Here is a 288,358-nt window from a genome sequence, read left to right as displayed (position 1 = left end):
TCCTTGGTAATATTTTTATTGTTAGCACATATCCATTGTATAAAATGAGAGCTCTCACCAGGCACTCCCACACACTTCTATCACATACTTCACTCTTCCTCATGCTGCATTCCTTTCTCTCTCTAATCCCCACAAATTCATCACTTCTCTTCTTTTCCTACATAGCCTCATTCTACTTCTGTATCTTGGGTTTTGTTGTTGTCTATTACCAGAGTCTTGCTATATACATATATGCTAGGCTAGTTTGGAACTTGTGATCGTCCTGTCTTTGTCTCCTAGGGGCTGGGGGTATAGGTGTCCATTCCCACACTGTCCCTTGTCTCTTGTAACTTATTTTTTAAATCTGTATTTTTCATATAAGGGGAAACATGGGATGGTTGTCTATTATATTCCCATAGGATACTATGTTTAACTTGACAAAGAGCTAATTCAGTAGTTTTCAAAAGAGAATAGTACATGCTAATAATAAATCATGCACAAGAAAAATACTGCCTGGGCTGTCACAGTACTCACTCATCAAATCTCTGAATGTTGTCTTATCATGTGTCATCAGGTTGTCCATGATTGCTCTCCAGCTGAAAGACACAGGATTATCATATGTCACTGAGGTTTTACTCTTATTAAGGCTGATGTCAGCAAACTATGATGAGTGAGAGTGAGAAGAGGAATACTTACTGACTGACACAGGAAGCGTCCATCTGAAAGAAGCTGGGGTCCATGAAAAGGTCAAAGGCTTCTTTTTTCCAGGCTCTCCGAGTGTACTGATACCCGCTAAGACTGCTGAGCAGTTGGACACAGGCTCGGTAACTAGCGGCATTATGTGCACTAGACAGAAAACACACATTAAAGCACATTATGCTTCATGTTGAATTTGTATGTTCACATTTACCTCAGATACTAAAATGGAAACATGAGACAGAAGGAACCATAAGAAAAATGAGATGCAAATAAAAAAAATTAGCCTTTATAAATGAGTCAAGGTAAGAATAACATCATTTTGTAGTTGAGGCCACAAACAGCAATAAGGGTACAGACTTTGTAGCTAAGTATGACTTAGCTGAAATCTACTGGAATCATATGGTACCTGTGATTTCGGAGGTAGGGTACAACATAATGCATAATGTTTACAAGTAAAGGGATAACACGCTCTTTTTCATCACTGTAGAAAACCATATCCAGAAGATGAGCCAATACCTACAAAACAGAGAGGAAACAAATTCATCTATATGCTGAAACTGGGGTCAGAGGTGGGTATTGATTTTCAACTTGGAAGAAAACCAAAACAACTTAAAATGAAGAAAATTTACAGAGATAGAGAGGTATAAAAACAGTCCAGGGCCCTTCTATGTGACAGTGAGTGAAAACTGAACCTGCAAGTCCAACCTCCGTATTCTCTTCCCCAGACTTAAACAGAAGCTCAAGAAAACCCTAAAGCTAATCAGGCTGGGCTCCTCAAGTCCTACTTGAGTCAATCTACAGCCATACAGTGTCAGCCATGTTTTCTAACCTCTGTTAAGACCAGCATCCACATCTATAAGGGGCCAAAAGTGATCTGTATGGTCATAGAATGGGTTTGTTTGCTGTATATGCTTTATACTTAACCACGGCCACCCATCCACACCATAATCAGATACAAAACATTTTTATTTCTTAAAATATATACTTTAAAAATGGGGGTTGGGAGACTTTATTCTGAGCCAAATCTGAATAACCAAGGACCAGAAATATGGATCCTGGATGTCTTGAATTACATGTTATTATGGGCATTTTCATGAATTTTTATAGTTATATCACAAAAAGTCATAAATCAAAGGCAATTATCACATACTTTAGTGGTGGTGGTGGGGAAATAGGTAGGCAGGTTACACAGTGGAAAACTCTAGAATTCTGAGATGTCATCTGAAGATATTTTGAGCTTTGGGTTTGGTGGATGCTAGAGGGTCTGTTCAGTGTAATACATTCCAAGAAGTTTTATGTGACAGTTACAAGGATGTTAGGACAGACACATAGGTGGGAAATGAGTGGTTACTAAATGGTCTAAAGATAGCCCAAAATAATATGGTTCTGGAGCTGCAACATTTCTACTCTTTACAATAAGAAATTCGAATCATTCCAGCTGCCCTGTAGTGTCCTCAATGTGTGTCCACCATGCTAAAATTCAGTTCACAGTTCATTTTGACTCTGACAACTTTTGAACCTCTACCCCTATTGAATTCCTTTTTCTCTTTTTAAATTTAGTATATACTACATGTAGGAAATAATGGGTTTCATTACGGCACTTCCACACATGCATACAATGTACTTGATTATATTTACCCTGTTACCTTTTTCCTGTTCCTCCCTTTCCTTTTCCACATTCTTTTAATTTATCATTATGTTTTTTAACCCTAAAATCCCATGAGACAAAACATGTGGCATCTGTCTTTCTAAGAATGGCTTAGTAGACTCAACACAATAATCTCTAGTGCCATCAATTTTTTAAAACAAATGACATTATTTCCATTCTTCATTTCTGAAAAAAACTCCTTGTGTATCTATACAACATTTTCTTTATCCATCCTTCCACTGATGGGCACTTAGGCTAATTCTATAGTTTGGCTATTGTGAAAGTGTGGCAATAACTTTCATGAGGGTACTCAGTAGTGACTTTCTGTTGTATATACCTAGATGTGGTACACAGAAATCATATGATATGGAATTTACCTGAAGAACTTCCAGCTAACACAGACACTTGCCCAACTGACAGTAGCAAAGTTATGGAACCAACCTAGGTGTCTAACGCAAAGGAACAAAAAAAGAAAATGTGGCATCTATGTACAACAGACTGTTTTTCAGCCTTTAAAAAGCAAGGAAATTATGGCATTTCCAGGAAAACAGATGCAATTAGATAATCATATTAAGCATTTAAGGCACTATTAGAAAGACAAATTATATTTGTAGCCCTTGACTTTATATAAATGCATAAAATCATGAATGTATGACAAGAAAGTAGAAGCAACCACCCTGCCCCCGCAAAAAGCCAAAAGTGCTATGGAAGGGGAAGGTGGGAACAGGGGAGAGTGGAGGAGATATTCTCACAGCACAACATGTACTCATCTGAAAATGTCCTTATATAACATAGTACCATGTACAATGAGTACACACAATGAAAAATCTAAAAACTGCTTTAAAAACATAAATACCGCAAACTTAGGCATAAACTTAACGAAAGGTAGCAAGGACCTCTACAACAAAACCTCTGAAGCATTAAATGAGACATTAGAAAATGGAAAGACCACCTGTGCTCATGGATTGGCAGAGTTAATACTGTAAAAATGGTCACAATACTCAAAGTAATCTACAGATATGATGCAGTCTCTATCAAACTATCAATGTCATTCTTCACAAAAACAAACAAAAATCATAGATTCAAAGTAAAACAGAAGATCCAGAATCCTGAGCAGAAAGAGCGATACTGAAGGTATCAGAACAGTTGACTTCAAACAGAAGTACAGAGCCATGGTAACAAAACAGTACGATAATGGTACAAGAACAGACAGGCCAACGGAATAGAAAACTGATTAACAAGTCCAGACGTCTAGAGCAGTCTGATTCTTGAAAAAGGTGCCAAAAGTGAGAACAGGGACATGTTTTTTTTTTTTTTTCTGACCTCCAATTCACAGAGATCTGCCTGCCTCTGCCTCCCGAGTGCTGGGATTAAAGGCATTAGCATCACCACTGCCTGGCAAGGGCCATGCTTTTTAACAGGTAGAACTGGGGAAATTCCATACCCAAACATAGGTTTCACAGAAGACTGAAACCAGATCAATTCAAAATGGAAAGGCCTCAGTGTTAAAAGCTGAAATGCGAAATGGCTGGAAGAAAACAGAAGAAACATCAAGATCTAGACATAGTAACTGCTTTCTAAATAGGACTTTAATAGCTTAGCAAATAACTGGGATAATTGACAAATAGGATTCTGTAGCAAATTAAAAAGCACAGCAAAAGAAACAATTACCAGAGCAAAGGGGCAGCATACAGAAAGGTCTCTAAAAACTACTGGTGGGCAAATGAACTGGAGACTTTTCAAATGAATATATACAAGTGACCTATAAACACATGATAAAATGCCCAGCACACCTAGCCATTAGAAGAATGCAAATCGGGCTGGGCATGGTGGTAAATGCATTTCATCTCAGCCCTCCAGAGGTAGTGACAGGTAGATCTCTAAGTTCAAGGCCAACCTTGTCTACCTAGTGAATTAGACCCCTGTCTCAAAAAGCAAAAACAAAAACAAACAAAAAACAAACCAGAAACAAAACCCAAAATTTAAAAAAAAGGGAAAAAGATGTAAATCAAAAGTACCCAGACATTCCACTTTATGCCAGTCAGAATGACTACTATCAAGAAATCAAAGACCAAATGTCTGCAAGGATGCAGGGTGTGATGTGATAGACATTTAATAGAGCACAAACCCTTTTATGAAATGGTCAGAACATAAACTAGTCCGCCATTATGGAAACTGGTATGGAGTCCTCAAAAAATTCAAACTATCTGGGACAGGAGAGCAGTATCTTCAGATCACTATGTAAAATGGTCAAGCTCAAAGCCCTGTGTCTGGAGCTGGACAGAAGGCTCAATGGGTCCGGTGCTTGCTGTACAAGCATGAGGGCCTGAGTTTGGATTGTCAGCACCCTCACACAAGGTTGGAAGGGCAGAATGTATCTAATACCCCACTATTGGCAGGGCAGAGCCAGATGGATCCCCAAAGCTCTCTGGCCAGCCATGCTCCAGTTTCAGTGAAGAGACTGTTTGAAACAAAAGGTGGAGAGTGATAGTGGAGACACCTGACACAAACCTCTGGCTTCAACATGCAAAGGTGTATGTGTATGTATGCATACATATGTGTTGTTGTTTGGTTTTTACTCTTTAGGGGGGCCCTCCAACCAGCTCTCAAATAAGTCACACATGGGGGCTTATTATTACTTATAAATGCCTGGCCTTAGTTTGGCTTCTTTCTTGCCGGCTTTTCTTCACTTAAATTAGCCCATCTACCTTTTGCCTCTGGGCTTTTCCTTTTCTTACTCCTGTAACCTTACTTTCACTCTTACTCTGGGGCTTGCTGTGTAGCTGGTTGGAAGGCCCCTAGAGTCTTCCTCTTCCTCTGGCTACTTCTTTTTTATCTTCCTCTCCTCCCAGATTTCTCCTTCTATATATTCTCTCTGCCTGCCAACCCCACCTACTTCTTTCTCCTGTCTTGCTATTGGCCATTCAGCTCTTTATTAGAGCATCAGGTATTTTAGACAGGCACAGTAACACAGCTTCACAGAGTTAAACAAATGCAACATAAACAAAAGCAACACACCTTAAAATAATATTCTACAACACACAGGTGCACACACATACATGAACATATACACATGCATTACTCCGACACTGTCCTATACTTGGTAATTATATAAACTAGTGATTTCTAGAAGCACGAAATGATTTTTGAAATTAAAAACTTCTCTATGAGAATGTCTTTCTTCGTTCTTTTTCGAAACAGGGTTTTTCTGTGTTACCCTGGTTGTCCTGGAACTCACTCTGTAGATTAGAGAATTTCTTATTGATATGTACTATTCAAATGTTCACTTAAGTGTTCATGTAAAAACACTTGATAATGTTTACCTCAGAAAGCAATGTCAGTGCATGGACACTATATACAGAGGGAGTTATGTTTGAGGGTTCCATTGCAGGTGATAGCATATCTAAATAAGAAAAGAGACAGGTAAAGAAAATGATTAGTATTTTCTGACTAATAAAAGCTAATAACAAAAAAAAAAATGAGCTTATTTTATAGGGCTAAATAAAACACTGCTTAGCAAATATATACCAAGAGAGTAGAGAGTAAAGGAAGCAGTACCTTCAACATCAGATTCCAAATTGGTTCCATCCACCATTATTTTGGGAGAAGGCTTGACTTCAAGGTTTCGTCGGAGCCATGTTGTCTGTTCTAGAGAGGAACCAGCAATTGCACCAATAGCATCCACTACTTTGTGTGTCACATCCTAGAGAAACAAGGAAGAACCATGTTTGTGCACACACACGCAAATGAGTTATGGGCTTTTGAAGTGTTTTATTCTCTGACAATAGATATTATATAATACATATTCTTCACCCATCCCTCACTGTGTCCAGAAATGATCTTGTGTATGTAGTTTAGGCTGGCCTCAATCAAACTCAATGTATGTTGTAGATACTGGCCTTAGACTCCTGATCCTTCCACCTCTATCACATGAGCCAACACCTGATACTATTTTTATATAATCGACAATCTTGACTTTTATAGAATAGTTAGAAGGAACATCATAGATCATCTTATATGACTCCTGATTTTAACTTTTAATTTAGGTAGCAACCTTGAATTCAGAATGCCTTACCTGAAGGTCTCTTTGGTCTTTTTTATTTTCCAAACTAGGATTTTTCATAATAAACTCATTCAGAACCCTATAAGAGCCATTTTTAAAAAGAAAAAAGTTATCAGTCCAAAGCAATGAAAGTGATGCCATGTAATCATGCCTTGTAGTATATATTTTCCAATCCTTAACGTTTATGTAAGAGCAGCATTATTTGTAAGAACCCTCAACTGGAAGGTGTGGTGATATATATTGTGTACCCTACTAAAATCTGCCTGAAGATCGAGAACAGAACAAGCCACTACATTAAACACAGAAGCCAGGCAGTGGGGGCATACACCTTTAATCCCAGCACTTGAGATCTCATGCTTTTGCTTGGGAAGCACACACGCCTTTAATCCCAGCACTAGGAAGAAAATGTTATCACTGGGTGGAGAAAGGTATATAAGGCGTGAGGGGACAGGAACTAAAGCCTATTTGTCTAGAAGTCTTTCGGCTGAGGAAAACTTTTCAGGCTGAGGAGTCTTAGAGGTAAGAGGTGGCTTGTTCCTTTGTCTCTCTGATCTGTCAGCATTCACCGCAATAACAGGCTCCATTTTTCTTTTCTTTCTTTCTTTCCTTTTTTTTTTCCTTTTAATAAAAAGACCATTTATCAATTCGTGTTACGGGAAGGGATCCAGATATCTTGCAACAACAGCAGGACAATCTGTGGCTAAGATACTAAACAGTAATGATGATGAACTGTACTTGCTGTTTCCTGTTCTTTAGCTCCCATCCCAGTATCTCTTGAATCTGGTGCTATAAATGACTCTCCTCATGTCTGGAATGTTTAGTGAATCACTATCGACTTCAATGACAAGTATTAATGGCTAGGCACTGTTCTAAGAATTTAATAAATATTAACTTTTTTAATCTTCTTAACAAGTGTATGAGATAAGCACCATCACTGTTTCCATTTTACCAAGGAAAGGTTAAATGATCTACCCCCCACAAAGGTCACATATTTAAGTAAAGGAGCTAAGAGCTGAGCACAGGTAGGGTACAACTTCTGAGCCTGTTTACTCAACGTCCTTATGCATTTCTTAGCATTAAATGTCATCTTCTAAATACACTTCCTTCTACCTCTTTTTCATTTCTCTTACTTTTCTTGTGATCAAATATCTTTGAAAAAAAAAAATCCCCTTCCTTCTCCACTCCACCTACACTTGCAACTGTTCTATGTTTACTTCTTGCTACTAAATCTCAATGCTCCTCTAATCTCCAACCCCTTCTCTTACCATTGCTCAACACCGCAACTTCTTCCAACAGGTGCTACCTCTCTCTTAACTTTTTCTGTGTGTGCATTTGCATGCCCAGATGTGTTTTCCAGGATGAGCATGTAGAGTTCGTGCGGAGGACAAGCTTAGCTGTAGGTTCTTGTCCTCTACATGCTTGGAGCATTGTTCACTGTGCAGACCACACTAGCTGGCCCCTGAGCTTCAGGAAGTCTCTTCTCTGCCTACCATCTCACTGTAGCAGCACAGGGATTAGAAACACACTCAACTGCACTGGACTTCATGTAGGTTCTGTGGATCCGAACTCAGGTCCTCTTTCTTTCACTGCAAGTGCTCTATTCTCTGAGTCAACTCCTTCCTCAGCATCTTAACCTTCCTTTACAGATGCCACACAAACTACACCTGGCTTTTTATATTTTCTGAGAACTCCCTTTCTAGCTCCTTTTCCTTCTATTTCCTGTTTTCTAAATGCCAACATCAGTTATTCACACCTTCTCACCTCCCACTGAAATAAATTCCTTGTCCTGATCATAAGGAGTACCATCCTCTCCTTACAATCTGCACTTATGCCAATCTCTCACTCATTACCAATATTATCCAATGAAATTCAAGTTTCTTCTCAAGCAGCTCCCATCTCCTGTTACCCACCCTAATTTCTTATTATTTCTCTGCCTGTGACACACCATCACCAAACCAGACAATGTAGCTTGTCTCAGTATATCCTTTTCTTCCCTGTCTTTAATCAAAGCTTTTACTCTTACCATTGTGATTCACTTAACAGGTTTTTATTGTACAACTGTTATGAATTCCCAAACCTGACACTACTCAGGGTGATGCTTACTGTTAGTGAGGCAAGGGTGACTGGCATTTACCAAATAATAAAAAAAAATCTGTATCTATTAGCTTAGATCTAGAAACGCCAAGACACAAAAAGAAATAGACTTTTACAAGACTATTTATGTGCATGATTCAGTGCCTCTCTCTCTTCTGTGAAGTTCCTTTTAGCATGGTGCACACTCACCTGCATTTTCCCCACAGTGCTTCCCTACTGATCCCAAATGATGACTGGTTCTAATATTTGTGTATTAAGTGTTCTACATCTTGTATATGTCTAAACACACTGTATTCCTTCCTATCTCCTCCCACTTACAGACCTTATATGTCTGGATCTGCACCTCAAGATGCTTGTGAACAGATAGACAGATGACATGCCACACAAAACATGTTCTTCAGCCATCAAGATAGTGAGGATTATGCCTTTATTAAAATTATATGTATGCATGTGTATATATGTACACATATGTATAGATATGTATTTGTGTGCATGCTGCTGGAGACTGAACTCAGGTTACTTTGCATAATAAGCATTTGCTCTTCTACTGAGCTACATTTCTTTTTTTTTTTTCTTTTTAAGATTTATTTATTTATTATGTATATAGCATGTATGACTGCACGCCAGAAGAGGGCACCAGATCTCATTATAGATGGTTGTGAGCCACCATGTGGTTGCTGGGAATTGAACTCAGGACCTCTGGAAGAGCAGTCAGTGCTCTTAACCTCTGAGCCATCTCTCCAGCCCCTGAGCTACATTTCTAACCCTTCAAAATCATACACTGTTAAGAGAGATTACTTACCCAAGTATAAGAAACTGCCCCGGGGCTGGAAGACTCAGCTGTATAGAATCTTTCAGAAGGACCAATAGTGATGTCCAACTGTCCACTAAATTGGGCACTGGGATTCTGAAAGATAAACCCATTTGATAGAAACCACAGTAAACTTTAATTTTCTCATGTCTTCTTACAATTCTTAACCCATGTTCTAAATTATCTGAAGCATTTAAACTTTTATAGACTATTAAAGAACAGAATTTCTAAAATCTTTTACTTTCTACTAAGAAAAGGAAGCACATTTAAAATACTTGATGTGATTTCTTAATTTGCAACAGAGATCTCTTATCACATACACTCTCAAAAACAAAATATAACTGCATTAATTCTTTTAAACTATAGTCCATCTGCACTGCACACCAGTGTTCCAATGGATAGAGAAATGAGCATGACCTCTGCTTCAGTCCAATCTTTACCCCACCTGCACCTAAACAGAGACTTTATACAGTTCTTGCTCTCAGTCACCATCCATGTAAATACACCAAAACCCCAACTTATCAATGTTGGGCAAAGATTAACGCAGTTGCTCCATTAGGGAAGATTAAGATTCAGGTTCTTAAGGAAGAATTGTATTAGAATACTGCCTCTGTTCAGGGTCAGCTAACAGCAAAAGTGAACACCAAACATGAAGATATTTTCAACTATTTATTTACTTATTTATTCATAAATTTATTTATTCATTTATTTATAAATAGTCTCTGGCTATCCTGAAACTCAATATGTAGACTAGATTGGCCTCAAGCTCATAGAGTCCTGCCTGCTTCTGCCTCTAAGTGCTGGGATTAAAGTCATGCAATACCATGTCCAGACCCATTTTTTTTTTCTTTTTCAAAAAGACAATCAAAGTGGATTGCTACACATTCACCTCTATCAATCAAAATGGTAATTAGTTTAGAGGCAACAAACATGATTTCAAGAGAAAGTTGTCTATGGTGATATTTTATTTGTGCTGAAATGTGATTTTATTTGTATGTTAATAAATAAAGTTGCCTGGGAGTCAGAGCTAATAGCAAGCCATTTAGAAGAAGTCTGGCAGTGGTAGCACACGCCCTTAATCTGATCACATGGCAGGCAACGTCTCTGTGTGTTCAAGGACACAGCCAGCATGGAGACACACACCTTTAATCCCAGTACCAACCACAGAGACCTGAAGTTCTGTATAGACAGGTAGTGACGAGGAAGTCATGTGGTTGGGTTTAGAACCAATGAGAACAGAAAGGCAATAAAAAGACAGGTCACACAGGAGAAGGTCTCTCTCTCAGGGGAAGGATGGCAGCGACTGGTAAACTAAAGGCTATTCGCTAGTGCTCTGACTTCTTGGGCTTTTAACTCTTTATTTGGCTCCGTGTTTCTTATTTATAAGACTGTTTAGAATTTCATCTACAGGTTGTCAGTTTCCTGCAGTTCACTATTTAATATCCATGTGCTATTCACATCTTTGGAGTGTGGGGTCTGCACTCCTCCCTCAGCAGCCTGCCCATGAGTCCCATTAACAGTCACAACAGTTGGCTGTACAGCTTCTTCCTTCCCCTTCAGAGGAAACAGCAGTAACAAGAGCAAACGCACTACTTTTGGAAAGAACTCCAGTGCTTTTCTTTATAGCTTCCTAAGCTTTACAGGTGGCAACTGAGTATGGAAAGGTTTACATCAGCATCTTACCTTTGTATATAAGCATAGAAAAACTGAAGCATGCAGACTTCCAGAGAAAGATGTTTCTATAAACAAAAGAAATTAGTTTTACAGTGAAGCAAAATGATGACTTTGCTTTTCCGTTGTTGCAACTACTCTGACTTGTCCTATTGGTTTTTAATAAAAAAAAAAAAAATTAAAATACTGGTTTGTCATTTAAAAAAATCATGCAGTTCCCCGTTCTTAGTAAGGAAAATTTATAATACAAGAGCTATTGAAAATACAGAAAATAGACAGACTGACATGGCTATTAAAATGACTCATAGATTATCAATTTTTGAGATGTGGGAAGAAAGTTGAAGAGGTTTATCTTATCAAAATAATTCTTCCAGTCATTTTTAAATGGTCATTCATTCCAAAACCATCACAGCAATATCGGTTTTAATCAGCTTAGATTCGTTGCCATCAGAATCAGGTTGAGAATTTTAGGTTAGATATGTATATAAGCCTATTTTAGTGCACTGTTAAATCAGTATAGTCAGATTAAGATTAATTCCTTTTAAAACTTTCTAAAACAACTAACACCTTTTAAAAAAAGATTTACGTTTTAAATTTTTAGCTTATGTATATGTGTGAGTGCCTAAGGGTATGTATGTTCACCACATGCATGCAGGTGCCTCTGGAGACCAAAAGTGGACTTTGTATCCCCTGAAGTTTGAGTTAGAGGTGGTTGTGAGCTGCCATGTATGTTCTGGGAACCTAACTCAAGGTCCTCTACAAGAGTAACAAGTGTTTTTAACCACTGAGCCACTTCTCCAGTGTAAAAATTAGTTAAGTCTTAATCACCTAAAATATAATCATTAAAGACAGCTTTGTATTTCTGTATGAAATTCTTAATAAAGAAAACTTAATATTAAAAAGATAGTGTTGAATAAATTCTAAAACATACTGTACCTGCCTTTGAAAGTCAGTAAAAGCAAAAAGTAAATAAAAAGGAACTGATGCTCACTGACATTTGCCAATTGTACCTTTTGTTTTGTTCCAACATCTCCTCAAACATTTCCTTTTCACTACACAAAGAAAAGTGCGGCATTAACACATTTAGTAAGGTGTTATGAAATATTATTTTAAGATGTGTTACATTTGTTTATGCTGTGGAACATTTGTTTAATGATGTAAAGATGTGTTGCATTCTTTTATGTTGCAATTATTTTAACTCTGTGATGCTGTGTTACTTTGCCTGTCTAAAAAACGTGATTGGTTTAATAAAGAGCTGAACGGTCAATATCTGGACAGGAGAAAGGATAGGTGGGGCTGTCAGGCAGAGAGAATAAACAGAAGGAGAAATCAGGATGAAGCAAAAGAGAGCAAGAAGCAAGGGAACAAGGAGAGGAGGACTCTAGCGGCCAGCCGCACAACCAGCCATGGAGTAAGAGTGAAAGTAAGATCACAGAAGTAAGAAAAGGAAAAAGGCCAAATACAAAAGGTAGATGGGATAATTTATGCTAAGAAAAGCTGACTAAGGCCGGGTGGTGGTGGCGCACGCCTTTAATCCCAGTATATGGGAGGCAGAGCCAGGCAGATCTCTGTGAGTTTGAGGCCAGCCTGGTCTACAGAGCAAGATCCAGGACAGGCACCAAAACTACACAGAGAAACCTTGTCTCAAAAAACAAAAAGAAAGAAAAAAAAAAAGAAAAAAGAAAAGAAAAGCTGGCTAGAAATATGCCAAGCTAAGGCCAGGCACTCATAAATAAGAATAAGCCTCCATGTATTTATTTGGGAGCTGGGTGGCGGGTCTCCCAAAGAAGTAAAGAGTAAAAACAACAACTACAGTAAAAGGCAGCACTGGTCTGGAGAGGGTTAGTTTCTGTATTCTTGGCCCTCATGTGTACGAAGCCCATTATCTACCTCAAATTACTTCACAGAATCAAGCTTTCACATGCAAACTAAAAATCTCAGGACAAATGCTCCAGAGGTGCTTTCCGAATAGTCAGGTAACTATTGAAATAGTTTATAAGGGGGTGGGGATATAACTCAGTGTCAGAGCATCTGGCTAACTTGCATGAGGCCCTGAGTTTGATCCCTTAGCACCACAACAAAGGTAGTAAAATCACTCACTATTGACAAACACACCATTTCTTTGGGCAATTCAAGAAGAACAAAAGAATCAATTATTTTCAGATATATGTAATAATCCCTAAAGATATGATTATATTTGATTGGCATGGTTCAAAGTCTCACGTTTGTGGTTGGTAAATCTACAAAATTAAGAACGTGTAGCATTGCTTGGATAAATCAAAAACAGCAGAGCCGTTCCTCACTTCCTATACATAGACCTGTTTCCCAGCTAGAGACTAGCAATGTGAGTGGAGAGATGGTCACATCTATTTCCTGTGGTGCTCTCAGAGAACAGAAGGCTGCCATGAGGTTTAGATAACATGGCACTATATGGTATATCAGATAATGACAGCTGACACTGGATGCCAGGGAACCCAGGATAAGCAGTGATGTAAAATTTGTTATAGAAACACTTTTTTGTCAAAATGCCATATTTGTGCTAATTTGTATAAACTACCCTTGTGATTAGAGTGTTCTTACCTGAATGTGCCCACTGGACTGTGTATGCTTACTTGTGTGGCAGCCTATGTGTGGGGGAGCATGTGTCATGTGCCTGCCTATTGGGCTGTACACCAAAAAATAAATGCTGCATTTGTCTACTGCTCATCACATTTTCTTTACCCTCCCAGCATCCTGATGCCTCCCTTCCCTGGTTCTGGAGCCCAGACCTCACAATCACAAAGTACAATTTTATATAGAGTCAAGAAATGATGTCTGGAACAGTGATTATGGCAAAACTTTGGGAGTTTACAGAATTGAAAACTCACTAGAAGAAGCCTCAAGGAAGCTGTGAAACCTAGAAAGAATATTTTAGGCTGAGGCTCCTGTGTTCTTCTAATGGACAGAAAATCCTTACTAGGAATCTAGTCCCACAGTTCCTGATGTACATATGGAGAGAAAAACAGTGAACTGTTCATCACTGGCTGCAGGAATGATTAGACTAGCAAGGAACTCCAAGTTTTTTATGAGTGCTGTGCAATAACCACAATGAAATTACAAAAAAATTCTTACTCATCAGCTCCATTTCTGAAACTGAATTCTAAACAAAAGCAAAGCTTTCTTACCTTGTCCTTGGCTATGGCTGGAGGCTGCTTTAAAACTTCTTTCACAGTCTGGATAACAGTTTCTGCTCTCATGACGCTGATGGAGCGAACCAGTTCTACGAGTAAAAGCTGTTCTTCACTGGCTGCAGGAATCACCTGGAGAACACATCACAGTCAAGTATTTATGCAGGGGTGTGCATATGTAAATCTTTTAAGAGAAGTCACAGAAGGACCATTTTATGGACTTTCTTAATATAAAGATGTCCCTTTACTACTTGTGATTAAATTGAATTTTTAAAATCAATACATGAATCTTACCTCATAAAAATAAAAATCAGGGCTAGTAAGATGACGCAATGCATAAAGGTATTTGCCATCAAGCTGACCATGGAGTTCAATCCCCAGGATTCACAATAGTGGAAAGAGTTAACAACTCCTGTAGCTTGTCCTCTGACCATGCACATGTGTACCATGGCATGTGCACATCCACACACAAATAAATAAATCCAAACCAAATAGAACAAGTTGTTGTTTGTTTTTGCTCTTTACTCTTTTGGGAGGACTCACCACTCAGCTCAAATAAATCACACACAGAGGCTTATTCTTAATTATAAATGTCCATCCTTACTTAGCCTGGCTTGGTGCTAGCCAGCTTTACTTAAATGATTCCATCTAGCTTTTGCCTTTGGGCTTTTACCTTTCTCTATTTCTGTATACCTTTATTATTTCTTACTCCGTGGCTTGCTGTGTAGCTGGGTGACTGGCCCCTGATGTCCTTTTCCTTCTCTTGCTCTTAGATCTCTCCTAGGCTTCTCCTTCTATTAATTCTCTCTGCCTGCAGCCCCTCCTATCCTTTCTCCTGCCTTGCTATTGGCCATTCAGCACTTTATGAGACCATCAGGTGTTCTAGACAGGCACAGCAACACAGCTTCACAGAGTTAAACAAGTGCAACATAAGCAAAAGTAACACGCCTTAAAATAATATTCCCCAACAAGTCTTATAGGAAAACAAAACAAAACTATATCAGGACCTGCTCTATTTACCATGGACCTTAAAGGAGCCAGCTCCATTCTGTTAGTTACTTTCTATTATCCTGGAGTGCTATTTTTTGCTCTTTCATGCTTTTTCTTCTTCCGGATTCAATATTAAAAATGAAACCTCGCTGGGCGGTGGTGGTGCACGCCTTTAATCCCAGCACTCGGGAGGCAGAGGCAGGCGGATCTCTGTGAGTTCGAGGCCAGCCTGGTCTCGAAAGCGAGTTCCGGGAAAGGCGCAAAGCTACACAGAGAAACCCTGTCTCGAAAAACCAAAAAAAAAAAAAAAAAAAAAAAAAAAAAAAAAAAAAAATGAAACCTCAGTCAGAAGACAAAGATTTAATTGTCTTAGAGAGTTTTCCTCATCCTTTAGAGTAATTATCAGATCTCACTTACATCAGTACCCAGGTTCAAATGAATACTCAAGGCTATGACAATGATTATGCTATGGATGCTCCCTTCTTGTACTATATTGATTCCCCCCAGAGGTACTACAAAGCTGTTTTGGTATGGTTCATTTTTTTTTTTTTTTGGTTTTTCGAGACAGGGTTTCTCTGTGTATCTGTGTAGCTTTGTGCCTTTCCTGGATCTTGTTCTGTAGTCCAGTCTGGCCTTGAACTCATGGAGATCCGCCTGCCTCTGCCTCCCAAGTGCTGGGATTAAAGGCATGTGCCACCACCACCCAGTCGGTCGTTCATTTTTTATCAAAAATTCATCCGTGAGGTTGTCTGCTGGCTTCCACATGCACAGACATGTAACATACTTGTGCAAACACAGGTGTGCACACACACACACACACACACACACACACACACACACACACGAAAAAAAAATCATCCCTAAAAGCTCTGACAATGGGTTGGAGAGATGGCTCAGCGGTTAGGAACACTGACAATTCTTCTAGAGGACCCAGGTTCAATTCCCAGCACCCACATGGTGGCTCACAGCTGTCTGTAACGACAGTTCCACATGACTGGACACCCTTACACAGGCAAAACACCAATGCACATAAAAATAAATAAATTAAAAGAAACAAAAAGCTCTGACAATGATGAATTTCCTATAATCACATATAATCCTCTCAGTTTTCCCCCCTGCTTAAGACACTCTTGCTTGGGTGTCTCTTGGCTCTGCCTGGGCCTGAAACTCTAGGGTTGTTATCCAAGGTTGAATGATGTCTCCTCGTCATCTTGAATGAAGAGTGAACTAGTGGCCTTGCACACTAGTGGCCTTGCACACTAGTGGCCTTGCACACTAGTGGCCTTGCACACTAGTGGCACAGCACATGGCTGAAAAAGCCTCCAGTAAGAGTTTGGCTGGCTATGGAACTGTGTGTTCAGACTAATTTGACATAAAAGTTTCCAGTGTTGCTAGGGTGAAGTCTTAACACTATTCCTTTGAATGAGACAGTTTTTTTTTTTTTTAAATTGTTCCCCCGCTTTTAAGATTCTAGCATCTTCTCTTTACCCCCAATGTTTCTGAAAGGACATACTGAATTTTATGTAGGTATCTTTTAAGTGATGAGCATGGCCTGAAAATTTATTTCTTTCACTGTTAAGGAATTTCTTGTACTATCTCTATAATATTTTTCTCCTCCTATGATTTTGTTCTTTATTTCTGCAAGAAGATATTAAGTATCCAGTATCATGCCCTAACTTACTACTCTTTTCCACTATATTCCTTATCTTTAAGCTTACATTCCATTTCAGGTATTTACTTCTTTGTTTTTGTTACAGAACTAAAATACAATGTTTCTTTTTCTTACTTCAGGAATGTCAATACATATGTAATGTGTAATGTGAAAGAAACGACAAGTCAGAGACTTGCAGGTGCACCAATCATGTATTTTGTATGAGAGAAAATGTAGCATTACTAGTCTAATATACTATGATTTATTTCCAATATAAAACACCTTTTCTAGATTTCAAACTCACAAAGTAAACAAAATTTTCACTCACACAATCCAGTCAAAATCAACATAGGAATTACATTTAGAGACAGTAACAACTTAAAAGACATCAGATAATGAAAAACAACAACACAGATGAAAACTCTCTCCAATCTTTGCTTTGTACCCCAAGTCACTAGATTAAAAAGTACACATTATAAACAAAATGAAATAAATAGCATGGCTTTACCAAGTAAAAAGAGTATCACGTTTAATTATGAATATCATACCTTGGTTCGGGAAGGGGTTTTATTCTGTCTTCTTTCATTCCATACAAATGCAATGGCAGCCATGAAATGAACACCGTGATTCATTGAAATGGGTCCCAACAATTCCAGGATTTGTTGTCTTAAGTTCTAAAACAAGTTAAGCATTTCACAAGTAAAATAAAACACATGAACATTAATAACTAGATAAAACATTTAATTCAGCAATAGTAGAGAAACCTTGAAACATGTTAATAGCTGTCACTGGACATGGTAGTGCATACTCAGCATTCTGCAGTCTGAGGCAGAAGGATCAGTTCAAAGCAAGCCTGAGCTATTTATATAATAAGACCCTGACTCAAAACAGGAGTTACAATCATGAATATTTTAATTTTACAAGGAAATAAAATTTAAAAGAAAAAAAAAACAAAACAAATTAGTTGTCCATAAAATTGACAACTTATTACCATGATTAGATACTAGAAAAACACAGTATGAACCTAAGTTTTATCTAGTTTGAAAAATTTATCCCCAACTTTAATTACCATTTAGGAGCTTCCTTGCCATTGATGCTGCAATACACACTGTGCATAACTTTACTTTAGAATTTATTTATAAATTAGTTTATTAAGTCTAAGACTATGAAACTTTGAGAAAGTGCTTTACTATGTAACACAGACTGTCCTCAAACATTTCAGGTAGCTCAAGTGTGCCTCAAACATAGATTCTCTTATTGTGAGTCTAGAATTACTAGCATATGCCACTATACCAGTCTTGACTATAAAATTTTGGATTCTTTGAACACACTGCTGAACTATTTTCTTGGAAGTGGGGGAAAGTGTGTAGTAAAATGTCAGTTTAAAATGTATTAAAAGAGGGAGAAATTATAACATGTAAGAACAAACTTCAAAAACATCAAATGAAAGATGCTAGACACAGAAAACCAAATATGTATTAACTCACTTCTGTGTAAGGACCAGAAAAATCAAACACATGTGGAGAGAAAACGGAGTGACACTGACTATGGTTTGGGGATGGAAAAGTGGGCAAGTGCAGGCACACAAAGACCTGTTCTGCAGTAAAAGACATAACTGAAAACGGAACTGTGAAAGCTTCACAACTTTACAGAGTTGCCTGAAGAACCTACTGGTTTGCATCCCTTAAAATGGTTAACACAACTATTTACTACTCCATGTGCATGGGGTGTCACATACACTACTTAAGTTAGTCACACGTTTTGAAGAAAGTCCTCAAATAGATACATGTGCTCTACTGATGAAGTGTGGATCATCTAACCTTTGTGGCTCCAAGATTGATTGTAGTAACAGATGCAGATGCAGCGACCGTCATCTTTTCTGAAGCATCAGCCTGGTGCAGTATGCTCCAGAGCAGAGTTACAGAGGACATAATCATGTGAAGGATTGAGAGGATTCCACTGCGAGCTTCAAACAAGTGTTTCTGGTCTACGTTGACCAAAAGCTATTAAGCAGAGAAAAACAGTTACTTACTAAGTGTGGCTGGTTTTAAGAAGACTGCAAATGTCTATGAAGTCTTACTTGATGATACTGGGTAGTCGGATCCAACAAGCAATAATGGATAATGGCTGTGATCCCTTCCAAAAGAGTAAGAATCATATCTGGTGGAATAACTGATGCTATCCACAAAGGCCTGAAAACAATATATGAAACAGAGGGTCTGTGAAAGCATACTTTACAATTTGCCACTAGTAAATGCCCAGTATATGCCAGATACACAGTAGGCACTCAACAAACATGAATAATAGTAAAAGAATATAGTAGGGGCTTATTATTTCCTATCTGTAAGTGAGCTGATCTAACTGAACCAGAGTTCTTTTTGGCTAAACAACAATATATAAAGTAAACAAATATAGCCACTGTGAACCTCCCCCACTGGGGAATGCCAGGCACATCAGCTGAGGTTTTCCTAGAGGAAAACCAGATACCAGTCTACTAAACATTTGCCTAACTATTCACAGATCAATTTTGAATATGGCTGAGACACAGTTTACCACCATACCTGGGAAACTTATAACAAAATTAGATGGGGAAAAATACTTTAAAACTTAAATTAACTTCAGTTACAAATTAACTTGTGTTTAGGTAATATACTGGATAAGGACTGATGAAATTTTTTTTTTTTTTTGCCAGTTGAGCAAAAAGAACATCTAATTCAACTTTGATCCTTGAAAGAAAAAAAAAAACTTTCTCTTCATCTCTATTCTAGATCTCTTTTATTGATACTCAGTACTAGAGCTGAACTTTATTTTTAAAAAGGCATACTATTTACAACATACTCACAACCACTATTTCATTTCCTACTAGTTGGTGTTTGGTTTTATCTCTTTGTGGTGGTGCTAGGGATCAAACGGAGGGTCTTGTACAGCTTAATACCCACTCTCCCAGAGCTATACCCTATATTCCACTCAAATTGTGACATCTAAGGAGACATGACATATCTATGAAAACTGTCACTAACGACAAAGCTAAAATCAATCATTACCTACTGTCAGATAATCCTGTTTCGTATTTGTACTGCTGAATTAGATTGTCCAAGTTCCTGCACAGCTGTAGTGTCACAGAAACCACAACTCTCTGCAGAACTTTTCCCATGTAAGGCAGAGTAGATGTGATCAAGCCAATCCACTGTGGATGCATCTTACATGCACAGTGCTGATGCAAAGCTCTGATCACTGCACAGAGGAACATGCCTTGACACGTGATTGGCTGAGCGTGCAAATACTGAAGAGAAGTCATAGGCTGATGGGGACTGATATGTTCCAGATCAGACACAACAAAATCAAAACCTGCTTCATTCTCTTCAGGAATCGTCATCACCCGGTGTTCTAGAACAATTAGCCTCTGAAGTACCCTAAGAAGCTGTGACTGGAGTGTGCTGCCATTGTCTAACTCATCCTCTGAGAAATTGATGAGGCTGTCTTCTGAGAAGCCTTCTTCCACAGCAACCATGTTCTTACCTGCTATTTTTTCACTGTGCCATTTCTGTACACTGAAGATAGACGACAGCAAACAATGAAGAATTACCTTCTGAACTTTGCATTTAGACAGCATATCAGAGATAAAACTAGGGAAACCCTTTGCAGAGCTTTCTATTACTTTTGCTAGCTCTGTAAAGAGGAGAGTCAAGATTTCTATACTCATCATTTGCATGTTTCGATTGCCTATTAGGTCTTGGGTAGTGACCTTGACATGAGTTGGGTAATGGCTACGCATATAGTATAAGCAGAGAGAAATAAGAATTTCAATGTACATGGAACTCCGGAAGTTATGATTTGAATCCACTGGAATGTGACTATAGAAGTCTTTGCCCATCACAGAGATTCGGTGTCTGGCCAATAGATTCTGAAGCAGTGACAGCTGAGGAGTATAAGCATTATTTACACTTGTGGTTGAAATGGCATTTACAAAAGCAATGGGGTTAGTTTTCAAGATGGATTTGATGGCAGAAAAAGCATACAGAGTCCTCGATGAATCATACAACTGCAGATACAGGAGCACATGTTGGTAGAGAGGATGGATGTTGAAATTGGGAGATTTCCGTGATCCTGGAGAACCCATGTCACTCTCAATTTCAGAAATTTCGCCCTCACCACAGCTATACCAGTTCTCTAAGTCCAGGCCATCACTGAAGAAGACATTTGTTTGTTTCATTTTCTCACCTGCAGCTTTTTTTTTGTCCTCATCCTTTTTTCTGGCAAGCTTTACCTTGGGTTTTGCGCCTGGTTGTTTGCCTGATTCTTTAACAATTGTTTCTTTCTCTGAGACTTTTTCTGAGAATTTTTCTTTGAAGCTAAATTGAATACTACTGTGACTCCTTTGTCTAGATTTGGTTTCTGTGGAAACAGAAGAATCATTGAGAGTCTGCGCTGTTCCTGCAATGCAAGGTGAGGAGCTATTTCTGGAGATCCCATTGGCCAAGCACTCACAGCCTTCCTCTACAGACACACAGAGAAACTGAGGGCTGTCGTCACTCAGCAGAGCATGCTGACTGTGTTGAGGGGCCTGATCTTCACTTTTAGTGGCCTCTATACCTGCATCTAAATCACTACTCTTCGGCAGCAGAGATTCTATTTCTAACTCAGATGTAACTGATGCAGATTCTGCTTCCAAGCCACTCACAACTTTACATATCAGGTCAAAGACCACTTGCTGAACGTCATCATCTGGGGAGCTTGCCTTTGCCATGAGAGAATCCTCATGAGCATTCACATTTTCAGGATCAACTTCATAACTAAAGTTGTCTCCGGCAGAAGACTGAGAACACCCGGAGTCAGAGCTCTGAAGTATTTCCATCTGCTGATCTGGGAGGTCAAAGTCAGATACAACCATTGGAATCGTCTCACTGCTGGTGCTGAGGAGGGAAAGTCTGTCACTCAATGGATTAACAGTGAGGCTGAAGTTCTCTATTTCATCCATAGTCAGAGGCTTTTCACCATTTCCTTTTGATGCAATGAGGTGTACTTGGTTTACTGGCAAGTGACATAAATAGTAAAGGAGTAAAAACAGAAAAGGTATTAAGATAACTAAAATACAGAAAGTAGATCAAATTAAAAAACTGTCATCATTATTTTCATCAACTACTTATATCCTCTGATTAAAATTACAGTTTACTATTATCTTAGAACTTTTAAATAAGATGACCATGTAGATGACTATTAGAATTTGTAACTTAATGACAAAAGCACACTTAACAGATAGAACATAATATTTTACTTTTTTCTCTAAAATAAGACATTCTTTAAAATTACAGGTTAAAATTACTTTTTCCTCCTCATATGATACTCCCCTTTACTTTTACTGGTCTAAAAATTTATATATAATATATAGTTTAAAGCATCAATAACTTCCTTGGTTTTAGTGCAAATTCAACAAATATTTATGAACTATCTAGCATGTGTCAGATTGGAAACCAAGAGGAGCTTAAAATGAGTAGGGGACCACAAACACATTTCTTCATTGCATACCATGTAAGGCAGAACTATGTTACATTTCAGAAAAGGTATTTGTAGTTTTGAGTTTTGGTACTGTATGCATAGTAAAGCAAAATGCTACCAAAGTCCTGGTAGCTCAGGTGAAGTCTGAGACTGATCCCAGAGGAGAATTCAGCAATAGAGATTGGCCAGCAGAGTACTAAGACCTGAATGTTTTGGCAATAAGCAGGGTAGTACAAGTTCTTAGAATATCCACAGGAAGCAGTATAAAAGTTAAATAGAGGACCTAGGACTTGGTCTGCCACACTAGAAATGGAATAGAAGCATGATCGTTTGGAGCTTCACCATTTCCCATCTGTGGGACTGAAAGTCACAGCCTTCTGAACATCAACAGAATGACTGGTAAAATAAGTTGACCCCATAAGGTGATTTGTCTATAAAAGATGAGGAAAATGACTTACGACTTATCACACAAAAAGTGTGTGTTACAGGTCTCCCCATGAAATATCTACTGAGCATTTGCAGGATCTGGATTGCTTTATAAATTTCAAAGTATTCCATAAAATATTGAGTGTCTCTGACTACAGCTGTGGCCGATTCCTCTATTGAGAAATCAACTTATTATCGAGATCTAAGAACTCAAAGATAGTTACTGATAAAGCATATTTTGACCATTCTAGATGTGACTCTAAGAAGAAGAAGGGAAAAAATAATGGAAAAAAATCCCACACAATTCTCTTGTCAATCACTGTGTGGTCACATCTTACTTATACTGAATAACTTGTCTAATTAGAGGGATACTTTGTGACCTTTACCATTGTTGCAGGTAAAATTTTGCATGAAATGCTTGTCATTTTCCTCTCCTGGATAATAGGAGGTCTTACTCCAGTAACGTTCTGCTTGCACACGCTGCACTGAAACCCTCTGAGTTTTTGGATGAAGCAGGAGCAGTAACAATGGTTCCAGCACTCTTGCAATGTCATGTCTTTGTAGCACCTGGTTCAGCCAGGCTTGTCCCACAGAGCTAGTAGAACCATCAAGACTATTAAGGCTATCTAACATGATGAACAGTGACCTAAAATAAACACCAGCAATTAAAACAAAGAAAAAAAAAACACTTTTAATTATGAATTTTTCTGAAGTTAACATTTTTAGTATTTTTTCTAGTTAAGAAAACATTTCTTTTTTATATATTTATATTTAAAAATATTACAAGTGTATATTACTTTTACAAGACAAGTTTTACTTAGTCTTGCTTAGTAACATATTTCACTGATATCATCATGCACTAAAGTTTCTGCAATTCAATGCTATTTTCATGATGGTGAGGGCCACTCTGCTCTCAATTCTCTTCAGGAGTCGAAAGAATGCACTTAATTCAAGTAATGACATTCCATAAAAGGTCTGGACCATAGTTTGAAATCAGAAAACCCAAGATCCAAATCCCTTGTAGAATCTTGGGCGAGCAAGTTAACTTTAGTGGACCTTAAGTGCATTCGCCATCAGATTAGGGCTGGTGGTTGTCAAATTAGAAACTTATCTATAAGGTGATTGGCTCAAGGCCTAGTTCATTATATAGGTTGACAAGATGGTTCAATAGAAAATCCTTTAAAAATGGTGCTGCTGGCTGAAAAGTATTGGTTAATCCAAAGTTGGGTTGTAATCACAGTTAGATTTATGGCCACTTCTATAAGACCTGAAGATAAGATTACTATCTTCTGATACCTTATGAATGTACCCTGGAATCAAGGCAAATATAGTATCTGAAGCATGAATAACTCTATTTGCTTTTAGGTCTATATGTGCACCAGCATCTCTGGAGACCAATATTCTCAAATCCATTGGAGGGGTTTGGCAGTGCTTTCAGTTAAGACAGAGGATTGAGAATGACTGACTAGTCTTTCAACAATGTGACTATAGATTCGGGAAGGCTGAGTGCACTCTGTACTCCTGTCATCAGACAATGGTGCTTGGCACATAACAGGATTTTGATGATCAGTGGTCCAATGTAAGAAAGGAAGGGCACTTGGTTCTCTAGAGATTACAAATAAAAATCTGCTGGCTAGGTGACACAACCAAGGATTTTAATATAACTTAGATTTTTTTAAAGAACTAGTAAGTTCCCATCTCCTGTTCTAGCTAAGCTTGAAAGAGAATTCAAGAAGAGACAACAAATAAGACATCCAATTATAAAATATGAATATGAAATGTAACCAACCTGTCAAAGGAACGTGCAAAAGATGACTTATTTATGTGGAGATCCCTTGTTAGATGCCAAAGAACTGCAAACTTTGAATGTGCTTCCATCCTTATTTTCTGAGAAAAGTGGGAAATTCAATTATTTTCTTCTCAACTGAAGATATTAAGTGATTTCAATAAAATCAGTATAACTGCTTACAAGTACCATGTTTAATGGCCACAGTACTCAAGTACACACTGCAATAAACTTTTAGTACATTTCTAACTTGGAAGTAGAATCAAACAAAATATTTGCATATAGACAAAAATATTTAACCTAAAGGGTCATCTTACCTGTGCTGGTTAGTTTTTATTGTAACTTGATACAGCCCTGAGTTATCAGGGAAGAGAGAACCTCAAATAAGGCACTGCCTAGATCAGATTGGCTTAAGGACATGTCTACGAGACACTGTCTTGATAGCTAATTGATCTTGGAGGGTCCAGCCCCATTGTGGAAGCATCCCTAGGCAGGTTGTTGTGGGCTACATAAGAAGACTAGCAGAAGGTGGGTGTGGTGGCACACACCTGTAATCCCAGCACTCTGGAGGCAGAAGCTAGTGGATCTCTGTGAGTGCCAGGCCAGTCAGGGCTATAGCGAGAGAACCTGTCTCAAAAAAAGAGAGAAGAAAGGAAGATGCAAGCATGTAAGCAAGCAAGTCAGCTAGTTAGCTCAGCATGTGCCTGTGCGTAGCCAGAGAGCAAGCTATAGCAGTGTTCGTCCATAGTTTCTTGTTCATGGTCCTGACTTCCCTCAATGATAGTGGGATCTGGAAGTATAAGGCAAATAAATAAACCCTTTCCTCTCCTAAGCTGCTCTTCATCATTATGTTTTATTACAGCAACAGAAATCAAACTAGAACATCACCTTAACTCAAAAATTACTTTAGACTTTCATCAATGTGATTACTGTATAAAGAAACACAGACAGCTAAAAACATGCATACCATTACATCATGCATATGCAAGGCATTTCTCTCTTTTTAAGTATAAACACTTAGTTTAAAAATTATATTTTTCTCCCACAAAAATAATTATATCCATGAATTTCTAAAAAAAAACCATGTATTTTAAATTCAGTGAAAATATGGTGTCAGAGTTTTACACTTGTTCTCTAATATTTATAAAACCCTTCAAGCAAAGTCCCAACAAATAAGACTTTAATTGTTAAAAAAAATCTACATGGGGTAGGTTAGAAGAGTGCTTGCTTTATCTATGGGCTTAATACATGGTTTTCCTATGATGCTTGTATTTATACATCAACCAATAGAAATATATAAAAATCAATCAGTATTGTTTGAACTTTTTCATGGGTGTGTATCTTTACTCAGAACTTATAACAAGTATTTTAAAAAGAAACTGTTATATGATAAAATTAACAGGAATATCATTTATTCTAGATTTATACATAATGTAAAACAGAAAGTAAAACACAAGATTTGATCTAAAATTTGACTTCTGAACAATTTTGAAAGAATATGGTGAGCCACAAATTAGAATTTAAAATTTTTTTAAAAAAAAAAACCACTATTACTTTCATTTACCATTATGTCTTTATTACTGATTATTCAGATGCCAGGTATAATAATTTTCCTAGAGAGGTTCCTTAATTTATCTTTTGGCATTATGAGCTTGAGTGTGTGCATGTGTGTGCATGTATGTGTGCAGGTGTGTGTGTGTGTGAGTGTGCACACATGCAGGATGAGAAGGACTTACCTTATCTTTATGGGTTAACTGCTGACTTATAACGTCCTCACAGATGCTAGAAGAAGGAACCAAATTATGTAACTGATAAAACAGTTCCACACTCTTCTGATGGTGCTGAGGTGTCCCATCTCCCAGCTGGTCCCATAATGTCAAGGCTACATGCTACAGAAAAAGATGTGAAAGTGACTGCATTATACAATCTTTACAAAAGCCAAACTTTTATAAAGTTGCTGCTCACTTGCTGGCTAACTGAACATTTGAATCTTTTAAAATACATTAAAAAAACCTGTTCTTTTAGACTTATTTCACATGGGTGAGTGTTTTGCTTGCATGTATGTAAGTGCACCACATGTGTGCCTGGTGCCCATAAAAGTGAGAAGTGGTTGTTGCATCCCTTGGGACGGGAGTTACAGTTTTGAACACCATTCAGTGCTAAGAATTGAACTTGAATTGAACTTGGGTTCACTGCAAGAGCAACAAGTGCTCTTAACCACTGAGCCAACTCTCCAGGCTGATACTTGTTTAATACTTCTTTTAAAATCAGCAATGTAACAGGCAGTTTCTGCATGGCTTACATAAGAACTCTTGATTACTTTACTGATATTTAGTAAAGTAGCACCAGAATACATTGATACATTCTCACATCAAATTTAATTTTTAGAAATGTGTGTTACAGACTAACGCTCTTCTCTAATGCCTCATGCATGCTAGGCAAGCGTGCTATCACTCATCCCAAGCCCATGGAGTTTTATGAGTCAGATTTGAGCTATATGTGCTATCATATACCAGTCTTTGATCTAGGCCATTGGTAAGAAGGCAAGTCTTCAGGGTTTACCGTGATAGTATAGAACCTACTATACTCTCTCAAGAGGAAGTGTCAGGTGGGGGCAATTACTTGAAATGGAGTCTAAAAACTCCCAAATGTAAAAGAATCCCCCTGTAGGAGACAGTGAGCTCAAAGCTACTCCATGTTCTCTGTGAAGGAATCACCTATACCACTGTGTAAATCAGACTGTGCACTCTTGTTCCTAAAGGACCTCGTACACCAAAGGTAATCAAACAACATGAAGTCAGAACAACCTGTCATGGAGTTTTAGAAAAACAGGGGTCTACTCTATTAAAACAAAAGTCTCACATCCACTTACTACAGAAATATCATCTATTGTGTAAATGGGCTTTCCTCTTGGTTAGTTGAAACCTTTTCCTCCCTTACTTCAGTGCCCCAAGTCAAGCATCATACATACATTCTTAGCCATATATAACCTAGGTTTCTTGGAATTTACCTTGAAAAATTCAGTCTTCTCAGCTATGTACCTCAGATTGCCCTGTGTGAGGGGAGGTCTGATAACTACAGCTACTCTTCCTTGGTTTGGACTTAAGGGTTGAGCAGGCTCCATGCTGTTGATACTTTCCCCAGTGACCATGGCAACAGATTGAGTCAGTCCCACCAGGTCCATGACTAGAGACACAGCAACACTCTGAACACTGAAATCACTTGCTTGGCTACAAGCACTCATCAGAGTCTGGAGCCATTGTGGAGGGTGTGCATGTTCACAGTCTGAAACATAAGAGCAGGAAACAGTTATTTAGCTTTAAGTTAATTTCAAAATGACAAACAATGCCACTTCAGGCCTTCATCTTTAAACCATGGTTTCTCAAATAGTCTTTAGAACTTTGAAAAATAAGGCACTAATAAGAATTTCATAAACTTTTAAAAATATATACTTTCACGTCCCAATTATATAATCTATTTTCCTATCCTTAGAAGCACTTTATCAACAAATATTATCTAATGCCTACTGTCCTACAGAAACACACATGATGTCATAAGAGAAAAAAGTAGTGAAATTAATGTTACTCCAGGACTTTCACTTTTAAAATGTGAAAGACATGCAAATCACATAATCTCTTATCAACAACTTCCCCATAGTGACTGGATTTCATTCAGGCTGGAGAGATGGTTCAGAGAAAAGGCACTTGCCACCAAGCCTGATAACCTGAGTGCAATCCCTAGAACCTACATGGTGGAAGGAAATCCAACTCCCGAGGGGTTGCTCTCTAACACACTCACACACAGGCACGCACAGTGCATAAAATACTGAAAGGTAGATGGCAGAAACCACCTCACCAGTGTCAAGTTTCTCAGAATGTAACTCTGAGGTATGATTTCCCTCTGCAATGTAGACTGGGAAACTTGAGCACTCTAAGAAGAGCTGACAGGCAGCAAGGAAGGCAGAAAGGTATTCTTTTGAAGTTTTTGGTGTATGTATGCTTCTTTCTTTTGCATCCCCTTGGGAATCCCTGTCCCATTTTGAAGTTTCTCTTTGCAGTCGACGGAGATCTCCCTGATGGTCTGCAGCCAAAGGCTGAGAAAGGGAGTCACTGTGAATGATGTAGAGGTTGATGAGTCTGGAGAGGAACTGCTGGACATACTCCACGCAGCACTGCATTGTAGTCTTTTGTGCTGCCTTCCCACTCCGGGCTGCAGGTCCCTGAGTGAAGGTGGAAGGCGGCTGGATGACAGTTTCTTCAGATCCCACTGTGGATGCTGTCTCTGTCTCCGAAGACGTGCTGCCAATGGGGATGGGAGCTGTCCCCTGTCCATTGAGCTCTCTGTCAAGATCATCAGTTCGGTCTGCTTGATACTGTATAAACTCAGTGAAGCCACTTTCTGATGATCGACTACTTGGTGGGTTTTCTCCATCTTCAAATACTTCAGTAGGATTTTCCATAGAAACTGAAGATACCTGATGATTTTAAACAAAGAAAAAGTCTGAGTAGGAACATAGATGCTAGGGACTAGAAAGGGTGGCCTTTTCACAAAAAGTTGTAAACTACTTACAGATATCTTAAGTTTACACTGGAATCAAAGCAGTTCCCCCATTGACTAATATGTTGCTTATTATAATCAACAGTAAACAGTAACAGAGTTCCAATAAATACATGAAGATAAACTCATTCACCAAATACTTATCATTCATTGTGTCATAAAATAAGGCTGGCTTTATTTAATGACTTGATTTTTCAGATAAGGTCTTGTCATGTACCCAGGCTCAATTCTAACTCAAATTCTCCTGCCTCAACCTCTTAAGTGTCAGGAGTAGAGGCATGTGCCACCACACTTGAAGGTTTCTGAGGTAAAAAAAAACATATATGTGCAAATCTTTAGAATCTGTATCCCTGTTTCAAATAACTATTTCACCTTCTTCATGAAACAACCTTTCTTAATGTCTAAACAATGTAAAGAATGAGAAATACAAGATTAAAAATCTTGCATTTTAAGTATTAGAAATAAGATCTAATAGAGGATATGTCTGGGACCACATGAATGCGACTCTCTTGAAGTATGAAAGTACCATCGCATACCCTCACACCTACGTTCCTTCAGTGGAGAGTTACTCAGCTCATATTACCTTCAGATCATGGATTAGGTGGTAGAACCTGAAGGAACAGTTTAGAATCAATGGTAATACAGACAAATGACCATTTCTGGAGTAGGGGTAGAATCAAGTATTGTCTGGTTTTGTTTAAAAAATAAAAAGTTGTGCATTCCATGAATGTGTTCAATGACTGTAACAGAGGATAATCTGAGTAAGATCATAAAAATATTTTCTTATTAATTCATGAACTAAGTACTTCTACTTAAAGCTAGGCTTGACCCAGTGTTTCCTGCTTTAGTGATGACACCACCATCCACTAAAGTTGGAAGATGGAACCTAGAATAGTTTGTACTTTCTCTTAGCCTTCCCTTTCCAACTTGCCTTCTACCCACATCAATATGGTGGCTAAAGGTGTGAGCTCTAAGTCAGCTAGATATGTGCCATGAACTTGATAGTTGCCAAACCTCAGGTTCCTAATTTGTACACAGCAGTGACCCCATATCCACTGTGTGTGTGTGTGTGTGTGTGTGTGTGTGTGTGTGTGTGTGTGTGTAACCCAAGTGGATGCCTGAAACTATGGTTAGTACTAAAAACTTAATAACTGACATTTTCCTGTACATACAGACCAGTGGTTTTCAACATGTGGGTCATGACTCCCACAGGAGTTGCATATCAGATATTTATAATATGATCCATAGCAGTAGCAACATTACTGTTATGAAGTAGCAACAAAATAATTTTATGGTTGGGAGTTACCACAACATAAAGAACTATTTTAAAGGACTGTAGCATTAGGAAAGTTGAGAACCACTGATATAGACCAACAGACCCATGATAAAGCAGCACAGGAAGAGATTAACAACAGTAATCATACAGAGCAAGTCTAGTAGAATAAGACTAACACGAATGTGGACTCTCCCACAATATCTTATTATAGCACAATCATCTTTCTTAAGATGATGTAACAGGAGGATGAGAAGTGAGATGAATGGTGCAGGCACTTTATTGCATTATTAACAGAGCTATTTCATAAGGGTTGCTTGAAGAAGCACACAGACAGAATACATCTGATAACTAAGAAAGGGGGGTGTATAGATATCAGATTACCTATACCAGATAAAGGGATGCTTCACATGCTCAAGAGGACAGTGCATGATTCCATCATGCTACAAACAACAATAGCACACAATTTAGAACTTGTAAATTATTACCAGAATTTTCCATGTAACACATTAGGTCCACCATTGACTACTCACTGGCAACTGAAATTACGGAAATGGGAAAGTTCATAAAAAGGACTACTGTAACAAAAATTTCTTCATTTTACAGTTAGTTTAAGAATTAAATAATAATAGCATATACAGGGAACCTGGCACAGTGCCTAGTGCTCGGCAAGCACACGATGTTAGTGATCACTCACTATCTCTACCTATCTTATCACTAGTGTCTTTTAAATTTTGTTCTAAATAGACTGCTCCATTTTCCCATGTCTTGTTACCCGACTAAACACCACCTCTCACCTGCACTACTGCAGGTCTCCCCACATCCACTTTTGTTTCTCAGATCCATACTCCACACTGAGCCAGAGTAAGTTTCTAAAACATGTATCTTATTTTGGCACTGGCCTTTTCCCCTTCTTTGTCTTCCCATTGCTCCTAAGACAAAGAATAAAAGCCTTAGTATAGCAAACGAGGCTCTGTTAACCTGGCCCCTGCCTCTCTTATAATTGCATCAACAAGTGCATAGAGTTCCTTTCTGCCTTAGGGCCTTTGCTAGTATTTCTTCCTGTCACGTGCTTTCTTTTTTAACACTCCTCCACCCCAACAATTCCTCTAGGGTTACACTTCAAGAAAGCAGTCCCTGACTCCTGGGTAGGCCAAGTCACCCTCTTACCCCCCCCCCCATCCTACACTCCTACCTCCAATTTGATCCTACACTAATCATTCTATATACATTAATTTAACTGTAATTAAATGTGTAATCACTAGTTTAATGCATCTTTTAGCTTGAAGGAAAGAAAGGGTTGAGAAGTGCAGAGACTGTACAGTTAGTTCCTAAAAGTTATTGAATGAATCAAGTAATTTCTCTATTTCAGAGACAGAAAACTGAAGTTCAAGCTGGGCATGGTGGCACACGCCTCAGGCAGATCTCTGTGAGTTCAAGGCCAGCCTGGTCTACAAAGTGAGTTCCAGGACAGCCAAGGCTGTTACACAAAGAAACCCTGTCTTGAAAAACAAAAAACATAAAGAAAACTGAATTTCAGGGAGATTAAAATAAACTTGCCCAAGGTTGCAGTAGAAAAGTTAAGTGGTCAACACAGGAGTTTTGAGAGGGTGATTTTTCAACTCTGTGGGGTTTTTTGTTGTTGTTTTGTTTTTTTTAAACATGACTACAGTATTACTAGGTACAGCACAACTCTTCACATTATGGTGTCAAAGTCTACAGTGGCTACAAGATTGAACTTATTTTTCTCTTTGAAAGGTTATTCACCATCTAAAATGATGTACTTTTTACAAAATAAGCCTTATTTCAATAAAAACCTATCATTAGCTTATTCCTATTTAATTTTTTTTATTAATACAAAGGATGATACTAAGGTAATTGACTTTAATCTATAAATCCAATTAAGCTTAAGCTTGCATACATAATATTTATTGGTTTAGACTATATTATGTAGCTATATAGTTATTTTAGATGCCCAATACAATGATATTATAAAAGATACTAAGTGCCATGAGGTCAAACTAGGCTCACAATTGTTAAAAGATGCTGCCCTTCACATATATATCAAAAATATAGCCTCAGCTTGAAAATATTATCAACTTCCATATATCTAAGATTAAACTATTGTACTTCAGGAAAAAAATAGGACAAACATATGTGGCTAGAAGCATTAAAGGGGAAGGAAGGATGAATGGAAAGATGGATGGATATGGGAGTCATACTCAATGTTAACAAGTCATTATAATTTAGACTGTATTATGCTGGGTTTACTTGAACACAGTCTCATTTACCTTACCAATGATCATCAATAAAGGCCTTCAGATAAACATGTAAATTTTCACATATTAAACATGTTACTGAAAAAATGGTTAAGGTGTGTCTTCTCCAACTCCCATAAGTTTCATTCAGCTGCAATATCAGTTAAATGCTTTTTATTTTTATTTCTAAGACAAATCTCAGAGCACAATGCAAGGACAGTCCAATGAAAGAACTTTCCTACTCATGGCAGAAACAGAATATATTATACATACATGACAAGCAGGTTGGAAAGGACTAAAGAAATGGTTCCAGTTTATGTAGAATAACCCCAAATATATTTAAAAAGAGCTAATTTAATTTCATTATGAAGGATATAGAATGAGAAAAATGTTTCAGGATTAACAGCTGGCAGGAAAGGTTGTACATACCACCCTCAAATTCTATGTTGCAGGGAGGAAAAATAGGTTATCCAAAGAAAAGGGGCAATTATACAACCACAGGATTATAGACAACAAACCTGATTCTCCAGGAACTTTTAAATATTTACATTAACATAGTGCCATTATGACTGTTTAACATAATTAACATGTAATTCAACTGAACATCTTCATTCATACTTCACTAGATTGATTTTTTTTCATTTATTTATTGTGTACATGTGTTTGTGTGGGTGTGTATATGGACATCAGAGCACAATCCTTGGGAGTCAGTTCTTCCCCTTTACCATGTAGGTTCTGAGGACTGAACTCAGGTCATCAGGCTGAAGAGCAAATGCCTTTACTCACTGAGTCATTTCAATGGCCCTTACTAGATATTTTAATGTAAGTCTGAAAGGAATTAAATCACTGATTTTTCTATAAGGATTTCATTGGTATTAAAGTATGTTATTGGTATGACATTAAAATTATATATTACATGTTTAGATATTATAGATATGTGTCTGTATAAAAAAAGAGGTTTTACTTTTACTCAATTTCACAAAGAAAATATTGAGCATATGGGTGCTTGAAAAAAAAAATGATGATAGATTTCAGGAAAATCATGCCAAAACTCTGGTGTAGTAAAAGAATAAATAAAATTTATATATAGGCTTGTTACCCACATAATGGGAAATGCCTTTTGTGTTTACCTGATACTTACAATGTAGCTAATGTGACTGAGGCATTCAATTTTTTAAATTAAAATAAAAAAGGATAACAAAGCTATTATCAAACTAAGCATGTTTGTAACAACTTGGATATGACTGTAAATTTTCATATATAAATTTTACAAACCAATATGTATCAAGAATTCCTGCTAAAAATTAGATAGTTGTATAAAGATGCGCTCTAAAAAGAAAATGTTCAGTATATTTTGAAGACAGTACAAAAAAATAAAGGATCAAATTCATTTTCATGACATCAATTTTGTATATATTACACACTGAAATGATAATGTATTTGTTAGACTTGGCTAAGTAAAACAATGTCATCTGCTTCTTTTTAATGTGACAAACAGAAAATTTTGAATTTCTAAAGTTAGGTGTCTTATGTATTTTACTTCTACCATAAAGTACTGACATAGACAATCAAACTACAAAGTGACCAAAGTTAACAAGATTCTATTGCCAAAGCACTTTGACCTTAGAAAGATTCACTGATAGTTAAATGATTTAACTCAACAAATGTTCTGCACTGAAAACCTTAACTGATCTGGTACCAAGAACCCAGCGAACATTACCTTTTTGTCTTCCCATTCTTTGACTGTGCTCTTCTGCCCACTTGGAAACTGTACTACACCTCCAGTGCTAGCAGATAACAGTGGGGGCTGAACCTTGCTAAGGATCTTTGAGCAGAGCCTTAGAGAATCTGTGAGCTCAGACAAGCGTAACGTCTGGAGATGGCTTGTCAAGGCAGAAATCATCCTTAGCAGTAACTGGGGCAGGTGTTCTGTCTGGATTTCAATATAAGTTTCCTGAAAATAAAAGAAAGTTGAAAAACATTGATGTAAAATATGAAAGTCATAGCTGTTTTAGTTTAATCCACACAAGTAAGGCTCCATTTTTGCTCATGTTTTATAGGTATCATGCTCCTAGCAGTTCATAAGCATTTTAATACTAATGACTTCTAAAATCTGCATGAAACGTCTGTGGTTGGCTCAGTGGGTAAAGTGCTTGCTGCGCAAGCATGGAGACCTGAGTTCGGATCCCTAGCACCCACATTAAAGCCGGGTGAGGTGGTGCACATCTGTAATCCCAGTGCTAGGGGACAGAGAGACAGGCAGGTTCCTGAGGGCCAGTAGTCAACCAGTCTAGTCTAATTGGCAAACTCCAGGGACCCCATCAAGAAGTAAGGTGGAGAATGATTCAGGAAGACACCCAATGTCAACTTCAGGCCTCCACAGGCACAGATATTGTCTACAGGACAAATACATTGTCACAACCCCCCCCCCCCCCCCACCCCCATATTCTCAATTCAAGTACTTTAAACATTATATAACTAGATACCCCAGTTTTACAAGCTTTATTAATGAGATTCTAACGGAAGTGAATAAAATCAGTTAAAATAAAAACAGGCTGAATGCCATACCTGACACAGCACCCTCATACTTCTAGTAGGCTTCAAATGAGAAAGCAAAGAGTTGAGGAGAGAAAACACAAGGGAAAATATTTCCAACAGTCTTCATGTAACAGAAAGCATTGTTAACAAATATAAATGCAGCATCAGAATTCCACCCACTAAACATAAGATTTTACAACATGCAATCAGGAAGTAGATTCCATGTATTCTATATATACATGCCAAGAAGACAAAAATGTTTGGAAAATGTTATGGAAAAAAGCTATGCCAAAGGAAAAACCTTTAGTTTTAAAGATGGAATTTATCAGAAGACGACATTTAAATTACACATGAAATATAGAAACTATGCTCTTAAGATTCCTTGCTTTTCTTTTTATCAAGATAGTCTTACCAAAGAGACAATATCCAACAAAAAATCCACCAGTAAGCAGAAATTGGTCAGCTGTAACTCAGATGAGTCACTACTATCTCCAGGCCCAACCTGAAGTCTGGCATGCAGTGTTCTCCTGAGAGGAAAAAAAAAAGTTAACTTTATCAAAGACACTCACATGATATGAAGACATGTGACTACATCACTGTCTTAACAAATAAGGCCCAAGTCAAGACTGGGACACATAGTGACGGTCATTCCTGTTGCCCCAGAACACTAACTACCACACTGCTTTCATAAAAAGTTCTCCAAGTGAGGTCCCTGGAAGTCCTGCTCTGTGACTCTAAGTGTTCTGGATATAACACACTTGTTGAGATTTGCACTGCTTTTACCATGGCTATGCCTCCTAGTAGAAATGAATGTTTTTTAATGTGATTTCTAAACTAAGACACTTGGTTCACAATGTATTTGCTGTGTTGCTGTTATACCAGCATACGTTCCTCATATCTGGAATGCAACTCTCTGTCAAGGTCTGAGATCAAATATGTTTTAGAGGAAGTCTTTTTTGATCTAAGACAAGACACAAGAAACACTGGTATTACCAATATTAATTCTATTTGACCAAACATTGCCCTATACTCTCAAGATATAATTATATAGTACTTGACCATCAAGAAACATAAACAGGTAGAGAAATAAATAAAACCAATGGAAAATATGGGGATAGCAGATTCTGATGTGGGATTTGAGAGAGTCAAGGCTACTGTAAGTTGAGTAGGTCCTCTATAGGACCATTCCAGAAGAACACAGGAAGTAGGGTATGTTAAGAATAGCACAGAGAAGGCTCAGCAGCACAAAAGGTGGTGAATGTTTAAGAAATAGTTCAGGTTAGTGTAAGAAGCATGGATGTGTGTTGGGAATATAGAATATTTAGCAGACAGGTGAGTATATGTGTAGAAAACAAAGTATAATAAGATGGGGGAAAGATACTCATAATTTCTTTTCATCCATACACCTTAACCTATGAGGTCAGGGACTATGTAATATGCCTAGCACAATGCTTTTCAATTGGGTGCTCAACATCTGCCAACTGGACAAGCAAGTAAACCCTCAAGTCATGAAAGAGAGTCTTCATACACTTTTACGTTTCTAAATGCTTCTAGACTCAAGATTGGATATGCCTCCTTTTTGGTTCTATGTTAATTAGAGTGTGGAGTCCAGATAGAGATGTCCCTCTGCTTCACTAGCACTCTAGGGATTTCAGATGGTGTTTCAGGCTTTCTATCCTAAAGTATGATGTGTTTACTATTGCTCATCAGTTGCCAAATGGGATGCTTCTAAGTCTCTGAAAACAAAGTGGTCTTATTAATAAATGGGATGCAGACTGCTGTCTTCTCTGCAGTCAAGCATAGTGTGGCTGCTGCAGGCCAGACATATGAATACTTGATCTATGTTGGCGAGTGGATACTCACCTCTAAGTTCCTTTCCAATTCTATGATTATATGACCAAAGATTTTTATATGCTGGATTGACAAGGTAAATTTAGATTATGGGTAAATAATGAACAGTTTCAGTAGGAGTAAAAAGTACAAAAGAACATTTTAAAAGCTAAAAGTTCGTTTTGAATGTTATTACACCATAACAAATGAAGCAGTTAACTTACCGACAACATTCTTCAAACCAGCGTGCAATGTAATCCCACATATAATAAGGTTCAAAGGAGTTAAAGAGAAGATTCGCAGTTTTAATCAGCTCAGCTGTTTTCTTGTTTTCCCTTAATTTACTGAAAAAGAAAAGAAATCAAACAACTAAAAATACTGATACTTCTTTCAAAATGGAGTGCAGTGTTACTAAGGTAGTCCACACTGCTCCACTCTGCTAGAATACTGTCTAGAAGGAGGAAGACTGCAATAGTGGCATAATCTATCCCACTCTTGAAGCCAAGTGCCTTTCTTTACCCAGAGTCATCTCATCAGCCCAAGTATTCACCTTGATTTCCCAAACCGATATGATTAGAACCAATCAAGAAATCAAGTGGTGATTGTTGTCTTGTTTCAAGTACCTGCCTGAACAATGAGTGCAATTAATTATGATACTATATACTATGAAAGTGACAATTTTATTTATCATAATATAAACTTTAGAGTAAGATCACTAACCATTACTAACAATCACATTGTAGGAATTTATATACTAGGATCTATTAGGCCATCTTTATGTCATACTTAATTTTTAGTAATTTACCTGCTTAACTGAGCATGGTCCTTACTGAAGGGTGGTTCCATCTGAAGATCCAATTCTGCTTTGCATTGAGAATACAATGTTCTAAATACCTCAATTAGAACATCTTCTAAAATTACAGGTCCTAAAATTAATATACAACAAATTATATGCAGCGATGACTAGGGCTAGCAAATCATGATGACCTGAAGAATGGTCCAATTAAAGCATGCTCTGAAAAAAGCACTTTATGAAGAGATTTTTTTTTTCTCCCCAGAAGCTAAACTTTTGAAACGTGGTCCAATAGTAAGTAATGGGATAAATGTCTATTTCAAGAATAGAGTCACATTAATAGAAGCAACAAAATCAGGAAAACCGGCTTGGTTAAGTCTGTTACCTTGGACAGGCTCTTCAGTTTTTGAGTCTTAGTTTCCTCATCCCAAATGAGGAGAATATCACCAGCCTTACAGGACAGTCTTAAAGATTTAGAGAAACATCTACAAGGTACACCATGCAGCTCTTAGAACAACTGTCCAGTAGATGTAGCCACATCAATACCATTACTAAATAACTCAAACTCAAGAGGGATAAATTTGACTGCTTCACAGTTACCACATTCTTAAAAAAATCCTCTCAGCTTCATCACCATCACAGAATACCTCAAAATGACCCTGTTGAAGTTCTTGACACAACTTGCTACTTTCATATTTACAAATTTCACTTTTGAAAGTTGGCTAATTATAGCATGTGCCAAAATACCTACCTGAATTACAAAATTTACATACTTTATAAGATAATTGCTTTTTTAGTTTGTGTTAAGTACTACAGTTAATTTTCTAGTAGATCTGACATAGAATAAACACACAATGAAAGAAACTACAGAAAGCAACAGCAACAAGAAGACTATGAAGGAAAGCTATAACTCATATTTCTGTTCCATTCCTCAAAGTCTGTTAGTTATGTCAGATCAAAATTGTTTCCATTTCAGTGAATAATGATGAAAAGAAGTTGCGATGACATCTTTCAAAACAAAATGACTTTGCTGCCTAACACAGTGTAAGGCATAAGTCTAATGCTAACATAAAGGTCAGCTACATACACACCTTTAACTTCAGTTAAGAAACTGTTGAGAATGTGTACTTAAAAGCATATAGTGGTATATTAAACCAAAGCTAGCGGAGTACAAAACAAGGACCGTCTACTGCATAGTAAATAAAATAATGTACCACTGCTTTCCTTTGTCTTTCTGTTACACATTGGCGATTTTGATTTATTTATAATATATGTTGTGCCATTTTGATTTTTCTTTTGTTTGGTTAGTTGAATAAATTTACGACACTTAGAACATTTGAGATGATAGTAAAAAAAGTGCCAGTATTTGATCCAGTCCCATCTCAGCTGTGTTATACCTGAACATTCTAGATGTTTATCAAAGGTCTTTTATGGGGAAGAAAGTAAATGTGTAAAACAATAGATGTGTGACATTTATGAGTAATGCTAGCTCTGAACAAACTTTTGAAAACTTAGTTGACAATGTTTTCAGTCAACTGAAAAAGCATGACTTTTGGAATCTCTGAGTGCCTTGGTTCTCAGTATTGTCACTCTATTGAATTTTCTCTTATTAAAGTATGCAGTTTTTAGGACTTTTTTCCTGACAATATTATGTAAGTTTTAGTGTGGGTAGATGGGAATGTCGCTGACATGTATTTTTTGTCTGTTCTTTATTATTTTAGTAGTTTCATGCTATGTATGTACCATAACCAACCTGCCTATGAGAAACATGTAAGATAATGTACAGCCACTGTTACAAGTTTATAAGGTATTTTTCTATCTTGTTTTATATGTATGTTATATAACATTCAAAAGAATTTTTTTCTTGATTGAGAAAAGGATATAAAATGCAAAATCCACAATTTTTTGTTTTGTTTTTCGAGATAGGGTTTTTCCGTGTAGTTTTGGTGCCTGTCCTGGATCTTGCTCTGTAGACCAGGCTGGCCTCGAACTCACAGAGATCCACCTGGCTCTGCCTCCTGAGTGCTGGGATTAAAAGGCATGCGCCACTGCCGCCTGGCTAAAATCCATAATTTTCATAACTGAAAATTGCCAATTGTTTTGCAGTAGTTTATTATATTGGGTGTCTTGTCTTTCTTGAACTTTTAGTTAGCTGATGAATGAATACATTAGATACTTCTGGGTTTCAGTTTGGATTTTACATAGCTTGCGTTTTAAATCTTTGGTTCTTTGCTGTTTCTATTAACCCATAGCATTATTTTAATAAATGTTATAATACAAAACTAAAAAATAAAAAAAAAAGCATACAGCAATTTTCCCAATGTCTTCATCTTACTTTTATCATGAAACAATACAAAAACACATGCCATCTTATGTTTTGGAACAGAAGCATATATTACCTAGCTCAGGTTTGTCCAATAAACTGATTAAAATCCGAAAAGGTTTTAGATCCTGCATGAGTGTGCTTTCTTCTCCAAATCCATTCACTTGTAAGATTCCCACCATGGCCTTTAAAAGAGGAAAGCATACTAATGATTTAGTAGTATCTTCAATAGAAAAAATATTTTTAACTATATCCATGAAATGTAGATTCACATCCCCTGTGCTATTCTGATTGATGTCTTCTTTTTTTGCTAGGAGGAAAGATGCCAGACTCATCTATCTAGAGAAAGCAACAAACTTAAATTATAAGTATTAGTTTGTTGTTTATTTTTGAGACAAGGCCTCACTATAAAGATTGGTTGACAACAAACCCACCGCCCTCCTACTTCAGTTCTTTGAGTGCTGGGGCTATAAGTACATACCATCAATCTAGAACATAAATTTTCATCAAAAAAAAAAAAAAAAAAAAGCAGAGTCAAGAGAAGTATATTGAGAATTTGAGTACTGGCCCTCTAGATGAAGATGTTTGTTTAGGACATGTATTTCATCTATGCCATCTTATTACTGAGGGGTATAGTATGTAATTATCTTCTTAGTTATTTAAAATTCAGTGTATAATTTTCTTCATTTAAAAATGCTTCAAGCTGGGCTTATGGTACACACCTATAATCTTAGCACTTCAGAAGCTGAAGCAGGCAGATCTTGAGTTCAAGACCAACTGAGCTGCACAGCTATATCCCGTCTCAAAATCAAATAAGTAAATAAAGAAAAATGCTTGAGCAATCATTTGTTTTCTTAATACTTTTCTTAGAACATTTTGAGGTATCTTAAATAAATATAATAGGAAATAAATAGATAATTTTAATGTTTCTATGTGCGTGGTAGTCTTACCATATCTAGCCTGCAAAAGCCCAATCCACCCAAGGTTTTATAGGAAACATGAGTCCGGGGCACTTTCTGAAAAGCTCCAGCTTTCACATGGCAGACAGGTGAAAAGCTGACCTCTTGTGGGAGTTCAGCTATGATCACCATTTTGCTGTAGCTACTTGCCTATTACAGTCATTCTTTGGAAGTTTTTGAGTGTTGTCTTGACTTCTTCAATCATGAATTCAATTAAAACAGGACTTAGGTCTTAGGCTTTTTCAACAGGGGGTAAGCAAAGAATAATGAAAACAGCCATTACCTGGACTAGTAATTCTTTTGAAAAGGTTGTAAAATAGTAAGTGGCATGTTCTTCAGGATTACTGTGTCTTGTGCTCCTGGGTCCTATGATAGCACCATTGTTATCAAAACCTCCATGGGAATAAATCACAAAAGTAATTACAATGGAAGCCTTAAAACTGTTGTTCACTAAATGCTAAAATATCTCAAAAAACGGCACTAAACACTTACCCAATTAGTAGCCCATTCAGTGTCAGCAAGAGAGACCATTTTAGATAGTTTAATAAAGGGAAACCAATTCAGTAGATGAGTCTAATAGTATCCTTCCAGAATTATCTTCTTATTTTACCCCAAATCTTATAGTGAAATAATTGAGGATTTACAATATCTAAGGTAAGTTATCAAATGTCCTTCACTCTAGTAAGAGGTTGTGAGGACAGGCAAAACAGTCATACAAAGGTTGAAGAAGACATGTATATAATGCTCTATGGCCTAAATACACAGTGTCTCACACTGATGTCATCTGTGAGACAGTGGTAATTATTACTTATGGTTCCTTGATGACTTGAAAGTTTTTGGAATTTTGTTATTATTTTGCCTATTCACTCATTCTCTTTAATATACTAACATTAAGTATAATCATAGCAATTTATAACAGGAAAGACATCTTGTTAAAGTGAATATGACTTTAAGGATTCAATTAGCCCTTCAATTAAGAGGCTTCTGAAATTGGCTCAAAAATGTCATCATTAATAGCCCTCCAATCTGGGATTGATTGACTGATTTTTAGTGTGTGTATGTGTGTGTGCATGCTATATGAGTGCATGTGCCAGGAAAGGGCACTGGATCCCCTGGAGCTGGAGTTACAGGTGGTTCTGAGCCACGTGATGCAGGTGCTGACAAGTAAGCCCTGGTCCTCTAGAAGAGCAGCAGATGTTCTTAACTACAGAGCCATCTTTCTGGCATGGTTTTTATTTTTTATTGTTCATTTACACATAAATATTTAGTTCTTCATACAATTTGAGAATACTTATGCACGGCAGTCTTATTTCTTTTATCAATTATAAGCATATTCATTAAATACCTACCAAGAAGCCATGCATAAAGTCTTCGGTTCAGGGACATATCCCTCCTTAGTACTACATGAAGGGCTGCTGACAAGATCCTGATCATATCTGGTCGGGTGGCCTGAAAAAGGAATGTAGTTACACTTAACAGAAGTATGCTACTGTTTTTACTCTTTAAAAAAGGGAATGCCATAAAGTTGGCTTAGAATATTAGAGTGTGTCAAGTGTTTTTATATAACATTGCTTCATCTAACCTTTCAAATACAGGAGCTATAATTTCTAATTCACATGTGAGGAAACAGGAAACGGGAAGAAAGGTACCATGACTCAGTTTCTTTTTGGGTAGTCTCACAGAGCTTACAAGTCTGTTCTCAAACTCCCTTAGCAGCAAAGGATGGTCCTGAACTTCCACTCTGACTTTCTGCTCTTCCTTCCTGCCTCTACCTCCCAAGTCAATGTGCGTCACTATGCCCAGCTGCCCAACTACCACTTTAGTTTTATAGCTGGAACTATAACTCACTTACTCTAGTATCACATTTAAAGCTCTCTTTAGCTCTCCATCAAGAGGAAAATCTGACACAAACAAGGATTATAAAGAGAACAAACCAGTAGGAAGTCACAGCTGTTAGTCGTTCAAGAACATCAATGAACTTTAAAGTGTTCGGGAAGCCTTTATCATCAATTCAGTCCTGTTTTTGTTTTTTAATTCTATTTGTAGTATCTCAAACATGGAAAACACCCACAAATAAACAAAATCCAATCCAAAATTGTTCTAACAAATAGCTTTAACGTTTTTCCTTCAGATTTTTCCCCCTCTAGCTTTAATTTGATGTTTAAGAATGACTGACGATCCTATTTCAATCAAAAGAGGTAAAGTTAAAAGATGGGAGATAGCTAATAAATTTGTTGTTAACATTAAGGATACATTGGGGGATTCAGTGGGTTAAAGTTCACATCATGCAAACCTGAAGACCTGAGCTCCAGCCTAGGATTCTGAGGTGGAAGGAAAGAACTGACTCCTAACAGTTGTTCTCTATGTGCAACTGAAATAAAGAATCTTGGAATCTTAAAATCCCATCCTGGAAACTGACCAATTTAAAACCACTCTGTAAAAAAGTACCTGGCAGCTATCAATTGCCAGTAGCTCCGTAACTAGAGCTGGTAGTCTGTGCCCACCTCCCCGTGTCCATGCTGGAGCTGTGAGCTATTCTGTTTCTGGGAAAGAAGAGTCAGTTTTCTTTAAAGGTATGGCTTGGAAAGTCAGCCCTGCTTCAGTCCAAGGGCACACACTCAGGAGTATATGTGTCGCACAAACTAGACTGAGTGTGTTCAGTAAAAAACAAAAGACAAAATGATGGGTGCGTGGCGAGGGAGGGGTAGATCTGGGAGGAGTTGGAGGCATGAATATGGTCAAATACATTTTCTGAAATTCTCAAAGAACTAATAAAAAAATTAAAAACAACAACAAAAAGCACCTGGGCCTCTTAAGGCCTGAAAGCACAATCAAAAATAAAATGTTTGGGTAGTACTGCAGAACTGACCTTTCCTTAATCACAGTGAACCCTCTCTATACAATTTTCCTGATATAGAAAGGGAGTCATCCCCAGAATTAGCAATAGCTGAGATGCTACACAGGTCATCCACAGGTGACAAATTATGCCTATTCTTTACAGATAGTGACAGCAAACTAGAAAACTTGTCAAGTGTGGTCCCTAGGTGCTCTTCCTGAAGTCCTACAGGGGGAAAACCAGCTACATAACATAAATAAAGAAAACACCATAGCAATATCTAAATGTATTTACTCTTTCTTCTGCTGTGTTGTCATTTCCCCCAATATGGAAGAAGCAAGCTAAACAAGGTGGCATATCCCTATGAAAGGCAGTTGAGTCGAGGCATCCACTGTACCTACAATCTTTGCATTTTTGCTGCCATGTTCTTGGAGGAAAATAGAAAGAACAGCAAAAAGGTTAAACAGTTAATGGCATAGCTCAGTGGTAGATGAGTTTGCAGGAGACCCTGGGTTCAATTCCAGTACACAGAAGGAAAGGAAAGAAGGAAGGAAAACTAGCCAGTTCACAGTTCTTTTAAAAGAATGTTATTGAAACCTGAGCTTGTCACTCAAGGTACACTTTTCAGTTTATGACTTTCACTGTTGTGTATTCTGAAAATTGTATATGTAGGATGGTTGTCTTAGTTCCAGTTTAGAACTGAAAAGCTTAAAAAAAAAACCAGAATATCATTTTTGCCAAACTATAGTCTTTCTTTATAACATGTTGGGTTATATCTAATATAAAATACGATCTTTTAGATTTTGACATTTAGTAGTCATTCCTCAAGCAAAGTGATATTGTCACTTAAATGGAAACAATATTCATATAGGCAATAATATTGGCAATTCCAAAAGAAAATTAAATTGTGGAAGACTTTGTGTGCTGAAGTTATACTGCTTCAAGACACTGAGCTAAAAATCTTTTCAATACCTATTTTTTTTAAGCTTCATATATATGAACTGTATTTTACATCATTTCTACCTTTCTCTACTCCCTCCAAGTCCCACCTCAACCTTCTACAACTCATAGCTTCTTTACCTTTAGCTGTTATAAATGAATAAACATATAAATACACTTTCTGAGTTAGTGTTACATGTATGTATGTTTTGAGGGCTGACCACTCAGTACTGGAAAACCAACTGGCGGCTCATTCCTGGGAAAAACTGATTCTCCCTCTCTCAGCAGTCATTAATTGCCTGTAGCTCTTCATCTCGTGGCAGGGTCTTGTGAGATTCCCACCATTTACATAGGCATGTCAACTGGAGTTATTACTGTTCAGGTCTTGTTTAGGCAAGCATGTTGTTGAAGTTTCATGGGTACAGCTTCCCTGCCATATTTAGAAGACACAATCTAGAATCAGGATGTCCAGATTCTCACGCTCTTAAAATCCTTCCATTGCCTCTTTCATGATGTTCCATGAGCCTTAGATGTAGGGGTTATATTATATCTGTATCAGTTAGGGCCAGGCACCCATGATCAGTTTGTTCTTTGTATTTTGACCAGTTGTGAGAGGTGTGAGCTACACTTCAGGCTAGGATGTTAAACAGGCTATACCACTTATCAACATCCTGAAGGCTGAAGATGTTGCAGGCAGATTAGATTCCAGTGACTCACCAGGCTTTACCCATGTCCGGATGTGGGTTCTGGGTTAAGACAGACTGAATCTGGCATAGGATGAACACCTGGGTTAAAGCCCAGAGGTTGGATGTGGCACGGGTGGGTTAAAGTCAGGCAGGCTGACCAGACTGGACTGGTATACAAGATGTGCAGTCTGGATTAAGCCTTGGGGTTGGGAACAGTGCAGGGATGATGGATCAGACTGGGCCTCAACAAAGGATGGGCAACTAGGACTAAGCCTGGAGGGTTCAGTTCCTAAATTTTTTTTACTAACAAAGTGCTATTGTTTAGGGCTGCTGAGATGGCTCAACAGGTAAAGGTGGCCACTGCCAACACTGATAACATGAGCTCAATCCTCAGATTCTACATGAATGTTGACGAAGAAAATTGAATTCTGCAAATTGTCTTCAGACCTTCTCATCAGTGCTATGGTCGGTGTCTCTGTCTCTGTCTCACACACACACACACACACAGACACACAGACACACACACACACAGACACACACACACACATATACACCCCATAATAAGACCAGAAACACCTGCCTCCAGGCTTATGTTCCACTTTGGGGGACTTCAGGAGGTGGAGTCAAGCAGGTGGAGGTGGGAGAGTGGCAGCTGGACTTTGAATGCACAGCTGCTCCAGCAAGCTCCTACTGCCATGGACTCAGCTCCTTTTGCTGCCATCCCTTCCCTGTTACAATGACTGACATCTCTGTGAAAGAGTTAGCTAAAATAATCCTTTCCTCCTTTAAGATGTTTCACGTCAGATAAGAGTGATGAGAAAAAGTTATATATCTAAGTAGTAATAGCAACATATGTGATTGTTTAGTTTAACATGGTGGCAGTGGGTCTGTATATGGAAAATCTGCTCAACTGAGTTCACCAGCATTTTCTAAATAACCAAACTTGATGATGCAAAATCACATGAGTAAAAGCTTCAATAGAAGTACCAGCTGGACTAGCAGACTATAACAGAATAGAATACTAAAGGTTGGCTTATGTTTACATATTGCAATGAACTGTCCAACAGTAGATCTAACTTTGGTATAGTATCAAAGAGTGTGTATTTAGTAACAGAAAATATTAATGATTCCTTGATTTTCCAACTGCATATCAATGTGAGAGGTTTTTTTTTTTTTTAAATACACATCAACTAAAAAGTAGCAGGTATGAGCTTTCAGTTTGTGTTTTTAGGTCAGTTATTAAAGAGATTGAGAAAAAGTATGAAACTCTGCTTCTCACTTTTACAAATGTTATTCATGCTGGTAAGATAACTCAATATTTTCAGATAAATCAGTAGACTTTTTAAAATTATATGACAAATATGGATAGCACTAACTTATATCAAAAAAAATGTTGAGATCCTCAATATTTTTTAAGCATGCAATAGCATCCTGCAACCAAAAGTTTGAGCACGCCTACGCTATCTCCTTACTAGCAGACACGTAGAGCATAGGCACTGTCCCACAATCTTGGGAGCACCAATGTCTCACCATCTTACCTGAGGAGAAAACTCAACTAGGAAAGAACGGAAGAAATGGTAAAGGCTATAAAAACTTCAGTTTCAGGAGGAATGTTTCAGAAATCTACTGTACCACGGTAACCATAGTGTTGTACTGAAAGTTAAGAAAGTATTCTCAGCGCAGAAAATAAGTATGTGAAGTAATACATGAGTTAGCTTAATTCAGCCATGCCAAAATGTTTTTCTCTCCTCTCTATACATACATTTGAAAGCATCATATAAAAATAAAAACCCACAATTTTTTGTCAACTACTAGTAAATAAAAAGTCCACATAGTTTTGATGTTACAGATTGAACTCAGGGCCTGATGCATTTACCACTGAGCTATTCTCCAGATAAGAAGCCATTTTGTATTCTTTTTCTTTTTTTTTTTGTTTTTTGTTTTTCGAGACAGGGTTTCCCTGTGTAGCTTTGCGCCTTTCCTGGAACTCACTTGGTAGCCCAGGCTGGCCTCGAACTCACAGAGATCTGCCTGGCTCTGCCTCCCAAGTGCTGGGATTAAAGGTTGTTTTCTTTTTCTTTTTAGACACCAAGTCTATTGAATTAGCAATCCTGCCTTAGCTTCCTCAATGCTGGAACTACAGACATGTGCCACCAACACCAAATGCATGGCTAAGAAGCCATTCTTAAATATTACTGATATCAACACATATCTTGCAATATGTAAAAGATCACCATAATCCGAACTAACATTTAATAGTGGATACTCAGGTCAGCTTTACCTGAAATAAGTTAAAGAAGTCTACCAGTCCATCCACAGCATAACAGCAATCATATTTTTGAGGTAGATAGTGAAGGCTCTGTTAAGTTACAATTAAAATCAATACTTGCTAAGAACGTATTACGTACTAATCATGAAAAAGGTCAAGTGGGGAGCAAAGCTGACTACAGCAGCCTCGGAGCCTTAAATAACACGGCACAGCAAAGGAGGATTAGAACTGCAACAGCAGCAGAGAGAGGTGGACACCGAAAGACTACTTAACACAACACTGCTTTCCTGAAACAGCATCGGAGGGCAGGTAGAATTTTGACTGGCAGGACTAGAGAGAAAGCAGAGTACGAAAGTATGGGGAAGGTTTAGTTTTATCGCTGATCTAGTGAGATTACAAATTACAAATCAATTTAAGCCCAAAACTTAATTCCTGGACGTTGTGGAGGAACCTCACAGTAGAGGGATTCTTAATACGGAACATTTCAACAGGAAGAAAGGTCAAGATCAAAGGTCATTGATGCTCTTCCTATGTGTACACATTTAGGCTGTTACCCACATTTCTTTGTCTCATTTTTTTGTTTTCTTTTATAAGACTTTTAAAAAGTTCCTATGTTATGGTCCATTTGGCCATCCCTAAGCTACAGCTTTGGCAAGCTCAGTCTACACTCAATTGTCCCAATAGGGAAAAATGTGAAAATCCAGAAGGCAGAAAAAAGGCCCATGGTTAAAAGTGAGAGTCTCAAAATAGAAACTAGAAGTAGTTTATATCTCAACCAGTGATAATGTACTCAATGAACTATAAAAACTTCAATTATTATTTATTCATATTAAATGAAGTAATAGTGAGTAAAGTTATAAAGAAAACAGGTAGTTATAACGAGAAACTGCTGAGCTCTCAGCTAGCAGCCATTATGAAAACACCAAAGTCCTTCCTATTTTAGAAATAAATTTTCTTTTCTTTTTTTGAGACAGGATTTCATTATGTAGCTCTAACTGTCCTGGAATTCACTATGTAAACCAGGCTTTCCTGGAACTCACAGAGATTCACCTGCCTCCCCCTCCTGAGTGCTGAGATTAAAGGCATGTGCTACTATACCTGGTATAAATTTAATTTTCAAAGCAGAAAATCTCTGCATCTTACTACTTATATATTTGGTTCCACCATTCTGAATGCATATGTTCTGGTGTTTCAAGTCTCATTTTTCATTCAAGTTTAGTATTTTAAAAGGCTGACATCATTTTGTTTAAATTAAGGATATTGATTAAATTAAACCTCAGTAATGAAACTCTTTATTTAGGATTTGTCAAGTCATTTGCTTGTATCTGTAGTGAAATTGGTAGCAAATGGCCCAGGCACTAAATATTTGGTTCTCAAACATTGGCTAACTCCCCTAATGTTCTGGCATGTATGGTGGAGTCACCAAAGCAAGATAAGGTAACATCAGACAGATGTTAGCTGTGTTGAAGGTCTTGGCCTCAAGACTACTTATTTAGTGTTAGCAATGAGCACTTCCTGCTTTTTAAAGTTTAGAATTTTTTTGAAACATATAAAATAATCTGCTTCAGTTACTATATTCTTATTAAACAGTTTAGTATTTTTCTTTAAAATACTCACAATTTCTACTTCATTGAGAAGAAATTTGTTTTGTATATACTTATGAAGAATACAGTACCTTTAAAATGACTACACATCACAGATCTATGGTTCTCAAAGAATGTCTTTGTTGACAACAGTAGCATTAAAGTTTTACCTGACTCATATGGAATGGAAAACAGAAGAGGATGAGGTCCAGTGTGCTTCTCTGTACAAGTACACTTGAGTCTTGCACTGAAGTACTTACTGCTTCTACCTGAAATAAGAAAGCTTTTAGCAAGCTTGGAAATGGTTGCCACAGTAACTTTTCATTTATCTAAGAAAGAGAAAATATATCTGTGCTAATCAGAGAGTGCTACAACATACAAATGTTAATGTCAGTTTCAATGACTTTTTACCTTGTGTCCCATTACACGTCTGCATAGCATGATTGTGCAAATGCTGCATAGCAGCTTTATCATGCTTGCCCCAAGTGGCACACAAGTCAAATGTTCACTGACTGATGAAAGAGTAATCATACTGCAGTACTATCAACAAGAGAATATGGAACAATATAAGCCACAAACAAAAAACACACAGAAGATGAACTAATCTCAACTGTGTTACAAATTGTGAATAAATTACACTCACAGGTCATAAGTAGTATGACCCAACTTACATTAACAGTCTGGATGGAGTGAAACTAAAACCAGAAAACAGACCAGCATTTTCAAGGATCTGAAAACAGGAAAGGGGTGGATACAAAGGGTCTAGCGCTTTTGGGGTGATACAATTTTCTTAGTCTTCTTTACAGTAGTGGTTAGGAGACTGTATGTATGAGTAATTTTAGTGAATGCAAGTTATACTTGACTAAATCGAATTATGATAGTTTGAATGTAACTGGTCAGCATAATCTCATAGGGAGTGGTACTATTTGGAGATGTGGCTTTCTTGGAGTGAATATGGCCTTGTTGGAGGAAGCATGTCACTGTGGGGGCAGGCTTTGAGGTTTCTGCTGTGGGATGTTCTGTATGTCAAGTGTGTTGCTGATTGGTCAATAAATAAATCACTGATTGGCCAGTGGCCAGGGAGGAAGTATAGGCGGGACAAGGAGGAGAATAAAGCTGGGAAGTGGAAGGCTGAGTCAGAGACACTGCCAGCCGCCACGATGACAAACAGCATGTGAAGATGCCGGTAAGCCTCGAGCCACGTGGCAAGGTATAGATTTATAGAAATGGATTAATTTAAGCTGTAAGAAAAGTTAGCAAGAAGCATGCCACGGCCATACAGTTTGTAAGCAATATAAGTCTCTGTGTTTACTTGGTCGGGTCTGAGTGGCTGTGGGACTGGCAGGTGAGAGAGATTTGTCCTGACTGTGGGCCAGGCAGGAAAACTCTAGCTACAGGTTTCCTATGCTTAGGATACTGCCCAGTATCTCAGTTGACTTCCTGTTCCCTGCAAGATGTAGGACTCTCAGCTACTCCTCCAGCACCATGTCTGCCTGCATGTCACCATGCTCTATGCCATGATGATAAAGGACTGAACCTCTGAAACTGTAAGTGAGCCCCTAAATTAAATGTCTTCCTTATAAAAGTTGCTGTGTTGTTGGGCTGTGGTAGCCCATGCCTTTAATCCCAGCACTCGGGAGGCAGAGGCAGGTGGCTCTCTGTGAATTCAAGACCAGCCTGGTTTACAGAGTGAGTTTCAGGAAAGTTGGGGCTACACAAAGAAACCCTGTCTTGAAAAAACAAACAAACAAAAAAGGAGTTGCTGTGGTCATAGTGTCTCTTTACAGCAATAGAAACACTAAAGACACTAAACAAAGTTGTACATTGAATATCAGTCATATCATTACATGGAAAATAAGATTAATCAAAAAACATTTAAGAACTTTTAAAAATAAATCCTTCCCCCATTTTAAGACTAAAACATCCTATAAAGATTTCCTTCTGTTACCAATCTTGAAAAGTAAGAATGTCAGCACACAGTCAGTATGCTATTCTCTTTTTCACAGTTTGCTTTGGTTTACATCCTCTTTCTCAAACTTTATGCACAATTCAGCTACATCGTTTTGTCTAAAATTCATCTTTCTTATAAAGAAAAGTAAGACTGAAAGTCTACTTTGGGATATTATAATAAATGTAGCTATGGTAACAATGATCTATTAGTAAGCAAGATGGGAATAATAAAAATCATGAATTTGCTTTAAAAAAAGGTAACAGGATTAAGTAATATCCCTTACATGAAAAATTAATCTTTTAAAATATCAATAAATATTCAGTATTTTGGCTGTTAGTTTTCTTTGATGAAAAATGTTGAGCTCCATGAAAACAAGAATGTTGCCTATGGCATGATCCTCAGAACAGTCTGTAATGCCTGGCTCTAGAGAAACACTTGTGACGTGACAACCTACCATGAGTTCGATGTCACTGCCAATTATATACAGTTGATCCTCCATTGAAAGCTTCCTGTTCAGATGGGCCAGAACATATGTGATTCCGGGTAAGCGCACAGCGGGACTGGTGAGCAGACTGCCCCATAGGGCACTGTAGAATGCCGACTGCTCTACTGCAGCAGCGACCTTTTCTAGCAGTGTGTTTGTTCTGGGGTACACAACAGAAGGGTGTAAGAATGAAACATTCAGTGTCAGATAAAAGAAATCATTATTCTCTTCCAAAACAAATGACAGCATCCATAGCACAGTCATGTGCTCCACTCTGGAAACAAGTGAGCTAGTCTGCAAGAACACACTTTGTAAGTCAGAGGAGGGAGTGCAAGTCATGATTCCACTGTGTATTAGCTGGAAAAATCTAATCATTTCAATTCAGTCTCCATCTGTAAGATGTAGAGAACAGCACTACAGCACCTGTCTACTTCAACAGGTTGTTAAGTTACTATAAGCAATAAAGCCACATATATAAAATTAATCAATCTTGGTATACCTATGCTGACTTCCTATAAAACCTAAAAAGACATTTCCTAATGCCTTTCTTTTTGCAAATACAATATAGTGTTCACAATAATATAAGTGAATTAGACCTATGACAAAAATTAAACTAAGGACATTAGTAATTGACTTGCTTTAAACAAAATAATTCAATATATAGAAGTCTATTACATTATAGTAGAGTCAGATGACTCTGGTTGGTGATTTAATAGTAACATTAATCTCTGGCTTCAATGTATCTCTGCATTAAAATAACACACATTTATAAATCCTTTTATAGTACTGTGGAATACTTAGCAAAACATAAATCATAGGACACTATAATCAGAAAGAGGATTAATTTCTTTTTTAAATTTTAATTTATTAGAGTTAAATGGCACCCATTCTGTACTTCCCTTAAGAGAATAATTTAAAACTTACTTCTAAATGAACTACTTTCATTTTATACTTCTAAAATTATAAGCAAATAACATGGGCCATAGAACTAGATAAGAAATATATAATCTATAGAAAAGAAAAGCAGACTTCCATCCTGGAACCCACATGAAGGTAGGAGAGAGCCAACTGCACAACTGTCCCTAACCTCCATATGCACCAGGTACACAGACATATGATAATAATAATGACAGTAAAGAAAATTCTTAAAAGCAAATGAAGCTCTTAAGTTTTGACCCATTTTCTTTTCTTTTCAATGTAGCCTATAAGTATAATCCAGTATTTTCAAGATTAGATTCTTACGGTATTGTTGAAATACACTAGAGCAGTCAGTGTACTTGATTAAATTATTTAAGTTTCGACCATGACATCTACTCACACTCTCCCGTTAGTGGTTTAAACAAGGCTGGTCAGGGCCCCACTTCATAATCTTCATTATTTGTTAATCTACTTGTTGTATCATTATTTTAAATTATGGGTCATAATTTTTGAGTGACTTACATGTGCAAAGCACTGGACTGGTTTCACTACTACAGTAACAGAGAGACAGGTATTATGCTTCATTTACAGATGAGGAAATGGAACACAATAAGAAAATATTAAAAAGTGTTCGTAAGCTCAAATGAGATATTTTATAACAATTTATTGCTATTGAGATCTTATCTTATATGTATGACTGTTTCACCCGAATGTGTATCTGTGTACCATTATGCCTGCCTAGTGCCTGTGGAAGCTAAAAAATGATGCCAAATCTCCTGAAATGAGTTTCAGATGAATGTGAACCTCCAAGTGAGTGCCGGAACTTGAACCTGGGTCCTCTGGAAGAGCAGCAAGTGCTCTTAAACCCTGAGCCATCTCTCTAGCTCCAATAATTTTTTTTTCTTAATTTTTATTTTTTATGTGTGTATGCTTTGCCTGCATGTATGCACACTATATGAATGCTTGGTACCCAGGGAATCCAGAAGAGAGCATGGAGTCTATAGAACAGGAGTTATAGATAGTTTCCTGCTAGGAATCCAACCTAAGCCCTCTGCAAGAGTAGCCAGTGCTCTCAACTGCTGAGCCATCTCTCCAGGCCCATGCTATTGAAATCTTAATGTGTTATGTTGATGCATCAAGAAAAATTAATTTTGTGATGCTAAAACACAGCTAAGGAGGGTTGCTGACTAATCCATGATTTGTAGTACCAAGGTGGACCAAATATAGTGTTACCTCTCATAATACTCTGATCCTTCTTCTAAGCCAGGAAGAATACCAGTCAGCAATCCCTGGAGGCCAGGTTTCAGAGTTTTCCCCAAAGGCAGGTAATATATCTCATACAAGCTGAGCAGTGCTGGTTTCACAGACATAGCAGCATTGGCAAGTAGAGGAAACAACCCAGAACTGTCAAAAAATGAAAGATGTAAATTAGCACCAACATTAATTCATATGCAATTATATTATATCTCTTATTTTTGATGAAACACGTTACAGCACATAATTAGAATAGTCTATTGATGAATTCTACATCGATTAAACTAAACGAGTTCTCTCACTTGAGTTTCACACACAGAAGCCCTGCAGCTTTCCACCTCTTTCAGTCTTTATCTTCTACACCCCAAACAAGTGTTCTCAGTTTTCCAGAACCTTGCCCTTTCTCCTCCGCAACCAGCATTTTAAAATATGGCATCTTTGTTATTGGCTGGCCAAAAGTCTAGGAGTGATGTTTCCCCCACTATAAAAAATGTCTTCTCCAAGCACCAGTACTTGGTGGTGCACACCTTTAATCCCTGCACTCAGGAAACAGAGGCAGGTGGATCTCTGTGAGTTCAAGGCTAGCCTGGTCTACAGAGTGAGTTCCAGGACAGACAGTGCCATGTAAAGAGATTCTGTCTCTCTCTCTCTCTCTCTCTCTCTCTCTCTCTCTCTATATATATATATATATATATATATATATATATATATATATATATATATAAATCTCCTCTAACCATTAAGCCATGTAAAGAGATTCTGTCTATAAAAAAAAAAAAAATCTCCTCTAACCATTAACTACTACTGGCCATGTTCTCTTCAGGTTTCCCTTTTAGATAATCCCTGAGTAAATTCTTCCTCTATCATCTGTGTAAATACCTAGCAGAGACTGCTGTATCTTCATCACCTTGCCTTTTTTCTTTCCTTTCCCTCTCTTCCCTCCTCTCCCCCCTGCCACCTCACCCCTTATTCCCTTCTCTGAAAAGGTAAGGCCTCCCATGGGGAGTCAGCAAAGCCTGGTACATTCAGTTGAGGCACGTCCAAGCCCCTCCCCCTGCATCAAGGCCCACCATAAGTAATGGGCTCCAAAAAGGCCAGCTCATTCACCAGGGATGGATCCTGATCCTACTGCCAGGGAGCCCCTTAAGCAGACTAAGCTACACAACTGTCGTGCTTATGCAGAGGGCCTAGTCCAGTCCCATGGAGGCTCCACAGCTGTTGGTCTAAAGTTGGTCTAGCTTGGTTTGGCTGTCTCTGTAGGTTTCCCCCCGTCATGATCTTGATGCCCCTTGCTCATAGAATCCTTTTTCCCTCTCTTTGGACTCCTGGAGCTTGGGTTGGTGCTTGGCTGTGGATCTCTGCATCTGCTTCCATCAATTACTGAATGAAGGCTCTATGATGACAGTTAGGGTATTCACCAATCTGATTACCAGCTCAGGCACTCTCTCCACTATTGCTAATAGTCTAAGTTGGGGTCATCCTTATGGATTCTTGGGAACTTCCCTAGCACCAGGTTTCTCCCTATCACTATGATGTCTCCCTCTATCATGTTATCTCTTTCCTTGCTCTCCCACTCTGTTCCTGTTCCAGCTTGACGATCCCATTCCTTTATGCTCTCATCCCCCATCCCCTACCCTTTATTGCCGCCCCCCCACAGTTTACTCATTGAGATCTCATCTATTTCTCTTTCCAGGGCGATCTATGCGTCCCTTGTTAGCTAGCTTCTCCGGAGCTGTGGGTTGTATCTGGATATCCTTTGCTTTACATCTAGTATCTACTTGTGAGTGAGTACATAACATACTTGTCTTTCTGAGTCTGGGTTACCTCATTTAGGATATTTTCTAGTTCTATCCATTTGCCTGCAAATTTCATGATGTCATTGTTTTTTACTGCTGAGTGGTACTCCATTGTGTATATGTACCACATTTTCTTTATCCATTCTTTGGTTGGGGGGCATCTAGGTTGTTTCCAGGTTCTGGCTATTACAAATAATGGTACTATGAACATAGTTGAACATGTGTCCTTGTGGTATGATTGAACATTCCTTGGGTATATGCCCAAGAGTGGTACAGCTGGGTCTTGAGGTAGATTGATTCCCAATTTTCTGAGAAACTGCTATATTGATTTCCAAAGTGGCTGTACAAGTTTGTACTCCCACCAACAGTGGAGGAGAGTTCACCTTGCTACACATTCTCTCCAACATAAGCTGTTATCAGTGTTTTTGATCTTAGCCATTCTGACAGGTGTAAGATGTTATCTCAGAGTTGTTTTGATTTCCATTTCCCTGATAACTAAGGATGTTGAGCAATTCTTTAAATGTCTTTTGGCTATTTGAGATTTTTCTGTTGAGAATTATCTGTTTAGCTCTGTAGCTCATTTTTTAATTGAGTTGTTCAGTATTTTGATGTCTAGTTTCTTGAATTCTTTATATATTTTGGAGATCAATCCTCTGCCAGATGTGGGGTTGGTGAAGATCTGTAGTGGGTAGCTGTTCCAGCTTTGACCTTGAAACACTGCCCCTAGAGTGACAGCAGGTAACTGCCATACCTGCCTATGACCTGTCCCTGGGGGATGGCTGAGTGGGAGCCCCTTAAGACTTGAGGTGCGCACGTGTTTGGTCCTTCTGGATACCTCGTGGTCCTGGAAGCTGGATGGGACACAAAGCCAGAGTTCTCTGCTGGATGGTATCTCTCCCAGATCCTGTAACCAACCTTACTATTGGCTGTAAGTTATCCCAGAAATAAACCTCTTTTGATTACCAGATTAATTACATGAGATTGCCTTGTTAATTACAGTAATAAAGATCTTTTCCCATTCTGTATGCTGTCATTTTGTTTTATTTATTTACTGTGTCCTTTGCCTTATAGAAGCTTCTCAGTTTCAAGAGGTCCCATTTAACTTATTAATTGTTGCTCTCAGTGTCTGTGCTACTGGTGTTATATTTAGGAAGTGGTCTCCTGTGCCAATGCGCTCAAGGTTACTTCATATTTTCTCTTCTGTCAGGTTCAGTGTAACTGGATTTATGTTGAGGTCTTTGATCCACTTGGACTTGAGTTTTGTGCAGGGTGATAGATATCGATCTATTTACATTCTTCTACATGTTGATATCCAGTTATGCCAGCACCATTTGTTGAAGATGCTTTCTTTTGTCCATTGACAGTTTTGGATTCTTTGTAAAAAATCAGGTGTTCATAGGTGTGCAGATCAATTGTTAGGGTCTTCAATTCGATTCCATTGGTCCACATGTTGGTTTTTATGGTAATACCAAGCTGTGTTTATTACTATTGCTCTGTAGTAGAGCTTGAGGTCAGGGATGGTCATCACCTTGTCTTAACAGGTAGAATTAAAAACTGTCCTGAAGCTACTACTTTCAGTCAAAACCACTCATAGATTTCCTGTTGCCAACATAGTTTTGAACAGTTTTTAAGACTTGGCTACTGCATATGCTGTACAATCCATGTGCACTCACCACCTTCATTCTTGCACTGCCAACTCAGCCATTCTGAAGTGCTCCCTGCTGGTCCCTTTGAGAACCTTCCATGCTTCTATAGGGTCCCGGTCTCTGTCTATCACAAAGACACAATCCCTACTCTCTTACTTATATACACTGGAGGATCCTTAAACATTCAGCTCTCAGTTTATGTCAGTTCCTCAATGAAACTTATCTGCTAATTAGACTAGGATAGTACCCTTATTTGATTTTCATAACTTACTAGAGTATTTATTACTAGATCTGAACTATTTGTGAGTATCAGGAATAAGAGATCAGAACTGCCAGTATTTCTGTATTTAAGTCCCTTGCATCATGCTCTGCACTCAGGTAATGATTTGAAGATAAATAAAGACTCTCAATCACTCCTAGTTCTACATGGGAAGTAGAAGTCATGTTCAACTGACCAGTTTTCTGCCTGCAATTTTAGGAACAGTGTGACCTGAAGATACAGTCATACTCTGTCTTTGTGCAACTGCCTTCTATGTGCCTGGGCTTGCATCCTGCCTTTGTTATGGGCTAGCCTCACTGACAACTCTATCTCCTCAATTTCTGTCTTTCTCTGCTGACATCTTTGCTTCTAACCCAAGGTACTCAAATACTCCTCCATGACTCTAAGAAAGATAAACAGATCGCAACAACCAAACCTCAAAATCCCAACTTTAACCAGCTCTTAGCTTGAAGCCATCATTCTGTATCAATGTTTAAGAGTATGGAGTGAACATACTTGATTATCGTGTTATAACCAAATATATGTGTGTACATATTCCTTCCTTCCTTCCTATCTATCTACTTACCTACCTACTATCTCACTATCTCTCTCTCTCTCTCTCTCTCTCTCTCTCTCTCTCTCTCTCTCTCTCTCTCTCTCTACTTATCTACCTACCTACCTACACACATACATATATGACCTCCATTTTATATTTTACCATCTCCCCCCTACTCTCCAACTGTGATCCTTCTACATGTGATATGATGTAAATTTTGTGACATATAAACTATGGCTATCACTTATAGTTTCTAGTTCTCACTTTCACAGTCCTTATTACTTTACTAAGTAACTACAGCAAAAGAGTACCTTTTTTTAAAAAACAGAAAATAAAATAGAAAAAATTTGGTCTTCTTTCTCTAGTGTAAAGCAATGAAGATGAAGGACAGTCTTGTTTTGTTGTGGTATTTTAGGATTCAGAAATCAGTTTCTCTTTTTTATCCCAAAGCTAGTCATAAAAACTAGACTTTCTTTTTTCAAAGGTAGATCACAGAAACGAAGGTGGTCACTCAGACCGTGCTGGCTTCCCTAGTCAGGGTGTCAGCAGCTAGCACTGGAGCACACTATTTCTTGTCTAATTATCTCTCTCTATAGGGTTGTTCATGCTTTAATCTTGCCTGTGTAATCAAGTATCCATACAAACCTCGAAGGATAGAGGGTTCACAGTTTCTGGACAGTGACTATGTAGAGGTATGCAGGAAGATAATCAAACTCATCTACATCCTGGGAGACTGTGGACCTTAGCTCCGAATAAGGAAGGGAAACTCCTGTGCTAAGGACCTTCACTTTGCTGTGTATCTCTGTCCTTTAAAATACCTTTCATGATAGTCAATGAATGTTTCTCTGAAGTCTATGAGTTACTCTAGCAAATTAATTGAACCTAAAGAGGGAGTTTTATAGATGACAACTTGCAGATGGTTGGTTATAAGCTCTGGAGGCCTGGACTTGTTCCTGGTGTTAGAATAGGAAGCAGTCTCACTGGGTCCTCAACCTATGAGATCTAGGAAGACAGTGTAAGAACCAAGCTGGACTAGAGGATGCCCAGTTGAAGACCTCTGAAGAGCTTGTTTGCTTGCCAAAGGAGAAGAATTCTCACAAAATTAAGGATCACACAGATGATCTATGTTGTGAATTAGATAATCTTAGTTGTTTTTTTTTTAACCTGGTACATGAAATCTTAGAAGCCTTATGACATCATTTGTTTAATGTATTTTAAAAGGATCATTCTAATTCTGTGTGAAGAACAGAGCATAAGAAGCTAAGGACAGAGGCTGTGTCAGTATTAGGCCAGTGACAAAGCCCAGAATAAAGATGATGCTCACTTGGACTGGCAACTGCCAGTGAGGTAGACAGATGCATTGAAAACACAGAGTAATATGCACACTGTTCTAAGTACTTTCTGCATATTAATTCTAAATTATACTAACAATCCTATGAGACTAGAGGTATCATTTCCATTTTGTACATGAAAGCATAAAGAGGTTAAAAAAAAAAAAGTGGCCCAAGAGCATAGACTTAGTTTGACACTCTCACTCTTAACCACTCTGAGACAGAACTTCCAGGGAGACTGCACAGAAGGTAGGAGAATATGGGCAGGGTCAACAAGCAGTGCAACTCACATTTTACACTTATGAAAAGGGAATGAGGAGGACGCTCTATACAGACCTCCAGTACAATGCAGGAAGGGCAAGTGAAGGAAGGGTAGATTTATTTTAAACAGGTAATTGTTTAAAAGGCTTTTAAAGACACACACACACATGTGATGACTAAGCCTGGAGTTTAAAGCTAGGGCCAGCACTTGAGACATCAATTTGGGGTCACTACATAACAAACCATGGTTATCAGGCATGGGAGGAAGTAGGAACACAAAGCAGCAGATGAGCAGCAAGAAAGGTCCAGAGGACTGTGTGATGAGAGACATGTGAATCTATTTCATTAGAGTATAAATCTCATGTCATCCCATTACACACCTCAAATACACATGGTAAGATAAAGTCGATAAATGTGGGTGTGGATATGCTTGTTCAACAAGAATATACAAAGTGAGAACATAAGAAGGCCTGTTTGTACCAAGGAAGCCCTAAGAAATGACAGATATTAAATTAGGGTGGAAAAGGAAAGGGTGGTAAACAACAATGAAAAAAATAAAAGAAAATGCCATTTCATAGAAGCCAAAGGAAAAGATGGTCAAAGGATGGTTAATAATGTTAAAGCTACTGAGAAATTAAGGTATTTTATTTTCCCCAGACTAGCTTCCAACCTTTAAAAAAAACAGAATACCTTATTAGTGTCAACAATTTTGAATGACAACTTTTATGAATGATATCTAAGAATAAAAAACAACTTGAAAAATGTTTTATTTTTTCTAAATCACTCAATTCAAATATTTAACCTTTATATAAAAAACAATTTTTCAAAATTTCAATTTTATTGTAGAAAGGTTAAATAGTTTAGCCATGTATACATACATATATTTGGAGATAGGGTCTTACTGTGTAGACTTGGCTGGTCTGGAACTTGCTACGTAGATCAGACTGGCCTTGAACTCAGAGATCTGCCTGGCTCTGCCTCCCAAGTACTGAGACTAAAAGCATGTACCACTACACTTGTCTAGAAATATACTTTTATACTGCACCTAATTAATAAAATTACTCTTACCTATATAAAAAAAGATCTTTGGCAAGCCGCTTAGGTCCAATGATTTTGAAGATGATTTCATATGTTTCAAGTGCTTTCCGATGAACTCCACCTGGCAATGCTGGATGCAGACATTGAGCTAGGCGTTTGCCTATCGTCAGTTTTTTGGGTACTACCTGGTATTTGGCATTATTTTGCAAAACCTTGAATAAAATAATTTTAGAGCAAATGAGAAAAATGTCTCATTTTATTTCTATATTCTTTTAAAAACTATCACAGAAAGTTTTTGAAAGTTTTATTTATCAGTACACATTTGGAGTTAAAATTAGACAAAATTAAAAAGAATTACATTGTTAAAACACACCAACGGTAAGTTAACATTTCTGTTAAGGTATCTTATATGATTTTTAATGAAAGAACATTTTGTACAAAATGTAAAGAATAAAGGCACAGATTTTTTGCAGATCTTCTTTATCTGTCATGAGACAGAAAATCATGGTTGCCTATCCCTGCCTTCCCGCCCCACCCTGGGGGGAGGAGGTATGGAAAGAAAGAAACTGACTGTTAAAGGCAATACAGTAGAAAAGTCAGCACTACAGTTGCCAGTCATTAACTTTATACTGAAATATGTTTTGACCACATAAACAAATCTTTCTCTCTCTGCATGTGTGTCTGTGTGTGTGTGTGTACATAAAGGTGTGCCTATAAAAATCCCTGGGTTGTCTCACCATGTTTTACCTTAGTTGCATCTATAATCTTAGTATCTTACTTTTTTTTATTTAGATACGGTATTTTCACAAATATTGATTAATGAATATAAGCTAATTATGTTCTTAGTCTACATACTCATAATTCAATGAATTGCTTTTAAAAATAGTTTCCAAGCAGTCTTCAAAATGGAACTTGGAACAGTTTCTCAACAAAGAACCTAACTTCCTGTAAGCGAAGTCATAATGTGGAATAATTTCTATGAATGTTATAATGTGCAACACAGAAACTTGTATGTCCCCATTATAATGTAAAGCCTTAGCACAGTGAAAATGAAAACTTTTTTTCTTGTACTATCTGGATGATGATCTGTAAAATAAAACATCTTGCAATCTATTGTCCTTGCTATGCATATTAAGATTTTCCTAATAACTGCACATGAAGCTGTTTGATGTTAAAATAGTTATTGTAAAATTCTTTTCCTATCCAGCCTCTTTCAATATTTAAAAACATCCCCAATCACTAAGAACAATAATCATATAAAATTATGTGTGTGAAGTAAGAAAAGTTTGACTGAAATTACAAAACAAAATGGGTCAAAACAGAAAGCTGAGCATTGATCAGTGGCCCTTCTACTGTGGCTTCCCTAAAACCAGACCTATGGAAGAAGGCTCATTCCAAGTCAAGTTCCAAGGCCTAGGGACTATATTTAAAACTGCATTTGTAAAAAGTACTGACTTGTAACTAGGCTTGGCTAGGCATAAAGTGATTCTTGCTGCACTCATACCATTTGGAAAGGATACTGCAGTTATTACTTTCCATTGACAGCTTTTCATTCTGGTGCCAGAACTCCAGAGTTTTATCTGATGTTCAATTACAGAAACTTACCCTCACAGTAACATACATGCTTCACAGTCTCGTGCTTTTACAGGTACTAATAATGATAATAACTGTATCTTTTAAGTGCTGTTTTTTTTTTTGAACAAGAACTGATCAAGTGTTAGTAATATGTCTGACTACACAAGCATGAACTCATGAAGTAAAATGCCATTCATATAGCTGAAGTTTGGTTACACTTTATGTTCTTTACTTCAAGATTTAGATAAATCTTGTGTAAAGAGGTATAAACAGATTTCTGATTTTTACTCCTTTTACTAAATAGATGAAACAAGCATACCTTGTTGAGTTTTCCAAGTGCTGATATCAAATCTGCCCATTCACTGGAGTATTCAAAATTCTTCAGTGCTTTGTCAATTGCAGCTACATAGTTTCTGTATTTGGAGTCACTCAATAACTCCAGCTCTTCTGTGTTCATCCTCCCACCGGGTCCCGCTAGAGACCAGTTCCAAAGTCACGCAAAATCATTCCCTGTAAGAGATTCCAGGGGAACCAAGGTTACAAAGTAAAGTAGAGAAGTGTGTTCACTGAGTCTCATTATAAAACAAATGACTAATTTTACAGTTTCTTTAACAGAAGCACTCAAAATTCTAGTCAGCTAGTGTACAAGGTGATAAATAATATTCAAAGTGGAAAACTGGGATCATTTAGGAATATAAAAAGAAAACTTCTGATTATTTCATGTTATTTCTGCCACATTTGTTGATGAAATATTTCTGATATACATCCTCTTTTATTTTGATAGCAAAATCTAGTAAAATTGGTTATACTGGGTACATCAAGGACATAGGAGACAAAAAAAAAAAGAAAAAAAAAAGAAAAAGAAAAACCAAAGGATAAAAATCTCTATTTTGAAGATACATTGTATTAACTAATAATGGGCATCTAATATGAGGGACCATCAGCCATTTGCAATCAAACTGACTTAGGGTATAAAGGACAAGAATATATAGTAGTTTAAATGCAGCCACAAATTCCTTGTTATTCCTTTTTAAGAGTAAGTATGTATAGTCCTCTAGTCCCTCAGTTTAGGCTCAATTTTAGTGAAAACAAAAAGGCAGAAGCCAATAGGTCACAAAAGCACTTCAGCTTCTAAAGCCTCTTAGGTAACTTAGATATGGGACAAGGCAGCTGCCATATCATGAGGACACCTCAAGCAGCTATCTGGAGTTGAATCGAGAATGAAGAACTGAGGCTTTGTGTCACAGCAATAATAGTGAGGGTTTTTTTTTAAATAACAAAATAATTAATTGAATAACAAGAATTTAATTGAGGTGAATATGAGTTCTCTTCCATTTCTTATATTTTTCCCTTAACTTCTCTCTACATCTTTCCCTACCAGCTGGATTCCTGCCTCTAGGAAGTTCTAAGAATAGTCTCCAGGGGCTGCCAAAACAGTTTGATGAAGAATAATCTTTTCAATAATCTTCTTTTAAAGATAACACATACACACTCATAAAACTGAATTTTGAAGCAGGCTCTTTTAGACCTCCAGCCCCTAAATCATGACACAGAGACTTATTAATTATGAAAGTTTTCATTAGCTTAGGCTTGTCATACTAGCTCTTAAAACTTAAATTAACCCATTTATTTTAATCTGCATTCTGTCACATGGCTTGTTACTTCATCTTTCTATACTGTTTATGCTGCTTTCTCTGAGTCTGGCTGGCGACCCTGCCTTTCTTCCTCTCTGAGTCCTCTCTGTCCTCAGAAGTCCCGCCTCACCTCTTCCTGCCTAGCTAATGGCCATTCAGCTCTTTATTAATCCAATCACAGTGACACATCTTCATACAGTGCAAAGGAATGACTCCGTCCTCAAACTTGTGCAAAAATTAACTTAAAAAGATCACAGATTTAAATGTGATGTGTAGAATTATAGGAAAACATAGGAGTAAATCTGCATGACAAGAGGTAAGCAATCTTCTAGGAAATAATATGAAAAAGCAACCAAAGGAAAAAGTCCCACTCTATCAGTATTTAAAATTTTTTGTTGCAAGAGATACCATTCAAGAAAGTGATAAGAGAATGAAGAGAGCAGGAGAATGTTTATTTTCAGTTTATCTGAACATGTACTTGAACTGGCATATAAAAAACTCTCCCTCACTAAAAGAACACAAAGTCTTAAAACGGACAAAATATCTGAACAGACATATCCAAAAGAAAATATGCAGATGTTAGCCAGGCGGTGGTGGTGCACGCCTTTAATCCCAGCCCTCGGGAGGCAGAGGCAGGTGGATCTCTGTGAGTTCGAGGCCAGCCTGGTCTCCAAAGCGAATTCCAGGAAAGGCGCAAAGCTACACAGAGAAACCCTGTCTCGAAAAACCAAAAAAAAAAAAAAAAAAAAAAAAAAAAAGAAAAGAAAATATGCAGATGTATAATATAAAACTGTAATAATGAGACTCACTGAATTTCATATCCAAAGTGGTGTGCTAGCTAAAAGTAGAAATAAGTGAAATGTAATGCAAGCTGTTTTATTGTCAATCTATGGTTTGTATACCCTCTCAGTACTGATAGAGCCCTGGCCTCCCTGTAACATTCTAACACTGAGATGCATCTCCAGTCCTTTTTAAGTTTTATACTGAGACAGGGCCTTGCTATGTTGCCCAGAATGGCCTCAAACTTGTGACCCTCTTGCTTCATTCTGCCAAGCAGCTGAGATTACAGGCATGTTCCATTTAACATTTTTAAAAATTTAACGATAGGCATACACAAACTAATATGCTTTAGACAAAAAAAAAAAAAAAAAGAAGCAAGACATATGAAAATAAAGCCATAACTTTGGATAATAAAATCTCTAAAACCTGCCGGGCGGTGGTGGCGCACGCCTTTAATCCCAGCACTCGGGAGGCAGAGCCAGGCGGATCTCTGTGAGTTCGAGGCCAGCCTGGACTACCAAGTGAGTTCCAGGAAAGGCGCAAAGCTACACAGAGAAACCCTGTCTCGAAAAACCAAAAAAAAAAAAAAAAAAAAAAAAAAAAAAAAAAAAAATCTCTAAAACCTGAAGGATATTCATGGAATGAACACAACTAAACATTTCAAGTTTTGTTTCCCATGTATTAGCTTTCCTAAGACACATGTACATAATATAATAAATTCTAATAAGTAAATCTAACAATGTCCTATATTAGCAGGAAAGTGAGTAAATAAAGCACATGAATAAGTTTTGCTGATAGGGACAATTTCTTTCCTTGGCAAGATTCCCAGCTCAAGTTAGAGCACATTCATTTTGAAGATACACAATCAATATTCAGTGTATATAGGAGGTTAACTTGAGAAGCAATTTAGTAGCAACTCCTATTCATAGAAATAGGGATCATTTATCAATAAGCAGAGGGACAATATAATTTTTAAACAATAATACCTCAATAGACATGTTCTTCAGACAAAATTTAATGTGTTGTTAAATAAGCTAATAATTAATAACCAGCTAAATTTGTGAGCTTGTAACTAACACATTTGCCTCACTGTAAGGTTGAGTCAGGTGAAAAAAGCAACCTAGGGTCTGGGGAGATGGCTCAGCTGGTAAAGTGCTTGCCTTGCAAGAATGAGGACCTGAGATTCCCAGAACCCATGCCAAAAAGCCAGGCAATGGGCTATAGCGATGGCTCAGTGAAGAAAGTGCTTGCTCTGTAAGTAACAAAAGAGTTTGGAGCCTCAGGATTTATGTAAAAAGTGGTCATGGTGGAGTGTGCCTATGACCCCAGTACTGGGTAAGGGTGTTCACATGCTAGCCAGCTATTCTAGCTGAAACTTCAAGCACTAGGTTCAAAGAGAGCCCCCTGTCTCAAAAAAAATAAGAGGAGAAGCAATTGAGCAAGACATCTCGCTGTCAACCTGACCTCTACACACCCATACATATCCATATACCACTCACACACCAACACATAATTTTAAAATTTAAAAAGCCTGGTGTGGCATTATGTGTTTATAATTCCAGCACTGAGAAAGTGGAGAGAGATGAATTCTTGGGGCTCAAGGATCAGCTTGTCTTGACTAGTTGGCAGGTTCTAGGCTACTGAAGGTCTCTGTCTCAACAACAACAAAACGAAACAAAAAATAAATACAATTTTTAAAAAGGACAGTGCTGAGAAATAATACCTTACTTGAAACAAAACCAAAACCAAAGCCATTAGTAATCATTTTCAGTCCCAGGCTCTGATTACCTTTTACAATTTTTCAATTTTGGATTTATTTATTTATTGGGGTGTTTGTGGAGACTATCTTTCCATATTAAAATATATGTAAAAATTTTACAGTTTTGCTTATAAAGTGTCAACAAAATATTGTTTTCATAAGAATTTGCTTTTAGAGTTCTCATACGATTGCTTTTAAAATGAGTGAAAAAGTGTATCATGAACCATATGATGTTATGAATTTTTAAATCTTATTTAATATATTCTAAAATTTCTCAAATTCAACCATAAATATACACAAAGCAGCGTGCTTTTGATAAAAATGTGGCATACTAAAACAGAGTCATGACTCTGAATAACTAATAATATATTTATAAACTGATAGAGGAGACGTTCATGGAATAAAGGTTGGAAGAATGAAAGGCTGGAAAGATAGTGGCACAGCAGTTAAGAGAGCACTCTCTGCCCTTGCAGAGGACCTGAGTTCAGTTGCCAACACCTGTATCAGGCTGCTCACAGCTGTCTCTAATTCCAGAAGATCTGACATGATCTGACCTACACTGGTACCTACAGGCACATGCACACACATAAATAAAAAAAGAATCTTAAAGAAAATCCAGATGTGTTTTATTTAGTGGAGTTGGGGGAATACATGTGTGTGTAGATGCTCATATATGTGTGTGCATGTGGAGGCCAGAGAATAACCTTGGGACCCCATTCCGTGTAGGCCAGGATGCTTTCTCACTCACAACTCTCCTGCCTTAGCCTCTTTCATATTGGAATTATAGATGTGAATGAGCCACGCGGTCTAGTTTCCTCAGTAAGCTAACCGCAAAATTAATCACATATCAGAACACAAACAGTATGCTACTTTTCAACTTTTTAACATAAAAAGTAATACAAATTCTAGTTCTCAGTAATTTTTCTCCATATTTTATGGTAAGATAGCTTAAGTCAATATTTCTCATGCTATCTGCAGTTAAGGACTAGGTTCCCCCCCAATTTATCATCTAGGGATACAATCATGTGGTTGGTTGTCGTAACATAGTTAAATTGTCATAAAGATTTTGAAGTGTTTACTTCATCATATTCTATTAAGAGAGTATGTTCCCACAGAGCACAACACCACTGGCTTAAACCATATGCAAATGTAACACTTCCCCTATCGTGTCAAGAAAACCTATGGCATGCCTCTTCCTAAGGAAGGTTGTGGCACACAGAAGCAAAACAAAACGCTACACCAAATATTCAATATAAAGAGTCAGGCATGGTAGACAAGCCATTAATCCTAGTAGGTGGATCTTTGAGTTCAAGGCCAGCCCGATCTATATAATGAGTTCTAGGCCAACCAAGGCTACCCAGGGAGACCCTGTCAAACAAAGAACCAAACAAGTTAAACAACCCCAAAAGTACTTTATAAAAGGACATTTTATAGAAATACAGAGCATAAAAAGGCAATAAAAATAGAGCCTCAGAACATGAGATTAGTCAAGACATCCTGAGTACAAAATTTAGATAAGGTTCTTACCAGATGAATGACTTGAAACAATCACTTTGTTTTCTCAAGTCTGAATTTCTTCATCTATGAAAGAGAGACAAGACCTAGTTCAAAGCTTGTCAAAACTAAATACGTAATATATTTAAGCTATTAGAATATTTGCGACAGAAAATGCTAAAAGTAATCTAGTTTTTGCTTCCACCACTCCCTATTCAATCAACACAAATACTAGGAAATATACTCATGATGGGTGAATACATTAAAATTAAGCATTGGTTGTGACTCTGAATTGTTGGCAACAAAGTATAAAGCGCACTATCCTATCATGAATAGTTTTGTGAACACAAATTAATATACAGCTCTTTTTAAAATGTGCTTGTTTATGACTTTATTAGCTTGAACATATAGTCAAGCTCTATGAGTTTCATATCAATGAATTCAAGCAATGACCCGATGGAAATATTAAGGAAAGCAAATGCATCTGTATTTATTCATTTCCTTCCTTCCTTCCTTCCTTCCTTCCTTCCTTCCTTCCTTCCTTCCTTCCTTCCGTCCTTCCTCCCTTCCTTCCTTCCTTTTTTTAAAATATTCTGGAGAGGGGTGGCGGTCCTGGGATCTGAACACAGAGTCTCTTTCATGCTAACATGCACTCCACCACCAATCCTTTATGGACTGCTTTTCATTTCAATATTAACTTTTTCAATGTCAACATCCACTAATTGATATAGTATAAGGACAATTTTAACAGTATTTATATTATATTAATGATTTTAAGTACCTTGAAATGATTAAAAAGTATATAGGAGGATGTGTTTTGGCTATTTGTAAATATAACATAATCATACAGGAGAAGCTAAGTCAGTGAAGTTTTAGTATGGGTAGGACTGAGGCTCTGGAAACTGTTCCCTTGGGGAGAATGGACAATGGCTGAACTTAACACATCTATTTGATGATCTAAGTGATGGGTACATCCATACTTAGAATCAAGACCACTATCAAGATCCTCACCACAGCTAAGATACAGAAATTTTCATCCATCTTAAATTGACCACCATATGACCACTTCTATCTCTCCCAAAAATAACCCTTAAAAAATCCCAATCTTCCCATGAAACCATTAGGAAACAAATTACTTCACATAACTTGGTACTATGTTCCCATCACAATTCATGTTGAAATTCAATTCCTAATAGGAACTATTAAGAGGTGCAATCATTAGGTCATTAAGTCATTGGGGCTATTTCTTCATTCATGAATTAATGCACAATTAATGAGTAAAATTATCAATAGGTTTCCTGGTTTATTCCAAGACTGAATCTGTTATAAGAACCAGTTTGGCTGACTTTCATGATTTCCTCAACCCATGTGAATACAGCCTCAGGACTGTACCATGAGTTCCCACCAGGATGAAAGACCTCACCAGATATGATGCCTTAACCCTGGGTCTCCAAAGGCCACCAGATTCATGCACTGAACAAAATTTTCCTCCATAAATTATTCAGTATACAGCATTCTGTTATAGCATCAGGCATGAGACCCTTGAAATAACTAAAAAAAAAAAATCTGATTTTTTTTCTTAAAGTGAAACAAGCAAATCATAATGGCATTTGAAATCTTTCAGGAGTCACTGAACAGTTTTCTGATTTGATCATTTGAAAATTTAGCTAGTTCTTTCAGACTGTCAACTCAGACAAATTGGACTGGAATTGCTGTAAATCATGATTAGTGTGGTATTAGTTCTTTCAAAAAAAATTAAAAAGGAAGCAACATAGTTGTCTATAAAAAAATAAATAAATAAAAGCCAAAGATTCTCTGGGTAAATTAGGCCCTGTGAAAACGGGTATTATAGATTTATTTATATTTTATGGTATAAAAAGAAAATTTAATGGATTAAATTCTGCATCAGAGCACCAACCTTTTTTAAAGTTTCATTTAAATGGTCATAAATAGTAAGTAGAACTCCTAACAGTCATCCAAAGATGTTTTGCTCAGTTTAATGTTGGCTGCACTCTTTTTTGCACTCTCCTTTGCAAAGGAAGAAACACGAAGGCTGAAGAGAAATATCCTCTACTTACTTGCTTCTTTTAGAGATTTATTACTGACTAAGTGCATGCTTATCTCTGTGTGTGGCATATACATGTGGTCCTCTGGGAGGCCAGAGATAGTGTCAGATCTCCTAGTGTTGCACATACTAGCAGCTTGTGAGCCACGTGAGAGACTGCTAGAAACCAACTTGGGCCCTCTATCTGTAAGAGCAGCAAATACTCTTGACAACTCAGCTATCTCTCCGGCCCAATTACGCCTTTCTACTAATATACCTGAGGGCTGTTGTATCACAGTGCCAAGTATATAAATGAATTCTGACAAACACCAAGTCCTGGTTGGCCATGAAAGGAAAAACAAAGTAATATATTAATTAGATATTCTTACCAAATGCTTTTGGCTAAATGAAAATTTATCATTCAGTAATTGCTATCATCTGGAAATTTAATGTAATAATTAGTATATTTATTTCACTTTGGTTAAAAGTTCTGAGTTCCAATATTGATGTGACAACAAATAATCTTTAATTATTCAGTTAACAAACTCATAAAACTAGGCACTCCTGAGAATTGGAAGTTGATAGAAGAAAACAATTTTAAAGATTTTTAATAATTTAAGAGAGTGATAGAAAGCCAAGCATACTAGGAATTCACAAATATAGGCTATGCCTTATATCCTTAGTATATGATTCAACCATTCATATGTTTACTGTGATCTCAAACTCCAGACAAATGCATGTCTTCCAGTCTCAATCATCTTACAAAGATAAGACCTTTCCAGATGCAGCAGAAGTAGCAGCATCTGAGACAACCTTACAGTGCATTTACTAACTGCTAGGTACTGTTTGTTTATGTGCTTTGTGTATTTAGTTCATATTATTTCATTTCATCTTGACACAGATACTATTGGCATTCTCATTTACAGATAGGAAACTGAAGCATAAAAATATAGGTCAGGAAATAGCAAAGTCGGATATTTAAACTCAACCAGTTTGGCTAACCCATTATTCACTCTCATGAAACTTTTCCTTCTCCTAAACACCTTCCTCAGAGTTCACAAGAGAAGAGCCTCCCTTACTTCTACCAAGAACTTCAACCCTGCTTCTGCTCGTCTGCTTTTTTAAATGCATGACCCGGAATAATGCTGGAGAAAAATCATCTAGCATAGTTGGCTGGCTGTATCACTATCCTAACCTAGTAATTTTCCTTAGTAAATTTCTCATCTTGGCACAACTATGTTTATATCTTCTCTTTGTCAAAACTCTTAACAATATCTTCTCTCCTTCATTACCAAAGATCTACCTCAAATATAATGAAGAGAGTGGAGTATGGTAGCAGAGGCTTGTGGTGTCAGCTACTCAGGAGGCTGAGGCAGAGGACAGCTTGAATCTAGAAAACTGGGCAGGAAAGCAAGACCACATATCAAAAAAATAAACAAATAAAAAATTAAAACAAGATGTAATTAATTGAAGAAGAAGAAGAAGAAGAAGAAGAAGAAGAAGAAGAAGAAGAAGAAGAAGAAGAAGAAACATGAGAAATGCTTCTAGTTCCCCTCCATCAAGCCTATGCCAGTGTTGTCCTACACCTATATGCTCCGCTTTCCCTGTTTGGAAAAGACTTTTCCGCTAGGGGCTGGAGAGATGGCTCAGAGGTTAAGAGCACTGGCTGTTCTTCCAGAGGTCCTGAGTTCAATTCCCAGCAACCACATGGTGGCTCACAACCATCTGTAATGAGATCTGGTGCCCTCTTCTGGCCTGCAGGCATACACGCAGGCAGAACATTGTATACATAATAAATAAATCTTTAAAAAAAAAAAAAAAAAGACTTTTCCGCTAAAGGTCCACCTCTTTGCTGTGGTCTAGATTTCATTTCCTGTATGCTCAGAGTCCTTATTATTTCACTCCCCTTCAATACCAGCTTCTATACAGAACCATTCTCTATCCATCTCTGAGTATGAAGTCAAAATTCATTACTTTCCCTGGACTTCCAGAGGTCCTCTGGCTGACAATCAGTTTCTCGGTTCTCTCTTCCAGCAAAAGTTTATGAAAGGTTTTCCTACATACAATATTTCATTTCCTTATCCTCAGCTTACAATTTAGCCAGCTCAAATATGTCCTATGACACAGTCCTTCCTGGAAACAAACCATATAAATGTCAGCAGGTCAACAGCCACCTTTCTAGCCATTCATCTTACTCTCAGTAATAAACACTTGGGTTTTGGCTTCCGGAACTCTACTCCTATGTGTTGGCCACCCATTTCTGTGTTACAAGAAAGCATCGACAAAGGTCAGTTTGGAAAAGTTTGGCAAGACAAATGGTGGGGAGAAATTGCTGTAAAGATTTTCTCTTCTAGGGAAGAATGCTCATGGTTCCGAGAGACAGATATTTATCAGACTGTGATTGCTCCAAACCACAGAGGAGGCACAAAAAAGAAAAAAAAAAAGAAAAAAAATCTGCAGGGAACCATGACCTCGCCTAACAGCGACTTTGAAATCTTCAAAAGGATGACAGAATTCCACAATGATGAATCCACATGGACTATGATAAACCATTAAGCTGATTAACACCAAGGAAAGATCGACTTTGGACTACAAACTGGTCAGGACAATTTCGAGATGACTAGCTGAGATGATCCAGTCTGACAGACTACTCGAACAAGGACTTGTGACAAGCTCTAAAATTTCCTATTATACAGAGACTGGATAAATGATACAGGACTTGACAATTAACCCCAAAATTTTCTTTTCAGGATTCCCTAAAGATCTCTTCGCCCCTAGAAAGCAGAAAGTAATTTTAAGAAAACGACGCCCACATTCCCAAGAGGTGGGATAGGAGGTTTTTGGTCATTTGAGTTATGGATATTGTCATTATTTATGATGGTTGGTTACAAGTTGTTAATGGTTAATGGTCAGGAAAAAAGCTGAACAAGGAGATTAGATTCAGAGTTTTTGTTTAAAAAAAAAGATAAAGAAATAATAGGATAAATGGGTAGATCACTGAATCTACACTAAAAAGAAAAAGGGGAGATATAAAAATGACAAAAGGTAGGTTACTGAATCTATTATGAAAAGAAAAATACTTTTAAAAAGGAGCTACTTGTTTTAAATAAGATAAGTACTGAAAATTTTTGTCTGAGTTTATTCAATGTTACTGGACTGAACATTGTTAATATATAATGGAGTTTTTTATCTGAATCTGTCAAATGTTAATGGACTAGACATCGTTAACGTAATCTTGACTGTGTATATATTGTATATACTTATTGGATAGTTTTTCTTGTATTAGTTATAAGCTTTTTTTTTAAATTTTAGACAAAAAAGGGGAAATGTGGTGATATTGTGTTCCCCAAAATACTGTGCACCCTAATAAATTTATCTGGGGTCAGAGAACAGACAGCCACTAGATACAGAGACTAGAAAATGGTGGCGGCACTCACGCCTTTAATCCTAGCATTCCAGAGACAGAAATTCCTCGATCTCTGTGAGTTCAAGGCCACATTGGAAACAGCCAGGCATGGTGACTCACACCTTTAATCCCAGGGAGTGAGGCAGAAAGCAGAAAGATGTGTAACGCGTGAGGACCAGAAACTAGAAGCATTTGGCCTGGTTAATTTAAGCATTTGGCTGGTTAAGCTTTTAGGTTTTGAGCAGCACAGTTCAGCTGAGAGCCATTCGGATATGAGGACACAGATGCTTCCAGTCTGAGGAATCAAGATCAGCTGAGAAGTTGGCCAGGTGAGGTTAGCTGTGGCTTGTTCTGTCTCTCTGATCTTCCAGTGATCACCCCAATAATTGGCTCAGGTTTGATTTTATTAATAAGAATTTTTAAGATTCATGCTACACATTTCTGTCTGGGTTGGCTCCTGTCTTTTATTCATTCTTCACTGTGGAAGTTCTTCAAGACTCACTCTACAATCCTCATTTCTCCAGGATATTTCTTCTAGTCCCATAGCTTTAAACAGATCTTCACTGATACACCCTAAATGTACAGCTATCACTTTCCTCTTCTACTATGGCTAACCAGTTAGAGATGACTACTGAACCCACTTGTATTCCCAAGTCTCTGATTCATCTTCCACAGAGAAGCCAGGGATCACTTAAAAACATGTTGTTTCTTTGCTGAAAATCTGCCAATGGTTTTTCTCTGATGTTAGAATAATATCCTAACTATGTTCATCAAAATACCTTATTTTGTACTGTAGGCATTTTGTCCTTGGTACCCCTCTGAAAAAACTTCTGCTCCTCCAGTCATAGCAAAATATCAGAAAAACCTTTCTGATTAGTATAAGTCACCTGTCCCAAGGCTCATGCTCTTCACTGTACCTAAAACAGCACATTATTCCTTGGCCAATACTTCTTATAATTTGAAATTGTCCTGTTTGCTTTTCCTGTCTATCACATCTTGAAAGAGGTTGGGAACTTTGACTAGTTCATTTCTGCATCAGTTCTGTAAGTGGCCTAGAGCAGGCCCTCAAATATTTAGAATAAATAATCCACTGAAGCCAATACAGTCCACAAAGCATTTTTTTCTCTTGGGTAAAAACTCTGTTAAAAACAACACAACAAAAAGGCAGGAGAACAACCACCATGTTCCACCACTTTACTTAGCTCAGCTAGACCATTCCCTAAATACAGACTACATTTGTGTGGTCACAAGTATTCTAAAAAAAACCTCAAAGACTCCCGTAGGAACATCCATAAAATGTGGTGTACCTAGTTACTTAAAAGCTTATTATAATCAACTTTATTGGGCATAATTGTATAAAAATGGAGTAAGAAAATAATGTTTTATAGTCTCAGAGATCAAATATATTAAAATTAATCAGATACAGATCTAGTTGGAGGAAACATTAAAATCTTACTGTACTTTAGTATATTTCTATTTGTAAATGATGCATGACTGTAAATGCTTTTCTTGACTTCTATGAAATTAATTTTTCACTTCTACATATAAGCAAGTATGTACTACTTTGTCTTTCTGTGCCTGATTTATTCTAGTTGATGTACTATTCTTCAGGTATATATTGGAGCAAATGAAGGAATTTCATTTTCATGGTTAAGTAATATTCAAGTGTGTAAATAGATCTCATTTTTTAAAATCTATTCTTCTGTCGATGTACACCTAGGTTGATTCCATATTTAGCCAGTATGAATAATGCCTCAATAAACATTCGAGTGCAGGGACTTCTTCAACACAGTGATTTCCTTTTCTTTGGATACAGTCCCAGGAGTGGGGTTACTAGATCAGATGATGGATATACTTTCAGTTTCCTCAGGAATCTCAATACTATTTTTATAATGGCTATATCAGTTTACATTTCCAGTGTGATGATTAATCTTTCCAATTTCATTGGATCTAGAATCAACTAAAAGGTAAGTCTCTGTGTTGGTCTGTGAGAATACTTCCAAGAAGGATTAACTGTGGGGAGAAGACCTTCCATCAGAGTGGGTGGCACTTTCTAATGATAGTCCAGATATAGAGGTTCAAGGAAAAAGCAATGTTACTTGCCTGCCCATTCTTCCACTTCTTGCTACTAAGTGTACCTATCCCATTGTCATTATCGATGCTATCAGAACCCATCTTTGGCTTTCCGATGTGGATTGAAGAGAAGTATTTCTCCAGGAATCCTCTAGGCCTTCAGTGTTAGGTTGGCACTGCTCAGGGGCACCAGCATTATGGACTGAGCAGCTACCAGTTTCTCAACCTCTCTTGCATGCCGACAGCCACTGTTGGACTGTGTAAGCAATGTAATAAATCACCTTTGGCAAATCTCTCTCCCAAAATATTTACATTACGATTCATAGCAGTAGGAAAATTACAGTTATGAAGCAACAACAAAAAATGACTTTATGATTAGGGTCACCACAACATGAGGAACTGTATTAAAGGATCACAGCATTAGGAAGGCTGAGAATCACTGTTCTAGAGAACCCTGACCAATACATCTAATACCTACTTCTCTTTTGTGTGTGTGTGTGTGTGTGTGTGTGTGTGTGTGTGTGTGTGTGTGTGTGTGGCGGGGGAGTTGAGACAGGGTTTCTCTGTGTGACAGCCCTGGCTGTCCTGGAACTCACTTTGTAGACCAGGCTGGCCTCGAAATCAGAGATTGGCCCACCTCTGCCTCCCAAGTACTGGGACTAAAGGTGTGTGCCACCACCACCCAGCTCTATTTCTCATATTTTTACATCCTTGCCAGCACCTCTTTTCCATTTCTTAAATAGCTGCTCTGATTTAGGTGAGATGATGTAATCCTGTGGTTTTAATTTGCATCTTCTCGATTATTAGTAATGTTGAATATTTTTCAAATGTTTATTAACCATTTACATATATTGATAAATGTATATTTTTAAGGCTGGAGAGATGGTTCAGTTAATAAAATGTTTGCCTTTCAAGTGCTAGAATCTGATGCTGATCTTCAGAATCCTTATAGTTGGCATGATTATATTCTAACTACTAGAAAGAGATGAAGATGCTGGCCAATCTGACTAGCCTATTTGAAGAGTTTCTGATCAGTGAGAGACTCTGACTCAAAACAAACACAAAACAGAAAAAGGATGTACAATGCCTGAGGAATGACCACTGATGTCCTCTGGCCTCGATATGGACAAGTACACTTGCACGCATAACCAAATACTATAGATCTTTTTTAGATAATGCAACAATTTCTTTTCCTGTATGTTTATCTTTTTTAAAAAAAGGAAAATGAAATTATGTTTTCCTTTTTAATCATTCTTCCTAAACTTTGATTTAAGAATAAGGACCATCAGCACTTGAGAGGCAGAGCCAGGGGGATGAGGCCAGCCTGGTCTACAGAGCGAGATCCAGTACAGGCACCAAAACTATACAGAAAAACCTTGTCTCCAAACAAACAAACAAACAAACAAACAAAAAGGAACAGAAGAACAGGGACCATAAGTCAACTCCAAATAACATAAATAACTCACTGTTTGTCTTGCTTATTATTAGTTTCCACCCTCCCCCCACCCCACTCCCCAGAGCTTGACACAAGGTAGGGTCATTTAGGAAGAAGGATCCTCAAGGAAAAGATGTCTGCCACCAGACTGGCCTGTAAGCAAGCCTGTAGGGCAATTTCTTAATTAATGATTGATACAGGAAGATCAAGTCCATTCTAGGTAGTGACACCTTGGGTAGGTGGTCCTGAATTGTATAAGAAAATCAGGCTGAGCAGGCCATGGGGGGCAAGCCAGTAAGCAGCTTTCTTCCATTTCAGCTCCTTTAGGTTCCTGCCTTGAGTTCCTGCCCTGAATTCTCTCAGTGATGAGAATATGACCAGAGAGCTATAAGATGAAATAAACCCTTTCCTTTCAAAGTTGATTTTGGTCATGGTATTTGATCAAAACAATAGAAACTCAACTAAGTCACTGTTCAATACTGACAGTGCTTCCAGTAAACAAGTTTATTAGGCAAACTGATTATAAATTAGGATAGGGAAGGGGTTTGGTTTGCAGTTTTTATAAAACACTAATTCTAATTCTCTAAGTGGCATGGTGGAAGAGGAACTATGTTCAGTATGCATAAAATGACAATCCACTGCTTGGCCAGGCATGGTGGTGCACGTCTTTAATCCCAGCACTGAGGAGGCAGAGGCAGGTATTCACTTCTGTGAATTCGAGGCCAGTTTGATCTACAGAGATTGTTCCAGGACAGCCAGGACTACAAAGAGACTTTGTCTCAAAAACAAAACAAAATAAACAAAAAGACAATCTAATATCCTGAGAAAATAATCCTGAAGTGAAATTACATTCCCCAGTGGAATGAAATCCTCTAGTGATGCAGCAAGTTGTGCTGTGAATCTAAACCAGAGTGATAGGTATGGCTGTTCCCAAACCTAAGTATGTCCAGGGCACATGTGTGGGCTCCTGTTGGGATGCAGGATGCATACTAATACACATCAAATGGATGGTTTTTAAGACTAAAAGGCTTAAAAAAATGTTGGCAAGAATATATGTAATTCACCAGAGGGTTCATTATGAGATGACAAAATATTTTAGGAAAGAAATATTTTAAGGAAGTTTCCACATTTTGGGGAATTCTGTGAACAACACTGATAGTTTAATTCCATAGTCTAGTTTAGTCATATATCTTGGTATTAATCACACTTGTACAAACTAGTAATGTGTATTACTTACAACTGAAACCCAAACAATTCCAGCTTTGGGGTGGAATTCATCTAGGCAGTGGGGGTGCACACCTTTAATCCCAGCACTCAGAAGCCAGAGGCAGGCAGACTTCTGTAAGTTTGAGGCCTGCCTGGTCTACAGAGCAAATTCCAGGTCAGTCAGAGTTACATAGAGAAACTTTGTCTCAAAACGCCCCCTCATATGTATGTGTATGTGTGTGTGTGTGTGTGTGTGTGTGTGTGTGTGTGTGTGTGTGTATGTATGTATGTATACACATATGTGTATATATATATTCATGCATTTCAGACAGCATCTTCAACAAATGGTGCTGGTCACACTGTATGTAAAAGACTGAAAATAGATCCATATCCATCACCCTGCACAAAACTCAGCGCCAAATAGATCAAGGACTTCAACACAAGACAGATACACTGAATGTGATAGAAAAGGAATTAGGGAATAGGTTTGAACTCAAAAGCACAGGAAAAGTTCTAAACAGAACACCTATAGCACAGGTATTAAGATCAGACTTAATAAATGGGACCTCTGTACAGCAGAGGGCATCATTTGACCTAAAGAGCAGCCTACAGAAAAAAGGGGTGGGGAACGTTAATCAATTATATATGATAGAGGGTTGGTATCTAGGATATATAAAAATAAATAACCCAGCTTTTAAAATGGGGTATAGAACAAACAGAGTTCTCTAAAGATGAAACACAAATGACTGAGAAACATTTAAAGAAATGTTCAACATCCTTAGTCATCAGGGAAATGCAAATCAAAAAACTACTTTGAGATTTTATCTTGCCCCAGTCAGAATGGCCAAGATCAATAAAACAGACTACAGCACATGCTGGGGAGGATGTTGGGAAATGGGAACACTTATTCATTGCTGATGGGAGTACAACTGTGGAAATCAGTATAGCGGTTGCTCAAAAGCTGAAACAATCTACCACAAGATCCAGCTATATCACTCTTGAGCATATATTCAAAGGACACTACATTTTACTACAGAGATACTTGCTCACTCATGTTCATTGCTGTTGTATTCTTAGTAATCAGAAACTGGAAAGAGCTTAGACGCCCATCAACTGATAGATAATGAAAATGTGGTACATTTACACAATAGATTGTGGTACATTTACAAATTTAATGAAATTTGCAGGTAAATGGATAGAGCTAAAAATAAACATTGTAAAGTAAGCTAGATGTTTTCTCTTATATGTATATTGTGGAATATTATTTTAAGATGTGTTACATTTGTTTATGCTGTGGAACATTTGTATAATGATGCAAAGATGTGTGGCATTCTTTTATGTTGCATTTATTTAATTCTGTGAGGCTGTGTTATTTGCTTGTCTATAACACCTGATAGGTATAATAAAGAGCTGAATGGCCAATAGTTACGCAGGAGAGGGATAGGTGAGGCTGCCAGGCAGAGAGAATAAACAGGAGGAGGAATCTGGGAAGAGAAGATTGAGGAGCAAGAAAAGGAGGAGAGGAGGACATCAGGGGCCAGCCACCCAGCTACACCACCAGCAACAGCATAAGAAAGAAAGAAAGCAAAGCATATAAAATAGAAAAAGATTAAAGCCCAGAGGCAAAAGGTAGATGGGATAATTTAAGAAAAGTTGGCTAGAAACAAGCCAAGCTAAGACCAGGCATTCATAAGAAAGAATAAGTCTCCATGTGATTATTTGGGAGCTGGGAGGCAGGCTAGTGTAAGAGCCAAAAGAGTTAAAAATAACCAACAACATATGTGGATGTTAGTTTTTAAGCTTTAGGTATGTGTGTTTCAATCAGAATAATCACAGAGGTTAGGTAGCTGGTAAAGGACCAGAGGGGAGGGGAGCTCTTCTGACAAAGTGGAAATAGAACATAGTGTTGTAAAGAGATAAAGGGGAAACTAGGAGGGCAAATTAACCAGAGAAGGGGATATGAGGGCAGGGTCAAGAAGGGAATATGGGGAGGGGCAACTAACACTAAAGGCTTTTTAAAAAGCCATATAGAATAGAACCTAAATATATACACATGTCAAAGGAATTTAAATGAAATCACCATATAATGGGAGAGACAATGCTGAAACTAGATATCTTATGCCACAAAGTAAAAACCTTACATCTTGTTGAGTCACTGGCCAAAGAGGTCTATAGATCTCTAACCATCACAGGCTACTGCCAAGATTATTGGTTACTCTATAGAACCCGATAGTAAGGCCCTATTGCTGAAGACACATTTATGTCAGCGAACATGTAGAAATCAAGCTGGTGTCCTACTAGAAGATTCACCTTCACTGACCAGCATTCGTGGTGCTGGAAGGTACTTTACATACCACCAGAGGAGACAAAGTAATCATCATTATCACCCAACTACAAACCCTATGATGTACAACAATCTGCCTGCAAGATATACTAGCAATAGTGGCCAAATGGTATGGGAGTAACCAACCACTTTTTGATTGGATTTAAGGCTCACTCCATGAGATAGAACCCATACCAGACACTGTTAAAATGTCCGGAAACCTGAAACTAGATAGGTCATGAGCCCTAGAGGAAAACCTACTACTATTATACTGCTAAAGGAACATAACAATCTAACTCCTAACGACATATTGTTATATATCAGTGCTTTGCTGGGCCTTGATCAGAGAGAGAAGCTTCTTCTTGGAGAAGATGGAAATTAACACAGAGACCCACAACTGGACAATGTGCAGAGTGAGACTTTGGAGCACTCAGTCATAAATGGGACATCTGTCTCATACTGCTCACCTCTTGGCTCAGGGATCTACATGGAAAATGAAGAAGAAAGATTTAAGAGCCAGAGGTAGTGGATGACTCCAAAGAAACAACACTTTCCAGATACAACAAGGCTAATGCACATATGAACTCATAGAGACTGTGACAACATCACAAGACCCACACAAGTTCAAACAAGCAAAAATCCCAGCATGACAAAGGGGAGGTAGACACAAAATCCCAACCCTAACTAAGAACCTATTTGCAATTGATACCTGATAAGAAAAGGAAAATCAGTTTTCTCCAATGGAGTGTCACTGGTTATGTCAACCACACTCTGTGGCAGGCCCCATGCCCAGTAGTTGGCCAACACAAAAAGAATTACTCCCCTTCTTTTTGGGTTTTTTTTTTTTTGGTTGCTTTTTGTTTTTGAGACAGACAGACAGACAGGGAGAGCAAGCTAGCACCTGAGTGAGAATAAGAGCTAGCAAGCACAAGAGTGCATGATGAGCATATGAACATGAAGTTGGGTGGATAAGAAGGTGGGTAGAATTGGCAGAGTTGGGAAGGAGATAGAATCTGATCAAAATATATTGTAGGAAAATAATTTCAATAGAAGAAGAAAAAAATCCCATTTTTCTTACAGTTACCATTTACTTGTATTAAAATGTCTTATTTCCTTGTACGTAGGAAGAAATGACAAGATTTTTAGATGACAAGGAAAGATACTCTGAGAATATTAGAATAGTACATTCATAAAAATCAAATTATCTACATGGACCAAATTCAATCATGCCTGTTCATGTAAATGATTGGATACAATATTACACAGGAATGCACTGGCATATTAGTGGAGTAACTGCACATACAGAGGTAAAATAAAATCCACATTGCACATTGCATATGCCTCTACACATCAGTCCACTCAAAGGAATGGAGAGTATGTGGAGAAAAGTCTTGCACCAGTTCTGTGAAGCAAGCAGAACTGTTAATAGCACCACTGCCTCCTCCCCAGCTGTACAAGCAGATGTTTTGGTGATTGGGAAGATAAACTTTAGGAACAGTTTTAATAATATGCACAAATGTGCCTCTCTTTCAGAATGAATATCTACCCATCATCCTGAATGTTTTACATTTAAATTACAGCAGATTCCTGTGTTTTCATTACATTATGTACTCCAAGAGTCAATTACTTTTACAAGTAAAAAGCAGAGCACATTACTACTCCCTCAGGAAGTTCAGAAAGGTAAGTCTGATAAAGCACTTGAAGCATTATTAGTTTTCTTACCATGTAAGAAATGTTAACTGTGACATTTAATTCCTGGGAAGTGAAACACAAATTCACAGTCTTGACTACAAGCCCTTTTTAGTGATGGAACCCATATATTTAACCCTATGTGCTACCTATGTACTTACCACCCTGCAAGCAAGATCTCAGCTACTGTCCACTGTTTAAGACTTTCTCCCTTTACCTTGTTTCCTTTTCGGGCTATGTCCCCTGCTTCTTTTTGTCACCTGAAGGTTTACTATCAGGATTACTTCAAGCCTCTGAATGATACATTATGAGTCAGTTCCTGACTTGGCTCATTTGTTAATCACTACCCTTTTCAATATTAGAAACATGGTTTAAATTATACTATAGTATTTTGGATGAACATATGCTTTGTTTTCTAAAGACTTGTCATCTTTTAAAATTGTAAAGCAACCTAAAATTTAGCATCTCATTAACTGAGTGTGTATTTCAGTAGTAATTAATAAGCACATGCAAGTTGTAGACTCTTCTATGACTCTCATCTTGCAAGCCTAAACCTCCCTCTGTCTACTAAACAATCTCCACTTCCTCTCCCTGCCCCACCCCTGGCAACCACCATTCTGGTTTCTGTTTATATGAGTCTGACTACTACAACTACTTCCCATTAGCAAAACCATACAGCATCTGTCTTTTCACTACACTAGGCCAAGTTTATTTAGCATAATGTCTTCAACATTTATTCACACTGTAGCATCTGTCAGACTATCCTTTTCAAGGCTGAATAATATTCTCTTATAGGGAATATTGTGTTTGTTTTACCAATTAATTTGTAAATGCACATTTAGGCTATTTCCACCTCTCAGCTACCCTAAATGGTAGTGCTATAAAGATGCAAGCATCTCTTTTAGACTCTACTTTCAATTTATATTTACTACGTATTCAAAAAGCAGGATTCCTAGACTACAGAGTTAATTTTATCTTCATGTGTGTGGTGTGCTTTTGTGTGTGTGTGTGTGTGTGTGTGTGTGTGTGTGTGTGTGTAGGTGCACATATACATGTGTGTATCTATGAAGGTTAGAGGCTGACAGGCTTCCTCTACTGCTCTCCCCCTTATTCATTGAGATACAGTCTCTCAATTGAATCCACCTATGTGGGCTAGTCTAGCTGGCCAGCCTGCTCTGTGGGAGCCCCTCTCTACCTTCCAAGCAGAATCACAGGCAGCCTGCCAGGCCATCCAGCGTTTAGTGGATGCTGGAGAAGCAAACTGCAGTGCTTGTGTTTGTGTGGCAATGCTTTATCTCCCCACCGAGTTTTAACGCTTTGAGGAACTATCATACTTTTTTCCAGTGTGGCCATCTACTGCACACAAGGATTCTAATTTTTCTACAGATGCACCAATCTTACTTTTTGGGTAGTGTTTTGTTTTGGAACTAGCCACCCTAAGGGGTGTGAGCAGTATTTCACTGCAGCTTTCATCTGCATTGTAACATTGAGCTTCTTTTCATGTTTATTGGCCATTGAGATCTTTGGGGAAATGTCTTTTCACATCTTTTAATTGGGATGTGTGTAGTTCAGTTCTTTATGTACTCTGTATTCGTATTTTCTCCTGCCCCATGGGCTGCTTTCTCACTCTGCTCTGTCTTGATTGCCTGTGCTTTTAATGTGTTATCTGAGACTCAATGCCATACAAAATGGAGCTTTTCTCCTATGCTTTTTTCTAGGACAAGTCTTTATAGATTCATGTCTTTTAGGTCTTTAGTTGTTGACATAGTTTTTCCAACACCATTTGTTGAAGAGATTGCCCTTTACATGCTGGGTAATCCTGGCACTTTCATGATATATTTGACTATACATACTGAGATTTATATCATGCCTTTCCACTTTATTCCAAGGTCTCTATGTACGGTCTTTTGATGACTGTGGCCAGTTTTGTATTTCTTCTGTCTGAAATACTAAATCCCAACTCAGCCTTCAGGTCTCAGATGTTATGTAGTTTGAGAAGTCCTGACCATCCCACCCTCTCTCATTTCATTTCCCCAACCCTCAACTTCAGTTATATATTATTCTTCTATCACAGAGCTCACCTTCTTTTCCTGTAATTGACTTGTGACTCCCAGGGTCACAATCTCAATGACAAAAGAGGCTCATCTGTAATTTTAGCTTTCACATCCGCTCCTAGCAAATGCTTTATAACAGTGCATAATCAATAAACATTATCAATACTGGATCACAGTGTGTGTGTGTGCTTTTTTTTTTTTTTTTTTAGCATGCTCAGCTGGTAAAAAGAATGAATAAACTCTATGTACTGATTTAGAAAATGCTTCCAAGATATATAAACTAAAAAAAAAAAAATCAAGATGCAGAAGTGCTTATAAAGTTATAACTTACATAAGGTATATAATATATCAATTTGTGTAAGGCAGGAATATATCAATTTGCGTGTCTATGATACTTCTCAAAAATAAAGTTGATTATCTTCTGGAGATAGATGGAAATCAGGTAAATGAAGGATGGGAAAAAGAATTTTCATTATATACTTCAGAATTATATGAAATTTTCCTTATTATGACAATGATTAAAAAAATTTAAAACAGAATGACTAAATAATGTCCCTAAAGAACAACAAATAGAGGCTGAAGATATAGCTCAGGGCCTAGCACATGCAAGGCCCTGGGTCTGATCACTGTGTTGTGTTCCTAAGACAGACAGATGGGGGAGGTGAATATGAACGAATAAAGTAACAGCAATGTGGGATTTCCTTCCTCTTTCATCTCGTAACAAAAAAAAAAAAATCAAAACTAGTAGGATCTATATCTTAAATGCTTCTTGAGAACTCAGTTACAGCCCTGGCCAGGGCTAGAAAATATGGCAGTTCCTACCATGGTGTTTCTTGGATCACTCATTCTGGAACTACTATCTCTGTCATAAGGATAATCAGGCAACCCTGTAGAGCAGTGGTTCTCAACCTTAGGCGACCCTAAGACCATCAAAAACCATTGATCTTTACATTACAATTCATAACAGGAGCAAAATCACAGTTAGAATTAGCACTGAAGATAATTTTATGGTGGGGGTCAGCACAGCACGAGAAAGTGTATTGAAGAACTGAAGCATTAGGAAGGTTGAGAACCAGTGCTGTAGAGACTCACTTAGAGAGGAACTTTCTCCAACAGTCAGGGAAAAAAAAAATGCTAGTCATATGAGTAAGCCACCTTAAAAGTGGATCCACCACCTAAATTAAACCTTCAGATGTTTGCAGCTGTGGCCAACAAGCAATAGCGATATCACAAGGGGTGGAGGTGAGGGTATACTTCATAGCCAAGCTCCTCTATCCTTTTTGAAAAACAAAAACAAAAAAGCAAAACCAAAACACTGAATTGTGACAGATAGTGTTTTAAGTCAGTACAGCTTGGGATGATTTAGATAACGGTTAAACCTCACTGTCAGCTTGCTGGATTTGGAATCAACTATAAAATACACTTCAAGCCTTGTCTGTGTGGGAATTTACAAAAAGGGTCCACTGAAGGGAGGGAAAGAACCACTATGCCAGTGACATCATCTCATGGAGTGGGGCACTCGACTGAAAAAAGGAAAAGTGGAGGAAAGCAGGTGAGCATGCTAGTCATCTGTGCGTCCCAACTGTGGACACAGTGTGGCAGCCGCCCCACTCTCCTGTGTCTTCCTTCCCATTCCAGTCATCTGTGTGTCCCAACTGTGGACACAGTGTGGCAGCCGCCCCACTCTCCTGTGTCTTCCTTCCCATTCCAGTCATCTGTGTGTCCCAACTGTGGACACGGTGTGGCAGCCGCCTCTCTCTCCTGTGTCTTCCTTCCCCACGATGGGCTGCACCCTTAAGCCCTAAGCCTACTCGGACCTTTCCTCCTTTAACTTGCCTCTGGTCAGGCATTGGTCGCAGCAGCGAGAAAAAAAGAACCAATACATTTTTCATGCAGCAATACCTAACTGGAAGAATTTATTCACAATAGTTTTCTTCTTTTGTACAGGCATAAATTCTACCGAATGTAACCCAGTCCCACCACTGGAAGCCTTGCCTGGCTACAAAAGATAAATCAGTTTAGACTCGGTATCCTCAATTACCAAGAGTCCTCACTGGGTAAGTTCTTACTTTAACACACATTGTTTTTCAGAAAAGATACACGTTTTGGTGTTCCTGGCTTTGCTGCACCCTGTATGCATGATAAAACAGTATGATGAAAGTAAATGATGGTAAGATGTTTTGTTTCCCAGTAAGTTCCCTGAAACAGAGATTGACAAATGTAATATGAATCCCCAGAAATTCAGTGACTTCTAAGCTTCAGTATTCTGTAATACATAAAACAAATGCATGATCAATGAAATGAAAAAAAGGAGTATAAATTCTCTACTTTGAAAGACATAGTTAGTATAAATAGTAGTTATCAGATCACATTAAACTAACTGCAGCAAGTTACAGAATCAGGTAGGCCTGGAGAAGGCACGTGGAGGACTCTGATACACTAAAGTAATTATGATGTTGGAGTCCACATCCAGGCTCAAAGTTGAGTTTCCAATCAATGATGCCATTGTACACAATAAGAAAGTCACTGAAATATGAATGCCCAAATGACAAAGAGTAGCTTTAAAGCTCGTACTATATTTTAATATTTTCTTAGGAGGAAGATACTCTTCAGGAAAAAATATAAGAAGTTCCATATGGTAAGATATGTGTAAGAGTGTATGGATAAGCCACTCTGCCGGTTCTGTCTTTTGAAAAAAGCACAATTAGTGGTCTGGGATGGTATTTGTGGCATAAATGTTCTAGAAAATTTGTCTAGAAATCTAATGAAAGAAGCATATTGAAAAGGTTTTAGACCACTGATATCTTATGGTCCCTTATCCTAATATTACAGAGCACAGCCAAAAGCAACTAAAAATGTAGGCTACTCACCTGCTCAATTCAAAGAACTAAGATTGCTGTGTACTTATGATTGTCAGCTGTCACTCAATGACAGCTCATCTGTGGCACCTATACTGCTGTTTTGTGTTCTAGTAGACAAACAATGTAGAGACAACTTTTCAGGGGTCCAATCTTTCTTATGACACAGATTAAACAGCTTTTTCTAAATTCCAGTCTGAGGCTGCATCCCCAAACCTCAGCCTAACAGCAATCTATCCACTGGTTGAGTAGCAAATCACGGTGTACACAAGGATTTTTGTTTGTTTTGAAAATAGGAAACCCAACCTAACTAACTGGTCTATTTACCTAAGCTCTTTGACCCTGAACACAAAATAAAACTTCAGGCTGAAAATCTAGATACATGCCTATAAATTCTCACAGCCACCTGAAACACAAAACTGTCCACACAAAAGAACAGATAATCTATTTTCATGCCAGTTTCTATGAATATCCTTCCAAAAGACAGGGGTATTTCTCATTACACCAGAGGAAGGAGCTTTCCGTAGCATGGAAATAGGACAAACTGGCTATAAAAACGTGATGTGACAAGACGGTGTGGAGCAGGAATGAGCTGCACTATAGGTGCATTACTTTACTCTCGCAGGCTCCTTCCCTAGGAAATTCCCTCTGAGTGTGCACATAAAAAGTGATTTTAAAAAGGTGCATATTTTATCCTTCTAGACCACTTGGTTAACAGAAGGGCCCTGCTTCTAGGATTTAGATTTTTTTCCCCTTTAGAATAAAAGGTTTACCTTAAAGATAACTTATCTTACTAAAATTGCAGTTCTAGCTTTTTATTACAAATGTGATACAGTATCATTAAGACTATTTTGAAAATACAGGCATTTATCTGGTTCAGTAATGATCATATTAAGTTTTCATCTTTGAACTGTATTTTTTATTTTTATTTTTATTTTTTTTTGGTTTTTGGAGACAGGGTTTCTCTGTGTAGCTTTGCACCTTTCCTGGAACTGTATTTTTAACGTATGTTCACACATTTTGAATTTTCAATGAAGCTATTCCCCAAGTTTTGAACAGATAAGACTGCAAAAGAAAGTCAAAATTCTGCTTATGTAAATATTTATGGAACTTTGAGCCACCAACCACCAAATAGATGACTCCATGGACTTTTCAGACTGGGGAGGGTAACAGTGACTTAAGGTGAGGAAGGTATTCCCTGTTCATTCTCTTCCAATTCCTCTGACTACACTAAGTCTTAGTTTGGTGCCAGGATGGTATCAAGAACAGCACTTAATTCTGGCTACTCTCCCTTCGAAACAAAGAACGTTCACTCTCAAGGCTTAGAGTGGTCAGGAAGCATGGGTTTCTAGCTAGATGCTTCCAACAACGCTGTTTTCTTTATTTTTACCCATGTCTGCCTTCTGTTTATGGCAAGTGTTATCAACTGTTAACTAAAGGGTATTTCAAGTGTCTTTTAAAAAATAATCACATTGATGTACAGAAGTATTATATAGGAAATGTATATATGGTCAAATTTTTGATAAGGAAGACATTTAATAAATACTACATTAAATTATCTCTTTGATCAAGACACGGTTATTTGTGATGTGCATATCATCCTCTATTTAGCCATCATGAAGGATGGAGAATTTTTTTTTTTTTAAGTCCAGGCAAGTTAGAGGAGAAAATAATTGAAAATGAGATCACCAAAAGAGGATTCATAGACAAGGTAGTATTTGAGGATTTGACGAATATAATTCAGAGAAGCATAATGGAAGAGAACTCTAAACAAGGGAAATACTGAGCAATACACGTCTGACTGGTAGCAACTCCAAATCTTGATTTTGATGTTAGATACATGGGTTAAAACACAGTAAAACGTGCCATTAAATAGATGTATATTACCATATAAAATTTTTTCCTCAAGAAATCTGATTCTATCTTTGACTTTAAAGTCATTGAGGTTTAAGGTTTAGTTGGCTTTAAAAAGAGGTAAATAATATCAATAGAAAAGAGAAATCACAGTTTAGAAACATGGGAATCAAAAGTATTTTCCTACAATAAACCATCAATAAAAACTGTGAGCTACTAAACAAAAACATTAGCTTTACTCATCTACTAGTTTTATTTCAGAAGCCAAATGTACCTCATTTAAAGTTTATCTATTAAAATTAAATATTCTAAGCTGGGCATGGTGGTGCACACCTTTAATTCTAGCACTCTGGAGGCAGAGGCAGGTGGATCTCTGAGTTCAAGTCCACCTTGGATTACAGAGGGAGTCCCAGAACAGCCAGGTCTACACAGAAAAACCCTGTCTCGAAAAACAAACAAACAAACAACAAACAAAATTAAATATTCTATACCCCCCCAAACTAAAGTGTGTATTAATAGCATTTGCCCCAAGTAATAAAGAAGACAGAATATCGGCATGGTTGACTATTAGTGACATCTCCCAAAAGGCCGGGTCCCAAGCTACTGTTGCTATTTGCCGGGGGTGAGGAGAGGTGAAGTCAGGAAGTAGGTTGGTGGTGGGGTGGGTTGAATCTTGCCAAGCCCCCTCTTTCTTGTACACCATGAGGTAAATAGGCTCTGCCAGGCCATTCTACCTGACCAGAGGCCCAGAAGCAACAGAGTTAAGGACAGGGAGAGCAACTTAGATCTAAAAGTCTTTTCTCTTGGATTGTCACGTGTTTTCTAACAGTGACAAAATGTTCAACATAATAATACTTCACAGAATTTAGCAAAAGAATGTAATTTTCAACATTTAGATGCTGTTTCCAAACAGCTCAGAAATAATAGTCTCAGAATTTTTTCTTGTTTGCTTTTAGCTCTTTTTGATTACCTGAGTTTTTAAAATCATGTAGTTATTAAGCACTGAATACATTTTAGTGTATTTCCTATTTCATTGTTTCGAGAAAGCCTAACTAGAAGGGGAAATCATAGCGAAAATAAAACCATTATAGACAAGTCTTCACTTGGAACTTTAAAGAGCCATTCTACATACATTCAATAATAACCACAAAAATCAAACCAAAACATGAATTGTGGTTGAAAAAAGAAGCATCAGGAGACTGGAAAAAGATATTCCTCTGTTATAAATGAAAGTATTAGGAACATAGAAATGTATGTATCTGTAATATTGATTTTTTTTTTTACTAAGGAAATTACAGTTTCTTTTGTTATACAAGTGAAGTATAGATCTTCATGCTCCAGATACCTCAGACAGCAACAATGGGCCACTGCATGTGGTAAGCTTGGAAGCAAGCAGACATACCTCAAGTACAGTAATTTTGAAATTAGTAGTGTGTGCTACTTTACTCTAGAAGATTTTTAACACTGCCTGGAATGGAACCCAGGGCTCATGCATGCTTGGTAAGCATTCTACTACAAGCCTGCATTAGAAAATGGGCTCTTTGGTTAGCTAAATCTGGGGATGCTATTTACACCTTCCTTTGAAAATCATATGCATGCAAGCATAGCAGTAACTTTTTTTTGGTTTTTCGAGACAGGGTTTCTCTGTGTAGCTTTGTGCCTTTCCTGGATCTCGCTCTGTAGACCAGGCTGGCCTCGAACTCACAGAGATCGCCTGCCTCTGCCTCCCTAGTGCTGGGATTAAAGGCGTGGGCCACCACCGCCCAGAGCAGTAACATTCTTGAGCTGCTTTAATAAGCAGATCAAAGTCAAATTTGGGGCTGGGGGTGTAGCTCAGCAGTAGAGTGTTGGCCCTGTTTTAGAAATACCCTGAGTTTGATCTCCAACACTGAAAACAAAAGTTAAGCTTGACCGAGTCTAGTGTGTTCCCACATCATGTGAGAACACTGTTTAGGGGAAGTAAGCTATTGCTTTAGTACAGTGCTGAAGGGAAATATCAATTTGGAAAACCATGGTCTTTTCAAATTCCCTTCAACTGAGGCTGAGCATATGCAGGGCCCTAGGTTTGATTCCTTCCCAGCACCCCAAGAAAAAACTTTACAACGGGTTGGGAGTGCAGGCTTGTGGTAGTATCTTACAAAGCATGCATGAGGCCCTGGTTTCCAACCCCAGTACCACTAAAACAAAATGTTAACAAAAACTGACACCAGAACACACACAGTAACTGAGGACTAGAGAGATCACACCTGTTAGCAGCAAAAGGCAGAACCTTGAACTTTAGCTCCCTATCCACAGGCCACAGTTGTTTCTACTGTAAATTATAAAATAGAACTCAAACAGTTAAACAATTAATTTACATTTAACATTTGGGTCACAGTGTCACATTTTCTGATTTGTGTTTATTTCACTGTTTTTAACTCTTTCTTAAAAATTGGGTCCCCCAAAGGAGGTACACCTGGAGATTTGCTCTCCCTTTAGTAATTCTGAGGAATGACCACGTTGAACTAAAAGTAACCATTAGAAGAAGGCATTCAGACTACCTGGGCTATAATTTACCTATAACTTCCGTCAGCTCAATGAAATCAAGAGGTTGACGATGAGGTGAGTCACATAGCACATAATGCCAGCCTATGTTATTCCTAAAAGGTCATATTACCATGAACAAATACAACTAACCTTAAAATGGCAAGAACTTCACACCAACATAAAGAGCTTGTACCACCAAAATGAGTTTTGTCTCCATAGTTCAGAGCCCTTAAATGAGGGAGATCCCTGTATTTTTCTAAAAACCCAAAGAACGTGTGCTTTGACTCCAACCTCTGAACCTGATGCTCCCTCAACCCCACAGAACTCCCGAGATAACGTAGGAACAAACACACATCATTTCCGTGGCCAGGAGAAAGTACAGTAGCGTGCCATTCCCGCCCCCTCAGGGTAAGGAGGGGAGCACCAGGTAAGTCTGGTCATAGTGCAACTTTCAAAGCCTTGGGAATCAAAGGTGAGGGCTGTTAACAACTTCCGTGTGCCAGCCCGACTTCCTCTTGGTGAACTTGGCCGTGCTCTCTCACCCTCTCTGCACGGGCACCCCCTCGGGCCTCGGCGTCGCCCCAATCAGAAAGGGACCCACCGGACTGGCGAGGCAACGCCGTGGCTGGGAGCCTCCAACAAAAGACGCCGCCGCCGGGCGCCCGCGCCCCGGTGGACACCTCCCCTTAGCCCCGCACCGGTTCTGCCCGCCGAGGCCGCGGACGGCTCTCGGGGGTCCCTCCCTCACCGCCCTTCCCCGGGCCGGGCCGGGCCCCGCTTCCCCTACGGCGGCGGGCACAGGTGGGGGCCGCCCGGGGGGGCGACACCCCGACGCCGCCACCAGCGCAGGCCGGCCCCGGAGCCGCCCTCCCGAACCGCGCCGCCCCGCATCTCGCCGCGCGACCGCGCCCGGGGGGGGGGGGGGGGGGGCGGGGACGCTGTTACCTGCCGCGGGCTCTGCCGCTCCCCGCCGGCGCCGCTCGCCTGGCAACCGCGGCAGCCGCACCAAGGCCGCCAGCCGAGGGCCTAGTGACAGCTACCAGCGTGCACCGCGCGCGCCCACGCCGGCGTCGACGTCGGCGGCCTCGAGCCCGCCCCCCGCCCCCCGCCCCCCCGCCCCTCCCGCCGCCGGCCGCTGCCGGGCCGGCCCGCGCTAGCTGGCGCCACAGCGCCCTCAGGCGGCCGATCGTGGAGGCGGCGGCGGCAGCGGCGAGAAAGGCGGGAGCAGGTGTTTTCAACCAGCCGGAAGAGAACCTGGGGCGGAGGGAGAGGGGGGGATTGAAGACAGCTTCGAAGTCTTATTTTAAGTACGATCCAGAGGGTCCATCCATATACTGCATACGAGTTAATTTCAGGCTCAGGGTCCGTGTGGAATTGAGAGACAGTTTAGCACGGTTTGGTGTCTAGTCTTCTTTTCAAATTTACAGTTACTCCAAAGAGTTTTGTCTGGACCGTAGCATTAGGAATATTGAAAGTTTTCACAAATATTTTTTGTGTGTACAAGTGTTAAAACACTTATGATGAGCGTACTGTTCTGAGAATGCTGTGTTATTTCGCTATGTGTCAATATTTAAGCATTTTACATTCCTTAGTGTGAAACGTGGAAGGTGACAGTTGTCCTTCAAATAAATGTGTTCACACCGAATAGTAGTTTTTTTTCTTTTTTAGTAGTTTTCTTGTTTTTCTGAAGATTATTTACTTATATTTTATGTGTAATAATGCCTATAATGTATGTGCATGTCTGGAACCCAAAATGAGTCGGATGCCCTGGAGCTGGAGTTGTAAGAAGTGATGAGCAGAAGGATGTGAGTGCTGGAAACCTAACTTCCCAGTCCTCTGGAAGAGCAGCAAGTGCTCTTAACTGATGAGCCAACTCTCTCGCCCCAGCTTTTATTCTTTAAACTATTATTCCCACCCAAGACTTCACATTGTTGGGATGAAATAGGAATTTGTGCAACAATATGGTAAACGTTAAAGCACCTTAAAGGCTGACGAGAAAACCTCTCTGACGTTACTGTTCTTCACTATACTACAGACTGTTTTGTTTTGAGGCAGGGTCTTGCCACAGAGCCCTGGATGGCCCTGCACTCACTATACAGCCAAAACTGCCCTTGAACTTGCAGCAGTTCTCCTGCCTCAGCCTCCTTAATGCTGGGATTACAGGTAAGCACCAGAATGCGGCTTAAAGAACTTATTTAGAAATGCTTCAGGTTTGTTTGGTGTTGGGTAATTATGATTATGAAATGGAACAACAATAAATAGGATTTCTGTCCTGGCTAGTTTTATGTCAGCTTGACACAAGGTAGAGTCATCAGTAAGAAAGGAACCTCGATTGAGACAATGCCTCCATAAGATCCTGCTATAAGATGTTTTCTTAATTAGTGATTGATGGGGGAGGGCCCAGCTCCTGGTGGGTGGGGCTCTCCCTGGGCTGGTGGTCCTGGGTTCCATAAGAAAGCAGGCTGAGCAAAGCCCTGGGAGCAAGCCAGTAAGCAGCACCCTCCCATGGCTTCTGCATCAGCTCCTGCCTCCAGGATCCTGCCCTGTTTGAGCTTCTGTTCTGAGTTCCTTCAGTGAAAAGTGCTGTGGAAGTGTAAGCTGAATAAACCCTTTCCTCCCCAAGTTTCTTTGGCCATGGTGTTTCATGACAGCAATAGTAACCCTAAGACAACCTCTATACAGCTATCATGACTTTAAAGAAGTCCTCTATACAAGCTATCATGACTTTAAAGAAGTCCTATTGAAATTCTGTGGCCTGATATATTTATTTGTTTATACCACACCATATACTTTACTGTGTCAAACTTTCAAAATGTATCTTGCAGTAGCAATGAAATTATGACTTCCCTGAGTCTTTTATTTCTGCAGCATAGGGGGTGTGTACATCAGCAATTACTCATTTTCTTTTTGCTTCTCAAAAGTTGTATGATTAGACCCTTTAACCCAAGATACAAGACTCCATCCACTGTCTTTTCATGGCTTACATTTTTGCGGCTCCTTCAGTCTTGGAGCTATCATGTCTAAAGCGAATGCAGTGCCCCATCAATCTTTGACATTTTGGTTGCATCGGTCGGAAGCTAATAAACAGTCCTTGTTCCAGAAAAGGGGATTCAGATAAGGTGGGCTTTGGACCTGGGGAAAGCACCCGCCTCTACTGTCTCTGCTCTGTTATCTTCCTCGTCCCTACCCCAGCCATCCAGAGGAGCCCTCCCCCCCCCCCCCCCCCCCCCCCCCAGTCTGAGCTTTCTGTTCATTTCAGGGATGGAACTGCTCCGATCAAGGCCATCCCTCATCTTTACAGTGGAGACCAGCTCTGCTCTTTGTGCCTCCCTGTCCTACACCAAGGAGCGGGTTTGGGGGAAGGTGTACTCCAGGGTCGGGAGCCTCCGCAGTGCGTCCTCTGCCCGGAAGGCGGCGCTGTAGCCGACAGTCGCCGACCTCCCGATCCCGCCCGGCCGCCGCGCTGCCTCCGCCTGGGAGCCGCCTGCGACACGTGCTCCCTCCCACTCCGCCTGGGTCCTGGTAACTGCGGGCTCGGTCTCGCGTGGGGGGCCTGCGTGGGCCATGGCGGTGGCTGCGGCGAAAACGCGCCTGTTCCTGGAAGTGCGGAGACGGCTGCAGAGCGCGCTGCTAATCCTGAGGTGAGGGCGGAGGCGCCGGTGCGCGGGACCCAGGCGCTGGTGCACGTGCGCGCGGAACAGGAGCGCGGACGCGCGGGACCGAGGGGGCGAGCGCGTGGGCCCGTAGGCGCGTGCACGAGACAGTGTGCGCATGCGTGGGACGGGTGGGCTGGTGGACTTAATCTCTTACGTTTGCCTGGCAAGCACTTTAGCCACTGAACCATCTCCCCTGTCCATCTGCAAACTTGTAATTTCATATTTGCTACACAAAACAGAAACTTGGCGGGAAAATGCACTTTTTTTGTTTTTTGTTTTTCAAGCAGGGTTTCTCTGTGTATCTTCGGAGCCTGTCCTGGAGCTCTCTCTGTAGACCAGGCTGGCTTGGAACTCACAGAGATCTGCCTGCCTCTGCCTCCTGAGTGCTGGGATTAAAGGCATGCACCACCACAGCCCAGCTGAAAATTCACTTTTGTTGCTTATGGTCAGTAATTTTAATGGTTTGTGATCTCTTCATAGGTTTTGCCTGTTTACTTTGTGACAAGTGTTTCGAATAGACTTAGATCTGAAAATGTATTATAGAGTATCGCAGCTGTATTATTATTATTATTATTATTATTATTATTATTATTATTATTATATTATTATTATTTTAGCGTTTTCTCTTTTCTGAAATCTGCCAAGTAGCTAGAATGGCATTTTGGATATGGCCTGAGAACTGAGCATGAATCCTAGCTTCCTCACAAGGAAGGAAGGGTAGAATAATGTTACCTGAATTTCCTCAGTTTTAAGATTGAGATTAAGTCTAGGCTCGGTGCAAATCATTTGCCTAGAGTGTACAGGTCCTGAGTTCTCTCCCTAGTATGGCGGTGAAGGGTGAAGAGATAGATAAAGGAGTGGGGTCATAATTTCAAACAAATATCTGCAATTTCTGTCCACCTTGTTTGGAAATTAAGAGAGTAAACATTACCAAATACAGCTCCTTATCCCCCCATACAAACAAAACAAAACTCTGTGTTATGCCCAGATCGTAGGGACCCCCCAAAAGACCACCACAGAGACTGAGTCCCGCATGTAAAAGCAAAGAGCCTTTATTGAAGCTCCGGGGCTTGGTCCCTCTGTCTGTCTGACTCAGTGGTGAGCAGAGAACCCTGAGCTCAGGTGGGGTGGGGTTTTTAATCATAGCAGAGGTGAGGGGGTTTCCAGGGTTCAGGACCCTGACTGGCTGACAATTGTCTAAGGATATCTTGGTAAGAAGGGGAAATAGGTGTGTGCTAGGCTCAAGGACATCTGGCCACCTTATCTAATGGTTCAAATGTTTGGGATGTTAGGTATTTCCTCTTCCCTGGGTAGATCCCAGGGTGGTGTCAGCTTAAGGCTTTTCCTGGATCTGGGTGTTGCCTGCCAGTAATCCTATCACAGAAGCTGTGTCTAGGTCCCTAAGCTTGTCATGGCAGCTGTGTGGTCAAGCTATTTTGGGGCCCCTCCACAGTAAGCAAGTTGATGACCCATTCTACTTTACTAGACAGCTTGTTTGTCTCTCTGGTCTTTTGACTGTTGACCTGTAACACCAATCACTTCCCTTACCCTAGTAATAACCATGGTCTGGTTTCATTCAACCATTCCACACAATGTCACTGTTTCTTGAACTGTGTTGACATGTGTGTTAGTCAGGGTTCTCTAGAGTAACAATTTATTGAGTGAATCTCTGTATATATAGAAAGGGGATTTATTAGAAGGATTTACAGGCTGCAGTCCCGCTAATCCAACAGTGGCTGCCTATGAATGGAAAGTCCAAGAATCTAGTAGTTGCTTAGTCCATGAATGAAGCTGGATGTCTCAGCTGGTCTTCAGTATACTTTGGAATCCCAAAGAAGTAGGCTCTAATTCTAGTGAAGGGATGAACTTGCCAGTGAGAGTGAGGGCAAGCAGGCAAAGAGCGAAGAGCTTCCTTTTTTGTGTCCTAATATAGGCTTCCAGCAGAATGTGTGGCCCAGGTTAGAGGTGGCTTATCCCAGCTCAGAAGATATGGATAATAAAGGCATGTCTTCCTACCTCAAAGGTCTGGATTAGAAGTGAATCTTCCTATTTCAAATTAAGCAAAAGTCACTCACAGGTGTGTACTCCATTTTGGTGTTTTAGTTAATTCCAGATGTGGCCAAGTTGACATAGTTTTCTTTTTTTAAAAAAGATTTTATTATTTATTTATGTATATGAGTGCTTTATCTGCATATACAACTTTATGCCAGAAGAGGGCATCAGATCCCACTGGAGATGGTTGTGAAGCCACCATGTGGTTGCTGGGAGTTGAACTCAGAACCTCTGGAAGAGCAGGCAGTGCTCTTAACCACTGAGCCATCTCTCCAGCCCGTAGTTTTGGTTTCTATCCGCTTTCCCCAACATTTTTTTGGGTGGGTGGGTGGGGTTTTCAGTGGCTGGTATAAATTACTATGTAAACCAGATTGGCCTTGAACTCACAGAGATCTGCCTGCCTCTGTCTCCACAGCACTGGGAACCTTTAACAGGGCTTTGGGATTCATTGTTCCTCTATGTTATTGCTTATATTAGTATTCCTTTCCTGTTTCTTATTGAGCAATTTTCCATTGTCTGAGTATTCCGCAAACCACTTGCTCATTCTTCTATTGCTGGATGTTTTGTTATTTCCAGAAAGCGTTCATTATGAGTCAGCTGCATTAGATTTGCTTTTATAAGATTTATGTGTATGAGGGGCTGGGTATTTGAGCTAGGCAAGGGCTCTTGCCCCTGAGCCCCAGCCCCAGCCTTGTTGAATGTCTTTTTATGACATGTATACCCTTGAATGAATATCTAAGGGTGAAAATACTGACGTGAAGGACAGCTGTGTTCATTGCTTTGTGAGAAACTGTCAAACAGTTCTCAGATGTGGTCAGTCTCTATGGTTTGAGCCATCCTAATGAGATGAGGAGATGTTTCATGGTGGTTTTAATTTCCATGGTGATTTAAAAGGTTGGGCACTTTTTCATCTACTTTTTGATAATGCAAATGTGTTATTTTGTAAAGTATCTTATGGTTTCTAGCTAATAAAAACAAGTAAATCTCTAGTTAATAAAAACAGGTGAGTCTTGTTGCTAAGTTGAAACAATATAGAGCCATTATAAGTACGTGTGGATGGATGTCTTCCTGCATCTGTGGCAGACATTTTCACTTTCCTAATACAGGTTGGGTATGCCTCATTGGAAGAGGTCTGGGTGAGCCTGAGGTGATTTGGGGCTTTTCTAGAGTTTGTAGTGTTTGCATAAACTTGTTAAGCATCCCTAATCTGGAAATCCAAAGTGGTATGTGTTACGGTCCTGTACATGTGCAGCTCGGGGTCTTGCATCTTACATCATCACCGGGCGCTGGCGAATACATCCCCGCTTTAAGAGCTGGACATGGGCCCTCACCCTCTCTCTGTCCTCTGCTCTGTCTCTTCTCTGCTCCCTGCTTCCCTCCCCCACCAGACCTGGCTCTCTTCCCTCCTATCCCCTACTTCTTTCTAATAAAGCTCTTTGTAACTCTGGCCATGGCCGGTGACTTTTCCAAGGGTAGCCAGCGCCACCACCAGTGCCATTTATCATAACCATCAGTATGGATCTGAATCATTTTCATTCCAGGGCATTTTGTCCTTTTGGTTTAGGGATACTCAGTATCTTTTGATGATGTCTTTTGATGAGCTGAAATTTAAATCTTAACAAAATCCAGTTTCTCAAGTTTTTTTAAACAGCCTTTTCTAATGTCTTCAGCCTTTGCCTACTTCAACTTTGTGATTACTTCCCCCTCCTCAGGTTTCTTTTATCCTTGTGTTTATTTAGAAATGAGTCTTGCTGTGCTAGCCAAGGCTGACCCTGGGCTCTACTTTTCTGCATTTGTTTTCTAGGAGTGCTACCCCTTTTGTTTTGCTTCTATCTCTGGCATATTGGATTAATCTTCATGTTCACAGTAAAGTAGGAGTCAAAGTTTATTTATTTTATTTTATTTTTTTTAAATTAGTTGAGTGTAATGCTGCGCACCTTTTAAAAAAATTTATTATTCTTTTATATACATTGGTGTCTTGCATGCATGTATGTCTGTGTGAGGGTGTCAGATCTTGGAGTTACAGGCAGTTGTTAGCTGCCATGTGGGTGCTGGGAATTGAACTAAGGACCTCTGGAAGAGCAGTCAGTGCTCTTAACCACAGAGCCATCTCTCCAGCCCTTATTTTTTACGTATGGATATCCAGTTGTTCCATGACCCTTTATTACCACCGTAATTTTTCTCATTGGATAGCTCATCATCTGTAAGAGAAATCAGTTCACTACACTGTTTGTGTGGACATCCCTTTCTGCCTGTATACTTTAAACCTTTGTCTTCACAAGTGATTTTGTTTTTCAAGTAGCATACGGTTGAGTGTTTTTGTCAAGTAAATTTTCACAACCTCTGTGTATTCACTAGAATTTTTAGTACTTTTATTTCTTCATATGGTTGAGTTTGGCTCCTCATCTTTTATTTTTTTTTTAACTTTTCTATTAGCGTTTTAAAGTTAGTAGTACAAAGTGATGGGTTTTTTTTAAATAAAATCTTTATTGACAAATAATTCACATAGTATACAATTTGCCTGTTTGCACAATTTGATAGACTTTAGTCCCACATCCTCATAGGCCCATGACATCATCACCACTCTCACTTTAGAACATCGCTATCCTCAATTTCATATACATATATAATGTATGGTGATTACATTCTACCTTATTTTTTTAAATGAACATAATATTTGCATTTGTAACCATTTTTAAGTTCACAATTCAGTGGCATGAATTACTTTCAAGATATTAATTACATTCATGATCTTCATTAATTATACTCATGATATTTATTACATTTGTGGTATTCATTGATTACATTCGCGGTATCCATTCAATAGCTATGTTTATGATATTCATTAATTACATTAATTGTATTGATTTTTTTACATCCTTGATATTATGTCCTGATACTCCATTTGTGGGGCTTTTCCAAGGTGATGGGTTTTGTTATGGCTTTTGTACATACGCTGTTTCTGTTGCCCCTTTGCTCCACCCACATCCCCACCAGCGGGCCCCTCCCTTCCCAGTTGTTCTTCTGCTTCATGGCAAAGGTGTTCTGTTACTTTATTTTCCCCTCTCATCTCTCTGCTTCCTTAAACCTCATTTCTCATTCTCACTGTCCCGTTTCTCACTGTATGACCTATATCTACACACACACACACACACACACACACACACACACACACACACACACATATATATGATCCACAGCAGCTGGGTGTGGTGGTTCACACCTTTAATCCCAGCACTCAGGAGAAAGAGGCAGGCAGATCTCTGAGTTTGAGGCCAGCCTGATCTGCAGAGCGAGTTCCAGGACAGCAGGACTACCCAGAGAAACCCTGTCTCGATAAAACCAAAAAAGAAAGAAAAGAAAAAACCTGGAGGGTGGGATCTAGGATCCATATATGAGAGAAAACATAATATTTGACTGAGTTTGAATTAGTACAATAAGCTCCATTTCCATCTATTTTCCTGAAAGTGCCATGATTTCACTTTTCTTTCTGGCAGAATAAAATTTCATTCTGTATATGGAGCACCTTTACGTTGTCCATTCATGCAGGCTGGGTCCATTTCCTTACCATTGTGAATAGTGCAGCAATAGACACGGATGTGCATGTAGCTCTTTGGTAGACTTAAGAGTCCTTCAGATACATATCCATGTAGTTCAATCATGTGGTCATTTTAATTTTAGTTTTGAGAAACTTCCATACTGATTTCTACAGGGGCTATACCAGTTTACATACTGGCTCATAGTGGCTATGGATGAAAGAACAGTGGTCAGGAAATTAAAAACAAAAACAAACACGTTAAAATAAAATACTGAATAGAGGGGAATACCTGGAAAAACACAACAGACAAAGGTGAGGGGTGGAGAATAAGTCTCTTATTCAATGTAGCATTTGCTTAACAAACTGAATGGGACGGGGTCCAGAATAGGAGATGCCAAGTGGAAGAAAGCATGAAGGAGTGGTACCATTGTGGTTTGGATATGAAGTGCCAAGTATTTAATAACCTGATTTCTGGTAACAAAATAAATGAAAGGCAGCATTTGATAATTTCTGTGATGTAAATATTTTCACCATGATGACACTTAGTCTTCAATATTTGCAGATTTTCTGTTACTTGTATATCCCTGAATCTTACACAACATTGTAAGGATGCTAGCTGTTCTTCAGTGAGATATACGGTCCTGGGATAGCTTTAAGGTGGCTGTGACCCTTAATAACAATAGTAAGAATGCCTCAAGAACAATGGCCAATGCCACCGAAGTTTCAGCAGAGGACACTTGACTTCCTTTGTTTCCCTGTTGACTTTGCTGCATAGTGTGGTGTAGGCTCATCTCATTTTTTTTACTTTCTACCCGAGTCCTGATGTAGTTCCCCCTAAGGAACCCTATTGCTTTGCTTTTTAAAACAATTTAAAAATATTTACTGGTTGGGTGGGGCAGTGCATGCCTGTAATCCCAACAGTTTTGAGATTTGGAGGGCAGAGGATCAGGAATTCTGTGTCATCCATTACTTCGTTTGAGGCTGGATTAGGATACATGAGACCTTGCCTTAAAAAGTGTATATGTGTGAATATGTGTGTGTGTGTCTGTATTGTGTGTGTGTGCATGCATGTCTGTAGCTGGAAAGTTTCTCTCTAGGTCCCACCAAGCCCCTGAAGTTCCACAGCCCGCTTATTAAATAATCACTCTGAAGCTTATATTAATTAAAACTGCTCGGCCATAAGCTCAGGCTTACTACTGACTAGCTTTTACACTTAAACTCAGCCCATTTCCATTAATCTATATGTCGCCACATTCTTCTGTGTCTTCACCTGTATGCCATCACATGCTGCTCCCTGGACGGCAGGTTGGCATCTCCTGACTCAGCCTTCCTCTTCCCAGAATTCTCTTCGTCTGCTTATTCCACCTATACTTCCTACCTGGCTGCTGGCCAATTAGCGTTTTATTAAACCAGTGTACAAAAGCATTATCCCACAGCATTTCCATTTTTCTGTTTAATTAAAAAGGAAAATTTTAACTTTAACATAGTAAAATTATATATAACAAAACAGTTATGAAGCAAGAATTACAGTTACAATATCTAGTCTATTTATAATTAGCAAATTAAAAAAAATTTTATTAATCCTATATTTGTGAGTCCAAGGTTTCATATCTACCTTATCTCTTATCATAACAAAGCAAAACCATAATTATAACTATCTACTCTTCAACTACATCAAAGACCTCAGAAGGATATAATATTACTTAAGTAAACAGAAAGAGCATTGTAAGCAACTTTCAAAAATCTAGAATGATAGAGACAACTGGCTGCCTGGACAGTCACCCAAAGTTCTTCTGCAACGTTGGGGCATCCATTTTTAGCCTACAGGCCTAGAGTCTCTCAGTAGCTTTTATGTGTCCTGTAGAATGTCTGGCAGTCTTCTCTGCAAAGCAGAAACCTGAAGGACCATGTCATCTTGTAAAGTTCAGTGGTCACCTTCATATGGGTCCTGCATGTCTAGTTTATATAACATACTATCCATCAGTTGACTCGAGGGCACTTTTTTGCCCAGTGGCTAACTTTTGACATAAAGAAAGCAATATTATTTCCTTCTTTGGTCTCTGAGGGAGATGAAGATTAGATAGTTGTAGTTACAGTTCTCCTTGTTAAGAAATTTCATAAAAGAAACTCACCAAGGAAGTGTAAAGTATATAGATTTCAAAGACATTATAAGATAGTTTTCTCTTGGTAATACAAGGTAGGATAGAAAGTGAATTAGGTACATTTTGGACTCATCAAAATAGGATAGATAATGGAATATTTTCTCTGAATTTGTCAGTGCAAATGGACTAGACATTGTTGATGTATGTATTGCTTGTATATATTATATATAGTTATTGTACTTATTGTATATAGTTTTTCTTATATTAGTTATAACTTTTTTAATGTTTTAAAAATTTTTATTAGTCAAAAAATGAGAAATGGGGTGATATTTTATTCGTGCTGAAATGTAATATTTTATTTGTATGTTAATAAATGAAGTTTGCCTGGAGATCAGAGGAAATAGCAAGCCATTTTAAGTAAACACAAATCAGGCTGTGGTAGCACACAACCCTAATTCGATCACTTGGCAGGCAGAGTCTCTGTGTGTTTAAGGCCATACTAGGAAACAGCCAAGCGTGGTGACACACGTCTTTAATCCCAATACCAACCATAGAGACCTGGAGGTCTGTACAGACAGGCAGTGACAAGGAAGTAAGATAGCTGGGCTAAGAGCCAATGAGAGGGCAGAAGAGCAAGGCAATGAAAGTCTGGGTAGACAGGAAATTGTGGCACTTTGGAAGCTGTGGTGTGGTGAGGTAAGGTTAGTTGGTGGCTATTTCTATTTCTCTGATCTCTAAGGCTTTCACCCCTATATTTGGCTCCATGTTTTTTATTTAATGAGACCACTTAGAAATTTGTCTACACATGTCTGTGTGTCTATGTGTGTGTGTGTGTGTGTGTGTGTGTGTGTGTGTGTGTGTGTGTATGTGTACAAATACATAGTGGGAGTCTAGTCTAGGGCCTTGCACAAGATACCAAATTAAATCCCCAGGACTGGTGCTCCTTACTATTGGAATGTCATTCCTTTGAGAAATAGGATACATAGGTGACATATTGTTGACTTATTTATGCATGTACATACATTCACATCTGTTTATATCGCTGTATCTATTTATGTACATCCCAACCGTGAATTCATAGAGGTATCCCTAGTTCTAGTCCGTTACCACAGGGTGCTTTCTAGCTTTCTCCCTCTTTTTCCCCCGATGTAACTGTGTTCTTGCACAGTACAAATCCTGACTTTCATTAGCTCATGATGTTTATCTCCCTGGTCAGTCTTCTGTGCAACCAGGATACTGCTGGGTCTTTTACTGTTACCTCTTCTCCCCTCTACCTGCTGTAACCCTCTTATAGCCCAAATGCTTGTGTCCTTGTGAAATCTATGGGGTTTAAATTCTAAGCCCGCAGAGAAGTGATGTGAGGAGGCCAGCCTCTGAGAGAGGTCATTGGGTTTCTGTGAGGTCATGAGGATGTAACCACTAGGATGAGGGTAATACAAGAAGAGAGAGAGACCCCCAGAGCTGCCTTCCTACATATTATCTTCTAGAGGCCATGTTGTTTATGGTACTGCCAATCTCCAGATCTGCAACTTCAGCATCCTCAGGATGAACACCAATACAGAAGACTTACATCTGTGTTGAATGTGTAAGCTTTCCTCCCTTGCTGTGATGACCTCCCAACAAGACAGTTCGAGAACTGTTGACATACAGTCCACTCTGTTTTGGGTGTTATCTGCAATGCAGACAGTGTACTTTCTGAACTTTGTTCAGCTCTGTGTAAGTGGTTGAAATTTTCAGAACTGGGAAGAGGAGTAGTCAGCCGAAGCAGTGGCCGGGGGCAGGGGGCTCAAGTGCCCAGTGGTCTCTTTGGGAGCACTTCTCAGTACCAGATGTGGTTTAAAATTACTGAGGTAGCAAAGTAGACACCAAACTACACACCTAATTGTGGCCTCTTTTGGCACAGCCTGTGAGCCAAGAGTTGTGTTTTTCTTTTGTTTGGAGTTTGTTGTTGTTTGAGACAGTCTCACTGTAGATCCCAGGCTGGTGGAGAACTCAGGAAATATTTATTCTCCGACTTTTTGCAGAAAGCTGGCTGGCGGCAGTGTTTCCCTGTGAACATCTTGCATAGCAGTTAACAATACTGTGATTTCCTGACTTTAATGCTGTCTCAGAAACAAGAGTTAAAAACATGTCCCAGGACTTCCACAGGGTGACAGTCTTGCCTTATCTAACCTACAGTCTTGCCTGATCTAACCTGATCTGGCTTGTTTCCCAGGGTTCTATTTTCCAGGGACAGGGATTTTAGGGTCTCTCTGGGAGAGAAGCAGAGAAATTCTAAGCTTTTGCTTCTTTCATGCAGTGTGAAATATGTGAAATTTCTCTCATCAGAGAAAAATTATTAACTTGGGTTTTATTTTGCATTATCAGTGAGCCCGATGAAGGAGGGATGCACCTGGACGTTTCCATAACGCCCACCTCACTCTTGATGCGAACCCCCGATGGCTGCACCGAGACCCAGCTTCCAGCAGAGGTCAGGCTTGTGCCTTCCTCGTGCGGCGGGCTGAAGTATATCCCCGGAGATGGGTTGCACCTGCGTCTGCAGGCCCACACTGAATCCAGCCCACGTGAGTAGGAGCTGCACCCCGATGGATGTTGACATTCGTTAAGTCAGTGACCTGGAAGGGCTAAAGATGAAGAAGTTCCAGGGTCTCGATCCACTCTGCCAGTTACCAGCTTAACTTTTCCGAACCTTCACGTCTTTAAGTATATGCTTAAGAATATGCTTTAATTCTTTGAGCATTTTTAGTCTCATGGCAGATTTGAGAAGAAGGTACAGATATTTCCCCCAAATCGCCCAGTTTATTTCTTTAATCATAAATGTCCGGCTCACAGACATGAGGATAAGATCACAAAGCGGTTGTCCAAAACCTGGCTGGTTTTAATGTAGTCATTCAGCAGACAGGTTAGCTCAAACTAGGTGTGAGCCGTTTGATGTGGGTGCTGGGAACACAGACACCAACAAGCCACAAAGGCCTCTGCAATTGTGGAGGTATATTCTAATGGGTGGGAACGTCGGATGCTGACCACGTAATTAAAGTGCATAGAACAAAATGCTGTGGGGAGTAATGAGTTTAGTGAAGGCTCCCTGAGGGTGAGCTGATTTGACCAGAGAACGGAGCAGTGGAAATTATCCCATCCGTGCAGAGACCATTCTAGATGGAATTATACATGTAGAGGACCCAAAGTTGCATGAATCATATGATGTTGTCACTGGAGGAGTGGTTGTAATTGCAGTGTTTGTGATTGTATACAAACTCAAAAATGTATATTGATACAGCTAGATGTTAAATAACAACAACCAAAAAAACCCTTTTCTTTTTGTAAGATCTCATCTTTTTTTTTTTTTAAATGCTGGCTCATTGTATCTCATTCAATGTAATGAGTGCTGTAGATGAGGAAAATGCTGTGAAAGGGGAAGCCAGCATTGGAGGAAACCGAGCTGATGCTTTGTATCAGAGAAAGACCTTCATTCTTAATTCTTTCTGTTACACCCTAAGGCCGCACTGCTGAGCCCTCTGTAATGAGCCCTTTATCAGAACGTTGTGGAGCCCTGAGGTGGGGACAACAGGATTGTCCTAAGAAGCCTGTAAGAGATGGAAAGCCATCCTCTGATTTTAGAAAGGCAAGAGAAGGTAGAGGGAACGTCACTTATTCTTTTCCCCAAGAGTAATTTTGCTGATGTTCTGAATCAGTGAATGATTGAAATATGTAGAATCAGTTTTTAGAAACAAGGGACAGGGAAAAGAGATGTCCTGCTTAAGTGGCATCCAATAAACACCTAGATAGAGTGACACTGAATCCCAGAAAGCGTGACACTGAATCCCAGAAAGCAGGGTGAGGCCACCAGGAGTGTAACGTAGACCAACTGCCTCCCTGACTGTCCCCACATTCTGGGATGGAGGTGCCAGTGAGGATCTTTGATGACATCACTTCCCTGTTAGCAACAGTAGGCACAGCAGGAAGTTCTTGTAGAGTTTGGAAGCTGGCAGAAGGCAGGCATGGGAGCCGCCATGTTTTCTAGGACTCTGATAGTAAAGACAGAGGAATGGGGACATCCAGGGACATAATGTTTGAGTGTGTTGCCCACTCATATTCTGTAACGGAATTATTTTTAACATTTTCAGTTAATGAGCAACATTTAATACTGACTGCGGACAAAATAAATCCACTACTGTGTGTTGGTTTTTGTATTGTTTATGTTTGTTGGACTGTTTCTTTATGTTTTTGAAACATTTTGCTCCAATACCTGAAAAGGGAAACTTTCAAGGCCTGTTCTATGGTGCATGCAAGGCTCGGGAAAGCGGATTCTTCCATCTTTAATTGCTTTAGCACTTTCTGCATAATAGGTGAGGATTAAGTATTTGCCGCATGAATGATTGTCAGGTAGGTGCACACTGAGGCGCGCTGACATCTAAGTACTGTAGGAAGCGACGTTTGAAATTGTTAGCATTCAGTTGTGTCTCAAGGTTTTAAAGAGCTAGTTGCCTTCTCAGCTTTTAGGGAGCAGTCACGACACACACCACCCTGGCACACTGTTTTGAAGTCGCTGTGGGTGAAGTGGTGACCCTCGGTGCACAGCGTATGGTCTGCCCTTAACCTTTCCCAGTGGCAGTGAGCATCTGGGATTCCATCCTTGACTTAATGGCCAGCAGAGAGCAGTGTTCCACTGAAAATTGATTTGTTCTGAAGAGGCCTGTTGGAGGGTTTACCTAGGTTTTCTTTATAGATGCTCAGCCTTGAAGAATAATACTGTTTATTTAACCTTCATGCAGTAGGGATTTGTAGAGACACTTAGAGATTAAACTGCAGAAATTTTTTAATTGCAAGGACTTAAACTTTCTGGCATCTTATAAAGCATTTTAAAGTACATAAAAGGTAACACCAAGCAGATTCTATTGCTTGCTTATAATAACTATGACCTCATTTCTTCAATTAGCTTTTTTATAGACAAATAATGCAGTGCCTTTTTTTAAAATAAAAATTTCCTTCATTTACAAATGAAACATCAGAATGAGAGGTATAAGCCATCCAGTGCAACTGGATGAGAAATCTAGACTTTCCCCACAGCTCTCAGTATCTCCCCCTCCCTCCCATCCCCATCTCCCACAGTTTCATCCGACACTGGATTTTGCTCTTGGATAAAGAAACTCTTAGGAGCTTTGCATTCCTGGGACCTGCTTCACAAACACCAGTCTGGATGTCCATTTTGCTTGCTCGTACTGTTTAATGTGTAGGGGTGGACCTAAAACTTAACCACAAAAACAAAAACCAGATGGAACTGAAATTTTAGCTCCCCGTCTCCACTCATTGTTAATACAGAATTTATCATATTTATAGAATGAGAGAAGAAATCCACCAGTATGTTGCATGTAATCTAGGGCAATGGCTGACTCAGGAACACTAAGCAAAAGCTGTTGTTTTGGGAAACACTTCACAATGTTTGCCTCTGGTTGAGTCATCGGATAGTGCTAATTAAGCCTATACTTCTGAGTAAATCATAAACAGTGTGTATTGGTGGTAATTTATTGTGCTAGGAAACCCTTTAAACATGATACAATATGTTTGTTCCAAACCTCTAAGACTTGCTGTTTTGTTGATTTCCTTTAGAATTGATTTCAGCGTTTAATCAAAGCTTGCAAGCCCAAGAATGTTGCACGTTTTATTGCCAATCCTGTGGTGAAGTCACGGTAAAGGACAGGTAAGGGATGTCTTGAGCACTGATTAGAACTGTACCTGGTGATGGTTTCTGGAAGCGATTACCAAGGGAACAGTGGGGGCCTTAAAATGAGAACCAGCTAAGTTTCTCTTTGAACAAAGTGAACCCTGACTCTCACCATGATCATGGAAGGGAACATAGTGTGGTCTGAGGGAGGAAGCTGGTCTTGGTGGAAGGGCCTGGAGCAGTCACTGAGCAGAGCACCATGGAGTCATCTCTTATGTGACTCTTTTGTTCTGATGGTGTGTGAGGGTTTCCACAGTAAATGAATTTTCTACCTGCAGGAGCTGTGTAGCAGGATTGATTTGAGCTAGTTCAGTCAGGGCCTTTCTAAAACCCATTTCCTAGTTCCCTGCTTATTAAGATGGAGCATACAGAGCACAAATTAACCTTTTCTCAGTGATTAGGTTAATCTTGTAACCTGCTCTGGTGATGTGCTGTAATTACTCTATGGAGAAGGGAAGGACTTTGCTATTTCCTTAGCATTCCCAAGTTGGCTTCTTCTTCTTCTTCTTTTTTTAAAAACTGTTTTCTCTTTCTCAAGTCAGCTTTCTGGTTTCTTGGGCATAAATGCTTCCTCTGAATTTTCAGCTTCTAGTGACTCATGTCGAAGACGGATGAAACCATTATTACTGTTAGCAGTATTTAAAGGAAGAATTCTTTGCTGGATTCATGGCTGGATTTTCTAAGTTAGGTGCCTGAGACAAGCAAATGATGCTGCCTTTCTGAAACCTGCTCCTCTTTCAACGTCCTTAACTCCATAATGCCAAACCTCTACCTAGCAGATTTCTTCCTGCTCCCCGTACATAGTCACCAGGCACGGTGGCCGTTGTCGCTTCCCTCTGCTCACTGTCTCCTTCCCTAATGACACTGTCTGCAGCCTGCTGCCTGATCAGCCTCCTTCTCATTCTGCCCTGTGCAGATGCACTGCCCCACCACTGAGGGGGGGTTCTAAAGCCCAGGTGTTTGTTCTCGGTGGGGAGCTGCAATCCTTTGCACACCACAGCAGCTCCCCTGTACTCCCTCCAGTTTCAGCTCCTCCTTTAGTCTCCCCCAACCCCCTTGCCAAGCTCACAAGTATCACATGGGTCTGGTTATGAGCTTGTGTTCCATAGCCTTGGTTGCTTCTCTTCACCCTGAGGCCTCCTGAAAGCTACTCCCTATCCTGAAAGCTACTCCCTTTCCTGAATGCACCCCTACCCTCCATCACTCCCTGGTTCACCCCAACCTAAGCTTCAGAACTCAGCTGACCTGACATCCACTTCTTCGCGGCCTTGTCTCCCTCCTGAGTTGCATTAGGTGTTCGCTGAGGTTCATTTACCCGTCTTCCTTCATACACTGTGGGCTTGAGGACTGGGGATAGCCACACTGACTTCCATGCCTTCTATTCCTCTCTCTTGATTGTACAGTATAGAGATGTAGCCAGCAATGCAAGACAGAGTTTCCATCCACCACTCAACTAGCTCAATGATCGTGGATAAATAGTTTAATCACTCACTTCGACAATGTCCTTATTGAGAAAGTGTAGCTAACACTAGGCCTTACCTCATAGTGCTATTGATAGGATTTGATGATTCAAGTGTTTCTAGTAGAGCCTGGTACGGGGTAAGCCTTCCCCATGCATTAGTAGCTGCTGCAGTAACCATTATTCTTACCAGCATCCCTAGTGTCAGGCATGGTGCCTAGAGGAAAAGTTCTTGGTAGGTTTTTGCTGGGTTGAATGTAGTAAAACTTGGTGTGGTTTTTTTGGCTTCCCACCAGCCTTTCTTGCTTGCCTCCTGATCTTGGCAGTGTTCCAAGTAGATGAGCTGGCACAAATGCACACCCTCAGGGTTTGGGAAAGTTACAAACAGAGCTTCTTTTGAGTGATTGGCATGAGTGAAAAATGAAGGGGCCTTACATCTACAGAGACGAAGTTGCTGTGAATCTGCCCTTGGTGACAGACCCACTTCTAAAAGAGCCAAGAGATCTCTGTATTTTGGCCTTCTCTCAGTCTGTTTCGGGCTTTGGTTTAATTCTCAGATGAAGTTTCTGAACCATCTCCTCCCATGCCACATGCAGTGATCCGGAAGTTACAGCAGGGATGGTTACATTCTTGGTGCTCATGACAGAAGGGAAATGCTGTTTCTTTACTTTCTGGTGTTTGTGCTTCATGGGAAAGGATGCTGATGGGAAGGGCCTCACTATAGTGCCTGTCTCTCTATCCAGGACTATAGTCTTCTGTTTTGTGTCAGTCCTGTCTGTGATTCTAAAATTGAGAACTGGAAGTGGGTGGGGCTGATGGCAGAAGACAGTCTTTTTTTTTTTTTTTTTTTTTTTGCTATCAGGAGGCTTGGCATTCCATTCCTCTCCGGAGAATGGAACATGGGTGTGAACTTCTGCTTTCTCACTGAGAGGACAGAGGACCTTCTCTGTATCACCTGAACTTCTTCTAGTAAAGCCTTCTAATAATGCATGCTTTCCAGACTTTCCAAGAGAGCTAAGCACTGTAGCATATGTAACAGAGTAAGTGCTCAGCAAGCTTTATAATTGCTTTTATTGATTTCTTCTCCCCTTTTCAGATTGTTTTTATTAGTAAGCTGGCAAATGACCTACTTTAATGTCTCAAACATTTTGGGCTGAGGACTGTGCCTGACATAGTCTGTAGGTTTCAGAATGAGAAGATGAACACCAGCTGGTCAGTGGTGGCGCACGCCTTTAATCCCAGCTCTCGGGAGGCAGGGGCAAGTGGATCTTTGTGAGTTCGAGGCCAGCCTGGTCTACAGAGCAAGATCCAGGAAAGGCGCAAAGCTACACAGAGAAGATGAACACCGGCCTTCTCCCCGTCCTTTCACAGCACACCTATGTACCAAGCCTGTGTGCATGTCTTGAGCACCACAGGTAGTAACTTGCTCAAGGTTTGCATTCATCTCCATCTTAGACAACATGCCCCACAATTCTGGATGGGCTTCCCCCTAGTGTCTGCTCATGGATCTCACAATTTACTGTTGAAACCAATCCTGGAACTCTGCTGCACTTCCCCTTTGGTGACATGTTCTATGGGGTTGGTAAGGACCACTTTGGTGCTTCTTGAAAAGAAAACAAGGCCAGAGGTGTTTCAAGAGAGCTGATGTGTGTTCTCATCAGTATCAACGAATTATAAGCAGCATTCTCAGGATAATAATCTAGGATTATTGATCCCTTTCTTTTACATTTTTTTCTTTTATTATTTTTATAATGTAAGTCTGTGTGTGGGTGTGCATGCAGTTGCCTATAGAATCCAGAAGAGGCTGTCAGATTCCCTGGATCTGGAGTTACAGGTGGTTGTAAGGCACCCTGTGTGGGTGCTGGGAGCTGAGCCCAGGACCTCTGTGAGAGTGGTATGTTCTTAATCTTTGAACTATCTCTCAAGCCTTTTTATATGGGAATAAGTTACATTAGTTTGGGGGCATTATTTTTCTATCTGTAAAATGAAGAAGTTAGGTTAGCGAAACCCATGAAAGCTTCATCAGAATGAAACTCCTCTGATCCTTGAAACTCAAGAGCTTGTGCTCTGGGCTTCTGTGACTCCTGAGTATCTGGATAGTTCAAGGCTAAAGCATGTTCTGTTCTTTCTTTCTGAATGAGAAAGATTCTTGTCAAGGAAAGTCCAGACATAACATAGAAAGACATCGACTCAGAAAGACTCGTTAATGGCTTTTCCTTCTCAGCACCAGAGCATCTGAGCTCTGCGAATTATTATCGCCTTTCTCTTAATTTAGGGCTGCAAATTCTTAGCCAGTTTGCTTTGGTTGCATATTAATTAACAACAGCTTGTTTCTTTACAAGACAGTTCTCCAATTTATAATTATTTTAGTTCAAGTTTTCCTACAAAATTGGTCTGACTATGTGCAGTTTTTGACTATGTTCTTGTTGAGACCAAACAGGCCATCCTATTGGGTAACAACTGCTACATTTTCCTTTTTTGTAAGTAGTCTAATAAACAGCCAGAAGTCATTGTGTTTAGATTTTGATATGCCCTCTAGAAATCGATTTGTGTCAGACAAGAATGACATTAGTGGCCACACAGATTTTCTGCACACACCTTGGTTTTCAGACTGCCCATGGCATTGTCCTGAGGTGTGTCACCCACACTGGCAATGCTCGGTGTCAGCTCCAAGCTCTTGGGGCACCCTGAAACTCTAGGAGAACAGCAGGATGGACTTTGTGGAAACAGATGTCGCAGTGTCCAACTGCTTGAGGGAGCCACTTGACAGGCCAGCTCTAATTGTAGCTGAAAATAGATACTCTTGTGAATATCAGCCCTTGTTTATAAAAGGAGCAAATAGATTTAAAAAGTACAGAATCGGGCCTTGGGTACATGGTAGACCACATGCTTGCATGTACAAAGCATGTCCAGTCTCTGTCATCCTGTTCCTGTACCCTAAATCAGGATGTTTTGTAAACTGGCCTGTTGGCAACATGGCATAAATTTAGGAATACGATTATATATTACAGATTAATCATGGTATGTACAGACAAATATTAGAATGTAAAACTAGTTTTATAGCACTGGTGGCCTGCCAGTTGGATAATGTTACCTGAATTTACTTAAATTCTGGTTGCTGTACTTTGAGCTTTAAGTATTGGTTATTTTTTCTTAAGATCTTTAATGTTCAGTTGGTTATAATCAAATCTGTAAGAAGTTGTATGGTATTGCCTGAATAATTGTCATTGATTAGAAGCTGACTTCAAAGTTCCACATATGTTTAAGTATCAAAACTTCATCAATAGTTTTTATTAAAGTTATATGTTACATGTCATTATTTTCCAAAAGTTTATGCTTCAAATGCATCAAAAGTAAGTAGCAAACCTGAATTTATTGTAAACATGTACTGTTCCTCGCAGAATCTTTAATCTAGAGGAAAGCTCAAGTTCCTACTTCCCTTTCTCTTTAAACAGCAGATTTTTAGCTAAACTGTCTTGAATTAAAAACTAAAGGTTTCTGTGTTATTTGAACATCTTCTTGGAAAGTAGAGGATATCAAAATATACTTTTCAGGGTTTTTTTCGGAAGATGTGCTTTCACTAGAGCTGTGATTAAAATACATCTTTTGTTTGTAAAGTTTTCATGTCCCCCCCACCAAATAAATCAGAAAATTTTCTTTCTGCTGTAAAAACCCTTTAATTTTTGCTGTGAGTTGTGAATTACGCACTTCTTTCTGCTGCCTTCTGTAGATGGTTCAAGGATCCATTGTAGCCTTTAGTCACTGTGATGTGGGGTCAAGTTAACGTTGAAATCTGCTGTTTCGTGTTAATGTGCATCAATTCTCCCAGGTCTTTGTGCACACTTTCATGTCTTTGATCATGCATCGTTCTCTGCCATTCTGTCTCTTTTCATTGCACTGAGGTTCTGTACTGGTCTTATAGGCACAGTATCAGGAAGCAGAGAATCTTGATAGAGAAGATCCACGAACCTATGGATGCCTAAATCCTTGCTTTCGCTTCCCTCCTTAAAACACTGTGATGCTTCTACCTATTTTTAGTCCTAAAGTCTCCATGCCTGTAACTCCCTACAGAAGGTTTGGTCATTTCCCTGTTCAGCCTTTACTGCTGCCCTGTATTTCCAGGGAGGTGAATGTATACCAAGGGAAAGAGTGCTTTTAGAGCCAGAAAGACCTGGATAAAGACCCTTGCTTCAGTCTTCACCTCTAATTCTGTGGACTTGTGAAGGTTCTTTCACACTCCTAAGCCCCATTTTCCTCTTTTGTGACAGGAGCATTGTTGTTTTTATCTCACAAAGTGTCCTGAGCCTTACATATGGTAAGGTGTATGTGGTGCCACCAGGGGTCTTATTAATTGCTTCTATTCATGCAGTCTCACAAGATTACTATAGGACACATTTGTTGCTGGCCAGGCAGCATCAAGAATGCCTCTCTGACCCAAGTCCAGACATTGGGCCCTGCATGGGGTGAGTCCTGCTGAGGAGAGGAAGGAGGGATTATAGAAAATGGGATCAGAAACATTACGGGAAAACTCACAGAAACCACTAGTCTGGCTCATGGGAACTCACAGAGTCTGAACCAACAACCAGAGAGTCTGCATGGGACCAACCTAGGCCCTCCGAATATATGTGACAGTTGTGTAGCTTGGTCTACTTGTGGGAATCCCAGCAATGGGAGCAGGGGCTGTCGCTGGTGCTTTGAGTGCCTCTTGGGATCCTAGTCCTCATGCTGGATTGCCTTGCCCAGCTCAAATACAGGGGAAGGTGCTTGGTATGCCATGTTTTGCTGATACCTTTGGGAGGCCTGCCCCTTTCTGAGTGATTACAAAGAGGAGGAAGGGTGATAGGGAGGCTGTGGTCAGGATGTAAAAGAAAGAAATTAATTAATAATAATTAAAGAAAGAATTCCTCCCTGCATGGGCTTTGCTGCAGTCCATGCAAGTGATAGTTGATATTCTCACTGGGGGACCCTGGTCTCCCGTGTGAGACAGTTCCAGGTACAGAGCACGAGATCTACATCAGGCAGGTGCAGTTGCTGCTTTAGCTGAGAAGCTTCCCCTGCCCTGAGTGACAGTGTCTCCTCACAGTTCTGTGGTTTTGGCTCTTAGGGTTTTACCGAGGTGACTGCATGCAGGGAAGGTCAAAGCATACTTCCTTACCAAATGTGTGCAGCTCATTCATAGATCTTCCTAGTAAGATGCAATTTACGAATCGTGGATCATTTCTACTGTAAGCCGTGTTGCCTAGCAATACATGTGATGCCTAGGATCTTACCTGGTTTCCAGGGTAACGAAGCTAGGTGGTTATTCCAAAGGTCAGATACTGGAGCAGCAAGGGGAAGGGGTTGTTAATCCTTACACCCCAGTATGCAGCGGATCCAGCCAGGAGCCTCACGTGTGAGACTTCCCGAAATTTACTACTTCATCCCTCCAAGAAATCCTTCAGAAGTGTGTCAGGCAGTAGGGATTCAGTGCAGAGATAAAGAGATGCAGGGCCTGCCGTTACGTTGTTTCTTCCAGTGCCCTCAATTCCTTTCACTGCCAGAGGAACTTCTGTTTTCTTATCTTTCAAAGGCCAGCTCAGAAGTTACCTATTCTCTGGAGCTGATAAACAGAATATGTCCTTAGTACTCGCTGTCCACCCTGTATGCATGGTCTGGTTGGGGAGTACTCTGAACCCCTAAAAAATAAAATGTAGACTCGGTGTTTACGTGGGAATGTATGCTTGAGAAGGGGGCTGATTCCTCCATCACATTTTCATTGGTATCTGTACTGTCACCCTCCACCGAGGGGTTAGAGCCTCAGTACTATTATGAGCTTTTTTTATGCATACCTTTGCTTACTATGTGTAGTCTATACTTCCTACTAGAATACCTTTACAGAGAGAGAGAGAGAGAGAGAGAGAGAGAGAGAGAGAGAGAGAGAGAGAGAGAGATTGTGCACATGGGCTTGGGTGTCATATATTAGGCTAACATATTGCCCCAGCTCATAGCAAGCTCTCAGAAATGGTTGTTGAAAGAATCATCTGTCAGTACCCTCCTCCCTCAGTAGTCAAAATGATGCTAGTGGTGCCCTGTTTGACTCAGCGTTTCTATTCCTAGCTCTGTCCTGTAGAGCTATAAATTAAATGGCTACCCTCTTCCAATCTGTCATTGCCCTTTTATGATACTCATAGTTAATTGGGAGAATCTAAGAAAAATGGCTAACATGGTAGGGGGGAATCATTCAATAATAATTTTAAAAAATCTTTTAATGGAAATGACACAATCGTGTCTTAAGTATTTTAATTTAACTCCAATCTTCTAAATACATATTATTTTATTTGTATTTTACTAGTAAGAGACACAGTAGATATCACCTTAAGCAAAAAATCAATGTTAGCATCACCAGGAGTAAGCTAAGCTGATATAGAGTGCTGTGACATGATGTAATGAGAAGGGTCCCTTTTCTCTGGAATGCTTTCCCCGAGACTGCGGACCAGACAAATCTAGAGACAGCATCAGAGAAGCTCCGAATAAGAGGTGTGTTATAGACTGCTGAGAAATATACACTTAGGAACTGTCACAGACCAGAGGAGACCTAGATTACATGATGACTAAATACAGTATGTGCCATGTATTGTACCCGGGAACTAAAATGACAAAAACAAAAACAAACCAAAAGGACTTTGAAGAAGAAAAAAATGGTGAAATCCAGATAAAGCCCGAGGCTTTGACAAACCAACTGTGGATACCCAAGATGTTAATTGGAGAAAATGGAAGAAGTGCATATGGAAACTATCCATGGATTCTATATGATCTCTGCAATGCTTTTGTAAATCAAAAATTGTTCAAAAATAGTTTATTAAAATAGAGAAGTGGGGGAAATCACAGAAGAAAGTGTTATTTACTTAACATAGGCAAACCAAATTAAAACAGAAAATAACTCTTAAATATTTATAACAATCGCTAGTAAAAGAATATATTTTTGTAAATTAATAAGAATATGTTGTTATCATCTTAAGAAGTAGTTGTTGATCACCAGCCCCAGAAGAAATGTAGTGACCAATAAATGTAAAAATCAGTCCTATCTCATGAGTAATTTAAGAGTTGCTAATTAAAGCAGCATTAAACATGCCTTTAGCCCGTTCCTTGGTTGAATTTAGAAAAAAGACAATGTTTAATTAAGAAGAGGTTAATCCTATGTGGGAAGAATCTCACCTACTTACAAGATGTTTTCCCCCAAGAAATGATCAGATTTCTATATAAATCTTCCAACAGGAATATTCATCTCAGGGTTATTGATTAAGAACTCAAAACTAAATACCCAACAGTGAGGGAGTGAACTAGAAAGTTTCGACATCCCACAGACTGTTGTAGAGTCACTAGGAATCAGGACCTGAGTGAAAAAATGGAAACAAAGTTCTGTCTGTCTTCTCAGGGCGAGGCCTTGCATGCATGTCATGCATGCATGCAGTGTCTGTGTCTTCTCAGGGCATAGGCCTCCCATGCATGCATGCAGTGTCTGTCTGACTTCTCAGGGCACAGGCCTCCTATGCATGCATGCATATGCATGCATGCAGTGTCTTTCTGTGTCTTCTTAGGGCACAGGCCTCCCATGTGTACATTCATGCATGCATGTAGTGTCTATCTGTGTCTTCTCAGGGTGAGGCCTCCCATGTGTGCACACAGTGTGTATCTGTGTCTTCTCAGGGCACAGGCCTCCCATGCATGCATGCATGCATGCAGTGTCTGTGTCTTCTCAGGGCGCAGGCTTCCCATGTGTGTGCACTGTTTCCAGGGAAAGGATGGCAATGAAAACTGTCATGTTAGAGTAGCTGATTTGTGGACAGTGAGCAAAGGGAGACTTCTGCCTTCTTTATGCTGCTTTGCAGTTTATAAAACGTCTATATATTACTTTCATAATACGAGCATATATTACTTTCATAATTAGGGGTAAATTGACACTGCAGGCATGTGGCTAATGAGCTTCTTTCTTCTTTCATGCTGATTTAATTAAAAAAAAAAACACTGCATTTTGTATATTGAAAAAAGTACTGTTTTCCTCTTTCCTCTAGGAAGCTCCTCAGGGTGCTCCCACTGCCTAGTGAGAACTGGAGCGCTCTGGTAGGAGAATGGTGCTGTCACCCTGACCCCTTTGCTAACAAGCCTCTCCATCCACGAGAAAATGACTGTTTTATTGGGGACTCTTTCTTCTTAGTGAATTTGAGAAGTGATTTGGAGCAGGTAAGAGTTGAACTGAAGTCTTAAATTGGTAAAAATATCTTTTCAAAATACATGCTAGCTTAGAGGTTGATTTAGATACCAATTTCTCTGCTCTTAAACTCAAGGTTTGTTGAAGAGATTGTTCTAAAAGCCCAAATTCATTTTTTTTTTTTTAACTGCTTCTGTTCTCCAGCTGTTTGGATAGAGGAAAGGCCTTAAACTCAAGCAGCCACTAGGGTCTGGAAGAACAGGAGACCTACTCATGCATGGATTTGGGAGTGCTACCATTTTGCACACATAATGCCTTGCTTTCAGGGCACATTCTGTAAGCTGTGCATTTTAATCTCAAAAGTGTTAGTGAAAGTGCAGGAGTGTTAGCCCAGGATATCCACTTTGCAATTAGACCCAGGTATCTTACTGAGTTTGCCTACAATCGAGACTTTCACTGATGTTGGAAAAGCGGATGCCATCCAAAAAAAAAAAAAGGAGAAGGAGCCCTGGAGTAGGGTTGAGCTGAGCTATGAGCTTGCATTGGTGCTCAGCAGTATGGAGTCACATGCTCTCCCTGTGTAGCTTGCTTCCAGGAGAAGGCAGCTTCCTCTCACCACAAAAAAAAAAAAATGTAAGTGGTTTATTTCTCTTTGAGAGGAAATCAACAGGCAAGTGTTGGTATGGTCCTTGTAAGGAGTTTCCCCTGAGATGCCCAGTCCACAGAGATACAATTGGAAATGTCCTTTGCTGGACGGCCTTTATTTCAGTAGTGACTGTTACTGGCAGGAAGGGAAGCATTGCATTTTAAATTTCAGTTAGAACTCGTTAATTTTTTGTAATAAAAGCTGAAGTGTGTGGTGGCTGGGCAGCGGGAGGCCACAAGCTAGCTTCGAGAACCATGTGGAAGATGAAGGGGCGGTCTCAGACACCTAGCTAGCACTCAGTTCTAGACACTTGGTGCTTCATCTCCCCGCAGGAAGAATCCCTTTTGTCTGACATGTGAAGTCCTTAAGCATTCTGTGTTTTTATCAGATGAATGACGAGAAGTTAATGTAGGTTAGTGTTCCTAGGGTTAAATTTATATTTTCATCTGAATTTAGATACTTGGTGTCATGTTTTTCATTTTTATAATCATGCCACCTACCTACCAAGTATTGAAGGTGTGAGTAGAGAAACAACGGAGAAAGATTAAATACGAAAAACTGAGTTTCCCCTTTTTATAAACTCTGCCAAAATATCTTCTCCACTTGTAGAGTCGGCACTTACATTAGGCCCCTTTAGAGAGTTCATTGTTCTACTAAACGATAGGCCTGCACTTTGTGTATTAAAGGAAGATTCTTGTATTTAGACATTCCAGTTTCCACCGTTAGGGAGACTCTGGGAAGTGGCTGCCATGAGAAGCCGCTGTTGACACGATTGTTTTCAAGTTGGTCGGGAGAGGAGTTTCACTTTAATTGCATATTGTAGCAGTTGAAAGAGTGTGCCTGTGACCAAAATAGTAACATAAATTTGGAGCGACTGCTTAAACACTGCTCTCAAGGCTCCGGTGGGAACAAGGCTGCTCTGTGCTATTGAAAACCTATTCCTCATATCACCAGGTCTAGCCACCTAGCAGGGTTTGGAAATGTCACACGGTAGCACAGCATCCTAATGGTATCTCTTGGGAAACATTTGTGTGTGTGTGTGTGTGTGTGTGTGTGTGTGTGTGTGTGTGTGTGTGTGTGTGTGAATGTGAGACAATATCAAGGGTCCTTAGAAACTGAAACAACATAGAAAGTGAAATCACGGACAGGAGGCTAACCCAGCTCTCTGAGCAGTGCTGCCATCTCTCAGATATATTGATTTAATTAGTCCCCAACAATGTCTGTCTTTGAGGTTTGCTCCGTAGAGTTCCCACAGTGCTAGGCAGCTTCATTACGCTACTTGTTTTATCATTTTCTTGAAGATTAGCTAGAGAAAAATGCCTTGCAAAGCGGAGCTTCTCTTTAAACAGAAGTAACATGCTAGAGTATTTTAATTAAAAAGATCAGAGTTTGAAAACAGCACAAACATAGAGCTTCACAAGCTTTCATTCCTCCATGCCTTCTTGGATTTATAGTATTGTATTTGGGCCTCATTAATGCAGCCATATGTGCTTTCTATTTTCAAAAGTGCTCTGCTGGAGACAGTGTTATGATTCGCTTGTCATCTCTGATGCAGATTTTTTTTGGGCATCCCAACATACTGAATATTTTACATCTTATAATAGGATAATAAAGATAGACCACAATCTTCCATGAGAGTCATAATATGATTCAAAATTTAGGAAACATAAGCTGGGCATTGGAGTTATTGTGCCCATTGTCCTACCTACATCTGTGGGGATGTAGGTAGTAGCATGTCTGAGTTCAGGAGTTTCAAGTCCAGCCTGAGTGACCTAACAAGACCTCATCTTTTTTTTTTTAATTTTATTTTACAATACAATTCAGTTCTACATATCAGCCACGGATTCCCTTGTTCTCCCCGTTCCTGCCCCCCTCACCTTCCCCCCAGCCCACTCCCCATTCCCGCCTCCTCCAGGGCAAAGCCTTCCCCACAGACTGAGATCAACCTGGTAGACTCAGTCCAGGCAGGTCCAGTCCCCTCCTCCCAGGTCGAGCCAAGCAATCCTGCATAGGCCCCAGGTTTCAAACAGCCAACTCATGCAATGAGCACAGGACCCGGTCCCACTGCCTGGATGCCTCCCAAACAGATCAAGCCAATCAACTGTTTCACCTATTCAGAGGGCCTGATCCAGTGGGGACCCCTCAGCCATTGGTTCATAGTTCATGTGTTTCCATTCGTTTGGCTATTTGTCCCTGTGCTTTATCCAACCTTGGTCTCAACAATTCTTGCTCATATAAACCCTCCTCATTCTCGCTAATTGGACTCCCGGAGCTCCACCCGGGGCCTAGCCGTGGATCTCGGCATCCAGATCCCTCAGTCATTGGATTGGGTTTCTAGCAGGACAGTTGGGGTGTTTGGCCATCCCATCACCAGAGTAGGTCAGTTCGGGCTGTATCTCAGCCATTGCCAGCAGTCTATTGTGGGGGTATCTTTGTGGATTTCTGTGGGCCTCTCTAGCACTTTGCTTCTTCCTATTCTCTTGTGGTCTTCATTTACCGTGGTCTCCTATTCCTTGTTCTCCCTCTCTGTTCTTGATCCAGCTGGGATCTCCCGCTCCCCCAAGCTCTCTTTCCCTCAACCCTTGCCCTTCATTACCCCCCCCTCATGTCCAGGCTGTTCATGTAGATCTCATCCATTTCTCCGTCATTGGGAAATCCCCGTGTCTTTCTTGGGGTCCTGTTTCCCTGACTTCAAGCTCTGCTATAGAGCTACAGTAATAAAAACAGCTTGGTACTGGCATAAAAACCGACATGTGGACCAGTGGAATCGAATTGAAAACAGCACAAACATAGAGCTTCACAAGCTTTCATTAATCCGCACACCTATGAACATATAATTTTTGACAAAGAAGCCAAAAGTGTACAATGGAAAAAAGAAAGCATCTTCAACAAATGGTGCTGGCATAACTGGATATCAACAAGTAGAAGACTGCAAATAGATCCATATCTATCACCGTGCACAAAACTTAAGTCCAAGTGGATCAAGGACCTCAACATAAATCCAGCTACTCTGAACCTGCTAGAAGAGAAAGTAGGAAGTAGTCTTGAATGCATTGGCATAGGAGATCACTTCCTAAATATAACACCAGTAGTACAGACACTGAGAGAAACAATCAATCAATGGGACCTCTTGAAACTGAGAAGCTTTTGTAGAGCAAAGGATACGGTCAACAAGGCAAAGCGACAGCATACAGAATGGGAAAAGGTCTTGACCTCATCTTGCAATAACAAAACTTAGAAAGTACAGTCATACTTCGTTTTATTTTTCTAAAAGAAGCACAATTGAATTTAGCATGATTACTGCTGGAAAGGTGTGACTGAGATCAACTTTGTTTTTTATTTTTTGGGGTACTGAGTTAATAATTTATGGGTTTGAGGAATTTCTTTTGTGAAATTCATAACATCTACACAATACATTGATCATCTTAATTACCATACATGCTTCATCTGCCCCTTTTTTATCTTGTTAAAATGATTAAAAACAAATTATAGAATTGTGTCGCTTCATCCTTATGTGTTTCTGTTTGTGTGTAGGTCGAAAAATAAGGATTAAAAAAGAAACTACAACTGCTATTATCACACCTAATAAAATCAGGCCATATACAAGTTTTATTAATTTTCTTCAAAGTATTGTTAGTAGGTTTATTTGGATCAAAATCCACATATTTGTTTGAGATGATTTGCTTTTTATTGATCAGTTTTTTTAGATGCTGATTGTCCATATCTTAAGGTTATAATCTTATTTTTTAAAGACAAAGAAAACGATGCTTCTATATTATTGAAAGATGAAATTGTGGTTAGAGAAATGACTCAGTAGTTAAGAGCACTTTTTGCAGATGACTCAAGTTTAGATCCCAACACCCAAGCCAGGCAGCTTACAATAACCTGTAACTCCTGTCCAGGAGATTCATCTTCTGGCCTCCCTGAGCACCTGCATGTATGTGTGTGTGTGTGTGTGTGTGTGTGTGTGTGTGTGTGTGTGTGTGTGTGTTTGTTTGTGCACGCTCATGCATGCATATATATAAGTTTAAATAAATAAATACATTTTTAGAAGGCAAAGTGGCATGGTCTTGGAAAACAATTATAAATGAAATGTGTAAGGGATGTAAGAGAAACTTGACACTCCCCAACACACACACACACACACACACACACACACACACACACACACACACACACTCCAAAAGCACTATTTTCTGGTCTGAGTAAGAACAAAATCCTTTTAGCTTTGCTGTTCTAGTAAAACACTTCATTTCAAAATCAGCTTACACAAAATGGCATCCTTTCAAAAACAGCTTTAATACCAATTTGAGGCTGGATGATATTTTTTTAGTATGAGCCTAACCTGGAGATCTAGGCCTTCATGACTTCTTTGCAAGCTCTCTCTCTCTCCTTCCTGGGCATGAACACTTTGGTACTTCCCTTGGTTTGGGGTTCTATTGCTTCAGATGGGAATGACTTTGTACAGTCACCTACTGTCTTAAGGCTCTGCACCTGTGGTCTGTGTTGTGCTGGGTTTAAGGATGTTAACAGCTGGGCATGGTACCACCTGTAGGCCTTGCTTAGGGACTGTGCCTGGTTAGTGCCAGAGCCAGAGTGAGCAGGCTTGAAGATCTCATATTTGGTAGTTTCCTCAACTGAGACTTGTAGAGAAAGATCAGGGGAGCTGTGTTAAGTCCCAAAGCTAGAGGAAAATGGGATAGGTTTTCGAGTTATTGAAGTACGAAGACACTCATTTCAGAAGTCCCTATGAAGAAAACAGCCACTGGGTACTTGTGGGTTTCTACTAATAGTGAATTCAAAGGTGGGTGAAGGACTGAGTCTTAAAGACACCACTAGGAGTTGTACAGGTGCTTTTGACTAACCTTCAACAAAAATAAGCCATGTATTTTTTATTATTACATTTTTTCTTCATTTTGATTTTATGTGTATGGGTGTTTGCCTGTACATATGTCTGTTTAGACAGTGTGTGCAGGGCACTGTATAGGCCAGAAGAAGGCATCAGATTTCCTGGAACTGGAGTTTTGGATGTTTCTTAGCCACCCTGTCGGTGGTGAGCATTGAAGCCAGGTCTTTTGGAATAGGAGCCAGTGCTCTGAATCACTGAGACATCTTTCCAGCCCCGAGACATGTATTTGTTTTTTAACTTCTTCATGTAACTCGCTTTTGCCTTCAGAACCTAATTAGTCCTGATTAAGTATATACCACATCTATTTGATAATGGATTGCAGCTGTGTACAGCTTACTTTATGACTTGGTGGTCAAATAATACTCTGCTCGTGATGGGCAGCTCAAGTCACTTGGTCACTTGTTGGCACATTGTCAAATGTTCTGTTTCCACTAAGGCCCAATAGCAGGCCAAAAAGAGCTGTCTCTCGAAGGGAGAATAGTTGTCTGTAGATGATGGTAGAGCCTTTCTCCAGAGTCCCATAGATCTGTTCTGTGATTCATCTACTGGGTCCTGCCAAAGGCTCCAAACAGCATCCTTGTCTGCCACTGCCACTTCAAGTACCACTGGGTCTGCTGGATCACCACATGGTTGAATAGCCTGCTGGACTTGTTGAAAGTCCTTCTCCTGTTTCAGGCCCTACTCACAGCTGTCAACTTTTGAGTCATTTAGTATGTGGGCCAGAGTAACATACCAAGTCAGGAACGTGCTGTCTCCAGAATCTAAATAGGCCCACTAAGCATTGTACTTCTTTGTTGGTAGTGGGAGGATTTAGGTGCAATAACTTATCTTTTATCTTTGAAGGAATATTTTCTGCATGTTCCACACAACTGGACTTCTAGAAATTTCACTAAGGTCACTGAATTTGTACCCATGAAGGCCAGAGGTGGGCATTGGTTTCCCTGAGATGGAAATTACAGATGGTTGTACACTGCTGTGTGGATGCTGGGAATCGAATTGAGACCATCTGCAGGAACAACTGCTGTGGGATGTTCTGTATGGCAAATGTGTTGCTCTGATTGGTTGGTAAATAAAACACTGATTGGCCAGTAGTCAGGCAGGAGGAAGTATAGGCGGGACAAGGAGGAGAATAAAGCTGGGAAGTGGAAGGCTGAGTCAGAGACACTGCCAGCCGCCATGATGACAAACAGCATGTGAAGATGCCGGTAAGCCACGAGCCACGTGGCAAGGTATAGATTTATGGAAATGGATTAGTTTAAGCTGTAAAAACAGTTAGCAAGAAGCCTGCCATGGCCATACAGTTTGTAAGCAATATAAGTCTCTGTGTTTACTTGGTCGGGTCTGAGCGGCTGTGGGACTGGCAGGTGAGAGAGATTTGTCCAGACTGTGGGCCAGGCAGGAAAACTCTAGCTACAAACAACCAGTGCTCTTAACCACTGAGCTATCTCTCCAGCCCTCCTCCTATTTTTAAATTAAATATCATTATATTTTAAGTCAAGGTCTCACTCTGTTACCCAAGGTAGTCTAGAACTTGCTATGTAGCCCAGGCACACCATGAACTTGCAATTCTCCTGCCTCAGCTTCATAAATGTTATGATTATAGGTATATAACACCATATCCAGCTTCCTTTGCCCACCTTTTTTTTTAATAACAACTACATTGTGGTATGTATGTGCATGAAGAACATTATGTAGCTTTAATGAGGAATGGCTGTGGGTCTCAAAAAGAACATTCTTTAATGAATATGTGAATGCCAGCATTTAAGCAATATCCTACTGTACTTGGAGTTTTGAAGTCTGAGAATGTTTCAGGAATTTGTTTCATTACCCATCTCCCCAGTTACAGTGCATATCTTAAATGGAAAAAAATAGAATTACATGAACAAGTTGGGTATTTTTAACTTCTGAGTTATGGGTGGCTAGGATTTGTAGGTTGCTTTTACATAAATTGTGCTGGCCTCAGAGTTGTCATATGAGTTAAAGCTCCAGTCCTTCTGTATTCTGTCCGCTCTTGAATTAGGGTGAGCCATATAAGTTAAAGCTCCAGTCCTTCTGTATTCTGTCCGCTCTTGAGTTAGGGTGAGCCATATAAGTTAAAGCTCCAGTCCTTCTGTATTCTGTCCGCTCTTGAGTTAGGGTGAGCCACCAACCATTGTCCTTGCCACCCACTGTCCGCTTGTTCTTTAGAAGTATGACAGGTTTCTTGTTCAGATGATTTGGCAATGTTTGGATTATCAAGAAGTGGCTAGGGTTATAAAAGTCAATCTGTGTATTATTCTGTCTTTGGACAGGAGGAAAATGATCTCTGTGCGTGTGAATTATGCATACAAGCTAAATGTATTCCTAGTATTTACTTGAGGGCAGAGTAGAATGTAAAGTTCAATGTATACCCTGGGGATTATGTTAAAATTATATATTCCTTTTGAGAAAAGTTGAATGACATTTAAATGACATTTTTTCTCTTCTACAGGAACCAAAAGCAAATACCAAAGTCATTTGTAAGCGTTGCAAGGTAATGTTGGGAGAGACCATATCATCAGGTAGGAATTTCATAATGCACGGCTGAAATGACTGCCCTCCTACTTAAAAACCCAACAGACTTTATAGTCCATATGTAGGAAAGAGGGATAATTAATTAATTTGATAGAATGCATGGTTAAAAGACTAGAAACCACCTAATGTTTCACCCAGTAGGCCAATGAGTCTGTACTTTCTGACCTAGTTAGCATTGAGAAGGCCTGAGATGTCTTCAGTGTTTCATGTCTTCCTGTAAAGCATCAGTGTAGAGTTTGTACTTAGGTCCAACTTAAGGAAGGTTGGAGCCTTTTTCTTAATGTAATTCTTCTGACTAAAGTGTTAATACCCGGAGATAGAGAGGTTGCTTTTCTTTGCCACTATCTGCCTTGGGGCCCTATTTTGGCATTGGAAGTAGAAGGGGCCTTGTTGAAATACTAGGAAACACATTCTGGGTTTTGTACTTTGTTCCTTATTCTTTATTTTTATTTTTCATAAAGATTTTTTTAAATTTTATTTTATGTGCATGAGTATTTTGCCTGCATGCGTGCATGTGCACCACATGAGTTCCTAGTGCCTGCGGAAGTCAAAGAAGGCATCTGATCCCCTTGAACTGGAGCTTTATATGGTTGTGAGTCATAGTGTGGGTGCTGGGAACTGAACCTGGGTTATCTGCAAGACCAACAAGTACTCTTAACCACTGAGCCATCTCTCCAGCCTCTCTCTCTCTCTCTCTCTCTCTCTCTCTCTCTCTCTCTCTCTCTCTCTCTCTCTCTCTCTCTTTTATAACTTAAAAATATCATTTGTGTGTGCATATGCATGAAGGAATGTGGAGGTCAGAGGACAGCATTGTGGAGTTGGTTCTCTCAGTCCACCTTTGCACAGTTTCTAGGGGTCAAAATCAGGTTGCCTAACTTGCATAGAAGTGCCCTCACCCACTGTCTTATTCTTTTTCTCAGTGGCATTACACTTCTGCAAACTCTGTTTTACTGCTTTAAAATATAATAATGAAAACGTTGGTAATTAAAATGGTGTTTAAAGATACAGTTTAAAATGTCTAGAGAGCAATAACATGCTGTGTTTTCGTGGGTAATGAATCATCACTTTTAATATGATTAATTAGGAGATTTAATTTAAGCTATGCACTTAAGGGAAGGCAGATAGTGGTTTTTGTATGTTTGTTTGTTTTAATCATTGGAATCTTATTAGTAGTTTCTTTTTCTGAGTAAGCAGAAAAGGAAGCATGCACTGTAAAGATACCAGTGAAGATATTATTCCTCTCCACCTCCTTCCCTGAGCTTGAAAAAAACTCCTTTATGTAACATCTAAAAAAAAATTAAGGCTTTCAAAGAGATGTTTCCTTGATGATGTGTGAGTACTACACTTATCTGTGGGTATAAGGACAAATATTTAGAATGTATTTAGGGATTATGCTCGTTTAATACATGTCAGTTGTAAATTCTTCTCCAGTAACCATGACTTCACTAGCCCTGGGTAGTTGGCTAGGTTTCCAGTACTAGACATGGTAGACATGATGAGTGAGTCCTCCGTCCAATTAGAGAGCTGTTAGCTACCACCAAGGTACTGTGCCTTTAGGGTTATCATGTCAGGCTGGTTGTGGTTCATAGGTGTCATACTGGGTAGGACTGTTTTCCTCCTTTGGGAACTCGCATGTCACAGAGCAAGGCAATTTTTGTAAAACATACTACTGGCTTTCAATATGTGAGTAGAACCTTTCCCCAAATAGTTATGGGGGGTTAAGATAAGCAAGTGCAGTAAATACTCTTCAAGAAGCTGGAATGAGCGATGTAAAGCTGAACAAGGGACTGGCAAGATCTTCTTCAGTGGGCAACCCAAGCCTGACAACCTGGGTTTCCTGAAAACACATGGCGTAGGACAGAATGAAAACCCATGTATTGTCCTCTGACCTTCACACACCTATGCCTATGCACATGCGTGCACATACAGACACAAATAAACGTAAAACTTTTTAAAGACAAATGTAAAACTTTTTAAAGACACTGAGCAGAGTTAGTAACTACACTGTACAGTGGACCTGTTCCACAGTGTAAGTTCAAGCCAGTTAATTGACTATTAGATAGATAAACCAAGATCAAAACAAAAATCCATAGTTGATGCAGTAGAGTACATGCAGTGTCTTGCACTGGTCCAAAAATTATTAGATCTTCAAAGCAGAAAAGAGTGATTTGTACTCAAGAAAAGTAAGGATTTACAAACAGATGCTGAATAGGTGCAAAGATTAGGAAGCCAATCTGTTGAAATAACTATAATAAATACATAAAGAATTAAAAAATTTTTTTTGAATAATTGCAAATATCAAATTCCACAGAAAGAACAAATAGGTAAATTTGGAATTGAAAACTATAATATCTGAAAAGAAAAAACACTAAATAATCCAAACCACAGATTTGAGAAAATAGAAGATTCTTTTAAAAAGTACTGAATTTTTAGATTGATAAAAATTGCCAATCCAAAGGACACAGGGGAGAAATAATGGAAACAAATCAGCAGACGCGCTGGCTTATGGTACACTGTCTAGTGTTTCAACACACATGTAAATGCAGTCTCAGAACGGAGAAAAAGAAGAGGTCATAAAACAAATGTGAAAAAGCCAATTGAAATCTGAGAGAAATTTGGTGGATGACAATAATTTTTATGAGAAGAATTTAAGTGAACTCCAGGTGGTATAAAGCTGCTGAAAGGCACCCAGGTGGGAGGGATCAAAGAGCAGAGGAAAACCAAATACACACAGGGACTTCATAACACACAGGGACTTCAGAGTGTCTCAGAAAATGGTGACCTCCAAGTGACATCCAAGTAGACACACAAAGTGCTGTCATGATTACCCATCACCCAGCAGTACTGCGTCCAGCAAAAATTATTCTTCAAAATTAAAGAGAAAGTAGAACTGTTTCTAGGTAAATACGTAGAAATAAAGTATTATAAGCAGATCTGCTCTACAGAAAATCCCAGTAGGAGTTCTTCAGGCTGAAGTGCAAGATGCCAGGACAGTGTCTGGAAACACACAGGAAGGAATAAAGAGTATAGAAAATGAGAGATATATGGAGAATTACCACATAAGCAAAGTCAGCACAAAATTCCAGGCATACTTGCCCTGCAAGGTACCAGTTCTCCGTAATGTTTGCTTTGGAAGGTACAGACAGAAATGAAGACTGCACAGAGCAGAGAACACGGTCTCCACCAAAAGCTGAGCGTCTGAGGGCTGTATCCTCCCAGCAAGGTGAGCAAAGGCATGCTGGAATGACCATAGACATCAGTCCCAGCCACTGTGGGAACTTCAGCTGTTTAACTCTAACTCGGCGTAGTCTGCCTGGGACCAGAAATGCCACTAGATGCTGTCAAAGTCAGACATCTTTCCCCCTTGGAAGAAAATCTTTCATTAGAAAACAAATTCTTAAATTTTCAAATACGATGCTTGTTGTTCAATCAAAGGTAACTAGGAACACATGTTAACTAGACCCCCATCCTCAACCACATCAGGGTTTTCCATGACCAAAATACCCGAGAAGAACTTAAAGGAACAGAATTTATTTTGCCTCTATGGTTTTAGACATCTTAGTCCTTGTCTCTGCTGAGTCTGGGCCTATAGAGAGACAGAGCATCATCATAGTGGGTTTGTGTGGTAGAGGCTGCTCAGCTCATAGCCAATAGTGGGGCTTGGAGTTGGAATAAGACACAGACACCCCCCCCCCCCCCAGGACTACCCTGCAAAACTACTTCCTCTAGCTAGGCCCATCTCCTAGACTCTCCATAACTTCTCAAAATAGTGCCAACAGCTGGACCTCTGTCCTTCAACAGTGAGCCTATAGGGACATTTCGTAATCATCACAACTTTAACAGGAGCTATCACAGAGAGCTAGCAGTAGGAACAGACTTCTTATTGGAATTTTACTATCGTATATAAACTGTAAAACATGCTTGGTATATTTAACAGTGTAAAAGACAGATTTGAAGATGGCTGGACACAAAATGAATATAACAGTAGGTGTGTTTGGAAAAGCTCCGTGATAGACTCTCTACAACTGTACTGCTTTATAGTTGAAGCTAGCAGTTCAGAGAGCTGTTGATAGCAGACTAGATACAAGTTAAATCAAGAATTAATGAGCAGAAGAAAGATAAGAAGAATCTTTAACCCTGCACACTGAAGCAAAAAAGGTAGTGTGTAAAGTAAAGACGGATGTAGAATGAGACAGTCCACTGTGTGTTTAATTATACGTCTTTGTGAAAAAAGGAAAAAGATGTATCTTAGGCTGTATTTGAACAAAGAGTTGCTGAGGATTCTAAGAAATGATGAAGCGCAATCTACAGATTCAAGAGGCACAATGAATTCCAATTCGGTGAGGCCCAAGTAAGATAAATAAAAAGAAATCTGTATCTTGGTGCATCAAAGTAATGGCTGCAGAATGAAAAGCAAAGAAAAAAAATCTTAAAAGCAACCAAGGGAAAAAATGACAGATCACCTTCAAAGAAGCAGCAGTAATGGAAATTTGAAGAGAGGCGATGGCATTGTCAGTGTGCACAAAGAAATAACTGTTAACCCCGGGACTTTGTAGCAACTGAAAGTCCCCTCAACAAAGAAACAAACAGAGCAGGGTAATCTACCGCTAGCTGTTTCCTATTAAGAGAAATTCCACCTGTACCCAGATAGAAGAGAGTGACCCCAGAAAGCTCAGAAAAGATTGATGGAGCGGGTGGTTGGATGCAGGTGACAGCAAAGGAGTACCCACTGCATGAAGCCGACATCGGGACTCTGGAATTAGTAATTACCACCAGCTGAGACCTGGAGGGTCCCTGTGTGACATTAAATGTTCAGTACTATGTAGGATAATAGGACTTCAAAATAGTAAGGCGAAATAGACAGAAATGAAAGAAAACGTATGTTCATGTTTTTAGATACATAATAATGTATAATAATCATTTCATGCTATTATTTATTATATTTTTTACCCTTTTCTGTGTCTTACATCAAGCAATTGAAATTTAAAAAAAAATCTACTTTTTGATATTATAAATGAACAACATTATCTTTAAGAAAACACCATTTTAAATTACTTCTGGTTTTATTTTGACCTGCTTAAAATTTAAAATATGCCTGAAATTCTATTGCCTAAATAACAATTTTCTTCAGCTTTTACAGATTTTAATTTGTCTTCAGTGTCTTTGTATTTTTATCTTTGTAGTTTGGTACATATTTTGCCAGTTTTCTTTAAGATAAATTGGTCAGTACTTGGTTATGATGTTAAACTATACATACAGTTTTAAGACTTTTGCCAGGAGACCCTTAGCAATCTATCATTTGCAGATCTGGTAGTGATATATGAGGAAACCTATCTATTTCTCGTAAGCATTCACCCTACTACACTTGCCCTCTAAAAATATTTTTTTAGATGCTAAAAATAATTTTTCATTTTGTTCTGCCTTTCCTTTGTTACTGATGAGATTAAACCTTTAAATGGATTTTTTTTTTCTACTTTTTTTTTTTTTTTTTTTTTTTTTTTTTTTTTTTTTTTTTTTTTTTTGGTTTTTCGAGACAGGGTTTCTCTGTGTAGCTTTGCGCCTCTCCTGGAACTCACTTGGTAGCCCAGGCTGGCCTCGAACTCACAGAGATCCGCCTGGCTCTGCCTCCCGAGTGCTGGGATTAAAGGCGTGCGCCACCACCGCCCGGCCTTAAATGGATTTTTAAACAATCTAAGATGGTTATATTTATATTAACGTTTATCAAATGTCTATTACTTGTTTGTATAATTAACAAAATAAACAAAAAGTCAGATTTGGTGAGGACTATGCGTGGATCCAGTCAGTGAGGTTCCAGGTAGATAATGATGTCACGGTTCCAGCTCTGTGATTTGGGGTACCTAACTAACCAGCCTTCTTCAGTCACTCTCTGATTTGTAGCTAGTCCACAGAACTGAAGAAACAAAGGTCTTGATTTGGGGCTAAGAATGCTGAATAGTCAGACAAAATAATTTGGGAGGTCATACTTTAGGGCCAGCATGTCTGTGATATCAGTGTATTGGAAAGATTTTTAATTTTCTTCTTCTTTGTTTCCAGAAACAACTAAATTTTACATGACAGAGATAATTATCCAGCCATCCGAGGGAAGTTTTCCTAACATACCAAGGTACAAATACCAAATCAAGTTATTGTATAATTTGAAATATGGGAAAGGGCAGGCACAGTGGACTGAGGGTGCATCTCTTCATAGCTCTGTTTGGAAAGGGATTTTTCCTTTTAAAGTCCCTGTGAGTGGCTTTAGATGAACCAAGCCACACATATACACAACTTGAAGACCTCTTTCTTGCTTATGTGGTGCTATAGACAAATGTGTTTATATAAATATAATTGGAGAAGGTGTTTTTTTTTCTTATCTTGTATTCTAAATATCTAGGATCGTAGGCTTTTGAATATTAGTTCTGGTTTTAATATTGACTTTTAAAACTGGAAACAGAGATCAGTTTCACAGGCACCTACTTTTTAAGAAGGTTACCTAGCCTTTAAATATATTGGTGTTTTCTTTTAATCTTTTTGTTCGCAAGCAAAAGTCACCTATAGTATATTGTGCTTGTTAGTTTTTGCCAACTTGACACACACTAGAGACACCTGGGAAAAGGGAACATCAACTGAGGAATTGCCTCTGTCAGATTAGCCTGTGGGCATGTCTGTGGACCATTTTCTTGACTAATGATTGGTGTGGGAGGACCCAGCTCACTGGGCAGTTCCCCCGAAACCTGGGCAGATGGTTATAGATAGTATAAGGAAGCAGGTTGAGCAGGCCATGGGAAACAGGCCAGCAAGCAGCATTTCTCCATGGCCTCTGCTTCAGTTCCTGACTTGAGTTCCTGCCATGGTTTCCCTTAATGGTTGTACTGGTTACGTTTATGTCAACTTAACACAAGCTGTAATCATCAGAGAGGAGGGTGCTTTGATTGATAAAATGCCTCTATAATGCTGACTGTAGGCAAGCATGTAGGGCATTTCTTTTTTAGTGATTGATGGAGGAGGACCCAGCCTATTGTGCAGGGGTGGTGCCTTCCCTGAGCTGGTGGACCTGGGTTCTAAGAAATCAGGCTGACCTAGGTCCTCTGAACGTATGTTACAGTTGTGTAGCTTGGTCTTCTAGTGGGACTCCTAACAATGGGAGCAGGGGCTCCCTGACTCTCTTACCTGTTTTTGGGACCCTTTCCTCCTACTGGTTTACCTCACCTATCCTTAGTAGGAGAGGAGGTACCTAGTCTTTCTGCAATTTGATACACCATGGCTGGTGGATACACATTGGAGGCCTGTCTGTTTCTGAAGAGAAAAAAGAAATAGATGGGGGAAGAAAAAGGGGAGGGGTTTGAGGGAAGAGACTGGGAGGAGAGGAGGGAGGGAGGGGAAAGTGTGATTAGGCTGGGGGGGGGCAGGAATTAATTAATTAATTAACTAATTAATTAATTAATTAATTAAGTTTTTAAAGAAAAACAAGAAAAAGAAATCAGGCTAAACAAGCCACGGAAAGCAAGTCAGTAAGAAAGCAGCACCCTCCATGGCTTTTGCATCAGCTCCTGCCTCCCTCTAGGTTCCTGCCCTGTTTGAGTTCCTGCCCTGACTTCTTTGCAGATGAACAGGGATGTGGGAGTGTTCACCAAATAAACCCTTTCCTCCAAGTTGCTTTGGGTCTGGTGCTTTCTCAGCGCCATAGGAACCCTATGTAGGACAATGATGGACCCTGAAGTGGAAGCTGAGTAAACCCTCTCCTCACTCAGGTTGTTTTCTGGCCGTGGTGTTTATCACAGTAACGGAAGGCAAATTAGAACATATGTGTTAATTGTTGATATTCAAAAGTTATGGCATCCTGAATATAAACCTGAATTTTATCCTCTTTCATGTGCCTTGACTCTCTACCTTAGAACTGCCCCTTAAGGCAGTTGAAAGGGAAAAGATTGTTGCTGATAGCGCCTTTGGGAGGAAATTCCTCACCTTCTTAGTTATTCACTGTCTGCTGTGATATAGCATGTGAAAGCCGGGTTGTTGTTGGTTTTGAATTCTGCAGATGAGGTGCATATGAGTGGCTTGTCTTGTTGCCCTGACAAAGTAACTAACAAAAGCAACTTAGGAAGACATTACTTCGGCTCACAGTTCAAGAGCGCAGTGATTTATGGCAGAGAAGTAATGGTGGCAAGACCTTGAGGCAGCTGGGGACACTGCTCAGGAAGCAGAGAGTGACAGATGCTTATGCTTGGCTTACTTTCGCCTTCTCATTCAGTCCAGGACCTTGGAGCATGGAACCGTGCCATCCAAAGTGAAGATGGGTCTTTCCATTTTAATTATTCTAGTAGCTAGTGGATAATCCCAGGGACAGAGGTTTGTCTCCTAGGTGATTTTACATCTTGTCAAGTTGTTGGTCAATAGGAACAGTTATGTTTGGGATGGAAAATATGTTAATGATAGCAAGATGAATTTTAAGAAGAATGGAACAAGCGCAAATACATTCTAATATTCCAAAGTGCATGTTAGTACAGGCTTTATAAAGAAATGGATGGTGGCCAGAAAAGCCCAGCACCTTTAGGTGCCTGTGAATCCTTCTAACTTTGTCTTGTTAGTAAGAATTATGAGAGGCACATGGTGACACTTGCTTTCTGTTCCGACAGGTCTCAGTTTGTTCAGAGTATTATTGCCCAGTGCCTGGTGGAACTCTCTTCTGCTAGAAGCACTTTTAGATTCACGATTCAAGGTCAGGATGGCAAAGTGTACATCTTGGTAAGGAAATCTTTCATCCACATTTTATGGCCTTGTAATCTAGGGTCTCAGAAATGTTTTAGCTTCTGTCATTCTGTTTTCTTACCTCTCAAGTCTCGAAACTAGATGATGACCATAAATTGAACTTTTAATGTCAGTTAATCCATAAATCAAGCTTACTTCATTTAATAACACATGACTGGGTACCTCTGTAGGTTCTGAGGATGCAGACAGAAGGAAAACCCAGTTTTTGTCCTTTAGAAGCTCATACTCAAAAATGATGCTTTTTACTCTTGGTAATGGCTCTTCTGGACAGAGCCACATCACTCTGTATCATTCTCCTCTCTTTGTCACTTTTAGCATTAAAATGTGATACTCTGTTTTTATTGCCATTGACAGCTTGGTATTTGAGAAATAGTAACAAGTTTGGAGAAGAAGCTGGCATTGGTGGATCTATAACCTCCATGTGCTGTCGCTGGGGCCAACATCATCCTGCCTCTGTTTAGAGTGATACTGTGCACAAGTAAATTTTGCCTATTTGTTTGGAAACCCAAACAGACTGGACCATACTCTTCTCTGCATCTGTTTTCTTCAACTAGTTAACGGTGCATGGCCATTCTTAATTGATGGTTCGGTGGTAGAATTCTTGCCTGCCACTCGGGAAGCCTGGCTAGCTCAGGCAGTAGAGCTTGAGACTCTTTTTTTTTTTTTTTGGTTTTTCGAGGCAGGGTTTCTCTGTGTAGCTTTGCGCCTTTTCCTGGAACTCACTTGGTAGCCCAGGCTGGCCTCGAACTCACAGAGATCCGCCTGGCTCTGCCTCCCGAGTGCTGGGATTAAAGGCGTGCGCCACCACCGCCCGGCCTAGCTTGAGACTCTTAATCTCAGGGTCATGGGGCTGTGCCCCACTTTGGGCGCCAGGTAATAGGATACCAGGATAATGGAATTAATCCATGAGTCTATTTAATGAGCAAAGGAATTTATTTGGGGGTTAACTCACAACCACAGGAGATTTATCATAAGGTCTGGGAAAGTTGAGCTATGCCCCATGCTGATCTGCCTGGTCCAAGATCTCAGCATCCAGAACCATAAGGTAGCAAAGAGAGAGCTGAGTATGGGCATCCCAGGTCTTAAAGGTAACCCCCAACAGCAGTCATGCCCCAGGGGCATATACATCAAGGTTATAGGCAGGTGTAACAGCTACCTGCTACCTAGGGGTGGTGCTTCAGGGCATGGTTCAAACAACCACTCATTACATCCCTATACAGAGTGCTTCTTATTTGAAAAAGACTTTTCTGGATGTTCAAGGTCTTTAGGAATGTCTTTAGGAAACTCACAGAGTTTCCTAAATTAGTGTTAGGGTTTTTTTTGTATATGCATGCATGTGTGAGTACTCATATGTTTGGAGATCAGGGGTCCATGTACAGTGTCTTCCTTTTTTTTTTTTTTTTTTTTTTTTGAGATGATCTGTCGCCAAGCCTGAAGCTCAGCCAATTCAACTGACATGTCCAGTGAGCCCCAGGGACCCACCTGTCTCTGCCCACTACACTGCAGAGATTGCAGCCACATGCTGCCTGCCCCTGGTTTTCACATAGGCTCTGGAGATTGAACTTGGGGCCTCACTCTTGCATATCAAGCACTTGATCACATGAACTATGTTCCTCATCCTGGTTTTCTTGTATTGAAAGATTTTCTAGTTGAAGATCATCTCTTAAATTTTCTTAACATTGAAATTTTGTTTTTCTTACTTTGCTATAATACATTTTAAAAATATATTTGGACAATAGGAAGAATTGAAAATGCTCTTTCCCCTGTCCCGTCTACTCCCCAAGCCTAGTTATGTCATGCTTTCCAGAGGCAATCATAGCAGCTTGATATGTATGTATATATAAAACATGCATTTTCTACCCATATGCAACTGTTTCTGGGAATTCTCACAGATACTTGAGTTTTTAATGAAAAACGAAACAGTGTTACATTATTAGCTTTTCAGTTTCATGTAACAATGAGGATTGTTTCTTGTTGGTAGCAATGTGGGTTGAAGTCTATTCTTTAATGCCTGGAATTCTACTGTATGGCCACTAAAGCCAAAGCACAAGAAAACAGTCATTACATGTGCATTTGTTACTTCCTTAGGTGTGGACCCTCTCACTAAATTCAGCATTAGAAAATGCATATTTTAAGACCAGATAACTATCACCCTACATAAAAGCTGGATGAATTCATCTCTTCTGTTGTGCCCCACACATTCTGTTGACCAGGCCGGTGTACCCATTCACAGCTGCTGACTATGGAATGCCTGTGGCTCACAGTTGCCCCTTCTGTAAAGACTTGCCCTTTATGACAGGCTTTGCCTCGCCCAGGAAGTTCTGCCACTGTTGGTGCTTTGCTCTATCTCTTAAGTGTAGTGGAAACACATAAATTTACCTACCTCCCTGTTAGTTACCTGGACATTTTTATTGTTCATCTCATGCCTGCATTCTCTTTCTATTCTTTGCCTATCATCTCTTACATTGTTGGACCCCTCACTGATGTCTGGGAGCTCCAAATATTTCAGATTAATTGTAGCATTGTCATTTATATAGTAAATGTCTTTCCCTAGTCAGTTTTTTAAAAACTTGATATGGCTGCTGTCCATGCTCCACTGTTTATATATAAAATACCAAAGAAAACCCACCTACCCTACACAAACACACACACACACACACACACACACACACACACATATATATTTCCCTGTTACTGTCTGTGGGTTTTTGTAGTGGCGATATTCAACATAGAGATAGTAGCAATATTCTCCTCTGTGGACTTCTCTTCCCATACTTTAGCTCTGGATTTTAAACTCAGACAGTTTGGTGGTCGAACCTCTGAGAAGTTCCAGGTGTGTCAAGAAGTTCCCACTGTTGGAAGATACATCGGAAGCTGACTCGGGCTCTGCCTGCAATGCCATCAAAGTCCTCTACCATCCCTGCATCAAAAGCAGGAATGAAGAGTAAGTTGCGCTTTTATTTTCTTCTCTCCCTTGTTGCGTTTCAACTGAGACCGCCATGTTGGCCCTAAGAAATCAATGAGTTAAGTGCTCCTTGATGCTGCTAGGAGTCCCAGCGCTAAATATTATGCTTTGCAAGTAGACAGAGTTGGTACAAATAATTCCTACCAATGTGCGAGAACTTGCTTTTCCTGAAAATAATTAGCCTTTTTTGTTTGTTTGTTTGTTTTTTATGATCTCAGCTGTCTGTGCATATGGCCACTGTGCTAAGGCAAGCTTCAACAACTCTGAGCACTTCCTAAAGCTCTTTGCAGGCTTTCAGGGTACGGCAGTATGTGAGCAATGCCCACCTTTGGGTATGCCTTTGTAACGTGGGAGCAGACAAGAAACAAAGCAACAAAAACATTAAAGAGACTTCTATGACTTCTGTGCGCCTGGTGCACATCTGAGCCCACCTGAGCATCCAGCTCACCTGAGGCTAAAACAGCTTTGCGAAGTAGGTGCTTTCTTGACCCAAGTGTTAAAGAGCAGACTTCTAGGATGTAGCCGATGAAGTACAGAAAAGTGGAAGCGAGTGAGGGAAACGGTACTTAGGAGGTTGCAGTTCTGTGCTGAAAAGCAAGAGGTTCTTCAGTTAACGCGGTGGTAAGAGGAAACTCGGAGGAAGTGAAGCCATAGGGCATGTCTGGTGAACAACAGTCCGCAGAGCAGGAGACATCAAGTCTTCCAGTTGGACAGTTAGAAGTTTATACTCGTTCTCTGCTCTCTGATGAGTTTGATAAAATGTGTGGTAGGGACAGAAAGATCCCAGTGTTTTTTTCTGGGTAGTAAATAAGACAGTTTTTAAAATTAGCGCTATTTTTTTAAAATTATACAAGCAGCGCAAGCCATAAAAGATTCAAATAAACTGAAAATTTGAATATGTATAAACCATGAAAGTCATGTTCCTCTCCATGAGTAAAGTGTGTTGCGTATTCAGTTCTTGTTTGTATTCATTTTGCGTGGACATAATTTGGATGATAGGCATATGTCTTTTCACACTTAACATGACTAAAACCCTTTCATTGGAGGGTCTTCGATGCATATGAAACAGATAAATGGTCAATAATTTAACCACGTTTTTTTCATGCTTAGATATTTGCATTCTTGCTTTTTGCTATTATAATTAATGTAGGACTAACTACTGTTGCATAGCTGTTTTCTGATTATGTGTACTTTGTTTTAATAAGGGGTTTACAGAGGTATAACTGTTGACTTGAGAGGTATGGACATTACAAATTTTTGATGGATAATCTCAAATTGTTTTGTGGAATGACACTGCAAGCTTGTGCTGTGACCTGGAGTTTCTTCCTTTGTCCATTTCCCTAGTTTTATTAAGATTAACATTTAGATTTTTGCCCACATGATGCCATCTAAACAACACATGTTCAGTTGATTATCCTTATGTATTATTTAGTAATGTTCAAGAGCAAGAAATTGCTTCTGTGTTTTCTACATTGAGCCTTCGAAGTGGCTAATAGATGGTCAACTTTTAAGCTGCCTATTGGTCATGTTCTCTGTTGATGTGTGCCTGTGCCATTATGTATTTAGATTTATATAGTCACTTATTAAAAATCCCTTTTTTTGTATTTTTTTGAAACATAGTCTTGAGAAAGATGTTTTAAATCTCAAGTAGTATAATTATAGAAATCATTTTTTGTGGTTTTAATGTCAAGTTTTTCATTTTATAATTTGAAGTTATGTAACTAAATGCATGTTTGTGGCATGGCCATTTACCTTGTTGCATACTTCATGAATAGGAGAGTTGTTTCTTTCCCGTTGATGCTAATTTTGTTTCTAGTTGGTCCTGTGTTGATGTTGCTATATTTTATTGTATTTCATTATTTTCATCTGCCCTGTGTCATTTTATCTTAAGTGTGTGTTTCATTAATTTATACTCTGTAAGTGGCATGTGGCTGTATGTTTTAAACTTCCAGTGAGAGTGACTGTATCTTTGTTTTTATTTTAATGTTTGTTTGTTTGTTTATTTGCTGTGAATGAGTGTGAGTGCATTGGTGCCATGGTGGGGCAGCATTTTGGGAACTGTTTTTTTTTTTTTTCTCTCTTTGTTTTGAGGCAAGCTCTCCCTTGTTTCTGTTGCTGTGCTGGCCAGGCAGCTACTGGATGATTCTCTTCTCTCCACTTCCCATCTCACCAAAGGAATGCTGGGATTACAGATATGGACCACTATCTCCATTTGTTTTCACATGTGTTCCCAGGACCAAACTTGGGTCCTCAAGCTTGTGAAGCGAGCACTTTTCCCCACTGAGCTGTCTCCTTAGTGTAGTTCTCCCTGTTTCGGTGGTGGGTTTAATTTCATTTCTTCTTCTTTTTTTATTATCAGCTTGATACAGTACAAATTCTTATCCTAACAGTGAAATGTTTCACTGAAGCTTGCCCAGTGATTGAGTAAAACCAAAACTTATTATAAGCCACAGTCATCCTAGGGTCCCCCCTGCTATGTAGCCTCCCTGGTCCTGTGGGTTGCAGTCTGATTGTTCTTTGCTTTATATCTAGTATCCACTTATGAGTGAGTACATACCATGTTTGTCCTTCTGGGTTTGGGTCATCTCACTCAGGGTGATATTTTCTAGTTCCATCCATTTGCCTGCAAATTTCATGCTGTCATTGTTTTTCTCTGCTGAGTAGTACTCCACTGTGTATATGTACCACATTTTCTTAATCCATTCTTCAGTTGACGGGCATCTAGGTTGTTTCCAGGTTCTGACGGAGCAAAGGGAACACTCCTCCACTGTTGGTGGGAGTGCAAACTTGTACAACCACTGTGGAAATCAGTATGGCGGTTTTTCAGAAAATTGGGAATCGAGCTACCTCAAGACCCAGCCATACATACCACTGTTGGGCATATACCCAAGGAATGCTCAATCACAACACAAAGATACATGCTCAACTGTGTTCATAGCAGCTTTATTTATAATTTCATTTTTTTTTATTGTGATTATTCATATACTTGGATGTAGTCCCCTGTCTTTTAGTTAGTGGCTTTCTCTGTGTCATTACTGTCTTCTGATTATTTGAGAGTAAAAAAAAAAAAATGCCAATTTCAAGATGGTTTTCATGGTTAGCCTAAAATTTTTAATGCACATATTTAAGCGAATTTCCTTTTACTACTAATTTCTTGACTTAAGTAGCATTTGTGCTCTTCAGTGAAACGGAGTTTCTGGCTCTCCTCTTATTCCTTCTCTGCTATTCCCTTGGCTGTGTTGAAAACTGCTGTAATTCTGATGATTATGACCACATTTCTTCACCTATCCAGCCAAAGTCTGCCCCCTTAGCTTGCCTCTTAGGCATTAGATCCATTAACATATCCATATATATAGTTGTGAATTCTATAGAAATTAGAATGTTTTTGCTGTTTTATAAACATTCATAAATCTTATTGTACTCTGCATTTTCATAACTTGTTTTTTTTTGTTCAGTATTCCTTGTTTTTTTTACTTGATAAGGTACATTCTTTTTGTTTGCTTTTCTTTTTTCAATTTTTAAAATTTGTTTTTATTTATGTGTGTAGTGTTTGCATGTAGGTGTACCATGTATTTCCCTGTGCCCAAGGAGGCCAGAAGAGATGGTCAGGTTCATTCGAACTGGAGTTAAAGATGTCTCTGGGAAGTTTTGTGGGTGCTAGTCACAGAAGCTAGGTCTTCAGCAGGAAGAGCAGGTGCTCTTAACCACTGAGCCATCTCTCCAGCCCCTGGTATTTTTGTTTTTGCTTTTGTTCTTTGAGACAGGATCACAGTCTGGTACCATTGCTGGCCTGGAACTCACAGTATAGTCCAGACTGGCCTTCAATTCTTGATGATCTTCCTGCCTCACAGAGTATTAGAGATGTAGTTATGATAAATCGACAGTTTGATAAATTATACTTTCTAGCTGTTCTTCCACATTTATACTCTATCTACTCAATTCTTTAATATTTGAAAGTTTCTTATACCTGCTCTGTCTCTCTGAAACAACTAAACATCTTTTTAAAAAGTTTAGTGTATGTGTGTATGCATGCTACAACATGTGAGTGGAAATCAGGACAACCTGTGGGAGTCAGTTCTCTCACTTTATATGTCCTGGGGATTGAACTCGGGTCCTCAGGCTTAGCAGCAAGTACTCACTGGGATATCCCACCAACCCTGGAAATTCGGTAAGATATTCTCTTTGGTTGTCCAAGATTTCATATAGGTGTATTGGAATGGGCAATTGTACAAAAAAAATTGTCATGTCATGCCTCTTCTTAAGGATATGATTGATACCCTCTTGAGACTAATAATTATTCTTAAACCTTCCTATTTTCTCAATTCACTTTTTTTTCCTATATTAACTTTTTTTTTTCCAGTAGAGAGTTTGAGTTCAGTGCCTTTTTCTCGTGGCTTTTCTCTTCCCATATGTTCCCTCCTATACTAGGATGGGCACTCTGGTAGCTAGGACTGCCTCTGTCCTGCTCACCTTGCTTAGGAAAGAGCTCAATGCAGTGTCTTTGTACAGTGACAGGGGGTATTTCTTTGTTTGGTAATTGAAGTTCCTCTGCTAGTGACTGTAGATTCTTGGTACCATAGCCTGCCTTCATGGACCAGAGAGAGAATTAAGAAGGATGGACCAGTAAAGATGCAAGATGTACCACTTTGCTGGTTTTGTTTTGTTTTGTTTGTGTTTTGGACAGGGTCTCCTGTAACCAAGGCTGACTTGAAGCTCACATTTGTGGTGATATACTGTGTACCCTAATAAACTTGCATGAGGATCAGAGGACAGAGCCAGCCACTAAATTAGACATAGAGGTCAGGCAGTGGTGGCACACACCTTTAATCCTGTCGCTTGAGAGGCAAAGATCCATTTGGAGCTCTGTCAGTTCAAGGCCACACTGAGCTACATGAGAGAAACAGAACCAGGCAGTGGTGACAGGAAGTAATATGGCAGGACACAGAAAGGTATATAAGGCTCGAGGAAACAGGAAGTAGCTCTCTTTAGACTGAGTGTTTCGTAGAGGTAAGAACTAGTGACTGGCTGTTCTGCTTCTCTGATCTTTCAGCTTTCACCCCAATATCTGGCTCTGGGTTCTTTTTATTAAAAGACCATATAAGATTTGAACAACACACATTCTTGCCTATAATTCCTAAATGCTGAGAATAGAGTATACACCGTGGTGATAATTTGAACAAATAAAATTTGCCTCAAGATCAGAGGACAGAACAAGCCACTAGATTAAACATAGAGGCCAGGCAGTGGTGGAACACACCTTTAATCCTAGCACTAGGGAGGCAGAGGAAGAGATCTGTGTGGATCTCTGTGAGTTCAAGGCCACACTGGGCTACACGAGATAAATCCAGTCTAAAAGAGAAACAGAGCCTGGCAGTGGTGGCACACACTTTTAATTCCAGCACTTGGGATCACACACCTTTAATCCCAGCACTAGGAAGGTTGAGACAGAAAGTGATATGGCTGGGCGGAGAAAGAAGTGTAAGGTGGGAAGAGACAAGAATTTGCTCTCTTGCAGAGGCTCTGTCAGGCTGAGGAGTTGGTGAGGTAAGAAGTGGTGGCTGTGGCTTGCTCTGCTTCTCTGATCTTTCAGTTTTCACCCTGATGTCTGGCTCCAGGTTTTTATTAAGACTAATTAGGATTTGTGCAACAATGCACCACCACACCCAATTCATTTTTCTTTTGGTAACTTTTGAATATTAAAAAATGATTCAGTTACACTGATAAGCTGTATATTCATTATATGAAGGATCTTTAAACTTCCTTGTGGGACATTAAAAGAATTTAGTAAACTTGCCCTGTTATTTTGACTCATTCTTTGTTTTAAATTTTTGTATGCATGTGTGTGAGAGTACATGCCATGGCACATGTCTAAATGTCAGAGGGTAGCCTTGGGTGTCTGTTCTCACTACACTACCCTCTTGTTTTGAGGCAGGGTCTCTGGTTGTTTTTCCTTGCATATGCCAGACCGGCTGGCCAGTGAGCTTCTGGTAGTCTCTTGACCCCTCCTCTCATCTTGCAGTAAGAGCACTAAGATTATAGATGAACGCTACCATGTCCGTTGTTTTCTGGATTTGGGGATCTGAGTTCAGGTCTGCACACTTGTGCAGTAGGTCCTTACCCACTGAGCCACTCCTGAGCCCCATTTCAGTCATTCTTAACAAATACATGCAGCATGGAAATTCACTGACTATAGTCAGTTGTGTTTTACTGTGTTTGATGGGAAAAGGAAAAATTGCTTCCAGATAATTTGGGGGATGGTTCATGTCTAATAATTTTTCTTGTGCTTTTCTTCCTCCTTTTTGACCCTGAAGGAGACAGGAGTCTTGTAAGTTGGGTAGCATGCTCTGAGTGATTTCCTTTTCTGTCTTTTAAGCACACTAGTGTCTTCCTTTGGGGGGCACAACTGAGCAAACTGTACACTTGCTGGCATATTCTTGGCACATGGGTGGTGCCTTAACTATTTTAGTCCCATTGGCTGGAGGTTTTTTCTAGTGAAAGTGTGGATGGCCAGATGGTAGTCTAAAAGAGGAAAACAGCAAATGTAACTATGGTTTTATTTCCTTGAGCACTCACAAAAAGAAAAAAAAACTGGCATGTAATATTTTTAGAATGTTCGTTCTTTCTAGCAACATTACTCATCCTTTTGAAGAATGTTTTTTCATACCTTCTTTCCTTGCTTCAACCAACATTTTCATATGTGAGTGAGCACCATTTTTTTTTTGTTTATTTATTTGGTTTTATTTTTTTTTCCTACTGGCCCATGTTTTGTAGTGGCAAAATAATGTATTTCATGCTTTGTGTCATTATTAGTTTGCATATCAGAGCTTAGATTCTATGTACTAACTTTTTAACTTTGAACATAACTTCTATAGTTTGATTCTGCCATTTTGTCAAACTACCCACAGCTTCATATTCACTAGACTGGGGGTGACTTTGCCCACTGTGGACATTGGCAGTGTCTGGAGGCATTTTTGGTTGTTACAATTTGTGATATCAAGGAGAACAGCCTATGACAAAGAATTTTCTGGTTCCAAAGATGAGAACCTGCTTGGAAATGTCTCTTGAAATCAGGCTCCTTTTGCCTTCTTTTGTGTGTGATAGCCCACAGTTTTTCTGAAAGTGTATTTAGATCAGCAAATAAAATCAATTCTACCATGACGTAAACCTAAATCTTTGTAATATCACAGGCTGACTTTGTTAAACAGAGTGAATGGGGAATCATAACCAAACTTTTGTTGTGGTTATACTTCTTTTGTTCTGTAAGGGAAATGGTCCTTATAATAACATGTCCAGAAGTGTGACTGCAGGCTTTTTTGGTTTTTCTTCTTTTGAGTGGCCTTTATACTGTTCCCCAGGGCAATCCTAGCAGTTTACGGATTCACCGTGCACAAGGACTCCCCCACCTGTTTGGGCTTTTTTATTTGTTTCTCTGTTGATTTTCTTTATTTCTCTCCTTTTGGTTTAGCTGTTTTTAGTTGGGTGTGAATGTGGCTTTAAGGAGGTGGGGGTTGCCTTGAAACGAGCCAACCTGAAGGATATGAGGAGAGATCTTATTGCAGTCTTGATGAGCATGGTCTGATGATCAGTGATTATCCAAGTCTCACTCTTGCTGCTCTGATAAAACCATGGCCAAAAACAATGCTGGGTGCTTTGGGCTCAGTTTAGAGGGATGTACCTTTTGACTGATAGGAAAGATAGAGCAAGCAATGTTAATTTACAACAATTTGATAGTCAGCAGGATATCCAAAGGCCTATTATTTAATAATTGTATTGTCCCATAAACCATTTAGTGTTAGCTGTATGAATATGATGCTGTAGATGCCGCATGTCCTAAAGAGCGCTGTATCAAACCATCTACAGGAAGTGTCTACTAATACTCTCGTGTAGAAACTATAAGAGGACATTGCTAGGACATTCTAGGAGATGTTGACTTTGAAGAGTAGAGCGGAGTCAAACTTCAGGTGTGAACACCTACCTCTTAGATTTCACATAGGAGGAAACTGGGGACCAGAAATAAGTTCAGTTTGTACTGACAGCCAAGATTAGGGCTTCAAACTGAATATTTCTTCCTTATGCCACATCTTCTCACCATGAAATTTTAGGAGATGTGAAAATGGGCTCTAAGTGTATATTTTATTTGAGGAAAGCTCTTCTACTAGTTTCGAAGGTTGATGTCAGCATTCTCCCCACTCCCCCCAAATGTGCCCCTTGTCCTCTACCCAGTGCATATTTATAGATGGGATGTGTTACTCTAGTAGCAGAAACTTCTAGGTTATATGTTTATATTTAATGTTTCAGATCAGAACTTAATGATAACAAATATAGATTTTATTTTTTATTTTTTGGAAGTCCAGTGTCTTCACTTTTTAGAACAGGAAACCATCAAATGGAAATTACCAGATTGGTGAAGTGGGTCCAGCACCTATTAGAAAATACAAAGGCTTCCTTAGAATCATTTCTGTACATTTGTCTGCTATTCATGAATTTTTACCCAAACTTTCCCAGATAGAGACAATTCCTTATCATTAAACATATTCATCACATATTTCATTTGTGATTAGGAAAATCCCTTTTTAGACTGTGAATGGGTAATAGCCTAAACTACAGCTTGTTTCACTTGGAGTTCCTACATGATCCAGGAATAATTTGAAACCACTAAGGAACAGACCAGAAATAAGACTGGCATATAATAGAAGTGGGTGTTGCCTCTAGTGATTCTCACTTTCTTATGAAAGACACATTGTGGGAAAAGTTCAGTCATAATGTGTGGGTGTGAAAGGAAGGAAGGGCAGCATGTATGTGACATCGTTCCTTTACTGCTTCCTACCCACCCACCAAGGACAAATGCAGAGAGCAGAGTGTTGGGTTCACTGGGGTCAAAGTTTTGTTGTCTCATTGCAGGGTATGGTGTTACTAATGAATGTTAGGAATTGGAACGGGATTGCTGCCTCTAATCACTTACTGAAACTTAGCTGGGGCTTAGGAGAAGGCTTTTAATTAGATGTCTACAGTTTCTCAATTATTATTTTTGAAAACACCACAGATTGTTGATGGGAAATAATCTCTTTTGAAAATACACTAAATTCCAGTCCCTTGATGGAATTTTAGCAGTTACACAAATGCGTGCTTTCAGTTAAATTTTGTCTCCATTTTCTGTGAGTTTTGAAATCCTGTTTGGTAAAGAAGTGAGCTGGCCACACATGTTGCAACATCTATAAAGAAAAGGGTGCAGAATCCATAGGGTCTGCCAAAGTTTTTCTGTGACTTTGTCATGAGAAACATGGTTTGTTCCTGGCTGGTTATGATTTCATCTTGGACATTAGGATTGAAAAGTTGAACTGTAGCTTCTATTGTCCATAGCGTTTGGGATTTTTTTTTCATCCAGACTGCTGCAAGAACCCTCCAAGTGCAGGCACCTCTGTTGAAACTCCAATAAGTTGGACATTTCATTTTTGGCATTCTCCTTATCATTCCTGGTTGGTACTGTGATAGTCCCTGTGTAAGTAAGTGCCCCTTTCAGGGACCAAGGTGGAGTTTCAGGCCCAAAACCTCTGTATTACTGCCTCTGAGGGGCATGCTCTGTGTCTCTGACATAGCCCCAGCCAGAACCTGACCTACTGGAGAAGCATTGTCTGGCTGATACAATCCAACCAGTCATCTCTAGTTCCTCAGGCAACTTTCTTGAGGAATAATGCCCAAGTCATAGGAACAGACCCACTTCCATTGCCACGGCTTGTCCCTCTGTGTAAGTCACCACAGTAAACAGGTTGTGTGGTCTCCTGACAGCTGAATGTATTCATGCTAATGCGTGCCCCAGAGGTGGATATGGAAATAGCTCATGTTTTCTATTCATTTTTCTTTGTCAACATAAAGACTGCATGCCATAATATTCCTTCAGTGTGTGTATGTGTGTGTGTGTGTGTGTGTGTGTGTGTGTGTGTGTGTGTGTGTCTGTCTGTCTGTCTGTCTGTGGGGGGAGGCAGTAGATGCTGTCAGGTGTCTTCCCAATTACACTCTACCTTACGTGTGCTGCTAGTTTTATGTCAACTTGACACATAAACTAGAGGTATCTGAATGGAGGGAACCTCACTGAGGAAAGGCCTCCGTAAGATTCGGCTTTAAGGCATTTTCTTATTAGTTATGGATGGGGGAGGGCCCATCCCATTGTGGGTGGTTCCATCTCTGGGCTGGTGGTCCTGGGTTCTATAAGAAAGCAGACCGAGCAAGCCATAGGGAGCGGGTTAGTAAGCAGCACCCCTCCATGGCCTCTGCATCAGCTTCTGTCTCCACGATTCTTCCCTGTTTAAGTTCCTATCCTGACTTCTTTCAGTGATGAACAGTGCTGTGAGAGTGTAAACTGAATAAACCCTTTCCTCCCCAACTTGTTTTTAGGTGGTGGTGTTTCGTTGCAGCAATAGGAACCCTAAGTAAGACACTGTTTTGAGATGAGGTCTCTCACTGAACCTGGAGCTCACCCATTGCCTAGATGGCTGCCAGCAAGCCTTAGGTTTCTCCCTGTCTCTCCCCTCCTCCCTCACTTCCAGGGCTGGGGTTGAAAATGTGTCGGACCTCATCATCTCATGGCTATGTACATGGGTGTTGGGGATGTGAACTCAGGTCCTCAGGCTTGTGTAAAGGCACTTGAACAACTGAGCTGTCTCCCTAGCCAGCTACACTATAATATTCTTTTGCAGTTTTTTCACACAGCATTATGTCTTCTCAATACATGCAAATGTATTTTTTAAAACTGCTGTGTAATATTCTATAATGTAGATATTTCATGATTTAGATATTTAAAAATTTCCTTGGATATTAACTGTTTGTCAGTAAAAACCCTCTTTTCACACCTCTGCAAGGCTTTCTGTAAAGTGACTGGAGGTGCTGGAGAGATAGCTCGATGGTCTAGAGCACTGTCCGCACTTCGAGAAGACTGAGTTCAATTCCTAGCATCCAGGTGGTGGCTTCCAGCCATCTGTAACTCTAGTTCCAGGAGGTTTGATGCCCTCTCCTGGCCTCCAGGGGCACTAGGCATGCACATGGTGCACAGACATACATAGAGGCAAAACCCATCCACATAAAATAGTGAAGGAGATTGAAAGAAGTGGAGCGGGTGCTCTTGGGGCATGTTGACGTGACACATTTTTAAGTGATCTTTTTGTGTGAAGCACTTTGGATTTACGGAAGAGTTACTGTGATAGTACAGGTTGTTCTGTGAACCCCTCACCCAACTTCAGTTGCCCTTATGTTCTCATCTTCTGTTACCATGGCACCTTCCTCAGTACCAGTGCGGTCGTGCTGGGGCATTGCAGTTCATCGATTCCACACAGTGTTTGGATTTCACCAAATCTCCTCCAGTGAAGTGAAGACTCATGCAGTTTTGTTTTATGTCACTGACTCCTTTTTAAAATTATAATCTGATAGTCTTCTTCCTCACTTATTTTTGTCGCTCAAATTGCTCCATCTTTGGCCATTGTTTTAGGCTGGCTTCCATGTCCTTTTGATGCATCTCATATTTGTAATTTTGAACACCTCTTTATAAGAATTAGTCATTGAGGAAACCCGGGTCCTATTGGTGGGAGATTGGAAGTAATGAGAGTTCCAATAAGTTGTCCTGTTCTTCCAGGGGCTGCTGCCCTTCACACTTTCATCCCCTCACCTGTTCCAGTGAGTCATATTAGCAAGCTTACTAATTATAGTCACTCTGGTAAAATTGCATTTTGTAAGGTGATTCTTTCTGAGCATCTTCATTTGTGTTTATTATACCTTTGAGTCTCTCCTGTGAACATCCTGTTTTTATTCCTTTGCTCACTTATGCTGGTGTCTGTGTGTGTGAAAGAGAAAGTGTTATAGATTGTGGTTATTAACCCTTTACCTGGTTCTGAATGTTAACTCTTTATACCCTATAATTCACTTTTAAACTTTGACTTTTTTTTGACACACAATTTTAAATTCTAGTCTTGTTATAATTAAAATTGTAGCCAAAAGCTTCTGCCATGCGACCTATTTAATATCTTTGTAGTAAGTCTACTTATGCTTCATCCTTGCCATTTACTGAATGGCCCGATTCAGAGACCAGTGGACATGTATTAAGCAACCATTGTTCTTAGTCCTTAGAATTCAGTCCTGTTCACATTTCTTCCGGGAAGTGCTTGCCTCTGCATTCTGACCCCTTCCCTTTCTTCTTTTCAAGTCTTTCTTTTTTCATGCCATCTCTACTTTTTCCTAAAGCCTAGAAATGCCCTGCCTCGTGTCTTTGCTAACTTCTGTTCTCGTGATAAAAACTTAATTCCTGGACTGGGGAGATGGCATAGTTGTAAAAGTGCCTGCTGTGAAAGCATGAAGACATGAGCTCAGATCCCCCAGAAGCCACCCAGATAAAAAGTAGGGTGCAATGGTGCATGCCTATAACCCCAAGTCTGCAGGATTGGAGTTAGAAGCTCATTGACCAACTAGCATAAGCCAAGTCAATGAGCCTCGTTTCGTTAGAGACCCAGTGTTGAAAAACCAAAGGGTGGAGAGTGATAGAGAAAAGACCCCACCCAACGTCAGTCTCTGCCCTCCACACATGGCATGTGCACATGATTGTGTACCTACATGCACACACACACACACACACACACACACACACACACACACACTCCTGCTGAGTAACACCATTAGCGTTCTCAGTGCAGCCCTTCCTTTGACAAAGTTCTTTGCCTATATTCCCATCTTGTTGTCTCTGCTGCAAATCCCACTGACTTCTCAGATTCTGTGTGCCCAAGGTAGAGGAAACTCATTAACACTCCCAGTGAGGTATGTTTCTTTGTCTTTGTATCTCTATCAGTGGTTTCTTGAATTCTCTTTATTACCTGGGCTCAAAACTTCAAGTTAGCCTTTAATTGTTTCCCACTTCACTCTGTCTAATGAGTTGTCCATCCTGTCTATTCTACCTGTATAGTTTCCTTCCATCTGCTCTTTCTCCACAGTTGCATCAGCCATATCACGTATTTGCCACTCTTAAAACCATATATATATGTGTGTGTGTGTGTGTGTGTGTGTATATATATATATATATATATATATATATATATATATATATATTATTTAGTGTGTGTGTATAGGTGTGCACATGTCATGATTTATGGAGGTTGGAGAATGATTTGAGGGAGTTGATTCTCTCCTCCACAATGTGGGTCTTGGGGATCAAACTCAGACGGTAAGCCTTGACAGCAAGTACCTTAACCCACTGAATTCTCTGGCTGGCCCTAAGTACATATAATTATTATGTATTGATGATATGAAATAATGGGCTTCGTGATGACAATTTTTGTACTTTATTATGCTCTGCATGGAATTTACTTGTATCCCCCAAGCCAACTCTCATCCAGGCTACATCTGCAGCCAGCCTTAGTCCCCCCACCAAGAAAGTCATGTCAATACTTTCCCCTTTGCCCACCTCCAGTCTTTATCTCATTGAATTAGCACTTGAGGTCTTCTGCATATGTTTTCCCCTATGTCTTTCATAGACTCTGTCTCCTCCAATCAGAATGGAATACTGCAATTCTGAGATACTCTGTAGAGGTCATATGGGATTTGCTAAGAGTCTGTAGTTACTCATGTGACTCTTACTTTCTTTTTCAAACAGCATCTATAATAATTTTGTGGTATTTCTATTAGGGATTCATTTGGAACTTGCTACTTTGGGCTGTGAGTGTTCTTACATGGGTAAGGTCTTCATTAGCAGACCTATAAAAATATTTACAGTGGTCCATGTCTAATAAACTGTTCCTTATACCTTTGGCAATTATATAAAAATAAATGCATAGGAAGTTATTTTAGATCATGTGGAGTGTTCTTTTTTTAAACTCTTATTTCTTTAGCATCTGCTATTTCCATAATTTTTCTCCTTTTAGCCGCATAAAATAATGATACCTTTGTTGGCAGAGTGACTTAACCTTTCTAATTTTATCACAGCGATTGTTTCTAGATCAATAAGGCCACAGGGCAATTGGGAAGCACAGCTGACAGTTTATTATGTGCTAGGCTGTCAAGTTACCTTTGAAAAGTTACTCAGATATAGTGGAATTTTCTGAATAGAAGTGTCTTTGAGTTCAAGTTAAGTTTTCTATGGACATGGTAGGTTTCTGCTCATACTTTTGTATTTAATTTTTTAAGATTTAATTTTAATTACATATGTGAGTGTCTGTATATGGGTGTGTACATATGAGTGTAGGTGCCTGCAGAGGCCAGAAGAGGGCATCACATTCCCTGGAGCTGAAGTTACAGATAGTTGTGAAATGCCCAGCATGAGTGCTAGGACCTGAGTTTGGTTCCTGGACAAGAATGGTATGTGCTCAACCACTGAAGTTACAGATAGCTGTGAAATGCCCAGCGTGAGTGCTAGGACCTGAGTTTGGTTCCTGGACAAGAATGGTATGTGCTCAACCACTGAGCCACCTCTCCAGCACCCCCGACCCTCTTCTTGCATAAGCCCTTTAAGGATAAATATTGTGGTTTTTTTAATTGCCTAATAGTAATTTTCATAGATCAAGCTTTTAATATGCATAAGATTTGTACTGAGCTTTTTAATAAATTATATTATTGAATCTTGATAACATCTCAGGGGAGAAAGTGCTATATAGATTTGAATGTTACTGCCCACGGAGGCACAGCTGAGCTATGGTGGACTTAAGAATTAAGAACAGGTCTGTTGGAAATCCTTGATTCTGCCAGCCACATATCCTTTATTTTTGGTTTTGTTTTTCTTTTTTCTTTTGAGACAGGATCTTGCTCTGTAGCTCAGGCTGCCTTCAAACTCCTGATTCTCCTGCCTCAGTCTCCCAGGTGACAGGCTAGGTGAGTGCTACCATGCCACCATGCCACTATGCCCAGCCCCATATCTGTCCTTTGTTAGTATTTACAGACTGTCCTGAAATCACTGACTGGGAAGCAGAATAGTGGTGGAAATGTATAGCATGAATCTTAAAAGGTCTTATTAATAAAAATCAAACCTGAAGCCAGGTATTGGGGTGAATGCTGGAAGATCAGAGAAACAGAACAAGCCACAGCTTCCTCACCTCGCCATTTCCTCAGCTGATCTGGTTTCCTCAGACTGGAAGCCTTTGTGTCCTCATCCAAATGGATCTCAGCTGAACTGCTGCTCAAAAGCCTAAAAGCTTAACAGGCTCTAGTTCCTGATCCTCACGCCTTATATACCTTTCTGCTTCCTGCCATCACTTCCTGGGATTAAAGGCGTGTGTCACCATGCCTGGCTGTTTCCAGTGTGGCCTTGAACTCACAGAGATTCAGACAGATCTCTGCCTTCAGAATACTAGGATTAAAGATGTATGTGCCACCATTTTCTGGCCTCTATATCTAGTGCCTGTTCTGTTCTCTGACCCCAGAGAAGTTTATTAGGGTGCACAATATTTTGGGGAACACAATATCACCACAGAAATGAATGTATATTCACAGCTGCTTTTGCTCTCTACAGACTGATAGCATCAGCATGCCTGCTCACCTACTCCTTTTTGCTGCGTAACAAAACCTTGCCTGGGCTGTTGGTTTTGAGTCTCATTTCAGCGTCTCCTTTCTTCCCTCTGTTACCTGTTAGTTGCAAACAGCAGTCCTAATTGGCTACCCACAAACCTGTCTTAGTTTCTTGAGCTGAGGTGTGTTAAAGCCGTGGTCCTCTGGACAGCCTGAAACCATCTTGACGTCTTTCTCCCCCCCACCCCCGCCTCACCCTCTGGCCTTCTTTGCAGATGCTTGTCTTTCTTCCAACGTCGTTGAATTTCCTTTTCTTTTTCTTGATTTGCTTTCCCTGGGCTTCTTTGGACCCAAGTTTTAATAACTACTCATGTTTCTACCTCACCCCTTTCCAATCATTTCTTAGTCTCTGTATAATTTTTTTATCCTTGTCTTAATTTACCAGGTACCTTTAATATCTTTGATAAAATGATTTAAAAACTACTGCAATAACATAAAGCATTTTAGTGGCGGGGTCAGGGGAGTGCTTGATTACAAATGCCCTGTTCTTAGCAGAATTCTTAACCAGACTGCTCTTCAGGTGGTTATAAATATATTTAAATTATACGTTTATTTTACCTATAACTCAGTAGGTATGTTCTAAAGGAGCACAATGAAACCAGAACATTGCTGTCCTGAGTAGGAAAGATTGCCACAGGGCTTCATACTGTTGATGCAGACATAGGGTTTTTATCTTTAAGAATGCTGTCTATATGAAGACAGTGGTACTTTGGCCTGTAGGGCTGTTGTGGTAATGATTCTCCCACTGATAGTTGGAGGTGATGGTTAGGGCATTTGATGTTGAGCTGACCTGAAGCATCTGGGACACTGAGAAATTACAGAAGACCATAGTATTTTGCAGTCTGCAGAGTGTTATGGAGATAACCTGAAATGTGGTCCCTGGTTTTCAGTATGTGTAACAGCTATCTATCTATCATCAATCAGACCAAGTGACAACCTCCATGCCACTGTTTAATTCCCTTTGATGTCAAATTTACTTTGTTAAGTAATTAACAGTTGATTCCATTGTGGGATATTTATAGGCATTTTAAAGAGTTTTATCCCAAGTTCTTTATTTTCTTTGATTTGACTGAGAGGCTGAAGGCTTAATTTTCTCTTGGTGTGAATAGTTAATGAAGCAGTGCTTAGCCTTAGATTCGGTTCAATGGAGAACTCATCTGGAGTCCCTATGTGTGCAGTTTGCTGGTTAGAGGTTGGAAGGTAAAAATACAAATAAGACGGCACTATTTCTGGAGCCTATTATCTTATCTTGGGAACAGATACATATTGCATACCATGCTAGACAAGCAAGGTGCCTTCTTGTTCATTTGAATTAAGGAAAACCTGACAGAGTTGGCAGCACTTGATGAGAGACCTGTGGGGTGAGAGGCTATTGGAGCAGGAAGTTAAAGGGTGGGCAGCTTTGCAAAGGTAGAGTGGTGGGGGAATTTCAAGATATATTTCCCAAAATGCATTTGAAATGATGTCAATAATTCTGTGTGTGAGAGAAAAGAAGATGTTGTAGCCAAATAATACTAGGTGAGATTGTCTCTGTAAAATGTTGTTTAATGTGCAGTCATTGATTTATATTATTATGATTTTGCTGTGCAATAGATTGTGCCTTCATTGACTTGTATATAGATATGCATACTGCTTCAGTTGTCTTGGTATTCTGAAATTCAATGTGAATTGGTGTGAGGGATGTGTAGTATGTAGAGCTTATGGATCTTATGTGACCATGGAATTATTTTTCACATAATACATATATTCTATCCTACTAGACACAGAGCCAGGGTTCTGGGTTCATTTGTTTATTTATGCATTCAACTAATTCACAGTCTGCTAGGTATGCCCAGGTGAATACATCTATTCAAGTGCTGCTCTCATAGATCATGAGGTCTGGCAAAGGGGCTGATCTGTATAGGGTTACATAAACCATCATTTACCTGGTGGCTTTATGCAAAAAAAACCCAATTACAGAGACAGTGCTTGTTAGGGATACAAGCAGAAGCAATCTCTGGAGTGGTTTATAGCACTGAGTATGAGGCAGCATCACTGTTCAGCTTCTTGTGTTGAACTCTGCCCAGCGTGCTGGGTTGTAAATAGGAAAGAAACTGTCCATGTGAAACTGCAGCTGTTAGACCCACTTTCCAAGTGCACACACACAGTCAAGTGGTATTCACCATAACACCACATCCTAGAGGAAAGCCAAGGATGAAGTGGGAATTATCCATCTCACACCTCTCCTCTGCCTCTGGCTCACAGTTCAATAAGAAAATTCAGTTTCCCTATTTTCTCTTTTTCCCTAAAATACACTTATGTCTTTCCAAGAATTGACTGACTTACGCTCCCATCTCTTTACCTGGGAGTCATGCCTTTATATATCCTTTATACAAGGTGGGCACTGTGGAAGATACTGTATATTCTCGGCATGTTTATACACAAGGCAGTTGAAACAAAGGAGAATATTAGGTTGACTTACAGCTGTTCCTTTGCATGTAGCTCTTCCTTTTCCATTGATGTTTTGTGTACTTCTATCTGTGACACTGGTCGGTGCTAATGTGACTTGTACCTTTTACTCTGCAGCTCTGTTGATTGTTCCTGACAGCTCTGCCTCCTGAGGCTCAATGCCTGGCAGGTTTATATATATATATGCAGATCCAGAATGAAAAACCTTAAGGGAAAACTCTAAAACTTGGGAATTTAGGAAATGCTCTGGGGAGAACAGAGGGGTTTTTTTTTTCCCCCAGTTCATTTTTGGAAGGCAGATTTTAACTGGTTCAGGTTCATTATCCTTATTTTGTTCTTTTTTAATTTTTAAAAATTAGTCAATCCCTCTTTCAGTAAAATTTATCCTTTTTCCATCCTTTATATAAGGTCTTCCTTAGCCAAAATTTGTGGGAGGAGGCTCTTAAAGCAGAGAAGCATGGCTCAGGACTCATTATCCATTCTTCATTTTATAGTTGAATTCATTTGTAGAAGTTAACTAGCCGAAGATTCTATGTAGATGCTTCCAAAAATTGTTTGCTGTCAGATTTGCAAAATTGTTGTGAAGCACCACTTTATTTTTTTTTACCCTAATTTGTGTATTAATGTGTCAGTGCTAGCTACTTATGAAATAAGTATTGGTTCTGGGATCAATAGGCAGACCCCAAGCAGATTAGGAATAATCCCTGGGTCCAGCCTGATGGCTGAGATGGTAAAGATGCCTGCCACCAAGCTTGGCCACTTGATGGAAAGAAAGAATGAAGTCCCACAAGTTGTCCTCTGACTGCCACACATGGACTGTGGCCATATGAGCACAGATATACATATCACACACAAATTACAAATAAATAAATATTGTTTAAAAAATTTAAAAATCATAATCCTATCTTCTTGTCATCATTCAATTCCTGGGGCGGGAGGGGGATAGTTTTAGAATATGTTCACATGTTCTCTGACATTGCTTCTTTGAAGAGATGGAACTTAATTCCTTTTGCTCTTGAGTGTGAGAGGACCTAGAGACTTCTCACAGAACAAAGACATGTGCAGTGACTTCTGAGAATAGTCACATATAAAGTCACAGTGGGTCCTTTGTATTGTGTATTACTCTATAGGTATCCACCAGACAGCATGAAGACAGTCTGGCCACAAGGGACCCTGTGAGGAGCAGAGGTTTCCAATGATGGCTAGGGGAATTCACCATCTTGGAAGTAGGCCTATTAGCCACGAAGAGCCTCTTGATGCATTTAGCCTCTGAAGACATCTTGACTGTAATCTAAGGAGAGATTTAAAAGCAGACTCACCCAGCTAAGTTTCCAGATTCCTGCCCCACAGCAACTGTCAGCTGTTTGCAGCTGCAGGGTACTTGCAATACAGTAATAGATAATGAATTCAAAAGATGTGGCAGAGACTTGGAGTCCTTTGACATATTGCCCTCATCTTTAGCAAATTTCAGGGTAGCAGTGAACCTTTTAAAATTGAATAGAAAATGATGCATGTGTGTATTTTTTTTTGACAACTATTCATAGCGTCACTAGTTTTGAAAAGAAGCCCTTAAAATCCAAAGGGCTACAGATTCCACAGTATGTATTTTATCCAGAAGACATAGTGAATTAGAATTCATTGGGGGAGGGAGATAGCTCTTCTAAGTAACTGACACACATGTATTGAAGAGTGGAATCAACTTGGGCTTTGTAAAAACAAAAACAGAACTTATATAGACATGCAGGACAATGTGTGCTTGGTTGGTTTAGATCAGGATAAGCAAACTATAGGTAGCTGAACAAATCCAGGACCTCCCTGTACCTTTGTAGTATTACTGAAGCACAGGCATGCCCATCTTCACATATATCATTGTTCCTGGGTCCTCAGGACTCCCTCGGGGAAAGGGGTGAGAAGGTGCAGCATCAATGGTACAGATACCAGGAGTCAGGTAAAAGGCAAACAGCAGACTTGTTTATTCAGCAATAGGGAGAGCCTTGTATACCCTCCTTCCAGCACCCAGGCTGTGTCCAGATCTGGTGACATTGTGTTGACACCCCTCATTGGCTAGACACAATCAGGACCTCTGACAGCGCCTGTTGCTAGGCCCTCGGACAGACTCCAGGTTGGCTCATCTCTCCACCTCCTGGGCCTTGTCTTCCTACATACCATTTGACTACTTTGCTCTCCAACAGAGCAAACTGAGTAGGCTTGAGTATTTGTGACATATATCCCACAAAGAGTGAAATATTCAGCCTGACACTTTATGGAAAAGTTTGCCAACCTTTACTTTGAAATATTGAAGCAAGGCAGACATGCTTGTGGCATAACATCAGTAGCTAAATTCACCTTTTTAGCTGATGGGTGAATTGTGCTTCCTGCCATGTAGCTGTCTTTCAGCTCAATAGTACACGAACATTCCTTTCCCACACTCCATAAGACTAATCATCCTGGTCTAAGGAATTGGCTACCCAGATAGCCTTCTGGAGGGATGAGATCTGTGCAGCTGAAGGCAGGGGTTAATGATGGTGGATCAGAGGTGAACACCCTGGAGCCTTGAACTGCCAACTGTGGTTCTTCAGCCATACAGGATGTAAGTAGGAGAGGGCTACTGGTATTAGTTGCAACAAAACAATTCTTGCTTCTTCTGTATTCATCTGGACTTGATATTTTTCCTTTCTGCCTGATGAATCTTGTAAACTTCATCTATAAATGATGCCTACATTGTTTTCAAATAAGATGCTTGAAGGCTGGATTCTAGACTGTTTTCCTTTCTAATTCCATCTTTGTATAATATAGGAACCCCCTGTTTCGAAGAGTTACTGGTTGATCCTTGCAGGTGAAAGTGGAAGTCGCTTAGTGTTGAGCTTAATTCTGGTTCTTCAGGTCTGATTCCATTTTTGGTTTCCAGTAAATCAGGTAATAGGCAGTAGGGCCCTGTATTTTGAGTTCTCATGCACAAAACGTTTATATTTTAATAACTAAGATATTCTCAAGCTGTAATAACATTTAGCAATAGGCTAGGGAGGAAAGTCATGTCAGTATTTTATCAAGCAATTTGCAGTGGTTTCTACTGACTGGGCATCCTGTGCTCTGCCTCAGATCCAAGGTCCTATATAGAGCTCACATGAGCTCTTGCTAATGTCTTCAGCATGTGGGAGCAATGACCAATCTTGCCTCTCTATTCAAAGCTCCTTGTTCAAGAGTTCTGTCTCAGCCAGGCATAGATGTAGATGTATCCAACCTTCTTATTAAATAAAAAACACAGAACCAATGCAAAGAAGAAAGCCAAGAGGTCAGAGCTAAGAGCTAAAACCTTACCCTTCCTCCTGCGGTGGTCCTACCTCTCTGAACCAGAGCTACCCCTGTGTTAAAGTCTTTATATAGAGTTCCTGTCCTGCCTTCTCATTGGTTGTAAACCCAACCACATGACCGCCTCCTCACAGCCTGTCTGTATAGGCCTCCAGGTTTTCCATGATTGGTATTAAGATTAAAGGCATGTGTATCCAATAATGGCTGTATCCCTGAACACACAGAGACTTACCCAGCTCTGCCTACCAAGTGCTGGAATTACAAGCGTACGCTACCACTGCCCTGCTTTCCTATGGCTTGCTAATAGCTCTGACCCCCGGGCAACTTTATTTATTAACATACAAATAACATTTTAATACAAATAAAATATCACCATACATAGTGGCACATGCTTTTAATCTCAGCACTTTTGGGAGTCAGAGGTAGACAGGTCTCTGTGAGTTCAAGACCAGCCTGGTCTACAGAGTGAGTTCCAGGACAACCAGGGCTACATAGTGAGACCCTGTCTCAAAAAAACAAAAAACAAAAAGGAAAAAACAAACAACAACAACAAAACAACAGCAACCACAACCTACTTCCAAGATGGTGAATTCCCCTAGCCATCATTGGAAACCTCTGCTCCTCACAGGGTCCCTTGTGGCCAGATTGTCTTCATGCTGTCTCTCTCTATAACTGTTGTGTCAGTGAATGAACGTTCATTTCCTTCCATTTATACTTTGCTGAGAGGTGCTTTGGTCTTTGAGGGCTTTGGCTAATTTCCTAAGAATTCAAAGTTCATAATGTCATCAGTTGACTTTTGTTGTACTGTTTTGAATTCACAGGAGTATTAGAAAATGATGCAACCAACATCTATTTTCTTACTTCCCACCTTTCGGTAAAGTCTGTGCTGTTTCCTTATTTGTAGATAAGTATAAATTTTAAAGTCAAGGATCATTACAGTTGGGTTTACTCTGAATTCACTACCTTCTGTTCCCCAGAAAAAGGAAGGTACCTGGAATCTGGTATTCGTTGTTACCATGCATATTTTTATAAGGAAGAAGATACACTGTTGACAGCTGTGTGGACTTTTCCTAAATTAGAACACTTACAATTTTATTAAACATAGATCTTAAAATTATACACTTTTAATGTGTGTGTTTTCAAATGTGGTGTAAATTGTATCATGCTACTTTTTATAATTTATTTTTCTCATTAACATTATATCTTAAAGCATTGTCAATGCTGATACATGGGTCCATTACTTGAATTACTATAAATTCTTTCTGGGTCAGGATGGACTACAACTTGGTTATCATCCTTCCAGTGCACACTTACCTTGTTTCAGTCTGCATTACACATACTACATTAGGAAGCACCCCTGTTCACATCTCTTTTGAATGTGCATAACCCAGTCACTCAATACACATGCAGTTTTATGTTGTAATTCCAAATAGCTTTCTAACATTGTAAAGATTTTCATTCTTCACATATGGTCACAATGTTTTAATATTGCCAATTTGATATTTTTACTTCCATAAATAGTATTTTCTTAATTACTAGTATGATTGGGAATTGATTTTAATTTTTTTAAAAAAACTTACATGCATGTCATAAGACTACTGTTGGCAAAATCTGTTGGGAAACTACTGTTAAAAACAAAACTCTTTTAAAATTAATTTAAAATTGCATTTATTTATCTCTTTATTTGGGAGGACGTGCATGTGTAGCATAGTATGCATTTGGAGGTCACAAGACAGTGTGTAGGAGGACTTAGTTCTCTTATTCTATCATATGGGTCTTGGGGATGGAACTCATGTCAACAGGCTTGGTGGCAAACATCTTTACCCTCTCAGCCATCTCATTGTTCCCAAACTTATTTTAGCATGGGAAGTAAAACAAAGATAGAGAGAACCTGCAGAGTAAAATAAACATAAACATGAATTTACCAATTTGTTGTAATATGTAAACTTTATTATATACTCAATTTAAATGAACTAAAGTTAAAATAGTTAAGAGCATGTGTATGTTTGATGAGACTAAATAATTTTTGTTAGATTGAATAATTATTGTTTGCTTTTAGGTATAGTATTTGTTCTAGCTTGGTTTCCATTGCTTTTATAAATATCAGCACCAAAACCAACTTAATGAAGGCTTGTAGGCCATCATTGAGAGAACCCAAGGCAAGATTTCAAGCAGGAACTTGAATCAAAAACCATGGAGGAATGCTGCTTTACTGTCTTGTTCTATGCTTCTGTTCAGCTAGCTTCCCTAAATAGCCCAGGCCCACCTGCTGAGGAGTGGCTCTGCCTATAATAGGTGTCTTAGTTAGGGTTTCAATTGCTGTGAAGAGACACCATGGTTACAGCAACTTTTATAAAGGAAAACACTTAATTAGGGACTGACTTATATTTTCAGAGGGTTAGCCCATTACTATCATGGCAGGAAACATGGTGGCATGCTGGTAGGCATGGTGCTGGAGAAGGAGCTGAGAGTTCTACATCTTGGCCCACAGGCAACAGGAAGTGAACTGTGACACTGGGCATAGCTTGAGCATAGGAGACCTCAAAGCCCACCCCCATAGTGACACACTTCCTCCAACAAGGCCACACTGACTAATAGTACCACTCCCTTTGGAGGCCATTTTCTTTCAAACCACCAGAGTATGGTAGTCCCTTCTCCATCAATAAGCAATGAAGAAAATGTTCCACAAACATACCCATAGGACAGTCTGATGTTGGCAGCTCCTCAACTGAGGGTCCCTCTTTCCACATGTATCAAGTTAACAGCCAATAGCCATCACAATTGTACTATGGATATGACACATTGAAATGTTTCTCTTTTTAAAAAGAACAAGTATATAGTTCAGTGTTTGCACATTGCTACATTGTGCAAGGCAATAGATATGTATGTATTTGCATTCTTCTACATGCCACCATCTAGTTGGAGCAGCAACATTTGTTGAAGATGCTTTCTTTTTTCCATTGTATGTTTTTGGCTTCTTTGTCATAGTTTCTCAGATAACTGGCAATCAGTCCACCACAAGACCCAGCTATGCCACACTTGGGCATATACTCAAAGGATGCTCAATCATACCACAAGGACACTTGCTCAACTATGTTCATACCAGCTTCATTTGTAATAGCCAGAACCTGGAAATAACCTAGATGCCCCTCAACCAAGGAATGGATAAAGAAAATGTGGTACATTTATACAATGGAGTATTACTTGGTTGTTAAAAACAAGGACACCAGGAAATTTGAAGGCAAATAGATGGAACTAGAAAAAAAAAAATCATCCTGAGTGAGATAACCCAGACGAAGAAAGACAAGCATGGTATGGGTGCATACTCAAGTGGATATTAGCTGTAAAGTAAAGGATAACTATGCTACAGTCCACAGACCTAGAGAAACTAGGAAGGGGAAATAGAAGAGATTTTGTTAGTGGACTGAGGGCTGGTGGGAATGGGAACATGAGCAATCAGGTGTGTGTGGGAGGGAACGGAGAAGAAGAGTAGTAAATAGAATACTGAAAAGGGGATGCATTTCAGGGTCTGGTAAAAAACTGAGGTAAGGGAATCTCCCAGCTAAGATGCCTAGCAGTAGAGGATAAGTAGCCTGAACTGGCCATCTCTTTTGACCAGATTGGTGCCTAGCCCAATTGTCATTAGAGAGGCATCATCCTATAACAGAGGGAAACAGATGCAGACCCCCAAGCAAACATTAGGCAGAGTTTGGGGAATCTGTAGAAGAGGAGGAGGAAGGATTATAGGAGGCACAAGGGTCAAGGACACCACAAGGAAACCCACAGAATCAACTAACCTGGGCTCACAGGGGCTCACAGAGACTGAACCAACAACCAGGAAGCCTGCATGGTGCTAACCTAGGCACTCTGCATATATGTTACAGTTGTGTATCTTGGTCCTCTTATGGGACTCCTAACAGTGGGAACAGGGGCTGTCTCCAACTCTTACTGGCTTTTTTTTTTTTTTTTTTTTTTTTTTTTTTTGGTTTTTCGAGACAGGGTTTCTCTGTGTAGCTTTGCGCCTCTCCTGGAACTCACTTGGTAGCCCAGGCTGGCCTCGAACTCACAGAGATCCGCCTGGCTCTGCCTCCCGAGTGCTGGGATTAAAGGCGTGCGCCACCACCGCCCGGCCCTTACTGGCTTTTGAGACCTTATTTCTCATACTGGGTCACCTTGCCCAGCTTTAATAAGTGGGGAGGTGCTTAGTCTTACTTCAACTTAATATGCCATGTTTTGTTGATATTCATGGAAAGCCTGCCCTTTCTAAAATAGAAATGAAGGAGGAGTGTATTGGGGGGTGGTAACTGAGGGGCGTTGGAGGGAGGAGCTGGGAGCAGAGGAGGGAGGGGAAACTGCTACTGGGTTGTAAAATAAATAAATTTATTAAAAACAAAATCAACAAGGAGAGAGAATTGCCTAGCTCATGGATTCTGTGTTGGAGAAAATAGGAAATGGTTAGTGTAGAGAAAATGGGTAGTGTAGAGGGCAGGGTGTTAATGTCGGATAGTTTCTAAAGGGCCCAGGGTTTGAAGATCACACTATTCTATATATAAAGAACTTCCTCACAGAGGTAAAGACCAGGTAGCCACATCTTGGGAGTATTACCAAGAGGATAGTATGCCAGCTTCTGCTCTGAGGTTCTGTCCTTGAGTTCTTGTACATTTCCACTGTTAGCTAGAGAATAGCAGTTAGTGGCTCAAAGCTCCAGTTCTGCCCCTGGTGTGATGGAGCAATAATCACAGAAGTTGATCCATAAGCTGTTTAATTAATTAACTAATTAATTAATTAATTTGTTTATTTATTTATTTTCAGTTTTTTCAAGACAGGATTTCTCTGTTTAGTCCTTGCGATCCTGGAATTCACTCTGTAGACCAGGCTGGCCAGAACTCAGAGATCTGCCTGCCTCTGCCTCCTGTGTGCTGGGATTAAAGGTATATGCTACCACCACCAGGCTTCCGCTGTTTTCTTAAAGACTCATTTAGTACTTAGTAATTATTAAGTGTATTATGAAGTGCTCTAGGAGCTGAGACAGTTTTAAAATGTTATCTTTAGAGCCAGGTGTGGTGGCACACACCTTTAATCTCAGCACTCAAAAAAAAAAAAAAAAAAAAAAAAAAAACCAACCATGACAGAGGCAGGTGGATCTCTGTGAGTTCAAGGCCAGCCTGGTCTACAGAGCCAGTTCCGGGACAGCCAGGACTATACAGAGAAACCTTATCTCAGGAAAAAAAAGAAGAAGAAAAAAAGCTATCTCCAGCCTTTGGTTGTTTGAACGTAAGATTCTGTTCTGTTTGTATCCATCATCTCACCTTTAAATATATAGTGTCAGTCTAGATCTTCCCATATCTAGTAAGAGAAGTGATAAACTGCTGATGTCACCTAGTACCTATGTTCATTTTATTCTCCCTGATTTAATTTCCAGTTTGGGGGGAACCTTCCTGTGTAGAATTTAATTCTCCAGGGTAGAGTCAAAATGTGTTGAAATGACCTCCTAGATAAAAGAAAGGGGAAATGAATCAGTTGGTACAAAATACATTTTGTATCCTAGGCGCTGAGGATAGAATGTGATTAGGTGATTGGTGTATCAGAACCTTAATGCTATTTAAACATCCCAGTGGGTGCATTGTGTGTACTTTGTGTATTTAAAATTGAGATTTTTGTTTGAACAGTGGCTTTCTCTGGGTGTACTTCATGGTGATTTATCATAATAGACTGCTTTAAATCATTTGAAATCGCAAGACATATGAATTTTAACAATAACTTCCCCAAGGCTAGAGAAGTCAGCAGGAGCACAAACTGCTAGGTAGACATTTTTTTTTTTCAAATTCATATGCAAGTGTAAAACTTTTACGAGGCTGTTTTAATAAGGCCCTTTGGGACTTAGGGTTATTTATCTGAGCTCTTATTAAAAATGAAAACTTTTCTATGTTTAGCTCCATAAAGGAAAACTGATCCTAACAGTATTGTGAGCTGGAAGAATGCAGCGGTCTACAGGCTGACTGCAGGAGAAATTTGGGAGACTTTGGGCTAGTGTCTTCAGTGCCAACATTGTGATAATAGGAAAGTGACAGCGGGGCTGCATTTCAAAGTCTGCTTTAATTAACAAACTCGAGCTCTCCTGTCTTTGTAATTAGAGTTTGGCATGAGTTATTAAAGGACTTCCAGCCCTGGGTCAGAGCCCTGTTTCCAAGGCTCTCTGGGTGCCTCTGTCAGAGTCCACACACCCTGGGACTGCGTCCTTGTCTAAAGGTCTGTGAGCTTCTCTTATTTATAATCTCCAGGCTGAGACATGGGGCACGGGCGAGAGGCTGTTTCTGAGATTAATAGGCAGGATCTCTGTGCCTGATGCAGCAGAAGGGCTGGGGCTACGGAAGGAAGGATTTTCCGATCTTGAAATACGTTCTGAGAGTTGGTGTGGTTGTTCGGGTTTGATGAGTCTGGGTCTTGCAGTCAATCTATTTTTAGACAGACCTGGGAGCTAAGGTTTTAAATTATCTGTAGCTCAGTAGAGTTGTAGAGAGCGGAGACTTTTGAGAGGAGAGGGCACGTTACAAAGTCCGGATCAAGATCTATTGCAGACTCAAAGAGCTTTATCTGGGTCAGTTTAGCTTGGTCAGTTGGCAGAGGTGAGAAGTCAGATGGATAAATAGAAAGATTGGATATAGGGAGCTGTGTGTGTTGCTTAGTGGACAGTGCATACTTAGTACACACAGGAGCCCGATGTATGCACTTGTACACACACACACACACACACACATACACACACCCTCCTAAGCTTTCTATGTTGCTGGTAAGGATAGATAATTTGATGACAAGTGCAGAGTTTGGAAGGATGTGTATCGTGATCCAAAATGAAAGGTATATGCCACAGAGCATTTTGAGCTGGTTCTTAGTTAGGTTTACTATTGCTGTGATAAAATACCATGACCAAAGCAACTTGGGGAGGAAAGGGTTTATTTGACTTACACTTCCAGATCAACATTCAATCCTCAAACAAGACAGGAACCTGGAGGCAGGAGCTGAGGCAGAGGCCATGGAGGGGTGCTGCTTACTGGCTTTCTCTTCAGGATTTTCTCAGCTTGCTTTCTTATAGAATCCAGGACCACCAGCCCAGGTATGGCACCACCCACAATTGGCTGGGCTCTCCCCCATCAATCACTGAGAAAATGCCCTACAGGCTTGCCTACAGCCTAATCTTAGGGAGGCATTTTCTCAGTTGAGGTTTGCTGCTTTCAGATGACTTTAGCTTTTGTCCAGTTGACATAAAACTATCCAGCATAATTTACCCTTGTCAACTTAAAACACAAACACATAACCATTAAGCCACAGCCTTTCCTTTCTCATTCATCTCTAAGGTTTCACATTAAAATCTTCAATAACTTTAAAAGTCCCATAGACTTTACAAATTCAAACACATTAAAAGTTGTCTCTTCAAAAGTATTCCAGTCTCTTTTAAAACCCACATTCTCTGTAAAACTCCCAAAATTTCTTCACCCCCTCCCCCCTTAAAGTTTAAATTCTCTCAACTGTGGGCTCCTGTAAAATCAAATATAAATTAAGTACCTCCTTACTAGAAGAACCAGGGCACAGTTACAGTCAAATCAAAGCAAAACCAAACTCCTAACATTGTAAATAACACAGTGTCCAATGTCTGGGATCCACTCACAATCTTCTGGGCTCCTCCAAGGGACTTGGGTCATTTCTCTGGTTCTACCCACTGCAGCATGCACAGCCTGTCCCCTAAATTCTGGCATGTTCCTGTCCACCGCTGCTGCTGTTCTTGGTAGTCATCCTGATGTACTGGCATTTCCAAAATGCTGGGTTTTAGGCTGCACCTGGGCTGCACTTTCACCAATAGCCTCTCCTAGGCTCTCTTCATGGTGTCAGGCCTCCACTTCTCTCCATGACCCCTTCAAATCCTGAGCCTTCAATTGCTACTGAGGCTGCATCTTCACCAATGGCCTCTCATAGTGCAAAGCCTCAGTTGCTCTCCATGATCCCTTCATGCCTTCAAAATCAGTACTACTGGGTGACTCTTACACCACCAAGTTGGGATGCCAGCATGAGGTGCAATATTGGCTGCCTCTGGAACACAGTTTCTGTGTGCTAATGACTCTCAGAAAACACTTCCCAGAAGATTTCACCTCAATGATGCTGTTCTTTTCTTAATCACTGCTAATTTCTCAGCTCCAGCTAACCACCATCAATTGTTCCAGCAAAAACGATTTTACTTGAGTGGTTCTGGTCTCTTGTTAATCACAGCTGATCCTTCAGCTCCAGCTGACCAGACACCTCTGATTCTTCACACACATGACCCAATAGAGCCTTTGCTTCCCTCTGAAACTTCACAAGCCAGACCTCCATCGCCTGCTCTGTTCGCAACGTTCTTATCTTCAAAGCTCTGACAGAACAGCCCCCTGAGCTCTCAACACTAATGACTCTTCCAGCCCAAAATTCCAAAGTCCTTCCGCAATCCTCCCCCAAACCTGGTCAAATCTGTCACAGCAACACTCTACTCCTGGTACCAGCGTCTCTTAGTTAGGGTTACTTTTGCTCTTGTTAAACATCATGACCAAAGCAACTTAGAGGAAGGGGTTTATTTGGCTTCCATTTCCATATCACTGTTCGACATCAAAGAAGTCAGGACAGGAACTCAAATGGGATGAATCTGGAGGCAGGAGCTGAGGCAGAGGCCATGGAGGGATGATGCTTACTGGCTTCTCCTGCTCAGCCTGCTTTCTTATAGAACCCAGGACCACCACTCAGGTATATCACCATCCACGATTGACTGGGTCCTCCCCCATCAATTGAGAAAATTCCCTCTAGGCTTGCCTTCAGCCTGATCTTGTGCAGGTGTTTTCTCAATTGAGGTTCCCTCCTCTCAGATGATTTTATCTTGTGTCAAGTTGACATAAAACTAGCCAGCGCGTTACCTCAAGAGTTAAACTCAGATGTCATTGGAAGTTATGTCTCACTTAATAGAGTCCTGCACTGTTTCTGCAGATTGAAAATGCTTTTGAGATGGCGGGAGGGGGAATAAAATATAAGTAGCCAGATGGGGGGAGTGGAGAGCTCCAGGTGGCTGTGGTGGCTGAGCATCTGAAGGACACAAAGGACAGATTCCAAGAGAGATGATGTTGACTGAAGGTCACAGGGAGAGACAGTGCAAGTATGAAAATTTAAACAGGTTGGAAAATGTCAACTTGAGCTTGGGTTTTAGAACTGCTATTCTGAAAGGGTCTGCTAGCAGTTGCAGCTCGGAGGGAGCTGGTTGTACACTTGATTTTAACTCTTCAAGTTGAGCAGCTGTTCTAGCAGTTGAGTTGCTAGGCGCTGTCAGGAATAGAATATTTTAATTTTGGAGAAACCCAACTGTTAAAACAGCTGTTGCCTCTGTAAGTCCTAGGCTGGCTGTGATTAGGTTGCAAGACCTACTAGGATCATTGCTCCAGGTAGACTGGCCATTCTTATAATTTGATTAGAAACACTGACTACGTGAATGGATGCTAGGTGGAATTCTGGCTGGGCACTTGAAGCCTCTCCAAAGAAGCCATATTCACTACTTTCTTTCAGCAAAGGCAAATGGCTTTAGCTTTTTACTGTGTTCCTGGTTAATATAAATTACAGGAATACTGTGCTTCATGTTTTAGGTGTGAGTATTTTTTTTTCTTAGCATTTAGAAGAAATATCTTCCTAGTTCTATGGACATGTCTTTATCTTCCCCTTAATAATACATAGCATACTTGCTCAGGTCACCTCCAGTAATCACTTGTTTGTATTATTTATTTTCTCCTTTCTGTTGTCCAAGAAAAGCATCTTATGAATATAGCAACCATCAAATTTGTTCATTCACATCTGGATAAACTTCAGTGTTGCCAATGATGAAAAGAAAGGCCTGGAATTTTCAATTCAGGTCATTAAGTACTTTTTTCCATGGAGTAAACTGCATCCTGAGTTAGTTTCAGGTAAATCATCTTAATTAAAAATTGGATGACCTGAGAAATTGGAAGATGACTCAGCAGATAAAGGCACTTGTCAACCAAGCCTCAGGACCTGAGTTCAATCCCCAGAGCCACAATGTAGAAGGAGATAGAAAAATAAATATGTAAAAAAAAAAAAAATGACTGACAGGATGGCTCAGTAGGTGGTGTGCCTGCTGCCCACCTGAGATTCCTATGGTCCCAGTCTCCACAGACATTCCCTGCTAACATACTGGCCCTCTTCCTTGCATGTTTCTCCTTATATACATATACATAGTGGCACTGTTAGACAATTTAATTTTAAGTTTACATGAATTAATATTGGCAGCATGTGCTGTTCTTTATTTTGCTTTTAATTGGGGAGGAGAGGTTTGGAAACAAGCCTAGAGCCTTGTCCATTCTGAAGAATGATTTTTTTTTTTTTAAATACTAGAACGTCGTAACTATTTTCCACATCAGATTGGTCTTGAGTCTAGGAACTTCATACTTTAAAGCAGTGGCTTATTTTTGCTCATTTCTTAAATTCTTATACATAATGGAGACATAGATAAGGGGAATGTGCTTGCATTCTACATAAGAGATAAACTTGGGTATCAAAAGTGTAGATTAGATCATCTCAGTGGAAAAATAAGCTTATTTTATTTATTTACTAAAGTATATATAAAGTATATATGTATATATATGTAACATATACATGTGTTTTGAATGTTTTTATCAAAAACTGAACAATTGGAATTACAGTGTGTTCTTCTAAACCCAACTGAAGCTATTTTATTCTGACTGTCAGAATCATTGTTTTGTTGTTGTTTGGATTTTTTTTAAATATGTTAGAAAAAATCTTCAGTGTTTTCTTGCTTTAACACTCATAAGTAATTTTTCATTACAGGATGAGTAGATTCAGAGGAAGGCAGTAGGTTATGTTATTATCGCTGATTGAAAAAAAAACAAGTTAGCTTTTCTAATGTTGGTAATGCTGGGTGTTTAGTTCCTTCACTTTCTTGCAGGAACTTTAAATCCTTTCCAGAATGCTGACTTTGGAGTAGCCCATACTTAACACACCCACATAGCTACACTCTCCTGTACTCTTCAGGGATAATCATAATTTTAAGTTTCTTTTTCATGCCTTCGAACCAACTTTTGAGAACAGTCTCTTAAAATAAATGCAATGTAGAATAGGGAGAGTCAGTTAGAGAGAGCTCGGTTCCAGGGTGTGGTGGAAAAAAAAAAACCAACCAACAAAAAACAACAGCAACTGGCCTTTGAAGATTACAATGAATGAAATGAAATGAGTTTCTGAAAGCCCCATTTAACAATATTTGGTTCTTAGAACATACAGTCTTTGGAGCATATTGACCAGTCCTGTACAGAGGTCTCTTTAAGTTTCAGGTGATGAGTAAATAATACTTGTAAAGTTCAGGAGACTTTCTTGGTTGCCTTGACAAACCTTACTGTTTGTTTTCATTTTATTTAGGTAATTTAGTTATATGCAAGTCAGATTCTTAAGGAGGAATTGATTTGCAATTGGTAGACATGTTTTCTCTATGCTAGATAACTTGGAAGTTGGTTCCAACTTGACTTACCCAAAATTGTCCCACTTTCGAGTTTTGTTGTTGTTGTTGTTTTTGGTCATAGTTTATTTAAGAGAGTAAGTCCTTGTCCTTCTCTTCCTTCTTCTGTGTGTGTGTCTGTGTGTGTGTGTGACTGTGTGGCTATGTGGGGGGCTGTGTGTGTGTGACTGTGTGTGTGTGTGTGACTGTGTGTGTGTGTGTGACTGTGTGGCTGTGTGTGTGTGTGTGTGTGTGTGTGTGTGTGTGTGTGTGTGTGTGTGTTTCTGTTTGTGGCTCTGTATGGCTATATGGCTATGTGTGCCTATATAACTCTAACTGGTCTGGAACTCAGTAAGATCAACTTCCCTCTGCCTCCTGGTTACTGGGATTCAATGCATGTGCCACCACATTAAAAAATAAATTCTTTAAAGGACATAGTAAGCTATTTTTTTGTAATATATATATATATATATATATATATATATATATTTACATTTTTTGCATTCATGTGAATGATTCATGTTTGGATTTCAAAAATAGAAATGCCCTACTGAAGCACATTATTTGGTTTTTAACTCTGAAATTGAAGAGCTCTGCAATGTACACAGTGGAGAAAGAATACCAAACTCCATTTTCATGCACATTTAAATTTTGGGATTATGTACTGCCTTTAAATGTGTGGATTCAAACCAGGCCGCCTCCACACATAGTTCCCTTTGCTTCCATGTGATTATTTTTAAATGTGAACTTAAAGCCAGCACTACCACAGCTCCATTGACACATGGCTTCTCAAAAAGGTCTGAAGTGCTAAACTTGCTAAACCAAGGACTCTTGCACAGGAGTCATAATCTTGGCATTTGGGCTGTCTTCCCTCTTCAGGAACAAACAGTGTGTTGGTGTCCGTTACTGTAACAAAACACCTGAGATAATCAGCTTAAAAAGAGGAATGGGATGGGTTATTTGGGCCTTTGATTTCAGAAGTTTTGGTCCGTAATCAGCCAATTTTCTGTTTGGGGACATGGAATAAAGCTGAATGGCTTAATGCCTGGCAGAGGCAGCTGCTTACCTTGTGGCAGCTGGGAAGTGAAGAGAGGGACATGGTCTTGTTATTTCCTTCTAGAGCATGCCCCATGTGACCAACTTCTTCCTATGATACCCTACCTCTTAGAAATATCACCCTCTTCCCCAATCAATTTAGGGACTGAAGAGATAGCCTTAACAGATGAGATTTTCAGGGACCTCTCAGCATTCTTAGTCACTAGAATTTGTCTTCCAGTGGTTCAGAAAAAGCCACTTGGGGTTTAAGATTATGCAAGTCAGTGACTAGTAACTGAAGTCCCAAGATTAACTAGGATTGATTCATCTCAGCTGAATTATGCCATTACCAACTCTCCTCTTGTAGAGGAAGGGTAGTTACAGTTCTATAATGCAGCATCTTGGGGTGGATCTAAGGTCATCCTTACAATTGCACAGTGGGATATGCCTATGTGGTGGTATTTGCTCCACCCATGACCTTGGGCTATATGGCCCTAAGGAGGCAGTGCTTCTTGCCTCCCATGTGACCTCTTAAAAGGAAAGGGAGAGGGGTCAAGAAGCCCCTTCTCACAGGTTTCTTCTTCCTGGCGTAAGCAGGCTGCTAGGTAGATTTGCTCCCAGTCAGAACAGAGGACGACTTCCACCATTTACTCAGTTCTGTATTCATGAGTGTATTTCCTCAATTTATACCTAATAAATTCCCTAGTACTCCTTAAGCAGACTCCATGGATTTCTTGATTTATGCCTGCATATGACTCAACACAAATTTGAAATAAGTTAAAACAAACAAACAAGCCATAATATGCATGAAGTCCTGAGTTCAAGCTCCAGCATGAATGGTAGAGGTAGGGGCAGCAAATGTATCCGAAGAAATTAAATTCACTAAAATTGGGCACGTGTAAACCAAATAGATATTGTAACATACTGTTTTCCATCAAACCTTAAAAATTCACTCTGCTAATTCATTGTTGGTGGGAGTATGAGATAAGTACTCTTGGGGATTGTTGTAGCAATGTGAATTGGTGTAGACTTTGCTGCAAATATCTGTTAAATCTGACAGGACATTTGCCCTTCCACCCGATAATTCCTCTCCTGAAACTGATGATTAGAGTCCGGTTCGTACATATTGGGGTACCCAAATGTAAAGAGATACAAGCCAAGTACAGGCATTGCTGTAGCATTGTTCATTGCAGGGAGACAAGAGGAAACAATGTCCAAGGTGTAATTTGGAGGCCTGCAGCATGGGCCCCTTGGTAGCATTTGTTATAGTCCCACAGCAGTTGACCTGCAGACAGCTGGAGGCCACTGGGTCATGGTAGTCAGTGATGGTGAGGGAAGGAGGAAGAAGCACGAGTAGCTGGAGAAGGGGAGAATGCATTAAAATTCTTAAAAATTTCACTACATTTTTTCTCAAACAGGACACAAAAAAAGTGCTAAACTTAAAGAAAAAAAGATGATATAGTGTGGTGTTATATTATGTACCCTAATAAAATTGGCCTGGAGATCAGAGAACGAAACAAGCCACTGGATTATACATAGAGGCCAGACAGTGGTGGCACACACCTTCAATCTTAGTACTCAGGAAGCAGAGATCCTTCTGGAGCTCTGTGAGTTCAAAGCCACCCTGGACTAGATGAGATTGATTCAGTTTAGGAGAGAAAGAGAGCCAGGCAGTGGTGGCACACACCTTAATGCCAGTACTTGGGAATCACAAATCTTTAATCCCAGCACTTGAGATCTCATGCCTTTGCTTGGGAAGCACACATGCCTTTAATCCCAGGAAGTGATGGCTGGGCAGAGAAAGGTATATAAGGCATGAGGAGACAGGAAGTAGAGGGTTTTTCAGGCTGAGGAGTTGGTAAGAGGTGGTGGCTGTGGCTTGTTCCTTTGTCTCTCTGATCTTTCAGCATTTACCCCCATATTTGGCGCTACTAAAGCTAAGAAAATTTAAGCACCTGCCTATCATGTGGTTCAGCATTTGCATTTTAACACTTTTATCCTAGAGAAACTGCGAAGCTCCAGAAGGCTTTGTGCTGTGTGAATCCATTGATAGGATGTCCTTGAAATAACAAAATCACGAAGCTGAAGAGCAGACTAGTGGTTGGTGGGGGAGGGGGGAGGTGGCTGCCTCTAAAAGACCTATGAGATCCCCAGGTCCTGGAAGTGAAGCTGTCAGTGTGGTCACGTAAATCTGTACAGGTGATGAAACTTTGTGCAGCTACACACACACACACACACACACACACACAGACAGAGAATTGCTTGTCATAGCTGTTGGGCTGGACTGTCAATGTTGATATATTCTAGTTTCATAGATTCTTACCACTAAGGGGAACTGAATCAAAGATAGAATCTCTATTTTTTTTTTTTAGATGTGTATGTGCAAGTGCACTTCAGTACACATGCATGTGGAAGCCAGAGGACAACCTTGGGTGTCACCCACAGCATGCTGACCAACTCTTTTGAGACAGGGTCACTCGCTGACCTGGAGCTCACCAATTAGGCTAGTCTTCCTGGCCAGTAAGCTGCAGGGATCCTCCTGTCTCTACCTCCTGACCCCTGGATTTAGAAGCCACCGCACCATGTCTGACTTCTTATGTCTGGCAGTTCAACTTGGATTTCTGTGCTTGCTGGGCAAGCGCTTTACGGATGGCCATTCCTCTGATCTCTTATCTCTCTCTCGTCTCTTTCAACAGCATGTGGATCTACAGTTGTGTCAGAATAACAGGAGGGTGAAATTATAGTCTTTAAATGAGGAAGTTAATAGGGAGAGATTATAGTCTTTAAATGAGGGGGAAAAAATAAAGGAAGGACAAACATTAGAAATGGCAGCGTGACAGGATGAGTGCTTTGGAGGCTGCATTCCTAGTGGAGACAGGGAATGGTGGTAAAAATAATGAGTACAAATAAACACTTCAAGATTGTTTTGTGGGCCAACAGCATGGCTCAGTGGGTAAATACTTACTGCTATACCTGACAACCTGAGCTTGAATCCCAGAATCTTTGTGCTGGAAAGAGAAGACCTACTCCTCCAAGTTGTCCTCTGAGCTCCACACATGCACTGAGACCTGGGAGTGACCATGCATAGCAAACATGTACACATGCATAAAAAAGTGTAAATAAAATTTAAAGAATATTTTGTGAGTAAAGCAATATGGTGTAGAGCCAAGTGTCTCATAGTCATCTGTCTGAAAGTAAACATTACTCAGGATGAATTATAATAGAGACTTTAATGTGCTTTTGTTTCTGTTGGAATTATTCTTGTGAGTGCCTTGCTCTATGATTATGTGTGTCAGTGCATCCAATGTACATCCATCTCAAAAAAAGGGTTAGGTAGGTTTGTTGGTGTTCCTAAAACTAATTTAATGTTGTTTTCCAGACCTCCCTTTTAACCTGAAGTATAGTTTACACACCATAAGATTGCCTCTTTAAAGGTGCAATTCAATGGGTTTTGGTATATTCTTGAAGTTGTAAAACCACCACTATCTAATCTTTTAATGAAGTCACTGCCCATGGCATTCTCTTTCTATGATCTGCAAACCTCTAATCTCCTTTTGTCTTTATGTACTTACGCCATCGGAACCTTTCATACAGATGCAATCATACAGTGTATGGTGCACAAATTAAGAGTGACAAGATTTGTTGTCAATACAGTTGCAGTGTATTTGTTTAGTCTGGACTCAAACTTGTAGACATAGTAACAAATCAATTGAGGAAATTTAAACACTGATTACAGATGGAATAATGGTGAATTCATTTTTTTTCTAAATAGAATAAATTATATAGTGGGTATTTTTTCAAAAAAGGATTATTATGTTGTCTGGGATTCACTCCAAAATAATTCAGGACATAAGGTAGTGTGTAGGGATGTTGATAAAACCAGTTTAGTTCTGAGAGAATCATGGTGTAATGTACATTATGTTGGTGAATTGTCAAGCGGGTCCTTGTCCCAGACTCCGGCCCGTTTATTTCAGATATCCTCCAGGACTCCCTGTCTAAGGCAGTCTGCCCCCAACTCTGTAAGAAGGAAGGGGAAAACAGCAAGCAGCTAAGGGTTTTAAAAATATTGTCAGGTAAGCTTTCCATCTGAGGTGACTGTGCTTATCCCAAACTATAAAAATGCCTGCAGTGGGAGAGAAAAGGTGGAGGCTTGTCCATGAGAGGATGGAGAGACGTCTGCCTAGGACCCTGTTGAGTCAGTTTCTGCTGAGTGGTTGGACACACCCACGCTGGTGGTGTCATTTAGCTGCTGTTATTTGTTCTTTCACTCCGAAGCCTCACTGGGGAGGACACTCTGCTCCACCCGGGCCACTCTCAGTCAGGAACTCTAGCTGTTCTTTCTGCTGTGGGTTTCTGCTGGTGTTAGTCCCTGCTTTGATGATGGTACCTTTTGTTTGCTCTCTCCGTGGAGCTACTCCACTCCATGTTTTAAGCACCCAATTTGATGCTGTTTTGCTGTCTCTCTTCGACTCACAATATATTCTTTTACTTTTGGCTTTCTGCATAAGTAATAAATGGGCTCCTTCAAAACTAAAAGTACAGCTATTGTAGGTTATTTTCTAGACGGTTCAGAACAGAGAGTTTGAAGTTGCTTGTTGGAAATGCTCCCAAACCCTGGCTGCCTCCTAGTGGGTTAATCATGGAAAAAAATGAATTTTACAAAAGACAAGTTTGTAAAGACAGGAGGGCATATGTCCAATTCACCTGTCCAAAGGTAGGGCCTGGGGATCTTTATGGGATGAGGCATTGAGAAAGGTGATTGGAGATTAGGAGAGCTCCATTGGTTTGCACATGTGCAAATGAACTTTCCTGTGGTGACTGATGCCTGGCAGAGATGCCCTTGATGCCTGTAAAGTCACTGGTTTTTAAAATCTACCGAAAACCAGACATTAGGAGCAGATGGAGTGGGTTAGTCTACAGGGCTTGCTCAGGGTTTTCCTCAGTTTCATGTGCATGAGCTTGCTAGACTTGTCCCTTACTTTTGTGCATTTGAAATTTTCTATGACATGGAAGGGTTTTGTTTTTGATCTAAGGGAGCAGCTGGCCTCTTTAAATGAGCTTCCAATTCTGTCTTCTCAGTGATATCACTCCAACTAGGAAGTTTCGTAGAGGCTTGTCCATAGACTAGCTTCTCTTTAGAGTAACTCAGTTAGCAGAGTGCTTACCTAGTATGTGTGAAGACCTGGGTTCAATCCCCAGGACCTCACATCTGTAAACCCAGCACTTAGGAGAGGGTGACCGGAGAACTGCAGTGGTTTTGAGGCCAGCGTGGGCTACATTGTAAGACCCAGTTCTGAGTCCCCAAACAAATAAAACCTATTAATAAATCAAAGGAATATATTCGGAATGCTCTAGATTTTTGTTGTTGTTATTGTTTTGGTTGTTTGGCTTTAAATATATTCTTGTGTTCCCAACAACTGTTATCTTGCAATACATGTGATCATTTCAAACAAACAAAAATCTCAATTTCTGGGCAAGAATTAATATGTTAATTTTTGAGGTTGCTTTATTGGTATATTTTTTACATTTATTTACTTTATTTGTATGAACGCTTTACTTGCATGTATGTAGGTACATCATGTGCATGCAGTGCCCATAGAGATCAGAAGAGATTTAGGAATGGTTATGAACCACCTAACCCTGTGGGTGCTGGGAATCGAACCCAAGTCCTTTGCAAGAGCAAACCAGTGCTCTTAACTGCTGAGCCATCTCTCCTGCCTGTTATTACATTATTTAAAACAGAACTGTTTCCCCTGAACTTTTTTTTTTAGATAGGGTTTCATGTAGCTCAGGCTGGCTCTATAGCTGAGGATGACCTTGATATTCTTGTCCTCAGACCTCCACCCCCAGAGTGTAGTGCTGGGTTTATGCCGTGCTGGGGACCAAGCCGGGATCTCATGCTTGTTAGATAGCAGCCTTGAACTACATCTTTAGTCCGCCCTGAACTTCCTGATATGTGGGATGTTTCCCTTCATGAGTTCACAGGTCTTACTGGCAGTTTGAAAAGTAGAACTTTCAAGAATCGTGTACCCAAATTCTGGCTTTTAAGAGTTCTTTAATTCAGAGAATTAGTATGATTTTTTTTTAAATCAAGGTTTTTCTCCATATTTTCCAGAAAAAAATTTCATGTGGATATTGTTCATTGCTTAATAAATCATATTTAAAATGTATTAGGTACATGTATTCCCATAGTCTGTTTTTATGAGTTAGTTTTCTCTCTGTCTCTGTCTCCCTATCTCTTTCTCTCTGTCTCTGTATGTCTGTCTATCTCTCTCTCTCTCTCTCTCTCTCTCTCTTTTTCTCCCTTTTTCCCCTCTCCCTCATCATAGCCTCACATAGCCCTGACTGCCTCAAACTCTCTATAGAGCCAAGGATGACTTTGAACTTCTATCTCCCCTTCCTCTACCTTCCAAGTGCTAGATTACAGATATGCAGCACCTTCATCTGGGGATAGAATCCGGGGCTGTGGACATGCATGGAATAGTATGTTAAGTGAGTATAGTGGTGTTAACATGATGAATCAGAAACAGCAGCAGTCCATTTGGTTACTTTACTGTGCAGCAGTCCATTTGGTTACTTTACTGTGTTACATCCTTGAGAGCACTTCCTAAAGTTTGTACAGCTTGCATATCAAATAGGTTTATATTCATGATTCTATAGCTCAGTTGTGTTCCCTTGCCTGGTTTCTTAAGGTTGCAAGATTAAATCAGTGGACTTATCATTATTACAGTTTTTTAGGTGAGTTTCTGACATCTACAAGCATGAAAAGCATTATATTTAGAGACCTTTTGTACACTGTTGTCTTTGGTTCTAGCATTAAAAAGGCCGTATCATCTACTAAAGTGCAAGAGATAAAAGATCTAAGTTAGCATCTTTCATCTTGGTTCTCTCATACTATTATCATCTTTTCGTCTCACACATTTTAAAGATATTGTAATTCTTAGTATTGCGCTCCTATGTCATCGCTGCCATTCCAACTTACATTGCATTGAATGACTTCCATGTTTTCACTTTCTATTTTTCTGGGTTGTTTTCCTGATAGATTGGCTTGTTCATTCTCAGTATTTTTGTTAGATGTGAAAGCGTGACATTTTCCCCCGTTCTTGTTGTCTCAAAAGAGACAGGCTGTATAGTTATGTCTCTGGGGAGTTTTCCTGATGCAAAGGTTCAGAAAAGTGGACCGTGTGTCCTTGGCTTTCCTTTCAGTCTCACAGACTCTGGTCACCCAAATGACAGTTCTGGTCTCTTAGGAAAGCTTTTCCTTCCCAGTGCTTAAAAGTCACAGAAATAACTTTCGACTGATGTTTGGTTCCTTGTTCCCTTTGAAGTATCTTTCCTGTTGATTCCTATTGGAGAATGGCTGATTGCCATCTAATAGTTACGATGCTTTGCAGGAAATACCAGGAGTAAAGCAGATTCTGCCCTGTGTTTCACAGCAGGCTTTGATCGTCTTCCTTATCCGATGTTATTACCAATGTTTGAGTCATGGGTGGATAGCTACAAGTGACACCTCAGTTTTGTCAACATGTGTCTTAAAATCCATGTCATAACTAGTGATTGTTTGAATGTAAACTGAATTTTAAGTGTGTCCCGACATTTCCTCCTCCTTTTTGCCTCTGTCCTGTCTCTCCTCCTCTCCTCCACCCCTATCCTGCTTTCTTAATTGAAAAAAGATTGTGGATATTATCTAGAGATTTAGAGGATAGATACTCAGAGCTCTTACTCTCCTAAACAACTACTTTTATTTTTTCATGTAATACTGTCTTTGCCTATGTATTAATGTGATTAAAATAATATTTGGAGTGATTCAAATTAAAGGCAGTTTGTAAATGTTAACATTCACAGATAATGTGCAGTAGGACTAGTTGTTGTATCCGATTGAGTATGAGAAACCTGATCCATCTTAAGTCTGGCTGCTTTGTCTAACTGCACAAAAAGTTTATTCAGATTGCTTAAAGAGAGAGGTTAAGGATACCTGCAAGTTAGTGCATGTTGACCTTGGGGGATGGTATCTTTTAGGATGGAAGCAACTAAATAATACCTATTATACTTGCTACGGTAGAGCACAGAGTGTGGAGGTTGGCTGGGAAGGGTCATGCTTGTGTTTCTTTCCTATCATTTCCTGATTCTGGGGTCAGGACAACAGACTTTCCCTTAATGGGCTTTAGTAAGGAAAACTGCAAAATCATAGGATGTCTTAAGAGCTGGGTTAAAACCATGCAAATGTTTGTAATCACAGAGACACGGATCACTATGTTTCCTTGTAACTCTTGCCACTCTCAGTATAAGAATGGCCTTCCACAGAAACCACGATGCTGTAACATATTACACGAGGAATTGCTGTAACGTATTACATGAGTCAAGCACTAACCTCCTTTAGTTTTCTAAATGTAACTTACTGCAGTGTGCTTAGCCAGGATGACGTGCTGGGGAATGACAGGACAGTGCTAAAGTTCTTCATTTTTGTTTGAATGCCCTTTCTGATGGTTCACAACATAGCCAGTTAGAATGTTGAAACCTTTACTCAACATTGAAACATGCCTTTGTCTATACCAGAATTGACAGCAACATCCTGAAAGTAACTTGTTTCTGGGCAAAGTAAAAAGTTGTGAAGGAGAACAAAAATGACAAAGTTATTTTCCTCTAAGGAAAATAGCCATTGATGTGTTATACTGTTTCCCAATCTTTTTTACCTGATATATAGATATTCTCATTTAATATGAATATTTTCTCGTGTGTGTCCTATTACCTTTTTAATTCAAATTTTGGAATACTTTATTAATTAAGTAATATCTTGAGAAAGATAAAAATAACTTCTTATAAAAGAGTGAAAATATTCTAAGTGCCATACATTATAAGCTAAAAACTTGATGTATAGAGAGACAGGCATCAGCACATCCAGTTGCCAAGGGTCTGCTTCTTTCTGCATGGAGAAGATGACAGTCTACACACCATCCTCAGGCACCCATGTAGAGTGATGGGGACATCATATCCTTTGGATTCAAGCCAAGCTGACTGCTCTGGTCCTACCAGTTTCACTCACCATGTGGCGCTGGTTACAATCATATAACCTTTCCGACTGCTGGAATGAACAGTGCCTACCACTCAGGGCTCCTCTAGGAAATGAGACAACGAATACAGTCAGTATGCCTGGCCCATTTTCTGGATGTGTTAGGCACAGGATAAATGATGGAAGAAACCTCAGATCTGTACTTATAAAATTTAAGCACACGTTGTAGAGAATATCTTACAACCATAATAAATCCAGACAACTCTTAAAATATTTATTTGTGTATTTATTGTTTTCTCTTCTACTTGCAAAAATATTACTGCCAAAAAGGGAATGGAAAATGATGAGAAAGCGGCCCTGCCTTGAATGTGCTCTCCCACAAAGTACAGCAGGCTCCAGCAATGCTCACTTCAGTCAAGAAGCCCTTCCTGAGGCCCATGACCAGCCGGGGATAGATGTTTGGGCTCACTGGGACATTCACATTCTAAGGATATATCATGTGGCGTTTAATGAGATGTAGGTTTGAAACAAATATTTTTACTGTACACTTAAAAATATCAGGATGTAAATAGCTTCAGTGAATCCATTTGTGGGTGGTAGGTTTGAAAGTATAAATTCTGAGTGCTTAAATTGTTTTGAGTGCTTAAATTGCTTTTAAACATACAGTTGTGGGGGGTGCATTTTTGTTCTGTCTTAAAAAGCAATGATACTGAATGTGGGAGTGGGAATGTAGTGAGGGCTTAGTTAGTGTGCACAGGTCCTAGGTTTGATCCCCAGAACCAAAAAAGCATAAGTGAGGGGGTGTGTGTAAAATAAGCAGCTTTGAGTCAGCTTTTTCATCTTTATTTTCAAATAAGACTGCGAAGTAAAAAGAATCCATTCATATCTAACCCTAATCCTGGAGGGTAAGAAATGGTAACACAGCTATGAAAGATATACATGTGTTATTGGGCGAGAAGAAACAGGGTCTCTCCAAGGAAATGATATTGTGCACATCTTTTAGGAGGACTTCCAGTCCACTGGCAGGAATACCTACTATCCAGACCTAGAAGCTGCCTCTGCTGGTCAGAGTGTATATGTATAGTTCAGTGCAGCACAGGACAGGAAGTAAGCTGTGTGGCTTGGGGAAGCTATGAAGAGAAGGGTGGAGAGTGAGCTTGGAGCCACTGGACGAGAACTAAGTTTCACTTTTTGAAAAAATAGCGTCATTATTTCTGCTTAAAGAAATACTGGGAATGTAATATAATGAGCAAAAGCAGAAAGACTAGCAGACCAGTCAATATAAAATACCAATCTCTGAAGCACAGAGAATTCATTCAAATGCATCCTTGCTGAAGCCAGGTCTTCTATAGGAAAGTGAGTGCAATCTGTTCTAGTCTATCCAGCTGGCAGAGTAAACTCTGCCACCCACAGCAGAAATGGATCAGCAGAACAAATGTTTGGGGATAGCGTTAAATCCTCAGCATGACTCACCTCCACAATGTTGAAGTTCGTCATGTCTCAACCACCAGTGCTCCCCAAGCTGCCACCAGTTACCACTGATTTGTATAAAGTTGATTTGCAGAGGTTACAGTTCATAAAAATGCCAAAGAATGCATATATTTGTAAAGTAAATATATGCATATTACACATTTTATATGTAGTTCTCTTTAAAACTAAGAATGGTGGCCAGGTGCTGTGGTGGGCCTCACACTCGGAATCCTCAAGTAAACAGAAGCAAAAGTTTAGACCTAGACTGTCACTGCGCTGTTTGCTCAGCACCGTCTCCTAGATTTTCTCATTAAATGGGGAGTTTGAAAGCCAGGATTCCAGACGCAGCCTTACCACGCTCTCCACATCTGCCTCATCTCAGACAGCGCCTCTTTCCTTGTCTAGTGTCGAGGCTCAGTTTCCTGCTCTCCCACATGAAAGAGTTGTCAAATGGGCTCCACAGATCGCACAAAGCCTCTTCAAGGGCCCCTCTGAAGGATGAAGGGCAACATCCCGCCCGTTCAAGCTATTCAAACGGCACCTTTGCTTTTATTTGCCTGACAGTTGGCCTGTAGCAAGACTTTGGAACAAAAAGATCCTAACACTTTAAACGTTTGAAAGTCAGTCACCGACCCAGACATTTCCTAAGGTCCTCTCCACTCAGAATGTCTCCACATCTATAAAATGGAGGTGACGGCTCTTGCTTAGGTGGCTGAAGGGTCATGAAGGCATTCTGTGTGAATGGAACATGTGAAACATGGGAGACATTTAATGTGTTAGCCAGCCGTTACTGTCCCCCACCCCGCCCAGCAGGTTTCACTCAAATAAGCCTGCATGTCCCATGACTATTATACTTTGAATGTTAAGTGATTACCTGACAAATGAGTAACCTGTCTCCTTTATGCCAGCAACAGCATAAAAATGTCTTGGACATTTACCTTGTGAACATAAAAGTTCATTCTGTGTTGTTTTGTTTTGTAGTGTGTGTGTGTGTGTGTGTGTGTGTGTGTGTGTGTGTGTGTGTGTGTGTGCGCGCGCACTGGAGGTCACAGGATGACCTGTAGGAGTCAGTTCTTTTTTTTCACCATGTGAGTCCTGGGGATCTTTGTCAAGTCCTCAGGCTTGGCAGTAACCACCTTTACCCACCACGCCCTACCTTGTGAATTTTCTTCCTATTTTTATTTCTACCTTTTATATATTACACACACACACACACACACACACACACACACACACACACACACACACACGAATTTTCCTCTATGTCGTATTTCTTTAAAGTACTTCTGACCATGCATTTATGAAAGTTAACAAGTCTGTGTGTTTCAGGCTTGCCAGCACGTGGGAAAGTGACATCAGCGTCCACCCTTTAACCCTGCCCTCTGCCACCTGCTTGGAGCTGCTGTTGATCCTGTCCAGGAGCAACGCCTCACTGCCGCTGTCCCTCCGCCAAATGAATTCCTTTCAGGTAAGGAAGAGCTCCTTAACTAAGATGTTTTTCAAGGATCCTGTCATGCACAGGAGATCAGCCATGAAGAGCCACAGCTTCAAATGACGATAATAAGTAGCACACTGCAATGTTCTCTTCAGTAAGTGAACACATGCAGCCTCGGAATTCAGGGACTCTCGAGCTTTGGCAGAACCCATAACTCTCTAACTCCAAGTCTTGCCCTAACCTCTGAAGGCTTCTCTAAGAGGCCTGCGCTTGACAACCATGGTGCTGACAGGTGTTGTCCTTCCTTGTTTCCCTCTCCTTGCTAAAAACTATTAGATTCCCTTCCTAAAGCTGGCCCCCAAGGTCTATTTCCTTATTTGGCCACTGACTCATTCCTGAGACAAAACACCAAGATCCAACAATCAAAATTCATTATTGGACTAACACGTCCAATCAGGATTTACCCACTCACTCTAACACAGATTCCCTCCTGTTCCTCCTTAAAAACCCACTCCTGCAAAAACACCTGCTTGCTGCTTGCTCCTGCTGCTGTTGCTGCCGCATGCTCAGCCCCCACCCTCTTTGCCCCTCCAGGAGGTAAATGTGATGTCTGGGTGTGTCCTGTACCAACTCCTAGGGGACCGACCTCTCTTACACCCTCATCTTCCCTTCCTCAAGAGAAATGGCAGGAAGATCTGGCCAAGAGGCCTGTGAATGCCACTTCCTCTCTCCAAACTTTGATTTAGAACAAAAACATCAAGTCATTTTTAGTGGCACTGTTCTAAGCTTGAAGTCAGATGCTGACCGAGTGTTCAGTGGGGATGAAGGACCCATGTTCTCAGCACCGTTCTCCCTCCTGAGCCCCTCCCTTAGCCCTTCTCCCCTCCGTGGATACTTATGTATACAATTCCCTGCTACTCATGTAGACTGAACAACAGGCATACCCCTTCCTTAGCAGCCAGCAAATTGTCACATGAGGTGGCCAAGGAGAATCAAGTAATGGCTTGTGTTGTGACCTAAAGCTACCGAGTAAAACTGAGTGTATCTCTCTGGTTTTTGACGATAGAAAAAGTACTCTTAAGCCCTTAGATGCTGGTGGGAGAGGCACACAGCGCCAAGAAGTGAGTGCGGGTAGAGTTGGCTGTTCTTGTGAAGGGAGGATCACTGATGGTCCTAGGACAGTGTCAAGATCTATAGATGTGACAGTGCTCCTTGGTTACATGGCAAAACAGGACGTGGAAAAAAAAAAATCAGGAAATGGGTCAAAAGGAGCTGTTCTGGTGTGATTCTCTAGGGAATCTGTTCTATCAGTCATCTCTGTGATTTGCTTCCTTTGTCTGAACCTTGGGCGCTAACAAAATTTTAGACTCTGGCTTCTGCGTACCTGTGTTTCTGGTGTTAACTGACCTCAGTCCTAGACTCCCAGAGGGGCTTTAAAGCATACCCTCTCCTGCAAGAGGGAAACCGAGCCAGAAGGCCTCAGGCCTGCTGAAGACCAGACTAAAGCTGTCCTCCCCCAACCCCCGACTTGACTAGGAGCTGGCTGAGGGGCTGTTAGTGGCATGACTGTAGAGAGAGGTAGGGTGTATCTACCAGGGTGTCCACACACACTCTCTCTCTCTTGTTTTGCAGTACTATAAAAACTTTTATTTGTATCCCACATTGACCCAGAAGTGATTTAAAATTCTGTAATCAGTCCGTGTAATGAGTGATACAAACATTTATATATGAGCACATCCTTTTATGGAGAGAGGTATAAGAAACTTGGCAGCCATTATTTCAGGGGAGCAGCATTTATATTTTATTCTCTTTTCTCTCTTATGTACCGTTTGAGGTGTTTACATCAGGTGATGGTCCCCACTTGTGGATTTTATGGCATGTTGGGGGCGGGGGATAGGACAGTCTTTCGTGTATGAGGTAAACTGAGAATCACCTGAGGTCTTAAAGAGCTTGGAGGTACTGGAGTCATCTAAATAGAAGATGAGAGATTTGAGAGAGGAAACGGGTACTTTCTCTACTTCCACCCTTGAAGGGGGACATCTCAGCATCCTATAAACACAGATGCAGGGAAGGGCATCATGCCACCAGTGGCACCAGTATGCCTTCCACATCCCTAATGAGAGGAGTCCCCAGAGTTGTCAGATCCTCAGTGGCCGGGTCCCTGCCGTGGCCACCCTACTTCTGGTTCCTCTCCTTTGCAGAGTGACTGTCACAGAACATGACAACATGTCACAGAACATTGGCAGAATCTTACAAACAATGTCTCCCCAAGTCTCATCCCCGTCCTTACCCCAGGAAAGATGGATGATGTATTCTTACCAGGAGCATTCTGGGAATGGCTCTTTTCAGCAGGCCTTTTACTCCACATGAAGCGTCAGAAGAAACAGAGACGGCTCTGGCGGCGCTGGAGAGAAATATTCTCCATTTCATCTGTGTAACACCTACTTAGTCATCTCTGATAATTGAGAGAAGAGCCACCAGTTCTGCTTGCATTTGAGATTGGTTTTAATTGGAAATTCACTTTCCCACACATCCGCTCTAAGAGCTGTTTGAGCAAGAGCTGTAAAGTAAAGCGTCACTGGTTATGACGCCTCTCCTTACCGTCCAGTCCTCTTACTTCCCAGGCTGAGGTAGTGACTGTGAGCTGAGCTGAATTCTCTCTCTCTTCGGTATAACTTCTCTCTTTTGGTGCAAATGTTATAATTCTAGCTTCGCCTCTGCTCTGTGACAGCCCTTTGCTCTCCCCCAGCGTGATTATCTGCAAGCAGAAGGCATTGAGAACCACTGTACTTTAGTTATTATGGAGGACTCAAGAAGAAGATGGGCGTAACCACTCCCTACTTAGAATTCTCCCATGGCTTCCTGTTGATAAAAAGGGACACAAGCTGTTACAACAAGCTGGTTCTGGCCACAGCATCAGTGTACTGGTTTTTGGGTTTTTTTTTTGTTTGTTTGTTTTTCTGCTATTAGGAGAGTACTCTGTGCCAGGTCTTTTAGCATGGCTAGTTCTCTCTGGCTTTCTCTGGTCTCAGCTCATGTGTCCCCTCCCACAAGGGCTTAACCTGACTCCCTCCATGAGTTCCCTTCTCCCCATCACCATTATTTTTTAACCACGCTGCCCTGTGAAATGATTGTATTCATTTGACTTCTCCCTCTACTAAAATGTGTGCTGAGTGAGGGCAGGGGGTGTTATGGTATGAATTTAAAACAGCCTTAGAGGCTCATGACTTTAACATTGGGTGTCTAGCTTGTCATGCTGTTTTGGAGTCTCTCTCTTTTTTTTTTTTTTTTGTTTTTTTTTTTTTGAGACATGGTTTCTCTGTGTAGCTTTGCACCTGTCCTGGATCTCACTCTGTAGACCAGGCTGGCCTTGAACTCACAAAGATCCTCCTGGCTCTGTCTCCCAAGTGCTGGGATTAAAGGTGAGTGCTGGGATTAAAGCCCTGCACTACCACCCATGGCTTGGCTGTTTTGGAGCCTTTTCAGAGGAACTGGCTTAGCAACAGTAGGCTGTTGGGGGCAGGCCTTTGAAGGCTATGCCTGCCCCTGGTTGTAGCTTGCATTCTCTACTTCCTATCTGCTGAGCTATAAACAGCTTGCTACTACACTCTCCCGCCGACCTGAGCCCAGCCATGCCTTCCCTACTGTGATGGACTGAGCCGTCTCACTGTGAGCCAAGGTAAATCTTCCCTTATGATTGTCATTTCTATTGGGTATTTTGTCATAGTGATGAGGAAAGTAATTAATACAAGAGGAATATGTGTTTTGTTCAGTTTTGTATCAGCAAAACATAGAACCTGGATGTACAAAGCAGTTAAAAAAATACTGGATGGGTGGATGGATGCACAAGTAACATGCAAGTTGGCATGGGCATAGGATAGTCTAGAAATCAAGAAGACTGGCCTAGAGGGAAGCAGAGCATGAGTAGTATGTATCCAAGGTAGCAACAGCATTCTGTTCTCTGCTTGCTTAGAACTGGACTCAGCATTAGATTCAGGTTTGAGGTTTGTCAACCAGGCTGAGTACCGATGGACATCTGCATTGAAATTGCAGCCTGGAGCTTTGTTCAAATGAGGAAAACATGAAGAGTTCAGTCTGCAGAAGGAGCTGGTTAGGGGCCAGTGGTAGTGGGCACACCTTTAATCCCAAGCAAGGCAGAGGCAGGCAGATCTCTGTGAGTTCGAGGCCAGCCTAGTCTACAAAGTTAATTCCAGGACAGCCAGGACTATTACACAGAGAAACCTTGTCTCAAAAAAAAAAACCAAACAAAAAACAAACAAACAAACAAACAAAAAGGATAGAGTCTCTCATTGGATTGGAGCTCAACAAATAGGCTGAATGGCCAGTGAGCACCAGAGGTTCTCCTGTATGCTGCCTCCCAGGTCTGAAAGTACAAGCACACACCACTATGCCCAGCTTTTACATGTGGGTTCTGGAGATCAAACTCGGATCCTCATGATTATGTGGCAATCACTTTACCAACTGAACTATATCCCCAAACAGGAGGGGTTTCCTATCCTTGCATTCCATTGGGAAATAGATTCTACAAGATATTATTAGGTCTTATAAATATAATTTGACATTAATCATGTAATACTAATATATCTAGGTGCTGTTTCAATGGTTTGCATTCATTAGCTCATTTCAGTTTCAAAGCAGCACTCTTTGGAGGGCATATTGTTCTTCCTGCTTCATAAGGCGGAAGCTGAGCCAGAGAGATGACCTTGACCGGCCCACTGAGGTAGTAATGGAGGCACACATAGTGCCACGCCTTGCTCTGCAACTCCCCACTCTTAACCCCTAGATGATGTTGCCTCTGGTCAGTTTTAGTTATACACGTATGTTTTTAAACAAAAAGATTACTTAAGACCTTTCATGTGCTTCAGTGTGACCTAGTTAGTTGAGGACTTTAAGAAATATTATTTCCCATAGGTACTTGGCATCAGGGATCCCTTTTTCTAGAGTCATTTGTGTGCTGTCTTTAAAGGTTTTGATGGCTGTGGCAGAGTAGCCTCTGCACATTTTTACAGGCTTGTGCTCATTTGTGCGGTTGTAATTACTGATTGTCATGAAGATGCCATTTATTCCATTAGTGACTATGCAGTTTTCTTTCTGGTCAAGACCACCTTAGTCAAAGTGGTACCCAGGAAAGAGACCTGCATTTGGTGTTCCTCGGTACATACCAAGACTGACCAAAGGCCCAGAAGGTTCCTGAGGAACTCTGAAATCCCCCCTTTCACCTGCGCCCATTTTTGTCTTAGTTGGGTTTCATCTGCTTTAAACACTGTGTATCATAGTCTTACCTGTGAAAGTCTGGATAAAAGATTGAGCCTTCGGGCCGAACTCTGCCTCCCTCCTGACTTATGCCTTAACTCCTCTGAGAATGCTCAGGAGGGCTCTTCTTTGGCACCTATGCTTGTTTAAGAGATACAGCCTTGGCCCTTGGTCAGAGGAAGCCAACTTAATTCTTTCCTGTACCTAACTCCATCTCTATCCAGCTGCCGTGGACTGCTCTTGACCATGCAGACCATGTGAAAGGAGTTTCCAAGGGTCATAGGGCCCCATAACTGAAGCTAATTGTTCTTCCCCAAGTGGATTGTTGCCTTTTTGTAATTAAGAATGTTTTCACAAATATTAGCCTTTGAAAAAACCTTCACAACTCTTACTTTAAAGGTAAAGAAAGTAATATGTGAGCAAATATATGTACATGATTTATACATACATATACACACATATATAACACACACACTATTGACATTCAGAGATAGTATTGAACTTAGACCTTTTGTCTATTATTATTTATTCCATCTTATGATAGTTGCATCAGAAAAACAATTGCCAGACAGTCCTGGATGTTGTACATGTGGTATTTTCTATCTGGCAACAACACATTCTTTTTTCTTAATATCCTTCTGAGACTCACAACCCTCTAACACCCGAGCAGGATGAGGGACTCCCACCCTCAAGTACTCTGTGTCCTAGTGAATGTTTCCCTGTGTCAAATTTGTTTTATGTGTATGTTGTGTAGTTTACTAATATGGGGAAACTATGTAGACATGAAGAAACAAAAGGCCTTTTCTCATATCCCTGGATGATTAATTAAGGTTGGTCAAGGATATTTCCTTACCTCAGTGAAGGTGATGCAGTTGAAGCATTTTAAGATGAGATCAGGCATGTCCAGTCATGACCATCTGCAGCTGAAGTATTTTGATTTGAGGACCCCCCCCCCCCAAGCTATTATAGAACAGAAGACTTCGTGTGGGTGAGTTTTAAAGTTAAGAATCTACTGACATTTAAAGTCCATCATTTTCATAGTGGAAAAACCACATTTTCACCACCGTTACTCAGACATTAATCCTTTTACAATAATCCTCACACCCAGCTACCTTTTTGCCCCCATTAGTATTTATACAAAGAATCATCTAAATTGGTTTCATTAGTTTGCCTGTATTGCCGTCATTGGCTAAAAAGGCAAGATGGTGAGCGGTGAAGTTTAAGCTTAAAAACTTAAAAAATAAATTAAAAAAAAAAAAGAATACCCTAGTGCTATGTGGACAGAAGCCTGGAGATTTTGCAGATAAACAGTAGCAGTGGGCTAAAGAGGAAGTGAAGCTTTAATCTCTATACCCTTTTTCCTGTCTACTTTCATACGTTGTACTCCACAGATGGCCTCATTCATTGTTACTTGCCTTACTCAATTGTGGGTAAATTTTAGCCATTATTGTTGTGTATTGTGAGTGTGTGAATGTCTGTGGGTGTTGGAGGGGAGGGTTCTGTGTATGGTCTGTGCACATGTGCATATGGGGCCAAGGGAGAACATCAGTTGTCCTGCGATGTCACTCTCGTCTTATTCCCTTGAGACAGGGTCTCTCACCGAACCTGGAGCTGGGCTGGCAGCCAGCAAGGCCCAGTCATCCTCTGGGATCACTGCTTCACCATCACGCTGGGGTGCTAGGCACATGCACATCCACACTCAACATTTGACAAGCTGCTGAGGATGTGAAGCTGTGTTCTTCTGCTTGTGCGGCATTCACTCTTACACACTGAGCCATCTCCCCAGCCTGCCATTATTATTTGTAAAGTGCCATTTTCCCCTGATTGTAAAGTGATCATTTTTTTCATAATAGAAAAAAGGGAAAACACAGAAAAAAAAACTCAAGAAAATTAAAACTACTAGAGAAAAAAGTGATGCCATTTTATTCTTCCTTACGTTTTCAATGTATCCTCACACAGAAATTTATATTTATTATATAAATTAGCCTTATTGAAGATGCTGAGCTCAGTGTCATTTTTCAGCACTTTCCTCTGCTTATTTCTGGCATGAAGGTGATGTTCTGGAAGACTGTTTAAAGGACCTTGGAAAGATGAGAGTGCAGGGACTTACTCCCCGCCCTCGCCCCCTCCCCCCCACTGACACACACACACACACACACACACACACACACACACCACCAAGGGCTGCTGTGGGTGAGGTCAGGAGGCAGGCAGACCTGGACCGAGAAAGATGGGCACTGGTTCACATTATCACTGAGGTCCAGAGCCATGTGAGCATGAGGAGTTGAGAGAGGAGTTTGGGCCCCTTGGGTGTCCAGATGCGCTCACCTTCATCCTTCCCTAAGCTTTCATCCTCCAAGTCGGAGATAGCCAGGACTTGGTGCTCCTCAACACATCGACAGAATTTTCTCTTCTTTCTTTTTATTATTTCTTTTTTTGCCCCTGAGATTATGATATAATTTCATCATTTCTCCCTTCAGTTTTCTGAAATCTTACTCCTCAAAATACATTTCAGAGTAAGGATTTCAGCAGTTTGAGTGTGAAAAGATTTGATCTCATCCTTCTTTCTGTCCTATCAAGTTTTCTGCACTGTGGGGAAATGAACAGGTGTTGAGCTAAATACAGCGCTCTTGTCTGAATCGTCCCTTCTTCTGCCTCCTTTCTAGTGGACGGTTTTGTACTCTAGTGTGCAAGGCTAGGCAGAAGGCCTGAGGAGTAGGTGGGCAGCCAGCTTCTGCAGTTGACCATCGCTCCACAACTGGCTGCCTTACCTCTCAGATGCTCCCACATCTCCCATTCCTTAAGACCTCTCTACCTCTAATCAGCAGCCCAGGTTGCAGAGAAAGCTGGAGTGCCATGGCCTTCTGTAGCTTTGATGGGTAGATCTGGTGGAATTGGGGTTGCTCTGCCTGCCTACTGAGGGAAGCAAGAATGAAGTAGATACAGCTCACTAAGTTCATACGCATGACTCTTGCTTGTTGTCTTGTTTGTTTGGGGAATATGTGTGATTCATGCACTGAGTGTGTGTGTGCGTGTGTGTGTGTGTGTGTGTGTGTGTGTGTGTGTGTGTGTGTGTGTGTGTGTGTGTGTACACGCACCTATGCAGAGACCAGGGAAGAACATTGAATATCATCTCTGTTGTTCTTTGTCATGCTCTCTTAAGACAGAGTCTCTTGTTGAGCCTGAAGCTCACCGTTTCAGCTAGGCTGGCTAGCCAGTGAGCTTCCAGATCCACCTTTCTCTGTCCCTCAGTGCTGGGGTTATCAGCATATGGAGCCCCACTTTTTACGTGGTGCTGGGGATTTGAATTCAGGTCCTCATGCTTGCACAGCAGGTGCTCTTACTGAGTCTTCTCCCCAACCCCTAATGGCTTATTTTTGATAAGTTGGTTCTCAAAGAAATACATACCCGGAACTAAAAGTATGATTTCTCCCCATTAGCGAACAGTGCTAATTTTCACTTTTAGCTTAAAAATGTCTAGTCTTCTGTTGTCTACTGCACTTAAGTCTACCTGGTCCTCATGGCATGGTGGGAACTGGAGGCCTGAAAATGAAGTGGGATGGGTTCCGAGTACCTTTGTTTCTTGGGGGCATTCACTGTGTATCTTAACAGCTGTCCCTGTGACATGGGAATGGGGAAGACTAGCGGGAGAATGGGTGATGGCATGATTGCAGATAGCATTGTTTCTTGTATGTATGTTACCATACTTGGGAAGCTTGCTTGGCATTTAAGTTTCTGAGTGGAAGCTGAGAGATGGACTCAGTAACGGGAGTGGACTAGGCCTAGTCTTCTGCACTCCAGCTAGTATCCAACGTGTTTCTCCAAACCAAGTTACAGGAAACACTTACATGATGCTAGAATATGCCCTGCTAAAATAGGAAGTGAGAGGAGGGAGATTCATTATGTTGACAAACACCTTGTCACTAGGTCACAGGGCTTAATTGTTTTTCTGCTCATTTCTTATTAGCCTGTACCTAACACAGTCTCTGACTGTGGAATCAAATCTTTGTCTTGAAGTGTATGGTTTTCCTTCAGGGTTTGTCTTTAACTCTTTCTCCTTTCGCTCTCAAGTGTGCTGTAGGATGCAGGCGCTCCTTACTCTAACGCACCTTTCCGCGCTCTCTGTGACCACCCAACAGACCCACCATTTTGCCTCTGGGCTTGCCCCCTCCCTCGGGGATGTGCGACCTGTGTCCCCTCTCTCGTCACAGCCAAGCTGAGGTGGCCAGCCGGCCCTTGCACTGATGGAGGACTCTCAAGGTCTAGTTGTGGCTCTGCCACCCACTGACTTGTGGCAGGGTTCTAATCAGGTGGCCTGTGGGTCCCTGTTTCGTTGTCTGTGGAGGGAAGAGGTTGGGGTAAATTCTATTTTAAAGTTCCTTTCCAAAGCAGAGGCACGTGGAGTCATTTTGTCTGTTCTCAGCTGTTTCTGAGTTGTTTACCACAGCTGCATACTGTGACTCTCCTTTTTATAAAGGGACCAGGTCTTACTTCTTCTGAACACCTTGGAAGTGTTTAAAGTACAGGTAAAACAAGATAGCATAGTTGTTCCGTGTGCATGTGTGTCCGTGTGCAGGGTTCCAGCACACACTTCCAAAGAACCGAACTGGTGCCATAAAACCCATTCCCCCAGATGATGAGGTAAGGATTTGTCCCCCATGATTCTTCTAGGCTGTGAGACTCAGGGTACAGAGTGAAGTGGAAGCAGCAAAGAGCCCTTCTCAAATGGATGGCCTATTAGAGCAAAGCAGGGGGAGCACTGGATCTCTCTCCTTTTAATGTCTGTTTTCTCTTCGGTTCATTCATATGGGGTTTCATGGTTTTCTTTTGACTCCAGATCCTGGTCCACACTGAAACATACATGACTTACGAATTTCCTAGTAGTTTTTGTGTTTGTATTTTATTTATTCCTAAGTGTTGTTACTCTAAAGCAGTTTTCTTCATGTGAGTCTCTTCCCCTGTTTGGAGCTACTCCCAGAGGCCTCACTCTGCCCCCAAGCCTGGGCTGGCCGTGCTCACCGAGGGCTTCCTGGGGATGGACCTTTCTTCCTAGGGAAGGATGCTGATGACATATTGCTGTCTTTAGAAACAACACAATCTCAACATTGAACTGATTGAGCTCACTTTGCTCATGGAAGGAGCTGCTATATATTCTCAGGAGCTTTTCTGGCTAGAGGGGGAAACAGCCTGGGAAGGACGCCAGCCTTGAAGGGAATGATTGATGGGAAGGTGAACCTGTTCTAAGTCTAAGCCTCAATTGAGAACCTCCCGTGAGCCCTCCTGGTGATGACTAATTGCTTCAGCAAAGCCAGCAGATTTAGAAAATGCTCTGAGGCCTGAGGCTGCAGGGTTTGTGAGTTATCATGTTGTCCTCTTGCCCCTCGCCTCCAGTAGACATCCTCCTTGCCCAGTGGGGGAAGCACTGGAGTGGAGGTGGGAGCTGGCCTGGGTTCTGGTCTTGGAGGTGTCGCTACCTTGTCTGTGTCCCCTTGCTCTTGTTCTTCTAGCTCAAAACGCCACTGGTTCTGAATTCCAGGCGTTCTATCCATGACAGAGTTGTGACTTCCATAGGCTTTGCCTTGACCTAGAGAACAACTGTTCTTTTGGAGGTTCGATGTCTAGAGCGACCGTCACAGAGGAGTGATGCTGTGTGGGCAGCAGGGAAGTTATCTCTGCAGCATCATCCAGGGGCTTCATGCCGATGTCTGGAGCGACCGTCACAGAGGAGTGATGCTGTGTGGGCAGCAGGGAAGTTATCTCTGCAGCATCATCCAGGGGCTTCATGCCGTTAGAACAGTAGTCAGTTAGTTAGCTGTCCACGGTTCAAGCCAATGTGGCAGGCAGATCTGTAGGAGACAAGGGCTGTCACCATACAGTCAGAAGCTGTGATCACAGAGTGCAGATTAAAGTGCCGCTGAGATGGTCCTTTCAGGAGCTTGGGCCTTTTTTTTTTTTTAATCACTCGGGAGTTAAAAGCATTTCTTATGAAAAAAACAATTACATTTGTCCAGTCCTAGTGTTTCTGGCTCTTTGCTGTTAGTAAATGATTCCATTTCCTTCTCATTTGACAAACTTGAAAGCCATTTGTGAAGGCAGTAAACACATGGGACACTGTCTTTCTGAAGCATCAGCTACTTCTTATGGAGTCCCCAAATACAGTAAGGATTGTAGCAAAAATCAGAGCATAGAAAACAGAAGATGTGATTATTGGGATTATCTGATCACAATTTCTGTGGTTAGCAAGATAGAATTTTGGTGGCCACTGTTGAGAAGTATGAGGTAGTATGTATGTGGTTTGGGTTATTAAATTTTACTCTTCTTTCCCTTCTTAAACATTGGTTGGAAAAGTTGTTGGTTTTTTTTTTTTCTATTTAAAAACTATGCTGGAATGGAAGCAATAGCTTGCAGCTTTCTTACACATAAAATGCAAACTTTTCTAGCAAAGATGGAATTGTTTAGCATCTTTACATACTTCGCCAGGACAAGACCTTACAGTTTTTCAGTTGCCCAGTAGGCACAGTCTGTGTTCTGACTCCACAGCTCCCATTCCTGCCATCAATTGATGTTGTCTCTTTCTCTCGAAGGCACACTCGTTAATTTAAAATATTTTAATATGTACCTCATATATACCGGTCATCTGGCATCCTGATTTGTGTTTTGTTTAGGTTTTATTTGCATCCCATATCATTTGAAGTTCATTTGCTGACAGTCTATGAATGATAAACTATAGATCTTTGTAGGTAATAAATGTCTTCGCCTTGTTCAGCTCCAAATGATGGCTAACTGGAGTGTAGGTCCTGTACCCTCTTCAGTGTGAAGACCTATCACGAGTTGCCTTTTGTCATCTAATTTTTTGATAAGACAGCTGCTGTAAGACTACTTGCTGTTCCTCTGATGACAAATTATCTGTCTATTCCTGCTGGCCTCTAGGATGTCATCCGCTGCTTGGAGTACTATAATTTGAGTGATGTCTAAGTGTGGGTTTATGTTCCTTAGTTCTCTAAGTCTGAGTTCCTCGGAAGACTTCAGTCTTTAAATCAGTTCTGAAACATGTCAGTGATTGCATCTTCCCATGATCAGCTCCCTCTCATTTTCTTGGTGCGTTCTATTACCATATAGTAGTCTTTTCAAATTATTCTTCTTGTTTATTGTTTTGTGTGTGTGCGTATGATTTGTAATTTACATGCACACACACACACAGTTATTTCTCTTGACAACTTCCTCAGTACTAGATAATACAGTTCTCTCATTGTTTTTCAACCCGACTATTAAGTGTTGTCTCAATTCATTCCCAACATACTATATTTTAATGACCTTTCTGAGGACATTAAATATGTTTGCTTTAAAATATTTCTAGCTTGCTCTGTTTTTATAATTTTTTGCCTGGTTATTTAGCCTTCTGCTTGATGATTTGGGGGCTGACGTAGGATTGAATTTCTCCACGTTTTGGAATGTGGGGTTCAAGCTCACCTCATTTTGTTTGCTTCCCTGTCCCTGCCATCAGCATGGCCCAGATTTGCAGCTGCTGTGTAACCCACCTTTCTTCCAGCACAAAGTCCATGGTGAATGCCTGTGGTGATGCTTGGGTTCTTGTAGATCATTCCTTGAGTTACCAGGCGTACTGGCAAGAAGCTTGATTCTGTGTCTTTCCAGGTCCCATATGAGTCATCATCCCCAGGAACTGTCAGCAGCAGTTTCTGGTCCTCTTATAAGAGAAACAGTTTTGGTTCTGTCGTTTTTTACATGTCCCAGAGTCTATCCTTGACACAGCCCCACAGACAGGCCCATGTCTTCATCTCTGCCCTACTCTACCACTCACTTCCTGTCTAGTCCATGGCAATATTTAGCATTTTAAATGTAACTGTGACTTTGAATTCTCTCATGTTCCATTTCATCTGTCATCACCTTGTATTTGAAGAATTCAAGGCTGTAACTTTAGTGTCATCTTAGTGTCTCTATGAGTCAACCTTGACTTTCGTGCATATGTAACAGCCACCCTCCCTGTCTGTATGAGTGCTTAGCGAATAGTAAAGGCAATGGTGTAGCCACGTCTAAGGTTAATGCAATCGGTACCGTACTCTACAGGGTAGATGTGTCCAAGAGGATGGGTGGATGGTAGAGAAATGAGGTGACATGGCTTATGATACAAGTTAACCTTCCTGGAGCTTTAGCTACCCAGTAATTTTTGCTGGTGGGTCCAGTCACAAATTACATAGTGCTCTCTAGAGGTATGTGGGTTGTGGCTCTGTTTTTACTTGACTTTTAGAGCTTCTTCCCCATTTGCTAGGTATTCTGTTTTTCCTTCAGTTTTTTTTTTTTTTTAACCTAGTGATGCCACATGAAACCTAACTTTCTACTTTGTACACATCAAGTACTATGTCAAATCTACCCAAATCAGGCTTACTCTGGTGCAAAGGCTTTTGGTCAGGTGGCTATCACTGTCGTCCATGCTTTTAATGGCCCAGACCAGTGGCTCTCAATGTGGGAGGTGTCACATATCAGATACCAGATATCCTGCATACATTACGATTCAAACAGTAGCAAAATTACAGTTGTGAAGTAGCAATGAAATAATCTTATGGTTGGAGGTCGACACAACATGAGGAGCTGTATTAAAGGGTCGCTGTGTCAGGACCGTTGAGAACACTGACCCAGACAGCTGCACTAGAAGACGCTGCTTCTGTCAGTGTGGTGAACTGTTCTGTGTCCTTCAACTCACAAGCAAAACCGACCAAAAACTAAGCTTCCTTGGGTGGTAAGAATCAAAGCATTGTAGCTGAATTTGAAGGGGACACGCAATGAAAGGTTCCCCACCTCGTGTGATCACATTGGCAGTGACAGTCACCTGGAGCCCCTTTTTGCTTCTTTAATGGGCTGTTTTGTATTTTTTTTTAAACTGAACATTCATGTTTCTGTCACCCTACTTCCTCTGTGACACCCTAGACTCTAAAAGTGTTACATGCATGCTTGAAGGTGGCAGGTCTGCTGCAATCAGCCCCCCCACACACACACCTGAAATCGACAAGAGCCAACAACTGTGAAGAGACGGCCTTGAACTGCACCTCAGCAGTTAATGTCAAAACTACAAACACCCAAGAAATTCCACCACATAATTCCTCACCCTCTGTGCCAGCTCTGCTTCCATTCTTCATGGAGAGCAAAGGCTGACCAGGACAACTGTGACCTGCGATGGTGTTACATGCCAACCAACCATTGTAACATAACATTTTTCTAAGTTAAAAAAAAAATGAATTTAATGCTCCTAACCTTCTTAGCAACATAGCACATAATGGGATATGAGCTGATTCCCATCACCTTGTGGTCTTGGCAGGGAGCTGCAGCCTCCTGTGGCCTCCCAGCCACACAAAAGTGTTATAACACACATCACTAGCCTGACAGAAGTTTCCCCTGAATGAATATTGCTTTTGTACCATCTTAAAAACAGAAGATCCATAGTAGAGCCATCATACATTGAGGGTCATCTCTATTAGCCAGCACACAGATGAAAATGTCCCACAGAAGGTGGGGGACCAGACCAAGGCTGACTCTCAGAGCTCTAAGAAAGGGGACATGTTCCCTATAACTAGGGAGGAGAGGTAGCAGGGGACAGCTAGGTTCCACTTGAGAATTATTGCCAAGAGGTGGTAGCAGGGGTATAAATCCAGAAATCATCACACTGGTTGTTTTTCTCTTGAATACTCTAATACACATCATTAGCATCTCCACCTTGAGGTTAAAGCAGAAAATGCGCGCGTGCGTGCGTGCGTGAGTGCGTGTGTGTGTGTGTGTGTGTGTGTGTGTGTGTGTGTGTGTGTGTGTGATTTTTGATTATGAATAAAATTTCACAGCCTTGAAGTTGTGGTGTGAATGCATCTAAGCGGTGGAGGGTAGGTGGAAATGCCGAGGAAGTAAGCATTAGTTGTTTTAACATTGAAGTTCTGAGTAGAAGTAGTGGTATCCGAGTAGCAAGAAGCTGGAATCTTAGGAAAAACAAAGTATGTCTTGAGTAGCAAGAAGCTGGAATCTTAGGAAAAACAAAGTATATGTCTTGGCAACCATGCCTTAATTATGAAGAAAGCTTAGCAAAAATAGATTTTTTTTTTCAAGAGGCAGTTAAGTGACCCTTTCCTGTCACAAGTCTTAATTCCATGTTGGGACAGAATCTGATAGGTCAGGATTAATATCCGTCAGGTGTGGGTACAGCCCAAGGTCATGCAAGACAAATATGGCAACTGAAGTCCCACTTCTATGATATAGGAAAAGCCCGTTGTCCTTAAGAAAAAGTGCATCGGCTTGTGGGCAAGACAGCAGCTTATGTTTACCTAAGGAAAGCCTGGTTATTTCTCTTATTTGGTTGTACCATTTCTTCATCCTTGGGTTTTTGTCATAAAATTAGCAAGAACCATAGTTGGCATATACAGTGGCTTGAATGTCTGCCCCCCAAGAGTTGGAAACTTCATCTCCAATTAAAGTGAAGAAGAGTAGGACCTTTAATAGGTGACGAGGTAATGAGTATTAATTCCAATACTCTAGGAATGGGTTCCTGATAAAAAGATGAGGTATGTCCCTTTCCTTTCTTTCCAGCTGTATGATATCTTTGGCTGTATGAGGTCATATTAGCACCCTAAGCCTTGAATTGCTCAATTTCATGAACTAAAATAAAGTAAATAAATAAATAATGTTTTATAGATTCTACAGTTTCAGGTATTCTAAAAATGCAGCAAAATTTTATTATTCTGATTACTTCATTTTTCTATTTATATGTCAAATAATACAAAATTTTGACTAAATGAGGTGTTCATAATCACTTGTAAAGTTGGGAGTTGAGTTAGTTATGTGAGCCTTTGTTATAACACTGTTTACCTAGGACAATCAAATTCATGTTACATCACCCAGCCTAAGTCATGCTTCTCCCAAGAACATAATTTACTATATATACAAAAATTGCTGCTATCTGCATTCCCATGGACATCTTTATCCAGCACTTTGTCAAATGGGAAATTGCCTTATGCATAATCGGAAGTAATTGAAATAATTGGAAGTATAATGAGAAACAACATTTAGATGCTCCCTTGTGCTTTTTCTACTCTGTAAAATAAAATAATCATTAAAGGATTTTTACATGAATCTTGTTTTATAAATGTGTAAAAGATCACTCAGTATCACATGAGTTTTGTGCCACATGTTACTAGGCTGAGAAAAGAAAAACTACAACATTCAAAGTAAGGTTTCCAGGGAACATATATTATGGAAGGTAGTGTCCTGAGGACAGCTATCAAAAGATCCCTTTAGGTTTCTCAGTACATCCATTAATTTTCTATGGTGGAGTGGCAATTTGCAAAATAAAGCTGATTACAAAATCAAAATATAGTTAAAACGTAGTTTTAAAAATTCCTATTATTGTGTGTTCTGCTTTTTTTTACACATGTAACATTATTAATATTCTTATATGTTGCAGAGAGATTTGTTAGCTTGTCTTGTTTTCAATGATTGATAAATATCAACTTTGAAATAGTTATTCATTTTTGGCATCTGACCAAATTTTCCATTCTTACTCTCCTTTCTAAAAGAAGACTTTATTTTGGTGGCAGTTTTAGGCTCATAAAGAAACAGAGAAGCAGAGAAAGAGCTTTGTTTTATACCTCTAGCTCCCACCCATCATAGCATCCCCCATCAGAGTGGTGCTTGTGTTACAACTCTTTGATTTAGTGATAGTGCCCTAGATCCATAATTCCATTTGGGTTCAGTTGCTGTTGCATTTTCTATGAGTTTGAATAAAATGACATATATACTATAGTATAGTATAATTTTTAGTAGTTTTACTGCTCTACAAATAGTTCTGTGTTCTATTTGTCTATTACTCCCCCACCCCAACACCAGCTCCTAAAAATTGCTGATTTTTTCCCACTTCCACAGTCTTTCCTTTCTCCTTTTCCAGAATGTCATCTGTTTTTGTTTGCAGTTATTATCTATGTAGACAATCAGAAAGAGGCAACAAATTAACAATTACAGCAGGGTTGCAAGACACAAGATTAATATACAAAAGCTAATTGCTTTCTTTTCTACCAGCAATGAACAGTGGGAGTTGAAATTAAAAGCACAGTATCATTTACATTGGCAAATGGAGTTTTCAAGTATCCCAAATGGAATACATCAGTATAAATATAGCAAAATATGTTCACAGTCTATTTGAAGAGACCATAAAACTCAAATTTAAAGCCCTAAAAGAGAAAGAGAGAGAGAGAGAGAGAGAGAGAGAGAGAGAGAGAGACTGATCCCCTGTTCTGTAAGATTTCATGTTGCCCCAAATGATCTAGTGTCAGTGCAATGTCAGCTAAAATCCCAGAAAATAATTTTGTTGCTATCTGTAGAAGACTGATTCTGATGTGACAGAGAAGCAGAAGACCCAGAGTAGCCCATGCAGTACAGAAGGCAGCATAGTCAAGGACTAATACTGCCCTACTTCAAAATGCACTACACAGCAGCATTAGTCCAAACACTGTAGAATTGGAGAAAGAAAAATCAGTGACACATAGCAACAAGCCTAGAGGTCAGCCTATATCAATATGGTTAACTGATCTTGGACAAGGAGCAGAGGCAGTGCAGTGACATCAAAAAGTTAATATAGACAAAATCCCACTACCCTTCACAGTATTAGTTCAGACTGTCATAGACATGAATGTAAAACGCAAAACTTTTAAACTTCTAGTATTGTATCAGTAGATCTCTGAATAAAATTAGAGTTTGGCAATGACTGTCAGATACAATGTCAGAGACCCATTCGCAACCCTGATTTCATTAAAGTTAAATTGTTTTTATTCTCTGTAAAAGACACTATAAAGATTGAAGAGAAAAGCCAGAGTAGGAAAAAATATTTGCAAAGTACATGTCCGATGATGTACTCAGACAAAATATGCTAAGACTGAAATTTGCAGGAAAATGAATGGACCCAAAGTCAGAAAGACAGAACCTTCATGATTTCACTCCTATGTGGATTTTAGCCTGTAATGTACGCATAAATAAACATATATGTAATATGTAACATATTTGTATGTGTAATATATATTTTATTACAACATATAATGATATAATATAATATATATGGGGTAAATGTGGGTAAAGCTTTAAAGCTAGACAGGAGACCAAGAAATGGTAGAAATGGGTGGTAAGGAAGAATAGCAGATGGACAAAAATAACAAGGGGACATGAAAGTGGAAAAGAGAATGGGAGGAGCAATTACAAGGGGAATAGGAGAGAAGAGGGAGGAAAATCTATTGAAACACCTTCCTTGAAAATGCCATAATGATATCTAATATCTTGCATGCTAATTTAGTATTTTTGAAATGAAATTCTTACAACCCAACAGTATAGAAACATCCCAGTTAAGCATGAGCCAAATACTTTGACAGACATCTCACCAAAGAAGGTATGTAGCTTGCACATAAGCATAAAAGATGTCCCCACGTGACGTGTCGTCAGAAAATTGCAAAGTAAAACAATAGGAAAGTACTGCTGTACACCTTTGAGAGTGGCCATGACCTAACAAATACCAACAATTAGATCATGAGCTTTCACAACAGGAAAACATACAGATATGAATGCATATTATTAGGTAAAACATGACAGTCTGGAAACACTATTGTCTGATTCCAACAATATTGTGATATTTGTAGCAACCTTGATTCTACTCCATTTTACATTCACATGTGGAGGTCACACTGCTGAACTGGAAAGGCTGAGGGGGCGTGAGTAAGCAAACTTGGTCTCCTTCTCTAGGAGATAGTTTGAAAACATCATCATTAGACTTCTTTTACCCTCCACTGGGGATAAGTTGGTGTTAATTATGAAACTTTTGATTCTAGAGTTGGAAATAATGTGATTTCCATACTGACAGGTATTTCCTGTGGTGGATTTCCCCATCTGTAAAAGGGAATTTAGTCTCTAGTTAATAAGGGCAAAGTAAAGGACCAATCAATGAACTATTGAATTTTTTTTTCTAAACTTCCAGGTTATTTATTGTTGTTCCTAAATGTGAAGAATCTATTGTCACTGTTCATGTTGGTCAGAGTTCTAAACAACAGAATTTCTCACTAGTTTCAGGAGAAGCAAAAGTTATTAAAGGATCTTGGGGTGCTCAGCATGAGCCAGGAATAGGACCCAGTAGTCCATCAGTGTTGGGGGCAAATATCTCTGTATTATGTGTACAATTCACTGTGCTGCATTTTACCTCTCTGATGACCATAGATAAGATGGATCTTCCATGATTCCTTCTCAAATTAGTGATGTCTGAGGCTCAAGTTCTGAACTAGGTGTCCAATTGGTAGAGCCTCCTTACAGGATGCTGGCCTTCATGGAAGGCTGGAGAAACACACCTTCCAGTTGCTGAGTTTGGAAAGCCGTATCTGTAAGGAAGGGAATTCTTCAGACATTTCAAGGATATGGTTGAGAAGGTGCTGGGCAGGCCGAAGATGTAACAACACTCCAGGGATTTTTTATTGCTGTATATTGGTTCATAAAGACAAAGGTGTTTCCGAATTAAAAGGAAGGCAACTTTGCTTTATTATTCTTTCTTCAAATCATTTATTTAAAGAAGACTTTGCTCACAGACATATTGACATTTGCCTTTATCATTGAGATTTTGATCTTTCTTCTCTTAAATGTGCATACAGAGGGACAGGGAGATATGCATACAGAGGTGAGTGCCTAGAACCTTGTACCACAGACAACTTAAGTAAATTAAACTGGGGGGGTGGGAGGATGACTCATTTTCTCTTTTCCAAACCCATGCTGACATGTATCCTGTGCTACTGCTCCCTGACCCAACCTGCTTTTCTACCTTCAAATACTGAAATTAGTTTCTTCTCTCTAGATGGAATCCTGCCATATTTTCCTGTCTGGCCTTTTGCTTTAGGAATCATTCTGCTCTTTCTGATATTTTTAGTCGTCATTCTCTTTCGTCATCCAAAAGTCAGGCCTCTCCTCTGGATCTGTGTAGAAAATTGACATAGTAGCATTATAATATGGCTATTAAAAAAAACAACAGGGACCCTTTAAAAAATAGTATTTTTTAATTGTTAAAACAGTGTCTAGTGATTATTGGAAACTTAAAAGGTAAACAGTCTACAAGCAATTTTTTGTTTCTAGTGTTGTCTCTCTCATGCATACTTGCCAGTGAGAGGTGATAAAAAAGAAGTCAGGCAGTTGTCTTTACAGAATTGGAGTCCTAGTGAATAAATATAGTGTTGAAGTCTGCTTTCTCCATTGATACCATAAATAGTTTTTCATGCCATTACATAGCTAGTATTTACTTCATGTTTACCATGATAATCATTCTCTGAAATACTTGGTGTGTGTATAAACAAACACCCTTAATCTTTTCAAAAGATCCTAATATAGACACTGTTAGTATCTATGCTTGGCAAATGAGGAAATGAATCATAGCATTATTTCAAAGTTGCCCATGTTCTCAAAGATAGCAACTGGTAGAGCTGGGACATGATCCGGTATCTAGCTCTGGGGAATATGTATGTGAGTTTCCTTAATTCTCATGATAATTCATAAAGAGTTCGGCAAATACAGACCCTCATCAGCAGCTGGCATGGATTAAACTATTGTGTGCTCAGCCATTGTGATGCCATGAAGCTAAACTTGCCATGTGCTGTAATATAATTGGCTCCTCTCTCTGAAGATGTGGTCAGGCATAGCCCCACCAGCCAGGAGACAGCATGAGAGCCCCAAACAGGAAACTGTAAGAGTCAGTAACATCTGAGCTGAGGGAAGGATCTTATTAGTCGACATCCTCTATTTTGCAAGCACTGCTAATGATAATTCTGCCACTTGACAGGTGCCATTCACATGGCTATAGGGACAAGTATCGTGAATTTTTGTCAGCCCATTTTGGTGTGATACAGAACTTCTTGAGGCCAGCATTACAACAGGACCATGTTTTGAGAATAGCTCTCTTTGAGAATTAGGTAAGAAGTGTTTTTACCTTGTTGGTGTTAACAACACGAACAAGATAGATCTGTAGAGGCATATGCATCTCAGTCAAGCTAAGTAAACCTGTGACACTTTCTAAGTGGGCTCATTAAGGTGTATAGGTACAATGAACAATAAAGAAGAGGCTCTGTACCTGAGGAACATTACTGGAAGGCCACCAAGGATTCTTTAATAGACTTTTTAGTTAGATTCTATCCAATCAAGGATAATGCTTACTTTGTATGCACAGAATTCCAATGTTCTGCTTTAAATTGGAGAGTTGAACTACAAAATACTGTTCAACTGATGAATGAAAATATTTGAAAGAAAACAAATGATAATTTAAAAGTGCACAGCAAAATGAGATGAATATTCTTTTCTCCAAGTTTGTGCAGTGTCAGTGAGTTTTAAGATAAAGTTAATATCCTGATTGGCACGGACTAAAAGATATGATATATTAAAAATAGCATGTAATAAATTACCAAGTAACTTTACAGTGTGCATAATTGGGTTAAAAAGGCCAAAAGAAAAGTGTTCTGAATTTGCCATATAAACTGTGAACCAATTAAGTTACTTTGTAATTGCCTGTATGTACATGTGTGCATATATGAACAAGTACATATACCATCCTCACACAAAATGATACTATGTAGTTGTAATTAACTTTTAGAACAAAAAATACATTGTACTGTAGCAATGGGGTTTTATTTACTTGTAAACAAACATGAAATTTGCATGGAAATGAATTGATATGCAACCTACAATATTAAGCAAAGTGGCCCAAACTCAGGAAGATAAAACCCAGGTGTTCTCTCTCATTTGCAGATTCTGTCTTGTTAATGCATGTGTTTATATAGATAAATGAGCATCCACATGTGGAGAACTGAAAAAAATAGAAAGAGGTCCAAGAGAGGGTAAAAATAAGTGATGAGAAAGATGGGGGTGGCAAAGGGGCCAGAGTGCATGGACATGGAAACAAGACTGTGCAAGGGTTCATCATCATCTTCTTCCATCTCCTTCTCAGCACCTTTATCTCTGTTCTTTTTGATATTAGCCATTCTTACTGGAGTGAGGTGATGGCTCCTTGTGGTTTAGATTTGCATTCCTGATGATGCCTGATGTTGAACTTCTTCTCTTACTCAGCATTTGTTTGACTGTTGTTTGTTTCTGTCTTTTGTGAAATGTCTATTTTGATCTAATGCCCACCTTAAACTCAAATTGTTTTGTTGGTAAGTTTGAGGAGCTCATTATATATTCTGGATATCAGCCCCTTGTTTTGCACGTTCATTGCCAATGTTTTCCTCTATTCTGTGGGTTGTTTTTGCACTCTGGTGGGTGTTTCCTTTGCTGGGCAGAGCTTTTTAGTTTTAAGGGATCCCATTATGTAGCATGAATCTTAAAAGTTCTTATTAATAAAAATAAACCCAGGGCCAGGTATTGGGGTGAACGCTAAAAGATCAAAGCGACAGAACAAGCTACAGCCACCTCACCTCGCCAGTTCCTCAGCTGATCCTGTTTCCTCAGACTGGAAGCCTCTGAGTCTTCATCCAAAATGAAGCTTAGCTGAACTGCTGCTCAAAAGCCTAAAAGCTTAACCAGGCCTAGGTCCTGGTTTTTACACCTTATATATCTTTCTGCTTTCTGCCATCACTTCCTGGGATTAAAGGCATGAGTCACCATGCCTGGCTGTTTCCAGTGTGGCCTTGAACTCACAGAGATCCGGATGGATCTCTGCCTTCGGAATGCTAGGATTAAAGGTGTGCGTGCCACCATTTTCTGGCCTCTATATCTAGTGGCTGTTCTGTTCTCTGACCCCAGATAAGTTTATTAGGTTGCACAATATTTTGGGGAACACAATATCACCACACCATTTGTCTGTTTATACTTTTGTTTCCTGTGTTTTCAGGTTTTTGCTCAAAAATTCCTTGTCCATCCTAGTGTTCTGAAGCACTCAAATTTTAAGTCTTGCTTTTAAATGTTTAACACACTTTTGAGTTGGTCTTTGCTTGTCTATTTTTGTTGAATTTGATCTTTAATTGTTAGAGGTAGGGATCTGGGTTCTTTCCTTTTTTTTTTTTTTTTTTTTTTTTTGGTTTTTTCGAGACAGAGTTTCTCTGTGTAGCTTTGCGCCTTTCCTGGAATTCGCTTTGGAGACCAGGTTGGCCTCGAACTCACAGAGATCCACCTGCCTCTGCCTCCCGAGTGCTGGGATTAAAGGCGTGCGCCACCACTGCCCGGCCTGGGTTCTTTCTTTTGCATGTAGATATTCAGTTTTTCTAACACTTGTTAAAAAGAGTGTCCTCTCTACAGTTCTTATTCTTTGCACCTGGCTATAGATGTATGCATTTAGTTGTTGGCTTTGTATGGTATTTCTTTGGTCTGTGTGTCTATTTTCATGCTAATACTGTACTGTTTCATTTATAACAGCTTTGTAGTATGCTTCAAATTCAGGTAGTAGAATACCTCTTACTTCAATCATTTTGTTCTTTGGCTATCAGGTTTTTTGGTGGTTCTGTATTGATTTTAGAATTGGATTTTCAAGTTCTATGCTGAACGCCATTGACATTTTGATAGGGATTGCTTTGGACTATTTTAGGTAGATAGGCAATCCATGAACAAGGGATTTTTTTTTCCTTTAGTTTCTCTCAGCAATGTTATTTTTCATTGTATATTTCTTTCGCCTCTTTTATTAAATTTATTCCTAGATATTTTACTTTTTGTAGCTGTTGACTTTTTTGATTTCTATTTTAGGTAATTTACTATTAACATATAGCAATGTTATTGAGGATTTGGTTTTTTGTTGTTGCTGTTGTTGTTGTTGTTGTTTTGCATGTTTACTTTGTCTCCTGTAATTTTAACTCAATTATTAGCTCTAGTAGTACTGTCTGATAGAGTTTTGAGGTATTTCTTTATAAAAATCATCTTGTTTGCAAACAGTGACAACTTGATAACTTCATTGCCAGTGTGCCTGCCTTTTGTTTCTTTCAGTTCCTTAAATTGCCCTTGCTCAGACTTCCAGCTGTGCATTAGATGGAAGTGATAAAGGAGAGCGGCTTGGTCTTTTTCCAGACCTTAGAGGAAACAACTTTCTGCTTTTCTACATTCAGTATGATGTTAGCTGTTGACTTACTATAAATGTTTTTTATAATGTTGGTGTGTAGGTGCCTGATTTGTTCAGCAATCTTATTAAAAGTGATCTTTATTGAATGCGTAGCTACAGCAGTTGAGATGGCCATGGCTGCAGTTTTTTTGTCCTTCATTCTGTTGGTACAATATGTCATGTTTATTGGTTTATGTATATTGAACCATCCTTGTATCTCTGGGGTGAGTCCTATTCAGTCATGCTGAATAATATTTTACTCTGCTTTTGGATTCTGCTAGTATTTTTGTTGAGAATTTTTGAATGTGTGTTCTTCTGAAATATTGGTCTTTATTGTTCCTTTTTGTTGAACTCTTACCTAGTTTTAGTATTAGGGCAATAGCAAGGCTGGGCTCAAATGATGTATTCAAAAGAATCCTTTTCTTTCTTTTTTTTTTTTCAACTTAAGGAGTGTTTGTATTACATCTTTAAATGAGTGCTAGAATTGATCAATGAAGCCCTCTAGGCCTGGGATTTCTTTGATAAAAATAATTGGTTCAAGAAAATTTTAAATTTCCTGTTTTGATTTATTTTTCATTTCTTCTTTATAAGCTGTAATCTTCATGTGCCTGTATAACCTCCAAAGTTTTTCTTGAATTAATTTCTAGTCTTATATTGTGGTCAGGAAAGGTATTTAATAGGATGTCAGTTTTTTTAAGTCTCCTAAGATTTGTGTTGTAGCCCATCATAGTATCCAGCCTGGAGAATATTCTAGGTGCTGAATGAGAAAGTTCTGTGTTCAGCAACTGTGGGGTGGAAGACTCCATAGAGGCCTGTTAGATGCAGTTGGTCTAGAGTGCAGCTCCACTCTGCTTGTTCTTTGTTGACATTCTGTTTGGATGATCTGTCTGTTGCTGAGAATGGGCTGTTACAGTTCCCACCTGCTATGGTATTGGAGTCTGTCCTTTTAGATTCGTTAATACTTGCCTTATGTTTGGGCGCTCTGATATTGAATGCATGTATATTTAGAATTAGTATTTTCACCTTCTACATTTACCCCTTCTTCATTAAATGACCTTCTTTGTGTCCTTACTACATGTAAAGAGCATTTTATCTGATACTCTATGGCTCTCCCTAATTTCTTTGGCCTTCATTTGCATGGGATAGCTTAGTCATTTCTTCGCTTTCAGTCTGTATGATCCTGAGAGTGAGTTTTTTTTTATGAGCAACATATAATTGTGTCTTATTTTTTAATCCAGCCCGTCATTTCATGTCTTTTAATTGGAGAATTTAATTCAGTTGCAGTCAAGGAAGTTATTAGGAAGCAAGGTCTTATCACCTCCCTTATGCATCCTGTTTTCTAGTATCTAGTTTTGCTATGCCTCTTTGCTTTCCTAACAATCTTTCTTAACGGTTGAGTGAATCACTTTAATGGTATGTTTTTATTCTTTGTCCGTTATTTTTCATTTGTCTCTTACAGATTTTTGCTTTATGGTCACCATGAAGCTCACCAAAACCATCTTTTGATTATAACAAACTATTCAGAAATGATACCAATTTAACACGATCATAAGGATAAGAACAAGAACAGCAACCAAGAACAAGAAAAAATACACTAAGGAAACTCTCCTGTGCCTCCCTTCCTACCCCGTGTTGAATTTTTGCAGCTTATGTTGTGTCTTTCATTGTTGCTCATCACTTAACACTTCATGTGCTTATTTTTTTTTTAGTCATTTTGACTTTTATTCGTGATAGAGGTATGAATAGTTTGTACATCACACTTACAATATCGAGGCATTCAGAATTGGCTTATATAATTACCAGTATGTTCTATGACTTGCTTTTTTTTTCTTTCTGTTTCTTACTCATCAACATCTTTCTTTCAGCTTGGAGAAGTTCCTTTAGCATTCTTTGCACAACCAGTCTGATGGAGATGTAGACTCTCAGTTTTTGCCAGGAAAGCCTTTATTCCTCCTTCATTTTTTAAAAGTAATGGGATGTGTCTCAGTAAGGTGTGTGTGTGTGTGTGTCTGTCTGTCTGTGTGTGTGTGTGTGTCTATGTGTGACAATTATAATTAAAGAAGAGGTCTTAAATTTAAGAGGGAGCAGGAATATGGGAGGAATTGGAGAGGGAAGAAGAGGGATGGTAGTAATATACTACCCATACATAAAATTCTCAAGAAAGCAGGAATGTTTTAAAATTGAAAAATGTTTTTTAAAAGAATAGGATACACTGGAGAGTTTTTTTAGGGGTTTATTTTTTTCTTCTTTTGCTTCTGGTCTCTTGATCTTACTTCAAACTAGTTATAATCCAAAAGATTATAGTACTAGTGCAGTGTTGTCCGTTGACAGGTTTCTCCAGCTGTACTGGGGAAAACGAAATCTCCTGGCACTCCCTTTTAGCCTGTCAGGTTTCCATTGCGAAGCCTGTTGTCTGGTGAGTGGAGCCATGCCTGTGTGGTTTCTTTTATTCACAACCAGCCTTGAGCATCTTCTCTTCACTTTTCTCCCGTGAGCCCCTGCTTGTACAGATCTTAGGATAGATGTAGGTGTGTTAAATTGCACTGGTGACTTTTCACCTTCACTACCAGATATTTGTTTTCTTCCCTTAGTGGGTGGGGGCGGGGAAGTCTGTAATTACTTCTTGGAATAAGCCTTCTACACCTTTGCCATTCTCAAGTTGTTCTCGAAGCCAAATACCCACTTAGTGGTCTAACTTGTGGGTTAGACTAGCTTGATCCCTCCAGGGTTTCCTCAGTCCCTGCCGTGAACTTTTCTCTGCAGCAGCGTCTTCTCAAACAGCCTAAATCTGAGCTTGGTAACTCTCCTGCTTGTGTGCTGTATTCTGCTATTTATCTTTTTTTTTATTTATTTAATGCTTTCTGTTTTTAATTCTACTGTGGTTTTTGGCTCAAGAATTTGTTTATCTTTTTTATTGCTTCCGTCTTGTCTCTGTTAGAGTATTCGAAATATTCCTGTTTTCTTCAAGCTCATTGGGTTTTCTTAAAACACCTGTTTTGAATAGTCATCGAATTCTCACACATCAGCCACTGCCTTGTCAGTTTTGGTCACCTTCTTTGGAGAACTAGGTGAGGTCAGAGTTTCCTGAAAACTCTTGATGCTTCTTGGTGTGCCATATTGGGCATTGAAGGATCATGTATTTAGGTCTTCTGAACCAAGCTTGCTGTCTTTGTGCCCATCTTTCCGTAAAGTCCTAGCAGGCTACATGTTTCTGTGATGCTGCCGTCATTCGTCCTGTTCTGCACCACCCAGCATCCTGGTTAGTATCTGCTGGAGTTTGATGTTGGTGTATAGCCACTGTTCCTGTGCTATTATGCAACCCAACCTTTGTCCATAGTATTCTGTTGATGTCTGTTCAGAAAGAAATAAGAGGCTGTCTAGTGAGAGTAATTTGTCCCAACAAGCCTCTTCAGGGTAGGCACACAGGCCTCAGAAGCAGCTACTGAAGTTCTGTGTGGCTCTTGATAGAGTCACCACAGATGGACCAGCCCTAGGCTCCTGTCATACCTATTCCCATCAGAGCTGTCAGAATATGTTACCTGCTGACACACTGTCCACCCACAGTATTACAGCATGGAATGACAATGAATTCCACCCTTCATTGGACTTCCTCTTGCTGTCGTAGATGCATAGCTCAAGAGCCTACAACTGGCCATGGTACTATGCTAGCAGAAACAGCTGATGAGCTGTTTCATTAGCCTTGTGCTGGAGCTGTTCTAGAGGCTCTGTCCCCAAACAGACTTTGCAGGGATGGGAGCCAATGGGATCTGCCAAGTGTTGGGCTTCATGAGCCCATAGAGTATTCAAGGCCAAAGTTTCTTGTTTATCACCCAGCAAATGGGGTCTGATACCGCACTACCCTCTCTGAGGTTGAGGTAGTACTGATAAAGGCAGATCTGGGCCGATCCTAAACTATGTCATCTGGGCCTTACAACCACATGGACTTGAATAGCCTTGGGTACACTGAAGCCCTCTGCACAACTTGTGGTGGTGCTGGCTGACACAAGTGTCTGTGAGTCTGTCCTATTGGGATTGGAGTCTGTGCCTAGTGCTGGGGCGGTTCTAAAACTCCATCAGGGTGGCCTGGCCTGGCCATAACTGTGCTTCCTAAGGTTGAGGCTGGGTTGTGGAGACAGTTTCTTGGCAAAGAAGTCTGTCTGTAAATTTCAGTCTCACTTACATGAGTCTTACAGTCACCAGGGGTCTGTACTATCTTGGAAAAGGGAAAAGTATTCCCCAGACACAGGAAGAGTATGCCAAAATGCTTGTCTGTCCTACAGGTCCACAGGAATCTGTCTAGTGCCAGAACTGGCTTAGAAGTTGTCTGCGAGTTCTAGCATGTGACCAGGACCTTTGTCTTTCTACTAGGGACTTTCACTGCAGCATGGGAGCTGTGCTCTGAGACAAACGTTTCGCTGGTTTTCTGCCCTGATCTCAAGCCATTGGAGTTCTAATCCTACCATACAGGCTAAAGATAGAGGAAGTCCTCAACTATCTACCCCAAACAGTTCTGGCAGCTTGGTACTGCCCCCATGGCCGATGGAGGCCTGTTTGATGAGGCTCTGGGGTTTTGCCCAACTTTGGGTTTCACTGTGGCAGACCTACTAGTACTCAGTTTCATTGCTAAAGGCAACAATTAATTCTTTCACCTTTCTGCAAATGGGAGATGTCTCTTAGTTCTGAGCTGCTTACTGTGTGGAGAGAAGTGTGGCAGTCAACTGATCGCTCTGCCTTTTTCGAGTGCCTCTTTTGTTTTTGTTATATCACCAAAAGGCTCTTTGGTGTCTCACCTAAGCCCCTTGGTTTTTGTCATTGTCCTTATTTGGCATGTTAAACTAGATGTACCCTTGCAGAGAGGGCTGAAGAATCTTCTTACTCAGCCACCATATTCCTCTACCCTCTCCCTTCTGTGAAGGTTTCAGATGACTCACACTATCTGGAGTTTTCATAATTTGTATTTCTAGGAACTTGTCCATTTCATCTACATCTTGAGAATTTTTATCAACTGTTTAGACTAGATCTTCTATACTTGCTGTTGCTGTTATCTGGTTTTAATTGTTCAGCTTTGTTTAGCTCTATTCATTATCCTATTTGCTTATCAATGATATTTCTGAGATCAATCTTTATTAATGTATTTCCTTTAAGAAATATGGTTGGGGGAGCTGGAGAGATGGCTGAGTGGTTAAGAGCACTGGCTGCTCTTCCAGAAGACCTGACTTCAATTCCCAGCAACCACATGGTGGCTCACAACCATCCATAATAAGATCTGGTAACTTCTTATGGCACACAGGGATACAGGCAGGCGTAACACTGTAAATTACACAATAAATAAAAAAATCGAAAAAAGAAAAAGAAATAATGGTTGGACCCTGTTTCAAGTCTTCCTGTCCATTCTGAATGTCTCTTGTTCCCTTGGCATACTTTTGCTTCTTTGATTCTTTAAACAGATCCCTTATATAATCACCCATAGTGAAATTATCTCCAGTCTTGCAAGCTTTGTTCTATAAGCTGTTTCTGTTCACTTGCTCATGGAGTGGGTGATTTTATGATTATGGGCCCATGGTCTTTTAGAGCTTGGTAGTTCTTTGAGGCCTGGGCTGAAAGTATGTTCCTGCAGAGAGGATTATTTGTGAAGAACTATAAATAGTGGAAATTATGACAATGAACTTATTCAAGTGACTTATAATTAGGCTGTCATCATGCTGACTGTCTGTCTCCTTCCCTCCATGTTAGACTGAGTCAGCACAACATCAAGATAGACAAGTAGCTTCACTCACTATCTGCCTTTATAGGGCAGATGTTTCCTTCAGCTTATTTTTTATGAGGGAGTGGCTAGGAAGGAGGCAGGATCTTAGGGATGGCTGATACAGCCTGTTCTGCAGGGCCCCAGGCTTATTCTCTTACCTAGTTTTTCATGACTAAAAGCATAAGTTATTGTGTAGACCTTCAAAGTGGATAAGGCTGTAGGGGGAAATGATTTCTTCAGCCCTGGCTACCTAAGAGACTTAGTTAAAATTGTGTGTGTGTGTGTGTGTGTGTGTGTGTGTGTGTGTGTGTGTGTGTCTATGTGTATGCCTGTGTGTGTGTGACAGAGATTTTTAGTCTTCTATACGAGATTTATTCTGATGTCAGTTCTACCATATTAGAAGAAATAGGAATTAGAATTTTCTATTCTTAAAAAAAAAAGAAATTGAGTTTTAAATATATTGTAATGTTCAGAATTTACAGTTATCAGTCAACCTTTGTATTTTGGGTCACAGTCAAAGACTGAGACATGAGTGGGAAAGAGTCAGCAGCTACTATTTTGGATGAATTTTTGATCGCCTGTGCGTGAGGCTGTGCTTCATAATCTTATTTAACCCACCATCACTATTCTGAGAGAGATTCTGTCATTCCTATAGTGAATATGAGGCCACTGAAGCTTGAGAACGGTTCAGGAAACTTATTCAAGGCTACATAATGACTAGTCATTCATAATGCTGCCCTTGGATCATCCAGGAAAAAGCCATGCTTGATGAAATCTGTTTATGCTTTAGTGTATTGCCATCTTACAAGGCAGCAAAAATGTATAATCTGTCTTACATTTCTACTTAAATTGTGTTGTAGATCAGTGTGGTATTACCATATTAAAAAGATAAGTATGTCAATGGAATATTGAAGGCAATTTACCTTACGTATATGCTGTTTTACCTCCACAAAGAAAAATTACTTTTAGAAAACCTCCCAAGGATTTTTTTTTTAATATCAAGTTTCAAAATATATCTGTCAGCCTAGATGAGAAGGTAAACCTTAACCAAGGACTTTAAAAGATGAATTGGTAAATCAGGGATTCCCCTGTGCTCCATAATGTACCCCCAAACAGCCTACTGGGTGGTATTTGGTCAAAGTGTTACTGGATACTTCTCTCCATGAAAGTAGTATTTGTATTTTATAAGAAGTGTTTATGTAGGTTTCCTAGGTAAACTTTAACATTAAAATCAGATTCTGGAATAGTGCCATTCTCTGGGCAGTCATTTAACTTAGCTGTGCTCGGAGTGCCTGGGTGTTAGTTAAGACTCAGGAACCTTCTTTCCTCCGTGACTTTGTGCCCTGCTTAGCAGATTGGAGTAGACATTCAAACTGCAAGGACTGAGAGTTCTTCTTTAGTAAGTTTTCATTTGCATAAAGTAACCAGCGCAGTGTGCCCAGAAAAGCCAGGAACAGAAGCTCTTGGAAGATGCACTTACCAGAAGCCGGAAAGAAGAGGATTTCCCCATGGTAGTAACTGAGACCTGTTTAATTATCTAACCACTGGGAGCCTATTCTGGAAATTGCATTGGTTTTTTTCCTTTAATTTTCAACTTTTTTTTTTTTTTAATCTAGTCAGTTTGGGTGTGTTTCTAAGTACCTGACACCAACATTTTCTCGCTTGTAAAGTGGTTTTAAAAGCATTTACCTTTATGGTAAGTCACACATATAAATAGTATAAAAAGTTTAGATTGGTGAAGGATTCAGGGTGATACTGGAATCTGGGGCACAAAATTTTCTCATTATTTACTCAATGAGCATTTGTCCTTTGGGGGGGGGGGGAACGCACAAAACTTGAACATGAATGTGAAGTTACTCCTAAAATGGAAAAGTAAAAGTTAATTTATTTCCTTCATATAGTTGCTCTGTTTCTATTGGTTACCTGCCTGCCTGCCTTCCTCCCTTCCTGCTCTGTTTCCATTGGTTACCTGCCTGCCTGCCTTCCTCCTTTCCTGCTCTGTTTCCATTGGCTTTACCTGCCTGCCTTCCTCCCTTCCTGCTCTGTTTCCATTGATTTTGCCTGCCTGCCTGCCTTCCTCCCTTCCTGCTCTGTTTCCATTAATTTTGCCTGCCTGCCTGCCTTCCTCCCTTCCTGCTCTGTTTCCATTGGTTACCTGCCTGCCTGCCTTCCTCCCCTCCTGCTCTGTTTCCATTGGTTTTGCCTGCCTGCCTTCCTCCCTTCCTGCTCTTCCCAGTTGTGCTTTGGAATCTCAAGAACGAGTGGAATTTCATTACCTTTGAGAAATTTATTTGTGTGTTGGGAGTAATAATTGGGGACATTTTCCCATTTTGAGCTGTTATTTTGCCCACATCCTTTAGAAAAAGAAGGGTGAAGCAGGGCTCTTCACAGAACCTTAGCCTTTGCCGGTTCTTTAAGTGACCCCATGCATCTCCTCACCACGGCCAGCACTAGTCTTCAAAGTACACGGATAACAGCCAACTTTTAACATTGCTGAATGCTGTAAGTACAAGAGGCTGAGGAGACAAAATGAAAGGCTTCTTCTATAACGAGGCACAGTTGTACCTCAGTGGCTGTGGAACACTTGTTCCAAGAACCTCTCTATACCAGATTCCAAGGATACTCAAACCCCTTGTTTGAAATTACATGCTAATTTGCATATAGCTGTGTTAATACACAGCTCTCCTTAGTTGGTTGCCATTTGTAGATGTGAAAGTCCCTTGAACTGATTTTAAGTTGCAGATGGTGTTTAGTACCTGACTTTTTAGAGAGAAAAAGTGTGTGTGTGTGTGTGTGTGTGTGTGTGTGTGTGTGTGTGTGTGTGTGTGGTGTGTGGTGTGTCCAGGCCACAATGCATATGTGGAGGTCAAAGGATAACCTATAGGAATCCGTTCTCTCTTCCACCCTGTGGGACCTGGGGATTGAACTCAGGTCATCAACAAGTACTTTTGCCCACTGAACCATCTCTCTAGCCCTGTATTTATTTTTCTGATCGAAAAGTTCCACTTGAAATATAAGTTAGATTTTTGTCTATGATGATTTTCTTTCAAAAGATACAAATCTGACAAAGGTTTAATGGTCTAGTTACAAGGAAACCATTATAGATAAATAGCATGTTGACAATACTCAGAATATTTTGGGCTTTGGCACCGCTGTGAAATGAGAACATATAAACGTAATAATTCCTAAGAAGCCTGTTGACAAGGAGACACCATTTGTTGACAGACAATGGAGAGGTAGAACTGAGCCATTTATTGGTCCCCACCTTTCCCATCAAGCAAGGTTCTGTCATCCCTCAGAAATATACTTAGTGAGCACCTAAGCAAGTGAGAAACATCAGACCTCACTTACATAGAAAATGACTGTGGGATCGTCATTTTTCAGTATAGCACTTATTTGTGAAGTCCTGAGTTTATACTCCAATTGTGTGCCAACTCACACTAAGCAAGTAAGAAACATCAGACCTCACTTACATATAAAATGACTGTAGGATAGTCATTTTTCAGCATAGCACTTATTTGTGAAGTCCTGAGTTTATACTCCAATTGTGTGCCAACTCACACAGGCCCACAGCGGGATCTGAAGCTTATAACTGAATCTATAAGAGTGATGGCTTGCCACACACTCCTGCTAGCTGCTGCTAATGTTATGCCTATCCTCTGTGATCTCTTGTAATCTACTTTGGCCATATTATAGCTCAAAGTTAATGCAACACAAACAACATTATTTAGCTTGTGTCTTAGGGGCATGAAGCTCTAATTTGGGGTGAAAATGACCCAGTATATTGCTTTCAAAGCTTTATTGCTTTTTGCTAGTTCTCATTTTTCCCCACCCCAAGTTATTGAACATTCTCTAAAACTTAGAACTTCTTGCTTCTAAAAATATGCCCTCAACTCTTTATTGTCAGGGAAAACAAAATAGAGAGGAGAACATTTCCCAAGTTATAAGGGAGGGGGAGAAAATATGGGCATTGAACTTGGGGTTTCACGCAACAGAGCCACACTGAGCCTTTGGGATGAAGGTCATCCTGCAAGAAGCTAGAGGGACTGAAAAAGTCATTTGATAAACTCTGGGGAGAGCAAGAAGGGATGCAACTCTCTCTCTCTCTCTCTCTCTCTCTCTCTCTCTCTCTCTCTCTCTCTCTCTCTCTCTCTCTCTCTCTCTCTCTTCCTGGCTTTTCCCAGTTCTCAGGACCCATTTTCTTGCCACCACAGGTATTCACTGTGATGCTGGACACTAAGAGGTAGCAGCTAGCCTAGATTGCTAAGCAGGAGGTAACAGTCAGAAGAGCAATACAGTGGGGAGAAAGGGCTTTTGGCAGAGCATTGTTATCTTTTTTAAGCTAGGCAGATTCCCTTTCTCACCAGTCTTTAGTTGTCTGTGGCTCTTTAACTGAGGGCGGGGCCCCTGGGAGGTCTTCCCCTTCTGTGTTAGCATGTCTCCGGAGACTGTTACTGCTCAACTCTTGTTTGGGCAGCCATGTCACTGAGGTATCATGGGTAGAGCTTCCCTGTCATTTTCAGGAGATACACTCTCAGAGCAGGCTTCCTGGTCCTCTGGCCCTTTCAATCTTTCTGCACCTTCTTCCTCAACATTCCCAGAGCCTTAGGTGAAGGAGGTCAATGTACAATCATATACCCACAACATGAGCACAGGTAATCACCTGGTTCTCAAGCTATGTCGGTCCCACCGTAGCGCATGCCCGCTGGGTATCCACTTGGCAACTGGTAAAAACTACCCATGGGCTTTGCATGGTCCCAAACTGTCTGCCTTTATGAACTAGCCTTCAGGTGGATTTACTACAGTCATCCATCCTCATTTTCTGCAGCGAGGTACAAATTTGTGAGATTGTTTTTGGAGTTAGTGATATGCCTAGAACATAGAATAACTACTCATGTTGAATAAGGATTTAAAACAAAACAAAACAAGGTTTGTGTTTGGTGCTACATTTGATTTTCTTTAATTTATCACTTTACCTGGCACCCTGCAGGAACCTAGTGAACATATTGAGTGAATGACTGCCTTCATACGCCCATCAAAGCAAAGCAGTTCATTCTACAGTGAGTAAATGAATTCATTCAGCAGTAATGAAGACAGGAAGCAAAACTGCCCCGTTCCACACCATGTGACTGTATTGTCTACATCTCAAGAACAGTGTATCTCATGACTTTGTACATAACTCTGAAACGCTTAATAGGGTTTTCTATATTCCATTTCATGAATCCCTTTGTGTACTTAAGTAGAGTATTTATTATATCACTTCCGTTGGAAAAACAGCTAATTTTACATTGTAGTGATTTTACCTGCTATTGCCCAACCATGGTGGTTGTGCATTTTTTTGTTGTTTTGTTTTTGTTTTTGTTTTCCAAGACAGGGTTTCTCTGTGTAGCCTTGGTTGTTCTGGTACTCTGTCTATAGACCAGGCTGACTCAAACTCACAGAGATCTGCCTGCTTTTGCCTTCTAAGTGCTGGGATAAAGGTGCGCACCACCAGCACTGGGCTGAAAAACACGGTTTTGTGGGTTACTTATTGTACAACTGTCCTTCTGTGCTAAAATGGGAAAACAAAAGGATGAGTGTGGAAGGAAGAAGCATAGAGTAACTGAGCTCAAATTAATGACATTAATGACAAAGAGTAAAAATGGATAGTGACCGCAAAGGAACCCACATTCTGTGGAGAATGAAATGGGGTTGCTCTTAGCAAGAAGAATGTAAGGAAAAAATAAACAGGGGAGACCTTTTCAGTACACTTGGTGGGAAGGAGGAAGGACTGTACCTCATCACTCAGTCAGAGCCAAAGAATGGGCTATATAGCCTTTACCAAACTTCAGAGCAAATTTCTTGAAAATGAGGCTCATTAAGAGCCCATCATTAGAGACAAGCCTGGGTTCTTGGAAGCATTTTTCTTGGCCCCAAAAAGAAAATGAAGTGTCAATCATCTGTGGATCAGAGTGCCTGATCTAGGGTGCATTGATTGTGCACTGAGCTGCTGGTTGTGTGTTGAGCCTTTCTGACCCATAACTATGGGAAGCTTCAGGCAGGGTGGGCTTTGATCCCTTGAATGGCGTTTCTGGAGATTATACAGTTAGTGGGAAAGGCACAGTTCCCTTTTGCTGTGGATATCGCTCTATATGGACCAGAGAAAACTTCAGCTACACCCTTTCCTGATTGTCCAAGTTCTTTTACACACCTGTAGCCTCACTGGGGAAGCCATTTGTCCTTCAGAGCATGTGACTCAGTTCATTTTGCAAGATCTAACCGTGTTGAAAGGGTCTCAGTAGAAGTACAGTGTCCTCCCCGTGTGGGCCATGTTCTAAGCAGAAGGTTGCTGTGGGACACCTTTATTTTAGCCAACCTTTAGGCAGACTCCTAGTGAGTGCTCTAATGTGGTAATGGGTCTTATTTTCATGTCATTAGAAATCAAACAACAAAAACCATTTGCTGTTTGAAATGTGAGAGCCTTTTCTTATTCAATTTAAAAGCAGTGTTTTGGTAACTGCCTTTTTATTCTGTCCCCAAACATACGATTCTGGTCCCTTACCACATAAGAGGATGCTGAGAGAATCCAAAATGAACCGATGATCATATTCTGCTTAAGGTGCAAAGACTGTCGTTAAATCCATTTATGTCCAGTCTGGGGTGGGTCTGGAGATTTTTTTTTTTTTCTCCAAATGTTCTTGCTGTGACCTACTTCTGCACATAAGAAAAATGATTTTTCCATCTTTGTGTGACGTTATGGCTACGGTGACCCGTTCCCATGTGTCTTGGCATAGAGGGCCTCACGAGGATAAGCATTAATTATTTTCAGGCTGCTGATGCGTCACCTCTGTGGTATCCATATTTGTCTTCCCAGTATGCATTATCACTCTCGAATTATAGGTGCTCTTGTGGGATTGGATCTTCTGAGTTGCTAGACTGGGATGACACATTACACACAGAAAGTAACCACTTGAAAAATTAGTGAGCTGAGCCGAGTATCAAGACCAAAACTAGCCATGGTGTTCAGAACCACACTTGAAATAGTGTTCACACTGCCAGTGTTACCACCAACCTGATTCCATGTTTTAAATCACTTGCTAATGGAAGGTGTCTTTAAATATATGTTTTCAACATGAAAACTTATCACTTAATTTGGATGTGTGTGTGTGTGTGTGTGTGTGTGTGTGTGTGTGTGTGTGTGTGTGTGTGTACGCGCACACGTATGTGAGCATGTGTTACAGGGGGTACATTCATCTGTATGTTAACGTGTTGGGGCCACAAGTGAACTTAGGTTGCCTTCTTCTATAGTTCTCCACCTTGATTTTTGAGGCAGGGTTTCTCACTGAACCTGATGCTCACCAGATGTCTGAGCTAGCTGGCTAGAGAGTCCCTATGACCCACCTAGATCCGCCCTCCCCCGGTGCTGGGGCTAGAGGCACACATCACCATACCTGACTTTTTATGTGGGTGCTGGGGATCTAGACTCAGGTCCGAACTTGCTTGTCATGCTTGGAGAGCCTTGGGTTTGCTCTCTAAGCCATCTCCCCAGGCTCTGACTCTGAGTCTCTGACTCTGAAGATGTCAGTATAGCAGATATCTTTTGTATAATATAGAAAGTCACCACAGACTCCCCATGTCCTCTGTGACAGCTGCTCTGGAACTGGGAAAAAGTCAGAGCTGTTCCCTTGATCTCTGGAGGCCAAAGCTCTGCAATATTCTAAAGATAAGATTGAAAACATGAATGTACTCAAATCCTATGGTGGAAAATAGTAAAGCTCCCAATTCTTTAAAACAAAAAACAAAACAACAACAACAACAAAACCTCTGCCCTACAAAAAGAACTTAATTTGTTTGACACCCCTGCAGGAAAATAGCAAACCTGGGTTCCTTTATTCATTCCAGACAACAGATATTTGCTGAAAACCTGCTGTATGAAAGACCTTGTGGGGGCTGATGTGAAAACTTAGATAAGGCATTACTGTCCTGTACTCACATTTGCCTGGGTTTGGGGTGGTGGGTAGGTAAGAAGACAAGAATAGGCTTCACTGGGTAACAGTGGTGGGGGCAGAGGCATTTCTGGTTCTCTTCTCTATGTCTGGGCCAAGGGTAGCACTGCTGGACATAACTGAAGGCTTTGACAGATGTGGGGGGGGGCACTGAAGTGTGCCCCTGCCCTGAACCTTTCCTTCAGTCCTGTTCCTAACAGCAGCCTCGGGGAACTGGCAGCCGAGGTGTGTGATCGGTGGGGACATAAAGCTGGGATGTTTGAAGGTGTTGAGGACAGGCCCCAGAGTGTGAGGACTCCTTCCTTCCCCATCTCCTGCCCACCACTTCTGAAAGTCAGTAGACTTGGGAGGTGGGGAAGGATCGCATCCAATTTCACTCTCCTCCCGAGCAGCAGATGTGCCCACAGGAGCAACCGCACAGTGTGAGGATGTCAGGCTTCCAAAAGAATTTAGCTAATGGGCCTCATTGCTCATGGAGCTCGAATCCTGGAGAATCGAGATGAAGGCTGCAGACAAGTGGGAACCCGAGGCCTCGGAGCTTGCATTGAGGCTTTCACGGGCAGTTTTTCTAACTTGGGAGTTCTCGTCTGTCCCACTCGTAATATTAAGCAGCTACTCTTGCATAAAGGGAAAGGAAGCAGGTCAGAATGCTGTGTGACCGTTACTTAGTTTAAACTTAAGGACCAAGTTCTTGGTTGGGTAGGAGGCCAAAACCTTGAAGTCACTGCAGTGTCTCTTCCAGAGGCGGTTCTGAATAATAGCTCCCTTGAATGGCTTAGGTGCACAGATAATGGGAAAAGCTGACTCAAGGCTGCCTTCGGGCTCAGCAGAGAATGTATTCTGGGCATCACTGTGAGCATTAGGAAAGGCTTGAAAATTGCTAGCAGAAGTTTCGGCTAATGTTATACAGTGCAGATTCCCCCTAGGAGAAAAATGTTTATGAAATTCAACTTTAGTAGCCCAGACCACAGATTACTTGTCTTCTACAGGCATTAGAGTAGTAGTGCCTGTACCCTAAACTACTCCATGGCATTGTAGACTCTGACCACTTTTAACTTTGCACCCCAAAATATCTCATAGATTCATAGAGAACCACGAAGTCATTTACTGTTGGAAGTCCCCACACAGCTCTATGCCTGATGCTCCCTGTGGCTGCCTCAATAGTGCAGAGAGATAGGCCCAGGAAAACTGTGGCACTCGAGGGCACAGGAACAAAGGCAGAAACTTTCTGGGAAACTGAGGCTGGCTTATCTGCAGCCTGTGCATATCCTACTCCATCCCCACAGTGTTTAATTACCACAGAGCAGTCTTGGTGCACTACTGTTTAAACACTGCCTCCAAGGCCCACATTGGATTCTTCAGCAGGTTTGCAGTAGGTTAATCCAGGCATCAATTTTGTAAGTGGAGGGAAAGAAAGGTGAATGAAGAATAGGAAAGGAGAGTTATGCAGGGGACTCACATCCTTCTTGTCCCCAGTATTTTTAGTTTTAGTGACAGCTGAGCATAATTTGGAGGCATAATGTGTCTACTTTTCCTTCAGCCACGTTTTGGTGCAAGGAGAAGCATTGGATTGTGGGTTTTCCGCCTCCCTTCATCCCTGTTTTTTTTCAATAATTAACAGTAAAATATATTAATCTTGTGGCTGGGGATATGTGCCGCTCAGTTCATAGAATATTTCTTTGGCATGCATGAAACAGAGTCCTGTCCAATACTACATAAAACCAGGAGTGGTGTACACTCACAGTCCCAGCAAGATGAGGCAGGAGGATCGGAAGTTACATGAGACCCTATCAGAAAAAAAAAAGTACAAATGAATAAGTTTTGACAATTACAGAGTACTTTGACTCATGACACTAGTTTTTTTTTTCTTTTATTATTGACATTTTAGAGTGGAAAGGGTTTTCTTTCTTCAGGTTGGCGGGGGGGCGGGGCGGGGGGGCGTTGTTGTTAAGCGCTTCCCTGTTTCTCTCTGGCTTTTGGCAGTTGACTTTTGTCTTCTGTTTGGGAACTGTTTTGTAGAAAGTTATTATAAATATGTTTGTCAAATCTTTCTTGTGGATGTGTTTGCATTTCTGTTGGGTAAATGTCTAGAAATGAGAGTGCTAGGTTACATGGCAGATGCATATTTAACTTGCCACAGGGGTCTGCAGCGTGGGAACACTGCATTGTTTGTATTATGACTGGTAAAGCCATTACCCATGCAGGCCTGTGGGGTTCCCACATCATCACCCGTGAAGCCATTGTCCATGCCCACTTGCCACATCATAACTCTTGATGCCATTATCCGTCCAGTCTTGTGGTGTTGCTGTACCATCACCCATGAAGCCATTATCCAAGCAGTCCTGTAGGGTTGTCACATCATCGCCCATGAAGCTATTGTTTGTGCCTACTGGTAGGGTCGTCGCATTATCACCGATGACGCCATTATCCATGCAGTCCTGTGGGGTTGCTGCATCATCACCGTATCTGTGCCAGCTGTGAGGTTGCTGGTCTTTTTAACTTTTCTGATTCTGAATACCCGGGTTGTGGTTTTCATTTTCAATTCCAGCCCAGAGACTCTGACCTCTTTTCAGGTGCTATTTGGTCATTTATGTCTCTTGCTTTGTGAGGCATCTGTTTAAGTGTGTTATGGTTGGTTTGTAGGATCCCTGGTGCCCACCACCACCAGTATGCCATGAGTGAGTTTCACTGGAGACTCGAAACTGAGAACCATTCTACCGTCTGCATAAATTTGATCCATATCACAGAGATATGAAATGTGTCTTTGTGTTTTCTGATGCTTTATTTTCTTCCCTCTAGCCAGCGTACTGTGGCTGAAAGGATTTTCCTTTGGTGTGGCTAGGAATGTCTATAATTAGCTGAGTTTCAGAACTCCTTCAGTTTTCTTTGCAGGCCTATGCTTTTCCTAGTGTTAACCAGCAACACTTCAGGAGCCTGTCCTACACGGGATACTTGATCATTTCTACCCCAGGGAATTTTCTCCAGAGACTTTTGAACACACTCATTTCTTCCTCCTGCCTCCGTCTTTTTCTTTACTCCACAAAACAATACCTTTACTTTTTTTTTTTTTAAATTAAGTATTCTATGCAGAAATACTGCTTTTTTGCATTCTGGTTTCCTGATCATGGAACTTAGTATTTCCTTTTAATTGCAGTGTTAAGAGCAGGGATTCAGGTGCTTTGCTTTTAGATTCTATGAAGGAAATAATTTTGTTTGTGAAGGGGCTGTTTGCTAGCGAAGCAGGCAAGATGTAGCTCTGGGAGTCTGGGACCTGCTTCCTGAACAGGAGACAAAACAATGGAAGCGAGGTGTTTTCTTACTGTGCCTTGAAACAGGAACATAGTGGCTCATCCCCAGAAGGAGAGAGGCACTGGTCCATGTGAAGACATGTGTCCAAAGTGCCTTAGAGGTAGTAGTAACACAGCCTCCAGGGAAGCCACTGAGTACCATCTTTCTAAGATGGAACACATCCCCTCTGGAACAGGGCCATTCCACTGTGGGCTGAAATGCACATGACATTGAATTGCGTCCTACCAAAACAACAAAAATCACAGCCATCGAATTTTCATGAACTACCAGAATTTTGTCCATCCAACCTGGAGTTTGAGTTGCAGCGCTTTTCACTTCAAAGAGGGAACAGTTTGAGCTCTGATGAGCATAACTGCTGGGGATTAAAGTGTTTTACACGCATAAATTTCTAATGACACTAAAAATAAAAACAAAACAGACACCACATTCCAGTCAATGGAAAACTCTACAAAACAAAAGCCTTGTTTAAAATAGAAATCACAAAGGATAAAAAAAAAAAAAATGGGGGTGGGTGGGGGTAGAGGGGACAAAGGAACTCAGGATTTAAAAGAAACTCAAAACATGTGGGAATTCATTGTTATACTTGGGCCAAATGTGGAATCCGTTTTGGATAAATATCAGTTGTTAAATTACTATATGAGGTGGCTCAGAGACCAGGGTCACTAACTGAATATTTGATGATAGTGAGTAACTATTAGTAGTTGAGGTGTGACTGTGGCATTGTGGTTTTATTTTTATGAGACATATTGATTATACACAGCTAAATAACATTTGAATAACAGGAATGGGATTTATTCCAAAACTGATTTGTGGCAGGGTTTCAAGTAAAACAAGGACGACCTTGAGTTGACAGGTTGTTGTATTTGTTTTTGAGTGGGGGTGGGCAGGGTGATTGACTGAGCCCAGGGCTTTGCACTTGCTAGGCAAGTACAACTAATCTACCTCCCCAGTTGAGTTAGCCATTTACAAACTCGTGTTAATTACACTGTTCTCTTTATTATAGGCTGAGTTAATGTTGGAATTTTTCATAAATTATAAAAGCCGAAAACAGGCTATTTAAGTACCCTGCTGATTCTGCTAGGGTGAGTGAATCTGAGTCAGGAGTTGTACCTGCTGGTTGGCTTACAGGTGCGTCAGGGAAAAGACTGGTATCCACCGACCTAACCCTCCCATAATTGATTATTAATATCACATTAATGTTATGATGAACATAGGATCCTTGAGAAAAGGATGGTGATTGTACACATTTATTTAAGAGTGGGTCTTGGTGGTCCAAAGATCATCCCTGAGGAATGCTACTAAGACTATTTACCAAAGAAAATGTTTTTTAAAAAGGAACTATAATTTATTTCAATGGAATGTTTTACCTATAAATTAGTGGAAAAATAGAGAAGAACATGTTACCAACATGATTATAGGCTTTAGCTGTTTGTTGTTGTTTTGGTGCTGGAGGCTATGTGTGGTAGAAAAGCACTCCTCTATGTCCCCTGCCCTCTTCCTACTTTTTAATTTTGAGACAGTCTCACTAAGCTGGTCTTGAATTCACCCCACAACCTAGGCTAGGCCTTATCCTTGTAATCTTCCTTTCTCGTTCTCTCAAGTAACTAGAATTATAAGCCTGTATCACCAGAGCTGGTGGCTTTCTCTTTAAATATACCAAACAGAACAGTTTTGGAGGCAAAGCAGCCTCAATGGAACACTTGTTTATGTTCAGTCTTTTAGCAATTTAGATGTGTTGACAAAGTCTGAACTTGAGTTTCCAAATGTGCTCCCCAGGACAGTGAGTTCTTCCTCATGGCCCCGTCACTTAGCCAGGCGATAGTCCTTATTCACATAAGGGAAAGGCATTTGTTTCTGGGAACTTCTTTGGTCCTGAGGCCATCTTCCCTAGTCTGCCACTGAGGACCTTAGCTATTTAATACTACATTTGCAGCTCTCCGGGCATGAGTTTCAGGCTCTGCTGGTGCAGGTTAAGGAGGGCTTTTGGTGAAACCAGCTTTCCTAGACAGGACTGTGGGAAGAAAGTATGTTGGAGAACCACTCAATATAGGATGTAATTCTTGACAAACCAACCAGAAGAGGGAAGCTCCAGTTCCAGGTGAAGAAGCCTAAAAGGCTGGGTCATCTCACTCTGTTGCCTCTGGAAGATAATAGATTCTTTGTCCTGAGCCACGTGGCCTGTCAGCTGTCCATGAGCCAGCTTTGGGGGGTTGCATCGTGCTCTGCAGTTCCTCTGCCTATCATGAGGACAGCTCACAGAATTTGCATCTCTTGGGAAGGTGGCAACATACAGGATCCCTGATGAGCTAGAATCAAGCAGTCTATGGTCATTAACTGACTGTGAAGGATCCTGGTATTCTCCAGCAAAATGTGGTTGAGCATTGGTCATTTCCAAGCATTCGGTGCCACATAAGCTAGAGGCCATGCACTAATGACTGAATCATGATAAGTCACATAGATGTCCCTCCATTCCCACTGTCTTACATAATATCCAATGAATAATCATCCCGACTCTTCTTTCTAGTTAATCTTATGGCACAAGTTGGATGTAATTTCAAAAGGCCTAATCATTGTAAATTCAACCAGTAGTTTTATTCATTAAATATCCTTGGTTTAATAATCCCAGACTTTGCTGAACTTCTCATGAGTGGGTTATGCCAATAATGAAGATGTATTGATCTGAATCCCTTGTCCAGTAGTCCTGCCTACTGCACACCTTCAGAAGCCCTGCACAGTCTGGTCAGCGGCTTCAGGACTCAAACTTATTTTGTAAGCAGAAGGTAATATTTTGCACTCGGCCAGCTACTTGCCTACATTTGTAAATGCTATGCATGTGTGGTTTCTTCAGACAGAATATATGCAATTTCAGTATATGTCACCAATAGATGTACTGTTACTTAGGTAGTGTGGGGGAAAAAAAGGAGAGTTCTGATTAAGCCTTCAATGTTTTATATGTACAACCAGTCTTTGTACATCTTCCTTTAAGAATAATTAAGAAAACAGAAACATGAATTCCGGAATGAAAAGCAGACAGGAAAAAAAAGTTGCATCTCTAGTGATATGAAAAATAAATGTTTAAGCATAATAAAGTTTGTGATGAATATAAATTCTTCTACTCACTGGGGGCCTAATGCATGGGGGTCTGCTGGGCCATTTGGATCTTTTTCTCAGTCATCGCTAGTCACTGGTGGACAGGGCTGCAGGGAGCCCATCTCAGCCTTCCCTGGGTCCAGAGCCTGGATCTTTCTGCTCCCCCACAGCCTGATGCTGGGTAGGAAGCAATGCCTTGTACTGATCGGTTTTCCCTTCTCAAAGTTTCATGTACTTTACCTCTGGTTCTCCAGTCCTTACAGTGCAAATATAATTAACCTTTGTGCACCCCCTTGGGTCATCCGACACCCCCACTTCTGAAGAGCTTAGATGGCAGGTGTAATCTTACTCTTCTGAACACTGAGTCTTTGGGGACCATGTGCACCTTTTTTGACCTCGTGACACTTGCTGAGCAGTTCCATATAGAAGAGCCCCCTTGGCTTTCCTTGAGCTTGAGGTAGAAGTCCAGAGCTCTTGGTGACATGTCACATAGCACCCTCTTCAGTGCATTTCCTCTGCCAGAGACTTTGTCCTTGTTTCTTCTTACATCACTGAAGCCATTCTTTAGTCTTCCTTTTGTTTTAAAATTAACAGGTTAATAAGAATTTTATAATCCCTATGTATTTCTAGTAAGTTTAAATAATAAACCTAAGAAAGGAAATCGTGTTTACTTCATTCATATGTTGTGATTTGAATGAGAATGGCCCCCATAGGCTTCTACATTTAAAGGGTAATAGTCTAATTGAACTGGTTGGGAAGGATTAGAAAGTTGTTGAAGGAGGTGTGTCACTAGAGGGGGCTTTGAGGTTTTAAAAGCCCATTCGAAGCCTAGTCCCCCCTACCCCAACCCACCCCCAATCTCTTCCCTGTGGATCAGGATATAAACTCTCAGCTACTGCTCCATCACCATGGCTATTTGCCACTGTGCCCCCTGCCATGATGGCCATGATGACCATGATGGCCTCTGAAACTGTAACAGGCCCCTAATTAAGTGCTTTCTTTTATTAGTTACCTTGCTCATGGTGTCTCTTCACAGCCATAAAAAGTAACTAAGACAATGGATGTTTTAACATACTTTCTCTTTTAAAAGATTTGCTTATGGGGCTTGTTATGCCTAGATCTTGGGGACCCCCAAAAGACCACCAGGGAGACCGAATCCCATATGTAAAAGCAGAGATCCTTTATTTCAAGCTTGGAGCTTGGTCTCTGTGTCTGTCTGATGCAGCAGTGAGAGCAGAGAGCGCAGGCAGGGTAGGGTTTTTAATCATAGCAGAGTTTGGGGTGAGGGGATTTCTAGGGTTCGGGACCCTGATTGGCTGACATTTGTAGGGGGTATCTTGGTAAAAGGGGAAAATAGGTCTGTGCTAGGCTTAGGAACATCTGGCGATCTTGTCTAATCTTAATGGATGGAATGTTTGGCATGTCAGGTACTTCCCCTTAGATGCAGGCCCTCCCTGGGTGGTATCAGCTTATGGATTTTCCTGGATCCAGGTGTTGCCTGCCAGTAAGCCTGTCACAGAAGCTGTGTCTGGGTCTTTAAGCCTGTGTGGCCGCTGTGTGGTCAAGGTGTTTTGTACTCCCTCACAGGACTTTTATTTTTATTTTAATTGTTTTGAAAATTTTATACATGAGTACATTGTATTTATATCATTCCTACTTCTCCCTCTCCCCACTCCAATTCCTTCTGTGTTTCCATCACTACCACCCCAAATTCATGACCTTTTTTCCTATAAGTGTTTTTGTTGCGTGTTTGTGTATGTGTGTATTAATAATTCAGTTAATGTTGCTTTAACGTACATATATTTAGGATTGAGTAGCCTTCAGGGGGCTTGTCCCTGAAGAAAACTGACTCTCCCTCACTTAGCCAGCCATTGTTGACCTTTATCTCTTCATCTAGGATGGTGTCTTGTGAAATTTTCTTCCAGCCATGTTGGATTGTCAACTAGTATGGTTTTGTGTAAGCAACCACATTGTTGGAAGTTCCCGAGTGCAGCATCCCTGTTATGTCTAGAAGATACTGTCTTGCAGCAAGCATCCTGGTCTTCTGGCTCTTATGTGTATCCTCTTCCATGATGTTTTTTGACCCTTAGATGTAGGAATTACATTGTAATGTTCCAACTGGGGCCATGTGCCTCACAGTCACTTATTATCTGGATTCTGCCCAGTTATGGATCTCTGTAATAGTCCCCATCTATTAGAGAGTGTGCACATTGGAAATGTATTATATTTTTTAAAAGAATATTTGATTAGTATCTTCAGCCTTTTTGATTAGTAGCCTCAACCTACAGGGCTTTGGATTGATGGACCTAACTAGGGTGACAGGAATGAAAAAGCACACACAGAGAAAAACTGGGATTGGGCAAGCCATACACTCTGGTGGAGGTCTACCAGCAGCCATACAGTTGAATGAGGAGACAGGTTAGCTAATTTGGGTCTCTGAAAGGGAGCAGTCTCAGGCTGCATTCATCTTGTAGAAGGAAGCTGTGGTTCATACTTTCTGCACACCCTTTCAACAACCATACTAGGACCAGGAAGGCTTTGCCATCCCCTGGGTTAAGGCCTTGGGGTCACAGACATGTCCATGATCATATCATGAATGTTTATACATACAGGGGTACACTCGCTCCCCACAGTTGACTAAAGAAAATAAGTATCTGGTTACAATTTGATCCCTCTCTTGACAGTCCTTAACTAATATTTGATTATTCCAAGTTACAGTCATTTTTACAGAACTGACTAAAGTATGCCAACATCACCCTGCTCTCCAAACTTAGAGAAAATGGTTCCATCTGAGATTCCAGCCATCTTCTCACTGTCTTCTTGGCACTCATCATATAACAGGGCTTTCTCCACTAATTAAAAAGCCATTTCTCTTCACAAGTGGGGCTTTGATTTGCCACTCAAACTCTGCTTTCTCCTCTATAATTAATCCAAAGAAGGAATCAACTTTCTTCTTAACTAGATAGGGAGCCTGCCTCATTCCAGCTATTAAATCCGGCTTAAATTGGAATATTATACACGCTTTCTTTAAGTAAAGTTACCATAGCAATTATCTTTCACTGTAATTAAAAGGGAAAGAGCTTTTATGATGAAATGAATACTAGGCTCAGAGACAAAACCTTGATTGCACACCAGCCTTGTTACCGACTCACAACCATGAGTAAAAGCTACTTAACTTCTCTGAATCTCAGACCTCCATGTATAATTTGGGCAAAATTAAATTAGATACTTAATTCAAGTGTATTTTGTATGGATTTATGAGACCATGCCTGGCACTTAATTCCTTCGATGAAAAAAAAAATCAACATTTTCTAAAGAGCTTATAGAAACTGTTTTTTTAAGTGTCCATGTGCTACCTAGGTGGCTCAGCAGGTAACAATGCTTGCTGTGCAAACCCGTTAACCTAAGTTCAAGGCCCAGAATCCGTGGTATAAGGAGGAAACTAGCTCTCAAAAGTTGTCCCCTTACCTCCACACACATTTTGTGGCACTAGTGAGCAAGTGTTGTACCCATTTAGTGAAACCTCCAGAGACCACCAAGGATCCGGTTTCCAAGCACATAAGGGTCCTTTTATTGTCAGGTTCGACCTGGGCCACTGCACAGAAGATGGAAGGAAATGTGGCGTGGCCACGAGCCCAGGTGTAGAGGGTTTTTATAGGGAAAAACCACAAGCCAGAAATTACATACTTGGGATTGGGTAGAAGGGATATGGGGCAAGGTGATTTTTTTTTGAACTATTGGTCTAGACTTTTGGCTCAAAGCCACATTTGAAACCATTGGGTTGTACTTTTAGCAGGGAACCACAACTTGCTCAGCAGGATTATCTGGACTGTTTAACAGGATTATCTAGATATCTTCAAAGGCCATAAACCGCAGACAGAATGTCTGCAGGAGCAAACTGCCCTGTACCTGTTTGAGTTGTCATGGCACATTCCTGAGGTCCTTCCTGGAACTGAGGACAGCAGGTGGTATAAGATGGTGATCTTCCCCTTAGATGGGATCTGTATTGCCTTCACACTAGCATTCACTCACTCTCATGTACATATGCACCAAACACAACATGTTGTTAAAAATTAAAATTAGAAAAAACTAAAAATCCTGTTGAGAGGTCAAGGATAAGGACTTGAACTCACAGTTAACTGAAGAGAAAACTAATGGTTAAAAAAAAAATTGGTAGAATCTCTAATTTCACAGCAACTCACTAAACTCAAACCAAACCATTGAGATATCATTGCCCTTTTATTAAATTAGCACTAATTTAAAAAAGAGTTAACACAGTGTTGGTTGGTACAGCTCATTGGGAAAAATGCATCAAATTATTTCCATACCTTTCAGTCTAGCAGTCCAATTTCTGGGACTCTGTCCCTAAGGAATTTATTCCAAAGTATGGGAAAACAAATCTATAAACATGACAATAATTACTTCAGTATAACTTTTGACTTAGTAAATTTGGAAGCAATTCAAATTCATAGTGGCTTAAATAAATTATGATAAACTGTTGTACAGCTGTTAAAATAGGAGTGAAGACTTACTGAGTTGCATATGAAAAATATTGTATAAAATGTCATATATGAAACAATTTAAAATGTCTTTGGGGACTAGAGAGATGACTCAGCAGTTAAGAGCTTGCTGCTCTTCAGGAGACTGAGCCTGGTTCCCAGCACCCACATTGGGTTATTCACAACTACATGTAACTTGAGCTCCGGGGTACCTGAAACCCTCTTCTACCTTCTGCTGGCATGTGCACTCATGTGTACAAATGTGTACACACACATACAATATATATACATACACACACACACACACACACATATATATATATATATAAACCTTTTTTAAAATGCCTTTTTTAAACTATATGGGAAAATGGGCCAAAATTATAATTATATTAGGGTATTATGGTATATGTTTATTTCCGGTTTCCCTAGACATTTTTTGTAAGGTAATATTACTTTCAAGATTAAAATTTAAGTTTTAATTTAAGTATATATAGTCTGACCAAAAAACAAACGAACAAACAAACATTGAGAAGCTTATTCTATTCCTACAGAATCTGCTAGGGCATTTTGATTTCTAGAAAATGATAAAAATGAGGCAGAAAGAAGAAGTGTGTACCTGGTGGACTAGTCACAGCACAAACTTCATCACTACCCGACATGTGAGATAGCACTGTGTAATTTAAACATTGATTCCAGGCTACTCACCCAACCCTGTTGATTTTAATAGCATTGCCACCTGTGTTTCAAAATTAACCTACTAGATTACTAGGGTCATTACACAGAGGAAATGGGATCTCATTGATATATTGACACAAGCATCAGGATAAGGCTTTGAAAAATGCATCCTAGGGTTACAGGCAGAGACACTGGATTAAAAGAAGCTAGATAAAACCATTTGCTAAATACTATGGAGTTTGTTTAGTTGGAATCTTTATTGAGGTAATTTTGTATATCTGTGTGTAGTTGTAAAGAATGGTTTAGAAAGACTGCGGTACACTTTGCTCCATTGCTCCCAGTGATAACATGTTATAAAAGTATTATGTAGCCCAATCAAGATATTGACATGAATATAACCCCTCTGATGTTACTCAGTTACTCCAGTGTTGTCATTTGTATGGGTGTTCATGTATAGATGATTATCTATACATGTTATCATCAGTGTGTGTTCATGTATCTTTTGTACAGTCAAGACACTGACAGGTCCATCACTGTAAGGATCCATCTTGTTATTATATAATCATATCCATTCTTCACTCTCCAACATCCCTCACCCCTGGCAATTATAAGTCTGTCTCTCCTTTAAAATGCTATCTATTTTATAATGTTACATGAATGTAGTTATACAGTATATAACCTTTTGAGGTTAGGTTTTTAAACTCAGCACAATTCCCAGGAGAATTGTGTGAGTCAGTGATTTGTGGATTTTTTTTGTTGCTGATTATTAAGATCCCATGGAATCACTGTACTACTGTTGAAACATTTACCTGGGTTTGTTTCAGTTTTTGACAATTAATATTGTGCAAGATTTTCCACGCACATAAGTGTCTGTTCCAAGACTGTAGTTGGTGGATCGTACAATCCTTACACGTTGACCTGTTGTTTTGCTGCTGTTGTTTAAAGATGCTGTGGTGGTTTGAATAGCACTTTTAGGAGGTGTGGCCTTGTTGGAGTAGGTGTGTCATTGTGGGGGGTGGGCCTTGAGATCTTATATGCTCAAGCTACTCTCAGTGCGGTACACAGTCTCTTCCCTGCTGCCTGCAGATCAAGAAGTAGGAATCTCAGCTCCTTCTCTAGCACCATGCCTGCCTGCATGCTGCCGTGCTTCCTGCCATGATGATAATGGACTAAAACCTCTGAACTGTAAGCCAGCCCCAATTAAATGTCTTCCTTTATAAGATTCGCCATGGTTGTGGTATCTCTTCTCAGCAATAGAAAACCTGACTAAGACAGATGGGGGTCTTCTACAGCCTAGCTTGGCTTAGAACTTGCTGTATAAGCCTGGCTGGTCTTGAGCTTGCCATCCTCCTGAGTGCTGGGATTAAATGCTGGTGTCACCATGCCCAGCTCATATTTAGTTTTGAAAGAAATTGTTTTGGAGAATAGCTGTACAATTTCACATCTTACCTAGCAAAATATGGCAAGTTTGGTTTCCTTCCCAGCTTTTGGTGGGACTTTTGTGACTTTATTTTGAAGTCACATTTGTGGTAGTTTTCTTCACTGGAACTAGCCAAAGATTTTGCTGAAGAGATTCTTGTGAAGTGAGTAGATCTAGGGAAACACAGATACACATCCATATGCACACCACACACACTCCCATGCACAGGGACAGGGGATAGATAGATCAGCGTATGTGTACCAGACGCAGCTGCCTCCTTCCCACCTCCACCAAAACTTCATTTAATTCTTAATTTGCTTTATGTGGGAAAGCTGTGGGTCTCTTTAGTCTTCAGCAGCTAACATAAAGGGCTTGGCTCTCCACTAGTCAACACTAGACCCAATCTCCTTTATCATTGTCACCTTTTACAAAATCAGCCCCAAATAGGCCAGTGACCTAAATAGAAGTTCTGAAAGTGTTAGGAGAAAACACAGGGACATGCTTTAAGACATCAGCACAAGCAGAGATTTTTCTGGGTAACACTCCCAAAGCACAGGAAACAAAAATGAACAAACAGGATTATATCAATGTAGAAAGCTTCTACAAAATAAAACAGCAGAGGAAAGAGGCTGCCTAAAGAATGGAAGAAGATGCCGGGCGGTGGTGGCGCACGCCTTTAATCCCAGCACTCGGGAGGCAGAGCCAGGCGGATCTCTGTGAGTTCGAGGCCAGCCTGGGCTACCAAGTGAGTTCCAGGAGAGGCGCAAAGCTACACAGAGAAACCCTGTCTCGAAAAAACAAAAAAAAAAAACAAAAAAACAAACAAACAAACAAAAAAAGAATGGAAGAAGATAGCTGCCACTGTTCATCCAACAGTTATTGTACAGAATATGAAAAAAAAAACCCAAAAAACAAAGCCCCACTAATTAAAAAAAAAAACACTAAGTAATCCAGTTCATAAATATTGGCAAATGGGGGATGGGGCAATGAGGTGTGGTGCTATTATGTTCCCCAAAATATTGTGCACGCTAATAAACTTATCTGGGATCAGAGAACACAACAGCCACAATATTAAACATAGAGGATAGGCAGTGGTAGCACATGCCTTTAATCCTAGCATTCCAGAGGCAGAGATCTACCTGGATCTCTGTGTGTTCAAGGATACAGCCAAGCATGGTGACTCACACCTTTAATCCCAGGGAGTGATGGCAGAAAGCAGAAAGATATATAAGGCGTGAGGACCAGAAACTAGAAGCTTTTAGCTGATTAAGCTTTTAGGCTTTTGAGCAGCACAGTTCAGCTGAGATCCATTTGAATGAGAACTCAGAGGCTTCCAGTCTGAGGAAACAGGATCAGCTGAGGAACTGGCAAGGTGAGGTGGCGGTGGCTTGTTCTGCTTCTCTGATCTTCCAGCATTCACCCTAATCCCTGGCCCTGGGTTTGATTTTATTAATAAGAACTTTTAAAATTCCTGCTACAATGAGGTGATTCACTTGGTAAAGGTAAAGGCATTTGCCACCAAGCCTGAAGACCTGAATTCTATCCCTGGACCTCACATGATAGAAGGAGAGAACTGACTCCCACAAGGTGTCCGCTGTCTGCCATTTGGATGCCGTGGCTTGCACGTGTGTGCATACACACATCCATACACACAAGTAAATGTGAAACAGTTTTTAAACTAAAACAAAATAAGCAAATGACCTAAAACCTTTTCAGTAGATGAAGATACCCACATCGTTATCTCTAGTGTTGGAGAGAACAGAGGAAAAGGAAGGCTTGTACACTGTCAGTGGGACTGTGTACTACTACAGCCATATGGAAAACAGGATGGAGGTGTTACAAAAGCTAAAACAGAACTGCCATGTAGTACAGACAACATCCTGGTTCTTGGTGGGTAGGCAAAGGAAATTAAGTCGGCAAAAAGGTGATAGCTGGGATGGAGTCAGACTAGCTGCCCAAAGACAGATGGCTGGATAAAGCATACATGATGCGTACACATAGCACGGTATCATTCAGTCATGAAGAACAAGGAAATCCTGCCATTTGCAGTGAAATGGGTGGAGCTGGGGTCCGCAAGCTGACTGAAATAAAAATAAAGCAGACAAATACCGCTGTTTTCTCTCATGTAAAAGGAAAAGAAATTCAACCCAGGAGAAGGTTGTGATTATCAGGATTGGGAGTGCATGGTGCCAGGGGTGGGGCCAGAACAAAGGGCATCCGCATCTAGTACACTGTAGACGTCTATGGAAATACTGCGCAGAGCCCTATTAAGATCTGTAATAATGCATGTCTCAGAACAAAAGCACTGGACTTAATCTGGTTCTTTCTACTTTAATTTGATTTCCCTCCCGTTTTGTTTCTCTTCTAGAGGAAAAAGATGTTTTCTTTTAAAGAAGAATTTTTGGGTTTTTTTTTAATTGATTAATCTTGCTTGACAATTTCATACATTTATAGAATGTATCTGACTATTCCCTCCCTGGCTCCATCCCTCATTCCTGTTATTGACTCCCCCCACCCCACCCCTACCATCATCGTTACCTGTGCCTTCTCAGGTTCGTGGTTGCTGGTTGTTTTGGACACTCATGCCAGAGTACCTAGTTTGTGCTGGTCTAGAATGCACTTTGGTAAAGAGAAAACCTATGTTTTGGCTTTCATCAAGTCAGGTACCTTCCCCAGTATCACTTGCTTAGCTTTGTAAAATCAGACTACACTAATGGCTGTCACAGTAGAAGGTAACCAGAATCATCAGGAAGGCCCTATCGGAAAGCTACTTCCCCTGAGTGTCTGTTCCAGTGAGTCTAGAGTAAGGCAGGATAACTCTTCTTTAATAAGTTCTTGGGTGGTGAGGATGATGCCGGTCCAGAGACAGCACCAGAGATGGGGATGATGCCGGTCCAGAGACAGCACCAGAGATGGGGATGATGCCGGTCCAGAGACAGCACCAGAGATGGGGATGATGCCGGTCCAGAGACAGCACCAGAGATGGGGATGATGCCGGTCCAGAGACAGCACCAGAGATGGGGATGATGCCGGTCCAGAGACAGTACCAGAGATGGGGATGATGCCGGTCCAGAGACAGCACCAGAGATGGGGATGATGCTGGTCCAGAGACAGCACCAGAGATGGGGATGATGCTGGTCCAGAGACAGCATCAGAGATGGGGATGATGCCGGTCCAGAGACAGCACCCCAGAACCACAGTGCTCAGTACCACTCCACCCTAAATTCCCAGATTTTGTTTCTGGCAAAAGAAGTTATATGTTTGTACTTTTTTCTTCCTTAAGTGATAAATATATAGTAATATATAATGTTACCATTAAAATTTATCATAAAGAATACTACTGGCATGTGAAAACTGCCACAATACATCAGTTGGTTAAACATAAGCAATGTATTACTAAACAGCGTATATAAAAATGATCAAATATATATGATAAATAAACATCTGGAAAGAAAACCAAAACATTATCCAGTATCTCTGAGTAATAGAGCTACAAAAATTATAGTTCTCTTTTTTGTGTGTACTTTTCTATATTTTCTAGTTGGAGCTATATTTCATATAATTAGAAATAAATTATTAAAGCAAATCACAGAAGCAAAGCTGCTCGGGTATGACATAAAATTAACCAAGACAGTTTGAAAGTGTGACTGTGACTTTGCTAACCCTTTCCCTGAAGAGAATGACAGATCACCTGAGTCACCAGTCCTGCCTGACAGAGTTCTGCCCCTGTACACCCAAACGGTGTTGACCTGAAGGCCTCTAATTATAACATCTCATTGCTGCTTACATATAACATTCATGGCGTTTTCTCAGTGTTAACTGGTGGAGTCCCCAACTACATCCTCACTGGCCATTTCTTCCTCTGCCCTTGATAGTAGCTTAGAAATATTTTCCAGGAAGAGCTTTTTGCCTTACTTGCATCTCGATTGGAATTACTGTTTCAGGCCAGATCAGAACTTAAAAACTGTCCCTAAAGTTGATGATTCAGTGATTTCGCCTGATACAGAAAGCTCTTTAGTTGCCTGGTATGAGGGTTGGACATCCTGATTCTGTCCTCAGCACTCAGGCTTCTGAACCTCCAAAGAAAGAGGCAGTGGCTTCCTTAATAGAGTATGTTTAAAACAAAACAAAGCAAAACAAAAACAAATAAAACCAGTTTTGTTTTGTTTTGTACTAAAGCCACCTTTCAGGAGAGCGGTAACTGTTTCAATGAATTGATACCGCAGAAAAGACTGTGGCTTCCAGGAACTTCACTCCCAACTACATTTGTTTGTTCAGGGGCTGGTACCAATGGGACCGGATTTCCAAATACCCTGGTCCATAGCTTCCCTGGTGTCACCATGTGCTTGCTCCAGGATGCCCCTCACAGCTGTTCCAGAGAGAAGAGAAACTAGGACTTTTGAATGTCTGGATAATGGTGTATTTATTGAGGTAGCACTGTTTTATATCTGGCATTGTTAGCACCCACCCACATGAATGTCATTATTTCCTAACAAATACAATTTGTGCTGGAGGCGGTAGATTTTTATGAAGCCCTTTAAAGACTATTCTCATGTAAATGTGTGTCCTGTGGGTTTGCTGTCCTTAGCAGAGTGACTGGGTTTGCTTTATGTAACTGGGGTTTCAGAACTGGCTGTTCACTCCAGCGTCAGTAGCGCTGTCCAGCGATGGCAGTGCCTTCCATAATCTGCATGTTCTGAAAGAAGTGATGATACGTATGTGCCCTGAACTTGCTGCTTTTATTGAAGGCTGGAACTCTGACAAGTGGCAGATGTGTCGGTCCAGATGTGTTGGTCCGTGTTTTCTGTCCTGTCTTTAGATGGAGCCCCTGGCTGCCCTTCTCCCAGTAGTAACTCAGCTTCCCTATTTCCCTGGTGCATGAAAACCAACAAGTTTTTTGAGTTATATGCCAGTCATCACAGTGTCAACCATGGCTTACAGGAAATCCCAGATGAAGGTTTATACTAATCCACAGATATCATCTCACTCTGCCCCCACAGTTTGAAGGTCTCTGCTAAGTCTATGCGGACCCTCTGGAGTGGAAGGTTGTGCTTGAGCTCCCAGAGTCTAGTCAAATGCACCTGTAGCCTCTGCCTGTTGGTGCAGCAGGGACTTCTTCCCCTCCGACTGCTTGCCGGAGTCCCTTCAGCAAGCCAGCATCTTTCAGTGGGAATCTGTGTGCAGCAAACTCTTTGTCAGGCTGACTTTCACTGTCTCTTTTTGCCAGTACAAAACCCATAGTTACTTCTGTAGCATGAATCTTTTTTTTTTTTTTTTTTTTTTTTTTTTTTTTGGTTTTTCGAGACAGGGTTTCTCTGTGTAGCTTTGCGCCTTTCCTGGAACTCACTTGGTAGTCCAGGCTGGCCTCGAACTCACAGAGATCCGCCTGGCTCTGCCTCCCGAGTGCTGGGATTAAAGGCGTGCGCCACCACCGCCCGGCTGTAGCATGAATCTTAAAAGTTCTTATTAATAAAATCAAACCTGAGCCAGGTATTGGGGTGAACTGGAAGATCAGATGCAGAGCAAGCCACAGCTAACCTCACCTCGCCAATTCCTCAGCTGGTCCTGTTTCCTCAGACTGGAAGCCTCTGAGTCCTCATCCAGAACGAATCTCAGCTGAATTGTGCTGCTCCAAAGCCTGAATGCTTAACCAGGCCAAATGCTTCTAGTTTCCAGTCCTCACACCTTATATACCTTTCTGCTTTCTATCACCACTCGCTGGGATTAAAGGCTCGCTTTCTGGGATTAAAGGCGTGATGAGTCATCATGCCTGTCTGTATCCTTGAACACATGGATCTCTGCCTCTGGAATGCTAGGATTAAAGGCGTGTGCTACCACTGCCTATCCTTTATGTTTAATATTGTGGCTGTTCTGTCTCTGACCCCAGATAAGTTTATTAGCATGCACAATATTTAGGGGAATACAATACCACATACTTCCTTTGGGGAACTGCTTTAGAAGTCTGTCTTCTTTTCATAACTTGGGTGGTGACTTCCCCTCAGTGAGTGTTAGGCAGCCATCTTAAACATATCCATCTTATTAGGTCATGTCATTGCTTGGCTGGTCCCCACTCCTGTGTTAGCACCATGAGGGAATCCTTGCTTCTCGATGTGGTTACTGGGACAAACAGTGGCATAAAACAGAGACAGAGTCAATAGACAAATCAAGTCAGCCTGCCAGCCCTGAGGGAGGACTATCTTATACAATATTCAACTCAAAAGCCAGGTGTGGGTGCTGTCAACAGTCTCCTGATAAACACTGAGCTAGGGAGTCAAGAGGATTACTTAATCCCAGTGTTACTTTAAGATGCCAAACATATTTGATAAATGTTATAAAAAGCTAGATTTTTAAATTTCTCTTTGTATTCACAATTATCTTTTATTTTATAAATGGAGTTTGGGTCTTAGAAACTATAATATAAGGTATGTTTTACCATATAAAGCATAAAATATAAAATTTTCTTGTCTTACTATAAAACCAATCTATTTCATGTTAACAGCTCCCCTTAAAAGGGAAATCTATGTATAGCTATGATTACTTATTGTAGAATCATTTTGGAAGCCTGCAGGTATGAGGGGCTGGAGAGATGATCCAACTATTAAGAGCACTGGCTGGTTTTCCAGAGGACCCAGGTTCTATTCCCATCATGCCCATGGTAGCTCACAACTGTCTCTATTTCCAGTTTCAGGGCACTGGACACCCTCTTCTGACTTCTGTAGACACCAGGCATGTGTACAGATATATATGCAGGCAAAACCACTCATACACATAAAATTTTAAAAACTATATAAAAAATCAAAACCTGCAATTATGAAACTCAAAAATTTCAGTATTTTATAGTCTTATTGGGTTTGTTTAACATATCCCAAAGCACTAGATAGCTTTTTAAAAATGCAAATTATATCTTATGTGACCTGCTTTGACAACATGTCTTTTTATTGATTGAAATCTCCATTAACAATACAGCTATTAACTAAGATTAAAGGATGTTTTTAAGTGTTTAACATGTCGCTCCTGTGTAACTGAAGCACTGTAGACTTAACTTGTGGTCCGCCACTCCATCAGTCTAGTTCTATGTTTTGTCATTTAAGACCACTGTTTTTAGATGACTCAAAGCAGGGCCATTATCTTTAGATCTCTTAGCTCGTCTGCCTTCCAAGTGTCCATATTCGGGTGCATGAACACAGAGTCATATCTTATGGCATAGAAAGAGTCCTCTCTTCTGATGTCTCAAGTCACTGTTTACATTTTTGTGACTGTATATTCCAGAAATGCAAGAAGAGCCTGGAGGTGCAGCTGTATTCATGTGGTCTGAAAGCATTGAAACAGGATTTTCTCAGCATCGTAAAAGCAAAAAGATTATCCTCTCTCAAAATAAATGGCAGTAATGGAAGCAGTTTATCCTGTCACAAATAAAAGCGAGAGAACGCAAAATTGGCTTTTGAAATAGTTAACTCAACTTCAGTTTAAATAAAAGGCACCACAAAGCATCAGGTAATACCCGCTCCCCAAGTTTGAGTACATGTCTTTGTTATTGAGACTTAGGAAGTACATGATGTACTTGGTAGGGAAAGCTAACAAAACTAGAGATGAAAGCTCACGAGGTCCAAATGTCAGGTTTTCCTTACTTGGCGGGGGGGCTTCTCTGCACAACTGGTTGGTTGAGCCTCCAGGGTTACTGTTCTCTAGGTTCACTATCACAAGCGTAGGAAACCAAAGCTGTCTGGATGTTCGAGGCGTCAGGGGGATGGAAGGTCCCTGGGCCTCTCGCTTTTTTTCTCACTTATCTGCAAGATTATGGTAAGAAGAGGAGGGGTTTCAAATCACAGTTTCTCCCGAGTCCACCGTTGCCTCCTGAGAGGTTTTGTGCACTCAGCGAGTCGCTTCGTTTTTCGGAGCTTGTTTCTTCCTTCATAAACCGTGTTTCAAACGATGCCCTGCCTTGATCCTAGGGCTGTGCTCAGGGCAAACAGTCAAAACAAGCTCGCTGCACTATAAAATGCTTTACAGGTTTCAGGTGGGCCTTTTACGCTTCCCATTTTGCAGGTGTGGAAAGATGGAAAGAGGTTAACCAACCTATTCAAGGTCACAGAACTAGTCAATGAGGGATTTGGTTTCACAAAACGATTCTGTAATTACAGTGTTTCTCGGCACCGCACTGTTGACATTTGGGGGCATTTGAGGGGGCTGTCCTGTGATTTTTTTAGGACACTCAGCAACACTCTACCTCCCCCTCTTAGATGTCCGTCACCACCCTCTCCCAGTTGTTGACAACCAAAACTGTCTCAGAGTCTAGTCAGACGTCTGACTGCAGAGCTAAATTTTCTAGGCACTTTTCATGATTGTTCATCCCCCTTGCAACTACTCCATGCCACAGTAATTTGCAGAATTAAAAGAGTTAATTGATTTTGCCTTTAGAAGGCGGTGTATTTTCTCTCCCAGTGGGCTAGAAGCACAGTAACCACTGCCCTCAATGGGCCCTGTGTCAGAAGCAATGACCTGTGGTCTCCCATCTCATCTAATTCTATACCCACTCCTTAATCCCTAATGGGACACACAGGAGTCTCTCTTGAACGCCCCTTCCCATCTGGTAACAGTGGAAAAGTGGGAGACAAAGAGGGAAAAAAACTCATGTGAATTTTTGTAGCATACTATCTTTTAATAACCATTATATTTTTATTATTTATTCATAGTTTTTGAGGCAGGGCCTTACTATGTGGCTCAGGCTAGCTTACACACACTATAGAGCCTGGCCTGCCCTAAAACACATTTCCCACCCTCACCCAGCCTATTATCTCATTTGATCATCACAGAAAGCCCTGGAAGCTTATACCAGTTGTAATTGTCCCGAGTTTAGATGTCATTTAGGAACTGTAACCCTTCTTCCTTGTCTGTTCCCTCAACTTTGGTGCTCTCATTGCAAAACTTGATATAGGAGCTCAGCAGGAAGTTGATACGGAAACTCAGCAGGAGCTTTCTTTCTAGCACCATATGAAGAGCAAGGTCCTCTGAAGTACTCTCCATAAAGCCAATGCCTCCTGCACTGCAAGGCTCTGCCTTTTTCTTTTCCTTGTAACAGGGATCATTAACTACATGCCCCTTACACTGCAGCTGGGAAGGCCCCAACTTCCCTCATGCCACTGATACTTGCTGTGGGATGTTCTGTATGTTAAATGTGTTGCTCTGATTGGTTAATAAATAAAACACTGATTAGCCAGTAGCCAGGCAGGAAGTATAGGCGGGACAAGGAGAGAGAATTCTGGGAAGTGGAAGGCTGAGTCAGGAGACACTGCCAGCCACTGCCATGAGTACCAACATGTAAGATACTGGTAAGCCACGAGCCATGTGGCAAGGTATAGATTTATAGAAATGGTTTAATTTAAGATAGAAGAACTAGATAACAAGAAGCCTGCCCGCGCCATACAGTTTGTAAGCAATGTAAGTCTCTGTGTGTTTACTCAATTGGGTCTGAGCAGTTGCGGGACTGGCAGGTAAGAGAGATTTGTCCTGACCGTGGGCCAGGCAGGACCAGGAAAACTCTAGCTACAGATACTTCTCTAAGAATGGGCGAGTTTACTCCCATCTGGCCTAGCACAAGCTTCCCAAACCTTCCACTCTGGCCAGCATCCTCTCTGTGTTTGACTCTCTTCCTGATGTTAGTACAGTTCCCAATTTTTGTCACCTCTGAACTAAAACTCCATAAACATTTATGGTCCGTTATCATTGCTTGTTTCACCATTATTAGAACTATTGGGAAGTTCCAGGCATTTGTTCTGGGCCCTGTTGATAGCTTGAAAATAGTTTTGCACATAAGCCTGTATGAATTAAGTTTTCTTTTAAACAGTAGGTGAAGATGAATTGCTACTGGCAAACACAACACGTCTAATTGCATATGATTAAAAGTATCAACATGACCTGAGGAGAAGATGATGTACTTACCAACAGTGTTAAGGACGGAGAATTGCCTGGCAATCATCTAGACTCCGAATTCTGCTAACAATGTCAAAAAGAGTGGTTTGAACCAATGAGAACATGAACTAGATTACTTCATGGATATATAACTTTACTGTCAATTAAAACTCTATTTTTTCTTTAAAGTGGATGTAAGTCATTCTAATTACTTGATGGTTCATTTAAAAAAGATTGATTGGTTCTTGCTGTAAAATCCAATGTCTGCCTTGCCTAAGTCATTTCTTTTGATTCTGGGAGATGGGTATGTATCCTGTTGACCAGATTTGCCCCCTCAATTGGATTTGATGTGCAGCCTGCCATTCCATCATGTTCTCTTAGTAAAGTATTGTTTGTTTGTTTGTTTGTTTGTCCCCACCCCCACCCCCCACAGGTGGCCTTTTTGAAGATGTAGCTGTTGAAGCTGAGGCCTTCTGGTCTACCAGCAGACAGCTCTTCAGCACAGAGCACAACCAAGGCCAGGAGTCAGCAGTAACTGTGAACATAGCCTGCCGAGATGAACAAGAACTGGAGCTGTGTGGAATGAGGGCCTAGTGCTGAAGTTTCCAGTTTCCTCATTTGCATTTATTCTCTGAGAGCTGACTTTAGCTCTGTGCAAAGCCAAGGCTCGCAGGAAAGTTGTAGTAGCAGGTTGTCGGCAGGTTAAGTATAGAAGTTGCACCTCTACTTCCCACAGAGAGGAATATGCAAGTCTGTGCTGTGTCAGCACCACCTGGAAGCAGATTAGCTAATGGAAACCCATCTGTCCTGTGTGAACACAGCAGCGAGGAACTGCACTGGGGAGCTGAATGTTAACGGCTGTAAATCCTGGGAAATAAACTTTTAAAGAGCTCCGGGTTTGTTTCAAACACATTTTTAAAAACTAAAATACAGAAGTTTTCATATCTTAGTCAAAGAAGATGCTCGTTGGTGTTTGTTGAATGAGGGATTATCCAATTAAAGTTTTCCTGAGGGTGTAAAACCACATGAGTTCTTTTTGTTCTTTATTCCCTTCACCACATGCTATTACAAATTAATAAATGGACAATGCTGGCTTCTTAGGATGAAGTTACTTCGATTCCTATGTGCCCAAACAAGAAAACATTGAGAATGATAAGAGCTGAGCCCAGTCCTGCAGCGCCCAGGCCAGCTCCTGATTTTATGGAGAAGACTTGAGACTCACCTAATATCACACAGCTTGACTCAAGAGCTGGGACTGGAGTTGTGGCTTGGGCCAGATTGGTTGATCTCCCCTGCCGAGGATCCATCCATGTTTTCCCTCCCTACTGCACATGAAGGAGGACATTCCCAGAGTCTGCAACCATTCCTGCTGGGGATCTCACCTAGTGGTTGATCCCTAGCTTTCAGATCACCTAATAATAGCTCTTGCTCCCAAACACGTCTTCTGTCCCCTCATTCCCTAACATCCTTCATTGTAGGTTATCACTTGCCATCCTGCTTTGGTTCCTCTTCCTTGGAGTTTACCCAGCAGAGCGGTGGGATTAGGAATTAGAGCAGAATTAGCTGTCCTGATTTTGTAGCCAGTGGACTGACATCTGCTGGATCCTGCAGTGTCACTTTATTAAGCACAGTTTGAAACCCTGGTATTGGTGTTATGGCCAAGACTCCAGCCATAGAGAATTGGTTTTGGCTTCACTTAAGCTCCCAACACCATGCTGACTGTTCATGCTTTTAGTTTCTGGCAGTGGAGAACAAGATTTCTTGACCTCAGTTCTTTGTCCATTGGGCCTGGATGATTCTTTGCTGTGGGAGCATGCACTATGCATACAGGTTCAGAAGCATTTCTGACCACTACCTACAAGGGCAGGCGATATACTCTCCTCTTCTGTTCCCAGCCCTGCTGTCCACACTGTGGGCACATGGTTGACAGAATTGACTGTTTTTTAAAAACCATTGCTGCAAGAGATATGGCCTGAGAAACAAGACTTGGTGACTAGCTACATTTATGTATCACTATGGTGATATATTATGTACCCTAATAAACTTGCCTAAGGATCAGAGGAGAGAGCCAGCCACTAGATTCGACATAGAGGTCAAACGGTGGCACACACCTTTAATCCCAGCACTTGAGATCTCATGCCTTTGCATGGGAAGCACTTTAATCCCAGGAAGTAATATGGCAGGGCAGAGAAAGGTATATAAGGCATGAGGAAACAGGAACTCATTCTCTTTAGGCTGAGGATTTTGTAGAGGTAAGATCTAGTGACTGGCTCTGTCCTCCAGTCCTCAAGCAAGTTTATTAAGGTACACAATATATCACCACATATCGCTGATCATATGAGTGCAAAGTTCTGAGTCTTCTGCCGTGTGACCTAGACTAAGGGTCTCTGTGAGTGACTGTTAGAGTTCAGCTTGTATTAAGCTAATGATGGATACTGGAATAAATCAAATATATATTTAACCTGTGCGGACAAGGAATTTTCCTCTGCAGTAGTTCTGCTCCACTGGAGAAAAGAGAAGCCATGAGCATACAGATACATGTTTATGCTTAAGCTACTCATCCTTCCAAAGATATGACTGAGAGATTGTAAGATGACTTAGTTAGTAAAATGCGGCATAAGCATGAGAACCTGAGTGTGATTCCCCAGCAAGAATGTAAAAACATGGGTGTGGAAGCATATGTCTATAATCCCAGCACTGGAGAGGCAGAGGGTGATCACTGGGATCTTGTGGATCACCAGACTCCATGCAGTCTAGCCTAATTGTCTAATTAGTCTAAGGCTCAAGTCCCAGTGAGAGACACTCTCTCTCTCTCTCTCTCTCTCTCTCACACACACACACACACACACACACACACACACACACACACAAAAAAAAAAAAAAAAAAAAAAAAAAAAACAAGATAACTCATGGGAAACAATAACTGAAGCCAGTCTCTGTCCTACATTTACACTGGCATAAACATGCACACATTCATAAAAACATGCATAGCTTCTGCTCAAAACACAAGTAGAATATTATTCTGACTTACTAACTTTGTCTTGCTAAGTTATTTGGAGTCAAATGTAGTAAGAAGTCTCACTTTCCATTGGTGGTCTAAAGAAGGATCAAGTCGACTTCCTTTCTGGTCTGGTGGGGGTGCAGGGGACAACGAATGTGAGAAACTGAGGAGTGGGTAAGAGGAGCCCACGTCATGCCCACAGGACAGGTAGTCTGTTACTGTCCTTTTAGTTTCGTTGGCCATACAACTTAAACTCTCAAGTGAATTGGTCTCCACTCATCCATGGTTGGGAGAGAAGCATCCGCTGAGCTGGTGTTCAAAGTCGGCTGTTAATGTCTACTCAGTGCGAGGGTCCGAATCTCTAAGAGTCTTTAGGAACCAGATGGGAGGAAAAGGGAAATAGAACCTTTCTAAATGCAGTTATCTCTTTGTCTAAATAGAAGAGCCTTGCTCTGGGTATATATTACAATTGGCAGAGACAGTCACACACAGAAAGCTACCATTAAAAAGATTTAAATTCAGCTCAGCCATCGTAGGAGGACTTGAAAGAATTGAAATGGGCTGTGTAGAGAACACTGACCCTAGGGACTTACTCCATAATCATTTCCTGTGTCTTGTGACTATATATTTATAATTCCCAAATCTACTCAGCGGCATTCCTAGATAACAAAATCACAAAATTTTGGCACACCATTAAAAGGACAAGAGGCATGGTAAAACAGATTTCCAGTCAATGTTCTAATCTCTAAAAAACTGCTGTAAATAAGTGATTCTGTGAACTTATTCTCACATAGTATAAAATTACAATAGATGAAACTTTTACTGGCCACCTGTAAGTTTGACCAATCGATGCATGTTTTATTAACTACTTCATGTCAAACATAGTTATGGATTCTGCAGGTGAGACAATGGTTTTGGCCCCTACAGCTCCCTATCTCTTGGAGGGAGCAAACAAGAAGCATGATATTGTATTATGTTATTATTTTGTATTATGTGTATCATATACTATGTTATCATTTCAGAAAATAATAAAACTGAGCAAGGGAAGTAAGATGGGAGGTACTATTGTAGATAAGAAAATCTAAGTTGAGCTTAAATTAAGGTCTTTATAAATCTTAGGTGCCATATTTGATCAAAATACTTAAGTTTTCCCAGGGACTATAATCCCAGGACTCAGAAAGTTGAGACAGGAGCATCGCGAGTTTAAGGCCGTCAGCATGGGCCATGTAGTGAGACCCAGTCGCAAGGCAGCTCTATCAAGAGTGACTTTGAAGATGAAGATGAGTCATAAAATAGATAGAAAGCACACAAACTACAATTTTAACATCACTTTGCCAAAAAGTAGCTTGGTTAAATAAGGGTCCACTAATATTAGCAAAACTTGATTCTACTGATTCCAGATAAAGGACCTGACTAGAACCAAACACAGACAGAACTGGCCCTAATTAGTCTTGCTCAGTCCCACTATAGGGAAAATGCTGACAGTGTTGAACAGTTTTGCATGGCAGGTAAAGGCACTTCGTTGTCATTTCTGTACATTGGGTCTTGTGTGTGTGTATGTGTGCAAACATTCTTAATGTAAGTCAAAATATTGGAATCTGCATTATGCTATAATTTAGGGATGTAGATTGACTGATATATCCTAATTTATAGTTAGAATCACCATTTATCTTACAAATCTGGGACAGGGGGAGTTTCCACTAATCTAAAAATTCTATACACTTCAGAGTATGTAGTCAGGACCACTCAGTATGATTATATGCAACAATTTCTCCATTTTTACCCTGAGATGCTCAAGATGTCATCTTCCAAATCAGCCCATTAGTTCTTGATCTCAGGGGGAAAGTAGGAGAGCCCCATGGAGATTAGCTATTATAAGTAAGTGCTCCAGTTTTAAGAATGACAGACACAAACCTGTTTGAAACATTTTAAAATTCATTGGATGTGCACTATTAATTTTTAAGGGGCATAATTTTCATGTAGGAATAAAGTAAACCAGCTAGTTCTCAATATCATTATAAATTAAGAAACCCACTTTTAAGGCCCAAATTTATTCTAGGGCCCCTATTTGCACAAGGTGCAAATTATATAAACAGAGTAGAGGGTTTACAGCCCCAGTGATTAGTTCCGCCTCCAGTGGACTTATCAATGGCCTTCCCCTGCCCTTCTGGTCAGAACGGGAACTGCTCTTGGGATGGTCCTGTTTCTTAATTTGCTTTCTATTGCTGTGATAAAACCAAAACCAAAAGAAGTTGGGGAGGTGTGATGGTTTAAATAGGTATGGCCCCCTAGACTCATGTTTGAATGTTTGGCCCATAGGGAGTGGCACTATTAAGAAGTGTGGCCTTGTTGGAGGAAGTGTGTCACTGAGGGGGCAGGCCTTGAGGTCTCATATGCTCAAGCTATACCCAGGGTGGTACACAGTTTCTTCCTGATGCCTACAGATCAAGATGTAGAACTCTCAGCTCTTTCTCCAGCACCATGTCTGCCTGCACGATACCATGGTTCCTGCCATGGTGATAATGGACTAAATCTCTGAACTGTAGTCAGCCCCAATTAAATGTTTTTCTTCATAAGAGTTGCCATGATTATGGTGTCTCTTCACCACAATAGAAAACCAAACTAAGATTTAACATAGCCAATAGTTAGGCCAAGACAGGAACCGAAGCAGGGTCCATGGAGGAACACTGTGTACTGGCTTGTTCTCTATAGCTTGCTCAGCCTGATTTCTTATACAGCCCAGGACAACCTGCCCAAGAATGGCACCACCCACAATGGACTAGGTTCTCCCTCATCAATCATTAATCAAGAAAATGCCCTACAGACTTGCCAACAGGCCATCTAATGGAAACATTTTTCTGAATTGAGGTTTCTCATCGAGACAACTTTAGCTTGTGTTGAGTTGATTAAAAAAAAAAAGGCAACAACAACAACCAGAACACTTTGTTTTATGCATTCAACTTTCCTTTCTACAATACACAGCCTTATTGTGTTTTATATAAATCTTTGCATACTTTAACGTTTTTATGTATTAAACCTTTATTGCTTGTTTTGGAGGCAAAAATTGAGAATGCTTTTATTGTCATAATTTGTTCCTTCACGTTATTAGTGTTTGCTGCAAATTTCAATACATCTGCTAAAAATACTCAAATCATGAATTCCACCAGCGCATAATCTAAAACAATCACAGCAGTAGGCTACCCACTTAAAGGTTCTGGTGCAAACTCCTAAACTTAAGGAGTATGGGCTTTTTACTGCAATGGAGAGGACAGAGTTGCCTAAGCAGTAGAGGCACAATGAGGCATTAGGCTTCCCTCTTCCTGACAGGCCCTTGCCGATTACTTCCGTAAACAGACTAATCAGGCATTTGTACCAAACACTCTGTATCTCTAGTTGCCTCACCTTTTTGTTCTGGAGAGTTTTTGTCAACTTGACACAAACCTAGACAATGCTTGGAAAGGGGCCATCTCAACTGAGGAATTGCCTCCATCAGATTGGTCTGTGGACATGTCTGTAGGGTATTTTCTTGATTAATGATTGATATGGGCCCACTGTGAGTAGTATCACCCCTGGGCAGGTAGTGCTGGCTTGTATAAAAAAGCAAGCCATGGGGAGCAAGCCAGTAGGCAGCATTCCCCTGTTGTCTTTGCTTCATTCAGTTACTGCCTCCAGATTCCTGCTTAAGCCTCTGCCTGGGTTTTTCTGGATGATGGACTGTAACCTGTAAGCCAAATAAACCTTTTCTCCTCAAGTCGCTTCTGGTTGTGGTGTTTATCACAACACCAGGGACCCAACTAGAGCATTTGCCTTGATTTATCCCTTCCTTCAGTGACCCTGGGCAAAGCGATGACCCTCACGGCACCCACTCACTCAGGATCTCTAAGTGATAACTCTGAGAACAGATCGTGTTTCCCAGTGTGGAGGTCTACTGGGTTTACGCCTCCCATCTGAAGAACCAGTGGTTCCTCCCACCTGGTTTCCCCAGGGATGCCTAAGGAACAAAAGTAGAGGACCCAGAGCCAGGACTGTGGCCAAGTAGACAGAAGCTGCACACTGGTCAGATCCAGCCACGAGACATCTGCTAGCATCAAGTGGAGGGGCTCCCTGGTCGTAGTGGGACAACTAGACCGTTGGCCATCTTCCAGATGAAAGTATCCTGTAAAATGCACACTAAACATACATGCCCACAACCTCTTCTCTTCCTCTTAAGGTAGAGTTGCTGGTTCTCTGGTGCAGAAACCCCAATTTTGCTGAGGGTTCTCAAAATAGATGCCACCTGCCCTGACCGTGCTAAGCCCATAGAGGCCACAGCAGACTTTCCTTAGCTGGGAAAGGAACAGTAGGGGGAAAAAAGGCACAGTGCCCACAAAATTCTGAAGTCTGTTCTGTTCTGGATAGAAACCTGTTAAGGGAACCAGTACATGGGAGAAAAGATCTCTGGGGCCTGTAGCTCTTTACACTTGCCTCTTTACTCTTTGCCTCTCCTGAGCAACGCCACTTTAGGAAAGTGATCACTCATTTATTCTCTTCCCCAGATGAAGGCTGGGGCATGAGTCACTGTGGTTCCCTCGCCTGAGACTTTTCCTCATGGAATAGTGACAAAAGTATCAGAATTAGGCATCATTAATTGTATGTTCCTTAACATTATCTATTGAACTCGGAAAGTATGCTTGAAAACCCACCACCTTTCTGCAAAGAAATTACTCAGTTACAGCTCCCCTTCCTGCCCCCAGACATTCTGAACAATCAACTCTAGAAAGGACACTGTAAATGCTGTAAAATGTTAATGTGGTTAAATCTTACTGCCAATATTCTGAATTATTCTGATAATCTTTATTATTTTGTTAGAGACAGGATCTTGCTAGGTAGCCCAGGCTGGCCTGAAACTTGTGGTCCTTGCATATGAGCCTCCAGAGTACTGGGATTACATGGGTTCACCTCCACACCTAGCTATAAAGGTCTTCTAGAGACAAGATGATAGTATAAAAGGGGACCGGAAATAAAATTCCAAAGTTTAATCCTTCCAATCTGAGAAGATGCCAAGAAGAAAAGAGTGCCTGGGCATAGACTGTGAGGGAGAAGATGTTGTCTTGTGTTGATTCAGAGAGAAAAATAGAGTGTGTTTTATAAACTTGCAAAGAATTCATCAGTGAATTTCAAATGTGAGTTAGAAATTCCTAAAGGATTCTGTGAGGCCTGTTTCCTGTGATAGTAGTTAATGGCAAATTTAGATCTGGCTCCAGTGTGTGTGTGTGTGTGTGTGTGTGTGTGTGTGTGTGTGTGTGTGTGTGTGTGTGTGTGTGTGTGTTCCTTTGCTTTATTCCCTTAATGCAAGGAATTCCTCTAAATAAACAAAGGTTGTCAGTGGTGGGACAGCTGGTAGATAAGTTCTATATGCACCTAATAGCGTTTCTGAAACCCACGGCATCAGGCCTTGCTTGGGGTGGGATTAAAGTTCAGAATGAAGATGAGACAGCACCTGAGAAGAAAACATTGCACAGCCTGGAGTGATGGGGCTGAGCCCTGAGTGTGTACCCGTGTCACAGGGGTCCAAAGAGCTCCTTTCCTTTGAGCAGAACATGACACTCAGAGACCCATGGTTGACTGTCTGAGGCCAGACTGTACGTGGGTCTTAAGAGCTGGTGCCTGGGGCCTATGCAGGGACGCTTGGCTCAGCCTGGGAGGAGGGGACTGGACCTGCCTGGACTGAGTCTACCAGGTTGATCTCAGTCCTCGGGGGAGTCTTTGCCCTGGAGGAGGTGGGAATGGGGGGTGGGCTGGGGGGAAGGGGAGGGGGGCGGGAGGGGGGAGAACAAGGGAATCCATGGTTGATATGTAGAATTAAATTATATTGTAAAATAGAATTTAAAAAAACGAGCTGGTGATATCTAGAAGCACAGAAAGGCAGACACACTAAAGGAAAGCAATGTTTTGAAATAGTAAGGAGGTCTAGTTGAATGGGGAACTGAGATGGGGCAGGGAATGACAAGGTAGGAAGTGGCCTCATTAGACTGTGCAAAGAGAATGATAGAGAACAGCATCTGCTGGCTTTTCAGGGGACAAATACAACACGAACAGGAAACACAGTTATCTTTATGACTCCAGGAGCTCGGAGAGCTCTGGATTTGGGTGTGATGAGAAGGCTCCACAGTATGGTGACACAGACCGAAATGTCACCTGGGTAATCTCTTAACCTCTCTCTCTCTCTCTCTCTCTCTCTCTCTCTCTCTCTCTCTCTCTCTCTCTCTCTCTCTCACACACACACACACACACACACACACACACACACACACACACACACACACACACACCCCAGAGGCTTGTGGTATCAAACAGATGTGCAGAGTGTTAGGACAGTACCTGGTGTGCAATGTACAACACATTCCAGACACAGTAGTGCTCATTCTTAAACTTGCTCCTCCCTGCCAACACCTCTTCCTCATAGCATATGGAATTTATTTGCTGAGATCAATTTATGCACGAGAATAATCCAAAGAGACCCACTGGAGGCAGGGGAATTAATTTGGTAGCCAAGTATGAGGCAGATTGAGAGGGGAAAAAAATCAAACCCATCACTGCAAAACAAGACAAAGTTTTGCAATCCCCCTAAATACTGCCAAAGGATGTCTTTTTCAAATGATTTCATCAGTATTTCCCCCGATTCTACTGTTACTTGTTTTCAAAGGCCAGGACATTGCAGTGGGATGTGTGAGTCTCTGCCTTCAGTCTATCTGCCCTGGCATGGCACGGACTTGCCTATTCTAAGTATTTTCAGATAGACCTTTTGACATTCGTTTTCCAACTCTTTTCTTGGGAACAGAAAAGTCTTTTCAAAAACTTTTAAATGTGGAAAGGGACCCAGCCCAGAAGCTTCCTAGACGGCATCACAGAGAGGAGGACCTCTGGCCTACAGTTCAGCTTACGTCCAAGATGCTTTCCAAAGGTATTGGGATGGCTGTTGCCTTCTTCAACATCTCTGGTTCTTACGAGAATGAGACAGTCTTCCATGGTGAACAAACCTTATTCCTTTATTTATTTATTTTTTCATTTTCCCATTCATTTTTTCCCATTCTCATGTTCAGACCTGTCCTAGGAGTCACAGAAGTATAAAATATGCATACTCCACCAGAAATATCACAGATAGGAAAACGTATTTGAGTTTATTATTAAACCTTAAAGAACTAGGGCCTTTCATCTTAGAGAACAATGCAGTAAATTCTTGAAATGATTTAAGTTAGTATTTGAGAAGTCTGTGTTTTTTTTGTTGTTTGTTTGTTTTTTGTCCCCACTGACATTGAGTGTAGAAAAATGAGGTCAAATGAGCAGGAATAAATGCAACGTCCTTCTGGTTCTTATTGCCACTATTGAAAATCTTATAGATTCCAGCAAAATTCTGTGATCCTGTCAGGGTGTTCTGTGCAGGGCCCAGATAGATCCTCAGATGCTAGCCTCTACATCTGGGGGCTGTCTATTGCCTCCTTCTTATTCTCCATGTCATCTGGTGTCAATGATCTCCATGGTTGAGTTGTCTACCACTGGGTGCCCTGTGTGAAGAGTGGTACCTCTCCCAGCTTTCATGCTGTGAGGGGTATAGAGGGGGGCAATCTTGGCTTGTACTTTGTGACTTGGATCCCAAAGCCCTGTGTACACCTGTTGGGGGATATTCAATCATACTGTGAGCCTCAAGTTAGCATTTGAATTTATTAAATAATTAACCTTGGGTCAGGAGGCTGAGCTAGCAACTAGAAAGTAATTACAGAGCATCAGAGGGCATCTGGAAGAGACAGAAAGATGCACCAGAAGTAGTAGGAAGGGATTTTGAGTAGCACAGAATTCTTTGTTTTGGCAGAGTGGAAGGGCAGGCTTTTTGGGAGACGCCAGCAAGGAGAGGTTAGCTAATTGCTACTCAACCTCTCTGAGGTAGCAGGTTTTCACCCCAGCCTTTGAATCTCGAGTTTTATTTATAAATAGAATGATAGTGTTTCGTTAAAGCTACCTTTAGCATCAGTGAAAGAGCCAGTGCCTGCAGAAACAGAATTCCCACCAGGCTGTGGCCTGAGTGCCCGGGCTGCTGCCAGAGAAGCAGGCTGGTAACTGCGGAGTCACAGCTGCTGGCTGAAATAGCAGAAGAGTAAGGTGCAGCCATTGCAACGAAGATAAAACACATATACCCACATCCCAGTGTCTATGCCTATGGCAGTTTCCTGAAGGTTGCTCTTCTCAGTTTTTCCATTTGTGTTTGAAGGTCTTATCCAGTCCAGGTAATAGATTCAAGAACAAATTTTGAGTGTCACATACTTAAACACTAAAACATCATTTCTGAAACAAGTCCATAAACAGAATTCTCTCTCTCTCTAATATATTTTTTTCATTCAGTTTTTCTGATTATGGTTTCCTCTTCCACAACTCCTCCCAGATCACCCAACCTACTCACCCACCAAAATCCACACCCTGTCTTGCTCTCTTTCATTAGAAAACAAATAGGCATTTTAAAAAAAGAAAAAATAAGAAAGTAAACAGGCATTTTAAAAAAGAACAAAAAATGATAAAAAATAAAAATGAACAAACCTAAATAGAACAAAATAAACAAATGAACAAAAAAAAGAGGCAAAGAAAAAAAGCACAGGAACATATACATTCACTTATACAGAATTCCATAAAGACACAAAATTGGAAACCATAATAAGCAAAAGACCCATAGGGTAAAGAAAAATATATAGGTAAGCCCAAACAATGCATTATAACACAAAAATAATCTCCAAAAATGCCACTGAATTCTTTTTGTGTTGGCCATCTATTGCCAGGCCTACTCTTAAGTGTGGTTTGTATACCCAGTGACACTCTTTTGTTGGAGGAAACAAAATTTTCCATTGTGAGTGGTTATTAATTGGTCATAGCTTTTGGGTTAGGGATGGGAACTTATGTCCACTTTCCCCTCACCACTGGGACCTCCGTTTGGCTTAGACCAGTGTAGGCCCTAGGCAAGCTGTCATAGTCTCTGAGTTCATAAATGTGTCAGCCCTGTTGTGTCTAGAAGGCCTTGTTTCCTTGGTGTCTTCCATCTCTAATTGGCTCTTATAATCTTTCTGCCTATTATTCCAATGATTTCTCTGAGCCCCGAGAGGAAGGATTTAATGGAGACCTTCCATTTAGGACTGTGTTCCAAAGTCTCTCAGTCTCTGCACATTGTCCAGTTGTGGGTCTCTGTATTTGTTCCCATATACAGCAGGAGGAATCTTCTCTGATGATGGCAGAGCAAGACACTGATCTATGAGTATAGCAGAATGCCATTAGGAGTTATTTTATTGCTATGTTTATTGATTTAGTGGAACAGCGTTTGCCTCTCTAAAGGTGGTGGAACCTGAGAAAATGGAATAATCAACTTTATTCAGAGCATCAGACAATTTATAATCTGAGGGTTAAGATGAATTCCCATGAGTGAAGTATACAATCACAAGGACAAGCTGCATGAGCCAAAAACGTGTTTTCCCATATAGGTATATAAACAAATAACAGTAGCCAGTTGTAATGAATAATCTGAAATAAACTCACTCCTACCCATTATGCCTGGGAGGAGCACTAAAGGAAATTCCAAGAACAGTTCTGTGTTTTTGAAGAAACTGAGGTTGCAAGACTCTTGTCTTATTTTCTTGGCACTTCCTCACAAGTACTCAGAATTCCCCTCACACAATTCTGTTCTTGGACCGTGATCTGACAGTATAGCTGCATTTGGTTTTCCCCTAGGTTCCTGTCCTATCTAGTCTCAGGTTTTTGGCCACCCAGTGTCGGGCATGGATTCTATCACCTGGAGTGAGCCTGAAATCTATAAAACAGTGGTTGGTTGTGCTGACAACTTCTGTAACACTATTGTATTAGTACATCTTGCAGGCTGGTCATCATTGTAGAACGAAGGGTTTGTAGCTACGTTGGTGTTTACCTTTCCCCTTTGATGGTGTGCAGAGTACCTTCCACTACCATGAATGCTATTCAGTTGGGGTGAAGGCTCTGGGTAGGCACTAGTGTGATTTCTCTGTGTTCAATGAGAATTCTTTTTTTTTAAAGTGAGATTCTCCCAGGATGTCTCTCCATCCCACATATAAACATGCTGGAGCCAGAATACTCAGATGCCAGCACAGTTTGGATTCAAGCTGAGACTTCAAAAGTAACTCCATAGTTTTCCTATCCTAACTTTATAGATGTACTATAAAGCATTAACCTTTTTTTTCTTTTTGTTTTCAACCAGTTATATAGGATTAATAAGTTTGTGCCTCTGCTTATGGTAAAAAAGTTTATTCAATCTCTTGATTTTTGCAAATATATTCTATCTCAAGAACACTGTGTTATGTATGTGTCAGGCACTTGCTATGGAACAAAACTCTCATGTAAAGTTTCCAACTAAGCATTGGAATCAATTTATGCTGATCCTTGTATATTAGTTTGAGTGATGCGATTAAACAAAAATTGAAGTTTTTGATGCTGAAAGCTCCCTGAGGGCAGGTCCAAGATTGTATCAATCTTCTTAACCCAATATTCAGCATAATATCTGATACTAGAATAACTTTGATAAATACTGGCTTCATTAGTTACTCTATTAGAGACAATCGTATTGAAAAACTAGAAAAGTTGGGTCAATAAGTTATAATGGATTGACTTGATCCATTTTCACAGAATGTTTACATGTCTGTTAAAATGTTCTACATCCTTCGGGGTTATTCCCCATGGTGTTTTCTCTAAGAAACATTCCTAGTGTAAAAATATTTACTCCTTTATTTGAAAACATGTTTCTGGAAGATAAAATGATTAAGTCCTTGGTTCTATAGGAAATAGGGAGAAGACATTTATTTATGAACACAAAATGCAAATGAACTTTCAAATTTGGTTAATTATGAGGTCTTAGAAGAGTCTAAGAACCATGCTCACAAATCCATTCCTTGTCCTGGATCTTTGCTGACCTGCCTTGGGGACTTTATAGAAAGTGTGGGGGGCTAGGCAGTGGTGGTGCACACCTTTACTTTCAGTACTTGGAAGGCTGAGGCAGGGGGATCTCTGTGAGTTTGGGGCCAGCCTGGTCTACAGAGTTAGTTCCAGGACAGCCAGGTCTACATGAGAAAACCCTGCCTTGAAATGCCAAAAAAAAGAAAAAAAATCACTTACGAATTCCAGAGATGACAGACGCAGGGTCAGTTGTCTAGTTACAAGAGCCTGCCTTCTCTCATTGGCTCTCTTGCTCTTTTTGAAACTGATTTGTTGGGGGCAGAGCAAGTACTGGCTTTCATGTATGCCAAAAGAAACTCACACGAGGGACAACTTATATCCCTGTGTCCCCTCCACCCACCAAAAAAAAAGGTGAAAATTATAGTTTCATTACATTGGCATAGGGACTGTTCTAAAACAGAAGAGAGATACTGGGCGGTGGGGAAGTAGTCTCAGAGAATTACACAGAGCTACTGTTTCAGTTCACTGGAAAATTTTGTTACAATCCTATTTTAAGACAGACTAGCCCTTCCGAACTCTCATCTTGATTTTCCAGAGAACAATGTCTTTTCCAGGCTGACATCAGAGCTGTTCGCAGTAGCCTGTCTGCAGCTTCCAGGCAAGTTACATTTGCCAAAACAAAGCGTGGGTGTCGGGGAGCGGGGAAGAGCTGGCTGGCAGCACTTTCCACCTGGAAAAATGATGCCAGGAGGAACTCTGAGTAGAGGTGCCAAGGAAAACACATTCAGTGTCCACAAAAATAAATCAGCAGCAAACATTACCTCTCATGTTTAAATTCCCCAAACTACCATTTTCTCCTTTTCATGTACTCGTAAAGCCTGCATTTTGGTGTGGGGGTTTGCTACATGATCTCTGTTAAAAAACAAAAACAACAACAACAAAAAAACCTACCAGGAAAGCCCTGTATGATCTGAGCTAGACACATTTGTGTTATCACGGTGAGTGGACAAATGCTTCCAATCTCTTGGTAATCCCATGTTCAAACCTTGCTTCTTTGAGGGTCGAGTAAGTAGGATTTCCGGACCTTGTAGGGGTGAGTGGCGGTAATTAATTCCATGGATGGATGAGTTGGCCTGAAGGGTGAAGATACCTCAGTAAATAACTGGGGATCGGAATTTTCCAGGTGAGTTGGTGGACGGCAAATGACCTTACTCAATAACAGGTGTTTACTTGGTTATTTTGAGAAACAGCTTTCAATAGAATATGCTATTTCTGTCACCTTGTATTTTGCTTTACATTTTACATTTATTTCTTTATTGGGGGGAGGTGCATGCCACAGTGAATGTGGAGGTCAGAGGACTACCTGCAGGGAATCTGTCCTTTTGTTCTACCAGTGGGTCCTAGGGTTCAAACTCAGGTTGTGAGACTGGGTGGCAAGTGCCTTTACCTGCTGAAGCTCTCTTTTATAGATGAAGAAAATGAGGCTTCCCAAGGCAACAGAGCCAGAGAGCAGCAGAGCTAATCTGTGGCCGAGTTCGACGTGAGGCCTTTTAGCCATGTGCTAGCTATAACCTTTTACATGTGACAGAAGAGGGCCTCGTCAGAGGGAGAGACTGCCGAGAGGAAGTGGCATACTTGGACATAGTGGAACTCTACCCGTTTCCTAAATTACTGGAGAGCTTCATATGGATATGTTGTCTTCTTTTTAAACATAACTGGCTAAAACACCAAGCTTATCACTACTCCCATCATCCTGGACAGCACTCCTTTAGAAACCAGTCTCCAGGTAACAGAATCACCGTGACATCCCCAGTCACTCAGATAGGAGCCTCTGAGTGTGTTTTCTGCTCCCCAGCCTCCTCTGTGGGTCTTGCTCTGCCTTCTTTTCCAAGCCTAGCGGCTGCAATCACTTTTCACCCTTGTGTTTTACCTAGACAACTGCAACTACCAGCAAATGGGAGTATTTTCCCTCTATCTCCCGAGTGCATCCTGCAAATGTTGTTCCAGAGAGCAACATTTTCCATGCTAGGGATCTGACCGTGTATCAATCTAATGCAAACTTCATGGTTCCTTGTTGTCTGCAAGGTTCTGTTTGTTCTTCAGCCTGCTTTCAGGGGTCCTATAATGGACTGGGTGTTTGTGCCCTTCCCATCATGGATATATTAAAACCCTACCCCCTTATGGGATGATGTCAGGGAGGCCATCAGGAGGCAATAAGACATAAAGTGGTAATCTGAGAAGTGGGGTTTGCTCCCTCATTAGAAAAGGCCAGAGAGCTAGCATTCTCCCTCCCTCCCTCTCCCCCGCCCCCCTCCTCTATGAGGACACAGAACGAGTCAGAAGCCTATGACTCAGAAACTCGTTCTTCTAAGAACCCAACCCTCGGCCACTCTGACTTTAGACTTCCAGCATCTGTAGCTGTGAACGATAACTTCCAATTGTTTGCAGCCACCTCATCTGTGAAACTGTATACAGTAGCCCAAGCTGTGGCAGTTCCCCATTTACCTTTCCCACCATACTTCATCTACCTCCTATCTCCTCTAAGACTCTCCTAAGACCTTTGCTAGCCTCTTCTTACCCTGTGATGAAGCATCACTGCTTGAAAGCCCCAGTCTGAACACTGTCTCTCTATGAAGTCTTCCCTCTTCTCCCAGGTACAATTGCTTTCTTTCACAGGACTGTGCCTCACCCTTTCCTTTATATTCTGTAATTACATTTGCAGAGCTGTATCATATGCCTGTGGTTTAAGACTCTATCCCAACTTACCCACTAGACCTGTATGAGGAAGAACATCATCTTAGTGATCACTACGTTCCATTACTTAGTAGTAAGTCCACTGAAATCATCTGAAATGAATATATAGCATTTGGTCGTGCTAGAGGCTGCCTTTGACAATGGACTTGATGGTCCCAGTCTTTTCTCGACCAGATTATCAATGACAATAGACCATACCTAGAGGGCTCAGATGGTTGAGGAGCTGCGTGGAGAGTGGAAGCTTAGAAACATATCCAACCATTTTACCAAATGAAGTTTTATCTAGACTAATTGAAACAAAAGTTAGAAGAAAAATTGAACTAGTCCTTAGCCTCCATATATACTTGATGATGTAGCTTGTTTCGCATAAATTATTAAGAACCAAAGTCATTGCCTTTTCTGGTATGTGCAGAACTGACATAGGCCAAAAGAAAACAAGAACCACCAGAATGAAATTCATGTTTATTAGTTTATAGACACACTAATTATAAGTTGACTAATGATGCTATGATCTTTTACTGCATTGTCAAATGGTTAAATCAAGCTAGTCAATGTGGTAGCCATCACTTCAAATTTTAAACATTTTCCATAAGAACATGATAAATGTGCTCTCTCAGCATGATTGAAACATACCATGTTCAGTCTTTAACTATTTTCACTGCACCGCATAGTTTATCTCAATAAAAGATCAAGCTGAACATGGAGATTTGTGCCTATAACCTTGCAGGAGGGAAGCTGAGACAGGAGGACACTGAGTTCAAGGCCAACCTGAGCTGGGAAGCAAGGCTTGGTCTTCATATAAATAATCAAAGTGATGATAGCCAAAGTATGCAAAGCTTCAAAAAGGGGAATAAGTTTAAAATTTTAGATCAATTTCAAAGACATAAGCTACATCACATACAGTTTTATAAAATCATAATGCACTAAACTCTACATAGGAAAAAATGAAACAATGTGCCTTCCAATAAGCTACAGTTCAGTATGTAATTGCTTTGTAGGACTTTACAGGAAGACCTACTGGAGTCTTTTGTGCTTGTTCTGAGAGGTCAACAGCAACACTTGCACAAGAAGTTGGTCTCAGTGACCCAACATAGAAGCTGTATTACATGAGGAGTGCCAAACCAAAGAATTATCTTCCCTTAACTTAGCATTCCATGTGTATTAAAATCATGCAAAATATATTTTTCCATTATATTTAAGATAGAAGTAGTGTCTAGGCTCAATTATAAATAGATGTTTCTCCTGTTTGGAAAAATGTCTAAATGTCTGAAGACATATGTGGTGATCTGAATGAGAATGGCCCTCAGGGCTGGAGAGATGGCTCAGTGGTTAAGAGCATTGACTGTTCTTCCAGAGGTCCTGAGTTCAACTCCCAGCAACCACATGGTGGCTCTGAACCATCTCTGGCACTTATAATAAATAGCTAAATCTTTAAAAAAAAAAAAAAAGAAAAAGAAAAAGAAAAAAAGAAAAAAAAGAGAATGGCCCTCATAGGCTCACAGATTTGAATACTTGGTTACCAGGGAATGGCACTATTTGAAAGGATTGTGAGGTATGGCCTTGTTGGAGGAAGTGTGTCACTGGGGATGGACTTTGAGGCTTCAAAAAGCCCATTCCAAGCCCTCTTCCTGTTGCTTGTGGATCCTGATGTGGAACTTGCAGTTACTTCTCCAGCACCTTGTCTGCCTGCATGCCAGCATGTTTCCCATCATGATGATAATGGATTGAACCTCTGAAATTGTAAGCAAGCTCCAATTAAATGCTTCCTTTTATAAGGGTTGCTGTGGTCATGGTGTCTCTTCACAGTAATAGAACACTGACTGAGACAGAAGTTGGTACCAGGGAGTAGACTGTTGCTGTGCCAGGCCTGAGTATATTGCTTGTTGGCAGAATGTGGACTTTGGATTAGGAGACCAGTTGAGCACTTTAAGTGGGGTTTAATGTTGGAACAAGGAAGACAGTGGTACTGAGAGAATGTAGATTGTGATAGCTACCTAAAGAAGTTTCAGAGGAGAATATTAATAAGTAGCCTAGAGACCATTCTTGGATATTTGTCAAAGAATGTGGCTGCTTTCTGTCCTTGTCCACAATATCTGTCTGAGGCTATATTGACGAGTTTTTGGATTAATGGTGCTGGCCAAGGAGATGTCAAGGCAGCTTGCTATTGTGTGACCTGTGGTTATTAGTGGTCAGTCTTATGCAGATCTATAATGAAAAGGAGCAAGCCGAACAAGGAAAAATACAAAATGTACAATTTGAGGAGAAATGGAGTAGCAGGAAGTATAATGAAGCCTAGTGCTGTGCTCACAGAGGTAAAAAGTTTAAAGAAAAGTCTAATGCTAAATGGAATAAAGGGAGTTATGACCTCAGTGCAAAATCCCATCCACCTAAGCTTCCAACTTGTGAAAAGGAATTAAAAAAAAAAAAAAACAGCTTAAGCAGTGAAGGAAACCATCAACCATGGAAAGCTAATGCAGATATAATTGGATGAGGGGGCTAAGTTCCAGCCTCAGCAAGTGGACAAATTTGGCAGCTTCAGCCACATGACTTTAGAGTCAAGGATACAAGAAAGGGGTTTCAGAATCTCCCTCCATGACTAAGGAAAACTTCTGAGGCCAGGTGTGTATCAGTAATGTCCCCACATGGAGGCCTAGAGAGGTCATTGTGTAAAGCTGTGAAGCCTGGATTATATTGGAGACCCCAAGATGTTGGAGATGCCAGAGTAATGGGATGCCTACCAAGGAGAGCTGCTAACAGGATGTGGAAAGAGCTCACGAGAGAGGAGTATGCAATCAACAAAGCTAGAAGGAATTGGAGCGCTGAAGAGTGCTTTGGCATCAGACATGGAGATACAGAGTGTAGAGTTTGCCCAGCTGGTTTTCAGTCTTGCTTTGGTCCAGTATTTCCTCACTATGCACCCTTTCTTCCCCTTTGGAATGGTAATATATATTTTGTGTCATTGTATGTTATAAATATGTGATTTGCTTTTTGCTTTTGATTTTTTACAGGGGTTACACTTAGGAAATTACTATGAGTCTCAGATGAGATTTTGAACTTTTAAACAATGTTGAGACTGGTATAAACTATTGTTGCTATTTGTTTTTACTCTTTTTGGGGAGGCTACCATCCAGCTCCCAAATAGATCATGGAGGCTTATTCTTATTATAAATGCCCAGCCTTAGCTTGGCTTATTTCCAACCAGCTTACTTAACTTAAATGATCCCATCTACATTTTCCCTCTGGGCTTTTCCCATTTTTTTTACTTCTGTAAATCTTACTCTTACTCCATGGCTTGTTATGTAGCTGGGTGTCTGGCCCCTGGAGTCCTCTTCTTCTCTGGCTACCTCTTCTTCCTTCCTCTCAGATTTCTCCTTCTATTTACTCTTTCTGCCTGCCAGTCCCACCTATTTCTCTCTCCTGCCTCACTATTGGCTGTTCAGCTCTTTATTAGATCATCAAGTATTTTAGACAGGCACACAATAACACAGCTTCACAGAATTAAACAAATGCAACACAAACAAAAGTAATACACATTAAAATAATATTCTACAACAGACTATGGGGACTTTTGAGGTTGGAATAAATTAATTTTGTAGTATGAAATGGCTATAAGCCTAGGGCACCAGGGAGTAGAATGTGGTGCTTTGAATGAGAATGGCCCCCATAGACTCATATATTTGAATACTTGGTCACCAGGGAATGGCACTATTTGAAAGGATTGGAAGGTATGTTGGAGGAAGTGTGTTACTGGGATGGGCTTTGAGGTTTCAAAAAGCCCATTCCATACCCAGAGTCTCTCTCTTCCTGCTGCCCATTAATCTTGATGTAGAACTCTCAGTTACTTCTCCAGCACCTTGTCTACCTGCATGCTAGCATGTTTCCCATCATGATGATAATGGACTAAACCTCTAAAATTATAAGCAAGCCATAGTTAATACTTTCTTTTATAAGGGTTGATGTAGTCATGGTGTCTCTTCATAGCACTGGAACACTGATGAAACCAATACTTCCAAGCCTTGTGTGGATGTAGGGAAATTCTTTATTGGGAGAGTCATGCCATGTCTTTGGACATGTATGTTTTTGTCCCCCGACTTCCCATAAATTCTAGGAGTAACGCTTAAATGTTGTGAAAGTCCAAAGTAGTCCAATCAATTTCTATAATGGCACCTGATGGGCAATATCACCCACTGGCCAAAGTCACTGGGTTTATGAAGAAATGAACGCAAAGAAGGTAAGCAAATCACCAAGGATGACTTCACTGCAAAGCAGCCAAATCAGAACTACAGGAATACTAGGTATAGTTATGTGTATAGCCATACACATGTCATATTTACACACCTACATTCACACATAGAATGGCATTTTTGTGCTAGTTAGTATTTGACTCTGCTGAACTCCCTGAACATTGCTCTCACATTTTGATTAAAATTAGTCAGCTGTATTGTTTACCACAGGAAAAATAGTTGTGTACTTGTCAAGGAACTCATTGTAGAGAAAAAATGTTTGGGAGATAAAATGAAAGAAAGGTTTCATTAATGGTCAAAGAAAGGAGAAGAGGGGGCTTTGATCACAAATCAGCTGTTCCATCCAAGGGGCCTGGGGGCCAGAGATATAGGATGAGAATCACAGTGGGATGGGCTAATAAAAGGGCAGAATATTAGTGTTTTCTGGAGATCTTCACAGTGTCATCTCTTTTCTCTCCTTTTCTTCTACTTGTGTGGCCCAGGATTCAGACTCAGGTTGTAGGGCTTAGTGACAAGTGACTTTAACTTCTACCTTAGTTACGGTTTCTATTGCTGTGAAGAGATACCATGACCATGGCAACTCTTATAAAGGAAGACAATTAATTGGGGCTGGCTTACAGTTCAGAGGCTTAGTCCATTATCACCATGGTAGGAAGCATGGCAGCATGCAGGCTGGCATGGTGCTGGAGAGGTAGCTGAGAGTTCCACATCTTGATCTGCAGGCAACAGTAAGTGAATACTCTGTACTAGGTCTAGCTTAATCATAAATAACCTCAAATCCCACCTCCACAGTGACACACTTCCTTCAGTAAGGACACACCTACTCCAACAAGGCCACAACCTCCCAATAGTGCCAATCCCTATGGGCCAAGCATCCAACCATACAGGGGCCATACCTATTCAAACCATCACATCTTCTGAACTGGTAATTATAGTCATGGTAACTGATAGGTATCTACTGCCTTGAAAGGGAAGAGGCAAATCTAGGCCACATTAGCCCTGTATTATAGTTTTATTTTATTTATTTATTTATTTATTTTTTTTTTTTTGGTTTTTCGAGACAGGGTTTCTCTGTGTAGCTTTGCGCCTGTCCTGGAACTCACTTGGTAGCCCAAGCTGGCCTCGAACTCACAGAGATCCGCCTGCCTCTGCCTCCCGAGTGCTGGGATTAAAGGCGTGCACCACCACCGCCCGGCTTGTATTATAGTTTTAAACAAAACAGTTTTCAAATGATCAACAGAGCCACAGGCAGGGCTGAGCAGACACTGATCCAGTGATGAAGGCGGTGAAGGAAGAGACAAAACATAAAGACAGAGATGCTCTGAGTTCTACCTGTTTTATCTGTCTTCAAGATATCTGCAGGTCCAGGTAGACCGTCACTATTTTCAGCAAAATTGGCCTTCAGGACTCTGAAAAGTAACCTAGGCAAACATTATCATAACACATGTCTAAGATGTTATCTACCACAAAACTAGTGGGAGACTAACAATGTGTCTATTATCCAGATGTGTGACATCCAAAATCAGTGATTTTTACAACTAAGAGCAACAAAAGCTAGGTTTTCATAGGTGTTTCCCTTTTGTAACAGAGCCCAGACAAAAAGCAGGACTATTGCATTTCTAATCACTATAGCCTTTTCTGTTCCCAGTTGTAGGCCTAGATAGGTAATGAGACTACTTCTTTTCCAAAACCAGCTACTTCCTACTGAAAATGTTTGCATAGGTGGGAAAATCACTAAGACTACACTGACTTCTGACAGAGTTGCAGGTAAGGAAGGACTGAGAACTCGCTAAAAGCTGTAATGCTTACAGGGTGTTTTATTATAGCAAAAAGGGTGACTATTAAAACCTGCCAAGGGCCGAGCTCCAGGAAGCAGAGTTCAGGATACAGGTGGAGCATCCACTGTCTTCTCAGAGAAAGTGCTAACTCCTCCCAGAAACAGAATGTTGCCAACCAGAGAAGCTCTGCCAAGCCAAGTGTCCAAGGGATTTCACAGGGCTTAGTCACTTAGATATGGATGACTTCTCTTCTGTAGCTGCTCCAGGGGTGAAATTGATACCACATAACTCAGAATCCTTACCTAATTCACATCATCAGGCCATTGGTGTGACATCTCTCCTTTTAGATAAACAATGGGACTCTTATCTGGCAGCACATTTCAAAGGCTTAGTGTCCTAGGGCTTTATTGCTATGAAGAGACACCATGACTATGGCAATTCTTATAAAGGAAAACATTTAATTGGGGTTGGTTTACAGTTCAGAGGTTTAGTCCATTGTCATCAAGGCAGGAAGCATGGAGACATGCAGGTAGACATGGCGCTGGAGAGGAAGCTATAAGTTCTACATTTGAATTGGCAGGCAGCAGGAATAGAGAGGCATACTGGGCTTGGTTTGAGTATCCAAAATCTCCAAGTCCATCCCCAGCGACATAGTTCCTCCAACACGGCCACGCCTACTCCAACAATGCCAGACCTCCTAATAGTGCCACTTTCATTCAAACCACTACACTTAGAAAATAACCCCAGGAACCAAAGGTTAATTCTTATTCTCTCTGTGTGTGTCTCTGTCTGTCTGTCTGTCTCTGTTTGGGTTTGTCTCTTCCTCGCTAAAAATAAGTCCCTTAAAATCAAATTGAATTAAATGTGTATTAAGTATTTGGCCTTGGACAAATTACTAATATCTGTGGAATGAGAATCACATTAACATTTATTTCTCCCCCCCTGTATATATATAGTTTGATTTGCATCTTTTTGCTATAATTAGCCACACTGTGAGTATTACAGCAAATTACAAACCCACAGGTATCTTTAGGAAACCCAGACCTGCAACTCTGCCAGAAGTCAGGATGGTGGTGGAGATTTTCTCACCTCTGCATCATTTTCAGTAGAAAGTGGCTGGTTTTCTAGTAAAACAGGGATGGAATTATATGACTTCACAAGAGTATCATGAAAAGTAATTTCACAATACGCACGAAATGTTATATATACCTGGTTGATAAAAGTGGGTACTCCATGATGACTTACTTTAAGAAAGAAAAGTGTGCTCAAAAAAGGATGACATATGAGAAACAACTCAGTGCAATGTTCTTCTGAGCAGTGGTGTATCTGATGGATATTGATTAAGCCGTTCTTTTGAGCCTAGGGGGATAAGTCTGTTGGAGGAAGGACACTCTGGGAACCCTGGTCAGGCCACCACATTCTTCTAGCTCTGTTCCCTTCTGCGTCTCTTCCCCTTTCAGTTGGCTCCCCTCCCTTTCTGCTCAGTGAGCACGTGAACAGACACAACCTCAGAGAAGAACACTCCCAACAGAAGTAAACCAAGTTTTTGCTGTTTGTCCAGTATGTAGACGAAATCAAGGTGTTGAGCCTTTTCAAGTGGTCAGTTTTCTGAGCATCATCCTTTGGTAGAACCCATGTGTGTTTCACCAAATCCCACTGAAGGGTGGAACCTAAGAAGAGAATGATTCAGTGATGTCAGAAGACAAGTGACTGGCTCCATGTGTGCCTCCTAGCATAGTATCCTGCCTGATTTTACTCTTAGAAGGGGACGGCTTTTGTAGGCATTTAGCTGGCAGGGGAAGCCCACCAGCTGTCTGATTTTGCAAAGTGCTACTGGCACACAGCCACACACATTCTTGGAGGACTGTCTATAGTTGCTTTGGGGCTGTGACCACAGACCTAACCTTGTGACCCACAAAAGCCTGAGCCATTTAAACCCACGTCCTTGGAGGAAACGTACTGACCCCACTTAAGACCTTACCCTGCCTCCCCTGTGCTGTTCCCTGTACTCTCTCTGGTCTTTTGCTAGTTACTAGAACACATCAAGACCTTCCCACAGGAGCTTTGCTCTGCCTGGATAGTGCCAATTTTCTGGAACACCCTTCTCTCCAGAGCTGACTGCTTCCCATGATGTCCTAGTAGTTTCCCACCTGACGGGCTCCCTCACCCCAATTCTAGTTCCTTCTCACACATCGTTACTATTTTGCACATTGCCCACCATTTTCCTTCATAGCACATATTTTACTTGGATATTCTTTTTACTTCTTTATCTACTCCCTAAGCCCTCTTTCCCATATCCTGTCTGTTATGTGAGCAAGGGACAAGGTCTATCTTATTTACCACTCTATCCCCAAAGCCTGGCACATAATAAGTGCTCAATAATTAATTGCTGAATAAATAAATGAACAAAGAAGTGGCAAATTTGCATGTATAATGACCTCCTTTTATTTTGCAATTTGGATGTTCTCCTTAACTATAACGTTTTGCTTTGAGAATGCTTGGTGTATTTTCTCCCCTTTGTTCCAAATTATCAAGGTCATGCTGCATTTAATTTTTTTCTCTCTCCTGTGTGTTAATTTCTCTCCCAGCTTGATGCCATTTGCAAACTTAATGAATACTGTTTGGTTATTTATGGTGTTAGGAACAGAATGAAGAAGACATGTTGGCTGACTGCTCTGCTCCACGTGGGCCATTTCAGCAACAGGGGCATTACATCTTCACAGAGCAAGCATCAGCTCATTCCTGAAGGAGGACCTGGAAATTGTCTATAAGAATATTAATGAATCCCTTGCTAATGGCATCATGTTTGTTTCTGGAATATTTGTGTGTTGATGCTAGTATATATTTTGATTTCTAAAAAAGCATTCCTCATAAGCGGAAATTGATTACACTTATAAAGTACTCTCTAATTACAAAACAATTTCTTTTAAAAACTGTCTGTAGTAAATGCCTCTTCAGAGGAAAATGAGCAGCGGCAGAGAAAATGAAAACTCTTATGAGTATGCCAGTCACAGCCCCGATTAAACTGTGGCTCTGTTTGCTGCTGTGGCCGAACTGACATGGAAGCTAGGCCACAGTACGCAGCTACTTAACCACCACTACATCAGGCCAGTCCCTAGGCAACCCACAGCCACCTACCCCTTCTCAACACTATGCACGGGGAAGAGAATTTACAGAACACAGGTAGAAATCAGGTCTCAGAATGTGGTGGGTCCAACAGCTTCAGTAGTATTGGAAGCTAGCTACAAATGCAGACACCAGTATAAACATGCTAATGTGGAAGGGAGACACTCTTGGGCCTCAATCCTGGACAAAAAACTATAGGTAATGAAGGAATAAATACTAAAAGTTGGAGAAAAATAATCTTTCCCAGGGAAGAGCACACCAGTTGGTTACCCAATACCAAATGGTCAACCTTGAAAATATATATATAAGTAACATCATATGGACTGAGCCAGTAGTGAGTGTGTATGTGTGTGTGTGTGTGTGTGTGTGTGTGTGTGTATGTGTGTATCTAATCTATACCTTTATAGATCTGCACAAATACATATTTATGTGTGTTGTGTGACAAAACTTTTCCTGTGAGATGCAATACAGTCTACTCACCCCTAATGGGGGCCCATGGCAGACCAAAGAATGGATACCACTAAAGTCCAATTTGGTGAAACAACAAGTTTTATTGGGGTTACTTATAGGAGTATGGGTGAAAGGTTACTTACAGGAGCAGGAATGACTCAAAGACAGTTGCATCACTAAAACCCATCCAAGCATGAGTCACAGCTCACACAAGCAGGGAACCTGGAGCATACTGCAGTCTGCAGGCAGGTCAAAGGGTTGGAGAGTGTCCTTTCCAGTTGGTTCAGTTGGTTAAAACCTCTTCCAGACAGCTCAACTGGTTTCAGCTTCTCTCAGGCAGCTGGTCTAGTATCTGTTGGGCTCTGGCCCCCGTTCTTGGGCAGCTGTTGCCTTGCTTGCTGACCTTGATCAGATGTCCTCCCTAGGCTAATTCCCTGCCGGTTTCATTACTCCTAAACAGCTTACCTTGTTTGCATATCCTGCATATTGGTGTAATGCTAGAATGTAAAACATCTGTAGCGAACTTTTGCCCTCCCAGGTTCTTCCACTGTACCGTAAGTCTATATTTAAGGCCTCCTCCCTCCTTCAATAAAGGGCATTCTACTGAGACGAATGATCCGCTGTCTTGTCTCTCTTTTTAATCCTTAGCCCCCTCCCTCGGGCATGGTGAATGGGTAGTAACACGGGCGTTGCTACAGTATCAGCCTTCTTGGCAGCTTGTCTCCTCTGAGAGTGACTCTTGGCAGCTTTAGTGCTTACTCTGGAAGAGAGGGACTCAATGAATCTGGCCGGTTTCAGGGACTTCCTGAAGCTACTTTGAGTTGCTTACCTTTCTGCTTATGGAGCTTTGCTGTAGGATGGAATGATTCACTCTCAGAGGAAACTGCTACACAACAATGTAACAATAGTTAAAGACAGAATAGGTAAATTTGAGAGCGATTAAGAGGCAGGGTACATGGGAGGGGTTGGTGGGGGCAAAGGGAAGAAGAAAATGATGCAATTATATTATAATCTAAAAAAATACATATAATTTTAAAAGTACAGATTCACAAGTCCAGCCCAGCCCTGCCCAATCAGGAGCTTCATAGGATTTGAGAAAAAAAAATTATTCATGAGTCTTGTCAAAGCAGTAAGATTTATTCTTAGGAAATTATCACAGAGGGACTTTGCTGTTGGGGAGGAAAGATTGGACTCAGCTCTAAATACAAACACAAGTGGAAACTGAGAGCTGAGGAGTCGGGCAGAGGTCAGAGAAATACCGGGAAGGAGATTTGGACTAAACAGACGGAACAAGACTCTGTGGAGGCAGGCTGGAGTGACGGGGACATTTCCTATGGGACAGTGGAAGCCGAGGGGCCTGACCAGATATGGATGTGGTGGTGGTGGGGGTGTCAGAAACCAAGCGGGGAAGGCTTTGAACTGAACTGATCTGGCACAATTCTAACCACAACGATCAATGTGGAGATAAACACGGAAGCCTCAAAGTCAGGGCAGCTTTGAGAAATTCCAGGGGAACCGGGCTACAATTCTGTGAAGGGCAGAATCTTTGTCAGGCAGAAAGGGATAGGAAGCATATTTTAACAAACCCTTCAACAGGCTCTGACTCAGTAGAATACCAAAGAAGGAGAAAATGGTCCCAGCTGGTGTTTTAACTCATCATGTAATGCACAGCTCACTTAGAATCTAGAACAAAGTTTTTCCGATATTGCCCATTCTCCCCTGCTGCTAAGGGATTGCTACTGGGAAGATCCTCAGAGTCAACGTGTCTCTTGTGTGTAGATGTGAGTAACACCTGGGCCAGGATGCTCTTTTCTGTAGTCAGCACGACCACAGCATTGCTGCAACATTGACTTTTTCCCCTCCATCACAGTTGACCTTGGATGTCCCTCGTTAGTTCTGCACTGTGACTGCCTTACTTTGTGAGCTGAAAAGGAAGCACGATATTGACAGTTGAACATACATTAAATCCATGTATGACTCTCAATCCAGAAATGTTCCATTATTCAGTAATAGTTAAGTAAAAAGTGCAAATTATAGAGGAATCCGAAATTCTATCAACAAAATCCTATTCTAAACTAGATGCCTCTTATGCACCTCGCACTCAGACAGACACCATTCGCCAGTGCTTCCTTTCATACCATTCACCTCCGTAGTTTGTAGAGCTGGCTCTGACTTGAAAAGGCTGAAGGCTGTTTCAGCAGGAATGCAATCAGAGGATGTGTAATGAGGTAGGGATGGAATGAGATAAGGAATAAAAGACAAGAAGAGAAGCCAATAGCAAAGCCAGGAAGTTTTAGGTTAGTTCCTGAAACCTAGAATAGAACTTTGCTACATTTACAGGTGTACGTAACTCTGTAATGAAGAGCTAACTCCACGGCTGAAGGCTGCAGGCACAGCTTGGGCAGGGCTGAAACAGCCCTATTTATAGAGATCAGAGGTTCTGCAGGCTGGGGAGCTTCCAGGGCTGGACCCCAGCCTGAGAGGCTGTAACAAAACTGCCCAGACAGGGTACCAGACTCTGTCAGAGCTTAAAATAAAAAGAACAGCAACAACAACAACAACAACAAAACCCCCTATGAGAATGGCCACCATACCTTGAGCTTTTCTACATGACATGGAGAAGAGCTGCATGACCAAGGCCATAGAGCACAATTTTCCCAATGACTTTTTTTTAAAGACCAGAGATGATATTTGAACTTATGGGTGCTAGTCTTATTAAAATCAGATCTCACAAATTTACAGGAATTGTGCTTCAAAGATATATACATATCTGAAAGTTTAGAGGTCAATGATATTTAAGATCCAGCCAGTACAGTGGAAAAGGGAGTTCAGAGAAATTCCAGGGTACATCATCAGAGGGAAGCATGCTATTTGCTCATCATGTGAAAAGAAGGAGAGGGACTGCCTACTTCAAACAAGACATCTGCCTCCATTTAATAGAAAGGGGCACTGCAGCTCACCTAAGCATGAAGGTCTGTGGGAACTGTTGACCCTCTCTCCCCCTGTACCTCTCACTCCTCTCCACTCTATGTAAGCAGCATTCAGTGATGAGAAAGCTGCCGGGGAGAATGTCAGAGGTGGGGGAGAGCAAGTGTTCTGGGACATTGATTTTTCTGTTAGAAAAGTTTTCATAAAGTCTAAGGGTGGAGAGAGAAGGAAGGAGAACATGGGAGGACCATTTGAAGATGAGATGACATCCTGTATGATGAACCCAGAGAAGTTTGACTGTTTGGAGCTAGAATACATATCTGGGTGTCGATGGTCTATGGCAGCTGGAATTTTGTTTTGTTATGTCTGTTTTAAAAATTAGATTATGTGGTCCATGCTCTTGGAAGAAGCGGTATTTGGTAGATACCCAAATGTGGCAGGTGTTTATTTTGTGCTATGCTGGGATAATTTGTCATGTGAAGTGGCCCTGAAATATAACAAAAATGGCCTTGATTAAACTTTGAAACCAAATATTTGTGACTTGAACAATTAGTAGAACGGCACCTGGTATTTTGCAGATGGCATTTCAAGAAAATGGATAGTCATGGGCTCACTGACATTTATTGAACCCTCTTACCCCATTGCAAACAGTAACCTAACCTCCCTCTGTTGATTGAAACACAAGGGCAGAAGGAGGGTAAATTGTCTGCCCTGAACTAGAGGCTCAGTGGCCTGGCTAGATGAGAACACAATGTACAGGGACATCTGACCTTTGAGGCATCGCCACAGCCTTCCTTCAAATGCCAATCCCTGTTTACTGTGATTAACACTGGAGGAAATCTGTCACTTTAAGGATGTGATGTTGCTTTCACAAATACTATTTACCACACAATTTATTTATGGGTGATAGATTGTGCACGGCTTGTAATTGGGAATGAAACTGTTGGACCTGACTATGCTGGAGTAATCTGTGCTTCATTCTTGTGTGAGATGAAGGGCCAAGCACAGGCACATTTGTTTGCAGAAGAGGCCACCTAATGTGGAAGTGGTAGCTAACTCTTCAAACTTCTAGAAATGAGAAGATTTGCCAGTCCTCTATTGTATGTCCTCTGGTATGGGAGCGGAGCTTGAGGACACAGGAAGAAGAGGCATAAAGCAGGCTGGCTTACAAAAAGAACTGATGTCTCATTTGTAATGGGAATGACATTATATTATGAGGATTGGAGAGAGGACCCAGCACGCAGACTTTCTGCATATGCGAATCTTTCTTCATGTGTTAGAACATCACATCAAAGCCTTTACAGTAAAGACCTTTACTGTTTTCTCCCATCCACCTATGGAGAAAACCTGTCTGCATTATCACCTCAATTGTGATTTCATCTTACTGTAATATAGAAAGGAATTTATTGGCTAAACAGCTCACAGGGGTGTTCTGTCAGAACAATGAAGACCATCTGTGCTGGCTTCCTTCTTTCCTCTTTTGTTCTGGAAAATTGCACTGCTTCGTATTCTCCAACTTGGAGGGAGAAAGGCAATTTTGTAAATGGTGCACTCAGATGCTCTGATGAAGTTATAACTGATAAAGGTGCCAAGATGAAGATGCTGTGGTGAAAAATGGGGCACATCAAAGAAAACTGATTTGTGATCATAAAATGCGGACAAGGTGGAATGAAGTGGGGTGTGCATGGGGGTTGTGCTCGCCACTTACATGTTTGTCCGTAGCCTGAGGGGACTCTGGCTTCTCCGAAGCGAATGTGTCAACAGCTTGTGCAATGTCAAGCTACTCAGGAGGTTCAGTTTCCTTTTAAACCTCAAGCGTTGACTCTTAGCTCCATTACATCTTCCTTGGTAAGATGAACTCTCATTTGAAATGACTGGGGCTTTTTTTTTTTCCCTTGCGTCTCTTTGCCCAGGGGAGCTGGGTCTGAGCTGAGTCTCAAAGCTGTATGTACTGTTGATTTAAAAGCAACTCGATAGAGATCTTTAATATAAAATTCTTATCACTTTTCCAGATCACACTACCTAGCAGGATCTGGGCCTGGCTTCTGTGCCCCTTTGTCTCACCGTCTTCCCTGACAGGGACAGTGATTATCTCCCTAGTCAGCTAAGCAACTGCTTCTCTTGTTGGGGATTCTTCACAGATGTGACTCATAGGCCCGGCGGGCCCTTTTCCTCTTTCTGCCAAGCCATTTCCTTTTTTTCAATGCAGTAATTTTAATCACTTCTCTAAGATTATCTAGCACAGTTTCCTAAATCATTAGCCCCCAAGAATGCCTTTTTCAGTAGTCATTTAAATGAGATACCTGCAAATCTTCCCACAATATAATGCCTAGCAATTTTAAATGGGCGTTTTTTTTTTTTGTAGGTGGGCATCTTTTTAAACTTCTTCTACATGTGTAGGTGATACCACAAAACATCTCTAGGGACAGAGTGAATACATAGCCACATCTGTCACTCTAGAAGCTATAGCCGTTGTGTGTGATTTGGGGGAGGGGACGTGAACATGGGCAGGTATACTAAGCAAGGATTTAGACAGGCATCACATGATGAGAGGCAGATGACATGACTGGGGCTTGCACAAGGCAGGAATTAGACTTTCGACACGTGTGTGAAGCTCAGACTCTTGCAAAGTAACATTTAGTAAAAGAGTGACTAGAGAGAAAACCTGCTCACCCACACAGGGTGAGATTTTCTCGCTGAGCCTGCTGCTGGTGGCCAATGTCTCTGTTAGAGAATTTCTAACACAGCAGGCTTGTCATCTCCTCTCAAGGGTTTGAGGCTCAAATATATCATATCCAGTATACTACATGAACCCATACACTGAGAATCAGCATGAGACATGTTCACAGGCCAGCAAGATTCATGGACAACTGAAACACACAGGTCTTGCCAAAGAGATTTCCCACAGAGTTAGACACTCTGAAGATGAGATCACAACCTAAAGTTACATAATGTTCAAGAAAAGAATTCATTCTGAACTAGAAGTATCAGAAACTGTAAACAAATATTTAGATCATGGTACTAAGAAATTCAGATGTTACATTCTGGATTCAACACTAAAAGGGAATGATTAAAGACATACAATATCAAAAGACTGAGCAGAGCCTCTACCACTTGAAAATGTAAAGATTGAAATAAAAACACATTAAACAAGATATTAGAATTAGCTGAAAAGTGAATTAGTGAACTGGAAGGTAAATCTGAAGAAAATTACCTATAATGTGATACAGATAAAAGTTATAGATAATACGAGACATCAAAATCATAGAGAATGAACTATATGTTGTAACATTTATGTCTGATGTGATTTGCAAATTGAAGAAATAGTAGAATTATCCTTATTCACATTTTTATTGTTGTTTGATTTTTGAGATAAGCCCTTGCTATGTAACCTAAGTGGGACTTGAATTCATTATGTAGCTCAGTTTGACCTTACGTTTTCCACCTTCTTGCCTCAGTCTCTTAAGTACTGGAATTACAGATGTGAATTACCACATCTGGCTAGAATATCCCTTAAAAGACAATATTGCATGCATCTTTATTTGCTCTTACTATCCATCCATTCATGAACGATTCTTCCATCTCTTACATCCACTCAAAAATTATTCAATATATTCTTAGTGTTTTACGTTGTATTATGCACTGTGTACATAGATAGAGATTAATCTTGTGTGTACACAGCTGTACTTCAAATGATCAGTAACTCTTAAAAGGGAGAAACTAGTGTTTGTTTATGATCTCAATCAAGATCCCAGCAAAGCTTCTAGAATATAAGGTATAAACAATAAAGTTAACTGTATGGAGGCTGAAAGAAAGGGCAAGGGCATTTCTTGTGGTTTAGTCTACTAGTTTCTGTATTAGTTACTTTTCTGTTGCTATGATGCAACATCCTGACAAAGGTGACAAGGGAAAAAGGGCTTATTTGGGCTCACAGTCCAAGGATACAGTCCATTGTGGTAGAGAAGTCATGACAGAAGGAGCTTGAAGCAGCTGGTCACATTACATCCACAGCCAGGAAGCAGGGAGTAATGAATCCTGGTGCTCAGCTCACTTTTTCCATTTTTTTTTTATTCATTCCATGACCCCAAAACATTGGAAAGGTGCTACCCACAGTTAACAGTGGGATTTCCCACCTCTGTTAACCTAATCTAGATAATCTTTCACATGTATTCATAGAAGCTTGTCTTCTAGGTGATTCTAGTTCAGCAGTTCTCAACCTGTGGAGCACGACCCCTTTGGGGGATTGAATGACCCTTTCACCTAAGACCACTGGAAAACACAGATCTTTACATTACAATTCACAACAGTAGCAGCATTACAGTTAGGAAGTAGCAATGAAAATTGGTGGTCACCACAACATGAGGAACTGTATTAAAGTGTCACAGCATGAGGAAGGCTGAGAACCACTGCTCTAGATCCTGTCAAGTGGACAATAAATATTAGCCACTGAGGGTTCTTTCTTCTTTGTGGTGGCAAAAATACCTGATGGGAAACAACTTAAGAAAGAACATCTTTTGTCTCATAGAGGACACAATCATCTCTGCAGGTCACTCACGGTAGTAGGAACTTGAGGTCACTGTGTATCTGCAGTCAGGAAGCAGAGAGATGAACAATCATGCTCAACTCACTTTCTCCTTTCATTCAGTTGGGGAGCCCCAATTCACAGAGTGAGTGGTGTCACCCACATTCAAGGTTTGTCTTCCTTGCTCAATCAAAGCTTTTGGAAATCACCCCTATAGACATACTCAGAGATTTGTTTCCATGGTGATTTAAACCCTAGCCAATTGACAATAATAAATAACTGTCACACCTCCATCCTTGTCAACTGGACCCAGAAATCCATCACTTTAAATGATAACATTCTACTCTTGTCCCCCTGAAAGTCTCATTTCTTCTTATAATGAAAAGTCCGTTTAGTCCTTTTCTAAAACCTCCCCATTGTCTTCAATACAACCCCAACACCATTCAAAAGTCCAAAACCTTTCCTGGAACTCCAGGCATCTCTTAACTATGAGCCCCTGTAAAATAAAAACAAATTAATATTTTTAATATACAATGGTGCAGATTAGAAAGATTGATTTGTGGTTCTCATTCAAATTAGGTGAGTTTTATGCTCCCAAATAAACAAATTCACACACACACACACACACACACACACACACACACACACACACACACACCCTACAAAATGCAAAGATCTCACCAAGAACTGCATCTTAGAAGATGTTAGCTCTCCCACTTGGTAACAGCCCTACAGCTGCCAGTATTCCTCTATTTCACTGAAGATATTACAGCTTATTTTTTTTTGTCTTAGAAGAAGCTTGCTCCTTGATCCAGGATATTGTCTACTATGAAGTTCACTGGGCTGTAGCCTTGATCCCACTCACTCAGGAAAACATAGGTCTCATCTCTTAATTTGCCTCCATCTAATCTGACATTTTTTTTGTAAACTACCACATTTTGCTCTTTGGTTTATACTAGTTTCATTAATGTGATAAGCTAGTGAGATGTCTCACAGAATATCCTGAGAACTAAATCATGGTACAGTTTGGGGCATCAGTGTAGCCTGAAGGAGGGTAACAAAGACATACTGTTCTTCCAAGGGAAGCTAATAGTGCTTGGGGGTTTTCTTTTTGTTGGTATTGAAACAATTCATTGGCTAAATAACCTGCTATCAGGTGCTAGGAACTTTCCTAAGTTATTCAAAAGATTACATCTGGAATAGCATTTTTGTTGGAGTCATCAACAAACTCGAGTTATGAAAATTCACTATTACTTACTGAGAATCACTAATGTGTGTTAGAATCCCAATCGTTCCATTTTCTAGCTTTGATGGGAACAGTAACCTGTACTTTTCCTAGGGGCACAATGTTGTTCATGATTTACTTTTTTATATGAAGAGATACACAGGAGTTGCTTAGAGTCTTTTTGAAAATACAGCTCTTCCTCTATGAATTGTGAATCTAATGTGTTTTCCTGGATACTGGGATACATTCAAACATTGTTGTTAAAACCTGGGGAAATAAACGTGATACAACCAGCTGTAAGAGACTCAGGTGAACATTTTCTGAACTCTGGCTCTGCGTATAATATGGGTTAAATACATGCATGTTGTGGTTTAGGAAAGGGGATCTTCTCTTTGGAAAAAAGACACTTCTTCAAACAGTATGTTTTTATTTCTTTGAATTGACTTTTGGCTACATAAAAATAATGCATAGTACTGGGATATCTTGTAATATTTCTGTACGTGTATACATTGTGCAAGTATTAAAATTAGGTTAAACATATCCATCTTATCAAACATTTATCATTTGTTTAATGGTGAAAACTTTCAAAATTTGATATAGTTGATATGCTTGAGAGGTTTAAATGAAGTATGAGAAATCTCCGGAAAGTCAAGAAAAAAGAGCAAATGGAAAGAAAGAAAGAAAGAAAGAAAGAAAGAAAGAAAGAAAGAAAGAAAGAAAGAAAGAAAGAAAGAAAGAAAGAAAGAGGAAGAAAGAGAGAGAAAGAAAAGGAAGGAAGGAAAGAAGGAAGGAAAGAGAGAAAAGCAGTGAGAATTGGAGCAAACAATGAATGTTAAATACACACAACAAAGGAGGACTTCCAGCAGAGGTGGACCAAAAGCCAAAGGAATGCAGAATCGCGGGAGAGGACAGGCAGTATCCATGTCACTGCAATCACAGAGACGGGAGACGCTGCAGTAACCTGGAGAAGTAATGTGCACACTGAAACTACCCCGTAAGGAGAAAGGAATAACAGATCTTCTTAGGACTATCTGAAGGTTGAATTTAAGAAAGAAAAAGAAGGGGAAGATTATATTTTTAACTTACTTTTATTTTTTGAAACAGTTTTTGAGATGGAGTGTCACTGTGTGATCCAAGCTGAATTCAAACTCTCAGTCCTCCTGTCTCAACCTCCTGAGTGCTAAGAACAGGAATGCATTACCACACATACCCCTTCCCCGACAGAAAAGATTATTCTACAAGGAAGTCCTGGAGAGTGAACAACAAAAGTGAGAAGCTTGAAAATAGGTCTAGGCCTAGAGAGATGGCTCAGTGGTTGACTGATCCACACTGGAAGGGCATGAGTTCAGATCCCACATAACAAGCTGGGCCTCCACATGCATGAACAGCTGCATGTACCCACGCTTAGTTGTGCGTGTGTGTCCGTACACACATGCACGGACACACATGTACATACAAATAAATCTTTCAAAAAAGATATGACATAAAGTTGATAGTGAAGAGAAAGTGGCAGAGGGACAGGGGAAGGATTATAGGGGTGTGGGGGGAGATTTGATCCAAACACATTACACATATGTATGAATGTTGAATAAAATATTAGAAAACAAACCTGCACCAACATTATTTGCAAAAATACATTTATATTGTGAAAGAAATTAAAATCATGAGGAGAATTAAAATACTTGACAGCTAATATTTTATGTGTTGGGAGGAATATTAAATGTCAAATTAAGTGTTTCCAGACCCTTGTATCATCTGCTGACACTGTGCAGGTGTACATGGCAAAATTTGAAGAATAACTTCTTAAATAACAGAAATAAATAGTATACCTCTTCAAAGGAAGTATAAGTACCCAAAAGAGTGGATATTTACAGTTTGATTTTAGAATAAAATTGTTTATAGTACCTTTGAATTCAGCCAGTATGGAATCTTGGTCTATAGTAGCTTTTGATATAGACCATCAACAATTAAAAAAAATCATTGTTTTTTACAGCCAGAAATTATATATTGTTCTAATTCCTAAGTAAAGCTAGATTTCCATTTTTCTCTCTCCTCCAAAGTGATAACAATCCTATTCCTTCCCTCATAGTTCTTTTCACATAATTATAATTATAAATTAAAACTAATTTCTATTTCTATGAACAGTGCCACTTGGCTTTATTAAATTTTGTTTAGTTGTCAGTATACTGATTTATTTTTAGCACAAAATAGATCAAAAGAGCAGTTATATTATGCATCTTAATACAATTAAACATAAAATTAAATTTTTATTGCAAACTCGTCACTTACTGAGAGTTAGTACTGCTCTGTTTAATTAGTTTATGTGCGTAAATGTTGCGAGAGAAACAAGATTCAGCAGTAATTATCCTTCTGGCTTTTTAAAAATGCTGTTAATTCTGAGGACACTTTTCATACAATAAGTATATGGGGGTGGAAGGCCATCCCTGGTGAAATGCCCTTTACTCCTTGGATGATGGTTTCCATGTAGGGAGCCAGCTAATCTCTCTTTTTAAAAAATGTAGTGAAATATAGGAACCATACACTTCCCATGGTAACAATTTTATAAAAGATTTATTTTTAAATTATGTGTATATGAGTATGCCTGTGGGTGGGTATGTGCATGTTGGTGCATTGCCCAAGGAGGCCAGAGGTTTCAGATACCCCAGAACTGGGGTCACAGGCAGTTGTCACCTGACATGGGTTCTGGCAATTAGACTTGAACCCTCTGGAAGATGGGTTCTCTTAACCACTGAGCCATCTCTCCAGCCCCCTCATTTTAGCTGTTTTTAAGTATACAGTTTAGTGGCATTGATAGAAATATGCATAACATAAAATTTCCACCATAACTACTTTAAGTGCACAGTTTAGTGCCGGTAGGGACTTTCATGCTGTGCAACCATCATCATCATTCATCTCAAGAACTTCCCAACTTCCCAAACTGACACTGTGTATCAATCAAACTCTAATTCCTTCTTCCCCATCCCAGCCCCTAAAAACCATCATTGTGTTTTCTATCTCTGTGATCTCACTACTCCAGACACCTTTCATAGTATAATCATATAATAATGACTACTTTGTAACTAGCTTATTCCACTTAGCATGGTGTCTTCCAGAATAATATCATCTATGTTGTAGCATGTTCCAAGATTTCTTTCCTATTAAATATTAAATATTAGTGCATTGTGTGTGTATATATATGTGTGTGTATATATGTGTGAATATAATATACATACATATACATATATATTGTGAATAATTTAACCTGTTTTTAATAGAATAAATTAGTTATTCCACTCCAAATTTCTGCTTCTTGTTTGATGCCCACCCAAGTGGGTTTCTTTTAGTCCCCAGAGGGAAATTTGCAAAGTAGCAAGCAAGTATGATTTCTGTCATCTAAAAACAAGTTATTAAAAATTTCAAACTCCTATTTTCTCTTATATGTTATGAATAATCAGTGGGGAGCAAAATCAAATGGCTGTGCCTTTAAGATGCCAGATTATATCACTAGTGGATAGTTGAGCAAAGTCCACCATCTCCCAAGAGATGGGAGAATTTCGCATAGCTAAGAAGAAGTCCTCTGGCTAGCAACATTTGGTTTTGTAAGGATCTTTTCATGTTCCCAGGCCAGTCAGAACTACATATTAAAACAAACAAATAAAATATACATTTATGAATTCATAGTTCTATAGGCCAAAAGTCTGGGAAGGCTTAGCCAGTTCCTATGTTTAAGGTCTCATGGGCTGTGGTCAGGGAGTAGGTGAGACTAATGTTACCTGGAAGCTGTGTGAAATTATCCACTGGAAGAGTCTAGTTCACTGCAAATGTAACACAGATGTGTCAGCAAGAGATCATTTTATGATGCTAGAGGCTACTTGCATTCCTTTCTCATGGCTCTCTCCATCTTTAAATTGGCAATGGTACATTGGATCCTAACTGTGATTTAAATGTATATATTTTACTTGTCTTCTCTTGGTTGGGGAAAGTGCCCAGGCCAGCTGTGGAGGGCTTGTGTGCTTCCTTTAGCACCCTCTGCCAGATCAGTTTCTACCTTAAGATCAATTATGCAATAAAACATAGAACCTTAGGAATGATGGCTAATTACATTCTTAGGTATAGGGGATTAGAGTAGAAAGTTACACCTACTGTATTTTATGAACTCAACCCCTTCAATCAATTCACACTCCTGTGTAATATGGACCCATTCAAGGTTCCCAAAGATATCAACGCCCTGACTTAAAGCTGAGGAATCTGCTAACGTGGGGGGCAGTGTGGGACCACTCCAGGTTTGTGAGCACTGGAGTAGGACAATTAGAACCATTCTTCTGATCAGGGTTACTGAAGTTTCTTTCCACTTACAACCAAGACAGGTTTATGTGACACCAGATATACAGATGCACAAAATTGGTATACTGATCAAACACCCATTGATAATAAATCATAGAGAAATATGTTTTAACACAATTCATTGGTATACATATAACTTTACTATTTATCAAAGACAAAGGCAAACTTGCATACTGGGCTGGTCAGTTTTTGTCAATTTGATACAAACCAGAGTCGCCTGGGAGGAAAGAAGCTCAGTTGAAGAACTACCTAATTAACTAATTAGTTAAAATAAATTAATTTTAATTATTTTAACATTTTAATTACTTTTAATAATTAAGAATTGTTAGGTTTTTAATAACTTGTTTTTAGGGCTTCGTTAGAACAACCCTCTGAGACTCCAGTCTTCAGGTTGGCCTGAGATCATGTCTGTGGGGCATTTTCTTATTTGCTAATTGACGTAGGAGGCCCTGCCCATTGTGGGTGGTGCCAGCCCAGGCAGTTGGTTCCAGGTTGTGTAAGAAAATACACTGAGCAAGCCAGGAGGAGCAAGGCAGTAGGCAGCACCCCTCCATGGCCTCTGCTTCAGTGTCGGCCTCTGGGTTCCTTTCTTGAGCTCCTACTCTGGCTTCCCTTGATGATGGACTACGATTTGCAAGCGTGGAAGTGTAAACCACTTAAAGCCTTTCTTCCCCGAAGTTGATTTGGACCGTGTTTTATCACAGCAACAGGCAGCAAACTGGATGTGTTTATCAACTATGGGATGTGTGTGGCTGAGGTAGGGAAAAGTAACTAATGATTGCTAATTAGTATGTGACCTATTTGGATATAATAAAAACATTTTAGTAGGTAACTGCAATAGTTGTCCAAGTGTATAAATAAAAAAAAAATTGAATGGTACATTTTTTTAAAGTGAATGATAGCTAAACAATGCTTATTAAAATAAAAGAGTGGGTAGAGTTGGTGACGTCAGCAGAACACACTAATCAACTGTTGCTCGGGTTTGGGGGTGATCGTGATGATAAAAGAAGAAACAGGAACCACACCTCACTTACCCTGGGACAGCACCAATGGTGAGGGAGGGGTGGAGTCACCCTGGGACAGCACCCATGGTGAGGGAGGGGTGGAGTCACCCTGGGACAGCACCCATGGTGAGGGAGGGGTGGAGTTACCCTGGGACAGCACCAATGGTGAGGGAGGGGTGGAGTTACCCTGGGACAGCACCAACGGTGAGGGAGGGGTGGAGTTACCCTGGGACAGCACCCATGGTGAGGGAGGGGTGGAGTTACCCTGTGACAGCACCAATGGTGAGGGAGGGGTGGAGTTACCCTGACACAGCACCCATGGTGAGGGAGGGGTGGAGTTACCCTGGGACAGCACCCATGGTGAGGGAGGGGTGGAGTTACCCTGTGACAGCACCAATGGTGAGGGAGGGGTGGAGTTACCCTGGGACAGCACCAATGGCAGGGGGAGGGGTGGAGTTACTCTGGGACAGCACCCATGGTGAGGGAGGGGTGGAGTTACCCTGGGACAGCACCCATGGCAGGGGAGGGGTGGAGTTACCCTGGGACAGCACCAATGGTGAGGGAGGGGTGGAATTACCCTGGGACAGCACCCATGGTGAAGGAGGGGTGGAGTTACCCTGACACAGCACCTATGGCAGGGGGAGGGGTGGAGTTACCCTGGGACAGCACCCATGGTGAAGGAGGGGTGGAGTTACCCTGGGACAGCACCAATGGCAGGGGGAGGGGTGGAGTTACCCTGGGACAGCACCAATGGCAGGGGGAGGGGTGGAGTTATTCTGGGACAGCACCAATGGCAGAGGAGGGGTGGAGTCACCCTGGGACAGCACCAATGGCAGAGGAGGGGTGGAGTTACCCTGGGACAGCACCAATGGTGGGGGAGGGGTGGAGTTACCTTGGGACAGCACCAATGGCAGCGTGTTGCTAGAGTTTTCCTGCCTGGCCCACAGTCAGGACAAATCTCTCTCACCCGCCAGTCCCAAGTCGCTCAAACCCGATCAAGTAAACACAGAGACTTATATTGGTTACAAACTGTATGGCCGTGGCAGGCTTCTTGCTAACTGTTCTTACAGCTTAAATTAATCCATTTCTATTAATCTATACCTTGCCACGTGGCTTGTGGCTTACCGGTACTTTACATCTTCCTTGTCCTGATGGCGGCTGGCAGTGTCTCCTCCCCCAGCTTCCTGTTCTCTCAATTCTCTTCTCTGTTAGTCCCGCCTATACTTCCTGCCTGGCCACTGCCAATCAGTGATTTATTTATTGACCAATCAGCAACACATTTGACATACAGACCATCCCACAGCAGCAGCGGAGAGGTGGCAGCAGTTCATTAAGCTCTGCTCTTACCCAGCTCAGAGAAGATGGTCAACATGATGTTGGGGGTGGAGATGTGAGTGGAAGGGAAAAGAACAGAAATGGAATGTCTAAAAGGCTCTAAGAGCCCTTCTTAAAATAACAGCTTTTACAGAGCTCTCCCTAACTACCTGTACCTAGTAGTCACTTTTGTATCACTGTGACCACCAGCACATGTCATCATTTCATAAATAGTATCCCAAGTCACCATTGTTCTTTATTGATCATCTGTTTACCAAATGCAAACGAATGATCATGGAGTATTTAGTACACGTATATATGTTTAATTTATAAAATTGGAGTCTATCTGAAAATGAGACGCAGTCAGTCACCTCAGTGGCAAGTAAACTTGCTGTCACTCTTGATTGTCACTCCAGGCAAGTTCCTCAGGGCTTCCTGTGTCTACTGTTCTGCTGTTCTCCATGACGGCTCTGTGTTCCGTGCTCTGACTTCTGCAGCATAGGGGGAGGACTGTCATTCTGGAGAGCTTGTTTCTACTGCGTACTTTTCACTTCACATGACTTTTCTCATATGATTTGTACAGCTTCATTTGCCAAAGAAACTGTAGCAATGCCTTACAGTGTTCCCCTGATGTTTAAAATGAAGCCCGTCTATCATTCACTCTGGGATAACTGTTTTCTTCACTCCTTTTTCCAAAAGGAAGTTACAGGGCTGGAGATGATGCTCAGTGGTAGAGCATATGCCGAGGGTGTCAGAGGCCCTGGATTCCATCTTCAGCACTCTAGCAAACAAAAGTACAAGCCATCAAATGTGGCTTGCCCTGTATGATCTGGGTTCCCATGAATGAGGGCCACTGTGAAAGGCAGACATGAGCATGAGTCTGGTATGCTTGCATCAATGTGCCAGGTCCGGGAACATTTCCTTACATGGAGTAAGGAGTTACCGTGGCCTATCATCATCTAGCTTGAGTGTTTCCTTCCGTGTTTATGGTAAGCTTTGTTCAAGTTAAAGCATGGGCATAACATAACAGCTGACCAACCTGCAGTTTTCCATGTCCCTTGTGGCAAAGGAATGAGGTCCCTCCTCTGCAGTGTGAGCAGGAACCCTCAGACCACCTCCCTATGTTACTGTGGAGCAAAGTCTCTCCTGAAGCCAGGCCTGTCCCGCTTCTATATGTGAGAAAAGTACTATTCTGTCCAGTGCCCATGAGCTTTCTCTTCTCTTGGTGACCCTGGCCTGCAAATCATGTGTTATGGTAGTGACATCCTGGAAGTACTGTTCCCAGGGCATAATTAAATTTTTTTGTTATTATCCTTGTAGTGGAAACAGATGTCATTTGCTTGACAGGGGCCAAACCTTATTTCTCTAAAGATTCTTCAGACCAACGGCTCCAATTATCAGTCTAAAGTCAAACCTCTAGGAGCTAAAATCCAAGATATAATAGTATTAATTTAGAATATTGATAATCAAAATAAAATTACTTGTAATCCAGCCATAAAACAATCTCTGGTAAGATTTTAGGAGTCACATGTTTCCAGATGTTCTTTTTATTTTTAAATAGGTCTTTCTTTATTAAAAAGAACAACTTTACAGGTTTACAAGCTTCAAAGATAAAGACAGTATTGAAATTCTTGAATCTAGGGTCTCCTGTTGACACCCCAGTAGTAGAATGTGTTCATTTCAGAGGATGCTGAACAGTGATACATCAATATCTGGTAAATGCGATACCTCACTTGTGTGTTCTCAGAGATTGCCTGACTTTCTGGCTCCAGAATTTGAAGATGCCACATTATGTTCAGTTGTGTTTCCTTGAGTCCTTCTTGGCCATGGCAGTTTCTAATACTTTCCTTGTTTTTATGACTTTGACAGGTTTTCAGGTCAGCCATTCTGTAGAGTAG

At 40.4% G+C, this 288,358-nt stretch overlaps 2 protein-coding genes across 14 annotated transcripts in view; one reads left to right on the top strand and one right to left on the bottom strand.

The window, feature by feature from the left end:
- Positions 1-92,596, bottom strand: part of Dop1a (DOP1 leucine zipper like protein A) — a 113,005-nt gene extending 20,409 nt beyond the window's left edge. For 3 of the 10 annotated variants that reach the window (XM_052715778.1, XM_052715808.1, XM_052715843.1), the window contains exons 1-33: positions 92,475-92,595; positions 68,095-68,148; positions 62,714-62,904; positions 60,850-61,031; positions 53,912-54,082; positions 51,731-51,920; positions 49,496-49,594; positions 42,362-42,461; positions 41,296-41,405; positions 40,130-40,238; positions 37,743-37,863; positions 37,162-37,281; positions 35,520-35,634; positions 35,138-35,167; positions 34,290-34,523; positions 28,337-28,955; positions 27,492-27,766; positions 26,218-26,370; positions 24,485-24,582; positions 23,082-23,341; positions 19,818-21,804; positions 18,854-18,965; positions 18,594-18,776; positions 17,322-17,447; positions 14,130-14,264; positions 10,978-11,033; positions 9,286-9,390; positions 6,402-6,468; positions 5,885-6,029; positions 5,650-5,729; positions 1,085-1,194; positions 676-825; positions 514-575 (exon numbers count right to left, since the gene is read on the bottom strand). In XM_052715778.1, coding sequence (XP_052571738.1) covers positions 514-575; positions 676-825; positions 1,085-1,194; positions 5,650-5,729; positions 5,885-6,029; positions 6,402-6,468; positions 9,286-9,390; positions 10,978-11,033; positions 14,130-14,264; positions 17,322-17,447; positions 18,594-18,776; positions 18,854-18,965; positions 19,818-21,804; positions 23,082-23,341; positions 24,485-24,582; positions 26,218-26,370; positions 27,492-27,766; positions 28,337-28,955; positions 34,290-34,523; positions 35,138-35,167; positions 35,520-35,634; positions 37,162-37,281; positions 37,743-37,863; positions 40,130-40,238; positions 41,296-41,405; positions 42,362-42,461; positions 49,496-49,594; positions 51,731-51,920; positions 53,912-54,082; positions 60,850-61,031; positions 62,714-62,851 — 6,442 coding nt within the window. In that variant the 5' untranslated portion in view covers positions 62,852-62,904; positions 68,095-68,148; positions 92,475-92,595. Of the gene's footprint in view, positions 1-513; positions 576-675; positions 826-1,084; positions 1,195-5,649; positions 5,730-5,884; positions 6,030-6,401; positions 6,469-9,285; positions 9,391-10,977; positions 11,034-14,129; positions 14,265-17,321; positions 17,448-18,593; positions 18,777-18,853; positions 18,966-19,817; positions 21,805-23,081; positions 23,342-24,484; positions 24,583-26,217; positions 26,371-27,491; positions 27,767-28,336; positions 28,956-34,289; positions 34,524-35,137; positions 35,168-35,519; positions 35,635-37,161; positions 37,282-37,742; positions 37,864-40,129; positions 40,239-41,295; positions 41,406-42,361; positions 42,462-49,495; positions 49,595-51,730; positions 51,921-53,911; positions 54,083-60,849; positions 61,032-62,713; positions 62,905-68,094; positions 68,149-92,474 lie in introns of all 10 variants that reach the window. The other 7 variants (XM_052715794.1, XM_052715814.1, XM_052715804.1 and 4 more) reach the window with 5 other exon arrangements.
- Positions 92,597-94,935: 2,339 nt separating this feature from the next.
- Positions 94,936-245,859, top strand: Ube3d (ubiquitin protein ligase E3D). Of its 4 annotated transcripts, none has more exons than XM_052715756.1 (11): positions 94,936-95,170; positions 97,119-97,262; positions 105,245-105,441; positions 108,485-108,575; positions 118,110-118,278; positions 126,272-126,341; positions 132,409-132,478; positions 134,988-135,096; positions 137,901-138,064; positions 183,745-183,883; positions 242,196-245,258. In XM_052715756.1, exons 3-11 carry the CDS (start codon positions 105,264-105,266, stop codon positions 242,340-242,342), a joined length of 1,137 nt encoding a protein of 378 aa, XP_052571716.1. In that variant the 5' UTR covers positions 94,936-95,170; positions 97,119-97,262; positions 105,245-105,263; the 3' UTR covers positions 242,343-245,258. The 4 variants fall into 4 exon arrangements, 3 of the variants coding, with proteins under 3 accessions (XP_052571716.1, XP_052571703.1, XP_052571725.1); XR_008213602.1 differs by lacking the exon at positions 97,119-97,262 and having other exon boundaries at positions 94,937-95,170; positions 242,196-242,420; positions 244,771-245,258; XM_052715743.1 differs by lacking the exon at positions 97,119-97,262 and having other exon boundaries at positions 94,937-95,170.
- The last annotated feature ends 42,499 nt before the right edge of the window (positions 245,860-288,358 follow it).

This window comes from Peromyscus californicus, unplaced genomic scaffold, assembly GCF_007827085.1.
Source record: "Peromyscus californicus insignis strain IS unplaced genomic scaffold, ASM782708v3 Scaffold_11__1_contigs__length_118956290, whole genome shotgun sequence".
In the NCBI taxonomy this organism is placed as follows: Eukaryota; Metazoa; Chordata; class Mammalia; order Rodentia; family Cricetidae; genus Peromyscus; species Peromyscus californicus.
This window is presented reverse-complemented; position numbering and strand designations above follow the sequence as displayed.

Coding starts and splice junctions, on each gene's coding strand:
- Ube3d (XM_052715743.1), top strand. CDS start 95,094: ATGGCGGTGGCTGCGGCGAAAACGCGCCTGTTCCTGGAAGTGCGGAGA. Junction 95,171..105,244: donor AGCGCGCTGCTAATCCTGAG/GTGAGGGCGGAG, acceptor TTGCATTATCAG/TGAGCCCGATGAAGGAGGGA. Junction 138,065..183,744: donor ATCAAAAGCAGGAATGAAGA/GTAAGTTGCGCT, acceptor TGTGTGTTTCAG/GCTTGCCAGCACGTGGGAAA.